The sequence below is a fragment of the Drosophila obscura genome, unplaced genomic scaffold (assembly GCF_018151105.1).
Source record: "Drosophila obscura isolate BZ-5 IFL unplaced genomic scaffold, ASM1815110v1 contig_186, whole genome shotgun sequence".
In the NCBI taxonomy this organism is placed as follows: Eukaryota; Metazoa; Arthropoda; class Insecta; order Diptera; family Drosophilidae; genus Drosophila; species Drosophila obscura.
In genome coordinates, this window is record NW_024542774.1 from 7326471 (window position 1) to 7577665 (window position 251195).

At 46.0% G+C, this 251195-nt stretch overlaps 39 protein-coding genes, 1 long non-coding RNA gene and 1 other non-coding gene across 68 annotated transcripts; 27 read left to right on the plus strand and 14 right to left on the minus strand.

Annotated features, from left to right (window-relative positions):
• Positions 1-10764: 10764 nt before the first annotated feature.
• On the minus strand, positions 10765-11456 carry LOC111073886. Its single transcript, XM_022366440.2, has 2 exons — positions 11091-11456; positions 10765-11021 (listed from the first exon to the last, which is right to left on the minus strand). Exons 1-2 carry the CDS (start codon positions 11389-11391, stop codon positions 10873-10875), a joined length of 450 nt encoding a protein of 149 aa, XP_022222132.1. The 5' UTR covers positions 11392-11456; the 3' UTR covers positions 10765-10872.
• A 7791-nt stretch (positions 11457-19247) lies between these two features.
• On the plus strand, positions 19248-20552 carry LOC111073873 (epimerase family protein SDR39U1). The gene is made up of 4 exons (XM_022366420.2): positions 19248-19355; positions 19428-19870; positions 19943-20173; positions 20240-20552. The coding sequence occupies exons 1-4, from the start codon at positions 19334-19336 to the stop codon at positions 20432-20434; spliced, it is 891 nt and encodes a 296-aa protein (XP_022222112.1). The 5' UTR covers positions 19248-19333; the 3' UTR covers positions 20435-20552.
• Positions 20553-21065: 513 nt separating this feature from the next.
• LOC111073874 (general odorant-binding protein 67) lies at positions 21066-22038 on the plus strand. Its single transcript, XM_022366421.2, has 3 exons — positions 21066-21176; positions 21262-21468; positions 21527-22038. The coding sequence occupies exons 1-3, from the start codon at positions 21129-21131 to the stop codon at positions 21920-21922; spliced, it is 651 nt and encodes a 216-aa protein (XP_022222113.2). The 5' UTR covers positions 21066-21128; the 3' UTR covers positions 21923-22038.
• Positions 22039-22235: 197 nt separating this feature from the next.
• Positions 22236-23367, plus strand: LOC111073871. The gene is made up of 2 exons (XM_022366418.2): positions 22236-22607; positions 22669-23367. The coding sequence occupies exons 1-2, from the start codon at positions 22241-22243 to the stop codon at positions 23310-23312; spliced, it is 1011 nt and encodes a 336-aa protein (XP_022222110.2). The 5' UTR covers positions 22236-22240; the 3' UTR covers positions 23313-23367.
• Positions 23368-23385: 18 nt separating this feature from the next.
• On the minus strand, positions 23386-35949 carry LOC111073827 (putative mediator of RNA polymerase II transcription subunit 26). Of its 2 annotated transcripts, none has more exons than XM_041593311.1 (3): positions 35848-35949; positions 24476-24659; positions 23386-24409 (listed from the first exon to the last, which is right to left on the minus strand). In XM_041593311.1, exons 2-3 carry the CDS (start codon positions 24499-24501, stop codon positions 23500-23502), a joined length of 936 nt encoding a protein of 311 aa, XP_041449245.1. In that variant the 5' UTR covers positions 24502-24659; positions 35848-35949; the 3' UTR covers positions 23386-23499. The 2 variants fall into 2 exon arrangements, with proteins under 2 accessions (XP_041449245.1, XP_022222039.2); XM_022366347.2 differs by lacking the exon at positions 35848-35949 and adding an exon at positions 25131-25314 and having other exon boundaries at positions 23387-24409.
• LOC111073824 (nucleoporin Nup188) lies at positions 26035-32304 on the plus strand. The gene is made up of 8 exons (XM_022366336.2): positions 26035-26152; positions 26213-27450; positions 27506-27615; positions 27674-28638; positions 28700-30755; positions 30830-30984; positions 31059-31272; positions 31332-32304. Exons 1-8 carry the CDS (start codon positions 26127-26129, stop codon positions 32229-32231), a joined length of 5664 nt encoding a protein of 1887 aa, XP_022222028.2. The 5' UTR covers positions 26035-26126; the 3' UTR covers positions 32232-32304.
• Positions 32671-41179, plus strand: LOC111073825 (glutaminase kidney isoform, mitochondrial). 9 transcript variants are annotated; one of them, XM_022366339.2, is made up of 7 exons: positions 32672-33086; positions 35630-35730; positions 38102-38131; positions 38819-39058; positions 39138-39511; positions 39583-40610; positions 40674-41179. In XM_022366339.2, exons 1-7 carry the CDS (start codon positions 32850-32852, stop codon positions 40821-40823), a joined length of 2160 nt encoding a protein of 719 aa, XP_022222031.2. In that variant the 5' UTR covers positions 32672-32849; the 3' UTR covers positions 40824-41179. The 9 variants fall into 9 exon arrangements, with proteins under 9 accessions (XP_022222029.2, XP_022222031.2, XP_022222033.2 ...); XM_022366341.2 differs by lacking the exon at positions 38102-38131 and having other exon boundaries at positions 32673-33086; XM_022366338.2 differs by lacking the exons at positions 32672-33086; positions 35630-35730 and adding an exon at positions 36535-36973.
• A 497-nt stretch (positions 41180-41676) lies between these two features.
• LOC111073863 (probable ascorbate-specific transmembrane electron transporter 1) lies at positions 41677-51766 on the plus strand. Of its 7 annotated transcripts, none has more exons than XM_022366405.2 (6): positions 41677-42076; positions 43811-43991; positions 50518-50741; positions 50819-51041; positions 51103-51267; positions 51332-51766. In XM_022366405.2, the coding sequence occupies exons 2-6, from the start codon at positions 43870-43872 to the stop codon at positions 51471-51473; spliced, it is 876 nt and encodes a 291-aa protein (XP_022222097.1). In that variant the 5' UTR covers positions 41677-42076; positions 43811-43869; the 3' UTR covers positions 51474-51766. The 7 variants fall into 7 exon arrangements, with proteins under 7 accessions (XP_022222097.1, XP_022222099.1, XP_022222100.1 ...); XM_022366407.2 differs by lacking the exons at positions 41677-42076; positions 43811-43991 and adding exons at positions 46015-46123; positions 46703-46944; XM_022366408.2 differs by lacking the exons at positions 41677-42076; positions 43811-43991 and adding exons at positions 46016-46123; positions 46688-46944.
• An 834-nt stretch (positions 51767-52600) lies between these two features.
• Positions 52601-60625, plus strand: LOC111073841 (ras-specific guanine nucleotide-releasing factor RalGPS1). 2 transcript variants are annotated; one of them, XM_022366374.2, is made up of 8 exons: positions 52601-52807; positions 57336-57434; positions 57495-57841; positions 57902-58229; positions 58292-58743; positions 58812-59015; positions 59301-59411; positions 59817-60625. In XM_022366374.2, the coding sequence occupies exons 2-8, from the start codon at positions 57375-57377 to the stop codon at positions 60424-60426; spliced, it is 2112 nt and encodes a 703-aa protein (XP_022222066.2). In that variant the 5' UTR covers positions 52601-52807; positions 57336-57374; the 3' UTR covers positions 60427-60625. The 2 variants fall into 2 exon arrangements, with proteins under 2 accessions (XP_022222066.2, XP_022222067.2); XM_022366375.2 differs by lacking the exon at positions 59301-59411.
• A 271-nt stretch (positions 60626-60896) lies between these two features.
• On the plus strand, positions 60897-62264 carry LOC111073845. Its single transcript, XM_022366379.2, has 2 exons — positions 60897-61873; positions 61956-62264. Exons 1-2 carry the CDS (start codon positions 61731-61733, stop codon positions 62161-62163), a joined length of 351 nt encoding a protein of 116 aa, XP_022222071.2. The 5' UTR covers positions 60897-61730; the 3' UTR covers positions 62164-62264.
• On the minus strand, positions 62218-91083 carry LOC111073842. Of its 2 annotated transcripts, none has more exons than XM_022366377.2 (6): positions 65213-65499; positions 63487-63789; positions 63261-63422; positions 63116-63193; positions 62912-63055; positions 62218-62848 (listed from the first exon to the last, which is right to left on the minus strand). In XM_022366377.2, exons 1-6 carry the CDS (start codon positions 65234-65236, stop codon positions 62435-62437), a joined length of 1125 nt encoding a protein of 374 aa, XP_022222069.2. In that variant the 5' UTR covers positions 65237-65499; the 3' UTR covers positions 62218-62434. The 2 variants fall into 2 exon arrangements, with proteins under 2 accessions (XP_022222069.2, XP_041449234.1); XM_041593300.1 differs by lacking the exon at positions 65213-65499 and adding an exon at positions 90774-91083 and having other exon boundaries at positions 62219-62848.
• LOC111079373 lies at positions 80543-81317 on the minus strand. The gene is made up of 3 exons (XM_022374539.2): positions 81091-81317; positions 80913-81027; positions 80543-80825 (listed from the first exon to the last, which is right to left on the minus strand). Exons 1-3 carry the CDS (start codon positions 81179-81181, stop codon positions 80678-80680), a joined length of 354 nt encoding a protein of 117 aa, XP_022230231.1. The 5' UTR covers positions 81182-81317; the 3' UTR covers positions 80543-80677.
• Positions 91084-92850: 1767 nt separating the features above from the next.
• LOC111079374 lies at positions 92851-93384 on the minus strand. The gene is made up of 2 exons (XM_022374540.2): positions 93158-93384; positions 92851-93083 (listed from the first exon to the last, which is right to left on the minus strand). The coding sequence occupies exons 1-2, from the start codon at positions 93364-93366 to the stop codon at positions 92975-92977; spliced, it is 318 nt and encodes a 105-aa protein (XP_022230232.2). The 5' UTR covers positions 93367-93384; the 3' UTR covers positions 92851-92974.
• Positions 93385-93654: 270 nt separating this feature from the next.
• Positions 93655-95782, plus strand: LOC111079372. Of its 2 annotated transcripts, none has more exons than XM_041593302.1 (4): positions 93655-93812; positions 93878-95266; positions 95335-95453; positions 95532-95782. In XM_041593302.1, exons 1-2 carry the CDS (start codon positions 93735-93737, stop codon positions 94703-94705), a joined length of 906 nt encoding a protein of 301 aa, XP_041449236.1. In that variant the 5' UTR covers positions 93655-93734; the 3' UTR covers positions 94706-95266; positions 95335-95453; positions 95532-95782. The 2 variants fall into 2 exon arrangements, with proteins under 2 accessions (XP_041449236.1, XP_041449235.1); XM_041593301.1 differs by having other exon boundaries at positions 93657-93812; positions 93875-95266.
• Positions 95783-95902: 120 nt separating this feature from the next.
• LOC111079371 lies at positions 95903-96618 on the plus strand. The gene is made up of 3 exons (XM_022374537.2): positions 95903-96096; positions 96151-96268; positions 96355-96618. Exons 1-3 carry the CDS (start codon positions 96009-96011, stop codon positions 96521-96523), a joined length of 375 nt encoding a protein of 124 aa, XP_022230229.1. The 5' UTR covers positions 95903-96008; the 3' UTR covers positions 96524-96618.
• LOC111079375 lies at positions 96613-97899 on the minus strand. Its single transcript, XR_005967765.1, has 3 exons — positions 97629-97899; positions 96865-97567; positions 96613-96803 (listed from the first exon to the last, which is right to left on the minus strand). It is a non-coding gene; the product is annotated as an uncharacterized LOC111079375 (long non-coding RNA).
• A 521-nt stretch (positions 97900-98420) lies between these two features.
• On the plus strand, positions 98421-99075 carry LOC121404157. Of its 2 annotated transcripts, none has more exons than XR_005967764.1 (3): positions 98421-98568; positions 98635-98753; positions 98824-99075. XR_005967764.1 is itself a non-coding variant. In XM_041593303.1 (3 exons), the coding sequence occupies exons 1-3, from the start codon at positions 98481-98483 to the stop codon at positions 98927-98929; spliced, it is 309 nt and encodes a 102-aa protein (XP_041449237.1). In that variant the 5' UTR covers positions 98423-98480; the 3' UTR covers positions 98930-99075. The 2 variants fall into 2 exon arrangements, 1 of the variants encoding a protein (XP_041449237.1); XM_041593303.1 differs by having other exon boundaries at positions 98423-98568; positions 98635-98749.
• Positions 99076-118921: 19846 nt separating this feature from the next.
• LOC111079383 (integrator complex subunit 8) lies at positions 118922-122429 on the plus strand. The gene is given in 7 exon segments (XM_022374555.2): positions 118922-119099; positions 119159-119563; positions 119630-120655; positions 120722-121586; positions 121646-122108; positions 122168-122263; positions 122265-122429. Coding segments are annotated over 7 exon segments (2994 nt in total). The 5' UTR covers positions 118922-118984; the 3' UTR covers positions 122289-122429.
• LOC111079386 (flap endonuclease 1) lies at positions 122357-123766 on the minus strand. Its single transcript, XM_022374560.2, has 2 exons — positions 123585-123766; positions 122357-123519 (listed from the first exon to the last, which is right to left on the minus strand). The coding sequence occupies exons 1-2, from the start codon at positions 123664-123666 to the stop codon at positions 122441-122443; spliced, it is 1161 nt and encodes a 386-aa protein (XP_022230252.1). The 5' UTR covers positions 123667-123766; the 3' UTR covers positions 122357-122440.
• Positions 123767-124025: 259 nt separating this feature from the next.
• Positions 124026-128392, plus strand: LOC111079385 (protein DEK). 2 transcript variants are annotated; one of them, XM_022374557.2, is made up of 11 exons: positions 124026-124121; positions 124583-124835; positions 125470-125969; positions 126033-126447; positions 126514-126614; positions 126675-126854; positions 126916-127107; positions 127178-127262; positions 127333-127457; positions 127531-127683; positions 127740-128392. In XM_022374557.2, the coding sequence occupies exons 1-11, from the start codon at positions 124119-124121 to the stop codon at positions 127752-127754; spliced, it is 2022 nt and encodes a 673-aa protein (XP_022230249.1). In that variant the 5' UTR covers positions 124026-124118; the 3' UTR covers positions 127755-128392. The 2 variants fall into 2 exon arrangements, with proteins under 2 accessions (XP_022230249.1, XP_022230251.1); XM_022374559.2 differs by lacking the exon at positions 124026-124121 and adding an exon at positions 124432-124501.
• A 4255-nt stretch (positions 128393-132647) lies between these two features.
• On the minus strand, positions 132648-136213 carry LOC111079384 (far upstream element-binding protein 3). Its single transcript, XM_041593098.1, has 7 exons — positions 135865-136213; positions 134624-135772; positions 134403-134552; positions 133811-134337; positions 133497-133749; positions 132952-133420; positions 132648-132701 (listed from the first exon to the last, which is right to left on the minus strand). The coding sequence occupies exons 1-6, from the start codon at positions 135943-135945 to the stop codon at positions 133070-133072; spliced, it is 2511 nt and encodes an 836-aa protein (XP_041449032.1). The 5' UTR covers positions 135946-136213; the 3' UTR covers positions 132648-132701; positions 132952-133069.
• Positions 136214-137621: 1408 nt separating this feature from the next.
• On the minus strand, positions 137622-138573 carry LOC111079382. The gene is made up of 4 exons (XM_022374554.2): positions 138309-138573; positions 138088-138243; positions 137850-138020; positions 137622-137783 (listed from the first exon to the last, which is right to left on the minus strand). The coding sequence occupies exons 1-4, from the start codon at positions 138366-138368 to the stop codon at positions 137622-137624; spliced, it is 549 nt and encodes a 182-aa protein (XP_022230246.1). The 5' UTR covers positions 138369-138573.
• Positions 138574-139110: 537 nt separating this feature from the next.
• LOC111079387 (probable elongation factor 1-beta) lies at positions 139111-140025 on the plus strand. The gene is made up of 2 exons (XM_022374561.2): positions 139111-139274; positions 139383-140025. Exons 1-2 carry the CDS (start codon positions 139195-139197, stop codon positions 139969-139971), a joined length of 669 nt encoding a protein of 222 aa, XP_022230253.2. The 5' UTR covers positions 139111-139194; the 3' UTR covers positions 139972-140025.
• A 184-nt stretch (positions 140026-140209) lies between these two features.
• LOC111079388 (lysozyme) lies at positions 140210-142564 on the plus strand. The gene is made up of 3 exons (XM_022374562.2): positions 140210-140388; positions 141964-142134; positions 142206-142564. Exons 1-3 carry the CDS (start codon positions 140307-140309, stop codon positions 142436-142438), a joined length of 486 nt encoding a protein of 161 aa, XP_022230254.1. The 5' UTR covers positions 140210-140306; the 3' UTR covers positions 142439-142564.
• A 999-nt stretch (positions 142565-143563) lies between these two features.
• On the plus strand, positions 143564-144318 carry LOC111079380 (lysozyme). Its single transcript, XM_022374552.2, has 2 exons — positions 143564-143785; positions 143851-144318. Exons 1-2 carry the CDS (start codon positions 143713-143715, stop codon positions 144264-144266), a joined length of 489 nt encoding a protein of 162 aa, XP_022230244.2. The 5' UTR covers positions 143564-143712; the 3' UTR covers positions 144267-144318.
• A 110-nt stretch (positions 144319-144428) lies between these two features.
• On the plus strand, positions 144429-145185 carry LOC111079381 (lysozyme). The gene is made up of 2 exons (XM_022374553.2): positions 144429-144730; positions 144786-145185. Exons 1-2 carry the CDS (start codon positions 144490-144492, stop codon positions 145019-145021), a joined length of 477 nt encoding a protein of 158 aa, XP_022230245.1. The 5' UTR covers positions 144429-144489; the 3' UTR covers positions 145022-145185.
• On the plus strand, positions 145060-146164 carry LOC111079379 (lysozyme). The gene is made up of 3 exons (XM_022374550.2): positions 145060-145332; positions 145586-145762; positions 145812-146164. The coding sequence occupies exons 1-3, from the start codon at positions 145149-145151 to the stop codon at positions 146087-146089; spliced, it is 639 nt and encodes a 212-aa protein (XP_022230242.2). The 5' UTR covers positions 145060-145148; the 3' UTR covers positions 146090-146164.
• An 805-nt stretch (positions 146165-146969) lies between these two features.
• Positions 146970-166924, minus strand: LOC111079377 (lateral signaling target protein 2 homolog). Of its 4 annotated transcripts, none has more exons than XM_022374546.2 (6): positions 166827-166924; positions 165075-165673; positions 148416-149473; positions 147909-148354; positions 147751-147842; positions 146970-147354 (listed from the first exon to the last, which is right to left on the minus strand). In XM_022374546.2, exons 2-6 carry the CDS (start codon positions 165222-165224, stop codon positions 147235-147237), a joined length of 1866 nt encoding a protein of 621 aa, XP_022230238.2. In that variant the 5' UTR covers positions 165225-165673; positions 166827-166924; the 3' UTR covers positions 146970-147234. The 4 variants fall into 4 exon arrangements, with proteins under 4 accessions (XP_022230238.2, XP_022230236.2, XP_022230237.2 ...); XM_022374544.2 differs by lacking the exon at positions 166827-166924 and adding an exon at positions 166450-166554; XM_022374545.2 differs by lacking the exon at positions 166827-166924 and adding an exon at positions 166403-166550.
• On the plus strand, positions 151524-155569 carry LOC111079378 (pancreatic triacylglycerol lipase). The gene is made up of 6 exons (XM_022374549.2): positions 151524-151896; positions 153943-154042; positions 154102-154256; positions 154330-154803; positions 154869-155025; positions 155090-155569. The coding sequence occupies exons 1-6, from the start codon at positions 151845-151847 to the stop codon at positions 155343-155345; spliced, it is 1194 nt and encodes a 397-aa protein (XP_022230241.2). The 5' UTR covers positions 151524-151844; the 3' UTR covers positions 155346-155569.
• Positions 166925-169821: 2897 nt separating the features above from the next.
• On the plus strand, positions 169822-173155 carry LOC111079376 (protein kinase C, eye isozyme). Its single transcript, XM_022374543.2, has 11 exons — positions 169822-170191; positions 170584-170615; positions 170690-170884; positions 170963-171091; positions 171162-171318; positions 171378-171606; positions 171672-172069; positions 172138-172339; positions 172409-172597; positions 172668-172808; positions 172880-173155. The coding sequence occupies exons 1-11, from the start codon at positions 169917-169919 to the stop codon at positions 173030-173032; spliced, it is 2100 nt and encodes a 699-aa protein (XP_022230235.2). The 5' UTR covers positions 169822-169916; the 3' UTR covers positions 173033-173155.
• A 24778-nt stretch (positions 173156-197933) lies between these two features.
• LOC111076688 (protein kinase C, brain isozyme) lies at positions 197934-219040 on the plus strand. 5 transcript variants are annotated; one of them, XM_041592853.1, is made up of 15 exons: positions 197934-198094; positions 199249-199655; positions 200474-200500; positions 203744-203775; positions 203852-203931; positions 209454-209565; positions 213223-213351; positions 214154-214310; positions 214370-214721; positions 214782-214955; positions 215020-215111; positions 215180-215381; positions 215447-215635; positions 215709-215849; positions 215925-219040. In XM_041592853.1, exons 2-15 carry the CDS (start codon positions 199444-199446, stop codon positions 216075-216077), a joined length of 2052 nt encoding a protein of 683 aa, XP_041448787.1. In that variant the 5' UTR covers positions 197934-198094; positions 199249-199443; the 3' UTR covers positions 216078-219040. The 5 variants fall into 5 exon arrangements, with proteins under 5 accessions (XP_041448787.1, XP_022226267.2, XP_041448786.1 ...); XM_041592852.1 differs by lacking the exon at positions 209454-209565 and adding an exon at positions 205282-205396 and having other exon boundaries at positions 197935-198094; positions 215925-219039; XM_022370575.2 differs by lacking the exon at positions 200474-200500.
• On the plus strand, positions 211490-211939 carry LOC121404115. The gene is made up of 2 exons (XM_041592854.1): positions 211490-211620; positions 211679-211939. The coding sequence occupies exons 1-2, from the start codon at positions 211530-211532 to the stop codon at positions 211888-211890; spliced, it is 303 nt and encodes a 100-aa protein (XP_041448788.1). The 5' UTR covers positions 211490-211529; the 3' UTR covers positions 211891-211939.
• A 469-nt stretch (positions 219041-219509) lies between the features above and the next one.
• Positions 219510-221151, plus strand: LOC111076660. Its single transcript, XM_022370536.2, has 3 exons — positions 219510-220158; positions 220221-220398; positions 220483-221151. The coding sequence occupies exons 1-3, from the start codon at positions 219557-219559 to the stop codon at positions 221128-221130; spliced, it is 1428 nt and encodes a 475-aa protein (XP_022226228.2). The 5' UTR covers positions 219510-219556; the 3' UTR covers positions 221131-221151.
• On the minus strand, positions 221100-221468 carry LOC111076665. The gene has a single exon (XM_022370541.2). The coding sequence runs from the start codon at positions 221466-221468 to the stop codon at positions 221163-221165; it is 306 nt and encodes a 101-aa protein (XP_022226233.2). The 3' UTR covers positions 221100-221162.
• A 159-nt stretch (positions 221469-221627) lies between these two features.
• LOC111076664 (V-type proton ATPase 16 kDa proteolipid subunit) lies at positions 221628-222272 on the minus strand. The gene has a single exon (XM_022370540.2). It carries the CDS (start codon positions 222173-222175, stop codon positions 221681-221683), a length of 495 nt encoding a protein of 164 aa, XP_022226232.1. The 5' UTR covers positions 222176-222272; the 3' UTR covers positions 221628-221680.
• On the minus strand, positions 222252-228877 carry LOC111076659. The gene is made up of 8 exons (XM_022370534.2): positions 228308-228877; positions 227923-228253; positions 226774-227863; positions 226240-226711; positions 224473-225520; positions 224274-224407; positions 223884-224212; positions 222252-223824 (listed from the first exon to the last, which is right to left on the minus strand). Exons 1-8 carry the CDS (start codon positions 228809-228811, stop codon positions 222432-222434), a joined length of 5301 nt encoding a protein of 1766 aa, XP_022226226.2. The 5' UTR covers positions 228812-228877; the 3' UTR covers positions 222252-222431.
• On the plus strand, positions 225606-226232 carry LOC111076666 (ubiquitin-fold modifier 1). The gene is made up of 2 exons (XM_022370542.2): positions 225606-225703; positions 225792-226232. The coding sequence occupies exon 2, from the start codon at positions 225914-225916 to the stop codon at positions 226166-226168; it is 255 nt and encodes an 84-aa protein (XP_022226234.1). The 5' UTR covers positions 225606-225703; positions 225792-225913; the 3' UTR covers positions 226169-226232.
• Positions 228878-228984: 107 nt separating the features above from the next.
• LOC111076661 (GPI mannosyltransferase 2) lies at positions 228985-230743 on the plus strand. The gene is given in 3 exon segments (XM_022370537.2): positions 228985-229189; positions 229244-230116; positions 230118-230743. Coding segments are annotated over 2 exon segments (1359 nt in total). The 5' UTR covers positions 228985-229189; positions 229244-229252; the 3' UTR covers positions 230613-230743.
• Positions 230744-230786: 43 nt separating this feature from the next.
• On the plus strand, positions 230787-232077 carry LOC111076663 (protein C1orf43 homolog). The gene is made up of 2 exons (XM_022370539.2): positions 230787-231496; positions 231554-232077. Exons 1-2 carry the CDS (start codon positions 230877-230879, stop codon positions 231969-231971), a joined length of 1038 nt encoding a protein of 345 aa, XP_022226231.2. The 5' UTR covers positions 230787-230876; the 3' UTR covers positions 231972-232077.
• On the minus strand, positions 232003-233323 carry LOC111076662 (glyceraldehyde-3-phosphate dehydrogenase). Its single transcript, XM_022370538.2, is given in 2 exon segments — positions 232003-232322; positions 232324-233323. Coding segments are annotated over 2 exon segments (1122 nt in total). The 5' UTR covers positions 233209-233323; the 3' UTR covers positions 232003-232085.
• An 8653-nt stretch (positions 233324-241976) lies between these two features.
• Positions 241977-242047, plus strand: Trnag-gcc. Its single transcript has one exon. It is a non-coding gene; the product is annotated as a tRNA-Gly (tRNA).
• Positions 242048-251195: the final 9148 nt, after the last annotated feature.

The following is a 251195-nucleotide window of genomic DNA, read 5'->3' on the forward strand; positions in this document are numbered from 1 at the left end:
CGCCCTTGTTATGGTTCATGTTCCGCATTTGGTTGTGCCGCTATTTTAGGTCGTTCCCCTGCTGCCTCATGCTGCCTCATGCCCACTGCCTTGCCACAGCGGAAACCTGCAACATACGATACGCTTCAGCGAGCGTGCAATTACCACCGCAAAACATTGCTCCCGATACCCGTGATGCCCCAACTCTGCGGCAGGGAATCAGCCAGCCACCAAAATATAAAAGTGGGAACACTCTTTCTGATTTATGGGCCATTGTAACCGACAGATACAAAATGATCCTCCTACCAAACAGAAGAGAACAGAAGAAGAAGGCCAAAACTGAAGTGCATAAGTTGCCGCTGCTGCTGCTGCTGCTGGCCCAAGGCACTGATTACATTGCACTCTGCTGCAGGGCAGAGCAGCGCAAGTGCCACAGATTCCCCCATAGATTAAACAACAAAGGGGCGCACGCCCCCACCGATCTCCATGTCACCCACATGGCCCACAAGGGCCACGGGCAGATTAGAGTACAATTCCAGCGATCAAGTGGCCAGAGAATGTGCCTCGCTGATTTCTTAATAGAATTATTTTTGATTTTAATTTGGGTCTTGGATAATGCTTGGATTCTTGATGCCTCTGATGAAATTTTCCGCTTGTGGCATGAAAAACGAGCCAAAGAAAATTGCGACGAGCAAATGTGCGAAATACAAATTTCATAACGTGAAATTAGCGCAAATAACTTGAATGCAAATGCAATTTGGCCACATCGTTGATGGGGGAGACAGGAGGGCAGGAGGCACGAGACACCAGGCACGAAGGGGGAGGAGGCAAACCACTGCTGCTGCTGCTGCTGTCGCTGCTGCTGCTGATGACGAGAGGTCCACTGATGATGCCGGATGGCCTGGCTGACTGACTGCAGTTCTGCAGTTTTGCTGGTCGCTTGGCTGCCCATAAACGAAGCAGCAGCTGCAGCACAAAACTTAACTCCGTCCCTCACTTTGCCCCAATCCCTGCCTCCCTGCCAGCCACCCATCCCCTCTACCGAGGGTAACGGGATTTATAATTAAACATCAACTCAGCAGACTCGCCGACTCTCAAGACTCGCAAGACTCGCAAGACTCACCAGCAGAGGCACGCACGCGGTCTCTCGTAGCTGAAGTCCATTTATGCCAATAAGCAAAAAGATGAAACATAAAAGCGTGCCTTCATTTGAGGGATAATCGACTGGGAGATACCCATTAAACACTCAAATTGACAATACTGTCCCACATAGAGAAGGAAACCGGAAAGTTCCCCTCGCTGGCTGTATCCTTTCTGTGTGACATCTTTGATTGCTTCATACCCCGTCACATACCGACCCGCATACACAGCATACCCTCTGCATCTCACTCTCCACAAATATTGGGCATAAAAATAATCTTTCGAGTGCGCTGTCTGCCCCCGCCCCTATCCTGCCTGCCTGCCTTCCTTGGGGCTTGCTGACAGCAAAGTCTCCACGCGCGAATGTGTCGCCAAGTTGGCTCACTCCCCAATAGAAACCCCCTACCACCCCACCACCACCCCTAAGCCTCAACGCGATCCGCGCTATCTACAGAGTATCGAGAAATGAGAGCGAAAAATAAACAAATCATAAATCTGTGGAAAATATGTTTTATGGCTGTTACGACCACCCAAAATATCGCAGTTCCACATACAAATACGAGCATAGATGCCCAGCAAAAATAGTTCTCTGCATATGTGTATCCCATAGATTCACAGATACTTCTCTTTCCTTCCCATTTTGGTTCCAATTGCAGCTCTTTCACGCCGTTGTCCTCCAATTAAAAACATAGCGAAAAAAAGCCTGCGCCCGGCTGCTCCCCTGCGTCTCCAGCCCGCCCTCCTGTTTGGTTGTTTCAGTCGAATGGTTAATCGAAAATGAAATGCAATCAAATTTACATTCGGATAAAGTTTCGCCCCATCGTTGGCGTCCCTGGCCAGAGTCCATAATAAATGCCAATAAAACTTCACATTTAACCCACAAAACTTGCATCGGGGGAGCACCTTTTATACTGGCGGCTCCCAAAACTCAATTTCAACTTTTATTCGAGCGGCAACCAAAAAAAAAACAAACTACGGAAATCCTCTCGCTGACAGGTGTGTGTGGCAGTGTGGCAGTGTAGCTGTGTGGCAGGTAGTAGCCATGTAAATATGTGCGTGTGTACAGTGTACATGTGTAATCGTATATCCATTACGATACTCAAACAGTTCTCGGTTTGTATAACTCATAAAGTACTTGAACCGAGTGCTAAAAACACTTTAAAATCGATTAAATCTATTGATTAATTCGATGGAAGAAGTGGAATCCATTTTGGAGGTCTACTCGTATGTAAACTAGAAGCCACGACAATGATAATGGATTTATTAAACATTAACAGGGTTGGTTATTTATAGATCAGAGTCTTGTCAGAGTCTGGAATACGCAGACTACGAATTAGGCATCCTGAAGTGTGCCTTAAATGAGTTTCCCCAGAAATAGTTCACTCACCTCTCCATTTAGCAACTATGTCTATGTATCTATGTGCCGCACTGTTTGCTCTGTTTGTTTACGTATTCACTTGACGGCGCAAAACCCAATCAATTGATGCAAAATTGCCACAGACTAAGCCTCGAAAAATCGCTCAGCTGAAAACTGAAAACTGTGCGTGGAAATGTAAATACTTTTATGCAAGGGAAAACATTTCCCAGTGCCCCAAAAGTGCCACCCCACAGGTCCCCTACCCCCACAGTTGTTCTCACAAATCTGTCGCTGGCTTTATCTTCGGTGGAGCAGTGGAGGAAATGCGACAGTCAGCAGAAAACTATGCCAAGGCAAGTGAACCCCAGAGAGCTCAAGAAATGTTCATATATATGTATGTATGGATGTATATTCGTGGAATCTAGCCGGAGATTAGCCGGAGATAAGAGCCGAGTGGAGGCAGAAGGGCTCTGAAGAGGCTTAGTGGCAGTGCCAGTGGCAGTCATAAAAATTCGATGTTGCTGCGGATGTTGCGGCTGTGTGGGGAAGACAGAGGAAGACAGCAGAGTAGTCGCATCAGTGGAAGCCTCAAGCCTCATTATTTGCTCGAATAATTAGAGTAAATTTTGGGCTTAAAAGCCAAACGGAGGCATAGCCGAATGTTGGCCCAAAAGTAATTGCATTAAGTAGCAAATTGAATAATGAAATGAAATAACCAATTAAGCGTCACCCAGGAAGTGGCAACAGCAGACCACAAAGCACACACACACAGCCAGGCAACATATGACACCATCGGTATTAGCTCTCCATCATTATGATCATCATCGTTATTATTGTCTGCTACGAGCATATCATTGAGCAAATACGGTGGCGGGCGTGTGGGCAGGGGGGTAAACTAGTTACCGGTTTCGGCAACTTGAAGGCGGCAATGTTCTTGTTGCCAAAACAAACAAAAATTAATAACAATACAACAGGAAAGAAAGCCAAAACGCTGCACTTGGACAGTGCGACACTTTGGATACCCTAAAAATTAATTGTTTCTTGGACTTTCTTCATGGCTCTACATAGATAGATTACAATTACAAATTGTATGCAATGTTGCGATTAAATTCCTCAATTTTCTAATAGCCTTGCTGCAAGGTAAGGGCGGCAGGAGCCGGTAGATGCCAAGTGTAGGATGTTGTTGATGCCACAATGCGATTGGGAGCATTATGAATTTTAAATGTCTGCCGGAATCAGAACCAGTTCGACAAGTTGTTTGCGTAGCCAAAGCTAACAAAAGCTTAGAGATAGATACACGTACAAACGCAAAACATATCTGAGAGGGTTAACACAACACAGACGCAGAGAGACAGAGAGACAAAGCGTCAAAGAGCCAGAGCGATTAGGGGGGAGGAGAAGAGCTATCAAAGTGTTGATTTCAATTGTTGACCGTAAAATTGTTGGGCCAAAGCAAAAAAAAATAAAAAAAAAAAAAGGTGTCAAAGCAACCTTGCTTGGGCTTTTGGGCTGAAATTTAAATTTAATCAAAAGAAATCAAATGAAATGAATTACCATAAATGCGAAACGTGCCCAAAACTGAAAACCTGGCCAAAAGTCTGGGGTTCTGTTGCTGTGGCTCTGTCGCTGGGCTCTGTCGCTGTGGCTCCGACTTTGAGCTGGAGACCACGAAAAAATTAGTGCGTGTCTCCAAAAGGCTTTCCATGCGATTGCGCCCCATGGAATTATGAATCAACAAAACAGCAACAAAATGAAGTGGAAGGAAGCCTCCTATAATGCTCTCTCTCTCTCACTCTTCACTCTCTCTGTCTCTCCTCTGCTGTAGGAATTTATGATATGAAGCAAAATGAGATATGGTTATGGTGGGGATGTGTTTATGTCGTCAACAGCGAAACTGCGACCCAAACAGACAGAGAGAGAGAGAGAGAAGTTTCGGTAGTTTAGATATATGACTGGGATAGCACCTACCCTGCGACCCCTGCTCTGCTCCTCCTCCTCCTCCTCCTACTCCATATGCGTATGCAAATGTTGGCTTATGTGGAACACTAACAGAGGGAAGAGGTGAAGCAGGAGCTGGCGCTGGCGCTGGTGCTTGGGTTGGAGCTGCTGGTGGCAGTCAGCTCTAGCTGTGGTCTTATTTATTTCCCAGCGACACGTAAACTCTTTTCTAAAGAGAAATTTGGCCAAAAGACACAGGCCCACAATGTGGGATACTCCTCGGTGCATAGATTGGAGTTGTATGTTTTTCCCAGTGCCTTCGATGGTTGGATGTTGTTTTCGCTTTTTCTGTCTTTCATTCATTATGCAAATCGAATAATCGTACATGTGTACGGACGCAGGCGCACCTTTCGTGCTTCCGGTTTTTGGAGTAGCCAACAGCAACAGCAACAGCAGCAGCAGCAGCACGTGCGTGAAAATTACGCCAATTGGTGGGACATACAAATGTACTATGCATAGGTAACCTAAACCCATTATGATTGTTGTGGCAACAGCCATAATTAAAATGCTAGAAATTATGGCCACAGCCACGTATTTGGGTGTTGTTTTTTCGCGTTTCTTTATGGCCATTGGCGCTGAGGTTGCATAATGCCACACAAGGCTACCAAAAAAGAGTTCTACCACTCACTCTCACTCTGACATTGTTTGTCCAATGATCCATTGTATGTAGACATGAGTATTTTCACTTCGCATTTCATTCTCCCCCCTATCCAGAGGAATTCATTAATAATTTCCAATGAAACGAACCGAATGCGCTCCTAATCTTATCAGAAATGCGTTTGCAGACAAAGGCACTGAGGCACCATTACTCATAGGGCCATTAAGGTTGCGAAATGGAATTGGAATTGAAATTGAAATTGGAAGCAGTAGCAGAAGCAGCTCCATAGACCATTTCCCCATTGTTTTTGTTATTAATTGAATCAATGACAAACCAAACCAGAAATTTAATACAATTTCCGCAGCCCCTTCTATCGCTTGGTTTTGGGGGGCGCCATGTGGCGTATGCGCAATATTACGTACAAAAGATTGTGCAAGGCACGTCTCTCCGTCCGTCCGTCCGTCCGTCCGTACGCAATCGAAATCAGCAGGCAGTCGCTATTGTTATCGCTATCTGGTGATAGGCATCGATGACACCGATAATTGACGGCAATCATGGAGCATTTGACAAGTTCATCATTTAAGGGGACAAAACGCAAACAGAAAGAACCTTTTACGAGGCGCCTACAGCTGCTCAAATTAACATATTATTGGTGGCTGGGTGGGGTATAGTTGGGGAGGTAGAACCATACAGGCAGAGACTGAGCGAGAGATAATTATATGTAAATGGGGTTTTTGTCGCCTGGCGCTGGCTGGAGCGCTGTTATCAGTGGAGCAGAAGCAGTGGCAGGGGTTAAAGGGTGAAAACTCATTAAGTCTGGCATTAAGTCATTGAACTTGTCCAATGGCTAAAGATAACAACAACTTACTTTTCTAGCAATTGGGATTGGGATCCCTTTTCTCTTTTCTCTCCAGCACAGCGGCAAATGTACGGGAAAATAATCACAATAGAAATCTCTCTCTCTGCACTTTTCTTTTCTTCTTTTCTTTTCTTTTCTATTTTTCTTTTATTTATCGGCAAACCGGCGAACGGCAGCAGGTGTTTGTATGTGTGTGTGCGTCGTGTATGTGTGTTTTAGCCGCTTTTGTTTATTTGCTGCTTGTGTCTGCCTGCCGCTTCTGGCCACGTTTCGAATGCTGCTGCATTTATTTTTTTGCAGCTGTCCACACGCACAAAAAAGCGCAAAATTGTCTGCCGCTGTGGCACATATGACAATACACCACACTCAGCGCACAAAACAAACCACAAGTTTTCGATTTTTAGTTGTATTTTATTTCAGTATAAATATTTGCCATTTCTTTTTCTATTTCGTTGCACTCACACTGGCAGTAATTGTTAAACAATGAGACGCTAAACGTGCATTTTAGCGAATTTTAGCGAATTTTTGGAGTTTTTTGTTTGAATTTGCTTTGGACGCGCGCGCAACAACCGTTCGTTTCGAATAACGGCGACGAATTGTGACGTATGAAATGGGCAATTCGCCCTGAACAAGAATATATGTGGTACAAATGCGTTCGTGAAGCGAAACGAGAGAGAGAGAGCGGCGTAGTTGGCTCGCTCTCTAACTCTGGTCTCGGGTCTCTGTTGTTGCTTGCAAACCGGTTGCAGGGTGCGTTTTTTCGTTGAGTATAGAAGTTTCTATACCCTATTTGCACTATTCCACTAGATAATTGTTAACATTGAAAAAGGGAGAGAGAGCACAAAAGGGAGAGAGACTCTATTTCGCCGTAAGCGAACAGCTGATTAGGTGACAGATTGAGAGCGAGAAATATTTAGAGAGTTTGTGTAGAAGAGTGACGCGGGTGTATAAGACGGCGCTTAAAAAAGCTGCTACTGCCGTTTTTTTTTGTATTTTTGCTATTCATCGTAGTAATAACGCGACGCCTCCACCCAGCCACCCCCCCGGCCAACGCTCATTAGACGGCAACAGTGGCGGCTGCCCATCCGTCGCCCTCACTCACCGCATCTTGCCGCCATGGCATAGTAATCAAATCATTTAGCCAAAAACTTATTCAAAATTCACAATGGGGACACGCTCAAATGCACACCCTGCCTGCAACAGGAGCCGGGAGTGAGGAGTGAGGCGGTGTGTGTCGGGGACGGGGACGGGAACGGCTGCCACAGGACCTTTGCATTGTTGTAAACAATCCATCATTATCGCATACACTTCCTTTTCCACTGCGGGATAGCAGTAGCAGTAGCAACAGTCCTGCCAGCAACATTGCATTACAATTTGTGGCGCAGAACGTGGGGCTGGGCGTCTGTTTTCGGTCTGGTCTTGGAAGTCCTTTTCTTCGTCCTGTCTGCACACACACACACACACACACTGATACTCACACAAATTGCACGTGTCTGGCGGCGTTTGTTGGGGATTACGAATGGCAGGACAGAGGGACCAACCAGGGGGCAGACATTGTGGCAGTGAAAGTGAGACGCGGCAGCGCCAGGATCCGGCAGGACCGAACCCAAACCCAAACCCTCCAAAATGTTGCATTCCCCCGGAGTTTTCCTTAAATACTCGTATCTGCTGCTGCTGTTACCATTTTTTGGGGTTGCTTTTGGGGTTCGGTTTTCCGGCGTGTTGGGGAAACTGCGGTCGACGGGGTTACTGCGGTCTATGCAAATTAGCAAAGTTAACATTTACCAAAATTGTTGACAAAAAATTTAATTTCATTTCGGTTTCTCCCGAACCCAATCTGCTGGAGGTGGAACGTGGAGCATATGCGGAAGTCGACAAGTCGAAAAGTCAAAAAAGACTCAAAAGAGAGAGAGAGAGAGCTGTGAAATCAAAGCATTTTCGGATTCTTTTGATCAGCAATGTGTTAAGATATAGACGTGACGCCGCCCCCTTCCGAGCGAAGGAGTGCCCGCACATCTCCCATCTTTATTAAGGCAGATCTTCGGTTGACACCCGGCCTAGGCAACCGGCACCCGGCACCCGGCGGCCATACAGTGACAGAGTGCACCTGCACGACAGCGTCGCCTCCTGCGCCTCCGTTGCAGCACCCTCGCTGATACTCTGACAGTGGTGGAGGCGAGGCGGAGGGTGCACTCGTAGTTCGTTTGGAACTATCTATCATAATTAGATTTTGTTCTGTGCTGAAATGTCGGAACGAGAACGAAATGCGTGGCCATAAATTAAGTGTGGAGCGTTCCCCAGTGCCGGTCCCACCATCCCCGACATTCACGACAAGGAAGCAAATAGAGCGCCTAATGGGGTTTTATTTAATTTCCGTCGCCCAAGGATTCGCCTAATGAGTTTTTTAACCTACCCCCCGAGCAAGAGGAGAGCTGGAGCTCGTCAAAACTGCGCCCAAGTGAGCCATTCGAATGGAATATTTGAACAGAAACGACCTCCAAGGGGAAGACGGTAGAGGGATACCATCAGGTGAGGTGAGAGAGAGAACAACCCGGTGCTGCCACATGACAAACAACTAAGAAACATTAACACCAAAGATGACTCCGACTTGTGTTTGATAAACAGTTCAAAAAAGGATCCTTTTATCCTTTGTCTTGCTATGGAGGATTGCTTGCCCGTACTCGTATTCCCTCTCTCTTCCTGTTGCTATTTCTGCTGCTGCTGCTGCTGTGTGTTTCTGTGTGTGGCAGAGTTGAGCGAACTTGGCGGCACAGACATTGCTGGGTCTTCCTTTGTGTCTGCCCCATCCAGTGGCTGAAGACAATGGCGCCCAGGCATTTGCTATGGGAACGCACTTTGGCTCCATCGTACGCTCTGTTTCTGTGTGAAATTTATGCTGCATTTTGGCTAATTTAATGCTCTTTTTCCACATTGAACATATAACAAGGGAGTGGGGCACGTGGGGGAGGCACCTGCTGCTGCTGCTGCTGCTGCAATTAACTGCAAGCGAAATTGATATGATTTGTGATGAGATTTGCATAAATTATCATACAATATGTGGCAGTCCCTGGCACTCGACTATAATTAGATGTAGTCGCTTTGGTGGCAGGTAATTAAATGCATTCCCAGGCAAAAACATCTTTCTCAACACGGCCATACATACTACATATACACTACAGTGCGGTACGAGACTGATAGGGTGCATTGGACATGTACAAATAAGTAAGAAATAGGAGTATGAGGGGTAATAAATCACAACTAGCTGCATAGCTTTTCTCATTCAAAACTTCATGGTGTATAAAGCCCATGAACATCCAAAGTTTCTGTAATTTGAAGACCCATTTATAGACCTTTTATATTTCCATCCCCAGTAATAAAAATCTACGCAGTAAATACAATCAGTGTAAGCTCTCTCTCTCTCTCTCTCTCTCTCTCTCTCTGTTTCTCTGTGGCAAATGGCGAATCCTTTCACGCTCTCGAGGACATCTTGTATTTGCATATTTATCATTCATTCCGAAGGAAATCTCCCCCTTGGACATACATACGAGTACATAACATAACTATGCCAGTGGATGGATGTGGAGAAGGATTATGAATTCATTTATAATAATTTAGTTTGAGTTATGCCTGAAAACACCGAAACACACTCAGCGCGGAATCCCATAATGAGCATATTCTATTAGGCGGTGCGGCGTTCCACCCTTAAGCTCTCTTCGCCCGTTTGTGGGGGGTGGAAATTAACAGACGCAAATCCTGGACACATGTTGCATTCAACTGTAGTCAAGGGTGGGGGGCTGTGGGTGTGGGTGTGGGTAATGCCGTGTTTTGACAAACCCCAAATCTCCAAAAACTGACGACGATGAGGAATCCCTTTGAAGCTGATGAACATTTGCACCCGCAACCACCAAGCGACAACGACAACGACCAACAACGACAGCAATGAGGTGGAGAGGGACACTGACTGCATCATCATAGTACTCCTGCGCCGACATAGCAAACATCCAGACATCCAGACAGACGGACAGACTGGGAGTCACAAGGGGTTAGGCAGGAAGTTGTTTGGACGGGCATCAAAAAGCTGAGAGACAGACAGACTTCCCCCAAATATTTCCGTGGGATTTCCCCGAGTTTTTGGATAACTGACACGCAAAAGCAACAGAGGGGAGGGGAACAGGAGAGATGTGGACGGAGTTGGTGTTTATTTAGCATAATGGATTTGGGGCAATTGGTGTTCGGTGTTTCTATAATTGAAAATCGAATCAAATCGCTTGAAATTTAATCAACTTAAGAACACTCTGGCTGGCTGGCTATGGGGGGATATCCGAGAGAGCTGTCCAAACTCCAGTCGGGTCCCAAGTGAGCGAGAAAATGGAAAAATTAGCACAAATCCATGTGATAAACTGGCGACTATTTGCGTTGAATAGAGTTACCCGGAAACCACCCAAAACTCCCACCCCCCCAAGCCAATCGGAAACCGAACTCCGAGCCCAAAACTACGAGTAGAAAGACAAAGCAGAGGGTCCGCTAAGCGCACAGGAAGCCCTGGGTCTCTGGGCGCCCTGCTCCCTGCTCCCTGGCGGATGCCACAGCATGGACACGGTCACATGCCTCCAGCCAGACTCTAATGCACGATTAATGCCCAATCCCAGAGGCAGACTGGGCCATGGGGCGGCCGTCATTCGATGTGCATTTGCGTGTTTGGCCAGCAAATAAACCTAGACGAGGTGGAGTCGTGGGAGTCGTGGGCGGATGTGGATGTCCATTTCGAGAAATTAAGCCCTCCCTGTAAGCGGATTTCATGCGACTTTGGCTTTGACTCTGTGTCTCCCTCATCGTGGAGCTATGCTATGGGTATGCTGACAACCATTTATTCGTTTCGATACCATCAAAGTACACACAGCTGTGTAAGTAGATGCTTTAGATGATTTGTCCCCTACTCGTTCACTTGCTGCGGCGTCGGTAGTTGGAGAAGATGCGCAGGTGCTTGCTGCGGGACAGCTCACGGGTCTCGCGCTGGCTCAATTCGTACAGCTCCGTGTCCAGGGCCTGGATGTGGGCGGCCATGGCGGCAAGGGGCATGCGACTCAGTTCTGGGGAATATATTTACCACATACAATAAGTGCTTTAATCACCTTTGCTGACCTCTCTCTGTGCCTCACCCTCCATGCGCTTGACATCCTCCTCAGTAAATTTCTCCTTGCCGTTGTTTCCCTCGTCGTCCTTTTCCTTCATTTCCGCAAAGATGGAGCTGACGCCACTGGCGGCCTCCTGCTGTCCCGACTCGCCCTCATCGCTGTCAACCTCAACCTCAGTCTCAGCGTCAGATTGCTGTTGGCTCGCATCCTCTTCTGCTTGGATTTTCTCCAAAGACAGCGACTCCTTTTTGGACCTTGAAGTTCGCTTCTTGGGTAATTCATTCTTCTTTGGTAACTTTTTGTGCGACGTGGAAGGTTTCTCCATTGCGACAAATAAAATAAGAAACTTTTAAGATGTCAAACAAATGACTTGCTTTTTCCGTATTATTTTTCGCATGCAGAGTTGCACTGGAGGTGAGATTCAGGGTTGCCATCCCCACACACACACACCTTGTGCCGTTCCGTTCCGTACGCAGCTCATTCCACTACCGAAAATTAGCTATCTGGCGGAACCATTAACTTTTATGCACTCCAACTATGTAAAACCATTGAGGACCAGAGACCCAAGACCCATTTAACCCCAATTTGTAGCGGCATAAAGCCAAAATGGGCCAAAATGGAAATTTTCAAATCCATATTTTCAGCGCCCTTCTCTTCCAGAGAAGTTTTCAAGCCTAATGAGCTGCACAAAATTAATTGTCACACCGAAATCACCGCAGGAGGGATATACGGATGCTCCACAGCATGTGATATTTGCATTCCATCCCTGAATCAGGGTGCTGGGGCTGCAGTCCACAAGGTCAACGGAGAAGCCCTGCAAGACGACCGAATGGCGATTAGAAACCGTTTTCAAAGGACTCGAGTTCCTGTAAACAATCCATCAACAACATTTTCTCCCCCCCCTCAGAGCTCGCCCTCCAACACCCGCAACACTCCGCTGCCCACTCCTCAGTACTACGCTCTCTCCCTTTTAGCCTGGGGCGCACGTGTCTATTTGCTTTGGTGGCGGCTTAAAAGCCAACGGATGGGACGAGACGGCACGGGACGGAGACGGACCACACCGAATGTGTGTCGTGCCGGGGACAAAGGACGCGTGCCCATTATTCCCCTGTCCATGTGTCTGTCTTCTCTGTCGCCTGTTGGCAGCTCTGTTTTCCTTGTTGCTGTTGCTGCTTTATGGGCAAAAGTTTTTAGGCAAAGTATCGTTTATACCTTTTGGCCGCGACTCATGCAAATTGAACAAGTTAAACTTTTAAGAGGGTAGAGTCCCAAGTCCCCATCTGCCCCCTCACTCGCTGCTGTATCTCTTTCTCGCTCTGTCTCTGCTTGGATGGATATTGCTCCCCGGGGTGGCGACGGCGACGGCAACGACTACACACTGTTTGCTCTGCTACAATGGGCCGCATTACGTTGCAGTTTATTTGCAAGTGCTCGAATCTGGGTGTTCCATGTTATCATCCGTCCCGGCACGTGCCACAAGGAGCCCAGCCAAGCCAGTCCCATTTGCCTGCTGCTGACTTTGATTTGTGCAAATCGCTGCTGCTTAATGGATGTTTACATGGCAGTGGAGGGCACAGCATAGTCTGCTCCACTGTTCGGTACGGAACAACACTGCCTGGCCCCGGGGCCTAAGCAACACGAACAAAGAAGAGAGCGGCCAAAACAAACGAAGCAGCCCAGACGGGCCGCCAGGACATTGTCCTAAATCCGGAACTCAAGTGGCTGCAACTCCGGCCGGAAAGCTTCAGCAGCTGCCACTGCAGCTGCAGCTCTCTCTCTTCTTGAGCAGCGGCGTTTCCAATTTAAATGAACAACATTTTCACATTCGTACAGTTGGCCCATGCAAATCGGCCGTTTAATTGGATTAACGCACATTTCCGTTGCGTACCGCACTGTACGACGAGACTTGGGCCCCCATTTATCAATGCTCATGTTCCTTTATGTTGCATTTTAATTAGGGGGCCGCCAGCAGAGGCAAAATGAATGCCATTGGAAGTGTGCCACGGCACCAACAGAAGATGCGGATGTGCGGCTCGTTGCATTCAAAGCTTATGAATTAAAGGTGCGGCTCCTGCCGGCCAGAGAGTGCACTCACGAGAGATAACCAGAAAGCGGAGGGAGCGTTCGATCAAGTTCGAGAGTGTGGGCATGTACCCACCTTGCATAATTATACCTTGCTGGCAGTTAAGTTGCTCAGTCCCTCTCTCGCCTCTCGCTCTCGCTCTGTGATTTGATTAACTGTTTCTGTGGTCCTCACGTCCAATGCAACTGTCGATTGCAATCGATACCCTTTCTTATGCTTCGCCTTTGATTGCTACTCCTTCTTCTCCTCGCTCTCCTTCTTTCCCATTCCTCGCTCGCCAGCAACTGACAGGCTGGTGCGAATGGATTGTCTTGTGTATCTGATTTGGGATGAATGTGCAGGTAATTTGAAGTCTTGTTTGCGGTTCGCTAATTTCTGTTTTCAGTGTGCTGCTTCAGAGTCGATTGCAACGATTGTTGTGTATCGATAGCCGAGACGGAGGCAAGTGAAAGTCGCTGCCAGCTTATTTATGAATGCTCATATACGCTACCCTGCCAGAAACGGCATTACAAAACGTATTAAACAGCTTGCTGTGGATTTAAATATGTATGTAGTTATTATCCAATTAACTACATAGTATTGCATATTATTGTATTTATCTATTCTCTGAATCTATGCTTTTTAGTTGGGTATTATTTGATCTCTTCCAAAAGAGTATTTATGGAATTTCTTGATCCCCTTGACAGCATTAGCATTCTAGTGCTCGGCTCGAAAGTTGTTATCGCACTGCAACAATTCAATGCAAGTTTTTTGTATTCTGCTGGCAATAGCTTCAGGAATTGTGTTAGTTGCTTTCAATTGGATGAATAACTTACAATTTCTGACGCTGTCAAGTTGGACGAGGATGAAGAATAGCATCAGCAGAGAGTCAGCAGTCACCGGAGGCGGAGGCCCCAACGAGACTGAAAGTTGAATGGATGTTGGCTGCTCCCCACCACAGAGAGAGAGAGAGAGATTCCATGTCGGACTTGTCTATGCGCTGCTGAAATTTGGACATTCTACTTTTAATATACAGAACTCTTTGTCCTAGAGATATTGGAAAATGCAACCCCCCCAATGGGACTCAGGGTTTGTATGGGCTAGTAAATATGTAGATATGAATCTTTCACCCTTTACTCAATGTCTAGAGCGACTCTGGGAGCTGGGGGGAATTTATATTTACGGTCACATTTCTGTCTTATTAATTGCCCGCATACACGAACCTGAATCCTGCCCAGGAGTCCCGCAGTCCGTGTCCGTGTCCTTGGCGGCCTGTCGCCACCAAATGCAAAACATAAAAAGCATAAATATTAAAAGCCTAATTAATTTTAGGTCGCTGCATACCATTCCACTGGACTCAGGTTTTATTACAATGCTCTCCCCTCGCCCCGTCAATAATTGCACGTAGGTCCGGGCCGATGCAGGTGTGAATAGTTGCTGGTGAGTTCACCTGCCGCCAGGACTGGATCGCAGGGAGCGAGAAGGTTTGTCACTTAAGCATGATATAAAAATGGTTAAATAATTAAAGTAATTTACAAGGATTTCTGTGGGCAGGCAGCTGGTCAGCTGCCAGCGACATGTTTAGCGACAATTTGCCAGGACACATGCAAGAGCCGGCTGCTGCTCCTTCCCTTTGGCAGCTTTTGATTGATGACGGCCGGCGGGTTCTGCTTGCTGCAATTGAAAGTGCATCTCAATCTGGAGGAGGGTGCACAACCCCTCGTTGCACTGCCCGCTTCTGTGAGCGGCTCAATGGGGCAGTAAAAGTAGCTCCACTTGTACGAGTATGGCATTCAATGTGCTGTACACATCGATATTGCCGCCAGCAAGACTTGCAGCATTGCAGGTGCAGCAGTGCAGCAGTCAGAGCCATTCACCGTTTGTGGCTATCTACGATATTGATGGATAACAAGTTTGGCTCTGGGAAAGTAGGTGAGGAGCATCTGAATGGCATGAATAGTAATTCACTTCTCCATGGCATTAATTGCATTATTCATATGCCACAGAGGGAAAACTCAGCCTCAGAATCTCATTCGCATCCAATTCGTTTAATTCCGATATTCAATCAGTTGGCTTGGCTGCCTTTGATCTGCTCTCCGGGTGATCCCAACTGTCAGATCTGCTGGCCACATCCACATCCAGATCCTTTTAATCAGCATGAGCATGGGAGTCCATTTGCCTGGCATCTCCACAGGGTCTCGTCTCCCTTTGATGTGCTGCTGCGAGTGAAAATAAAGCTGTTTGGACATCTAATTTTAGGCGGAACTTCTGCATTTGCGTGCGGATCGAATCATTAGGGCGGAGCACACACACCCACAGGATGCGTGTTGGGGTTGGGGTTGGGGGGAAAGGAAAAAGTCAGCGGGGAAAACAGATTCCCCAGAAACACACACATTAAGTGTAATTTTGTTTTGCAAAAGTTGTTAAAATTGATGGCTCAAACGATGGCGCACGACGACTTTTGACCCACATACTCTGACTTGCTCTTGGAATTGTCACTTTATTTGTTTTCCTTCCTTACCTTAGGGAGCAGCACAACCACATCCTCTGCCACGTCATCAATGGGAAGGGAATGGCAATGAATGGGCATGGGATGGAGACCGAGAGACCGAGACGGGAGACTGAGGCTGAGGATGGCAGACCACCAAGACGACGATGTCTGCGACGACAGCAATCTTTTGGCAGCGTCGCCGCTCCGTCTGACCCAGTTTTGGCTTGTGGCAGACAAATCGTCGTCTGCGCGATATGTTTGCCTGCCCCACAGATTGTTTATGATGCTTTTGAACTTTCCTCCACACCACCAAAAAAAAAAAAAAAGAAGTCGCAAAAACTCCGAACAAAAAAGAACTTCAAGCCGCGTCTCAAACCCCTTCGCGGGTTCACAAAATTTCTTTGGCCAGGTCAATGTGCAAAGAAATGCGAAATTCAATTATGTGCAATTTTCAGGGTGCAAAGTGATGGGGAGATAACCCCACACCACACCCACACCACACCACAAACTGCCCGACAGAATTGGTGCTCTGCCAATTAGCCGGCATGGCCTGGCCAAATTTCAATTAAAGTCAAGAGCAATCAACGCAACTTTCCACCCAGGGAAAACTTTGTGTGCAGCCGAACCGACATTGACACGAACTTTGTTCCCTTCTGGGGGCTTTTCAATTATTTAAAAACCCAAAAAAAAACCCAAAAAGCTGCATGCAAGTTGCATAAGCCCGAGGAGATAGAGGCATCTGCTGATGGCTCGGACTGGCCTGGCCGGGCCTTTCATTCGGGCCGACAAACATTCAAAACTTGTTAGCCACATCGTAATTATGACAGAATTAAGTTTTATGTTATGTGCAGCAGAAATATCCAGCAACTGAAGTGACCGAACTGTCAGGCCATGTAGCTCCGGCTAATCCTCGTCAGACAAACCGCACAAGGCACACACAAAAAAGAGCAGCAGAGACGACCCGCACATAAAACTGTGCAAGTCTGTGCGGAGTCAGTAGTGCCAATATGGAGATGCCGTGTGCAAAACGAGCCAACCGACAAGAAGCCAGACCAGACACCCACTTCGCCCACATGCCACACAAATCACTCCATCTGCAATGGGTGTGTGGGTGGGTGCATTGCCTTTATTAGATGCATATTTGGATATTTGTCCATGTTGTGCCATTGACTTTGCAACTTTGTTAGTGATACGAGTAGCAGTAGCGGCACCACCACCACCACCAAGAGGAGCACCAGGAGGAGTGTGCTGACAAGCTGTCTGTTTGTCAATAAAACAAACAAAGAAGTTTGTCCAGCTTCCCCATCCACTCCACCCACTCCACTCCAGTATTTGCAGAGATACACGCGTGTATCTCTATCTGCACATCATCTGCATCTGCATGTGCACTGACTGACATTGGTATTGGTAATGGTATTGGGCACACTTCAACACACCGCCACCGGAAGTGCAACTCAAACAGCAGCACAGAAGACAACTTTTTAGACGTCGCATCTCGTCTGCCGTTTGCCGATCCTTTTCATCAGCAATCATATTTTCTTTTGTCTGGAAAGTTTTTCCCCGCATTCGACAGCTCCACTGGTGACAAGTGTCAGCAGCTCCTAGAGCATCTCTGGCTAGAGCTGAAAATTAAAGTACTTTGGATGAAACTCATTAAACGGATATGTACCGGGAATCGTTCGATGCTGATGACTGACTGTCAGTCAGACCAGGCCAGCCCAGCTATGCACGCTCTTTGGACGTTATTCAGTTGGCTGTACGGTACGTGCTTGCTGGCTGATTGCAGGGCTAGATAAGAATGTACCCAGGACCCTGTAATTATGGTCCTTCGCATCGCTGTCCCTTTTTCATTCGCACTCAATGAAGCGCAATAATTGCTGCGCTTAATGCAAATTCTTTCTCCCAAAATGGTTCAAAGGCAACGCCAGCCGGCAGGCGCCACGCCCACATCTAGGGTGGGTGTGAGGCTGAGGAGAAAGTAGTGTCAACGTCAACCCCTTTATTGCAGTATCGCCTACCCGACGCGTCGGTTAATGCCGCCACTGTGTATGCAAATGAGTTTCCAATGACTTGGTCCGAAAACAAAACACCGCCGCACTCCCAAGCAAGGATGTTGTCTGCTGCACTTGAACTTGCCTCACAACGCCATGCCATGTCTCCTCCTCCCTTTCTCTCCCTACCCGTATCTATATCGCCGTCTCTGGCTGTGACTAGACGCCGTCGACCACCATTAACTTAGCCACATGCGTCTGGCTGGTCTTCTGTGTAGTGTTAGTGTATGTTTGCATATGGAGTGAAAGGCATTTTATGCGAAATTTGCACTTTTATTAAGACTGTGGTTGGTGGGGCTTCTCCTCATTCCTCACCTCCTCCAACTCCGTGCGCCTTAAACGCTCAACGCAGTGCCTCATGCGATAAGAACCTGGCCATTTAAGTTTAATGCATGCCCTTTATTTCGCTTATCGTTGCACTTTGAATGTCACTTGGCGACGCTGACGCTAAAAGCCTCAGGGGACGCGACGTCACAAACATTATCAAGACACACCTACGAGTATAGTTACTCCACATTGACGATCTAAAGCGACGAGCAGTTTGGATCACTTACTGGGGGGGCCAGCAAATGTTTTGCGCTGCATTTTTTCGCGCCACTGATTTTAAATTACTCCAGTGCGGGAAAATGCAGCAGTCTTGCAATACCTAGAGATGTGTATTTTTTGATATTTTCTTTCGATATGTGCATCGATTGTGCGAATATAGAATGCGGAGTATATAAAACTTTATTTTGTATTTACCTCATTTAATAAATTAAAGTGAGTTCTTAACATGAATCATTCTTTTAGAAAATTGATTCACTCATCGAATAGATGTGCTATTAATATTTAACCCAATTTCAAAATCGATGAATGTGGTTCCAGTCACACTCGACAAAACAAATCAAGTGAAGTATTTATTTTTCCATATATATACATTTGAAAATGACCGCGAAACTCATTAATCGCACAAAAAATACTGACATTTTTCGCTCTCAATTCGTGGTGGGTTTTCAAAATTGGCTCTCTTTGCAGAGGTGAAGAGAGCGTTTTTGTGATGACTTTATTTTTTTTTAGGGCTAAGAGGGCCAACTATCTAGTAATATTAAACAGAATATCAAAATTGACGAATTTCATATCACAAAATATCATGGTATGGCAGCCCGCAGCAACTACGAATTACACGAGTCTGGCAGCGCCACAAAACGACGTCATATTCGTTTTATGTTGTTTTTGTTTAAACCTTTTTATGTAAATAATGCAATAAAAAGGACTTCTGAAAACTTGACAATCTTGTAGAAAATTTATGTATCTATCGGATAAAATTATTTGTTTAGGGCTGAAAGTGCCAACTAGCTAGTAATATTAAACCGAATATCAAAATTATGAAATACGATTTGAATCAAAAAAAATACAACGTTATCCCACTGTTGACCAGGTATTTAATATATCCATGAAATTTATACAGCTTTAACATATGTATTTAACGCATTACAGGTGAAAGATGTCGGTGGACGTTTTTGTGTTGTAAGTAAAGAGGAGGATGGAGCTACAAGCAGCCTTTACAAACAGTATTATATTCCACGGTTTAACAAAGGGCTCAAAGGGTGCTCAACTTTTTAAATAGAGGGGTATTAAGTGGGTTAAATTTAGTCAATGTTTTGGTATATAACTAATTGCATAAATGTCCAAGCACACACTGATAGGTAGGTTTAAATGTGGAGCCCAGGACTGGAGCCAGGTCAATTAATCACTGTTCTCGCTTATCCTGCTGTCAGGTGGTGGCACGGGCTACATCGGCAAGAGCCTGTCCAAGCACCTGTCCCTCAAGGGATATGATGTCACGCTCATTTCCCGCATGCCTGGGCCCAAGCGGATCACCTGGCACGAGCTGGAGAAGAATGGCATACCGAACAGCGTGAACTCCGTGGTCAATGTCACTGGCCAGAATGTATTGGATCCGTCACGCCGATGGACGCCCGGTTTCCAGCAGAACGTGTGGAACTCCCGCATCAACTCGTCCAAGGCTTTGGCGAATGCCCTGACCGCCGCCCCGCAAGTTACTTCTTTTGTGAACCTCTGCGGCGTGAGCCATTACAAGCCATCCGCCTCCAAGGTCTACACAGAGGACGACAAGGTCGAGAGCTACGACTACATGTCCCGCCTGTGTGTGGCCTGGGAGGAGGCGGCCCACACTGGAGGCGAGCAGGACTGCAAGTGTGTAAGTGACCAGTGAGATCTTATTGAGGGGGATATCTTATTCTTACCTAGATTCTGTTCTGTTCTCTTCCAGGCAATAGTGCGGACGGGAGCAGTGGTTGGACTTGGCGGCGGCATGATTGAGTCCATATGGCTGCCCTTCAAGCTGGGCGTTGGTGGTCCGCTAGGCACTGGCCAGCAGATTATGCCCTGGATTCACATGCTGGACCTGTGCAGCCTCATACAGCACATCATAGAAAAGTGCGAGTCGGGCGTGTTCAATGGCGTTGCTCCGGAGATAGTCACTAGCACGGAGTTCTCCAAGGTAAGCTAAGCTATTCTGGGACCCCATTTGACGTAAAACTTCTGACTGTCTGATCTCTCTCCTCAGGCCTTTGCCAAAGCCCTGAACCGACCCTGCATCTTCAATGTGCCCGAGTTTGTGGTCCATGCGATCTTTGGCAAGGAGCGGGCGGCGCTGCTGTTGAGCGGTGCCAAAATCCAGCCCAAGAAGGCTCTGTCCTCTGGTTTCCAGTTCAAATATCCCACGGCCAAAGCTGCCTGTGCCCAGTTGGTGGAAAAGTGAAGAAGGATGAACAGAGGATTGCATGGAGTTCCATTGGCCTTAGATGTACCCAACCCCCCTGTTCCTGTATATTATATAGATTAGCAAGCGAAAATTAAAACGAATTTCTGCCAGCGCAGATCCATGAATCATACTGATATAATGGGCCCATTTAATTTGTTTACTCATTAGTTTTTGGCACCCATTTTTTGTTTGTTTTGTTGTCGCATCAAATGTCATTATTTATTTAATTTATCCCATAAAAAAAGACTTGGATAATTATTTAAATATGAATTATATAACCAACATGTTTCTGCGAACCGAACTGATGTCATGGATCAAAGCGATAATCTTGGCTTTCAGGCGGAACAATGCGAAACGGCACGTGCATGTTTCTAAGGAAATCCCCCCTCCAAAGAATTATATATGGGAGTGTGAATGTGAGAGATCAATCGGACAAACAGAGCCCTTTGCTGGTTTTTGGCTAATTGAAATAATTACGGAAAACAGAAAAAAATTGTCAGAATTGGCAAATAAAAAGCTAATTGACTTGGACACGCCGCTGGGGCAATCGCTACACGATTCGCTACGAATATACACACATAAGTATAGCCCATCAATCTCTAGTAAAGTATTTTTTGCATCTGTACGTTCTATAAATTCATGGCACCGATCAGGTCGTAGCTCAGTATAGTTTGAAGCTGCAAAACCAAAAATGCTAAACAGGTCGAAGCTTTTACTGGTCGTTGTCGGGTTCTGTCTGGTATGTCTGATGATGACCGTGAAGCTGAGTGCTAGCACGCGAATGAAATGAATGCCCCAGTTAACGTGCTCTGCTCCATTAACAGAACGCAGCCGCTTCAGGAGATGTGGACTGCAGCAAGCAGCCCAAGTATGTCAATCCGAAGACCTGCTGCCCCATGCCGGATCTAATCACCGCAGAACTGAAGGAGAAGTGCAAGTCGTTCGATGTGACACCCAGACCCCGGCCAACTGATGCCAGCGGTTCGTCGGTCGAAAGCAAGCGTCGTCACCACCATCATCATCCTCCAGCGGTAAGCCCTAAGGTAGACCCATGGAGAACTTGTTGACTGATTGAATTAAACCTTCAAGTGCGTGATGGAGTGCTTCTTCAATGAGACGGGCATCTATGAGAACCGGCGTCTGGACGAGACCAAGCTCGAGAGCTACATCAATGTGGTGTACGCCGATAGCACCGATCTCAAAAATGTTGCCACGCAGGCGTTCGTCACCTGTGCCGAAAAGTTGGCCGATAGGCAGGCCAAGATTAAGGCCAAAGTTTCAGGCCCCCACCCGTCTCCGCCACCGGGCACGAACATCTGCTCCTTCGCTGCCAGTCATCTGATGGGCTGTGTGTTCAACAACCTGATGAAAAACTGCCCCGACTCCATTAAAAACAACGACCAAGAGTGCACCGATATGCGCGAATTCTTTACCAACTGCAAGCCACAACCCGGTGGTCCACCAATTTCATCCGAGAAGCCCTAGGACTCTCAAGCAACCGATTTGCAAAGCTCCAAGGAGTGTGCATCATCAGGCAGGACACGTAATGTCCCCCCCCACATAAATTTAGGGCACGCGACCCAATAAATTTTAAAGCTCAACCTTCTGCATCAATATCCATCCATTCATGGGCATCCTTTGTGCCACTTATCGCAATGTTGCACGTCTGGGCGCGCAATGAATTAGAAAATTAGATTTCCTCAACGCAATTGCTTGGGGCGCGCGCATGTGCGAGGCGAAGAACCACATTATCCGCGGGGTCAAAGGATTCATTCAAGTTGCGTCCGGCTGCGGGTAAAGAACATGCAGAAGGAGCTGGAGCAGTTCTTTGGGGAGTGCCAGAAGCAGCAGTTTGGTGCCAAGGAAATGCACACCATATGCCAACCTCTGATCTGGCGGATACGCTGGGCCAAGGCGCAACGATGGCTGCTTCTTTTGCTGCCCCTGTTTCTGGTTTATCTGCTTTGGTTGTACTGCGACGCCTTTGCCTGGTGGCTGAGTGCCTTCGGAAGGCTGCTGCTGGTCCAGGTGCTGCCCTACTGGGACTGGACACCACACTACCATGGAAAGTGCCTGATCCCGCGGGGCGAGCAGCGTGTGGTGGAGCAGTTGCCAGCTCTGGGCAGGCATGAGACCCTGCGGGAGAATTGCGTGCTCTGCGAGTCGCTGGGTAAGCTGGGGTGGGGATTCGATAATACCACATACGACTCATCCGTCTCATGCCCATGTAGAGGGCATTGCCACCGCATCCAATGTCAGCTACTCAATGCTGGAGTCGCAGTTCCTGGAGCGTGGCCTACCCGTCATTGTACCCGATGTCGACCTGGAAACGGATCTGGATAGTCTGTTGGCACTCATAGACGACACGGCGCCAGAGATGATCTCCAGCGAGGCCTGCGACGTGTCCAGCAATCTCCTGCTGAGGAAGCTCTTCAGCGTAGATGCGGCACTGCAGAAGATTCGCTCTCTCCAGGCCCAGCCATCGACTCCGTGGCACCTGCAGCTGCGCAACTGCCAGTGGCGGGCGGTGAAGGCATCGCGACTCTATCTGAAGCGTCCCTACTTCTATCCCCTGCACCTGGAGCCCTACTACTCCAGCTGGCTGCTGATATCGCACCAGCAGGGCAGACCACAGACGGAGATTGATGTGCGCGGCCTGATCTTTGTTCAGCAGTTAAGCGGACACTTTGAGCTGGAGCTTCGACCCAAGGATCCGTGTGACGAGGGCCTGTGTCCCAGTCTAATGATGCGCCTCAACGCAGGCGAGGGCTTGGTCTTCTCCACAGACCTGTGGCTCCTCAGCTATGGTCTGCAGAAGCCCGATCCAATGCAGAGTTCCATTGCCAGCATTTTCGAGGTGGATTGGCAGTTGTAGATACAAAAACTTCTTTCCATGTACTAAGTTTAGTTTTAGCCGCTGAATATTCTTACCAGAAATACAACCTAGCAGATGCATCGTACTTGATAGTTTGCCGAAATTGTATTTCCACATGACCAGGATACGCTCAGAAGGAGGCTACACATCAATTACGGATAGAGCTAGGAAGAATAGGAAGAAGGATCTATGCACGCCGGCACTTGGCCTCCACGAGTTTCTGCAGGGTCCCAGTCAGACTGTTTATGGCGTCGATTTTCATGCGCTCGATTCGCTCCTGCTGCACCATGGACATCTTCTGGATCTGCACCTGCTCCCGCTGCATGCTGCGCTGCAGATCAATTTTCTCGCGCTCCACGTCGAGCTTGCGCTCAAAGTAGTCCTTCCACCAGATGTTGTCCGTCAGTGCCTGGCCATGCGACGGGGCCATGTCGAACATCTTTCCGTTGGTGGTCTCCAGCTGCTGCTGGCTGCTGTCGTTGGTGCGCTCCGCCTCGGCGGCCTGCTCCTGATCCGCATCGTACTCGAGCTTCGGTTCACGCACTTCCGACAGACTGTTGCTGCTGTCCTCGTCGAACTCGTCATTGGACTTGCTGTCCAGATTCATTTGCTCCTGCAACAGCACCTGATCCACCGGCGTAAGGTACGGCTGTCCCTGTCCCTGTCCCTGTCCCTCCTTCAATTGCAGCGTGATTTGTGGGGTTACGGGCGTTGCCTGGAATATGCCCAGTTCTGCTTGCGGCTTCTGCAGTTGCATTTGTAACTGTTGTTGTGGTTGCAGTGGCTGCTGCTGTTGCTGCAGCGGCTGCTGCTGCTGTTCCTGCTGGTTCGGTGGTTGGACCTGTGTCTGCTGTGGCTGTGGCTGTGGCGCCGGATTCGACTGCTGGGACATGTCCGCCTTCTTGCCTTGCAAGTACTTGAACATCTCCTCGAAGAACTCCCAGTGGACATAGCCGGACACATACTTCTTGGTCAGATTCTTATTGTACGTGATGAGGATGTTGTGCCACTTCTTCTGCACCTTGGCGGCACTGTAACGGAATCCCAGACGCTGCAGTTGGCGGGTGCAGTGCAGCCAGAGGGCGGTTCGCTTCTGCCTGTAATGCCAGGAATCTATTAGCGAAAAAAGAACATTACCAATCACTGGACTGAGTGTGGCATACCTGCCCTCCGTGAAGTTGCCCTCCATGGGGCCGCGTATGTGGATGAGGGCTCGAGTGGCATCTGTGGTCCAGGCCCGCTCGTATGGGCCACGTCCCAGGCTGTTGGCGCCGCCAGGCAGCTCAGCCTCCTCCAGCAGGCAATCGTCGTCCAAGTCATCCAAGTCGGTGTCGCTGATTTGGTAGGCTGCAAGCGGAAACGGAAATGCGGAGATGAACAAATGACACCCCCACACACTCCACAAATACTTGTTGCTTTTGCGACCAGATGGCAGCGCCAGCACTCTCTCAGCATCCTTCACCTTCCAGGCGCACACACACACACACACAGGCACACACGGGTCGGGCTCTCTCAATCTCTGTCTCTCTCTTGTTGCGACCTTACCACCCACCACCAGCCCACATCCTAGCATGGGAATATTCTAGCTCTGGCTGATGGTGCTGCGGTTTAAGTACATCATAGCCGCAGCCGCAGCCGCAGCCTCAGCCTTCGCACAGACTCTTTCCTTTCGCCTCGCCCACTTTCACATACACAATTTGAAAGAAAGTTTCGAAAGTTGCACATAGTGTATGTACCTTTGTACATATATGTATATACATATATGTACCTATTGTGTGCACAGGTTTGCTGCTGTTGCAGGTGGTATGAGGGACTTACGTTCATTGTCGTCCATGTTATTATTTCCATTGCTTTGCACATTGGCGGCATTCAATTGTACTTGAGCCATTTTATTTGCTGTTAGGCTGCCGTCCTATCACTATGACTCGGTTTCAATTTTTAGTTTTCAATTTTATTTTCTCGGACGCCAGCCTTTTGGGATTAGACCTTTCGCCTGTCAATAGTTTTCTGTTACTAACAGGACATTTGGCTGGCTGAACTGGCCGCAGCTTCCAGGCAAAAATTCAGAAATTCGCCTGCGCCTACTCTCTGTCTCTCTCTCCCTCGCGCTTCTGCATGTGTCCTCTCTCTCGCGAGCTCAGATCTGTGCGGTGTGGAAGCTGCAGCTAGAGCAACAGCATAGTGTGTGGCATACGAGTATCTAGACCAGCGCTGGGCTGTGGGTGGGTGTATGGGTCGTGGGAGGCTCAGCATCTGCGCACTCTGCACACCTTGGCAGGTCTTTAAGCAGCAGCCACCACCCTGTTGTTTACATAGAACAAGATGGAATGTCTAACCTAAATAGTTCTAGAACGGCTGCACTGGAAGCAAACAGGCTTAGCCTTGTTATATTACTACATTGATGTACCTATATAAATATAGTTAAGAATTAAAGTAACTACTAAATTGGTTGGTAACTGAACTTTATAAAACTTTGCATTTTCAGGTATTCTATAACATTGAAAAATGCTCCGTAATCATGCTAACTCTTATTCTATATTTAGTAATTTCCACAATCAATATATATTCCGCAATAAATCTCTGTTAGTTATTGTTTGCAAATGTCTACTGTATTTAAAATATTTCTCCTTTGAAACAGTAACGAACATTTCAAATTCGATAGCACTCATATCAATTTATCGATATGTAATTTGTCGAAGTGGTCTGGCAGCGCCAAGTGCCAAGTGGCAGCACGCAAAGCCGCGAAATCGCGCGTGGAAATTGTTTATTTTGTTATTAATCTTATAATTTAGTTATTTAAGCGAGAGCAAGACAATGCCCATCGTGGAAAAGTATGTCATGTAAGTACCAACAACCTTCTGGTATCGGATCCGAACAATTAATCCCGCTGTCGCTTGCAGCAAAGACTGGAAGCGCCTTTGGCAAATGGTGTCGGGCATCCACCATGAAACGCCAAGGGCCATGGTGCGGGAAGAGCTGATGAGTGTGTGCAGTGAACTGCAGGCCGGCGTGCTGCAGTTCAAGCCGAAGAGTGCATCCGACGTCCAGCTGGAAGCTCTTCTGAGAGACAAGAAGCAGGAGAAGCTGCTGTCGTTCACAGAGCGACTCCAGGACCTGCTCAACATCGAGTCGGCACAATGCTGGGAGATATTATGCTACTATCTGACCCAAGAGTACCGCGGCTCCGCCAGTCTGCTAACCCAGCTCATATCTACAGAGACGTCTATGGCCAAGCTGCTGGCGGATATTGGACACTACTACTCCCTGGAGCGCATGATTGTCCTGAAGATTGTGAAGAACCTGATCGTGTTCTACAGTGTGCCCAACCACCCGTACCACAAGGAGTATCGCGAAGTAGTGGATAAGTTAACGCTGACTCGGCTGCGGGACTCGTACCTCGATCAGCTGGAGAGTCTGATCAATGAGCAGCCACCGCGAAAGCTGACGGCGGGCGAATGCTTCCACTCCTCCGACAATCTGAAGGCCTGGTCCGAGCGCAATTCGCGCGAGGTCAGGGAAGTGCTGCACATCCTGCTACTGATGACCGAGCACTTGCCAATGGGGCTGGGACAGATCAAAAGGCTCTTTTCCGTTTTCAAGCAGCACTCTTTTGGTCGCACGCACAAAGGCCTGGACGAGGGCAATGCCTACCATCAGGAATTGAGGCGGAGTCTCACCTACTCGGAGATGGCGCTACTGCTGAGGTGCTTAGACTTCGAGGATCCCCGCGAAAACGGCGAGCTCATTGAGAAACTAGTCGATTGCCTTGATGTGGACATAACCAGCATGTACCACCGGCAAGAGCATGGGCCGATGCTCCTGTTCTGGATGCTCATGCGTTTGCGTGGCACCAACGACGCCGATGATGCATCCAGTTTGCTCCGATGCCGACATCTTGGCAAGCGCGCCGTGGATCTGAAATGCTTTGTCGAGCTCCACTCGATTGTCACACATCCGATGTTCTCGGACGACAGTCTCCTGTCGCGGATTGTGCGCAAGACCGTCTACAACCAGGTGGGCTACATGTGCGATCTCTTCGACGGTGACGGCAGTTGTGCCCGCCACGAGGGCATCTACGAGTTGCTAAACGAGCTCTTGTCCTGGCCGCAGCTGGCCAAGGATTTCTGCAGTCGTGAAGGTTCGTACTCGCATTGGATTTCGATTTATTAATTAAATCAACCTGTTGCTTGCAGATAAAGGCGCTCGCTCGCTGTACACAACTCTGTTGGAGAACTTTCCCCTGGACTTTACGAATCTGGCCAAGCTGGGACAGGCGCTGACCAAAGGGGGACAGCGAAACTATGTAAGCCACTGCATATTTCTGACTTGGTTTCCTAATTCTATATACGCGCAATTATTAGATCAAGAAACAGCTGGAGTCTTTGCCCATACTGGCGCTCATGTACGATGAGCGGGAGCACAAACTGAATGAAGTGGACACGGATGATTTTGAATTGACGGCCAGCGTTCGCCCGTATCCGCGGATAGACTTCACCATCCCCGTGGGCACCAGCTGCACGGCCGTACAACATCCCACGGGCTGCTACATGCACTTCCGCACACAAGTAAACTTCTTCGATGCACTGCACCACGAGATGAACTGCCTGCTGAAGGAGACGGGCCATCTGCACGGCGACTTTGAGACCAACGATCGCATACGTCGCGTGGAGGCGGGCCTGAAGTTTCTGGAGTGCGCAGTGCAGTGCACGCAATCGGTGGAGGGCATCAGTGCCGAGATGGTGCATCCCACCGAGATGTGCATTGATCTTTTGAACAAATTCAAGACGGTGCAGTGCCCCCCAGTGGGACTATTGTCCACATGCCTAAACGTTTGCACGGCGCTGCTGCCGCTGGTGGACGAAGAGATATTCGCGCGCGTGAGCAACTTGGGCATCCTGCCCAGCATTTCTGATGGCTCAGTGGCTGACTACAAGCTGTATGCCAGTGGCAGTGCCGCCTGCTTCCAGGCGCGCTTTCTTGGCTGCATCATAGACAATGTGGAGAAGAAACTCGAACGCTACGACTTCCTGCTCGCCTACCTGGCCTTCCTGCGCACATACACGAAACTCAAGCGCAATCGCTACATGCAGGTGGAGCTCCCTGGCCTGATCTTCGTGCTGCGCGACGTATTTCCCCACGTGCAAGCCTGGCACTTCCGGTCGCATCAAGACAAGAACAATATCTACTTTGAGATTCTCAGCTACATCTGCGACATACTCGACCTAATCAGCACCGGCAGTAATCCGCGCAGCGAGGACCGCGAGCTCCTCCTGAAGGTGTGCATCTACTCGCTGCTGAATCTGGAGAACGGCATAATTCTCCTCAGGTGAGTGTTTCCTTCTATTTGAGACCGGATAGAACTTTATTCACTCTCTGATTTCGGTTAGGTTCGTGGGCGTGGGCAATTCCTACTTGCAGAACTCCATGGAGCTGGAGACGAACTGGATGCAGCAGCAGCCGCAGGGCCTGATGATGCTGGTGCGTCTCTCGATGCGCATTCTAATGCAGTTGTTGCGGCTGAAGGGTACGGTGTATGGCCACAACGAATCGCTCTCGCCGCTGGAGGCCTTGATATACACCCAGCCGAAGCAGAGGGACACGCTGCGCATCATTCCGACTGTGTGTAGTTATATGAGTAACATCTTCGACAGATGGCTGCCCATCCTGTCGTGTCGTCTGCTGAAGCGCATTGCCTTGGAGTTCAACATGTCTCTGCTCGCATGCCTCGACATGGAGCCCGACCAGATCAGGCTGACCTTCATACAGAAGCTGCCAGACGAGCTAGAGAGCGACTCAATCAAGATAGCCATTCTGGAGCTTGTGGATGCCTGCATTGCCAAGCAGCCGGGCGTGACCGAAGCCTTTTTCAAAGTAAACTACGGCGAGGACAAGAGCTCGCGTTCGTTTTTCGGCAAGGAATGTCAGCCGACAATTGGCGAGAGCATTGTTACCTACATGAGGGAGTTCCTCGATGCCCTCGAGCAGGAGCCACTCACCATACAACAGCCCCTGCCCAAAAAGATCATGAACATCTTTCACTCGCTGTGGAAGCACAATCTCCAGATGCTGGTCAGCGATTTGCTGAAGGAGTCGAAATTCTGGCAACAGCTCTGCTCGCCGCTCCTCTGCCAATTCGAGCCGAATATCCGCGTCTACACCCAGATCCTGAACATTGTGTCCATCGAAGTCTACACGTGCAACGGCGAGAATGACGCTCTCAAGGAAGTACTGACAAAGTTCTTTGAGATCAAACACTTTGGGCAGTGGCTGAACTATGTTTTCGACATACCCAAGGCTCCCGCCGTTGCCTGCTCGAGCTCCGACGAGCTGCCGGTTTGGATTTGCTGCCTGCAGGCGTTCAAGGATATGATTGTCATAATGCTGAAGAAGCAGCCAAAGCTCATGAGTATCCCGGAGCCACAGTTCAAGCTGATGGCCAAAAAGTGCCTGACGGTGTTGGTCGATCGTTCGCACTATCTGGAGGACATGCGTCCGTTTATAATGCTCGCCGAGCTGTATGTGTTCATTCTGCTGAAGCTGAATCAGTCGTACACGAACAGTGACAAGGAGGACCAGGAGCTGATGGAGCAGTTGCTGCAGCTGATGAGCCGCATCTGCTCCTGCTACGAGGACCTGCACGTGCGTGCCAAAGAGGCCTGCCTGGCCATCATCACCAAGAGCGCCCATCTGTACACAAGTCTGCTCATCCGCGATGCGTCCATATCCCTGGGCTTCCTCAACTCTGTGGTCAGCATCATCTGCACCGAGCTGCAGAGCATGGAGAACTCGGTCAGTCTGGACAGGAGGCAGTCGGTGGAGAATGCCGACAGCACGGGGTCCACCAACTCTTTGATTCTGTGCCTCAATCTGCTCAAGACCGTCGCCACTATATTCCACAGCGAAGGACCCGGAAACTGGGACCTGCCCTTTGTGTCCGTCCGCCTGTTCCAACGTCTTCTACGCTGCATCGGCCACACTCTGCCGCTGCACAACAAGCAGGTGCTCACCGTCCACCTGCTGGACGTCCTGATCGTGTTCGCCAAGAGCCACTGCTCCGTGGAGTTTCTGCACTGCGATATCGGCGAGTACTTGTGGCTAAGCCTTCAGCCGCCGCGCGAGCTCGTCCAGGCCAAGTACGAGTTCAACAAGCCCACCGCGGATGCGGAAAGCTGGACCCCGGAGCACTGGTGGCCCGTCTATGCCCGGGGCATTGAGCTCGTAAACATCATCTACGACAAGCACAAGGGATGCTTCCTGAAAACTGCCCTGCAATTTGTGGGCATACACGAGGTCTATCTGGTGGATGCCATGCTGTTGAGCAAGCAGTCGCTGGAGCCGGCTGCCATGCAGCTGATCAAGGCCACCGTCTCGCTGGTGGCCAGCCTGACGGAGCACCACAAGGAATGGGCGCAGGAGCACAAAACGTCGCTCATGAATATAATGGTGAGGAGAGAGCCGTCTCATTGAAATACATTCAGTAAATGACTTGACCTTGACCCATTATCTTCTTCCCGTAGCGTGCGATGCAAACCCTGCTGTGCCACGTCTCCACCCTGTTCCACCAACAGCGCAATCTGAAGTGTCTCCTGGCGGGCAGACACTGCCAGCTGGAGATCCTGCGCAGCACCGCGCCCATTGTGATTGACGATGACCTCATCTCGGCCTGCAACGAGTGAGTTGTTGTGATTGTTTGTGGCTGTGGCCTCCAGTGTGACTAATTGGGATATATTTTTGGTACACCAACAGCCTCACCGACATCATCATCTACTGTACCAAGTCGCTGCTCAAATTCAGCCCCGATTTGATGGAACTAATCTGCTCCAGTGTCTACGAGCCGTACAAATGGTCACCGCTGCTCGACGTGAAGTTCGGAGCGCCCAAGCTGAGCGAGGAAAATGTAACGCTGACCTTTAGCATGATCCTGAACATGGTCAGCATTTATGTGAAGGCCCTCAATATGGTATGCTGCCTGCCCGTATATTTATAGCGGAAAGATCACTGATCTTTTTGAATCCACAGCAAAATCATGGGTTCAGCGAGCTGCCCATCAACACCCTGCCCAATGTCAGCCAGGAGGGTGGCGAGGCGGCGGACAACGAATGTGCATCCAACCAGGCTGTCCAGACCAACCGAACCTTCTCCAAGACAATATCGAGCACCTCCATTGTATCCGCCAGCTGTCCCGCCAGCGAGCTGCTCTCGAACATGGACAGCCATCTCTGCCTGCTGGCCCTGGAGCACCTGCTCATGTTTGTGGCGTCGCAGGGCATTTACATGATTCGGTCCACAGATCTGGAGCCGCGCTGGAAGCAGATTGTGCGGCGGGACATCAGCAACGAGCTCCTCTGCTTCCACGAGTTCGTGCGTCGCAAGGTGATCGCCGACAGTCGCGACTCGCGTTCCCCCTGGCTGCGACGCAAGCACGGGCTGTTCAAGCTGAATTTCCTGGATCCGACTCGGAGCTCCAGCTCCCCCAGCAGCAGCCGCAGCACCGATGTAGTACGCCGCACCAGCACCGCCCCCGCCAACGAGCTACGGGTGAATGTGGTCCGACGGCTGCATCTGCAGCAGCAGCATCGCACACCGGCTGCTGGCACGAACAACTTTGACATGACGCGCGACCTGAGTCCCATAGCGGCGGGACATGGTCCGGCTGCCGCCCAGCACTTGGCCACCTCGTCCACACCCCGACAGGGAATGGACGGAAGCACCAATGATAGCGCGATGGACTTGGGCAGCAGGAAGCGCCTGTATCCGGGTGAAAACTACCAGCCGGACGAACTGGCTCCCCTGGAAGTGCAGTACTTCCCGCCTCCGACGGAGCCCGGTTTCTGTGAGCAGTCCCAGGTCCAGCTGGTGGAGGAGGACTACCTCAAGCTGATGTCGTTGCTCTTCGTTGTGATACCGACCAGTGAATGAGCCATCCATCTTTCCTCCTGTTTCTCGAGCATTTGCAGATGGTTTTAATAAAGTTTCCACACATCCACACATCGAATTCACACAAGTATGCGAGTGACGTCATCGTCGCCATGACAAATGCCAAATGCCGTAGACGAGCCCCCGGCAACGTCATCGATGGGGGAGAACACGTGCTAACAATGTGGGAGGCACAGACTGAAAGAGAAACAGAGGGAGAGCGAGAGAGACAGAGTGACAGCTGGAAATGTAGCTCTCATTTTTGGTAGCTCTTGTTCCCGGTTAGCATTCTATCGTTTCCGCTGTTTTTGCTGCCGCTGCTTCTGCTTCTGCTGTTGCCGGTGGCAGCGGCAGCGGCAGCGGCGGACCGTAGGCTGATTATAAGTTTTTTGCTGCCAACGGTCGCTGGGTTGTGTGTTGGGCTTTTTAGTACCTTTCGAGTCGCCCAAAGAGAACGAACGCATGTGCAGAAGCGGACACGCACAGAGCAGACAGAGCACATTAGCCAGAAATTACGCGAACGAAAGAAAGTTTAGAGACTCCAGCCACCGTTTAGTTTGAGGCTGATTGAATTGGCATTGAGAAAGTGCAGACAAAACAGAGGAATAAGTGATTGTGATAATGTTCAAAGGTGTTCCCACTCTAGCCAGCCAGAATCTTCGCTTCCTGAGGAGCCACACGGAGCAGGCAGCCACCGTTGGCCTGGGCCTGGGCCTGGCTAAACGCTCAAAGGCGACGTCTGTGGAACTGGCTGCGGCGGATCCCACCGATGTCCACTCTTTTGGGGAGTCGAATCTCTTGAATCGCGTCAAGTTTGGCCATACGGGCCAGCAGGTGAAGCAGAAAATCGCAACTGAGGTGAGTCCAACGCGAACAGCTGACCACGAAATCTTTGGGGGAGGATGATGAAAGTGTCTCGCATATTTTGGCCATGAATCGCGTTTGTATTGATTTTTACATGCAGTAGCTAGAGTGAATCTGCACCACAATCCCCGAGTGCGCAGTTTTCCAGCAGTAAAGCAAACAATTTGCACACATCCGAGAATAGATTTTTTTGAAACTTCAACAAGAATATACGAGTATGCCAGACATCGCCCACATACTGGTACATATCAGATGTATTACGAGCATGCCGCCCATGGACTCTGTGCACTGGCCTGGAAGTTCTTTCATTACGAAAAAAAATAAAACTGACATCGCCGTATTCTAGGTAGCCCGGTAATAAAGATAGCGCCCTGTCGCCGGGATTTAGTTTAATTAGATAACCGTGAACCACGCCGCACCATGATTGGCGCAATCGCTCCGCTAGATAAAAAGTCCAGCCCATTCACCCGCACTCCCACAGGGATAGCTTCTCTTTGGTATCTTATCACGTGAACTCTAGACAGTCTGGACAAAAAAAAAATTGTGAAATTATCGTGACGATTTTTTATAAAGCGCTAATCACGGGCAAATCAAGTGTACACACAGAAACTAGTGGTCCTTCCTTCCTTCATTCATTCATTCATACAGGCAGCAACCAGTTCTCTATCAGATGTGGGGCACCTACAATTTTGGAGTTGTCAACAAACCCATTAAAATGTCAAGACGCCAGACGGCGGGCCCCAGACGCTGACCGAGACATTGAAAACTGATTTGGGAATAAATTAAATTAATCTTTCACGCCCGCTATCGGAAATCTTCGGTACACACATACTCGAACTTATTCCATTACCCACAGAATCACGCAAAAATGTCACCCAAAAATAAATTGAATAAACGTGAGCGTAGCATAGCAACCGAAGAACAAACAAATTGGAATCGCCATAGACGATATTTGGACTTTAGAATACCTGCTGGTCGGGGATTATCTGTTATACTCTCAGTGAAAAATGATATGATTGAGAAGCAGCAGGTGCAAGTTATTCAAAATCACTTGCAGAATGACAAGATAAGGCTAAGACGTGTGATCCCTGGCCATAATAGCCTATTTATTGCAGAATTTATGCCTGTAATAATAATGAGATTGGCATAATTTTCGGTAGATCGTTTGATATTTGAGAATACAACTAAGAAGATTACGGGGTATGCTATAAAACCTGAGAGATCACTCACAGTTCCCACCAGCCTCGCCTCTCCACGAGCAGACGCCGAACTCTGGTGGTTTTGTGAATGTTTCGACGCGTCGTTGCCATGGAAGAAACGAACACACGCACATAATATTTAGAATTTTGCGCATATGTATATAAGTATGTATATATTATAAATTCAGCTGACACAGCAACAAAGAACCAAGCCCCTTCACCACTCACATGGTTTTTTCGTATGAGAAAGAGAGCATTGGACGACGAGTATTTCTCCCCAAAATTTTCCCAAAATTTCGTTTCTCTTTTGGCGCTTGAGCACTTCCGTGCAAATTGTGCGTCAAGTATTTCGTCAACCTTCCGAATTTCATATGGAAAGGTGTCAGTCAGGTGCGTCCCACGCTTAGGTGCCGCCGAGCCTCCTCCACCTCAGTCTCTGTCTCTGGGCTTTGTTCTGGTTCTTTGAAGCACTTGACCAAAACTTGTTTGCCAAATTCTATATTATATTATTATTTGCTATATTTTTATACCACCGCAACTGGTGCTGTTGTCGTGTTCACATGACTTTCTTCTCGATCAATATGTATTTAATAATATTCACACAGCAAATGCGAAAACAGCTGAACATTAAGAAACGGAATTTGGCATGCGAATAATGCACGCTGGGGACTGAAAGAATCAACTCGCTTCGGAATAGAAATGGAATTGATTTATATTATCGACAAAGAAAATAATATTGTAATCTAAGCAGTCGAAGGAGCGGAAACGTCTGCTCCGCTGATGTCATGCACCTCTTGGCTTGGTTTGGTTTGGGTTGGGTTGGGTAATGGCAATGGCATTAGTAGGAAGTATTTAGTTACAAATAAAATACAGACTAACTGAACTAGAGTTAATGTAATTGGAATGGTAAATATTGTTAAAGAAATTGGCCAGTAGGCATAGAATTTAAACTAAACAAATCATGGAATAAATTAAATGTAAGGTTAAAAATCATGAAACCAATGAGAACAGCAAAGAAACTGGAGCGGATGATGTTCTCTAATGGCATACTTCGAAGCAGTTTTATTCCAATTACACAAGTTAAGGTACTTGACATAAGTAAATGCTTTTTAACGCATAAATCCGACTATATAAGGTTCTGGCTTATGGCTTGAGTCCATTATTCCGTGTTCGAACCAGTAGCGGAGTACATTGAAAATTGGCCTTAAATATGTTTGTACGTGTCGAATAATTTGAGTTAAGTCGGAGAATACGTGACCGAGGAGACATTCCTACCAGAAACACACACAACTAAATCGAAATTAAATACTTAGTAATATATTTTCTTAACCTTTTCAGAAGAAACTGCGCGCTCCGCCGCTTATGAATTTGGTATTTGCCAATCGCAAGTTATCCTTCTACGACACCAGCTCCGGACGCAACGAGGAGAATGCAAAACTGTAAGTAATCAGCCGATTCGAGTGCAGCACTTGCCACTTGCCACATTTCACACCTGCCACACCGGCCACACTCCACCCCAAAGCACCCAGCCGAATGCATTCACTCAAAATATTTACATCGCTCATTCGCACTTGCTCTGGCTATGGCTGCTGTTCCTTCTCCTACTCCTACTCCATGCCTCGTGGCTCAAATGAGTTGCGTCCACCGTCCATCAGAGCTACGGATGCTGGGATACTGGGGTACTGGGGTACTGGGGTATCTGGCCAGATCCCACAGCCCCCCCAGTGGATTCCATTTATAGCACATCTATTCATAGATGGCCAAATATTGTTCTCAAAAACTGCAGCCAGCAGTCAGCAGCCGAAACAGTTTACAGACTCAATTAGCAACAAGAACAAAAAGAAATGTGCCCTGTTTTGCAATAACATTTCATGATTGCATTGGGTAAATATTTTGTGTGGAATCCCTACAGATACATATATATATTTATATTCACTTCACTCTTTTGGACTGGATGCCCATTGTTTAATGGTTCGGGTATAGTTCTGAAGACCGAAGAGCTCTGAATTTAGGGGGTTCTGTATCGCGCAGACTGCGCTAATTGCCGGCAATCGCGTGCGCATAAAAATAAATTAACATACGTTTATTAAACGAAGATAAAAATCGAAATTCGCTCAACTCTTTGGCATCCATGAGTGTAGATTCATACATATGTACATACATACATATGTATGTAAAATGTTGGTGCCATTGGCTAAACTATAAAACCATTGCCCGATCGCCCGTTGCGCTCATTTCGTGATTGACGGGCCGCAAGTTTGTACAGGGAGCAGGAATCGTGGTATCCAAACGGACAACGACACACACACACACACAGATAAGCATGGGCGATCGCAGTTGGAGCCTGTTGCAGTATGCAACGGAGCAGGCGCCAATACCGATGGACGGCTACACCGCCGAGGAGGCGGCACAGTTCAAGGATGTCATTCGCCAGAAAATTGTGGATGATTTAAAGTCAATGACGGGCGAGGAGCTGATCGAACTGGTGAAGGAGAATGCCGCCAAAGTGGTGGAGGAAAAGGCAGTGCCTCCGGCAGCCACCGCGACTCCCGTTAATGGGGTGGAACGCATACAGGACGATGCGGATCTGATCGATGCGGGCATCATAGCCGAAATGGTGGCCGGACTGTGCACCAAGAGCCAGAAGGAGACCTTCATCAAGGTGATAACGAAGTATATCAGGTAAATGTGACTCATCTGGGACGTGCCCACCGGCAGCACCATCACCAGCGTCACCTTTGGGCCTTATCAGCATGTCGGTGGCGTCTCAAAGGTTCCTCCGCGTCATGTCCCCTTATCGTGCATGCCCAGAGAACCGACTCGACTCGACTCGACTCGACTCGCATGAATAGCAGTACCACGCGTGTGTACACAGATTGGGGCAGACAAACCCTAGAGCCATTATAATGCCATATAAATCCTATAAAACACACATCGAAATGTGTGTCTATGTCTATATAGATACATATATGTGTAGTAGAAAAAAGGAGTTAATTAATTTATTTTATTGGCAATAACATGATTTAGAAATTAGCACCTCGCGACTCTCGCTCGACTCTCTGTGGTGCGCCTGCCCTGCCCTGCCCTGCCGTGCCCCTGCCCTGCTCGGCCTCCTGCTCCCTGGCACCGCCTCTCCATCTAAGTGCTCCGCAGACCCAACCAAAAGTCACACATTTCGATAATGTATAAAATGCCGGCGCGCTTACAGATGTTCCCATTAAACTTGCAACAGTTCAGCGCTCAAGTCAGGACAAAGCGGGTTCTATCGTAATCCATAGACAAAAAGATAGCTACGCTACAGATACAGATACACATAATACCAGATAAACGACAGCATGGTGAAGAACAAGGAAGGGGCTGAAGTTATCCAGGAGCTGAAGCGGCAGAGCGAGGATGGGGAGGCCACCAAGGAGCGCGAGGAGACGTACAGGCGCGGCAAGGAGCAGGAAACGACAGAGACGGCGGCCATCATCGAGGAGATCATCGAGGGCATCTCCCTGCAGAGTCGTCGCGGCACAATTGTCCGTACAATTTCCGCCATAATAAGGTAAAAATAGAGTCAACAGCCGAGGGCACAGCCAGGGCCGCAGCAGGTGCAAGAGCAAGTGCAGGAACGCGAAAGGTTGCCGAGTGTATCATAAAAATAGATTGTGCAAACGAAAAGAGACACACACACAGACAGACCCCTCCAATCACAGCCCAGCCCACACCCACCACAAAAATTGCGTTGATTGACGCTCATTACAAAACATATGGAAATCTATTCTATATCTGTATCTCTCTGATCATCCTGTTTATCAACTCTTTTAGCAATCAGCGACGCCACTATTCGATGCGGCCGTGAGTAATTAAGTTTATTGTGCTCCTCCTTCTCCTCCTTCTCCTCCTGCTGCTCCTCTTCCTCTGTAGTGTTTGACTTAGATTTGACTCCTTTCCATTCAACGATCCTACCAGCCCAGCCAAAGCCCTGACCCCGACCCCGACGATCGCTCAATCAAGCTCAACTCGACCAAATTGAAGTTGATTGAAGTCTGCAGAAAATATTAATTAACCCAAATTGATAGTTCCAAAAATTAATCAATTACCCATGACAACAACATTGGCAAAAATCTATAAATACTCCCCCGACTGGATTCGTGCAGTTTCCGACCCAACCAGAACAGACCAGACCAGCACGTTGCTGCATTAGATGTGTCTGTGGGGAAATTAGCACCTGGTGTCCAGCGCCACAGCAGGTCGCCTGCCCCCCACAACAAATGGCGTTCAGTAGTTGTAGAGATTGAATTTGTTGTTGTGCCCAGTATACCCAGTACTATATTCCTTTGCTTTTCGACATACGCATGCTAAAAGTCGGCGATCCGGAGGAGGGGTTGGCCCGCCGCCCAATTAGCGTGTGCCCTAAAACCCGCAATGGCTTTGTGGTTTGCACAGCTTTTGCGGGCGAAACCATTCATTCCGCTAATTTTCTAACCGTTAGCCGACCAACCGACTCGTACTAAATATTATTCCCTCTATCCATCCGCACAGCCATCGGGAGCAGGAGCAGCGCAATGCGGAGGATGTGCTGTTCGATATGTTTGCCAGCGAGGAGACGGGACTTATATCGATGGGCAAGTTCCTCAACGGACTGAAGACCACCGGCATCAGGCGGAATGATCCGCGTGTGCGCGAGCTGATGGACAACCTCAAGAAGGTGCACAAGCTGAACAACTACGAGACGGGATCCTCGGCGGAGACGCAGCACCTCAACCGTGAGACTTTCAAGGCGTAAGTGGAAGTACACTTTGAGCTAATGCTAATCCTAATGCTAATGCTAATGCTAATCCTCTGACTTAACTCTGCTCAGCGTGGTGGCTCCCAATATCGTGCTGATTGCGAAGGCATTCCGACAGCAGTTCATCATACCCGACTTCTCGAGCTTCGTGAAGGACATCGAGGAGATCTACTGTCGCTGCAAGACCAATACACTGGGCAAAATCGCCGACTACATTCCCCAGCTGACGCGCTACTGTCCCGAATCGTGGGGCGTGAGCATCTGCACCGTCGACGGACAGCGCTTCTCCATCGGCGATGTGGAGGAACCGTTCACACTGCAGAGTTGCAGTAAGCCGCTTACCTATGCCATCGCCCTGGAGAAGCTCGGTCCGAAGGTGGTGCACTCATACGTGGGACAGGAGCCCAGCGGCAGGAACTTCAATGAGCTGGTCCTCGACCAGAACAGTAAGTGGATCTCTCCTCCTCCTCCTCCTCCATGTGATCCAATTAAAACTGATTTGTTTTCCCCTTCACAGAGAAGCCACACAATCCGATGATCAATGCGGGTGCCATTCTCACCTGCTCCCTGATGAATGCGCTGGTCAAGCCAGACATGACCTCGGCCGAGATCTTCGACTACACCATGTCCTGGTTCAAGCGCTTGTCCGGCGGCGAGTACATCGGCTTCAACAATGCCGTGTTCCTCTCGGAGCGAGAGGCAGCCGATCGCAACTACGCCCTCGGCTTCTACATGCGGGAGAACAAGTGCTTCCCCAAGCGGACCAACCTGAAGGAGGTGATGGACTACTACTTCCAGTGCTGCTCCATGGAGACCAACTGCGAGGCCATGTCCGTGATCGCGGCCAGCATGGCCAATGGTGGCATCTGCCCCACCACCGAGGAGAAGGTCTTTCGGCCGGAGGTCATCCGGGATGTGCTCTCGATCATGCACTCCTGCGGCACCTACGACTACTCGGGCCAGTTCGCCTTCAAGGTGGGCCTGCCGGCCAAGTCTGGCGTCAGCGGCGGCATGATGCTGGTCATCCCCAACGTAATGGGCATCTTTGCCTGGTCGCCGCCACTCGACGACTTGGGGAACACAGTGCGCGGCCTGCAGTTCTGCGAGGAGCTGGTCAACATGTTCAACTTCCATCGCTACGACAACCTGAAGCACCTGTCCAACAAGAAGGATCCGCGCAAGCACCGCTACGAGACCAAAGGTCTGTCCATTGTCAATCTGCTCTTCTCGGCGGCCAGCGGCGATGTAACGGCCCTGCGCCGGCACCGACTTTCTGGCATGGACATCACCCTGGCGGACTACGACGGACGCACCGCCCTGCACTTGGCCTCCTCGGAGGGGCACCTGGAGTGCGTCAAGTTCCTGCTGGAGCAGTGCCACGTGCCGCACAACCCCAAGGATCGGTGGGGCAACCTGCCCGTCGATGAGGCCGAGAACTTTGGCCACTCGGACGTCGTCGCATACCTTAAGTCCTGGGCCGAGAAGACAGTCGCGGCCCCAGAGTGCACACCGGAGGCGGTGACCACCAAAACCGAGGCGGATGAGGTCAGTTCAGTTCAAGGAGCGAAACCCACTCAAGACATAACCAATTGCAATCAAACATTTCAGGAGCTGTGCAGCACCAGCGATCTCGATCGCAGCCCCACCAGCAGCCCCATTCCCACGGAGTCCGGATCGGGCCTGTCCAGCCCGGCGCCCTCGGAGTCGGGCAGCACGGCGAGCATTGCCAGCGATGACAAGACCAAGCCGGGTCTCTAGGCAGCAGTCAGAGATGGTCCGGTGCCCACCGGATACCCGTAGAATCTCTCTCCTTCGCTCTCGATCGCCTGTGTCTAAATTATTCGCACAATCATTTAGTTTTTACAAAGACTTAGCTTAGAGCCCCAGAGTTCCCCTTGCATCCACCGGCCAGTCCGCGGGGAGAGCCGATCGGCGCCTACTTTAGTTGTTAATAAACCAAACATCCCAAGCAACGTCCCCCCCCACCATAGCTCCCTCGATCAGGATCGTGTGGGTGCTTTAGCGGCATTTGTACTTGTACTTACCCCAACCATCGTAGTGTACTTAGTTAGCCACATCTACATATTCCAGAATACACAAATATCCATTTGAAACAATGACAATAACTTAATGTAACAATAACGAATACATACGTACATGTGTTTATCTGTCTACTAACCGATATCGGAGGGTCTGCGACCCTACAATTATATTACCCGTACGCTATAGTCAATTGGTGTTTCAAACTGTGTGTGTTTGCTGTATGCATATTTATGTATTATTCTGTTCTGATGAATCAAGTTTACAAATACAAATTGAATATATGAACTTATGTTAGTTCACAAAACAGACAAATCAATCGAAGTTTTTCTCTTAATTTCTGTTATTCCCCCAGAATAACAATTCACACGATTTCTACATCACTCTTTACATCCTACATACATGTGTGTGGACATTCTACATTACATTCGTACGGTACTTTGCAGCGCTAGATACGAAGGTACACGAAGTTGGAGCATTCGGCTCCCGCGCTGCCCCCCTCCCTATGCTCGGCACTCTGCTCCATCGAGCTGCCGGGCAATTCCAATTTCGATTCCAATTCAGTTCGTTCACAGCATTCGTGGAGCTCGGACGTGGTAGAGAAGTGCGTCTGTCTGCTTGTTTCTGTTTGTTTTTGGAGTTTCCATCACGGATTCATCAGGAACATCGTCGCTGCCGTCGCCGCCGTCGTTGCCGGTCCGGGAATGTGTGGTGCATCTGCGTTCCGTTCGCTCGTTTCACTGCAGATGAATTAATTGCTGAAAATATTTAAAGGCATATTCATTGGAGCGACCACAAATCCAATTACACATAACCATATTCATATTAATACTTGTTATTCGTTGTTCGTTATTCGTGGAGTGTTTTGTGTGTAATTACTTAATTGAGCATCGCATCGCATCGCGTTAAGCAGATCCCAGCAAAAAAGAGAAAAGGGTTTGCACACTCCACACGCCACATTACATCTTGGGGTAGGTTGTGTCTTGGCCCGGCATAGAGTGACAACAACAACAACAAAAGCAGACAGCAGCAGCATCGGTTGGTGGCATCGTCGTCTATAGATGCTGCACTTCCGGTTCCGTCTATCTACTGTGTGTGTGTGTGTGTGTAAGGATTTTCGAATGGCAGTGAATAAGCCACTGAATTCAGCAGACCCAAATCGGATTATTCAGTTTGTTGCCACAAAAAAGGATGTCTATTGTGGCTGCCACTGGCTGCCCCCTTTCCACTTTCCACTTTATATGCTCCATCTCTGTCTGTGTCTCTTCTGAGGCTGCCCCAAAAATTGACAAACTCGGCACATTTTGGTGCATATCCGGGCCATTCTACATTCGGGGAATTGTTCTTTTGTGAGTGGATTTTTGGCCGCTCGTTTTGTTTGTTTGTTTGTTTTTTGTTTCCACATCGAGGCAGGCGGATAGATACGGGCAGCGCAGCGTCAGCAGCTGTGGAATTGCATAATGTCCAGTTTCCTCTTCAAAGCAGAACGCAGCTCAAGCGATAGCATCCAAATGGGAATTGGGGCTCAAGAAGTCTAAGTACGAGCATGTCTCTGGAAATTGAACTCATTTGCAAAGAGGGGGAGGAGACAGACAGAGTCTCACTCTAATCGGGCAACCAATCAAAACAAATGGAGCACAGCACTCATACATTACCCCACGCACTTGTACTTGTACTTCTACTTCTACGTCTATTTCTACTTCTACTGACAATAATTGTCAGACCATATCAGCTAATAATAGTGAGAGACACAAATCGGCAAGGAATGCAAATAACTTTGGAGAGTGGGTGGGCGGCTGAGGGGTGGGTCACTCACTCGATTCAATCAGTCCAGTCGTGGGAAATGGACACATGTCGGGGGGACATTGTAATGCAAACAAGTCACAGGAATTCAAGTGGAAGGGGCTGGGGCTGGGGCTGACGCTAGCTGGGAAAAGGAAGTTGGCTTCGACATCAACATTTGCTATGCATTCATGTGTCCATCAAGCGTCTCCCCATTGGGTTCAATGAACTGCCAAGAAGTAGAACGTCCAATAATCATTGATTGGGGGTGTAGCGGGCCGCCCAGAATTCGATGGAGACCAGCGGAAATTGGCGCTCTCCGTAGAACCCAATCGGACGTGTGATGAGCCAATTTCAGACACAGCAGCAGAACAGCAGAACGGCAGAATGCAAAACCAAGTCAAGTGCATTGCCCTGCTCGCTGTGGCCGGGGGGCTCAGCTCCTGTTGACGCTGCACTTTTGCCACCTTACGCGGCGGCGTGGCGTGGAGTGGAGTGGCCAAAAATAAAAACCAATTCCCGGCCTCAGCATGAATGTTCTGCATGGCTGAAGTGGGGGGAGGGGCCCTCGCCCTCTCCCTCCCCTCATCATGCAGCATTCCAATTTTGGCCAAAGCAATGGTCGGGTGTAGTGGGAATCACTGGAGGGGACTTCGCACCAACCTCAGCCCATTCATACGTAATAAAAACTGGCATCTGGCGGCGCCGCAATTCATCGCCAGATCGTGGCGGCAGAAGGGAGATGCGGAAGAGTTCTCTCTCCTTGCTGCCAGAGACAGATGGGTGGGAGGATGCGGATATGCGAGTATGTAGCTGGTGCTGCAGTTTGCTGTTGTTTTGTTGTTCCCTCTATAAATATGCCGCACATAAAACATATTTACTCATGTAAAAACCACACACCAATATCTTTCAACTCTTCGCAGTCAGAACAGGAACCGAAACAGAAACAGAAAAAGAAACCATCAAAATTGATTGCTTTAACATGGACTCGAACTCGGTGAGCCCCCTGCCACCGCTGGAAGCACCATTGGCCATGTTGGACAGCGAGAAGACACCGCCGGGTACACCAAATGGCATTGAGATGCCACCACCGCCAGACGAGAAGTAAGTGCCGTCCCCCCATGATACCTAATCAATCCCTTTGGCCCCTGAACATTTTCTCGAGCATCATCAAGCAATCAACACAATTCACAGCTTTCCTTCCCAAAAACATTTGTGCATAAATATTTAAGTAAATTGTGTCACTTATAGAACAGACAGGCAGTCAGACACGCAGCCACACAGACACAGCCCACAAATGGCCCCAGAGCCCTAGAGAGATCAGAGCAGAGCAATCTAGCCGGCAATTGTCTCTGTTGCTCGGCTGCTCAGCTGGCAGCCGGATTTATATTTGTTCACTGACTAAGCCTCAGAAAGACTCCGTACCAGTCTTATATGCGTATCAGGGCATCGTTAAAGCCTGGCCGTTAATCGATTCTAATGGCACCACGCGGCGTATGTGTAACATTTACATCGAATGGGTTCGAGGCACGTTAGCATTACGCTCTGGCCCCAAAAGGCTAAGGCTAATTAACAACAACAGCAGCAGCAGCAACAATAACAACAAAAACAAAAGCAGCAACAACAACTGTCGACGCCTACACACCCTTTGACTTGTGGGTGTAGTACTCCGCGTTTGTATTTTTACGCGCCAATTTCCTAATTCACGTATCTTTGAAAGTCGTAAATTTTATTTTAATGCGACCTCGCTCGCAAATCACACAAAACTCGGGCACATCCTTCCTCCCACACCCACTCCGTCCCACACCCACACTGATACACACACACACACACACAAGCAACAGTTGATCGCGTGTGCGCGTACAGTTGCCTTTGGCTGCCTCTGGTAGTAAACATTCCCAACCCACTGCTTGTCCCACAGTGTCCTTGTCCAATTTGTGGCACGCAGCACCCATCAGTGGAGCTCCTCCGCCAGTGAGCTCCAAGTAATTACGGACATATTTTCCAGACGAACGGACATCTGTCCAGTGTCCTCAGTTGGCCTCAACCTTTTCGCCGCCTTTTCTTCTGGCACATTTTCATTACGTTTTCATTTGGTTTTCATTTGATTTTAAGTAATTTTTTTGGGCGCGCTCCCACACCAAAACCACACAAAAAAAAAACCACTAGCTCTGCGCTCCAAGGAGTTATAGCCATTCCGCTTACCCGACCTCGAGTAATGACCAAGCCACCAAAGCCAGGGTGTGTTTGCTGTAGTCGGTCCTTGGGTGAGGGCTCCGCTCACCCCATCCGTAAGTGCTGACTGACCCACAAGCATTGTTCTTGTGCGGTTGGCTTCTTCGCCACGAATTGAGGGAAGCCTCGTTTCCATAAATATTTGATTGGCTCACAGGCTGCTGCCAGGTGTCTTGATTGATACGATTGTATTCATGCTCACTGAGCCACACATTTACCCATTTATTTATAGACCCCAAAGGCAGTCGTACGTATTATTAATATACAGGTGTCCCATTAATTAAGCGCCGAATGGAAATTCAAGCAATGGTTACTCCTACACCTACTCCTACTTCACCTATTTACTTCTGTTTGTCCACTTTTAGTCAAATTACTTTTTATCTGTTGGCTTTATTGTTAATTTAGAATATGTCTGCTCAGTGTCTTGCCTATCTTTTATCTTTACAATACTTATCTTAGCAATAGAAACTTGAAACTCAAAATTGTATAATCCAAGGCCGTGGCTTAAGTATGACAGCTAGATAGCATTCAAGTACATTTCTGACGACTATATCCGACTGGGAAGGCCTTCAAATATTTTCCTTGCGTTTTAGTTTGATGCAACAATGAACAGATTATGTCCTCCATTAGAGGACTTGATTCCAGTCCTCTCAACTTTTTTGTGGTGAATCGCCATAACGTCCAAAATAGGGGCGGACACGCCTACAAATGACTATCCCAGGGAAATTTTGTACACGCATTCTACATGCATGGTTCGTGTCTCCGCTTCACGCGAACGATCTTTGACAAAAATACCCTAACGCGTCGTTCGTCATCTCCAACGATCTGGCAGCACGCCAATCCAACAGCTTTCGGCAGGCAGAAAATTGAAAATTCGTTTTTGTCTTGACTCGATCGCCGCCGTTATCAGTTGTTTCCGTGGATACTGTCGCTTGTTGATACGTTTGAGGATAGCGGGCGGCATTTGAATATTGTTTGTTGGTGTTGTTGTTGTGGCGCTGGTGTGTGTCTCGCTCCTAACAAAAGGAGCAGCATAAACAAAAGAAGAACCGAAACCGGCGATTTTATAATTAAAACGTTTTGTTTATACTCATGCTGAGTGTGTAGTGTGTGTGTGCGTGTGTGTGTGTGCCACTTTTACCAACTTTAGATGCTTACAACTGTGCATTACACGGATCTGTGGCTTTCTTTGGCTATTTTGCTGTAAAATTGAGAGTTTTTTCGGTGCTTTTTTAAAACAAGACAAAAATCGAAATTTGCATCTATAGAAATCGTATTAATTAAATCCGCTGCGTGTGAACTTTTCGGCCCCGCATGAGCACATGAATAAATACCGAATCTGTCGCTGTATGGGATCGTTTATAGCCCCAGAGAACCCTCGAATCGAATTCTCTGTGATTGACAAATTAACGCCAAGCATTCATTTTGATTAGCATCTGTATCTGTATCTAGTAGTCGTATTTGTTCGATATCTGAGTTCTGTTTCAATGGTTCCAGCGATTAAGCGATTCCACAGTCAGATGACAGTGTGTCCCCTCCCCTTTCGGTGTCTCAATTGTCTATAGATTGGCATTTTACAGCATTCGCGTTCGCCGAACCTCAATTGCGGAAAGCTCTGCCACATGAACGATCTATAGATATATAGCTATATAGTAGAGCCGACAAGTGACGCATCACTATCAACCCATTGAGATCGTGTCTAGTGGGTGTCGGTGACAAAAAAAGAAGCGAAAACACAGCAGTTTTTCAACTAATTTCGAACACTTGGCTAAATGCGTGATCGTCACTTGGCCAAAATGCCGCGTGGAGGAACAACAACATCGTAAGTCCCCAATCCCCCAACTCAAATCGACTTTATCATATTTACTTAAATTAAACAATTGCGTATTAATGCGAAAAACACTGGCGGCTGGGGAGAGTAGATTTCATCTGAGGATCGCATTCGTACTCGCAGTTGAGTCGTCTCTGGTTATGGTGCCGCGAATTCGATTGTATCTTCAAGATACAATTTCAGTGCTCGCTCTAGTCTGTGTGTGTGTGCGTGTGTGTGCCATGCGAGTGTATATGCATATGCAATCATGTCGCTTAATATGATCGCACACCCGCACTCCGGCGAACCGCAATTGAGACTCCGAGACGACGCGTCGTCTCTAAACAATTGTCGGGCATTGTAAAATAACACCAGACCCCGTATATATGTTTGCAGTACAGTGTGTGTGCGCGTGGATCGTACTTCACTCTGCTCTATCGTCATAATTAACCCGCAGGATACATATACATGTACATCCATCGTGTGCTTGTCTGATTTTCAGTGGTGCGTGCGGCTCTGCGGCAACAAATGTTTTAATTTGCCTCCAGTTGCAGACTTTTAATTGTGCATTCCGCACCGGCTCGTTATTTGTTACATCCTATGGTTTCTGTAATTGAAATATGCCCAGGCTTCCTGGAGTGCTGGAGTACTCCGAATCCTCCCTACTCCACTCTTCATACTCTGCCTGCCTGCCCCTGCCTGCCTCTGCCTCTGCCCGCACACCATGTTGGACAGTTAACGCTGCTGCTCCAGTTACCGTTGGGGAGGCAACGCCTCCAGGCAACATCTTTAGCGCTGCGACAGCAGTTATGGCCATAATTAGCCTGCTTTTAAGTACAGATACGGACAGAGTACATACATACATACATACGTAGATCTGTTCTCTTCTGTTCCCCTTTTTTTTGTGTGGCTATGGCTGCTGTTTTTTTTATGGAGACATCTTGTGGCCATGGCAATGGCAGGCACAATCCCAGTCACAATCACATGATCTTATCTTTTTCGCGTGTGATAAGAAAGCATTAACATTTGTCCAAGCTTCGGGACGGATGCCACAGCACACTGTTTGCCCAAGCCTATGATGACGGATGCCTTGCCCCTGAACTGGGCAACTACTCGCATACCCCATTCCACTCGCTGCCATTTCGACCAATCAACGGAATGGAACGACTTTAATTAAATTTGCATCTATCAAGAGGTTGATTGGATGCCATCTTCGGCCAGCCTGCCTGCCTGCCTTCAGCCTTTGTAGGGTAATCGTAATCCCCTACTATGGCTTTCGTGTGGAGGATCTCCACATTTCTCTGAGAACTGTCCACTGGTGCGCTTTCTCTGCGGCACTGTGCCTGCGCCTGTGCCTATACCTGTGGGTGCGCTGTGAGTGTCAACAGCCTCCGCTTGGCTGGATGACCCATTATCCAAAGCCGTGACTGAGGTTCAGGTTCACGTTCAGGCCCGGCCCGGGCCCGGCATCGGCTGCGACTCCACTCCCCCGGACCCAAACAGGTGGCTGCAAAAACAAGTTTTTCCATAAAGCGAAAAGCTTTTAGCGAAAATTTCTCAGACTAGTCGTAGCTCCCAGTTGAAAAGTGAAAGAGTTACACGATACACTCGTGCAGCGAATGCACACATGCAGATGCATAGATACAGATACAGATACAGATACATGAATGCACACCCATTTGTGGGCCCGTCTGACGTCTGCTGTCTGCTATCTGCTTATTTTGTGCGGCAAGTGAAATGTGTGTTAAAGCAAACACACTGCTCTGGCACTGCCACTGCAACTACAACTGCTGCCCCTTTGTGCCCCTTCTCCAATGTGTTGAAAGCTAAATGCCTGCCCCAACCACAGAGACAGCCGCAGCAGCAGCCGCAGCCAGAGAGGCACAGACACTGAGCATGCTGCATGCAGGCCATCCCATCCCATCCATGTAGGAGTACGAACATCGTTCATTGACATCGCCATCGAATGTGTCTGGCTGGGGCTCTCTTTCCACTCAGAAGATCTTTCGCTCCCTCTGTATCTGTTGCTGTTGCTGTAGCTCTCTCGCTGTCAGTGGATTATTGTTGCATGTAAATTAGAGCATTCATTAGCACTATCACCAAATGATGCAAGTGGCACTCTAGACACGAGACTGGAAAAGTGAGAGTGTGACTGCGACTGCGAGTGCCAGTGATAATGGTAATAGTTTCCCCATTTGCTTCGCTTTTGCTTTCATTATCGCAGCATGTGCTGGGGCAGGAGCAGTGGTAGAGGCAGGGGCGCAACGCACTATTAATTTAAATAATCATTTTGTTTGCTTTCGTTTCGCATGGCATTGCAATGCATTTCACTTGAAGAGTTGTCCGTCGTCTGCTGTCCGTCTGCTGTCCGTCTGCCACTTCAATTGCTTTGGGACTGGGACTGGGCCTGGCCAAGAGCTGCACTTGGGAATGGAATGATTAAGCGCCTCGTTGGCAGCCAGCAATGCGCCTAATTACACCAGCCTCCATCGCTGCCAGCCCATAATCCAGTTTGTCTGTTGTCTGTTGGCTGTTTACTTTGAACAGATGGCCCGCGGATTGGCTGGCCCTGGGCCTGAGGGGGGTATGGTATTCATTGTGGCAGCTCCTTCACATATCTGGCAGTTGGCAGTTGGCTGTGCTGTGGGGGAAGTTCTCACAGAGCAATGTCCCAGTGCACCATCCATTCAGCCCATTGCTGATGATGGATATGTTTCGGTGATGATATCATTCTACCCAGCATCAGTGCGCCATCGGAATTGGATGTCATACGATCACACGACAAGTGATGAAATGAATACCCCAAGCCACAATTGAATTGAAGCCATCAACTTTTGACTCCACTCCATTGGGCAGGGGGAAAGGAAACACTTCCCCAGCTGTCAAACAGAATCTATCAGGAAATTATACTCTCACACTCCCCAATGGGGAAAAAATTATATAAGCTGTGGTCCATGTTCAAGAAAAGGTGAAAAAGCAAGTACCAACAATCTCCAGAGAGAGCTCACAACACAGAGCTGGCTCCACTGAACCGAGCTGGGAAAGACCACAAACAATCTGGGCTGGCTTCAAAGGAAACGGGAAATTTACTTAGCAAATTAGATAATTGGAAACTTTCTTAGCCTCACTGCTGTGCAATCCACTTGAGGGTCTGACTGGCTGTTGTGCATCAATTAGGCCGATTAGCAGCACATTCAACCCGCAATTAGTTCAACTAAATCTCAAGAGATTTGGAGTCAAGTAGAATTTCCATAATTCTTTCCATAAACATTACAAATTATGCTACAATGAGGGAGAGCCATCTTTTTACATGTCTTTGTGGCTGGAACAGCTCTGTGTTGGGCAACTCTCTCAATGGGGGATCTGAATATCTTGTAATATATATATATATAATAATGTAACACCCCCCACGAAAAGGAGCCCCAGCAAAATGAAAGCCATTGACAAGCCCTTTATCGATGATCTGAACCGAATGCTTTTCCGTCGACCCCGTCTTGGCATGCTACCCAAGAATGAGTAACTTAGCGTGAAATTAAGTTAAAACTAAAATTGATTTGATTTGATTTGTTCCAACTCTACTTGCAGGCGCTACGAGGAGGATCCGGACAATGCCTGGAATTGCTGCTCCTGGTGCGAGTACTTGCTGATCGTGATCCTCTCCACCATTCTGCTGGTGGGTGTCCTGGTGCTGACCCTCTTCTGGGTGATGTTCTATCGCGATGGCTTCGCCTGGTCGGAGAGCCCCAAGCAGCAGTTCAATCTGCATCCCATCCTGATGATTGCCGGTTTCGTAACTCTCTCTGGATTTTGTAAGTTATCTGCCATTGTTTCAGCTGATTCACGATCCCATCACGATAGTCTCTTCTCTGCACTCCTTTCCACACAGCCATCTTGATCTATCGTTTGTGCCGGTGCGTGAAGCACATCTATGTGAAGCTGATCCACATGTTCTTTCACGCCATTGCCATTCCGTGCATCGCCCTGGGTTTCCTCTCCGTCTTCGACTCCCACGAGGCGTTGCAAAAGGTGAACTTCTATAGCCTGCACTCGTGGCTGGGTTTCGTGACTATGGGCATGTTTGTGCTGCAGTTTGTGATCGGTTTCTTCAGGTATGTCCCCCAGTGTCCCAATCCCGCATACTAATCACCCCATTGCTGCTGCTTGCATTAGCTTTCTGGTGATGCTCTGCTGTGAGAACAAGACCTACAGCTGCCGCTCCGCCATGGTGCCCATACACGCCAGTCTGGGTCTGGCCAACTTCTGGCTGGCCATTGCCACATCTGTGACGGGTCTCATTGAGAAAGAGCGCGAGACGGTGGCCGAGACCAATGTGAGGTGAGTGTCGTCTTTCCGTTTTCCCTTTCACCACGGAATCTAATCGTATCTAATCTTATTGCAGCGCCGAGAATAAGCTCATCGAGCATTACATCACCAGTGCCATCGGCATCACACTGATCTTCATCGGCATCATCGTCACCTTTGCGGTGCGACGATCCAACGCCCCTGCCTCGGCCAAAGTCTACGTAACCGAACGCATTTAGGATGTTGGCTGTCGGCTCCCAGCTGGCGCCCAGCCAACCACAGCCAGTGCAGGAAGAGCGTCTCCAAGCATCCAAGGATCATGTGTGGTTTCGTTGTGGATTCAGAGCTTTGAACCATTGTCGTCCTGTCGAAAGGCCTAGCACAAAACAGATCACGCTTCTGCATCTGCATACTCTATCCTATCCATACCATACCATACCTGTTACAACGTTTTACATACATGTATATGCCAAATTGAATTCCCTTCATGTAGTCTTACTCTACTGCGTAAATCAAAAACCTTTCTCACCCATCCAATGGCAGTTTAAACTCCTAAGTAGATTTGTAGGTTTAGGAATCTCAAAGCATTACCGCATTACCTACCAGTTGGTAGAAAGTGAAAGTACCCGACCAGATCGAATCAGAACAGAACAGAACCGACCGACCAAACAGGCAAAAACTAATCAAAATTAAAGTGTTCAGCTGAACTTATTCGTATATTACATACATACACACATACATAAATGATTAGCCAGTTTTTTGGTACTATAGTAGAATTTTGATATAAGCCAATGTATGTATTCAGCAGATAATATCGTACTACTAATCTATGTACTATACCACATAAAGCGTACACTTTACACATTTATTGTAGATTCGATATTGTCGCATTTGATGTTTCTCAATATAAGCTGTAAACCAATTTTACAAAAATAAATGATACTTTCCCCAGTCCGGGGGTCTTATAATATTTGTATGTCATTGACCCAAGTGTTTTGGCCAAATAAATGGAAATTTTAAGTTGGTAGTGTTTGAAACACTTGAATTGTGCTTCTTTTTTAAACGGTGCAGAAGTGTCGCAATGCTTAAAATTCAAATTGCAGTTATTTTAAATGTGCAAGAAAGCCGCAAACAGCTGTTTGAAACGCAAAAATGAGCAAGCACGAAAATTTTGATAATCTTTTATATTATTAAAACTAATCAAGAGAAAAGAGAATGATCTCAAACAAAGGAAAATACGGTTTGATTAATCTTTTATTAAGATAAACAATTTGTTTATTAATAATATATATCCGGTATATTTTCAAACTGAGAAGGTATTTTTCGATAGATTTCTGAGCGTCATGCGGGTGTGTTTTATCGAAAAATCTGCGGTCACACTGGCCGGTGTCGCGCGGACCCAGCATTTATTTTGTTTTCCCCAATCGACTGGTAAAAAATACGAAGAAGCCAATAAGTGTAGCAAAGATCAATTAAATGTGCGTTGCGCGCGTGTCGTCACACATCCATTAATCGAATTAAAGTGTTGCCCGAGCCCCAAGTTGGATAATGCACAGCTTCAGCTGCTGTTTAGGTGAGTTTTTGTGTGTGCTGCTGCCGCTGTGGGGCTACCGTGAAGGGCTGGGGGCTGTGCCGTGGGCGGGGGGCGCTAGGCGTTGGGCAACTATAAATAATATGCAATGTTATTTTGGCTGCGCAACGGCGTCCGTGTCGCTCCGAAAAGCATTAAGAATCAAGTGCAATATTCGTTTTTTTTCGGGGTCCCGGCCCGCGTCCATTCTGATTACGAAACGGAGCAAGGCAAGCCGCGAGTGGCGGGAGATGGGGACGCGACGCCCAATTCGGGTCCCCAAACCCCCACTTGGCATACAACGGAGCTTAGCTTTCGTTAACGAAGGGAAATTGCGTGCGAAGGTGTGTGTACTCGCAATGGCATGGGGTGTCAGTGCCTCTTGTTCGCTTTCGTGTTCAATGCTATCGATTTGGTTGGGGGGTGTTTACCATTCCTCCCTACTCTTCCGGTAGGGGAGCAGGGTAAGTCTTCTATGTGAATCATCCATCCGCAGTTTGGTTTGTCGTCGGGCGCAATCAATAAAAATCGTTTAGCATTACTCGCATTGCTTGACTTGACACTTCCTTTAGCGTTAGATCATGTGATAAGCAAATGCTACTATCAGTCACAGATACACACACACACCCTAGCACACTTAGCAACGCCCCTTCTCAAAATTCGAATTTAAATGTTTTCCAGCTGTTGTTGCTGTCCGTGTTGTTGTTGCTGTTGCTGCTGCGTTGCTTGGGCACACACGGATACTTGTTCAACAGGATGTGCGCCCCGGCAGCAGCAGCAGCAGCAACGACAGATGTTTCTGCCTGCCCTCGCATCGATGCAAGATGTCAGATGCTGACATGCCATTTCAAGGCCCTCTCCCTCCCTCCATCCATCTCGCATCCAATTGCCTTTGTTCTGGCAGCGGCGGCTTAAGTACAGCCACTCGGAAATGGAAATGGGTAAATGGTTCACTTCTAGGCCGGGATGGGACCCGAAACGCTCGCTTGCTGGGTGCCTGCAAGTGACCCACTTTGCAAGCGCGGATCACATAAGCAGCAGCAAGAACAACAACAACAACAGCGACACGAGCAAGAAGAAACCTCAGCTCAATTGCTTGGCCTTCCTTGTGGCCCCAGAGCTTTGTTTTGCCTACTCTCACGCGGGGGTATCATGATTATTCCCAGAAGTTTGCAATACTGCAAACCGACACATAAACGGCCCTGTAATTAGTAAGGGTATACAAATCATCAATGTGCTGTCTGTTTGGAACTGCTGCCAGTCGTATAACACACGTATATCACACAGGAAGACCACGATAATCTTGCATCAGAAACACACACAATTCAGAAATTACCAGTCTCCGAGGGTATCTTTAGCTTCGGTCCGCCCAAGCGGGGGGCTTCCTTTCTGGTTGTTGTTCAGTTTTGCACTTTTCATTTGTAGTTTCTCTCTGGTTGTTGTTACCCACCAAGCGACCGAGCCGACCGTAATTACCTGTATTCCTCCATCGATGTGTGCGCTAGACGAGTGCATGTGAGCGAGCGTGTGTGAATAGTTTTCTAGGGGCTGGCTGCCACTTGCAGTTGGAGCCCCGAGTGTGCTTGGATTATAGTCAGATGATAACGCCCCTAGTTCTCAATGAAAGATTAGCTAAATGTTTTTCCCACTTGAATAGCATTCCATCCCCCACTCACCACCGCACACTGATATTCCAATGTCTTCTGTGGCAGTCGGTGTCGAAGGTTGATTGAGTCAAATGAAAATTAATGCAAAAATATTTCATTATTTTTAATCGCAAATCTCTTCGGGCGGTTGTTGAACTTGAACAGCAGAATGAAACGACGAGCCGGTCGAGCAAAGATCACAGTGGCGACAGCCACTCACCGCTGACCTTGCCCGCCATTATCCATCCATATATTGTATAAGTACGATTATGTATGTAAAAATGTTTTGTAAAAACTGTCCCGCAATTTTGAACTATAAAGAAAGCGGCTCCAGAGATCTTTGGCCCCGCAGAGAAGTCTGAGGGTCAGCCCAGAGCTGAACTGCAGATTCTTTTGATGGCCAGCAATCACATGTCTCAGCCGCAGCGAATTCCAGAGCAACCCACCCACCCACACGCGAGCGGGGGGAAAGAATTTATCAATGGAAAACGCCAGCACAGAAGAAACAAGAAAAATTAATGCTGAGTTTCTCCCCCACCCCCACACAAACGTATGAGCATACATATGTGTGTATATGTAGTGTGTATTTTATTTAAATACAATTGCAGGCCTTTTACTGATAAACAAAAAAAAAAAGAATCTGAAAAGCAGATTGGAAATGAAAATGGAGAAGGCAATGTGATTTCCTCGAACTCTGCAGCTGTTTTGTTTGTTTTCTTTCAAGAAATTTATGTAAAGACAATAAACTTATTGGCCAGCGAAATGCGACGGGGGGTGCTGGAGCAGTAGGATGGGGCCGATCAGTTTATCAGGGTATGCAGTGGGCGGCATTTTGGGCATTCTGGCAAAAAAAAAGACGCCTCCACATTCACATTTCTCCACATCCCTGACCACGAAAACAGCAAATTGTAGCTGTGTTTTTTATCTGTATCAGATGTAGCCCATATATCTAGATCCGCTGGATATCCAGAGTTTACAAAATTCACATTAAAGGAGATTTGTTTGTCAGGTAGAAAAGAGGAATGGGGAGATCACATGAGCAACGTTAATTGTTTGGCTTTGATTGCTACAATTTGATACCTCCAATAAATGTGTTCTGTTCCCTCTACCGAAAAGAACTCTGAACGAAATTTGCACAGATTGGCAGATACACATAACCATAATTTGTAGTATATACTCTCGTACTGGCACTCGTACTTGGCTACCCATCAGAATGAGATATTTGTATTTGTGCTGAGTGAATAGTTCAAATAGTCAATAAAGTCCATTTGCTAAAAAAAAACTCAAAACTTGAGGCAGTCGTCTGGCATTTTGGAATACTAGTATATATAATTTTTGTTCGCCTTTTGTCTTGCTTGGGCTTTTGTCGGTTGTTTTTGTTTCGTTCCCCCCCAAAATTTGTTTTCATTTTATCTACATATCTACATACATACGAGTAAATCCCTCCACAAACGACTAGCCGTAGATCTGATTGTATATTTTTTTTGGATATGCGTTGCAATTGAATGGGGTTCGGGGGTACGATCGTACTAGCATATGGAATTGGCATGGAGGATGAGAATTTCGCATGATTAGAATGGAATTCTGCTCTCACTTCGAATAGAAGGAAATGCGAAATAGAATTTAGTGCCAGGAATGCGACTGTCAGTCCCATTCCCAAATGACTTTTCCTCTTCCGTCTTTGGTTATCGTCTGTCTGTGGCATGCCCCGCACCCGTGCCTGCACACTCATCTTTAATCATATTTTCTCGGCCATATCTGAATCGGGTGATTCCATTTGCTCCACTGAGCAACGCAAAATAATCGAAGGAACCGCAGACACTGACACAGACACAGACACAGACCCCCAGTGACAGCCGCGACAGCCACTGGCGAAGGCGATGCCAATGGGGCCTATGTGTGGACGTCATTGCATTTGATCAACTTTTCTTTGAAATGATTATAACTTAATTGAAATTAATTAGACGGGGTCGTCTCAGTCAGACTTCTTGCTTGGAGAAATGTGCATAGAAATGGCATAGCATACACAGAGACACTGCAAGTGCAGGGCAGTACAGGGCAGATTGAATTTAAACTCAAACTATCTGTTGTAATTCTCAGCGGAAATCTACAGAATGCAGGGTATTCGGGGAGGGGCGATTCATGCATACTTCGTAGATCCACAGTTAATTTTTGGGTTTATTTCAAACGAGTTCATTGAACCAAGCTGAAACCCAATTTGGGCTTTGGCTTTGGTGACTCGTTTTTTTTTTGTTTCTGTTTTTCAAAACAAGACAAAACTTTCCGCTGACCGTTGCAGCCACAGCCTTTATCAGTGGTGCGAGTGTGTGTGTGTGTTTGCGTGTGCGTGTGCATCATATTGTTGCACCCCCAAAAAGCCAGTCGACCACACGACTCTGCTACCATAAAAGAGCAACGCAGTGCGGACCAGGCCAAGCCAGTCCAGGTCTTCCTATTGATTCCGCGCGCTCCGTGCTCGTGACTCACATAGCCCATTCCATTCCATTGGAAATTGGGCAGCGAAGCGTGCCAGAAGCTGCCGCCTTTCCGCTGTTCGTGCAACACAAAAGCCACAAGGCAGAACAACACCGTTCCACAGCAAAACAAACTTCGGTTTCAGTAAGCGAATAGAAGGAAAGGCTACCGGTCGCGTCGCACGAAGCTGTCCATACCCTTGCAGATCGTTAATTTCAATTGCAGCTGATACTTAGAGCGATTCCATTTGTATGTACAGCGATCGTGGAAGTGTCGTAGTTGTGGCGGCAAATTAATATAGTGGGGATCCGATTTAAAATCATAATACCCTCCTCTGCTAGGGGATATAACAAGTGAATCCAACGAACACAATCAGTTTATACTGACAAGTTACTTTGTTTTTATTGCAGTCTGTTTGTGCTGTCCAAGTCCCACGTCTGCTGGTTGCCATGATGCGATACTCGGAAATCTCCCGCGACCTGTCCATGGAGAATCTGCGCTACTCGGAGGTAAGCACAACTCGATTGCCCATTGAAAACGATATTGATGAATGTTTGCCACTTCCTCAGTTGAGCAGAAAACCAACAAACGACTATAATGGATACGCCGGACAGGCGTATGCCACGCAGGTGCCGTTCAAACAGAGTCCAACCGCACCTGCTACTCCTTCAGCCATGCAGCAACTGCAACAGCCTCGCCCGGCAGCCAAGCAGCGGAGTCCGAATGGGAATGCGCATACCATGGCCTGCTTGCGGCAGGAGAAGAGCCACAAGGAGCACCAGATGGAGCCCCAGATGATGCAACAGCAGGCTAGCAAAACGCTGAACATAAAGAGCACGCGACGCAAGAACTCCATCGGATGCCTCAACAGTTTCTCGTCCTCACCAGACTCGCCGGGATGCTACTACAGCATAGCGTAAGTTGGGTCGGCCCCAACCAAATTGACTCACTTTTCACAGACATTTCTCGATTCCAGAGCCTCGGCAGCACCGCCCTCCAAGTCGCAAAGCCTGCCGGCCCATGGCTCCATCAAACAGCTGGATGCGGTTATCATGAGCGCCTTGCGAGTGCCAGCCGATGTGCTGGCCAACCAGATCACGCTGCTGGACTTTCCCGTCTTCGCCCTGATTCAGCCGGATGAGCTGAGCAGCTGCGCCTGGACAAAGAAGGACAAGCATGTGGTCACGCCGAACATTGTGGCATTCACCAAGCGCTTCAACCACACGAGCTTCTGGACAGTGCAAGAGATATTGAACGCAGAACAGCCCAAGCAGCGAGCGGAGATAATGACGCATTTCATCAAGGTATGTGAGAGGGAGAGCACAGATCCTTCAACCAATAAAACACACACATTTGACTCCTCTAGGTGGCCAAGAAGCTGCACGAGCTGAACAATCTCCATTCGCTGTTCGCCATTATCTCGGCCATGCAGAGCGCGAGCATCTATCGGCTGAAGAAGACGTGGGCGTGTCTGTCCAAGAAGGATCGCCAGTCGTTCGAGCGGCTCAGCGACATATTCAGCGATCAGAATAATTGGGCAAATCTACGGGCCTACCTGGAGAGCCTTCGCCTGCCCTGCATACCCTACCTGGGACTCTTTCTCACCGATTTGATCTACATCGATCTGGCGCACCCGCACAAGGGCGGGCTGGAGCCCGAGCAGCGTCGCAACAAGATGAACAACATACTCCGTGTCATTTCAAACTATCAGCAGTCGGACTACAAGCAGCTGCTGCCGCATGAGGCAACGCAGAAGTATCTCACATCCATACGATATATCGAGGAGCTGCAGAACATATTCGAGGAGGATCAGTACAAGTAAAATCAATCTATTTAGATATTAAATGCGATGCCTTTTAAATAACATTCTTGTGTTCTACACTCAGACGTTCACTGAATCTGGAACCGGCATCGCCATCTGGGCCTAGCTCGTCGTCGTGCAGCTCCAAGGAGTCGTTTAATGTGGAAACCGTCACACCGGCCCTGGGCTGTTTGAATCTCTCGCCTGCCAAAACTATTGGCTCCATGCGCATGGCCAGCGGCACCAAGTTTGTGCCCGGTCATCGCAAGTGCCGCAGCCTGGGCACCAAGTAAGTATGACCGAAGTGTGATCCCCATGCGGTTCATTCCGTTCTCCCACCTAATCTCTCCACCAACTCAAATCACTGCGCCAATTGGACATTGTATACACCGGGTCTTTATTAATCGTTAATCTGTCTCTCGTTTACTCTGTCTCTCTCACTTGATTGTGTTTTGCTTTGGCTTCTGCTTTCGTTTTGTGATTTGTGTAATTATGAATGTACTCGCAAAATCTGTAACTGCAACTGCAACGGCAACCGCAACCGCAACCTCTCAAATGATGCACTGCGCCATAGATTTCGCAGCAGCAGCTTGCCGCGTAACTTTGCACAAAAGTGTCAATGCTGCATTGTGATGATTGCGCCGGGCATTGGCACCATCTCCAACAAGCGGTGCAGATGCCGCGGGTGAGTCCTGTAGCTAGGATATACACTTGTATAGGCGTATACTGTAGCCGAACCAGAACCCACCACGCAGACTTTTCTTTCGTTTCAATATTAGTATGCTTTTGAGTTGTTTTGTGTGTTCAGTTTTGTGCACGGACCCAAGTTGAAAATGCTTCATATGAAAGACACCATCCCCACCAACAACACACTCTGATCTACGCCCCACACAATGCCCTTTTGGTTTTTTTTCTGTTTTACCATAAAACCACACTCTGCCCACACACCCCACCCACACACGCACACATACGCAGTTCGTCCTTTGTTGCTTTACATTCATTTCTAATCTCATAGGCTGAGATGCATGAAGAACTCTCGAACACCAGCCAAGAACCAAGACCATAACTAAAACGATTCTTTTACCCATAGCATCTTTGGAAAGATTGCGACGCATAGCCACGGCGATGGCCATCCGCATCAACTGCACTTGGAGCTCGACCAGGGGGCACTGCCGCGACACCACCTGCTCGACGACTCGGTGCTGGAACACAGCGATGCCCTGTCCAATGCGGATCTCACATCGCTGGAGAGCGCCGAGGGAATATTGTGCGACTTCACGGGCAGCGAATGCGATCTGATGTCACCGGAGGCGGCAGCTGCCATGCAGGGCTGCGTGCGTCGGAAGACCGTTCAGAAGGAGGGGCGCAAACCGGCGGTGGCCTCCTGGCAGCGATACTGGCTGAAAATCTGGGCCAACTCTCTGGTCTACTTTCCGCCCAAGTCCTTCAAGGGCAGCGAGCGGAACGACTTCAAGCGCGAGCCCTGCAAGGTGTGCCCCCTGGAGGGATGGTATGCCCACGTCAGCGACAACATGAAGCACAAGAACACCTTCGAGCTGTACCACCGCAGTCTGGGCACCGTCTACAAGTTTCGCACCGACAGTCCGCAAATGACGCATCTCTGGACGAACGCCATCTGCAAGCTGGCCACGATGCGTGTGCCAAAGCCATTGCCAGCCAATCTGATGTCCTTCGAGTGAGCACTTGCTCCTGTCGGGAGAAATGTACAGCTACAGCTCGAATCTATTGTACTCATCATTGTTTAGACCCTAGTTAAGTTAGCTTAGCCATTGTATATGTGCACAGCCCACACAATCAAGCAATCGAGCAACCAGAGCCACCCACCAACTCAAACCCGCAATCACTCTCTCACTCACACGCACGAGACAACCAACCACAGAACATTCCCAGAACACAACGAACGAACAAATTGCAAACTGCAAACTGCATCGAGATGAATCGATTCAAATGGTATTTCAAAAGACTGACACTGACACCGGCAGAGAACGAAGTGGAGAATGGAATTGAAGCAGAGAATCAACACACAAACAGACAAACAATCAAACAATATGCGTTAAATACCCCATTTCAGTGCTGTCATTACTGTCGTACTGTTTGTATGTGTGTATCCTTAATATTAAGTAAAATACTTGGAAATTTACTGAACTCTATTTTGCGCTAATTGTGCCATATTATTTCTAAATTAGTGCAGACTGGAATTGCTTCTCCTAGCTTTGTAACAATGAATCAAAAATCAAACGAACTTTCAATATGAAACTTATAGGCTTTAAGATGAGTATCGCTATCGCTATCACTATATCACACCATCCACCTGTACGATCGCTGTAACCATCAGTTTATCTGTAACTCTGCCTTAAGTTGAATGCACTCTAAACATGTAGACACAAATCACACATATACCTACGATTAAACTATATAGTATATATATTGCATATTATAGACAATACTCTGCGTGAATTGTGCGTAACGAAACGAATCTAATATAATATAATGCTATTTGTTGTGAACTGTCAAAGAGATGGACTCATGAATTTGTTACTCCTTAGCTTTGTCACACACACAGAATTTCATTTGCAACGTTTTTACATTAGGCTTAAGAAAGAAAGGAAACAACAAAAGCAATTAAGAGTGCTGTAGCCTCGAACATTTCTGGTGGATCGTATCGGTATACGTAGATAATAAATGTCTCCTCTATCTTGTTAGTCTACCAGCCCCCGCAGAGGGGGGCTGCCAACAAACCGAGAAATTGCACATTATATAAGTGTATCTATCGCTTTGGGATTTACAATCATTTTCACCCGCAAATCAGATCGTGCCAAGTGCGGGAATTTGCAATTCATTCGTTTGCTGTGGTAGTGCTGGCTGCTATGGCCCGGGCGCACTGAATTTCAATTAGGGCACAGAGCATGACAGGCCAACGCTCAGAGCTAAGAGACATAAAATGAAGAGTGGAGATAATTGAGCCGCCATTCGATTGCGAAACATGAAAGGGGAGACTAGCAGAGACAGGATGCCAAGTCCAATCATCACAGAAGGAGCCTTCCCCCTTCGACGACTGACTGCGATGCTGCTGCTGCTCTTGTGCCTGGCCGTCAGCTGTTGCCTGGGCGGCAAGACCACCACCATGTGAGCCGATTGCGTAACCACTAGCCACTAGACCACTTTCACCAACCAACCTATCCTCTCCACACACACGACACGTTTACAGCGTGCGACACACAGACACTCTGGATCCGCAGGCGGACGGCTTCTGGGCGAACAAAACCACTTGGAATGCCCGCTGGGTGAAGTATTGGCGGGCCAAGAAAATCTACGAGCCTGTGTGGAAGAAGGTGTGGACCCCGACCGTCCACAACGAATGGGTGCCGCTGCCCAATGCACCCACCGAGTGGGAGCAGGAGAAGTGGGAGCACTGAAGGGCCCACTGAGAGACTGAACCTAGCTTTACTTTTATTTATTTATTATTTAATTCGTATTTTTATTCACTTTGTTGTTGTTAATTAAACATTTAAGTCTAGAGATAATTTAAAGTGTGGAGCCAAAGCAAATGGAAGTGGATGGATGGCCTTAAGAGCTAGCGACTGGTTTGTAACTATTTACAAGGAGCTTGGAACGGGCAGTTGCAGGTGCAGGTGCAGGCGGCGATGCAATGATGCAATGGCGAATGGGGCTGCACTGATGCTCTGCCTACGCACCGGGAAACTTGAATTGCGAGGTGGCAGCCACCGAGGCTGCAGGCCCAGCAGCAGCTGGCGACTTCGCTGCCTCCAGAGCTTTGGCCTGGAAATCTGCACTGGCCACTGGTTGCAGCACCGTTGGCTTTCCGAATGCGGAAGCATTGGTGTCATCGCGTTTCCACACTACCTTATCCTGGCCATTGGCAGTGGCGGCAGTGGCAGCGGGTGCGACAGCTGCAGGCGCGGCACCGTTATCCTTGCGGTCCCAGTCCCAGCCAGACTCGTGGTGATGATGATCATGGTGGTGATCGGGCGAAGGGAACCACTCGGATATGACCACGGGCTTCCAGATCTTCTTCCAGCCAGGCACCCAGATCTCCTTCCAGCCGGGTACCCAGATTTGTTTCCATGCCTCCTTCCATTCCTATGACAAAAAGGCGATTCATTTTTCATGTCGGGTGGACTATTGTGTATGATATTTGCATACCAATTTATCGGTCCAAATTTCCTTCTTTCCTGGCTTCCAGTACTGCTTCCATCCCTCCTTCCATTCGAGCTTCTTGTCGGGCACCCAGATTTGCTTCTTGGCTGGCTTCCAAATCTTTTTCCAGTGAGACTTCCACACAACTTTCTGTATGAGAAGAGTATCAACTGTTGCAAAATGATTACAAGGAGGCTGCCTGCTACTGACCTTCTTCCACAGATCGTGACTGGTGTACTCCCAACCCTCGTGGTCCTTGCCCAGATATTTCTCGCCGGGAATGCCAACCTGAAGAGGGAAAGAGGAATGGAACATTTAACAGATATTAGGTGTGGCATGCGCAATGGCTTTGTACCTTCACTAGCTCAGGTGTCCAGATCTGCTTGTAGTCGGGCACTTGAATGTCCTTCCAGGCTGGCACTAAAATCTCCTTCCAGTGGGGTACCCAAATTTGTTTCCATGCTGGTACCTGAATCTCCTTCCAGCCGGGCACTTTCACCCAGTGGGGCTTGTAGATCTACAGCAGAAGGACTCGATCAATATCGGTTTCACATGAAATTTGATTCCGTTTCGAGGCGTACCTTTTTCCATGAGGGATTCCAGATTTGTTTCTTGGCTGGATTCCAAATCTTTTTCCAGCCCTCCTTCCACGTGACCTTCTTCTTCCAATATCCGGGATCATGGTGATGTTCGTGGTGCTCATGGTGTTCGTGGTGCTCCTCTATGTGATGCTCGTCGATGACATGATCGCTAAGTCCCCCCAAGTCGAAGCGCTTCTGAGCAACGCTCTTGCTGGCCAACTGAGTGCCGGCTGCCTGTTGATCCACCACAGCCTTGGCTAGGCTGCTACCGATGGCCACAGAGAGCGCACCGAGAAGACCAAGCTGAAACACACACACAGGGAGATAGAGAGACATTGAAACAAACTTCGGAGAGTAAACTGTATTCGCAACAGCTATGTTAATTAATTCAATATTCTTCAAACAAAAAGAAATGTGACTGGACTGTCCCAAAACGAGTTTAAAGTGGGTCAGTGTCTGGTCAGTCACCGGCAGAGAAACGTTACATAATCTTCGCGGCGGCAGATTCAATGGGTTCATACTGACCTGGGTCAAGACCTGGCTTATGATAGATGCGACGCCTCATACGGGGCAGGGCAACGACTTTTTTTCTGTTTTGGTGTGGCCCCTCTTTTTTTGGTCAATTTTTTTTATTATGCAAATTTAATTGTATTTGTTAAATAAACATTTATTTGGTTGTTTTATGAGTCAGCTTCAGCGTTGGCGTTGTTGCGGCTGTGGCAGGGCAGATGTTGCAAGAGGTCTGTATTTGGAGAATCAAACAAGGTCAGCCACACCAATCGCAACCGGGATTTCGCAAACAACTTCTCATTTTGGATAATTTCATTTCAAAATATCCCGAAACTAATCCCATCAATTGGCGCACAAATGTCAACAAGATTCGATTATGAAATAAAAATTAGCGCCGGCAAAAATTATCTCATCGGCGTGCTCTGATAGTGATAATTGTAAGCGGATCACTGATGATCGTGTCAGCTTCCTCGCCCTGGTCTGGTGGCCAGAGAAAGTGACGATGGAGACGACAACGACGACTTGTTTGGCCTGCAGTTGGATCATCAATCGTGAGGGAAAAGAGTCGTCGACTCTCTCGCTGCCATCGCCATTCCGTCCCACCAGGTAGTGCACTTCATGGATATCCCATGGATGCTAATGAAACGATCGCGAAGCGATTTAAATTGTTGACAAAGCGCGACAAAGTGGCAATGAGACAGACATGGCTAAGAAAAACTCAATTTGTATGAATCGTGATATTGACAAGGACAGGAGGAAAGCGTATTTCTTTGATGGATAGTGAACAACAATTTTGATTATAATTTCTTCTACATATTAACGCATCTATATATTACAAAAACTGAATGGAAAATGAAAATGTACGCTTTATTCCCTATATTAATTTTTATGAAATGATAAACGACTAAGGTGTTTTCTATCTTCACTTTCTTGTATCTATTTTTGTATTTTCATTCACCAAAAGATTACCTAATCCTTCCCAAATCTCTTAATCCAAAGCAAGAAGAAACTTGAGCAATATTTGAAGTGAAATTCACTGAACCACGATCCTCCCATTTCCACTGGAAGAGCAATCTATGCAAATATAATTTGCAAATTACAGACTTAACCTGAGACTCCACTATTAGTTCCACAACATCAACCGCACCCCCATTTTGAATGTCTTCTCCCATTCCGTTGCGTACGACACTTTTCCACTGTTGTTTTTCGTAATTACCACAAAATGCCGCTGGATCCTCATGGCTCCCGAATACAACTGGAGATAAGGTCGAAATGTAGCACTATCTGTGGCACTTGCTTATACCGCGGAGTAAAAGAGGGTTATGATGATCACTATATACCACTTGGGTTAGGTGGCGGAGCAGCTCGCTGCCTTGGACACTTTCGGGAATCAACTGACGTGCTGAAGACTGCGGGCTTACGATTAAATACACACTGCGCAGGTGCAGCCGGCGTAATGAGAGCACCACACACACACGCACACGCATGCTCTCACTCTCCGACTCTTGCACTCTTCCACTTCCACTCTCTCTGCGTGAAAACGAGAGTAAAAGACCTTGAATTCTGATAACGGTTTCGTGTGTAAACAATAACGAGGCGAACTGAGCTTTTGCCCCAGCTTACCTGAGCTTACCTGAGCTTCCCAAAGCTGCGCTCTCTTGCGCGGTCTCTCTCTCTCTCCCTGGCTGTAACTCTCTTGATTTGATCTTGGACATGACTTCGTCTGCATATATGTAGGTAGAGAGGTTCGTGCGAGTGTTGTAATCGCCACAAAAAGCTTATGGCCATAAATGTTATAAATCTTAATGCCGAAAAAATTGAAAAATAAAGGCAGGCCACCGCGGCAGAGGTAGCCACATTTAACCAATGCAAATTAATAGCACGCAATGGGAAATCAAAGAAAACAAATAAAAAACACACTCTTTCCGCGCCCCTTTCCGGCCCTCTTCCTGGGCGCAGATTGCGATGGGCCGGTTTTGATTTGGATTTTTGGGAATTCTTATTGTTCAATAGCCCAAAGCCGAAGGTCGTCACGTTTTGGTGTGGATATATGGGACTGGGGGGGATGTTTTGATATGCCAGGTGGTGTCGCATTAATTAGATGGTTTTTAATGTAATTCGATGGCTTTTGCCGAAGCGCCCCAAACTCGGTTAAGGGCAATGCTCGGCGACGTGCCTATGCCTATGCCCATACCTATGGCCCCCCTATTGCATTTCTTCGTGTGCAACAATGTGGCAAGGCAAGCCCCTTGGCCAACACTTGGCCGAATCGCCGCTTCAATTAAAGACAATAGAAACACAAAACTTGACTCCGAACATTGCGAGCATTTCTCATATCTCATTTCATATGTCTGCTTTCCATTTCATTTCCTGCAACATAGCAATGGGAGCGGATCCCAGTCAAAGCAAAGCAGTCAAAGTCGAAACCGCAGACATGCGGAATACCTCTTTAAATGGTTCGATTCATTTGGCCAAAAAGCAAGTTAATTGCATGTTGATTTAATATTAATTTTATCTGTTGTTCATTCACTCTCTTCTCCCAAGCTCTCGTAGGTGGAACGGGAGCCCAGGTCCACCTGTCCGCCAGCTTATGGAGCTGTTCCAGGTGCGTGCGCGGTCTGGTTCCGTTTCACTTAGTGGGAAGTCCACGACAACCACTGGGGAGAGTTGCATAACCATGTTAGTATCGATTATATTGCGGAACGAAAGGGGATAGATATTAATACATATACCAGTCTGTAGGAGCGCTCTCTGGCTCTCCCTTAATGGCCTGCCATCTATTCCCATTTCCTCTGACAGGCAGTTCCAGCCTCCCCCGGGCCATAAGGAAGTGCCAAACGGGATTCACACCAAGCGCCCAACTCCAGTCATATTAATATTCATCAAATCCAGATAGATGAAGCTGCCCCCCAATCGACAGCCTGCTCCAGGAAGTGCAGTCCGAGCCGTTAACTGGAGTGCATCGAATGGACCAAATGAAATGCGTAACCACTTGCCCATGGCCCCTGTCTGCCTTTCGGTTCGACTGCCATGTCCTACGCTGCTCGTGTCCCATGCATTCCCCTTGCTGCCTCGCTCTAGTCTGAGCTGCCGCCGATGTTGGACCACTTTTACAATTCCCCACGTCGTTCGTGCCGCAGCCATTTGCTGTCGGAGGAGATGTGGGACTTGTGTGTGTGTTTATTTATTTATTTATTTATATCTCTCATGATTATTCATCTTATCGCTGGCGGTAATCGGTCAATGTGTGCGGAGCGTTTAGCTGCCATAGCCGGTGGCAGCTATAAGGGAGTGCTTATGGTGGTTGCTCCGCGTGTGCAATTGGTTCCGGCATGAAAATTAGAGCAGCATTTGGCATGCATTTCCTACCTCTCTCCCTACCTCCGTCTCTTTCGCCTGATGTTGCCTGATTTGAATGGCCAAAAGATTGGCAGTGCTATCGCCAGATTGTGTGGGTTGTGCTCACATAACTCCGTCAGCTCGTCAGTGATGGGCGTGGCATGGCCCACACACACTCTCACATGCTCACAAAATGCCAATGAACGACACCTTTTTGGACTGTTCAGCCTTTTACTTCCGATTGGCATTGCTTCCTGCTTGTCCACCAAAAAATAAACAAATGCAACCGATGAAGCTGGACGTTGACAAACTCACGCACGTTGCTCTTGTTGTTGTTGCCGCTGCACATCCATATATGGCTGTGGCGCGCCAGTTTGGGCACTTGCCCCAGCCTTGCTACAGTTTCCGAATTTCCCATTTCCCTGAAACTGCCGATACAGATCTCCGAAGTTGATCGAAATTTATGATTTCATTATACGCGCATCAAAAGCAATTTCCCACTGAAGGTCATACGCAACGGTTGGGTTGGCCCCAATCGGCGGTAACACAAAAGACTCTGGGCACGAACCTCTCATGCAATTTGTGTCCATAACAAAGCCCACAGCTGCATGAGTTATGTCTTTGCTATAAAGTCACAACCAAGTGACATTTGCATAGACATTTGTCTATCGTTGCCCCAAGCAAATGGTCATCCATAGCACCTCGTTAATATGGCCAGCGAATACCAACAAATCATTTAACGATCGTATAATGAGACGCATTGGCGCCTGGGGTCGCTTACAGTCAGCTTACTGTCGAGGAAATGCAGACGGGGCAAAACTGGTTCCCTTCCAAGTTCGCTGACCCAGAGAGCCCTCCGCTGCGACTAGGGAGATAACCAGGAAATCTGTCACTCCGGGGCGAGATCTTCGAACGACCTGCACTTCGATTAGCTGCTAACCGTCTGCAGCAAACTTTGAGCGAGTGAGCGAATGGGGGATGGGATGGGGATGGGGTCTGGCTTCAGTCAGTCGGTCAACTGCAGTCACGCCTGCCAATTGACTGGAACATGCAAACGAACTGCGACGCGGATTGCATAATTATACAACTTTCAGCGTCTGCGCCACTGCAGCAGCAGCAGAGGCCCACAACTCCACACTTGTGCCAATCACTTTCATTTCCGTTTTTTTCATTTTCTTAAAACTAGAAATATTAAATACAGCGCCGAACAGCTGCAGTCTAGAGATTCCTCTCAAAGTCGCTAGTGGCGCCTCTACCATATTTTTAAAATTTTTTTCTTCTTCTTCAATTAGATTCACTTCACACGTACTCTAAAAACTCAGCTGGCGCCACTTTCGTTGTATGAACTGGCACATCTACACACTGTATGGTTAGTGACTTCACATTATTGTGACGACTCTAGCGTCCAATTGTGGAACTATTCCTTATCTACATGTAGCTCATGCAAATCAACCAAGTGGCGGCTGCTGGTAATTATAAAATTCAGATATAGGTGGCGCCAAAAATAAATGTACTACAGCGGCCGCCACTTTGCCAAACGTTTTATATCAAATTTGAAATTTCTTCCTTCTGCCATCCATAAATACACAAAAAAAAACAGAACATATTGATTACATTTCAAAAAATTACTCTCTTATTATTAAATGTGAAAATATTATTCAAATATTAACACTATTAGTGCTGCCGGTCCCACTGTTGACTCACCCAGCAGCAATGGTAATGCAAACAGAATGCGAGCATGGAAATTGAATGGGACCGGACCGCGTGGACGCCCATCGGGGATTGGGTGTGTCCTGTCGCCGCAGCGAAGCGAAAAGTTCAACAGGCTGCTCCACTAAATCAACAAAAACAAAACCGCAGAACCCCGATAAGCGCCGCACCACCAAGGGGTGGTCTTCAGCTCAGCCCACCACCCCTCCACTCAGCGGATAATACAGGCAGGGGCCGGGGTGGTTGCAAGGTTCAGACAGGAAGCCAAGTGACCCGCATAGGACCGACGCTGGGACGACATACCAGCAAAACAAACAAATGGCTCACATTAAAATGAACGGCAACGGAAATATTAGCGAAAATGTTGAAAATTTGTGTACAGCAGAGAGCAGCAATACGGACACGGACCCAGATCCGTATACAGTGGTGGAGTGGAGTGGATAGGAGTGGAGTGGGCAGAGGGGAGGGGAGGGGCTGAAGTTGGAACCCTGGGGACACTTAACAGGCTTCGTCGCTGGCGTCGTTTGTTGCTATTTGGCCAGGCCAAACAAACGGAGATGGGAGGCGACTGGATGTGGAATGGGTGGGATTGGGTGTTTGGGTGAGTGTTGGAGCCGCCAGTCTTAGCAAGTGGTTGGGTTGGCTTGGGGTGGTTGCAGTCCTAAAAATGGATATGGGTTGACAACTGGCAGTTGTAGCTATCCTTGTTGGGCCTCCTGTAGTCTCCCGGCGAATGCACATTGAACATGCAAGGAAAGGCAGCCGTTGTGATTAGGGGCGGTTCCCCTCTCCAGCCGTCGCTAACTGAAAAACTGTGTTCGAAATTAGCTTTCTTGAGAACAGGGGAAGCAGTGGGAGACCCGAAACTATGTCAACGTTTTGGGCCCTGGACTAAATTGGGCGCGGGAAGGAACACGAGCAGCTAGCCCGCCTGCTCGGATCGTTTAAATAAAGCTGCGATTGGCGCTGCTGTTGTCATGCAACTCGAATGACGGCCGTAGTCATGTCATGGGCAAATCGACATTCATGGCTTTATCAATCGGAATAACAGATACAATCTGCCTATTAAGGCTACTTGCCCTGCCCTGCCCTGGCCTGGCCTGGCCTGGCATGCCATAAACTGTCTGCTGTGAAACTCTGGGGGAGTAGGGGGAGTAGACCAACCCATTGTAACCCTTTATATTACTTTGTACAATCTAGATGGGAATTATGTACATGTTTGTGGGAGCATATAAATCGTTATCAAGTTCATTACTTGCTGATTCCATAAATAATTCCCTTGACAACGGGTAGAAGTAGTCACCGCAACAGCATACAGAGAACTATCCCAACTTCAAGAGGCTACTGATGTGCAGATAATATGGATAATGTTAAGGGTAAAATAAACCACTAAACGTATTGAAATTATAGCATTTCAGCTGCTGTGCTTTCTGCTCAAGTGGTTGCCCCTCGCTATTTGTTCCCGGCCGATTCACTTGGCAGTTAAAGTTTATCTACACTCATTTGCCGTGCTTTTGTTTTGTCTACCCATAAACCTACTTTACGGTCCGAAAACCAATTCAACTTAAAACAAAATCAGTTCGCTGCCTTTTGTTTGCCACATTAATTCTGTTATTTCATTGTTCCGAAGATCTTTTAATAGTTTCCTTAACACACGAGTGGAATGCAAAGGCCATACAACAACAAAATTAGTAACAGAATTAAATAAATACCAAAAATATTTAAAGCATAAACATAAAATGGAAATGGAAATTGAAATAATAAATGCCCACCAGAAAATTCACATAAATCAGTTGACAAATGACAAATTGTTGTTGCTGTTTTTTGTTGTTTGTTGTTTGTGGTGACAAGTTTTTCTCAACGGGAAAATGGAATGCCAGATTGCGAAATATTCTCAGCAGAGTTCACTTAATTGAGAACTGAAGAACTATGTACCTCTGCATGCTATAGCAGCCGAAGGAGCTTCTCAACCTGAGGCTCCCACACACTCCATGAGGCATTTCTTGTCTGTTGGGCTGCATGGCACACCACACCACACCCTCGGGTCACAAAAAATGCACCAAGCTCTGACTTAACAGCTGTTCTCCATGTGATTGATGGATCCGCGCAGTCTCACCTCATTTGAGGGGTGGAATGGTATCGATCCCTATCCACACCATGCGGACATGGTATCCATCCACGATGGCCGCCTCCATGGTATGAATTTGTTGCTGCCACTGCCACTGCCACTGCTGCGGATGATGATGTTGCCTGTTTGTGTTTGTCTGATCTGCGATGGTTTCTATTTTTGAAACAACAAACAAATTATGAGAATGAGAGTGAAAATGGGCGGACACGAAGCGAACCGAAGGGGGCCGAGAGCACACGTTTCCCATAGACATAGACAGGGCCATATATCGTGGCATCTATAGAGATCGCCTAAGTATTTTGTGATTTTTCTTAATCATCATAAATTTGAGTTAGTTTCAGCCCCAAACAGGGACAGAAAGATCTGGCTAGATCCACAGGAGAGGCAAAGAAAGAGAAGGAGAGAGAGAAAAACTTTTGGCAGTTGGACAAGAACTTTCCCGTCGACGGAAACATCAATAAATTAGAAATGTTTAACTCAGCATTGTTGGGTGGGTGGTTGGTGACGATGACGATGATCAGCAGCAGCGGGGAAGAAGGTGGATTCGGTGGGGGTGGGGAGGGGCAGAGCATAGCGGGAGCCCACAACTTATTGTCTGCGCGTTGTGCTGTCGTTTGGGGCAGAGGAATTTCTGGATGTCTCAATGCGTTGCCGGTTGCCATAATTCGAAGCATTTAATGGCCGTCTTCGTCTTCTTCCTCGCTCAGCTGCCCTGAGGTGTGTGAGCCGTCCGGAGCGGGTGGGCGGGCAGAGCATTGAGAGGGTGGCATGACAGGGCAGAGGGATGATTTCGCGGATGATTCACGGATGCTGCGCAGCAGAAAGAACCCCCCGCCAAGGGGTTGCTAAATTGCCGAAAAACATTTCAAAATGGAGTCCCGTATATAGAAACCATTTTGTTAGGATTTCCATGTGCTGCTTTAGCCATCTTTCGGGGGGTAACTACAGGAATAGGGCTGCCCATCCTTATGGGGCTTAAGCATGTGGGCCAACTTGTATGCATCACTTCGCAACGTCATCGCATTCAGAGTGTGGGCCACACACCGCGCCCAGACGCCCCCCAACAACGCCCTGTCCCTGCCCGCTGCCCGCCGCTGCCAATTAACGTAATTAAATGATGCGTAGCATGGAGTCGGAGTAGAGCAACCAGCACTTGGAGTACTCTACTCCACTCTGCAGTGCCCAGACCACCACCAGCGCACCCATGTCCGTGTCTGCACGTCCTGTCGCACTGTACTGTGTGTACTGTGTATCTTATCCTTCTGGTTAATTAATTCGGGACGACATGGAATTAATGTTTCAATTGGGAGTTGACAGTCCTGCGGCCACAGCAGTGTCCACAGTGTCCGTGGACTGCCGCGCGGATAATTGGAACGCAGCAAAGTCAGCGGGCCCGGGGCAGGACAGGCGGAAGCCCCACAAATGAAAGTTCCAAAAGAATATGGAAACCCGATATGTCGGGCTGCACAGAGCACAGAGCTGTCATCGACTAAACAAAGGCAGCGATTTCAATCGAAGTTTGGGCGCGAAGGCAGGCGTCTTTTCCCATAATTTCCCCAAGGATCTACCACCATAAAGGGGCAAACACATTTTCACATTTGACCCCAATTTCACTTTCATTTGGCACGCCCGCACGAAAACCACCGAAAAATTATGCTAATCAGGGGCACTTGGCAACATCCCCCGCCCGTTCTGCGGTCTCACGGCAGTCATTGGAGCAGCCGTAAGTCCCCACTTAATGACCGTTATTTGTGAGTTTTGCTCTTTGTGCAGTCGGTAATATACTCTCTCGCTCTCTCTTTGTTCCTCTGCTGCGGCTGCCTGCCTTTAATTAAACTAATTACAACATTTAACAGCTGAACAGTGCTTGGGAATGTAAGCTAAACTCGGGATAGATGGCTGCCATATACATATATAAATACATATGTACATACATACATGCATACATATGTATGTGCATATATAAGTATGATGGAAAATGGGATCTTGAGGTGCAGACTGTACTTTGTGCGTGTGTGTGTGTGTGGCACCATTCCTACTATTAATTGGTTTATACAAAATATTAATCTATAATATTAAAACGAAAATGTATAATCAATTACGAATCTTTCCCCCCTCCCCCCTTCTAAACAGGTATTAGCATAAGTACATATCGGGCAGCGCCAATCTGGGCTCAAACATCTGCAATTTCCATGCTGGCACAGGGCACGGGCACGGGGCACTGGGCACAGGGTCAACAACTTTATCCAAGGCTATGCCACATGGATGACTCTTTGGTCCTTGCCAGGAGGAGGCTCCCCCCCGAAATATGCAAAACAAAACGCGCGACAAACGAAATAAATTCAAATGCGTTTTCGGTGGATCGTAAATGTATGCCAGCACCAAAATTAATTACAGGCAATAACGTAATTCCTGCCAAGGGCTGGCTGTGCTTTTTGTGGCCAAGAGAAGCCTCTGGCGAGGGGTAGGGGCGCTGAGGGGATGGAGGTGTGGTCTGGAGACACAATGTGTTTTGCCAAAATGGAGGAAACAATGAATGCGACGCGGCAAAAGCGAAAAATACTCGTAAATGCGACATACTTTTGGGCGCTACGGCGGGCAGGTAAAACAATTGCGTGTATCTGGGCGATTAACATGATATGCGGAAATTTTTCTGTATTGCAACAAGCACAACAACACAAACAAATGCAAATACTCGTAAATGTTGATGAACCCCCCTCCAGTTGTGGTCTGCGCAGGCGCCAGCACCGCCATACCCCACAGAGGCGGACGCCTGTCCGAGCACTCGTCATCGTTTTTACTTTTTGCGAATAAAAAAAAATTATATTGCTGGCCCAACTACCGCCTTGGGTCCTTGGCGCTGTGCGAGCGAGAGACTTCGTGCCCGGACATGCGGCAGTCTGACATTCAGTTGCCGCCGGTCGGTCCTGCTGGCTGCCAGTAACCAACCAGTAACCCAACCTTAAGTGAGCCGAAAACCAAATCCCGGTTGGAAATCCTTTTGATTCGAAGCAAATCTCTCCATAAATATCATGACAAATTCACAGCAAATTGCTGCCAAATTATGCCAGCAGCAAGGCGGATGAACGGGCCACCATTTCTCAAGAGAGATCATTCCAACAAACAATGTGACAACCCCCAAACTCACTTGCAAAATAAACTAAAATAAACCAGAAACAACGAAGAATTTTGTGCTCAAAAGAAACAAATACCAAAACCTAATCTCCGCTAATAAATTGTCAACAAAAATAATTTCAAACTTAAAATCCAACAAAAAAAAGTCATTCTTAAATAGAAACAACTTGCGGAGAACGACACACAACACATCCAATGCTAAGATGGAAAAGTCTCTTGAAGTATATCTACAATAAATGGCCATGCCGCTTCCTGCCACAGAATTCCAGCTACCAGTGGTGTGGGGCAGAGCAGGGGAAGGGGAAGGTGAGTAAGTTTTCTAATATAAATAAATTTCACATTTTCTTGTTTCACTTTTAATTTGCCTCAACTATTAAAGCCTCCGTGTGGGCGTTGTGCGTGGCGGTTCTCTTGTTGCATTTGGAAATACGCTGACATTGGGGGGTATAACGATTTTCCACAGAAGTTTGACGCGCCCAGAAAGAGTGTCCCTGTAGCCACTTTATACATAAATGCAAATAGATTTCTGTTTAGTGAGTTTCCCATCGATCTGTGAAGGGTATTCATATTTTCGGACACAGCCAGTCTCTCCCTCTCGCTCTCCTTCCCCTTGTTGTGTTTTCATTTCATAAATACCAAAAACATTTATTATCAAGTCCCAAATGTTTAATGTCTGCGTGTATTTTTAGCCCAGTTAAGACACACTAACGTGACAGGGGAAACGAACTGTTTGTGGTCGGTACAACATGCGATCAGGTGAGGCGGCAGGGGAGTGGATATCAAGCATTTGATGGCTTTCATCAAAATAAAATTGTGCAATTTTATGTATCGTATAAAATTAATTACTCTCCTGTAGATAAATTTATTATACGAGTTGACACTCACCCATCCCATCCCAACGCCATGCCCATTTCGACCCTCTATCGCCATCGAATCTATATTTATCGGCGACTGACTTGGTCCATGACTAAATCAAATGCATATCGAAGAGACATAATCTCATTAGCCTTATCTCAGTGGCATCTACATACATATAGGCAGGTTGCCCTTCCCCCCACCGTCTGCACCGCATCGAGCTCCAACAGCTGTTGAGAAAGAAAAACCCCCAACGAAATCGAACCGGTTCGGTTCGTTATCACATATCGAAGTCGAAGTCAGGTGCTTGTCTGTCTGCCAGCCCATCTGTCCATCTGTCTGTGGTCCGTGGTCCAAGAATGCATGAAACACACAAAATATTTTTACATAAAAGGCAAATCAAGAGCTATAATCAAATAAAATAAAACAGAAATCAAAAATACCAACAACCGCAGCAGCAGCAGCAGCAGCAGCAGCAAAATAAGAAAACCAAATCCCAGTCCAAATCGAAATCCAAATAGAAATAGAAAGAGAAACACTAATGTCAATAAATTAAGTCAACAAAAGTGACCAACGAAAGCGGTCCGCTATATAAAAGATTTAAAAGTATCCCCAAGAGAGAGGGAGGGAGGGAGGAAGGGATGGAGGTTGGGTAGGGATGGTAGGGGGACTTGGAAATCTAGCCGATCTCAAAATCAGAACGGGTTTTTGTCTTTCTCTCGTTCCATATTCTACTGCTAACACAGGCACAGAGACAATGAAAATTAAACCTCAATTTGGATTCAAACGGTTCGAATTCAGATTTTGTGCTCAATGTATCTGGCATCTGTAGCTGTATCTGTATCTGTATCTGTATCGGTGTTTGTTGCTTTTTGGCTTTTTCGGCTTTTTTTTCTGTCATTTACATTTGTGGTCTGCGGCACCTGGATTTCACCTGTACCAAAACGTTTTTTGTCTTTTCTTAATTTATTCTAATTGCTTCCCCGTTCGCCGAGTGGACCGAACAGATCTCGAAATGGCCGGCGAAGCAGCTGCAACACTCGCTCTGGCAGGGGTGCCGCAGCTCGATTGCTAATTTATCATATTCCCAATGCAAGTGGCTCGAACCACCTGAGAGATATTTTTGATTATTTTATATGTGTATTTGGTTGGTGGAAAACCTGCTCCAAATTGAACAGATTTCTGTTAGCTAAGCCCCGCCCCCAGATATGCAAATTCCACAGTTAAACGAGCATTGAAACTACAAATTAAATAGAACAATACCAGCAACCCAATTAGTACCCAGGCTCCTGTTGAAATGCTTTGCCGATTCGATTAGCAAGTTCTGTACCAGCTCTGTTTCCAAAGGAATTCATTTTAAATTATTTTCGACAACATCTATTTAGGTTCCAATTTAAATAGCGGACAGTGCACAGACGCACAGGTATGGAGAGTATTTTAATTGATGTTAAGTCAAATTTATTGTCACTTTTTTGTGCTGTTTGCTTGCTTCGAAATAATATTTATTTATGGGCTGTGGGGGTGGAGGAGCGCAGCACGTGCTGTAAGTGACCGTAGCACTCCCCCACTCTCTCTCGCTCGCTCTCTTTATAATTCTCTCTCTAGCCATTTTTTGTTTTGTTGTTGGTTTTTGTTAGATTTAAAAGTTATGTGTCTATGCTGAATAAATTATTATGACTTTCACGCCCCAAGGCCCCTGCGGAGTGGTGGGGTGGTGGGGGGCTGGCTGGAAGGCGTGAGCATTTACAACGTCACACACAAATGATTAATAACTTGCACGGTCATAATTCTTTTACCTCATGGCCGCACAAAAGACCCGCAGATACTCGGGACACCAGCGAGTGTACCGAGTATCGCCCCGAAAAGGCGGCCAGGCCAAGCTATTCAATATTTTCATTATTCTCATAAGTGCAAGCCCAAGCAGCCAGAAGCCAATGAACCGCAGAGCAGACCCAGTGGAGAGGAGAGGAGAGGAGAGAAGAGGCGTCGCGTCGACAACTGGTTGACAGCTGCAGTTATAGTTAGCAGCTACATCTATAGATACAGATACATCTATAGATACAGATACATGTGTATCTATAACTGTCATTTGTGTTGTTCTGTATCTTCAAGCAGCCATGGGTGCATGAAGTACCTCTGCCTCCGCCTGCCGCATATTGTGAAAGTGAAAACCCACAAGTGCCCCACCTCAGACTCCCCCCCTCCCCACAGCAACTCTGGGGTAGAAGCAAAGCTAATACGATTCGCGGGGGGACGGGGGGACGGACATAATTGAGTTAGCCAAATGCCGCAGCACAGTTTTCGAAAGTTGATGCCGAAGCGAGCCGCGAGGTCTATCAATATAATGACGATCCCATTAAAGCATTAACTATTCATTTCATATTCCAATTGGATCATATGACAATTTGTGACAATCGGCTTAATCAATTCAGACAATTAGCCCCACAAACCAAACACTGTGGGACCCCGGGCCAGGGCCATGCGGGAGGCGGGTAACTTTCTTCTTGGCGGACCACATTCGGAACGGCCTCTCATGGTTCCAATCTTTCGGACCGCAACCAATCCAATTGGAAATGGAGCTCAGGTTATGTTGCCCTCCCCCCCCAACTCCCAGCCGCAGTCCCAGCACCGAATGCAATTCAATTCAATTCAATTCGATTTCTGTGTCGTTTTATTGCTCAAGTTTCTTCCCTGTTATTGGATGGAGGTCTAACGCTGCTCCTTTGCATACGCAATTTTGCCTAAAATGCAATTGGGGCTCCATTTCTTTTATGGCACTGCAATTGCATTGCATTGAATTGAATCTTAATTATTATTGGCCACCAGAATAGAGCCCCACAGGCCAGAGAGCAGGCAAGCGGTAAAAATAACACTATAAAACCCAACCACACGCACAAACACACACACCCAAAACTTTGGACTCTGCTTGCTCCAGTGAGAGGTAGAGCAGTCCCATCCCCTGCCCCCAATTCCTAGCAACGACCTGGCCAACGACAGTGACTCGCTTAGAATTGATTACCGATTCCACTCATTTACCATAAATACAGTAGTGTGTGGCAGGGGTGTAGGGTGTCGTCTCCGTCTTGCCTATCTTTCGTATGTAAAACGCGTAGATTTGTATTCAGAAACTGACCAAGGGGCCTGCATACGCAATTTATAACGAGGCGAGGTGGGGCGCATGGAGTTGAATGGAAATGGGTCTGGTCTCCGTCTCCGTCTCCGTCGCCCCAACCCTCGATCAGCCGCCAGCTAGTGGCCCTTCCTCAGCATAGCTTCGATCAAATACAAATCTACAGAACCCAAATGGGAACAATGAGGCCAGGCCAGGCCAGACCGCTGGTCAGGGCTCTCTGTCTCATGCACCTTTCACTGCGCTGCGGGGTCCAAGCTCCATTTAAGCATTCAAACCGGTTGCTGCTGGAGTCCTTGGTGTCCCGTAAAATCCTTAACTTGCTACCAATTGCTACCACCACTTAAACATAAAACTTATATGCCTTTCGATCTCTAAGGTAGAGCACGCCCTGATTCAGTATTCAGAGTTTTGAAATGTATTTTAAAATCACTCGTCACCAAATAATTGATATGCCAACAAAGCGAGAGAGAAAGAAGGATAGACGAGAGAGAGAGAGAGAGGGTTTCAGATAGAGGGAATAGTTCAATGAAATGTTAAATGATTTCGCACTTGGATCAGTGCATTAAGGCCTGTCGTTGCATCGCATTAGGCACCAGTCAACAGTCACCAGTCACCAGGCAGCAGGCAGCAGGCAGCAACTGGGACTTGGAGTGCAAAGGTGCTCCTGCCTTCGAGGGAATCCGTTCGATTGGATGTCGCTTTTTTTTATATTTTTGTTTGTATGTATTTCCGTTCTCGGAACGGGAATGTTATGCGGCTAAGGAACCAAAAAACATTTTTGTTCATTTGCCAAGAGAGCAAGCGAAGGACGGATGGAAAGGAAGACAAGACCGACCGACCGACCCTCGGCGGCACCAACGTCGACGACAACGAGTCACATTTCAAAATTGACACTTCAAACGCTGCGTTGCCAAGTTTTCCCTTTGGTCTAGGGTATGTCAGCTATGCTATGCCAAACTGCATAGAAACTGAACTTTTTCCTCTAAATTTCTCCTACTCTTCGATTCTTTGGCTTCGTTGCCGCCTTCTGCCGCCTTTTGCCTCACCGAAAAAGACCCAAAACAATTAACGCGCAGATAACAACGCGACATAAGAGCCATTTGCTGGTGTCCGTCCCGTCCCATTCCCATCCCCCATCGAACTACTTAAATGCTTTAGTTTTCATTTCATCTGCTTCTCTGCGAGAAAAATCACAGCACACGAAGACGCAGACGCAGAAGCAGTGAAGGAAGATGGTGGCCGGGGCAGCCAGTTCAATGACCAACTCTTGGGTCGCTTTCAGCTTTCATCAATGGTTGCGCTACATTGGCCACAAGGCAGCAGCAGCAGCAACAGCAGCAACAGCAGAGACGGCAGCAACAGCAACAGCAACGGCGACAGTGGCGTTGAGGCGGTACGCTCTGATAGATACAGATACATGCTCATCAGCTTCAGCTTCAGATTCAGCTGCTTGACGTTTTTCTATGGCTTGCCATGGGAGGAAGATGAGGAGATGGAGCAGCAGGAGGAGCAGGAGGAGCAGCAGCAGCAGCAGCAGCAGCGGTCGCAGGAGAATAAATGTCACACGCAGTCGCCACATTTAGTTCAATTGCATTACAAAAGGCAGCCTCAACACAGATACAGCATACAGATACATACATTTATAAAAAGATACAAGACCAAATCAAACTAAAGCAAACTAAAGGAAATCAGTGAAAACAGCGCTGACTGCCAGCGGGCTGAGTATTCAACGGACACAGCAGCAACGGCAGCAACAGCAACACAAACAATTTCAACAGTTGACATTCTATTGAAAAGTATTTCGGAAATTGTAACGCTGAAATGTATCTGCTGCCTCGCATCTATCCCATCTCGCATCTCCCCATCTCGCATCTCCCATCTCGCATATTTGCAAACGTAGCCAAGGCGTCATCGTCATCCCATACAACAACAGAGCAAATACCTTTCGGCTTGAATCACTCACTTGCTCCGACTGGTATCTGTATCTGTATCTCGTCAATGCATGCCTATTCTAAAATACTCGTACTTGTCCCCTGTCTCTCTCGTTCTCTCTCTTTGTCTCTCTCTCTCTATACTTGGACCGACTTCTGGGCCATGTCGCACTGTCGCCTCACCGTGTAGTGAGTCATGGGCCACCGATCGAAGAATCATCCGATCTGCATCGCATCAATACTTATTCCGATAAGGATGATTGCTGCAGGACTGACAGCCTGATTTGGTGCCCAATAGATTGCCATATTTTATGATTATGCTGGATTATCGTTTAAACTGTAAAGGGTGTGCATATAATGGTTTTCTTATAAATATCAATCCTATGGCTAGTCGAGAAGCGATCCTTTCCCGGTTGGAACGATCAGATCATGAGGTTGAAGTGAAGAGTTTTACGTAACGGGACCATCGGGGCTTACTTGTTGTTCTTCTTTGGCGCAGTCTATTAATTCGACGCACGTCCAACAGCACTCGGGCCAGCGCCGAGCTGACGATATGCCAGTCCCCGCACAGTCTGCAAAATGACCAGGGATTTGGCAACTGCATATACAGAAGAGGGGTAGAGGGGAATCAGAATCAGAATCATAGATTGGAGATCGAGAGACTGGAATTTTGGGCGATACTTGCTAGTGGATCAGAGCGTCGCCTTTATTGTTTTGGCAATGCTTAACGCCGCAGGTATTCGAGTCGTCTTCCATTCCATGGACTACTATGTCGCCCTTTTCGCCCTTGCAGCCTCCCTCTGAAATAATTCAAAGACAATATTTGGAACGAAGAGAGCAAGAAAGTGTAGAAAGTGAGTTACTTGCGCCAGGTCCAAGATTTTTAAAGTGCACCAAACAGTTGCCCAGTGGCAGGAGCATGAGCCCCATTAGAATTAAGGTACAATGGTTCATTTTTGCACTTTAACTGTCGTTGCAACGAGTGGAAAGCCTTTAATGGCTCGTCCCCCAGATTGGTTGGGCCCTTTATAGTACTACGATTCCCCGCACCACCATTCGATTTGCTGGCATAAATATTCACAACTAAACATTTCACAGAAATTCTCCATAAATCGTACATGAGTTTTCCTTGAGTAATTTGACACTCGCTGCAAGTGCGAGTGCAAGTGCAAGTTGGTGGTGGCATTATTGTAATATAAAATATTTTTACCCTTTTTCAAATGGACCCCATTAGCCAGTAACTTGCCGTATGCTTTGTGGGAATTTCTTTCGGCTTTCATAGGAACGATCGGTTGCACAGCCAATTGTTTCTGAAGATAACGCAATCAAAATCGGATGACTGGCAAAGGAATGCCCGATCTATAGCTTCTGCATGCCAAAGTGAGCTTCGTTTCTGGTTTTGTGAGTAAAATCAAGTAAAACCCAAGCATATCAATAAGTTTCTGTTGTCTGGTGAACAAGAGTGGGGGAAGTGGGGGGAGAGGTGCATATGTTACATATGCAACATTTCATTTGAATTTGTCGCCCCGACTCGCAACGCAGCGCAGCGCAGCGGATGTTGTGGCAAAAGTTCAACCAGAATGCATATGGCAATATACTCGAACGGAAAACGAAAAGCAAAAGGAAACTTATGAAATGCCTGTGGCAGGCAGCCGTAGCAGCAGCATCATGAATTGGCACAATTCACAGCTAATCCAATCAGCTGTAGTGGCGGCACATCGAGAGAGACAGGAGAGAGAGCGAGCGAGAGAGAGAGATACAGAGATACAGAGCAATGTCCTGTCCAGTCTCTTCCGGTTCTCTAGGCCAGGCCAAACACCTGCATGGGACGGTTTGTTTGGGCCCAAGCCCAAACCAGAGCCAGTCAGCCAGTCCGGTTCGAGCCGCAGTCTCGCAGTCTCCGCTGCAGTTGCACTCTGATTGTGAGCCTGTCAGGCGTGTATTAATTTCTGGATATGCGCATGTGTTTGTGCAACAAGTTGCTGTTGCTGTTGCAGTTATTCTTTTTTTTTTTTTTGTTTTGCGTTTTTTTCTTTAATATGCAGATTGTGTCGCGCTGACTTTAATACTTTGCAACGTCGTCGATCATTTCGCTTTATGCCATTGCCAGTGCCAGTGCCAGTGTGTGTGTGTGTGTGTGTGCGAGATGGAGAGAAAGAAACAAGCATGTTGTACATGTCGCCCGTCTTGTAAAACCTGCAACACATGCAACATGCAGCAGCAGCAGCAGAAATGCTGTGCGGGCAGGGGGGTGTAGAGCCAGGCCAGCCGGAGCAACCGTGGAACGGCGCTTCCTTCCACACCGAAGAGCGCAAAAATTTCACTTGGCCACAATTTTAATTAAAATTTAAAAAAATCCCCAAAAGCAAGCGGCGGCCAACCGAAGCCGCCATACACTTTCCGAATGGTGGGGATTTTATTGCTCCTGTGCCGTCTGCTAGGCGCTGTGAGGGTATGCTGCCGATTCGCCTTGGCACTGCTTGACGTTTCCGTGGCGCGAATAAATTGCACAAAATAAAAATAAAACCATGTAACGGTGTTAATGTAAGATGACGGCAAACAAAAATAAACGAATAAGAGACGCAAAAATAAGAGCGATGCAAAAACGCTTTTGGCGGTGACTGTCTAGTGATGGCAGTTCGCGTGCCGATGCCTATCGAGAAATTATCTGCATGTGGGACAAGACAGTCAAAGGACATTTAAGGACAGCGATAGGCAACCGTTATCATTGGTCATTGGTATCGATATCGATTGGCCAAGCTTCCATCACTAATAGCAAGAGAGCGGCCTTCCAGCTTCCAGATTTCAGCTGCCTGCTCCAGTCCATCTATGTGTGTGTGTGTGTGTACTTTTTTTGTGTGGCAAGTTTGAGTTACGCTTTACAGGATTTTACAGATTGCAAACATTAATTTTCATACATTGCCAGGCACACAAGTATCGGGCCGGGGAGGGTCTTTCAAGACCCGCTACGCTACAAACCACACACCACTGGCCCCCTCCCACCCATTCCGTTAGTTCTTCGGTTTTGCTTCTGCCTTGCCTTGGTATGCTGGAATTATGTACGGGGCGTGGCAATCGAAACATGTGCAGTTATGTTATACAGCGTCGCTCCACCGCGTCACCGCACTCCCGCTCTCTATCCCTCTGCGAGCTGAGCTGAGCTCCCTTCCCGGCCGGCGGCTTCTCCTTATCGCTGATTGCGGTGGGGCTCAGGCTCAAAATGCTGACAATCCGACCCGAAATGTCCCAAACAAAAAATATATATCAGCGCTTTCTTACATAATTGTAGCAACAACAATGAAGAAAAAATACAACAAGAACCCCAAATGAGAAAATCGTTTAAAAATGCAAATGGCCCGCACATCGACAGAAAGCAGAAAGCGATACACACATGTACACATATGTACATATGTATGTATGTACGAGTATGTATTCAAATCAGTCCATGGGTCGGTCGGTCGGTCGCCTTGGTTTCTGTGGTTCTGTGTCGTTTCCTGGCGCTGCATTTGTCAAACGCCGCGGAATTAATGAACCGCAACAGCACCGCCGATTTGTATCTAATGGAGACCGAAACAACAACCAGACCGATCAGCCCTGGCAACAACACAATCCCACAAATTGTAGCCAGAACTCATGTTTAGAGCGGCGGACCTTAGCACGTGTGAAATATTTTCACATGGCACTTCATTTATTTCGTTGGACTGCGACTTCGGCTTCGGCTTCGACTCGGAGCTGGGGCTGGCTCCAGGTGTGTGTGTGTGGGGTGTGTGTGTGTGTTTGTTGGTCACCTTCTGCTCTGGTTGGGGACGCGTCCATAAATTTCCTTATTTTCTGCTTTGGTGCATTTGTTACGTTCGTTAGGCACGCAGTTTGCCATCTCCTTCGCACACCCTCTGTACCGTCCCACGGCTCACTCGTCTCTGTGTATCGTATTCAATTTGTTTGGCGATTTTTGACAGCCAGCGGGGGCCCCCAACATACATTCATAAATATATCTAATAACTTTCTGGTCTGTGGGGTGTTTATGTATCGATTCAATTCCAATACGCGGAGCTATGCCAAGAATGCCATGCGATTTTCCGCATATAATTTATATTCCACACTGATACAAGTGAACACAAAAAGAGGATAGGTTGCCCACACACAAGTATGGGTTTATGCGAGGGATTTACTCGACAGATCATGACAATTGACTGCGCATGAACTTCGTCCACAGCTTTGTCCCCACGTGGCGGCTGTCGATCATCGTACATGGAGAACATGTTTACATACATATATTGTCATAGAGAACCTACATACATATACATATATGTACATATATATGTGCCAACTATCTTGGTGTCTATCTCTGGCGAGCAGCACGACTTCAAGATAACCCAATGACTCTTTGCTAAGTCTTTCCAAAGGGAGTATTTATCACCCGAGCACAGTCGCACACACACAAACATGCACAATGGTCCAATGGGCTCTGCAATCAATTCGAGAACTGTCACTTTGACACTTGAATGTTCTGTTTCAGTTTCAGTTTCTCCTCCCTCTCTATTACCATTACTTGACCCTCTTATCCCCACCGTCTGTCTGCATGCTTTATCGCTGCTGTGCCGAATGTCGTAGACAACACGTCTGTAGCCCATTTATCGGATGGCTACAAAGTATTACGAGTATACCTATATATGTATACATATGTATATGTATATATTTATCATACAATAAATGCCATTTTATCGCTCTTCAGGGCTCCCCACCAGACTTTCTTGTCTTTCTCATCGCACTATGGGCAAATATTTGTTCATTTGTTTGTTTGTTTGTTTGTTGCCTGTGGCAGAAGTACCCAACTATTTGTGTACACTTTGTAGGTGGCTCTTATTTCTGCTGTCAACGTCGTCGTCATCATCGTCATCGGTGGCACCTCACGATGGATGGTAGTAGTTGGTGTCTGGCGGTAGAAAAACAAAAAGACAACTCTGGTAGCCGACATGCCCCGTTCTGTCCTGTCACATTATTCCCGAAAGCTGTCAACAAAAAAAAAGAGAGAAGAAACAACAGAAAATGTCACACCTCTGGGTGGTTCGGGTGACACCTTTTGACACTTGCCCAAAGTGCATCAATGGCAAACACAGAACACACAGGAAATGTGCTACTTCTGGCAATGGATTCTCCTTAAACATTTCGGAACAACCTAGAACCATGTATTTCCGTTCCCCCCATCCCATTCAATGCATCACAGTCAGAACGAAAGTTTGTATACGTCTGACTACAAAAATAGATTAGAAAGTATATCCCCCCGGTCGTTTCAATCTGTCAAATTTGGTGCTCTCTTGCTTAATAGCGAAGCAATGAGTGCTCTCACTTTCATTGCTATCTGCTTTATTATATTATGAAATTATCATTATCAAACCTTGTCTTTAGAAAATTTCATCAATTTATTTTGTAAAAGTTAAATTTGCAATTTTCTAATGTTTAATGCCTGTTGGAAAATCCAATAATTATTGTGATTATCTCTGCTGCAAGCTGATCTTGATTGAGATTGATTGCTCCAGATCCAAATAAAATGTTTAGCCCAATCCACAGCTGAAGTAAAGTGCACTTTCCCATCTGCTTCTTTGCTGAAATTCAAGTTCTGTTTGTAGATATCATATTATGGGGATTATGAGAAGAATTTGCTGGGTAGCAAAGTGGATGTTCCCCCCACCATTCATTCCTCCTTGTACATATGTACATACATATATCCGCTAGTATATCCAATAACCGTAGAGCGGCACCCAAATGCCTTTAATATTTATTATGACAGGGTGGATATGCATATTGTTATTGGTACTGAGACGGGGGTCTGTTCTGTTCTGTTCTGTGCTGTGCTGTGCTACGATGATGACTCAATTGACGGACAATGGACAACTTTCCAGTGAAGGAATTAAACTCGAAAAATAGCATATCAAGTTGTCCCCATTCATTCAGTCAGGGCCCAAGAAATCAGCTGATCTTGGCAGTTTCTGTGCTTACGTTATGGGGTATATTTATACATATGTATATATGCATATGTACATATGTATATTACGATATATGTATGGTGACAAATGTATCATATAGCACTAGCCCGGCACTCCACTCGACGATCATTGTGGTCACTGATATTCACACTCGCATATACACATACAGATATTCCCCCACATACATATGTATCTATGTGTATATGGAACTTATCTTATGTATTGTACATATAAATAGGTATTATATTTTGGTCTGAGAATGTTTGTGGGAAACACTTGCTGGCCGGCTGCGGAAGTATCGATTCCGTTACTGGAGAACCTTCTAAATATGAGTTTCCTGGAAGTTTTATTTAAATTTGTTGCAGTTACGGTTATATCATGGCAGGAATATCATCTGGAATTCTCAAAACGGACACAGTCCAAGTACATTTTGTTGCCATTCCACATAGTGGGAAGGGAGTGGGAGGGGCAGGGACTGACCAACGGGGCAAGTGGTAGAACAAATTCTCATTAACTAAATAAACTTATGATGGATGGAATATACAAATGACGGCCATTAATTGCACACTCACGCAAAACAAGTTTCCCAGATCTGTCTGTCTGTCTGACTGTCTGCCTGGGCGAATCATTTAGCAAATTAAATTTGCATTTCACAATGTTTTGCCACGAGTATGAAGAAGCGATAGAAGCGATGCAATGTACGGAAAGCCTCTGCATACATATTTACACGAGGGTGATTCAGGCGTGCACGGAAATATTTGAAATTTGTGAGAATTAAAGAGAGTAACGGATTTACCAGGAATTTGATTTGCCTACTCATGCGATCTTGCAGGGGTTTTGCCAAAACTTCCACACTAACCATTTCTTATTGGGAAAAAGCAAATAATTCCCTAGAGACACTCGCTTGAGACCCCTCCTAGTGGCCGACAGTGCAAGTGAATGTCGCTGCGGCGGCACGCATTTCTAAAGATGTGATGTGCGAGTGTCGGAGGCGAATCGAACCGCTCTGAAATGCTTTTATAATGAGTTAATAAGCAATCCCCGAGAGCACCTGTTGCCAGCGACGATAGCTACGCTAGCGACGACGACGAGAGCAAACTGCCAAGTAATTAAGAGATTTCCCTGGACCCCCAGCCTCAGAGCGATTCGATTGGATTGCATTGCATTCGTTTGGATTGGCCCAGATGCACTCGGTTCCAGTATCAGCTTTGTGGCTTTGCTTTCTCATACCCTTTCAGAGGGTATTGCTACTGCACCCAAACTGTATAACAGATGCGAGTGTCTAGCAACTGCCATGGGATCAATGGATGTGCAAGGGTATCAATAGCTTCGGATCCTCAAGCTAGTCGCTGATACTCGATTTGTTTTTGTGCCATTTTAATTGCTAATCCAATCGATTTATTATTCTGTGTTCGTCTAAGTAATTTATTAACTATTACATTTTGTTTCGATTCTTGCTACGCTCAGTGCATACAGCAGCACCACCTGCTGCCCCACTCTCTTGCTGCCTCTCTGCTGTCCGTTGGAAGGGTGTGCAAGTGGCGCCAATTGACGTCGACGGCGAGGCGGAAAATGTTTTCAAAACGAATTAGCGACAAAGGGAAGCTTTTGCGGTTTTCTCTGTTACATTTTTACCCCATTTGATTTTATAATTGATTGACTATGAGTGGGGCAAAACAGCATAGGTGGATATGTATGAATATATCCGCAGTAATAAGTAGAGTATATCTTGTGAAAAGCTCAACTACTTCAGGGAACGGGGGAGAGTGGCAAATCTTTGCTGCAAATTCTCCACTAATTTCAGTTCCAGCGCAGCTGACTCTTGGAGCTCCCTCCTGCCAGATGATGGCAGGCCTATATAAAAAATGATCCAACAAACGTGTCCCAGACAGCTGAAATTTGTTTGCTGTCGAAAATATTACAATTTTCATTTGTAAGTTTTTCGCCACGCACAAACAAAATCCCAAAAATATAAGAAACATGAAAATAAATTGGCTCGGCATCGCAGCCGAAACATGGATACATGGATGCACAGAGATACACAAATACAGATACAGACACACAGAACAGTGAGGGCCCAGAGTCATGCTGGCAGATACTTTTTAGCCACTTTGACTAAAGCAATAACATTAGCACTTGGCTGGCGCTGTTTTTGCCACAAAACTATTTCTGGCACCTTACAAGAACAAGCACAAGAACAAAAAACAAATACAATTACTACATACATATGTACAACCAAAAAGCTCAAAAAACTGAAGAAAAAAAAACAGTTGAGTATCTTTTTGGGGAAAGGCAGGAGGCAGAACACTAAAATTGCAAAGCATACAATTTTGAACTTGGCACAAGGGATGGATGGGCTGATGGCAATGCGAAAGACGAAAGCCGCCAAGGAACGGGACAAAGTCTAAATGGATTGTTCTCTGGTTGGAGAGGCATACATATGTATGTACATACACATGTACATCAATATGTAGATGGCTAGGATGGATGTATGTCAGAGGCAGGCTCTTTGTCGCAGAGTACGGGAGTGCAGAAACTGCGTCTGGTCTGCCAGTGCGTTCTGTTCTGCATCTGCAAATACTCGTACAACAGATACGAGCACGAGTGCATGTCTGTAGTAAGTGTGGTACGGTACGGTACGGTCAATGCACAGACGGAGACGACCAGACAAATATTTGTTTGCTTTTGTTTTGTTGCCTCTGCAAATGGTTGGAAGTGGGTGTGGATATGGGGGTGGAGGGTGGAGGTGGTGGTGGTGGTGGAGGCCTGACCACGTCACATCACCCAGCCGGTCGGTCGGTCCTCATCGTCGTCGTCATCCATATGGCAAAACTATTTTTAAAAATGTTTTAATTATTTGCTGGCATATTCCTTAAAGCGTTGACTAGTCGGCGGCGTCTCCGTCTGCTGGTCTGGGGGGGGGCATGGGGCATGGTGGGGCATTGCATTGCCAGAATGTGCAACAACTTTAGAGGTTTTCTCTGTTTTAGTACATTTTGGCGTGGGCTTTGGTTTTTTTTTACTTTTATTCTCTCTGTGCAAAGTACATTAAGTGTGAAGTTTTCTCCCAATAGAAATATTATTGTCGCGTCGCGCCTAATGTGTCGCAGCTTGCATGTAATTTTCTCTTTTGTCACCAACCCGCCAACACTCGCCCTCCCGTCCCTTACATTCCCGTGCATTCCCGTACACAAAATTGCTTGGAGATCAGATCTCCCAACCACGCCAGCAGCTGCATCGCAGTCAACTGTAAAGAGAGAGAGGAGTGTGAATATTGGAACTGGAACGCTCTCCCGTCGCAGCGCGGCGCTCTGGGAATTCCTCAACTGTTATACAGTAAGCTTGCAAAGCTGCCATGCGACATTTTGGACAGCAAATTCAATGCTTTATCCGTAACCAACGATCATCGTTCTGTAGAGCAAGTCAAACATCGATTCTATCGGCCAGCGACAATGGAAACGCCAAGTACAAGTGGTCGTGGTCGTGCCCCTGCTGCGGCTATGGTACAATGCATTTTCTATTTATTTAACCGTCAGCAGGCAGCCCAGACTTGAGACGGCCAACAAAACCGCAAGCATGCTCGCTTTACAGGCTTCTTTTTACCCGTAGACAAGACGCCCAATGAAGCGAGAAAAATTACTGTTTGTTAAGTGAGTTTGTCAACATGAGGCGTGTGCGCATCGCAGAGCCAAAGCCATAGCCATAGCCATAGCTGCAAAAGAGAGACAGAGTCAAAGACCGAGATAGAGACACAGGCAGACAGATGGAGAGATACAAACAAGTATCATTAACGCAATGCCCAAACCGTTAGAGAGAGAGACATTCGAGTTTGGGCTGAGAGTCGGAGCTGGAGTTGGAGCTGGAGCTGGTGGCATCTTTACCCGGAAGCCGACTTCAAAAACTCCATAACTCCGAGTATTTTTCTGCAGAAGTTTTCTTTGGCTTGGTTTGGCTTGGCTTGGCTGTGAATAGGCGGGGTACGGTGCCTTTGCAATGTATGTAATTGAATACCTGGCATGGACATTTTTACCCGGCATATACACTAGCATTAGCCAGAGCCTCTTCATTGCCCCTTGATGTATGTTTTGTTCGCTCATAGTCTGCCATGTGCTATTACTACTAAATTGTGGTACTATCAATATTTGATACGAATATGCTGCTGCCTAAAATGGTGCAGTTTCCCTTAGCATGGATCTGAAAGGGTATCTGAGCACTCGGCTCGCGAGACTGTCTCTCCTTTTGAATACTGTTCTCGTTTGGGTTCTTGTTCTGTCTAAAAATGGTACTGGGACCCCATCATAGACATCTCGCGTACAGAACCCAGCACAGCGGGCGCAACGCCAAGTCAAGGCTTCTGCTCCAATGGCCACTGACCACTGGTCACTGGACCCTGGACATACATATTGTCAGCAATTACTCATTTATGGCCAGCCAGCGGCATTTCTCGCTCTCGGCCCCATGCGTGTGTCCTTTTGCGGCCACTTATTAAAGCATTTCAGTGGGTATAACGCTTCTGATCACAGAAGCAAACATCTCCCAGAGCCATAAGGTTTACTTACGTATAATTTTCGCATGTTTTTGTAGAGAGCCTCCAATCCGTAAGGCACAGATCGGATCAGTATGGCATATGCTGGCATGGGAACAATCCAACTGCAAGGGTATTAAAAGCGTCGGCCTTCACACCATCCCTTCCAACTTATTGGTTCATGTAATAGTTAATAGTTGGTTCCCCCATCTCTGGGTTGCATTGAATTGATGCATAAGTTTTGTTCCCTTTGGTTAAAGGCTTCTGCTTTCTATATAGTAAAACAATTACAGGTAATTAAAAATCGTATCATTTGAGGGCAGTCGATCCACTTTAACCACGTATTAACAAGATCTTACTTTAACAATAAGCCCGCAATCAAGCAGGAAATATAGCCCTCAAGTTGAAATCAATTTCCGTCGAATTTTCCGTTTCCCGTGACATAGATCGACTAAATTATGTCTTTTTAGTCGTCTAAAACTAGCCCCATTTGTTTCGATTAAATGGGTCCCGTCCACACAAATCATACGAGTATGTACATTGTACATATGTACATACATATGTATTTACAATATGCACGGAACCGTAGTGTAGATTTGAACTTTACTCCCGATTAAAGCTAATCAGGCCCATGTCATAGTCTATTATTTTGACAGTCGATAGTGGGGGTTCGTAAGGGCTCACATATCTGAACTTTGACATACAATCTCTCGCAGCAACAGTTGCCTTATCGCTGGTGCTGCTCCTGCTGCTGTCTACGCTAAGCTAGAGCTTGGTCTTGGCCTGTGCCTATGCCTGTGCCTGCTGCTGTGGCTGATAAGCAGATTTCAATTTTCAAAACCAGTAATCACAAATCGATGTTCTATTTTAATAAGGGCATTAAAAATACATACAACAGACACACGAAGAATGTGACAGAGAGAGGCAGGCAGGCAGGCAGGCAGGCAGTCAGTCGATAATCAGTTCAGCGAGAACATTTTCTTTGGGGTGGCCACGTGGGGTTATCGGTCTCCCAAATGCGAGTACACCCAATGCAAGTGAATGTTATTTCATATTTCATTTTTCAAAACGTTTATGTGCCATTTGACACAGTTGCAGAGGCTCTGAAATACACTCACACAACGTAATCGACCGGAGAGACTCGAGAGTGTGATGGCGGCGATGTGACCACGCTATCAGTCGGTCAGCTCTATACAGTGGAACCTTCTAATCGGGTACAGTTCCCCCTCCCCAGCACAGCACAGCACAGCACAGCACAGCACTGACAGTACGAGTATGTATGATGGTCAGGTTCTGGGCGCATGAATCCCACAGGGCAATCGAGTGAAATCTATTCTTGAACCCCGCTGAACTTTGAGCTACAAAATGCAATGGCTATAGTAAATAATGGAATCTATTAAGAAGAGTCTAGAAGAGTGCAGAGGGGAGATCTGGGTTCAGGAAGTTCGCTGAATATAAAGATCTCGATCTCTCTTGAAGCTTTTGCTGTTACACAAGAATATTCAGTGGGTTTCATAAAGCAAATAAAGCCATATATCCATTACTCCAATTTACTGCCCTATCCTCCAAGTAGAAGCAACTTTCCCCGTCCCTTTGTTCATGTTATCCTCCCCCTTCTTTTCATTTAACTTTTAACATTTTGACATTTCGCTTTCGCGATGGCCGACTGAGAATTGGCTTTGTTCCCGCTCGTCTCTTAAATGGCGCCCCCAAGAACTATTCTCTATTTTGCTCACTGGTCCATCCGTCCGTCCGTCTTTGTATCTCTGTCCATGTCCACCTCTGTCTAGCCGTCAGTTCTAGCCGGCGCGCGGTTCGCTTTTAGTTTTAGCATTTACTTGTGGCATAGTTCGCATTTTTGTAGCCAGCAGCTCGCAGCTCTATGTACGTACGTATGTACATATATACTTATTGGTATGTTTTTAGCCGTATTCTATATGTTGTATTCTGTGTATTCTGTGCTCTTTTTGTTATGGCTGTACGAGGGCTGTAAATGCCGCGTGCTCATCACTTTGCAGACACTTTAGAATGCAGCAGCCTGCATCTGTGAGATACAACGCTCTCAGAGCACAAAAACAGATACACACACATAGACAGAAAGATAGATAGATTCGAATGCTTTTAGCAATGGGTTTTAACTACTTTTCACACCAATGTTAATTCATTTATGTTGCTATACAGCTTTGGCTGTTATACCCTTAATATACAGATAGATAGATAGATCTATATGCGAGTTTATTCGCATTTTTTATACTTGACACATCTCCAACAACAATCAGGATAATCTTCATCCGTTTTTACGCCAGTTTCGTCGCACTTCATGAACGTGGCTGGCAGCTGGCAACTAAGGAATTAAAGAGAATTTCCATATTGAATTGGTTATTCAACGGGTTCACAACGGGAGGTAGAGATACTTACTAATGAATCAGGGTGTCGCCATCCGCGGTCATGCAGTATATAATGCCACAAAAGTCTGCGTGCTGAATGTATTCGCCCTTTTTAATAGCACCATCAGGGTGTACGCAGGACTCTTCTTCAGCATCGCCAGGAAATTTTTGGTAGTGAACCAACGCATTCGCTCCGACTGCGAGCAACAACAGAATGAGGTTGCTGCGCAGGATAACCATGATGACAGACAGCTAACACCACTCGCCAAACACTGGCTTTTATAGACCATATTCAAGTAAGCTGCAGCAGGTGGAAGAGAACCTGTGATTCAAATGAAAACTGTGACTTCTCGGTACCACGCAATGGGTTTCCGTTCCGTTCACCCATAATCCTGCGACAGCTTTCTTCGTGCGAATGCCATTAAAGCAAATCATTTAACATTCCATCAGAAAACCACCAGCGGCTGTACTACTGAGACTTCCCCATGTAAACATAGTCCCAGCCGAAAGGGAATCCCCAACTAGGCGACTTTTAGTAACTACTCAACTGCTTATATAGAATATTAATTATTACATGGAATCGAATTCTGAGCATTCCTGATCAATTCATGCGAGCGCGAGACTTGCTTATTTTCGTTTATCTGCCGCTGCTGCTCTCAAGTACAGCCGGCTATCGATTGGCCAAGGTAAGGGTGTCCATTGCCCACCTTCTAAAGCTCCTCCAAAACCTCTAAACCTCCTCCATCAGCAGAGACATCGAGCACTACACAAGCGAATGGCCAGGCCACATCATTTGCTCGAGGACTTTGCCCCCATTAGCTTCGCGGCGGGAGGAGATGCGCGTCTCGCTGGTGAGGAAAGCTCCTCTGGCAGTGAACCTGCTGGCATTGCCAAGCAGTGCGATACGGGGGCGGGGTGCAATGTCAAAGAGATCTTCAAGCCCGGCGATCCCAAGGAAAAGTCCTCCGCCATAGCCATTCAGGCGGCGCAGGACGCAAAGGCGGCCAACGAGGCGCAGGGGGCAGCAGGATTGGCCGCGGCCCAGCACATCAAGCTGGAGTTGGCCGAGAAGGCGTTCCAATCGGCCAAGGCAGCGGAGGCGGCTCTAATGGGAAAGCAGATGATGGTCGATCAGCTGGAGCAGGAGGTGAACGAGGCCGGCGCCGTGATCGAGCAGGAGAACACCGCACTGCAGGGCTCGGAGATGAATATGAAGGCGGCCATGGATGCGTCCCGTTTGGCCACCCAGCAGTACCAGGCTTTCAGCGAGTTGCACAAAACCTTCGAGCAGAACCTGCAGAACATCCAGGCTGTGGCCATAGGAGTCCAGCAGGAGATGGCTTCCAAGACGCAGCTGCTGGAGGCAGCTCAAAACCGGATTACACTGCTCCGGAAGCAGCTGCAGGTCGCCCACGAAGACTACGAGAAGACCAAACAGGCTGCTTATAAGGCTGCCTGTGCCGCCGTTGAGGCCAGGCAGAAGGCATCCAATACCGGCGATTCGACTGTACGCAAAAGTCGTCAACACCACCCCTTGGGAAGCAATAATGGAGTCGAGGAGGAAGCGAACGCTTGGTAGCCACAGCCACCCAAACCCCAAACCCCAAACCCTAAACCTCAATCGTACACACATATATTTTATAGATGATCTTTCGCACTTTCCTGCGACAATATTAAATGAAAAACCCCCTTAAAAACTTAGCACTCGGAGCTCGGAGGGGAATGTGTTTTGGGGTGGCAGCTTTTCCTTCAAATTCTTTGGAAATCAATCACGAACACTAGCCTAACCATCACGAACAGCACATGGATAATTTCCCTTGAAGAAAACGCATATTCGAGTATGGAGAATTTCCGCGAAATGTTCAGGTTTAGCATGTGGCATGTGGCCAGGGGTACCAAATCGATTTGTGGTGTGGGGAATCTCAGTTATATCAGTTTTAGGAATTACTATAAAGGGCCCCATCAATCGGGGTGCCAGCCATCATATGCTTTTTACTCGTTGCATCAGCAGTTGCAGAATCGAAATTTAAATTAAAAATGAATTATACACGCACCCTAATTCGAATTCTAATTGGGCTCATGCTCACCATGTCCCCGGTCGATGCTCTGGTGCACTATGTCAAATTAGAACCTGGCGCAGGTAATTCACTAATTTGCATCCTCCATATTCTGCTCAATCAACGGGGTAATTTTTTGGAAATATTTCAGAAGAAGGCTGCAACAATGAGGGAACTGATATAAAAATAGACCAAACGATGAAGGACCCAAAGACGTGCGGCGTTTTTGTATGTCAAAACAATAAAGGCGACGCCCTCATCCAATAGCAAGTATTCCCCCCCCTCCCATATTCCATTAAAGAATCCATGATTATCCTCTAATATACACTCGTACATATATGTACATAGCTGTCAAATTCCAGCCACTTTCGCATCATGTGATGGAGGCGGCGTTAAGACTGATGCGGATTGGCCCGATTGTTGTTGGCTTTGCGTTACGGAGGTGAACTGTGCCAAAAATGAGCAAGCTACGACGGAGGCGCCACTTTAGCGCTAGCTATTGATTCAATTTGTATTTCGATTATTTATTTGCCCATTTAAAATCATTAATTTAATCATGGCCGAATAAATCAAACTGAGACTTGCAACGGGTCTCATCTTAGCCCGCCCCGCCCAAAAACAGAATGTACTATGCTCGAATATACTACGTACATTCCGTATGAGGGAGCTGCTGGGCGTACGTCCAGGTGTGTATCAAATGGCAGTCGCGAAATCGAGTTGAATGGTTGGGGGCCTATAAAAGGGCCCTCCCGCAAAGGGACAAGCAATCAAACGATTTCCACTGGTTGTGTCGGTTGTTCCACAGATCCATAGGTTGTTCCGACAATGAAATACATTCTTCTGCTTATCCTGATTGGCCTCATGGCCCTGGCTAGTGCTCTGGTGCACAAAGTTAATTTGGGAAAGAGTGCAGGTAACTCACGCCTCTACATCGCTATTGAGAAACGTAATATTCGAATTATTTCAGATGGCAAGGGCTGCAAGACACCAAAGGGTGACATCTTGCCGGGTAATTCGGTGCAAGACGACAAAGTTTGCGGCATCTTTTCTTGCAGTAACGATTCTGGGAACGGCATCATCCACTAGCAAGTATCCAGCCATGTGGCCAGTCTCCACTAATCGACGACCCTTTGTAATGTAATATTCCGATTCCGATTCCTTTCCAATGTAGCTGCCAAATCCCAGCAACATTCGCAGAGTGCGCTGGTATTGGCGTGTCGACAACGATCGACTATCCCGACTGCTGTTGGATATGCCACAAGGATGACTGCAGCAAGGTGGCGGGAACAGGAGATACAAAAGCACCAGCACGGGCGCCCACACAGAAGCCCCCACTTTAAGGCTCTTCAACGATAATTGGTCCAAGGCAGCCCACGGCAACGAACTCTCTTCACTTAGACTTCCACAAAAGTTCTGATAAAAATCTCTTGCAAATTATTACGATGGTTTATTTAAGCAACAAATTTGTATACGATTACAGATTATTATACATACATATGTATGTACGATTATAACTAACATTTAACGTACTGAACGCATTGCCAACAGCAATCGGGAAAAACGTGATTGGTGTTGACGCCAGTTTCGTTGCACTCCTGGAACGGGATGGAGGCTTGGCAACTGCATGGACAGGATCCGTTTTAATTATTCAAGAAATCGTAGATCCGATTGTGTCACTTACTAATTTAAGGCGGTTGTTCCGTCCTCATTCCAGCATATATAGTTGCCACACATAGCTGTGTGATGGACAACTTGCTGAAAATCAATTGCACGGCCGTCTGGTAAAGTGCATCCACCATCATTGTTTGGATACTTATTCCAGGCTACCAACGAAAGCGTGCAGGACACGGCCACCATCAGAATGAAAATGCACCTCAGTATAGCCATGACCAAAGACAAAGCCAGTCGTCAGTCAGTTAGATCCAGTGTCTAACTCAATGAACAGAACTGTAGCTGGCACTTCCTTTTATAGCCAATATTTCCCATATTTCTAATATTTGCAATTCCCGGGAAAAACCTGATGCAAACTTTATACAATAAAAATGTATGTATATACATATCTTGCAGATCGATGTCTCCAACTATTCTTAACTATTACATTTGGAATAGGAAACTTTAGAAGCAGGTGACTTTAGGTGATTTCCATTTGCACTTGCAACGGGTGTCAAATTGTTGTTTTGGTAATTTCTTGGATTAGATTGGTTCACTTGGTTCAACAAAAGTTCTGATACAAATCTTTTGCAAAGTAGTGTTTCTGAAGGTTTATTGTACGTTTAAATCAACAATCAACGTACTGGGAACATTGATAACAGCAATCGGGATAAGGCCCATACGTCCATACGCCCGTTTCGTTGCACTCCTGGAACGGGACAGGGATTTGGCAGCTGCATGGAGAGTATCCATTTTGATTAATCGAGAAATGTTAGATCAAAGTGTGTCACTTACTATGAAATCACGGCAGTTCCGTCCGGCTTCCAACAAAAATAGTTGGCACACATGTCGTCGTGACTGACATGGGTACCTACTTCAATTACTTTGCCGTCTGGCAAAGTGCAGTTGCCAGGTGGATCGGATGGATATTTTACCCAGACAAGCAACGAAAGCGTGCAGGGCACAACCACCATCAGAATGCTAATGCACTTCAGGATAGCCATGATTAAAAAGAGAAGCCAGACAGTTAGCTCCAGTCTCTAAACTCACTAAACTTGATTGTGGCTGGTACTTTCTTTTATAGGAAATATTTAGTTTATCACAAGAAGCCGGCCACCCACCTGCGATTCCCAGGAAAACGTTTTACGTTATACGGCTCTGCCATATAAAAGTCTCTCCAATTCAAAGTCTCCAAAGCCCCCACTAAACGAAAGAAAAAGTTATACAATAAATCCTCATATTTCTGATCGAAAATTTGCTAGATCTTCAAATACTAGTAAGAATTTATTTTTCTACATTAGAGCTCCTCGACGATACTTTTCCTGATCGCATCCCTGAGATATGAACTTTAATAAACTAAAAACGATAGGCATAGGAAACTTTAGAAGCAGGTGGCTTAGGTGATTTCCAGTTGCACTTGCACTTGCGACGTGTGTCAAATTGCTGTTCGGATCATATTCTCCCTTAAGAAAAATCCATGTAAAAGTATTAAAAATTTCTGCGAAATGTTATGGCAGAACAGGAAACAATCACAGCGAATCGGGGACTGGAGCATCGTAGTATAAAGTGCTATAAAGGGCACATGCCACCAGGCGACCAACAATCAATAGCTTTCCACTTGTTTGCAACGACAGTTCCAGTGAGAAAATGAAGGTTACCTTAATTGTAATGGGGCTCATGCTCATCCCATTGGCAAATTCTCTGGTGCACTGGAAAAAACTGGAGCCAGGCGCAAGTAACTCGCTCCCCTTATTCCATATTCTCTTTGTTCAAGGAGGTGTCCATCTTTCCACTATTCCAGGCGGTGGCTGCAAGGGCACAAAGGGCGACTTGAAAGTGGGCGAATTTGAGCAAGACCCTCTTGTGTGCGGCGCTCTGCATTGTACGGACAATGCAGGCAACGCATTCATTCACTAGCAAGTATCATCCGAATTCGTATGCGAACTCTGTTTTGAATACGCTACTCATTTCTGAAATGTACCCTACATAGTTGTCAAATACCAATTACGGTCGCACTGTGCTCTGGAAGAGGCGTTATAACGGATATCGAGTTTCCCGACTGTTGTTGGATATGCACTACTTATAAGAACTGCTGATGAACGGACGCATGTACAAGATGGGAAGGACCACATGAGCTGCGGGCGCTTTGCAAAGGTTTCCCCAGCCCAAAGATGTGTCCATTGGGAGGGAAAAAAATAAATGAAAAAGGAGAAACACACAATAAATGAATAGTTATAAACCAGATATGGGTGTCGTGTCGGGCAGGGGTAGGGGGGCACCTACGAATAAGAGGACTGCGGACTGAGCTTGAGTTCGCGCAAAAGAGATTCGGATGACGTATGCACATTGAACGGGAAAGGAAAGACAAGTAAAACAACAAAAAGCAAAAGCAGAAAGTCCAGAAAGCTGTTTGGGGTACACAATTTGTAAGCTGCGGCTGCTGATTATGATACCCTACCTGGAATGCGATACACATATGTATGTATGTACATATGTTTTGCACTCTCACATGATCCTGCTAATGAGCGAAGGGTTTTCAATTGAAAAAACAAAAGATTTCCAGGAGAATCAAGACATTTAAGGCACGCGCAGAGTAGAAAATAAACACGATTGCGAGTAGGGGTGATGAGGCATTTTAGAACCCTTAAGAAATATAATATTCAGATGGGCTATATATGTATGTATGTATTTACAAACAATATAAAAGCTACGCCATTAATACACCTTGCTCAGAACGAGGGCTTTCTTTGCTCTTATTAATTGGAACCATAAACATGGTTTCTGGTCCAGTCGTCAGACGGGTAGAAATTATTGCATTGCATTGCGAAGGAAACAATAAAGAGTAACCAGAAATGACAGAGATTCACTTTCGCCAGCCGAAATACCACGTAATTGTCCACATGACCTATTACGTTTTTCCAGGAGTGCGTAGCGACGGGGAAAACGAGCAACCTTAACGTACCGTCGTCGTCTCAACCATGCGGTGCAACATGTTCGCTCAGAGGGAGATAGATAGCTAGCAAACGAAACGGAACAACAGGCATGAAAGCAAACAGCGTGCCAAAGCGAGATGGCTAGAATGTGCACACCCGGCAACAGCAACAAAAACACATCAAACGGTAAGCTAATAGAAATGCGACAAAAAATATAGCCAGAAGCGGCGCCGGAGAGAGAGAGAAAGAGAGCGATAACGAATAGAACAGCTGTCTGAGAGCCAACATGTCTGACGTCGTTCGCGCTTTAATAATACTCATACCAAACGCAATCACATTTAAACCGCTAGAGAGGGGTGTACAAAAAATTACAACCGTTCAATGACAAGACAAATTTTGATCGCGCGCTCTGACGGACGTGTCTGTTCCTCCTCGTCCGCAGTCACCACTCACAAAAAAATAAACTTCGAGGAAATCCAAAGAAGGGCCAAACAGACAAGTGCGCGTCCGGATTCTCGGTCAGTTGCAATTTTCCGCGTGCTGCCCCAAGTGTCCAGTGTAATCCCGAAGAAGCTCTCCAGAAACCAAGAAGAAACGGAACGCTCACACCAACACCTAACGAATTCAAATTTCTCTGCATCCGTGTGCGTGTGCGAGTGAAGAATTTAACACCTCGGTCAGGCCCACGCGTGCTTCACACATTTCCAGCATCGGACGGCAACACGTGGACGTGGGGACAAGGCTCATGACTCAGAGATTTGCATTAACAGCACCAGCTATTAGTCAAATTTTCCAAAATTGAAACACACTAAAATGTCTGAAAAAAACCACAAGACATTCCCCCCAATGTGTTAATGAAAGCAATCGCCGACGGAAATAAAGCTTCGTGTCACGATTTTATAATCGCCGAAAAATCAGCAGGAGCAGGGCATAGGGAAGGGAAGGCGGCAGCGGGTTGGTTTCAAGAATGTTTCCAGCTGAAATATACGCCAAAGAGGTGTGAGTGAGAGGCATAATAATTGAGCATTTCTCTTCATTATTTCCAAGCCCGAGCCGAAGAAGCAGAGAAAACCGTTACGACGGCGACAAAAATAGTAGTAAACGTAACGGTAGGCGGCAGACTGCGCTGCCTCAAACATGTTGCATGCTACCAGTCTGCGCGATCGGATCGGAGGCATAATAACTCTGTTCTTCATTTTTTCCAAGCCCCAACCGAAGACACAGAGACAACCGTTACGTGGCGACAAAGACACGTAAACGTAACTGACAGCAGGCAGCGCTGCCTCAAACATGTTGCATGCAACCAGTTCGCGCGATCGGACCGAAGATCGTAGCCATGCCGAGCCATGCCGGCGCTCGGAGCTTTCAATTTTTCGATTCGTTCGGTTAATTCGTTTTTGGCGCCCGATCCCGCCGGTGGGGTTCTGGTGGAGCTTCAGTGCTCTTGCACATCGTGGACGGCCTGTACCTACACATGTACATATTTGTGTGTTTGCCGCGCGGGCGTTATTGTGCATATTTCCGGTGGCCGAAAAAAAGAGAATAACAGCTATTCAATAAACTGTGTCACAGCAAAGCTGTCATTTCCAACAAATCGCAAGCACAAACACCCCCATCTCCCCCTGTGCTGTGTGTTCGGGTGCGTGTATGTGTGTGTGTGTGTATAGGTGCTCCACTCGTAAAAGTAATAATAATTGCATTTATCGGGTGTCCGACTGGCGCCAGCTTCAATTTAATTATAAATAACATCAACTAAATAGCGCCATCGCTTCCACACTCTTTCGAGTTCAGTTCCAGTCTCCAATACCAGATGTACAAAACACATGCACGTATGAACATGTGTGTGTATACATAGTTCTGTACACTTTCCATCGTATTTGCTTGAAAGAGTCCAAGTAGGCGTCTCGCCCTCCTCATCGCGCTCAGCCTCCCCAGCCGCCTCGTCTCGTCTCTCAGGGAGCATCAGCATCACGCGCGCCGGTACAAAGTTAAAGTTTACACACACGCGAGAAAATGCACAACCTTCGTAGTACTTAACTGAGTGGGTTTGTCAACCCACTTTTGAGCCAAGGGAAAAATCAATACATTTCAAGGCCCTTGCTTTGGCGCAGACCCCAGCCCCAGACGGAGCCGAAGATAATCCCAACCGAAAAACTTAAACCGATTATAAGTAACGCTCGAAGAGAATAAAAAAACTTCTTATCGGGGAAACGAGCGGCGGTTCCAAGGTTTTCGAAAACTGGGAACTTTGAGCCGTCGCACTCGATAATAATTAACAAGAATTCCCGGCAATAAATATGTACATAAAAAAGCGAGAAAATAATGAAAAATAACAAAAACGGAAAACACGAAAACAGTGCTGTGACGAAAACACGTTTTGCTATTCGCAAGGACATCTGTTCACATCTTACCGGGCAGCATTAGATCCTTTAGATACCTCTAATACTGTCAGGTAAAGATGTCGTCCGTGTCCTTATCCATCATAAATCCCAAGAAGAGCAAACAAGGCGTACAAAACTAGTTTTTTTCAATTGTGCGTGTAGAAAACCGAAAAAGAGATCACAGCGGAAGGAAGGACGGAGAGCACGACAGACCAGAGCGAGAGCGAGCTGCTGGATGTCGATGTGGATAAATGAACAGGCGGCGGCAGAGAAATGGTCATAAATTCTTTTTTTTGCAGCATCAGCAACGACAAGATGCTACGCTACGCGACGCGTTTTGGGATGACATCAGTAAGAGACAGAAAGAGAGGAGAGAGAGAGATCTGTACTCGGCCCCTCTTTTGGTCGACGGTCGACCGGCGCCGCCCATGGGAAAGAGGGGGGAGGGCAGAGGATGGTGTGTGTTTGTGTGCAGGTAAACCTTATAGAAAGAAGACAGCGTGGACGGAGGAACGGGCGGCAGAAGAGGAACCAATAAAAAATATATTTTATGGTTCCGCTTCTTTTTTCGTCTTGCGTTTCGTTTCTTAATTTCTTCTTTTCAGCATTTTAGTGACAAAAATTCACTTTTTATGATGCTATCCTCCTCCTGCCTTACCCTTCCCCCCTCCACCATGATTTACGATTATAGCTAACTATCCGTAGCATCAGGTTGGGTTTCGTTTTTTTTCCTGTCCATGTTAAGTGTTCATAATCCGAAATTATAGAAATGTGAAACCAGATATGAACGGACATAATCTTCCAAAATGGAAAAAAATTAAATGCCTACAAATTGCAGAAACGTGATCGAATCGAAGAGCAAAGTTCGTTTTACATTTACCTTTCATTGGTTTATGGCCGTCATAATTGTGCGGAACTTTAAGTCGTACCTGTTCAGATCACCTTGCAGATTGGATTATATATCCTATGTATACCAAATATTTAACAGATAGTATGTATAAAGCAGCTGCTGCCTCGTTTGGCCAGTACTTGGTATATTCCCCTTTTGTACTCGTATTCTTTTGCTTGCAATTCGCTGCATTTAATTCACGCCTTTGCTGATAAGGTGGAAGAGCATTGGATGCTGATCTCGCCCCGAGAGACATGCACTCTTTTCTCTCTCTCTCTCTCTCTTCACACTCTCACACAACATCCATAGTACACATGGTACTGTGTGTGTGTATGACAAACACAACCGAAGCTATTGTCAAGAGTGACCAGAGCAACGTGTCTATGGTGGTCTCAGTGAGGGGGTGGGGGGCAGTGAGAAAGCCCATGCATAGAAGGCAAACATTTATAGGGGGAGATATATGACCCAAAAACACACTCGTAATGCACACCAAGGAATAGGGATCGTAAAAGCGTTTACAGGCTTTTAAATTTTACTGTTTCTTGGCACAGTGGTACTCATTTTTATGTAGTTGGTGTTGCTTGGGTGCTTTACTTGGCGACGACGGCGGGAGCCTCTCTGTAAAGAGGGGGTTAATCTAATCAGGGAAACAAAAAATGCGTTAGCTGCGGTCGTCTGGTGGAAACGATCCCCAATGGCGGAACCGAACGAAACGAAACGACCAACGTAACCAGAACGAATATAACACCTGTTAATGAACTTAGGAGCGACTCTAATGAAATACACGTATTGCTCCCGGTTGAAATATGTATTCTCCACCCCACCCCTTTTGGAGTCTTCCAATTAAAAATTGTATAAATCAATTAAATCAGTGGGAGGCTTCTTGCCGAACGCCGTAGATTAATTCTCATTCTGATAATGCATTCGATTCATTGCTGGGAGCTGCGATATGTTAGATCCCCTTATTTGCAGCATATTTGTATGTAGAATCTAGAAGAATTTACTCCGACCTTGTGCAAGGTGATTGGTGGTGGCTGGCTTTGATTTTTCGCACATATTTTCTTACATACAGACAACATCTACTCATAATAAATCTGACTGGCCAAGCCCTAAACTACTCTTGCTATTTCATAATTCTTTTGAGAATATTCTAAGCGATCTAATGGTCGAATCAGCGGCAGAAAAAAGGTGCCAAGTCAGCGGCAATTTCACAAGGCAACAATCATCGGCCAATCTAAAAAATTAAATCAGGCAATACTCGATAGGGCAGGGCAAAGCACAGCACACCACAGCACTTCAAGTCCTCAGGCCGAGTGCTAATCGAAATTGTGACCAGAACACTTGCGGTATCCACACACATGGCCGGCCACATGATAATGTCACCATTTACACACCATTCAAACCACATCCCAAAAAGCACTCTCCCGCTTGAAAACCAATAACGATCGATTCAAAGTCAAACAAAAGCCAAACAATTCCAGCCGGCAAACGCCCATTGACAGTCGATTGAATGGATGGCTCGAGGGGCAAGCGTAAGCGTTGAAATGAATTTCATATCGTTGCATATCTCACATCTGACATCTGATTTGGATTTGGGGTTTGGGGTTGGCTGGAGTTGCTACCGCAGCGAGAATGTGGCTCCAAACACACAGAAGAACACTTGAAAAGTCTGTCAGTCTGGGCTGTGAACCCCATGTCTATTGACCAATGGTAATCATCTTAGAGATCCAAAAATATAGTAATAGCTGATATCAGTTTTTCCGATCGGTTCGAGGCAATTTCTCTGTTTTGGAGAAGTGGAAGAAATGTCCAAAGCGTCGTCAGCGTTGAGAATTGTAGTGTTCGAGTACATATTCTACGAATATATGTGTGTACATATATGTATGTATGTATGCAGAGGAGCAGCAGTATCTAATCGGGGGCTGAGGCTAGAGTATCTAATCATGGACGCCGGACCACAAGTACGTGTGCTGGTGTGTGTGTTCTGTGTCTAAGACCACGCTAGTGGGGTAACCTACACTAACTATGTATATCTCGACGATTAGATCCAGCAATTCCCGCTAAAAATGAAAGATTTTGTGAAATAAGAGTAGATTCAATGGCTGGAATACGGAAATAAACTAACTAACTTCGATAACTGATACACTTATAACTGTCTCATGCCACAAAAGCTGCCGTCTGTCGCCCCCCAAACACAAAAAAAATCACCACTACCGTATCTCTCCGCCAAGCAACAGAGAAAGATACGAGTACACAGGGGCGCTGGCGCTGCCACTGAAATGAGCTCCAATCAAAATATTGAGCATGATTTATAAATGACGGACGGGGTGTAATATAATATGCCTTGACATGATAATAGAGCGAAACCAAAAGGAAAACGAACGAAAAGAAAAGAAATGAAAAACATGATGATGATGAACTGCAGCAGGGGAAGGGAAGGGGGCAATGAATGGGCGTAAATCAATTAAAGGCTAACAAAGCAATCAAGCTCTAGATTCATATATGAAACGGGAACGGGGAACGGAGCACGGAGAACTGGGGCTTGTACCGCGTCATGCTCTGTCACTCCTTGAATGGATTGTGTCACAGTAAACTTAAATTGCCCCAAAATGCATTCGATTGGCCCAGCCGGACTTTAACACTTCATCAACAACAACGCGTTGGTTGTGTGCCCCCCCCTAATGAACCAAACTTGTAAGTTGATTCCAAGAAGATCGGTGCGAACATTTGGGACTCCACTCGACTCCACTCCGACTCCACTCCAGTCCACTCTTTCGTTTGGCTCTTTTTCTCTCGTTGTGCATTAATTAGTTATACACTAATTTCCAATTCCAATTCCGATTTCAGGCATGCAAATGTTAATTGACCACTTAAGTTAAAACTTCATAATGATCGTTAATAATAGCGAGCGATCTCTGAAAAAAAAAAAACAAGAGGGATAGAAGGAGCAACGCAACGCAGCGCAGAGCAGGCAACTGTAAGCAAAAGAACAGGTTCAAAACCTTAACTAGCCAAGTCGAAAACTCGTAAAAGATATGCAGCAAACACAGACACAACCATACACACACACACACCGGCCCCGACATTCATACGACTATAAGTAGTCACCTTTCAGAGTCTGTGGTGCTGTGCTGATGATGCGAGTATGTGGGAAAAGCTGAGAGCATAGATGGAGGCCGGCCCATCTGAGCTTCGCTTCAGGCTCTTAACTGTCCGTTAATGATCTTTTCTGCTAGCTCATTTCACCCAGCATCTACTTACTTGCGAGTGTGTATAGTATATATATATACACTGTATACCCACAAGATGAGAATATTGTACGAAACTGAGACAAATTTTCACGAGTAATTATTCCGGATAGCGGTTAGAGCTGTGATTGGAACAATTTTATTTTGAAATTTCAAAGAACCGATGGTTAACATATGGTTTAGATTCCACTTTAATGCACCGAAGTACCACTTTAATCTGTAATTTATGATTGTAAAAGGAGCTTAAATCGCTTTTATAGGAAATTCAATTAACTGTAGTGCGGTTTAATTTAGAGCAGTAACTATAAAATAACTATTATCTTAAATTGATCAAACACTGGTGCAGGTACACAGGTACACAGGTACAGGTACAGGTAAAGTTAAGTGGTGCAGAGAGTGAAGGGGAAACTGTATGGGAAAGAAATGCATGCTCATGGCTCATAATCAAGGGCCATGAAAGCTGTTTCCTGCCCAAGATGATTGCATTGATTGCTTGCCCCCTAAAACAGGAATGAGAATTGGACCAAACGTGGAAGGAAGGAGACTCGATTGTGACTCGTGCCACTGGCAGAGCCAGTCAGAGCACCCCAAAAGAATGCACATGGAGTTTCCCGGCCTAGCGAAACTAACACTGCTCTCTCACTCTCTTGGCCACAGGTAATTGAACGTTCTTACCCCAGCCACCCCACACCGACCACCGCTCCATGGGCACATTGAGTGGAGCTACAGCTACTGTGTGCAACCGGTGGCTCCGTGACACGCCTGCTCTTTAGCGCTGGCCCTGGGAGGGGCCTAGGACTGGGCATGCGGTGGAATTACTGCATCGCGTCGCGTCGCATTGCATTGCATCGCTCCGCTGATTCAGCATCGTCGCTGGGGTGCATCAAATTAGCATTGTTCCCAGAGTCAGTGAGCTTTTTGGCCCCTGCCTGCCTGCCTGCCTGCCTGTGCACTCCGAGACTGTACCTGCAATGCAAGAATAACCTTTAATTGGATTGAAGAATTTGAAATAAATATAAAATGTTTGTCATTCCACAAAATACATGCTCGCATTCTGTTTTCTTTTATGCCCGCTACGCGCCAGCATAGATAATCCCGCGGGGGCGGGGGGGAAAAAACACCCGACTAAATTACCCAATTACTTTGTACATATTGACATACTGCCAGTCGCACTTGTACCCCAGTGTTGGACTATAGACTGTGAAATGTCATTATCATAAAAGCATATTTCGTCGAGCTACGCGTACGAGCTGGCAACCATTAATAACTTGGCCTGCAATTTGCATTCGTTATCCGAAACGCATGGACGGACGGACGCCAGCCCGCCCGTACATACCGACTCTATAGTTATGTATTGGGGCCAACTAAAGCGCCACCTGGCGGGGCCACGCGTGTGTGGCTAATCGGCCCCGTCCGTTCGGGTTTTGGTAATTAAAAAACGTTAACGTTTTCAGCCTGGTTATTCTATTTAAGCTCTCTTTTTTTTTTGTTTTGTTTTGCTTTTTCGTTAAGTTGAACTAATGGAATAATTAGCGTAAATGTTGCTGAACAAATTTCTGGTGTGGTGCGACGACTATTGGTCGCCACCACATGGACGGCGGAGTCTAAGGAATTTTTGGACATTTACTAGAGGAGATGGATGCTATGCTCCTGCTCCCATGTTTCCTTTCCCATCATCCTCAATGCTCCACACTGTTGGCGGATGCTCAGTGAACAATTAGCCAAGACAAGAATCAACATGCGGAGGCTGTTCAAGCCGTCATGAATATGCATGAACAGCTGATTTATAAGTGAACTGTACGCCCCATCCCAGCTGGATATACCCGTACATATGGCTGGCAGTACAGACGCCTAACAGCCATCAACTATAACTATATGTACATATAAACTTAACACGTAAAAAATAATATAAATTTGCATAGAAATTGCAATGAACCTTAGCTCGAAAGTGGAAGAACAGCAAAGCAACAGGTTAATGGCAGCACTGGCCAACAAACAAGCTAAGTTTGTCTAAAGGGGAAAACCAGAAAGGATGGCACTTCTACACACACATGCCAATCCGAACCAATATTGCTGGGAATGGAACTACATATGACATGGATAATATATCAGAGTCTCTAAGGATTTACATTACATATAGGGCATAGGGCATAAAGCATCCCATTTAAAATATTTTTATAATTATTTAAATAATTTTTGGTACAACTTTCCGTTCCATTACCGCTTCAATTTTGATGCTGAACAGTGTAATGGCTACACTTAGCGTTGCTGTACTCGTACACATATTATTAGCATGACTGTGGTGGCAGACTTTTGAACCCGCGCAGCTGACTCTGTTGCACACAAGTGCAAATTAAATGGTGTTTGGTGTGGTTTGGTGGGGTGGGGTAGGGTGGGGGGTAGGTAAAAATTTGTTCATTTACTTGGCCAGCAGCTACTGTTTGGTTTTGTTGGCCAGTGTACTCGAGTCGGCTTGCGTTTGGCCATCAGATGCGAATGTTTTTTTTCTTTTTTATTATTTTTTATTTTCCGCTTGTTATTTATAGCGCAGAATTGTGCGGCAAGAGGGAAGAGAGTGTCAGGCAGGCCACAGAGAGCAACAGAGTTATTAATGCTTGGAATTTTCATAATCGAAACGGGTTTCCGTTTCCAACCGTCCAACTGAAGAGTCGGCAGAGGCAGAGGCAGTCAGGCAGTCAGGCAAGGAAGCACGCGCGTCTTGCCCATGCAGAGACGGAGACCAGACCAAAACCTCTCTCTCTCTATCGCTCTCTGGGCAAAATCCAAGCCTGGGTTAAGCTAAAGAGAGAGAGAGAGAGCGAGGGGAAGCAGGCAGAGTTATGGCAATGGCAAGACAAGCACACGCCTTGCGCGAACAGGTGAAGCGTTTAACTGTACGTGGCTGGTGCAGAGGTTGGTGGAGGAGAGTTTCCAACCAATTGGCCTGAGTGTTCCATGGCGTGGCTGGACTTTGTATGCTGTGAGACCTGCACCTGGGGTACACTCGTATGGAGAAAACGAAAGAAAAAACACTTATGATCCGATCACTAATTTGTTGAACTTGCGACTTGCAGTTCTGCGATTGCTTTTCAGGATAGTTTAATCGCAGGGAGGCAGGAATGGGAAGCAACGAAAGCCGATAGGCAAATCGATTATTATCGTTATATATTGTTTAAAAGCGAAAGATCGTCGCACTCCACTCTGCTGGCTGGCGTTGGCTGCTTATGCAAATTATTAACAATCGTGTTCCTTCTTCCTTGGCGGCGCGTTGCGTCGCCTCGCGTCGCCTTTCACTCACGCAACATGCATGCAATGCTGCAACAGGTCGGACCAAAAAAGCTCATTGCCCATGGCAATGTGATTGCCTCGCTGAGCTGCAGGTAGCCAGCCAGGCAGCCCCATCGCCATTGCCATTGCCATTGCCAGTGCCAACCTGCTCGCCGCTGCACGATGGCCAAAGCTGTAATTTGCTTAAAAGCAGCGAACAAATAAAGGGTTTCAATGGCTCGGCTCGACCGTCGGACAGCCAGAGATAATGGCTTGAAGAGCGGCAGCAGGGGAGCAGTGGAGTAGTGGAGGATGAGGATCAGTGACAAGTGCACGTTGTCCGCTTATGACGTTGGATGACAGCTGCCGTATTTTTTGACTGGCCCACGGACAGTCCATGTCATCCTCTGCCCATCCGCAACATCATCTAGGCCTCCACATCCTGGCCATAGTTGTTTTTTAATTAAGTGCGTGTAGGTTTCAGCTTTGGCTTTTCGTCCATCGTCTGCCGGTCTGCCGGCCTGCCTGGCTGCACTTGACTCAGCAGCGATGCTGCGTTCCCAGGAATTCTGAAAACTGATTAGAAGTTGCCTCAGAAATCGAAAATCAATTGGTGGAAGAGGCGAGCAGGGGAGGCCTTCTGGGACGCCGCGGACCCACAGCAGTGCATCCAAAACTTTGGTCGGAAATCCATTTAAAATGCATGCACAGCAGAGAGAGCGAGAGAGAGCTTGAGAGGCAATCAATTGCAGTATCGGGAGAGACGCAAGAGAGAGAGAGAGGCTGCTGATAAATGCCCAAAGGCTGCCAAGCGCAACGTCGATAAAATAAATGAAGAAACCAAACGGCGCTAGCTAGCAGTGGGAGCGAGTGCGAGAGAGAGAGGGGGAGGGAGCGTAAGAGAGCATGGAGAAGCTTATCGAAAGAACGCGGGGGTATGAGAAAGGAAACGAAAAACGGCGCTAGCAGAAAGAGAGAAGCTTATCGGCGGGGAGAATGCGCAAAGAATTTATTCATAAGCATAAAAAAAAACGCCAATGCGGCATTGGCTCTTGGAACAGGTTCAACTTTGGATTCGGGTTCGGGACGACGACTCTGGCAGAGAAGAGGCTTAAGTATTTATTATTAAAAGAGTCCGAATGCAATTGCGGCTCGCCCAAGTGGTTTACGCCGCCACAGCCCCATTGCCAGACGATGGGCCACTACACTACTCTGCACGATAATCATGGGGTGTGAAAAATTTATGAACGCCGTCTTCTCGGTGCGCACGCGCACAACACCGCGCAGCACAGGAACCGCACTGGTGCACTGCCGCGCACCGTCCACCGTCCGCCGACCACCGACCCTGACAGCATAATGAATATACAAATAAATGTTTATAAGTATGCTTAATCCCCAAGCGGCAGGCAGGCCGGAAGGGAACTCCACCACGCCACGCCACGCAGCAACAAGTGGATCGGATATTTGTGAACTGAACTTTCGATTTGTGGCTCCATCCGCTGCATCGATGGATGGGATGGATGGATGGATGGATGGATCGGCTTGAGTCATCAAACTGCTTAAGTGCTGTCAGACGTCTGGTGGCTAGCCGCATGCTCAGAGCATCTCAGATTTATGGCCTGTTAAAACGTCTGCCGCAAAGTGCCAGGCAATTGGTTAAGAGCTACAAGCCCAAGATACAACACGTCCGATAACAAAAGGGAACACACACACGGACACATGGACACAATGGAGGTGGACGGTGGAGCGCGCCACATGCCCAAAAAAGGATGCACAAGGAGCAGTCGGAATCGCAGTCCCAAGCCCTTGGACTTGGCCTGGGACTGCGATTCGGACTTCATAAATAAAAGATGGCAAAAACCAGACACGAGAAAGGGTAAAACAATGGACCACAATCGCACCGCAGCACCACAGCAGCGCAGCAGCGTCCTTTGCATTGAAAACCCTTTAAGCCTGGGACTCTGCATCCGAGGCAGAGCTCAAGCTCAAGCTCAAATATGCAGACGTGACTTATTTAGGACAAATTGTGTGATTTACGTTTCGCAATAAAAACAATAATGGCAACAGGATAAGTGGGGAAGGAAGCGAAAGATGGAGTGGGAACGGAGTCTGAAGAGGAAGTTTAAAGAATTAATCGCATTGTGAGCACTCAATGAACTATTTGAAAGAGGAAAGAACTAAGGAATAATTCGAATAATAGGTAGAATAATAAAAGAAAGAAATGCTGATGGAATGACGTGCTCCATACTTCTATGGGAAGTCTTTTAAGTCTAAGTAAAGCTGACTTTTATTTATACAAAAATAGCAGCAAAGATCTCATCTTAATCACCATAACTTTATCTTTTTTTGTTGGCTTAATAGAAACCAGAAACATTTAGCTGTTTTTTTTTAGCATATTCCTAGTACTCTTCCTTTTGTGTCAACAGCTTCTCACGCTGAATCCTCAGTGAAGTCCTCACACATGGCGATTGTCGATAAGAAGGGAAGGAAAATGCTATAGGCAAAGAAATTGGACACCTTCGACACGTCGACTAGGACAACTGTCTACTCAGAAGATTATGCTTGAGAGGGGAGAGGACAGGCTTGACTTGCATGAATCTGGGAATGGTGAAGCGGAGAAGGGGAACTGAACGGAACGGAACGGACCCCGATAAGGTCAATGGTCCGCAACGGACCGAACCTGGCGATACCATGGAATCACCATCTTGGCTTGGGGTTTATGGTTTCTTATTTACGAGTCAGTGGGTCCCATGGCTATTTTGAATATCTAATTTTGGGACACTGACTCCTCGGTAGTACAACGGTACCCAAAAAATCGAAGCATAACATAAAAAAAACTCCCCGACTCCGCGACTCTGCGATATTTTGTTGCTGGAGGCATAATTAAAATTTATGGCCAATGCGCTTCGAGCCAATTCATTAGTTGCCTTCTAGACGCGGACTAATTAAAAATGTTCATAAATTTTCAACCCCAGCCACCTGTGGATCAGGGTCTATGGTGTATGTGTGTGTGTGTGTATGGGTATGTGACTAATTCCCCAAGCTATGAAGTGTCTTGAGAAGGGTCAAAGTTGACTAAAGTCAAGCAAACTATTGGGAATTTCAATTAAAGTTAAAAATAAAAATGGTCTCAGTAGGATTCTTCTCAGCTGTATTATAGATCCTGTTTATCTTCTTTTACAGCTCTTTTTCACTGTTTGCTATTGGATTTTAATGAGGAATATACTCGTGTGTACGAGTATGTACAAATTATGATGGGATTGCCAAGCGGACACAGACAAGCCTGACAACTGCCACAGTGCCGCAGACCCTGCCACAGACCGTCATTAGCATGCAGGCCAGCGACCACAGAGCAGGAAAGGAGGAAGGGAGGGGAGCGACCACTGCGATCGGTTGACAGTTGTCAAATCCACTTACGCTCTTCATGGTAAACACATTTTGACGAGCCTGCTGAAGGATTTATTCAAGTGCAGACAGACTAACAGACTAATAAGTGCGGCCCCTCGCCACAGACATATGTATGTACATATGTACATGCAAGTATGTATATACAAATGGAGCTGCTGCTGCTACCTGTTTCTACCTGGAATCCCCCCATTCAAATTTTGTATTTGAATTCTTAACGGACAAAGCGGCGAGTCAAGTGGCTTGTCCCCCTCCCCCCATTCTATATATATATATATACAACCTTCAGAGGGGATTGATAGAGGGAAGGGATCCGCCTGGCTGGGCTAGAGTGAATGATAAAAGAGAAACCAGGCATTGCCAGACTTTATTGAAGAGTAAAAGGCATTGCCAGAAGAACAAAGCGGTAACGAGATCAAGCCTCAAGTCTCTTCAGACGATCTCTCTCAATCAAACAGTTCCTGCTCCAGGGTCGAAGGTGTTTGGCACATACTCGACAAATAAAGAAATACACCTGAGTGTCGTCCATGAACGGGTTTAGTCGAAAGCCAAACGGAACGGAACGGAACAGAATCGAATCAAATCGTGTAGAGTCGAATCGAGTCGAGTGCCAACTGTTTCAATAACGAGCTGAACAAATGTGTGTTGGCTCCTTCGTTTGTTCTTTTCCAGCTGTTTTCTGGTGGAGCTGTGGAGCAGTGGGGTCTCTGGGGATAATAGAAGGTAACTCCACTCAGGGTCTAGCGTAATATTTGCTCAGCATACACGTGTATTGACAGAACAGAACAGAAAAGTCAAAATGGAATACTTGAAGGTACCATAACCATACCGTACCCCGAAAAAGAACTCGTGACTTAACAAGGCCAGAAGTAGTGCGAGTAGATGGTGGATGGGGATGGTGGCATCGTGGTGAGAGAGGAAAGAGAGGAGAGACAGAGACAGGCATGATGCTGATGATCATGATCAAGATGGATGGAAATGGCAGAGCATTGTGCGAGAATTTCCACACCACAAGTGGAAATCCATCAGCCCTGATGATCCTCCATCCTCTTTGACTTGATCTCCTTCTGTTTGGCAGTTGACAATTGATGGCCAGCACATTTATCTTTCACTTGTTGCCGTTTTTCCGCTTTTGTCTTGCACCTTATTCAGCCATCTCTCTCTGACTCTCTTTCTCTTCTCTCTCTCTCTCTCTCTTTATTGTTTGACTCTCTCTTTCGTGTCTCTGACTCCGCGGGGCCTTTTGAAGTGAGCCCCCGTTTTGACAAATGTGTGTCATTGCTGGGCCATCAAAAGACACGATCGTTTCAGTTTGTTTTACTTAGTTTTGTATTTTTGTTGTTGTTGAGTTTTTTTCGAATTTGATTTTGTTTGGCAAGGTGTATTTTTTCGGCTATTAATGCTGCTTGATGGCTACAGAGAGACACAAAAAACGTTAAGACCAAATCAGGTGACTGGCAATCTGAAGATGATCATTATTATCATCCTCATTGATCGTCAGCGTGATCCACAGCCAGCCATTCGAAGCGAAGCTGAAACAACTTTCAATGAATAGGATGGGAATTCAGAACTCACTGGCAGTTCATTCAATCGATCACTCTTTATGCGTGGTCTGCGATGGAACTGATTGAATAGCGACGTGATCTTTTCATTTTTAGCGGATCACTTGGGACTATTCTGGCTGATCCAATTCATCCGCTCTTAACTCATTCCATAGATCTTTTTGAGACTAATTTCTGAAGGGATCATCAAAATAGAACACTCTTAGTGATTGGTATTACACTGAAAATGATACCAATGAGACTGTTTAGGACCTGGCATGACATTTGTGGAACAACTCTCTAGTCCCTGGGGGTATCTGGGGGATGCCAGAAAATGAAAATGAAAATGAGAGCAGAATGCGACAGCCAACAAGCACTAAATGTACCGCCACACATATGCACGTATGCATATGTATGTGTGAATGTTTAACAACTTTCATTGTGGCGACAGCGAGGAATATCTAAAAAAAAATGCCATCACATTTTGAAATAGTTTTCCAAAAAACAACCCAACAAGCACACATACACACTGAACCCTGACGGCGACAAAGATATTTTCAGTTTACTCTGCTTTATGGCAGGGTGGCATGAAATCGGCCAAAAGAACAGAACTTGGAGAACTTACCCTACCCTACCCTATTGGCTACGCTATCCGAAGAATGTTAATTTAAAGTCAAAGCTAAGATCCTCAGTAGATATTAAAGTGGTTGTTACAGTGTATTCCATCTTCGGCGTTCCCCCGTTTAACTGGCAAAAGTAAGAAGAGAATTTCTCAACATTCGCTTTTGCATCATTTCAGAAGCCATCAACGGCGACACGGCGGCAGAAAAGCTCGCCACAATTTTCATTTCAGTTGGGGAGAGATGCTGCCTGGCCACGGCCACCCCTCCCATCTCTGCGGAGTAGCTGCGTAGGTGTACGGGGATGTCCGTCCTCTGTCCGCCTTTCCGACCGTCCGTCCGTCCGACCGTATGTGCGGGGCACTGTCAACTGTTGTTGAAAGATTTTCGTGTCGTTGTTTCCATGCCGCCTGCCATCAGACGACAGACATGAATTTTCCCCGCAATGAAATAGAAAAAAAAAAGACAGAATACATTTCGAAAACTTTTCTCATTCCTTCAACATTTTTTCAAGATATTTCCTCGTGGTTTTTTGTCGCTTGCTCTGGCGAGCAGTTCATACAAAACGTAAAAAGATTTAGCAATAGCAATGAATTTAGTTAATTTATGGCATTATTAATAACATCTATAGGAGAAAAGCGAACAAAAATTTCAAAAATGAGAACTCACTGAAATGTTCTGCACCATACAGGATGCTAGAACACTTTCGCAATAGCCGAGAAAACTAATAAAAGACCATTCCCATATCTGATCTAGATCTGGAGTGGGGCAAATACTGATCTCTAATATCAGTTACATTTTCAAAAGAAATTTCTACACGTTTAAGATTCTTGAAGAAGGTTATTCAATTGATTCCCTTCAATATAATAGATCCCGAAAGGCACCGAAAATGTAGCTTGTAGCTCTTTGGAACAATCGTGGATTTTCACTGGGTCAGCATAGATTATGCAGAGATTATTGAATGATGATAGCTGGGGCCAAAGCCATAAATACTTTCGGATTGAGTTCCGATGCTTGTGAATGGCACGAGCTGAACATCATCAACCTGCATAAAATGCAAATAAGCCTCACAATGGAGACGCCAGACAGCGCTCCGGCCCAAGAACAATTTACGACCCAATCAATGGAGCTTCAAAAGCTGTTTCTTTGGTTTTCATTTTGGCATTTTGGGCGTTTGTCTTTGAGTTTTGTTTTTGGGTTTTGTTTGGGTCCGACTAACAGCGCGGGCTGCGGTTAGTATTGCTCGAGTGGTTTCTGGTTTTCGAGACTTCCAATCGCCCCAGCGATATTTACATTAATTTGTGAACAAAGTATGGCATATTATGCAAATATTTGACAGATTCGAGTCCGTCAGTTTCCCCTAGCAACCAAACGAGAAATATTCAGAGTGCAGCCATCCAGTGCTCGACGGGGCCATACTCAGTAATAGATCCAAGCTAATCCGAAAGATAGGAGCAAATCAGCCAAAAAATAAATGCCTATCTTCAAGGATTTGTCGTGTATACCCGTTGTACCCTACCCACCGTCAAGCGGGGAATGGTAAGCTCAGATTGAGACACAAAACTGACCCGAAACTGTCCGAGTGAAGCGTGAGGTTTGTGGAGTGGCGTGGCGTGGCGTGGCGCTGGCCGATAACCTGGATGACTCTCCAGCTAGATCAGGCACTTAATTAATGTTATTTAGCATTGACTTGAAATTTAATAGTGCCCAGTTCTCAGTCAAAGTCGACATCGTCAAAACAGCTCCATCGCTTTGTGCTGGGCGCATTCCTTGGCGGCAACTTTGAACCCCACTGAGATTAAGCATTTTTCTGCTGATTCCAAACTATTGAAAGTGTAGATCAGATCGTCCCCATTGTATGTGTGCTTGAAGGTCCCCTACCAGCACTCAGGGAAACCATGAATGAGATTTCTTAAATTCAACAACAATACCAAAATATATACATATGTACATACATATGTATGTATGTATGTATGAAATTCACCGAACTATGTTTCTGGGGGGAGCTGTTCAAGGCGAAAGTTAATTTTAGCCAGGGCCAGCGAAAGGTTTTTCTTCTTCGAAGGCAATTTATTATTCAAATTTATGGCGATATTAACACGAAAATTGAAATAACACTTTTACGCATTTGACATTTTTATTGGCCACCCCCATACCCCATAACCCCGGCAACAGCGCCACCCCTCTCCGCAAGAGTGCCGCAAGAACAACGAAACAGATGATAAAAAAGATTTGTACCAATTCCGATGCGAAGAAGACATTTAAAATTAAGTCTCAAGTCACCTCGACGCGACGCTGCCCCGAGTGCGCCTAATTTATTGCATAATTATAGGAAAATGCCGAGACAACAAAGTAAAAAGATTATCGCACGTCTTGACCCCAAGAATTAAATAATATATGCTTATACTTATTTCGAAATTTAATTCGGTTGAATCTGTCTGTTTTCTAGAAACATTTTACCAACTCTAAAAAAATATTGAACGTAAGCAGATGAAAAATTCCATAGACACACACACACACAGACATACACACTCAATGGCAGTCCTATTGGAAATTGGAAACATGTAATTTGCATAAAATCACCTGATTGAACGTTAAATATTTTTAAGATTCAGATTATAATATAGAGAGATGAAATGCTCATAAAGTTCACGATCAGGCGGCACTAAAAAGAGACAACAATAAAAATGGGAGTAGTCGGAGAAGCAAACAAAACACTGAACGAAATCGGTGTGTACCATAAATGCCAGCTATCAAGAAGGGGTCCCCCATATCTTTCCAATTTCTTGCCGTGCAGATGGAGCGCAGGGGGAGAGAGAGGACGGACTGTTAGCCCAACTTATGGAGCACCTTGCCTTAAGTCCGGCAAACATATTTGCATAAATTAACCAAATGCCCAGCTATTTTACATTTTTAACGAACCACAGAAAATATATTATGCAAATTGAAATGATTGGGTACTCTACCTCTACTCCCCTTTGATCACTTAACGTTTGTTGTTTGTTGTTTCTTTTTCAATTTCTTTATCGATTTATGTGCAAAGGGATATAAATTAGAATTTTATGACATTTATAGGAGGCGGACGGACCGAAAATGTGTCAGTCATGTAAGCATAAATAAAAGAAATTATAATTAATTAATTTTTGTCGCTGCTGCTGAAAGCTGTGGGATATATTCCTCCTCTTTACCTAATAGCGTTTGGCCTTGAATCGCATTAGTTAGAAAGAGACCACAATACAAGTGCTTTTAACACTTCCGTTTCCGTTACAACAAAACAACCAACCGATAGATATCTACAAATTGAAGTGTTGCAAAACGACGGACGGCAGCGATAGTTGAAAATGATAAGGTATTTTTCGGTATATTTCTGAGTGTATACTTAGGTTGACCGCTTACGGCATATTATATACGTTTCGGAGTATTTTGACTGTTCTAAGTATATTTACGGTATATCTGTATATAAAAGTATATAAAATCAATTCATCAATCCATATTTGAAGGTATATTAAAGTGCTTTTTAAAACTACCGCCGAACTTCATTTAGCGCACCAAAAATACCGAAATTGTTCCTTGGAGCAACGCTCTCTCAACTCATTTCTGGTGAAATATATCGTGGGAATATTTTTTTGTACCTAAAGAGGAAGGATGGATCTACAAAAAGAATATACAAACAGTATTATATTCCTCGGCTTAATTGAAGGTTTTTTACTGTTTAAATAAAGGGGGTTTATGTGGGCTAAGCCCTTTTTATTCTTTGGTATGTTTACGGTATGAAAATTACAAGGTATATTTCGGTATATTTCTGGTCACACTGCTACAAAGCTTGCTTCATTTTTGTTTTGACTTTAAAATTTGGCAGAAAACAGAATGGATGATCCGCTCAAACCCAAGCCGGTGCCACTGGCGGCCGAGACGGTCTTATGGTTTGAATTCCTGCTCGATCCGCACAAGATAACGCAGCACCTGCAGCGCACACATCCCGGTAAGCAGCAAAGGTCCCACTTGTGGAGCTCTGGTGACACAGCTAACGTTTTTTAACAGAGCCGAGCGCCTTGGAGTTGATCATGCAGTTCATCAGCGTGACGCCGGACACGTCGGCAACGTCTGTGGTGACGCCTGGAAGCGACCTGCAAAACCTGCCGGGCGCCACTGTGGGAGGAGCAGTCAATTCCCCCACGCCCGCTGCGTCGGCGGCTCTCAATGTCTCACCGCTGGAACAGCAGCAGCAGCAGTGGCCAGGGGAGAATGGCCTGGAACTCACCAGGAAGCAGTTGGCCCTGAAAATTCTCGAATTGAAGGTTGCCACATGGCTGCGGTGGGACCTAGACATGCTGGAGAAGAACCTGCCCGTGCTAATGCAGCTGGCCTTGCTGCGTGATCTCTGCACCATTAGCTATGGCCGCAATCTGAGCATTCCCCTTGCCAGTGACTTTGATTTGAAAATATGTAAGTCCCATGGAAAAACTGAAGCGAAAAGAGTTTGGATAATCTTTACCTTTGTATGTCCCTTAGCCGGCTCTGGGAACGAGCGTGCTGCGCGGTTTGCCCTCACCATATATCATCGCCTACTGCTGCGGCTGCAGCTCGTTAAGGAGAGTGCTCCCTTCAGATTCCAGCCGATCGATCAGCTGCAACAGTTCCTGGAGTCGCCGACGCAACCTTCCATTGAGTATCTGCAGCAGCTGTGCACATCCAGCAAGCCCTTCTATGTGTTCCACTACGACAGCTTTGTGACCCTACATTGCGATGATCTCAGCACCGGCCAGAACTACGACATTATGCATCTGATCAGCCCCCAGGAGCTGCGTGCCCAACTCAACTACGAGCTGGCCCACTATTACCTGTACACCAAACAGTATGTGCTGGCGAGGGAGTCGGCTGCCGCCTGCAACAACAACCTGCAGGCGATATCTCCGCAAACCACCCTCTACTTCTGCCACATTCGGCCCGTGGAGCTGGAGGGGCTGCTGCTCGCGTGCGGAATCAGCGCTCAGAATCATACTCTGATGGAGCGTTTCCATCAATCGCTGCTGAACAACTATGCGGAGATTCTGACCATTCTGCGGCTGGATAACCTGGCACGCGAAATTCCACTGGTCAGTCGACGCAATCTGGAGCTGGACATTGAGGGCGCCATCTCTACGGGACAGCTCAAGGAGTCGGCACAACTTCAGCTGCAGGTGGCTGCCCTCAATATGGTGCGAAATATCTTCGAATGGGGCAGCATATTTGGCAGCGTGGAGTACTTTGAGAAGTATCGCGAGCTGGACTATCTGCCGCCCCTTGTGGAGGCCCTCACAGAGGTGCTGCCCCACTGCAACAAGGCGGAACAGTCGGCCCTCAAGCATTTCCTCATCGACTGCATGCTCCACCAGGCACAGCCACCGCAGTCCAAACAACTGCTACAGGTCGTGCGGGATTTGGATATCTTCACGGTCGAGGAGCTGGAAGATTTGGACGATCAGATGCTGCAGGCAGCACCTCCCGTGCCCAACAACTCTCTGGCCTCGCTCACCGACTGGATGTGCCACTCCAAAAGTATGTGGCAATCGATATCGCTAATGCTCCTCGCATTTATAATCCTTTTTGTGTGTTTCTGTGCAGGCACTCGTGTGGACGTGGCTGCCCTGGAGCGGCAACTGATCAGCTGTTCGAATGCCAACACCGTGAGGATTCTGCTGGTGAAGCTGTGTGGTACGGCGCCGGAAAAACCGCTGTGGTCCATAAATCCCAGCTGGGATGTGCCCCAGCCGCTAAAGGCAATGGTCATGGCGATGCCAGTGAGCTTCCTGCAGGATTTCAGCTATGTGCTGCTCGGTAAGGCGCGGGAACTGGCGCTGAGGGGCGACTACATTGAGGCCGTGTCAATGTTGAGTGTGTTAAAGTCTGAGACGCAGCGCCAGGAGATAGCCGGCAATACCCAGCTGATGTGCAAGCTGCTCACGTGGGAGATTCTGCATATCCAAATAACGCAGTCCCTGGAGGAGTGGCACCAGAAACCGCTCGACCTACAGTCGCTGGGATCCCGATGCAAGCAGTGTCTCAGTGTACTCCAGGCGGGCGATTCCATAGTGCCTCGGCCGGAAATACTCGAAAGTTGTGCCGTTATGCTGCTCAATCTGACAGATTTCCCGCCACTCCTCTACCTGGACAAGAGGACGGGTCCGCTCGAACTACCTCTAGCCTTTGCAGCCACCTTCATCGAAATGGAGAAGATGAAGACCACCAAGAAGGTGTCTCGCGATGCGTGGGAGCTTATGGTGAGCATGTTCCTCAATGTGCCCAAGCGATCAACGCCATCTAGTGGCGGTAGCAGCTCTCTCCAGACATTCTTGCAACGTGTTCGACACCAGAATATCTTTGGTCTGGCCATCTCCATGCTGGGCAAGCTGCACAACATACTCAAGGATGATCCCAACAACGATCTGAGCTGTGAATACATGCACCTCTGGCCCACCAGCGTTAACAAGTGAGTTCATGCATCATAAAGGTACAATCTCTAAGTGAAATTTGTCGCAATCCTCTCAGCCCCATTAGCTTTAGCCTGCGCAGTGTTTGCGAGACGCTTCAGTGGCTGCTGTCCGAGGCTCTGACATACTATCCGCAGACCATTTCGTGGCTAAAAATGAAGGGTGATCTGGACCTGGCCATCGGCAACAATGAATCAGCCATGCGGTGCTACGTAAATGCCTTGGTGACCGGAACGGACTACTGCACGATACCGTTGCAGCGCAATGTGGCGGATGACTATGTTATACGCAAGATGATTCGCTGTGCCGCCAATTTGGGCTGTCATATGCAGGCAACCGTCCTGTGTCAGTTTCTCGAGGAGATCGACTATGGGATTGTGTTTAAAAATCTTAGCGAAAAGTCTTCAAACTTCACCGATGCGATGGACTCGTACTACAGCTGCATATGGGACACTACGCTGCTGGAGTTTATTGTCAATCTGCATGCGAAGCGAGGCGAGCACAGTCGAAAACTGGAGGCGGTAAGTGCCAATCCCCCCGATCCTATAGAGGCACTCACACTTCTACTCTCTTTACACAGATCTCCATGATGGGCACTTTGGAGCTAAATGCCAATAACAACGAGGAAATCAAACGAGAAAGCGCCATGGTGCGGAAGTCACGCTTTATTCGCGCCCTTGGCCAAACAGTATTTGCTGTAGTCCCCCTCCACATCCACACCCACACCCACATCCCAACCTCATACAAAGACCAACTAGAAATAAACTCAGATTGATGTAGTTTTATATTAATTGTAGGCTTTAAATATGGTTAAGTTAATATTAAAGAAATTGTACGTTTTATACGAGAACAACTATTTGGGTCTCCTGCCACGTGCGGCACCGCCGCTGGTTTTAGCCTTCTTGTTGTTGGCACTCTTCTTGGCCTCCTCGGCCTTGCGCTTGGCTGCATTCACGGCATTCGGTGTGCTGGGCAATGTCTTAAAGAAGCTATCCAGTCGCACTTGGGTCTGGGCATGCTTGGACTTGAACAGCTTTTTGGCACCGTTGCGCACACGCTCCTCGCTGAATTGCCTGTCTCCGCAGAGGAACTTGACCAGTCCCTCCTCGTCGGGTTCCGTCCACTTGAGATCAATGGCAGAGGCATCGGCCACCTCTGGCTCAATGAAGAGCTCACGCGCCACTTTGTAGTTCCAGTTCTCGGGCACCGTGTACTTGCTGGTGTCCAGGTTATCCAGTATGGTCTCAATATCCCTATAGTTGTTGATCAGCTCTATGGCTCGCTTGGGGCCGATGCCCTTGATGCTCTCGCAGTAGTCGCAGCCCAGGAGGATGCAGAGATCGATGAACTCGCGATTGTTGACCTCCAGACCCTCGAGCAGCTTGTCGTAGCTAAACTCCTTGACGGGCATCTTGCGCGCCTCGCTATACGTGAGATACCTGAGCAGCTTTGTTGACCCAAATGTCAGCGCATCCATATCCTCCGTCGCCGTGGCATACACCTTTCCAGCCTTGACGAGAGCGGCACATTGTGCCTCGGCCTCACAGGGAGCGTCTACATACGGCACCCCCATCAGGGACAGCAGCTCCTTGGCTTCGCGGGCATGATCTTTGGTCACTCGAACCAGACGACGATTGAATTTCTCGATCTCCGCATCATCGCCGGCATCGGTGGCTGCCTTCAAGGCCTTCTCCGCCTCCTCGCGGCGCTCGGCACGCTTGGCCAATTCCCCAGACTTCAAATCTGGCGGCTTGCCATCAAACACATACACTGGCTTGATGCCGTTGTCCAGCAGTCTGATGGTGCGATAGAACATGCCCATTAAATGGGACGTGGGTTCTCCGTTGACAGTCGCCAGCTGAGCTCCCTCCGACCGTACTGCTATCAAGAACTGGTACAGGCACATACTGGCATCGATGGCCACCTTGCGACCTACAAAGTGCAGTATAGGATCAGGATTAAAACCGAGTTCTTTGTTCCACCACACTCAGACTCACCGAAGAAATGCTTCATTTCACTTTCACGTATGGCCTGGGGAGCCAGATCGGCTATGAGCTTTGATAAGCCCAAAATTCCCATGGCAAGTCTGTTCTTACTGAATCGCGTGTACGTTAATAGATGTGTATGGTTTATAAAAAGGTCACGCCGGTTTACAAATTAGTTTTGCCTGCAAAACACGCGCGCTTTTTTTTTTTGGCGACAAGCCACTATCGATACAGTATCGATGCGGCGATGACCATCGGTGTTTTCGATAGTGAAAAGCGAAATTTGTGGGAAAAGTTTTAGATCTATATAAGTTAAACAAAAAACGGCACTCTCCAAACAGAAATTATTAGCTATTAAGATCAGTAAGTACATATTTTAAAATATATAACATAATATTTCAATATATCATATCGCGATAAAACAGCATCCTCTTTCCCATTTGGTATTTTTTAGGCACTATTGCGTGCGATGCGATACCATCGTGACACCTCTAGTGAATGTGAATGTGTGTCGGCTGACGGAAAAATATAGAAACCATTAGAAATATGGTACGTAAAATTGCGAAAATAGTTTTAAAACAAAGTTTAAAGTGTGTGCCAAGGACGCGCATTAAAAACGGCTTGTTCGCAAATGTGTTTTAGTGTTAATAGAGCGCAACAAATATTGGCTCCAGAGAGGATGCGGATTGTCCGACTATCGTTCTCTCCCCGCTCATTTTATTTGTATAAACATGGCGTCGTTGTGGCCTGTGCCTAGGTTTCAGTGTGTGGGAGTGAGACAACGAGTGCGTGCGCGCCTCATAGATTTGCAATGTTGTTTTTCAATTTCTATCTCCTCTCCCTCTCACTCTCTCTCGCGCTAGTCGTGTGGAAGACACGCATACACAAGCTCTCGAACTCATTCCGAATAAAACGCACTAAATCGAATGGTAGATGGCACTCGCCGCCAAAAATTAACAAGTGAAATTAAAATGTGACTTCGTATCTTTTTCCACTCTTTCTATTGCCAGGATGCTAACAAAGCGGCAGACACGGCGGCCAAAGAGAATGCCGCCGATAAGGAAATCGAGTCGAAGGCAGTGGAGAATGCAGCGGCGGCCACCGAGGACCGCGATGAGGAGTCCAAAGGAGCCGAACAGGGGTCCGATGCAACGACACCCGCTCCCGACGACGACGGGGCCTCCGCCACCACCGCTGATGACGTCGCTGATAAAAAGCCCAAAGGAGACACAGCGGCAGCCCCCACCCCCGACTCGGATGCAGGTAAATAAAAGCCACGCGCACACAACGACAACCTGCCTATGTAGCAAATGTCGTATCAATAGTGTTCGTTGGTGTTGGTGAAGAAAGAGCGAGAAAAACAAAAATCATAAAATGAATTTTGCGCGCGTTTCGCAACGCGGCGAAATGGATTCATTTTCATCTGTCCCCAACAGAGAGTGTCTGGTAGGGGGGCCCATGTGCTCGCCGGCCCGCATAAATATGTGTGTGCGTGTTCCTATTGGCTCTCTGCTGCTTGTTTTCCGAGTTTACGTATGGCGCTGTCGTCTAAACTGCTCGGCGTACTTTCTTGTCGATATGATGATCCATGGTTCGAACCCCACAAAAAAAGAGGTGGCGCGCGGTGGAAAGAAATCTCCACACGGGAGAGTAAAAGATAATTTTCGTTTTCCTTGGCTATTGTTCATGCTAATCCTTTCCAATGGGGTTTTGCGTAGTAAAGGCCGAGGTATAGCAACGTGTTCAGTATTCATAGTTCCTTGCGCTCCTAAATGAAGTTAGCTCTGGACTTCCCAAGGCTGAAGACATTTTTCTTTTGCAGCAGTTAATTTCTTTTCTTTGATTTAAAGAAATTTCCAATCAATTTTCATCCTTTTTTTTCCATTTGCTTATGCAGACGCATCGGACAAAACGGAGGTATCGCCTGCTCCGGTGAAGAAAGTTAGCACAAACAGCAGCAAGGATGCAAAGAAGGAGGATGCGAAACAGGAGAATGAGGAGGGAAACGAAGACGATGTCGATGGCGATGGCCAAGAGAATGAGGGGGAGGACGACGAGGACAAGGGTAGCGATGAGGAGAGCGACAGGACCAGCAAACCTGCTGCAGATGAAAAGCACAAAAGTAGTGACGCCACGGATGGGGCAAAGGGAAAGACAGTTGCGGGAGCTGAAAAATCGGCCCCAACCAAGAAAACATTGTCCAAGCCTAAAAATGGTAAGGTGGAGAAAGAAGATGACGAGGACGAGGAAGCAGAAGATGCTGACGAGGACGATGGTCTGGATGAGAACAATGAGGTAGCTGAGGACGATGAGAATGTCGTGGCCTTGGCAGAGATCGATCGCATAAATGAGAACATCAACAAGACTCGTGTCGACGGACTACAGACCCTACATGCGGTGAGTGGAAGAAAATTCCCTTTCGAAAACAATTTATTAAACTTGAAATTGATTCTGTTTTAGCTCTGCTTTGGGGCGCAAGGCAAAAACAATGTTGTAAAGAAAAATCTGAGATCCTTTGCTGGGTTCGAGTTTGCCAAGGACTCGACAGAATATAACAAGAAACTCGAAGCCATCAAGAAGGTGGACAACAAAGGGCTGCGCAGCATTTGCGAGATACTTACATTGGATCGCAAAGGCAGCAAGAATGAAATCGTAATGCGAGTGCTCAAATTTCTCATGGAGCCCGACGAATCGCTGTGCTTAGAGCAGGGCGATGAAGATGAGGAGGAGCCAGATGAGGACGACCTGGACGAAGAAGAGGAAGAGGTCAGCGAGGATGACAAGAAACGTAAGAGCAGTAAGTCGGGTGCTTCCGGCGGCAGAGGCTCGGCCAGAAATTCTACCGGACGTCCACGGCGATCGACGGCAGGCAAAAGTAAGACAGAAAAAAACATTAGTTCGAGAGATCCTTAACCCTGACCTTTGTGGCGTTTTCTTTCAGAAATGTCTGCATACGTTGACTTTTCTAGCTCTGAGGAGAGCGAGCACAAAGTTACGGTAGTCAAGCGGAAACGCAACGATGACTCAGAGTCGGGCTCAGACGTAAGTAATGCAGCGTATGATGCCAAGATTTGTTTCTACAATTTCTACCCTCAATTGCAGTACAATCCTTCTGCAAACTCAGACTCGGATGCCGGTCGTGGCGGTGGTGCTGGTGCAGGAAAAGCTGGTCGCAACGCGTCTGTTCGTGGCAGCCGGGGTCGTCCCGCGCGCAAAAGTCGGCGAAGAAACTCGGACTCTGAGGAAGAAGAAGAGTCTGAACTCTCTGATGCTGACAGCGATGTAAGTCTATCCCTTGAACCCTTTCCAAATCAGGTGCTTGAACCACGGATCTTTCGAACAGGTGCCGAAGCGCAAGCGCGGAGCAGTAACTGGCAAGCGTGGACGACCGGCAGTAGCTGCCGTGGCTGGACGACGGGGACGTGGACGGGGAGCAGCTGCTCGTAAACGCAAAGATTCTGACAGCGAGGACGATGAAATTTCCGAAGATGAAGAGGAGGAGGAGCTGTCCGAGTTTGGCAGCGACCAAAGTGAGGTAAGCATCAAAACTGACATGGTGAACGGGTCCAAAGAGCGGGAAAGGTAATCACATCTCCATTTTGCAGGATTTACGCCCCAAGAAGAGTAGGAAGCCAACCACGCCTGCGAGAAATAGCAAAGCTAATAATAAGTCAAAACCAGCTGGAAAGGGTAAGTTCACACAAGCACCTTTTGAGCCACTAGTTCCTTTTTAACCTGCCTCTTTCTCCTTGGTATCCAGCCGATGGTCGACCAAAAAAATCAAAGAAAGAATCGTCCGAGGAAGAGGATGATGATTTAGATGACAAAGATGAGTCCGACGAGGACGAGCCGCTAACCAAAAAGGGCAAAATGGCATTCCCAACGGTGAGTAGTCGCTAGCTCTCGCCTTATTGCCAGTTTGATCTTGAATCGTGTGCATACCAACTTTTTATTGCAGGATGAGCAAATACGCGGCTATGTCAAAGAAATTTTGGATAAAGCAAATTTGGAGGAGATTACCATGAAAACAGTTTGCAAGCAAGTCTATGCGAAATATCCAGAATTTGATCTAACAGACAAGAAAGACTTCATTAAGGCCACAGTAAAAGCGGTAAGCCATCCATCAGTGATCAGTTATTCGGTATAATCACATTCCCTATTCGACAGTTAATTGCGACATAAAACGAAGACGGGGGCCATCTTCAAGCCGGAGGAAGGGCCAGGTCCTGTAAACAAACAAAGCAAAATAAAACAAACAGCGGCAGAAAAGTAACCTTTGCCACCCTTTGAGAGCTGTTTCAACACCATCCAACGTTCGGCGTAGTTCAAGAAAAGTAACTCTAGTTCTCCTATAAGTATATGATGATGATTTGTGCTCGTACAGCTATCTGAAGTTAATCTTAAACTCTACGACAGAGGCACTCGCATAATGTCGTCGTCGCCTGTCCACTCTTATATATATTCATGTGTATATATAACTTCTAATTTGTCCCAGAAAGAGACGCTCCCACGCATTAACTTTCATTTAATTTCTTTAATGGCTAAATGTTATCTTGACAGCTCTGCAAAATGTGTGTAAATTATGCAAAAGAAAAAGGAGAAATTTGTATAAAAAAATCAGTTTAAAAACGTACTAAATGTAGCTATTTTGATTGACATTCAAAACAAAAAATTATGTATTCTAAATTAAGGCAAGATAATAAACAAACAAAAAAGAAGAAAGTAAAGCGAAAGAAGAAGTCAAAATAAATAACCAAAATTCACACACTGGCAGCAGTACAAAAAAATAATAACGAATGAAGGAATTAAGCCACTTACAAGTAAATGGAAGAAGACTTAAAATTTTAATTATTGCAAAACATTTTGGAAATGTAAAAAATATAACTTTGGGCGAGTAAATTTAGTTTTAAGACGCAAAAGCACACAGACGGCAGAGGAGCGAGTGATTTGAATGATACATTATTGACGATCCCAGCGGAAGTTTCGGTCACTTGTTTGGACAGTACCCCCATACCCCGCACACTCAAAATCCTATTCAGATCAAGTGTTTCACCCTTAGTAGTTGAGCACTCAAAGGAAGGTAGGAAGAGATACATAGGTTTCTCGGCAACAAAACGCAAATGGGAACACGCTCACACACGGATGAGTACATCAAATAAATGAATGAGAGAGTTAAATATTATAAATATTTATAAATGTAAACAAGGCGGAGTAGATGTATGTTAATTTTAAAACAAAAAGGCAGTACACAACACAAATGGATATCAAGCAAACAAGTTTAATTATTGTCGAGAGAAAACGTAAAGAACAAATTCAAAATATATATATATATATCTATAACATCAGCATCTCAATGTATGTTTTCTTCTAGTAAACTCGCAAATAAATAGCAGAAAGAAAATCCAAAATAAACACACAAAAAAAAGGAATCGATGTATGTTGAATTGCCCAATCTATTATACTGATACGCACTGTACTATGTATGTATGTATGCATGTCGTGTAGTTTAAGAGTTTACAATACGCCTAGTCGCAAAAGGAGGATGTAACTGTATGGCTGACGAATCCAGTTGAAATGGATGGATGGATGGATGGATCGAGCAGGCACTAAGCTCATATATGCATATACATATTCTGTTGTTCTAACTTTAAATGTTTCGTTGCGAAATGCTTAATGGATGAGATGAACAAGAAATGATATATGTATGTACATATATATCAGTAATAAAATGCGAGAAGTTAAGTAAAAGAAAATGTGGTGTGATATAACTAATGTTGGGAGGCGATGGGGTATGCATTTACGGTAAGTTATGTTTCCCCTGGCAAACCTACATACATGAATTCCATTAAAAAATTTGATATCGTTTCGTGTTTTTTAGATGGTGAAATTTATTTGAGTAAATTGGAATAGTTTTCAATATTGATGACATTTAATTGGGTATATACGATTTACGGTCTATATTGCAAGTTGAAAATTAGGCTAATATCGATCAGACTCTGACCAGGTGAATACACGAAGATCACGCAGACAGGGCTGTAAATTGCAGATAGTATTTCATGATTCAGTTATATATGTGTTATCGAAAGATATGGATATATCAAAAAATGTTATTAAAAAAAAACATACAAAAAAAAAATTATATATATATAGATGTACCAATTTGTGGTAAAAAGAATACGATACGATTTAATATATCTATATGCATATGTTAATATGAGTAATAGAAAGGGAGAAATGGACTTTTTTATTCTCAATTGGCCCTGCAAATAGATCAAAGCACGTAATTTAAATCAAATATAAAGAAATATATATATACATATATCAATTTCAAAAATATCATTTGATTGCAAAATAAACGGCTTGACATTGGATCCAAAAAAATGCTCAACGTAAGTGGGTTTTAAAATGGACGTCTACGGATAGATGGACCATACTTACCTCTCTGCAGGAGATCGGACAGGAGGGGCATCAAAGCAAATGACACCGTTGCTGAAACTATAAGAGGACAAACGACTTCCCGATCTCACATAGAACAGGGCTAGGCCAATCTTAACTATCAGAATTTAATATATATCACAAATTTTGAGAGATGCCTTTTATCGATACTATTCGATCGCTTCCTAATCCTAGAGCTGTGCCAAACTGAGAGGAGTTGTTAGACAATATTATAGTATAAAAATGAATCAATATAGATATATATATATGTAGATATAGATGGGCTTTGGAGGCAATGTAATCCGAATATATAGCAAACAAATGATACCTTGAAACGATATACATAATATATATAGTCAGTACCGAATCATACTAGTATCTGTTTGTGTTCATGATCGACTGAGGTCTACTCTGGGTAGGGAGCACTGCACTGCACTGTTTGGTATATCGGATATCGTCGCAGTTGCTATGAAAATATATAGAAATATATATATATATGTAAAGTTTACACACAAAAATAGATGTCTATGTATATATATCATCATCATAATCAAATATCAATATTATAAAAAGTGCATTTCGATAAGGCAATTGTAGGTATGTATCCATAATTGTAAAAATCGTTTTCCAATATATGTATGTATATCAAGGCATACCCCGATCGTGGCAATCAATCAATCAATCGACTAGGAAAAGTTAAAGTCTGTCCTGAGCCTGTTCCCCCAGATATCCTCCAACGCCAAGAGACCACAAACAGCGCCTCTGAAAATACGCTCGAGAAACGATTTTCAATTATGGCAATAGGCAAATAGTAAAAAATAACAAACATTAAAGTCAATAGAAACGCAATGGGGCATAGAGCACTATACGAGTATAAGTGCTAAATGCTTAGAATAAATTTATATATGTGGGATATATGTATATATATATATTATATATGGTATTATATTAAAAGTTTATTCATTGTCTCGTCGGCTGCGGGCAGATCAGCATTCAGCTCTGAGACTGCCCTGCCGGCCAACGTTTACAAATTGTTGGTTCATCTGCTGTTGCAACATTCAGATGGTATATGTGTATTGGGGAGACGTAAAACTTAGTTTAGATTATTCAAAGTAATGTTTAAATATTATGGTAGACCAACGTTCGTTCATATGGATAAGTTTTATCATTGTTAGATTTGCATATATATGTATATGTAAGTTTTGTATATCAATATGTTTTATATAGACAGTAACAAGAACACACGATCTTACCAAGCTTGACACTTTTACAATTTAATATTTCGTATCTGTTCATGTTCTATAAGAGAGAGAGTGTGAAGGTTCGGGAGTTTTGCTTTTGGATTTCTGTTATGAACTGGCTTGAAGAATGGCCCCTTCTGAAAGTACATATATGTTGGCATATCTATATGTATATATAATATAGGGTGGCATATGATAATATATGTAAATATTGAAATATATGGTGTGATATTATTCCTTGTACCTTGGGAAATGAGTTGTTTTTGTTGTTGTTGTTTAAAGAAAATATTGAAAATAATTTCACCAGTTAAGATATCCTATATATAGTACAGAAAAATAGAGTACCAAATCAAGTCTAATTGTATTGAAATCTGGGTTGGGTTGATCGTAAGGCTATTAAGTATGTAGTATGTATATCTTCTCCACAAACTGAAAGGTGAAAGTTATATATTGTACGAGTATGTGTATTGTTATTATCAGATCAATTCGGTTTCAATAGATGCACAAGAATCACTCCACTTAACTCCACTCAACTCCACTGGACTTTCAGAATCCCTCAGCCACATTACAGAAATCTTATACAGTGTACATTTTAGAAATTGAAAGTCTTACCAGATCACCAGATATCGAACATCGTTTATATGATTGGATATATGTGTAGTATGTATAGGTATTGCTTAGAACGGGTTTTTGTAATATGTAACACTAAGGCTAAGTACGAGAGATATATGTTCATGTATCAAAAACGGTCATCATTTATGAGCTACATTCGATATATAGTACTAATCAATATATGTAAGTATCGTAAGTATGGATGCATATTAATATAATTCTATATATTTCAGTTATTATTGAAATTTGAGAATTCTCAAATATGTTGTCTTTCGATTGTATTAAAAACGCTCCCTCAACACTCTCCACTGTCGCTCGCACATTTCATTTCGCTTGACGAGGAAAGAAATTATGTTCCAGATATATATATGTATATGCAGAATAGATAGATGTCACCAATAACGTATTGGCTTGGTTTGGCTTGGTTCTACTGTGTGTGTTTGTTGTGTGGCTCAGTGCTATTGAACATGGACAGCAGAGGCAATATCTTTTCTTTCAGTTAGGTTTATATATAAATACAAATATAAAAGTAGGGTTCGGTTTTCAGGGTGGATTACTTATGTACTAATGGAGAAATCATAGGGAATATCAGATAATAGACAGTGTTAATATATTAATTTACAAATTATGCAAAGTGCGACGCCACAAGCTGAATGATTTTTGTTTGATTGATGATCTTATCCGGTCTCCCCTCGCTTCACTGCTCTGCTCTTCTCTGCTCATCTCGTCGCATCCCTTCACTCTCTGTTGTTGCGGTTAAAACTTTTACTCTTATGTTTTGTTTTTGTTTTGCTAGCTTGTGGGGGATAAAAGACATAGGACATAGTAGAACAATAGATCACTGCAAAGAGTTGTACGCATGGTAAACGAGATTTGGTTAGGATATCACATAGTGTAGGCATAAATTGTACTAGTCGTACGTATACATAAAAAGTTGAGGATAGGTCTGATCACTAAAATGAAGCAGGCAATTAAAGCAGAAAGGTAAAGCAAATATATGTACGTAAAGCAATCATTTAAGGGCAGCTTTTCAGCTGAACACGGAATAAATGTTTCGTCTATCAACTACTGGGATTACAGTTGTCACTCACCCAATTCAAGGCACCTGCCACACCCTTTAGTGCAGTAATTTCCACTCCAGCTACAGCTCCCACCTCTGACTTCCATTCCCAGTTCTTTCGCCTCGCCACATCACATCCCAAAACGTTATCAATGCTTGTCATTTTTATGCGGCTTCTGTTGCTGTTGCTGCTGTTGTCCCGGCGCACCCGGGTAGCCGCCATAGCCGCCACCCGGATATCCACCGGGATAACCAGCGGGCGGACCACCGCCAGGCTGCGGTGGTGCTTGTGGCTGACCCGCAGCCGCAGCAGCGTAATACTGTGAATATTGTGCATATTGGCTAGGAGTCATACCTTGGGCATAGCCCCCGGCTGCTGCAGCAGCGGCTGCTGCTGCCGCCGCTGGATTGGGCTGCTGCTGTTGGCCGGGATTGGGGCCGCCTTGGCTGGGATTGGGCGCATTGCTTTGGCCAACAGCAGGTCCACCGTTCTGTGATTGCTGCAAACCATCGAAAGTATCCCAAAACGAGAATTTAGAGATTGTTTCCACAACCGGATTGTTTCTTCCCACTCACCTTGTTCTTCAATGTCTTCTCGATTGCCTCTGCCTCCTCGTGCTTGCCCACACTGCGGTAGTATTCCGCCCACTGTGCGCTGTAGTCAGCGCTGTTGCCGCCGGATGCCTGCTGCTGTGCTTGCTGCGGCACTTGCTGTTGCTGCTGTTGTGGCTGCTGCGGCACCTGCTGCCCGGGCCCAGGTGCACCGCCTCCTTGCTTGGCCTTCATCTGTTGTTCGATCAACTCAGCCTCGCGATGGCAGCCCATTTGCCTGGGAATTGATTGATTATTTAGACCGATGTGTATGGATGAGACGGGCTGCAAATTCTTACTTATAGTACTCGATCCACTGGGCCGAGTAGTCCTGGCCAGCGTTTGCACCGGCTCCACCAGGACCACCGCCCTGATTGGCAGTCATTGCCATTTGTTGCTGTTGCTGGGCCGCTGGATCCCATCCCTGCTGTCCATAGGGACCCCAGGGTTGTTGCTGCTGCTGGTACGCTGCTGCAGCGGCGGCATTTGGATCACCGCCTTGCATTGGATTGGGTCCACCATAGCCGCCCTGCTGCTGACCATGATGGGAATTGCTGGGTCCACCTCCTGAGCCGTTTCCACCACCTCCGCCTCCTCCACCACCGCCGCCGCCACCACCACCGATGGGCTTGCGGGCAATGACAGTCAGCTCCATGTTGATCTTCTCTGAAATCATTTGACGTGCCGACTCCACCTGGTCGGTGGTGCCCTTGGACTTGAACAGCTTTTCGTTGGGCGGATTGCTGGCATTGCGATCCATTTCAGTATGGGCTCCGGATTGCTGATTGATCAGCTTGATCGTCTCACCCCCACGTCCAATCACAATCTGCAATAGAAACATTTAGGTTAGGAGGTGAAAGAGGCCCAGAATTAGGTTCGTTCTAAACCTACACCGCATTTGGATGCCGGCACCATGAAAGTGATCTCCTCACGACCGCCCTGGGCATGATTCACGCCGTAGCCATATCCGTAATTGGAGTTGCCTTCGCCCCCACTTTGGGAGCCACCTCCGTTGCCGTTGCGGTTGAGGCCATTTCGTTGCTGTCGAGTGAAATGGCAAAAGGTCAGTGAACCCAATGTTCGATTAGTGTCTGGTCTCTAGTGCTACTTACCATCACGTTTTCAATCAGTCCATCGATGGTCCGCTTGGCGTCCTCGACCTGTTGGCGGGTGCCCTGGATGACACAGCGTCTATCGCCCATCTCATCGTTTTTTCCCTGAATGAACTGCAGCTTGCAGCCGCATTCAGTTTGAATCTTTCGGATCATGTCACCTCCCTTGCCAATGACGACGCCGACGGCAATCTTGGGCACAAAGACCTCTACGCTCTCGCCGCCATTGCCATTATTGAAGTTGTTGTAGCCGAGGCCGGGCCCTCCACCACCACCGCTACCTCCTCCACCACCACCCCCGCGTCCACCCTGCTGCTGAGCTAGAGCGTCCTTCTGTGCGATGAGATCCAAGACCATCTGCTTGGCATGCTCGATCTTCTGCGGATCGCCGGAAATGCGCAGAGGTTTGATGACCTCCTGATTGGGTCCGTCTTGGATGATAATCATCTTGGCTCCCGTCTTCTCCTGCAGCTGTTTGATTGTGTCGCCACCCTTGCCAATGACCAGGCCCACCTTGGCACCGGGTATCATGATTTCTTGGTAGGGCGAATAGCCACTGGGGCCCGGAGGCGGCATGTTGATGGTGAGAAGTACCTCCACGGTTCCGCCACCACCGCGGCTGGCCATCTGCTGGATCATGTCGCGACCCTTCGACACAGTGTCCCGCTGGCCGCGCAACGTAATGACTCGCTCCTGTTCCGGCATCAGCTGTACCTTGGCCCCCGACTCGGCCTGGATATGGGTGATGGTGTCGTTGCTGCCACGTCCCATAAAGGCATTGGCTATGGATTCGGGTATGCGGATTTGCTCCTCGCACGTTGTTCCGGCCGATGCCGCCAGGCGAGCGGCCACTGCAGCTGCCTGGGCAATGGCTTGCGTAATATTTGCCCCGCCCTGACCGGATCCCCCTCCCCCACCACCTCCACCGCCACCACTGCTGCTGCTCATGTTCGAATTATTGTTGTGGCCGTAGTCCGGACTGCCAAAGGAGCGTTTGCACTCTGGTCCGCTGTCGCCGTCGTCGTTGTGCCTCTTGAAGTTGTTGCCCGCACCGGGTCCCGGCCCTCCCCCACCAGATGGTGGTGATGGTCCTGCTCCAGGTCCTCCTGGACCGCCTGCCTGCTGGCTGGGTTGGATCTTAGCCGCTATCTGGAAGCGAAAGGCAGCCACACACAAACGTGTGTACAGAAATACATATGTACATAAAATGCTCCCTCGTTTTCGCGTGTTCTTCTTCTTACCTGCTTGGCACGCTGTATCGCCTGAGCCAACGCCTGGGATTGACTGATACTCTGTCCTTGCTGCGGTTGAAATTCACTCATTTCAATTAAATTTACCAACTCAACTTCGTTCCCACTATCGTTAGCTTGTAGTTATGGGAATCTTGATTTTTTTGTCTTCGTCGGTCTTGAAAATTCAATAACCAATTAAGCGATTTTGCAAAACGCCGCTAGCAATGTATTAGCGATTATTAACCAGCCACTAAACCAGTTATCTTTGAGTTTAAGTTCAGTTTAAGTGTTTTTAATAGCTTTTTCACGTTTTAAGCAGTGTTTTTTTCAATTTTTTTAATAGGTTTTTTCACTTTGAAAATGCTAGTTTTTTCTTTTCTTATCGCCAGTGTGACCGTGGATTTTTCGATAAACTATACCGTCAGACCCTTAATAATATACCAAAATATACCTTGTCACCATCAAAATATACCATAAATATACTGTCGGATGCGTTAATATTCCTCGATTTTGATGTTCGGCTTAATATGACTAGCTAGTTAGCCCTCTAAGCCCTAAGCAAATAATTTTATTCCATTTCTGAAAAAATTTTGTTCAGGATTGGTTAGTTTTTAGAACTCTTTTTCATTGGATTGTTTACATAATGAGGTTCAAACAAAAACGGCCATACGTGTACGAAATTGTTGCTTGTCAACCAAGTTGCATACGCATAGTATGTACTTTCGTATACCGTATTTCTTTAAAATATATGCTTTTATATACCAAAACATTACTTTCCTTTATTGGAGATCATATATAAGAGATTTGAAAATTTGAATACTGTAATTTCATGGTACTTACGATAGTACTATTGACGATTAGGTTTTCTAAATTATAAATTCTCTTAGAATTTCAATAAACTTGTGCACAAGTTAAACTTTTTAAAAAAATCCAAATGTATTAATTTTAAGATCTTTCAATCTTTCTTTATACCGTTGTCAGGAGACCTTATCACCATACCTCCTCCTGTTTGCCCTTACATTTATGACGGTTTGGATGCATATTTAGCACCATTAATGCAGAAAAAATCAACAAGAACGGGAATAACAAACAAACGTGGTTCCAATGGACTGTTGGCTAAATAAAAGGACGGGGCCTGGGCTCAGTCATCAACAGTTGCTTCCTGCACAGCGCACTCAATCCTCGAAATTCTCCAAGAACCATCCTCAAATCAACAATCAAGATGCGTCTGATCCTTCTGGCAGTCATCGGCATCCTCTGTCTGGCCTTCATCCATGGCCAAGATGTTTTGAACGGCGAGGAACGAGTAAATCTCCTGGACGAGGCTGATCAAGGATCCGCCCATGCCGTCAACGGTGATCGTGAGGCCCGCAGTCATCATTACGATGCTCATCATTACGATCCTCATCGTGATCCTCATTACGATCCTCATCATGATCATCATTACGATCCCCATCATGATCCCCATCATGGTCATTATGTCCACTAAGATCGCTGGTCCCATCGCTGAAAATTGTGTATACATATATCAGTAAATAAAATAAAATTGCTTAAAGGAAATTACTACAGAGTGTATACATAGATATTTTACTGACAATCTAAAATTGACATAATTGTTGTTTGGATGGAATCGCTCAAGATCTCTATCCTATATCGTTTGAGTATACCTGACACTCATAGGGATATATTGAAACAAACAGAGGTGTTTATTACTACATAGAATAAGGTACATACATATGTACATAACAATCTATGATCTATGATATTCAAATCAAAGATACATAAAACTTGAAAATAACCATCTTGTTGTGGATGTTGTCTGGAGACCAGTGGCTTTCCAACAAATAGTCACCCTCCGGGAAGGGCAGAAGCGCTGTAATTCGATGATTGACAAAGTCTATAGACATCTTATCCAAAATAAGAACATTCTGAAAGGAAAGAAAATATACATATGTACATATATGCATGTGATAGGGGGATACGTGTTAACAAACATCATTAATGGGGCACGAATGGTTCAGATTCGAGTAGTCGGTAATGAAAGCATAAAAGTAAGCAGCTACGGGATTGGATTTCGGATTCTTGACAAATTTGCAGGCATCGAGCGTTATGTTGTAAAGGAATGGCTTGTATCCACTGGATCGTTTGTACAAAGCGAAATTAACCTGTAACGTCAGAGAAGATCGCTTATGAATTACTCTATTATTACTTTAATGTTATTTGTATGCATACCCAGAGCTTGGTAATTGGAGGTTTCCATACGTTAACTTTCACGGACATATATTTGTAGCTCCGGTTGATTGACTTCAGATAGCAGTCTTCAATTCTGCAGTATCTCTCATCCAGGCAATTGCATTTGATGTTTGTAAACTCCACCCTTGAGGTGATCTTGCACATTATTTCAATGCCATTAGAAACAAGAAGGTTTGGTTTTAAAATGTATAGACACTTACCCCTACGAATAAATATAGCATCACAATGAGTTTTGCCTGGGTGTTCATCATTCCGCGCATACTCGTATGTATTATGTATATTGAAGAACAACATGTACTAACATGGTTTGGCTAGACTTCTGATAAAGCTTTTATCGTAAATGACCAACTAATGATTGTTGGCTACTATTTGGCATTTCAAATTAAGTCATTATAATTATTGTGTGTTTAAAAGTAGATCTTGTTTATACAATCAATATTTAAACGCTCGACCGATCATGAGTGCCTTCAAAAGCTTTTCATTACAGATATAATTGTTCTTTTGTGTATTCTTTTGCTAAGTGAAAAGGAAATCCGGATTCTGGACCTTAAAGAGTTATTGTAAAGCCTCTGTTAAAGCTCAGGTTATATATTCTACACATGTCTCGCAGGAGTTGCTGAAAGTTGTTAAATTATAGTTTGTATTTTGCCAAATTTCAACAAAACACTTTGAATGATTCAACACAGAGAATCTGTTCAAAATGCATAGGAATATAGTTATTAACAACAATATATTAGCTATAAATCTTTCGGATTGGAAACCGTTCATGCATATGTACAGCTGCTGCACCCAAACAATGAGGCTCAGAAACTGCTAAAATATTCAATCAATATTTGGTTTATTGCTTTCTATTGATCTTAAAAAGATCATTCAAAAGTCTTGACTCGGTCAATCCACTGCCAATATTTTAGGGCTGCATCGCTATATATTATGAAAATGAGAAGGTATATTTGTGTATATACTTGAGGGTTAGATGGTATATTTTGAGGATAAAACCGCTGTCACACTCTTTTTCGAATTTCCGACGTACGTGCACGCACGGGCATTTTTACTGTTAAACGTGAATTCAGCTACAAATCAACTAAAATGGCTTTCGGTGATGTGAAGACCCCACAGGGATTGAAGGAGTTGAACAACTTCCTGGCCAACAGCAGCTATATTAGCGGGTAAGTACTCGGCACGCGGCGGTAGACAGTGAGGTTATGTAGAAACCGCACACGTCGGCTAAATAATTTTGCGTACCATGACGCTCATGCAATTGTTTTCCGCCACAGCTACACACCCAGCAAGGCCGATTTGTCTGTCTTCGATGCCCTGGGCAAGGCTCCAGCTGGAGACAACGCCCATGTTGCACGGTGGTACCGCCACATTGCTTCCTTTGAGGCCGGAGAGCGTTCTGCCTGGACTGGCGCTCCCCTGCCCCAATTGGCTGGTGGCAAACCCACAGTGGCTGCTCCGGCCAAGCCAGCTGCTGACGACGATGATGATGTCGATCTATTCGGCTCCGACGATGAGGAGGACGCTGAGGCCGAGCGCATCAAGCAGGAGCGTGTTGCTGCCTACGCCGCCAAGAAATCGAAGAAACCCGCCCTCATTGCCAAGTCGTCGGTGCTGCTTGATGTCAAGCCATGGGATGATGAGACCGACATGAAGGAGATGGAGGCCAATGTCCGCACCATCGTAATGGATGGTCTGCTGTGGGGCGCATCCAAATTGGTGCCCGTCGGCTATGGCATCAACAAGCTGCAGATCATGTGCGTCATTGAGGACGAGAAGGTGTCCATCGATCTGCTGCAGGAGAAGCTTGAGGAGTTCGAGGACTTTGTGCAGTCCGTCGATATTGCTGCCTTCAACAAGATCTAAACTGAGATTCTTACTATTTTTCAATAAATCCAAGCAAAAGCAAAGCAACTAAAAGTTTATAATGTCTGTATTATTTCTTTGATATGATAGTGTATATTCGTCAAAGAGCTAGTAATAGTATGTGTGTGTGTCTCTCTCTTGATGCAAAGCTCTCTCTTTGTTAAGTTCTCAGCGTGAGTCTTTTGTCCGGATGTAGGCGACTCGGACTACAAAACTGTGAAGCACAGCCCGCTGCAAGCTCACTTGTTTGTTGAGCGCGAAAGCGTTCGTTCCTCTTTATTGTGCTATTCATTTTACGCAAATCTTTTTCGGACAATTTCGAACAACTGCTAATAATGGCTGCCAACAAATTGTGCTGCACTTTGGCGTTTGGCGCTCTATTGTGCCTGGGACTGGTGGCTCTTATTCAAGCGCAGGGTGAGTCAAATATATATTTTAACCGGAATTGTATCACATTTAAAGATGAGCTTCTATTCTGGTCGTTGTTTTCGGTTCGATTTTGTTACCCATTTAGTGTAGTTTTGTAGATACCTGCTCGTCTCGGGTGCGGGATTCGTGCATTTCATTAACATTAATTAGCAAATGTATAAATATTTGATTCTTCTTTATCTTTTGTTCTGTGCCAAGACATGTTTCGTTCTTAGAGGGTTTTCTCAGCTCTACTATATGCATTGTCCCACAAGTCTGTTCGCATTTGCATAAGACAAGTATCTGGATGTTGACAAATGTTCATAAATACTGCGGAGCTTGGAGTCGTATGCGAGCTTAGCGCATCCATCATTAGCAAACGAGCCGGGCCGTTGACTGCGGTGGTTTCAATAACACACGGCATTGCCATTGAAATTACTTCCGATTTTGATATCACCATTACATTAGACGGAAATTTATTTACTTGAAAAATGTCTTAATAACTGCAACGTGTTTTGTACAATTATTCCAGGGTGAGCTCATAGGATATGTATTCGATTAAATAATTAATTGCATAAGTAGCTGATTAAATCGGAAAGAAAACCATTTGCACTGTGGACTTTCCATGAAAAAGGATGTACAATGTGTAAATGAAATGTTACCCAAATTACTGGGTGCCAACGGATTCGCATTAATGCAATTTAGCAAACAATTACTTAGATCGGAATAACCTGAAAAGTCCCACCTTCGTGATGTGACAATATTGTATGTTCCCGGTCAAATGACGTTTCTGCTTGAGTGTGTGTGTGTGTGTGTGTTATCTCTGGGGCTTGGAAATTCCCAATTTTTATATAATCCCGAGTGATTTTGATTATAATAATTTTATTCTCTGGAGGCTATTTTGAATCTTGACCCAATTTCTACAACTTTCAAGACTACATATACATATTTTGCATAGTTCAGTGAACCCAGAGATTACGTGGGTGAATGAAGATGATTGATGGGGTGTGTGTTCTCGCATAGAGAACTTGGCACATGCTTACAACCTCCTCCGCTTTTCGTGGAAAAATAAATAATGTAAATTGCAAAAACAACAGGTTCTGTACTGGTCTTGATAACACCGAAATATTGACTCATCTTCGCCTACGGGCTGGCTGGCAGACTACTGGATCCATAGAGATGCCTCAATGTTGCCATTGAAAGTTGCAAAACTAGTTCGGCAGTGTCTTAAACTGCCAAGATACGGGGGATACTCAGGTTCATGGGCGTACAACCATCGGAATTGTTTATTTTTATTTTTTCACGTTCTTCCAATAATCCAAAATGTATTATAAATGTGTTTATATATTTTTGAAATTTTATGAGGCTGAAATTCGAACGATCTTGGTTCAAAATCATTCTCAAGCATCGCACAATGCCCTGAATAAAGCGATGACATGGGTGGGGTAAAAATGTGATTTGCTTGTAGCACAATTCGAGTTTTATTTTTTGTTTTGTTTACTCTGTTTACGTGGCTCCCCTCCGGTGCTTAATCGCGTACCCGATCTCAAACTAATTCGTCTGCCTTCTGCCCCCCCAATACAGATAAGCCGGTGACGGATGTGTGCCTGGGCTGCATTTGCGAGGCCATCAGCGGATGCAATCAGACGCGATTCTGCGGCGGCGGCGTCTGCGGCCTGTTTCGCATCACCTGGGCCTACTGGTCGGATGGAGGCAAGCTGACCTTGGGTAACGAGAGCCCCCAGTCTGAAGATGGTAAGCCGCACGTTCGCCGCACTTTCACATCGTCGTTCTACCATTGACAACTTGTTTAAACTGCTTTGCAGCCTATGCCAACTGCGTGAACGATCCCTACTGTGCGGCCAACACCATCCAGAACTACATGACCAAGTTTGGGCAGGACTGCAACAAAGATGGGGCCATCGACTGCTACGACTATGGTGCCATCCACAAGTTGGGGGGCTATGGCTGCGGTGGGGAGCTGGCTTATCAGTACCAAACCAGTCTGCAGACCTGCCTGAACTCATTCCAGCAATTGGACGTTCGCTCCGGACCATGAGCTGGCCCTTACGCATCAAATAATTAACGATAACTAATATATAAAATAATAATTTATGGCAATGCATTTGAATTGGAGTTAGATTGTGAAATCGAGATTGATATTAAAACGATATTATGGTAAATGAAAACGTGTGGTTTAAGCGAGAGATATTTTATTGTAATCGAAGCAGATTTGAATAACCGTTGACACTGGCGCCAGTCAGCGGTAATAAACGGAAGCATGCCCACGAATTCGTCGGCAGGTGTCTCTGTCGCGACTTCTATTTGCTACATTCTACTGCACTTATTTGGGAATTCCCATTAGAGGTGGAAAAACATCTATGCTACTATCGATTCATCGATGTTTTTAAAATTTTGATAAGTATCGAGTGTTTTTTTGGCGAAACATCGATGTTTTGTTTTTATGTTTTTGTCGTCTATGAAAGAAAAACCTAAAGAGAGAAGAAGATCAAGCTCAAATGGTTACATTTTTAGATGAATACAGACGGCATGTAACTTAAAGCTAGAGCCCAAAAATAGTTGTGCGTCCAGGCAACATCCTACGGGGTAACGATATATCTCCGGGCGACATATATTCTGTAATTACTTTTTATAGCAGGATACATGTCGCTAAATTCTGGGCGGAGATATGACGCCAAACTCCGCGAGGAGATATGTATGTCGTTTCAAAATCTCCTTGCGGAGATATGTCGTTAGGGCCTGCCAGGAGATATGTCGCCCTGAGATATGTCGCTATGCCCATCCTACGAGTCAGAGAGGATGTTCAGCAAGGATGGGCAAATTATTTCCGATCGTCGTAGTCGCCTTAAGCCGGAAGTGGTGCACCAATTATTATTTCTCAACAAGAATCAAGACTTTTTTTAAGATATAATCTGGTAAATATACTTTTATATATATATATATATATATATATATATATTTTTGTGAATGGATTTAGGAACTCTTGATCTCAAACGAAATAAAACTGTTATTATGTATAATTTTAATCATGTTCTTGCAGTTTACTATGTATTTTTGATATTTTTTATCTTGCAAAACATCGATATTTCATCGATGTTTTTCACTAAAACATCGAAAACATCGATGTCTCCAAACATCGATGTTTTTCCACCTCTAATTCCCATTGCAACTGCCAACTGTTCGATTCGGCCCTAAAAACCGGTACCTTGAAAGCTCAAATGCAACCCCGTTGGATTTGCTGGCACCATTTGCGATTTAGGTGCGAAACTGTTTGAATTGAAGCGATTAGAAGAGCATTAAAACACACTCAGCATGAGTTTCTGTGTGGAATACTATATGCTATGCCTGCTATTGGCAGTGTCGCATTCATTGGTGCAGAGTCGGGGTAAGTCCACCCTTACCTTGTGTATGTATCTGTATGTACTATATGATCTACCGATTGTTATTTAGATCAAGTGCTGGAGAAGCCCGTTACAGAGCTGTGCCTCACCTGCATCTGCGAAGCCATCAGCGGCTGCAATGCCACGAAGATCTGCATCAACCCAGAGAAGGGCACCTGTGGCATTTTTCGCATCACTTGGGGCTACTGGGTGGACGCCGGCAAGCTGACAATTAATGGGGAGCAGCCCGACTCCGAGCACGCCTTTATCAACTGCGCCAATGATCCACACTGCGCCGCGAATATAGTGCAGAATTACATGAAGAAATTCAATCAGGACTGCAATGACGACGGCGAGATGGATTGCCATGACTATGCGCGGATCCACAAGCTGGGTGCCTACGGCTGTCAGGCGGAGTTGCCCTACAACTACCAGACCGTCTTCGAGGAGTGCATCGATAACTATGTAGATCAGGGTTTCGAGTGAGCTTCTCCTACGGGAAGTTTGTTATGTATCCAATAAATATCATTGGAAAATGCTATTCTATGTACCAGACGGGAATCGTTTCCTATTGCATCAATTAACCGCCCCGCCCCATTGACTAGTATTTATTGAAATCGTTCTCGGCTAGGCGGCCAATAAAATTGTATAGTCAGTGCTGCGCACGTTCAGTGGCTGAATAGTCGTGCAACGCATCGAATCGTACAATATGCTGACAATACTTTTGGCTCTGAACGTGGGCATTGGCATGGGTATGGGCCAGGTTCAGGCGGAGAGCCCGAAACCGATTACGGAGACATGTTTGCTTTGCATGTGTGAGGCATTGAGCGGCTGCAATGCGACGGCTGTGTGCGTAAATGGAGCCTGCGGCATCTTCAGGATCACCTGGGATCAGTGGGTCGATGCTGGACGACTGACAGTGACGGGTGATACACCCATTTCGGACAGCGGTAAGTGATCCATTGAGAGGCAGAGGATTTCATCTGTTATGTTTTACCGCCACAGCGTTTACCAACTGCGCCAATGATCCGCACTGTGGGGCGGACACTCTACAGCACTACATGGTGAAGTACGGACAGGATTGTAATGATGATCAGCAGGAGGATTGCTACGATTACGGTGCCATCCACTATATGGGTCCATTCAACTGCAAAGCGGATATGCCCTACAATTATGAGAACATCTTCAAGCGGTGCCTGAGACGGGCGCAGCGGGAACAGCAGCGACAGACAACCACCTAGTCCGCCACGGGGGAAAGGCAACCACTGATAACTAGTTTCAGCTGTCTAGCTGTTAACTTCTAGTATTTAATAACTAATTTATGAGGAAGAGTCGGCTTAAAATTTGTGTGAGAAAATTGCATTGCAAATGGCATCTCGTTTAATAAACAGCAGATCTGTGTTGATCAGCGTAGATCAGTTGTGCGGTAATCACGGCGACGTCAGGTCAGGTTCACGGCTAAAAATCCAATCGGAGCTACAAATGTTTACCAGCCTCAAATTACTCACCAGTTTGTGGCTGCTGCTGCTGCACTCAGTGTACGGCCATGCGGGTAAGCATCCATTCGTATCCAGACAGACAAGGAAACGATTTGTCGTATATACCCTGGAATACCGCGCGTAGAAACAATCATTTGTGGCGTACTATAATTATGGTAATCCATTGGGGGTTCGCTGTAAACTAAAACCGGATCAGTTCATTAGAATATATAGTATATATATACTACGTAGTACGTACTAACTATATTCAGACTTACATCCGCCAATTTCCATGCCTGTTTTTCGCTTTTGGTGTCTCGCTTTCAGTGGAAAACAAACCCGTCACGGAAGACTGCCTGGAATGCCTCTGCGAGACGTTGAGTGGCTGCAATGCCACAGAGATCTGTGTGAACGGGGCATGCGGCATCTTTCGTATAACCGAGGGCTATTGGATAGAGGCGGGAGAGCTGACGCTGCCCAATGAGACGCCCCTATCCGATAATGGTAAGTTCTGCAGCTTTCCTCTCAAGCTGAGCACTAAATTCTCTTGTAGCCTTCATCAATTGTGTCAATCAGCCGCACTGTGCGGCGAATACCATCCAGAACTATATGTACAGGCACGGACAGGACTGCAATGGGGACGATCACATCGATTGCCTCGATTTTGGTGCACTGCACAAGCTGGGAAATCTCGGGTGTCGCGGCGAGCTGCCCTACATTTACGCCAAGGTATTCAACCGCTGCTTGAAGGTCAAGCAGAGGCACGCCCAGAGCCAGAGCCAGAATCAGACTCAAAATCAAGTGAAAATCAAAAACCAGTCCTCAACATAATTGATTCTTTATTGTTTTGAATCGTTTTACTGTTTTTGAAACAATCTGTTAATACATATAGTACATACATCGAAACATTGCTTATCTTTGCCGCTTGAACAGTTCCCAATATTGGTATGGAGATATAGTAGAGTATAGTAGATATATGTAGGTATACAATACAATACATACGAGCAGAGGTAATATGAAAACTACTGCACGTAATATGCTTCTTCACATTTAGAATTTGTTAGTCAACAGGTTATATTATTATTACATGATCCGGATTCCTGGTTCTCACATTTGCTATAGCTTGGCTCTAACATACGTAAGTTTTTTGTTTTGTTTTGCCCAACATGGTCATTGTTTATAGTTCTATAGTTTGAATTTGTTGGGGGTATTGGGGGTTCTTCAGTAGTAGTAGTAAAAACTATTATTTGGAAACTGGAAAGTTTAAGGTTTTCTCTTCCTTCTATTCGTTTGGGTATCTTGCAACCCATCAGAATCTGTTCTAGTCGATATTTGTTCAACAACCTTTAAGTTGATGATGCGATAAATGGGCTGAGTGAGGCAATGTTTAACGAAAGGCAGCTATGACTTAGTTGTCCACATCTTACTCGCTTACCATAGCTCTAGACTGTGAAGAGCCATGAAAGTTCACAGTGAGGCCCCTTAAAAAATATTGGCAAAGAACTGAACATAAATCAAGGGCAAGGAACATATTCTTAAGGAAGGTTTTTGCAAAGATTCAGTAGCCATATTCTTATTCTTTCAATTATAGTTCTTGAAATATATACGGAGTATCTTCGACTTTAATTGATCGATAGGCGAATATCTCTTTTCTAGAGTTATTTTCAAAGATCTTGTGCATCATTGGAACTCATCAAAGGAGGTATATATTTCTTGGCTCTCTTTACTGAACAAATGCTGCCAAATTCTGCCAAATGCTGTTTTGAATTTGAAACGAGGATCCTCGGCTATTATTCTTAAAATACAATCAAGCTCGATATCTATGGATAGCGGAATGTGTGTGTGTGTGTGTGTATGTCCGATCTGATTTGATATACTCTTTATATATATAAATCATTCAATCGGTTATGGGCTCCTTAAATCTAGAATTGCAACTGGAAATATGCTTTTGCTTTTGCCAAAAATCGGAATGTGATTCACTTCTTGATGTCGTTGGCCAATAGCAGCTCCTTGGCCTCCTTCTTGCCGCGCTTCTTCTCCTCCTTGGCGTGCAGCTTGGCCAGACGCTCCTCCTCCTTGGCCAGTCGCTTCTCCTCCTGCAAATAGAATAATTCTAATGAGAAATTCTGTTGGGTTGGGTGTAACTTTGTTTGAATAAACACTGGAAAGCATAAAGTAAAAATCGGAATTATGAGTGGCAACCCCCCCTCTCCACACTACCTTGAAACTTATGCACAAAAGGCAATCCTCTCCCCTTCCAATCCCCCATTTTATGCACTTCCACCCACGCGATTAATGAAAAACTTTGCCGAAGCAAAAGCAAGAACAGAAAGAGGAACGAGGCCAATTACAAACAATGCAATGGAAAAACTGCCAAAGCGGGGTCAGGGGTCGAATGGGGATAACAATGAATCTCCGGAACAATGCAGAGGAGAGGAGAGTGCCAAAGGATGGTTATGGAATGCGTTGGGTTGGGTTGGGGACACACTCACCTTCCTGGCCTCCTTCTCTGCCTTCAGCTTGAGCTTCTCCTCCTTCTTCTTGCGCTCCACGGACTCGTTCTTTTTATTGTCAGCCCTTTCTTCTGCAACCAATTGGAAAGGGATTAATCTCCGACGGATCTCCGTGGATTGGCTCATTAAAAACTTACTCTGGTTGCTGCCGGCGGAAAAGAGCGGAAAGCTGCGACGGGAGGGGCTGGAAGAAGCTGGCTTGGGATTACTGGATGCGGATGTTCCCGAGCCAGAGCCGGAGCCGGAAACCGAGATATCCACTGAAGATGTCCCAGCCTTGGATGTGCTGCCTGCTCCCAGAGTCGCTGCCTTTGGTGGGCCAGCAGCAGCACCCTTTCCACCTGCTGGCGGGGTCTGAGCAATCTTCTTGTCCTTGGGCATCACATAGGCGCTCTTGGGCAGCGCGTTCTTTGCAGTCACGGGGCATATCTTGGCGCCACCCGCCTTGAGCGGTGGCGGGGCCAGAGTGGTACAACTCAGCTGAATGTTCATGGGGCTGGGCCGACGTGGAGGAGGCGGTGACGCCCCCTCCCGCAGCAGTGGGGCCAGCTCGTGAGTACTGGACTTTGTGTAGGAGGCATACCTGGAAGCAAGTGGTGTGTGGTGAGAGGCGAGGCGCCACCGAGCGGAGGATCAGGACTCACCGAAACCTGGGATTGCTGACGTGTACCGGCGAGGGGTGTGGCACCTTGGCCGGACTGCGGAACTCCTTGATGGGGGGCAGGCGGTTCTGGATGTCCAGCAGACGATTCTTTATATGCCTCCGACCCGGATAGGTGTGCATGGGTGTCATGGTTCCGCTGCCACCGCTACCCCCACTGCTGCCGCTGCCACTGCCACTCGAAGAAGATGCGGATGTGGATGTGGATGTGGTGCAGTTGCTCAGCGTATGGAGTGGCTTGCGGGGCACCGCTCCCGAGCAGCCGCTGGGGCAGCCACCATGATGCGAGTGACTGCCAGTGTCGCGCGGCGAGAGGGAACTGCCCGAGGAGCCAGACGGTGTGGGGGATGTGGACGCGTGATGGGCATCTCTGTGGTGGTGGTGATGATGATGATGATGTTGGTGGTGGGTGCCGGGCGATGGGGGGGCCAGGTGATTGGAACTGGAGGTCGCCGCCGAGGCTGGGGAGCAGGGGCCGCTGCTCGATATGGAAGACGTCTTGGAGTAGTGCGAGTATCCGGAGAGAGAGGATCCCGCCGATCCTGTCGAGCTCATCGAGTAGAGGCTGTCCGACTGGGACACCAGACGGCCGCGAGTGCCACGCACCGCCTGATGGTGTCGCCCCACCGTCGCCGCCTTGTGCAGCGTGGGCTGGTGGTGGAACGTGTGGTGTCCACTGTGTGCATCGTTCATCGAATATGAGCTGGCGGAGGCCACCACCCCGCCAGCTGCCACGCCAGCCGAGGCCCAGCTCTTGGCCCCCATCGAGTAGCTGCTGGCCGACTCCTGGATGCGCCAGGTGCCCGACGAGGAGGTCAGCCGGTTCACCCGTGCCCTACAGATCACGCAGCGCAGCGGCAACAGTCGCTGGGCCACCGCACTCTGGATGGTCTTCACGAAACAGCGGCGGCAGACGACACGATGGCCGCAGGGCGAGGTCTGCATGGTGGCCCTGGCGTTGATACAAATCACGCACTCATCCTCCTGCGAGGTGGGTGGATCCGGTTCGCTTTCCTCTTCCAACTTGCTCAGCAATTTGTCCTGCAAAAATGAGAGGAAAATTCATTTTATTTCATTTATTTTCCTAAAAGTATGCTAAGAATTTTCATTGGTTTGGATTTATTTTTGGGAGCTTGAAAGTATGCCAACACGCATTAAATCATAACTCACAAGTTATCACAAGATCAAGATAAACGGTGAGGCATTCCCAGAGAGGGCTCTCAAGAGACGTGCAAAATTATGACAGGAATTGTCACCTCAAACTCAGACAAATTTGCCACTAATATACTCCATTCAGCTCTCCCTTTAAGGGGTATAATTAATTGACCAAACAGCCGACATTTATTGGTCTCTTGGCTATCGGTGTGACGACAACTCATTTTACAGCTGCTTAGCTGTAAACGATGGAAGCGCCAACTTACTATTGAAGGCCGGTGGCCATCCGGAAGCCGTTTGACATGTCCATAAAGATCAGGTCCGCGCCGCTTAGAAATGTCCAACCACCGACCCATAAAAATGAAATTTTTCGTAATGCCCATCGATTGCAATCTTTGTTTGCATTGGCCAACCGGGGGTCTGAATCTTTATGCAAATCGATTTCGAACTTGATCTCGCTTTGCCTCCGCCGTAGACGTCCTCTGAGGTCAGTCTGGGTGTTCGACCTCAGGCCGTACATATGTATGTATATTATATTGATAATATTTAATCTCTCAAGAATTGCCCATTGTTGATGCCCGCAGCCCGCAGTCATTAATTTTGTGATTCAGCAGCTTTTTTAAGGCGGCTGATTGAATGGACTTTATGGACTACTTTATAACATCTTAAGTATCGAGATATTAATAGTATTTTGGCTATTTTTGGGGCTGCCTTTGTGCCTGGACTTACGGTAAAAAAAATGAAAATATAATTCAGAATTGTGTGCCGTAAACTTTCCAAGGCACGAGTCACGAGGAAGTTGTAAAGTCAGTATGCATAAAAGCATATCCAAAATGGTTCAACGAGTTCTCCTTCGCAGTTTCGATTCTCCGATTTCGAGTGTGACTAATGGGGCTCGCGCTTGAGGGTTAGAACATAGCTAGCTAGAACCACATCGCTTGTGGCGTGAGGCGTGTGGCATGTGGCGGTGGTTCCCCTTGGCTGGAGTGGGTAGCGAAGCCCTTGCACTTGATGATTCCCCAATGTCATAGCGCCGCTGCGCGTATCGTGCGAAGGTCTTTGCCAGCAACTAATTGGCTCGCTCTTTGTGGAATTGCACATGTAAGAGATTTAATTGCTGGTTAGCTCGCCGTTGATTATGAAAGGCAAATGGCAAATCAATCAAGTGTTCGATTGCCAATCAACCGCAAATGTCCCAAGAATCTTTTCGCAAGTTTTTAAGCTTTTCTTCCCATCTAAATCCACGGTTCAGGGCACACACACACACAACATCAATAAGTATCGGAAATCGAGAAGACAATGACGAAAGAGCCGCGAAATTGCACGCCCGCAATCAGCGGAGGAGACTCTATGAGAATAATGGATACCCTGCTACATCTTTCGTATGATTAATGCAGATCTCAGCGCCACGCTAATTGACCCGCACAAAAGAAACGATACACAAGACGCTCCGTGGCTCCGATCCACTGAGGATGGGCCAGAACCGCTTAAGGCTGATGTCGGATTCCGAAAGGCGATAAGTGTATTGAAACGGAAAGTCGACATCATCTGGTCAAGGTGAGCGGGCTGTTGTTGGACTGCCTGAACTTTGCCAGCTGATGCCTGCGATTGTCGAGCCCGACCGACCACCCCAGATGATCTTTTGGCGGGCTCATTGGCTATGCCCCTCAGGGATGTGGGTGTGAGCTGCTGGGCGCGCGACAATCAGGAAATTATACTTTATACTTTTAACGATCTCACACACTGCTGGCACGGCCTGCATGCCTGATTAACTCATTTAAATACGGAACATTTAGGCCCAGAGCTCAGTTTGTTGCCTCAGTCTTTTGCTTAGGGCCGCCGTGCGAATTATTTTTCTCCGAGGAGCCGCGACAGAGGTCTGAGCAGCGGCAGCGCAGCTTTTCTAGGGGGATCGATCAGGCGGCGAGTCTACCTGCCCGTATCGGGCCGTTCGTCGTGCTCAGTTCGTCTTCGTTGCTTGGCCAGAACAGAGCGTCGTCGTCGTCGTCGTCGTTGTTATTGCTTTCGTTATCGATTGCGATCTCGAGAGTGTTTTGGCGCGTCTTTATCGCGATCGTAACCCATTAAACCAAAACCAAAACTGCCAAAAACTGCCAAAAACTCAAATGCGGAAATCACACTTAATGTTTATTCTAACGCCCCAAAGAGTGAATTAAAAATTGAAATCAAAAGTGAAGGAAAAGGGTTCGTTGAACGGTAGACATATATTTGCAGTAGTTATTATATATTTTTGGCCATGGTTCTGCCAGCCACCTCGACATTGTGCAATGTGTTCACATTTCTGCTCGGTAAGTTAACGCCTTCCCCTGCCACCCCCTGCCCAGACCACTCAAATATGGAAATAGGAGCCCAGCCCGCTGCTTGTGGCTTCTACTATTAGCATTGATTCTGCTGCCTGTCCCAATGTCAAACTGGGAAATCGTGTGTTACATCTGCCACATATGGGGGGAGGGGGGCAAACAAAACATCTCTGTGCATAAGTTCAAGGTGGAACGGCTTGTAAATCAGGGGAGCGGAGGCGGGCCAGTGGACATGTTCAAACAAGTTGATGTCTTTGTTGATACGCGCACTCTCAAACGATTCAATTGTTGGCTCTGGCCAATGTTTGACTTGCATTGGGGCAGGTTAGGGCGGAGCCCCCATTCAGCCATGAAAGAAGGCCAAAGCAGGGCAGGGAGTACTTACTAACTGTAGTTAGATAGCCTTAAGTTCTGGAACTCTTTTTAGCAGAACGAGAGACAGAGAGCGAGAGAGAGAGTAACACTTGTGTGTGCGTGCGCTTTTTATACCTTGAGCCGAATTGGATTCCCTTTTTTTTTTTCCTGAACTAGCAGTGGCAGAACACTTCACAGCTTTTCAATGCCACAATTTGAGGAATTATATCTAGAACCATAAAGCCTGTTAAAAATCTCAATAAAGTTCTTAATACCAGAGTACTATTAACAGCCACAAAAATCACAATCACAATCGCATAACGCTGCTAATTAACTGCTGGCCAAACGTATATTTAAATTAAAGTCGGCAGCGTGATAATTAAAAAAGAAATACGAATTAAATGCACGGCATGACGTCGCAAACGACATGGAAACAATATAAAGGAACAAAACAAAACAGAAAAAAAAAAAAAAACAAACAAAAATGGGCAAAACAATAACGAGCATTCCGCATAAATAAAATGCGACAAAAAGCTCTTCCGCTCTGTAGCGAAACTGGGCAGACAGCTAATCTACACAAATAAGACATATTTAAACTACATACATAAAATTTGGATTATGTCTAAACAGCATACGATTTAAGAAGATTTTCATAAATGATTAGAGAGAAACGCAACGGCTTGCTCTCGCGCTCCTTGACTCGCATTCTCAGAGAGCAGGTAGGCGATGACAGTGGCAGTGGGAAGAACAGAGATAGAGATAGAAGAGAGAACGAGATCGAAAACGTCTTCGAAAGTAGCTGGAGAGGAGGGCAACTGGAAACTGTAATTTGCGCTACGTTTCGAATTTCGAATTGAAATGCAAGTTGTTTAGCCAACAACTGATATACTTCACAATACGGTTAGTTGTCGCTGTCGAGCAAAAACGGAAGGTGATAAGTGGCCAGAATTGCAAATGAATGTGGCATTGGCTAAGGTCATCCCATCCCCAGCAGCAAGCATTGTCGCTTGGCATCTAATCAAATGTGGAATCCGTTTCAATTCGATTCGAACCTCTCGCAGCCCCCCAAATATGAGTAGCAAAACAAACCGTGCGAAAACAAAGAAGCAGCAGCAGAAGCAGCGTCATTGACATGGCATAGACAACGCGTGTTGACCCAGTGGCAGTGGCACCACCCACCAACGAAACACCTTGCGGCTCGTTCGATATGGAAATTCAAACTGGTTTTTGCTTCTTTTTCTCTTTCTCTTTTGCTCTTGTTGATTTTGTCGACTGCGTAACACGCGGCTTATGCGTCACGTGCTGGCTGCGATTGTACTTTGTGCTTTTATGGATACAACTTTACCATGCCACTCCACGCCACTCTGCAGCACACCAATCGACTCGGCACCACCCCACTCCACGCTGTTTCATTCAAGTTCAGGGCCAAGTGGATTTTGCTTGGGCCAGTTTCGTTTTCTTCGTAGTTTTGTTATTTCTGCTCGTTGTTTTTACGGCTACCTGGCTGGCGTTGGCCAGTTTCGGGCCAGTAAATGAAGCTAATGAATCAATTAGCTGCGTATTTGAGGCTCTAAATTAATTTGCTCGCCTCTGCTGTTTTACAAACATTTCATTTCCGCTCAAATTTACCCAATCTACGACTACGATTACGACTACGATATTTAACATTTTGTCCTTCAGCGGGTTCGCCCATTTTCTACAGCGCTGCCCCACGGGGATCCTGCGCCAACTGCTGCGGGATCAGAGAGCGGGAGGACATCAAGTTTATGCTGTACACGAGGTAAGCCTCGGCCGTTCATGCATGTTGAGAGGAGAGTCTAGAGGCTGATGCCATTTCAGGCGGAACCGCAACACGGCACAGCTGCTCCACCTGAACGACGATGGCCGGCTGGCGCAGAGCAATTTCAATTTCAATTACCCGCTGGCTGTCTACCTGCACGGATTCTCGGAGTCGGCCACCGGAGAGCGACAGAGCAGCCAGGAGTTGAAGGATGGTAAGCGAAAAAAGGGGGGGTCGCGCGGTTGTTCTGCAGTTCATTTGCATTTCCATATGCTGCTCTCTTGCAGCCTTCCTGCGGCGGGGCAACCATAATGTAATTCTCATCGACTGGAGCGCGATGACAGCGGTGCCCTGGTACTCGAATTCCGTGGAGAATCTGCCTATCACGGCCCGCTACATTGCGCGCTTCCTGCGCTACCTCGTGGGGCGTGGCTATGCCGCGAAACACATCCACCTGATTGGCTTCAGCCTGGGCGCCGAGGTGGCCGGATTCGCTGGCAAGCAGCTGCAGGAGTGGGGCATCAAGCTGACCAGGATAACGGCCCTCGATCCGGCCCTGCCTCTGTTCGAGGGCAACAGCTCCAACCGCCGCCTCAGTCCGAGCGATGCCAGATTCGTGGATGTCATACATACGGATGGCGGTATCCTGGGCAATCCCACGGCCATGGGGCATGCGGATTTCTATCCGAACGGAGGAAGGCCACTGCAGCCTGGATGTGCCCGGCAGGAGATTGCCAATAATCGCTGGCTGGGCATAATAAGTAAGTGGAGGAGTGTTTTGGGATAGCCTGCCCCATATATGCAATCCATTTTGTGCTATTCACAGTTGGATGCAGTCACCAGCGTGCCTGGGAGTACTTTGTGGAGAGTGTGGCCCAGCCGCAGGGCTTTCCGGCCAAGCGATGTGAGCCCTCGCCGACATTCGGCGTCTGCCGGGACGGAGGAAATGGCGTCGCCTTCATGGGCATGGGCGCAGATCCCAGGCAAGAGAGCTACAGAATATCCAATTCCCACCGTTGGCCTAACCCAACATTATTCTTATTGCAGGCTTCGGGGCAAATTCTATCTGGAAACGAACGATGCCAAGCCGTTTGGGAGGAATAGTCGGACCCAGGCAATTGTCTCGCTGGCGCCTCAGCTGCCCATCGCCTACAAATTGCCCACAATTGCCACCAGGCCAACAGTCCATAGCCCGAGTCAGAGGCAGAGCCAGACATCTGTCAATCAGTATGGACCACCAGGACAAGACCCACTGCAGGAGGAGGATGAGAACAACAGCATTGACAGCTCCTCTCTGACGTGACGAAATGTTGGAGAGTGGCCGAACAGACGGCGAGCATTCGATAGGACGGACAGCTACCATTCTCTCGTTAGAGATTTGTGGGAGCTGCGTGATTGTGTTCAAAGTTTTTGCACTTGTGTGTTGTTGGCCCTGCAGCAGGCAACGTTTTCTTGTGATCTTTCTCTTAAGTATTGCTAGCACGTAGTCAGGACATTTGTTAACAGCTTAAATATATCCTTTATGTATAAAGAGTTGAGTGGGGAAACGCTTTGTGGGAATGGAAATTGGCCAGATGGAGCTTCGGTGGAGCAGCTGGGTTCACTCATAACATTTGTGTGAGGAAGGTTGTGCTTACAGATATTCAAAAGATTTTGAATTTATTTCTCAATTTTAACAGGATAATTGTGGGCACACTATGTGTTACTTTCGTTAACCAGAGGCAGCATATTCCGCAGGTGATAACTTTAATGAGAACCATTTAATGGCTTAAAGAGATACACAGGAAAAAAGTTTCCATGTACTGCAAAGTTATGAACAACTTTTAGCCTGCCCAAGAAGTTGTTGTCCCTCTTTTAGTCTCTTTTACTAGCTTAAGTTTTCCGCTACCGCCCCCTTAATAATGTTTTAGACAAAGTTCGAGAGGAAAAGAGACTCGAAGTCTCGTATGTATGTGGCCGCGTCTTCTTGGAAATTCAAAACTCTAAAATTCAGGTAGCAGTCTGACAATCAGCAAAACCCTCGTCATGCAAAAACGGGGGAAGGGTGGTAGAACGTGAGAGGCAGATAACATTTTTGCCCACTTTTAGCCATGAGTCATCGTGACAATCGCCCTAAAAGGCAAGTAATTTAATTTAGTTAGCCCCCCTGGCCTCCTGGGCTCGTAGCGGGGAAGAGACGACATGCTAAGTGAATACGCCTATGACGCAACGGGAAGCCTTAGAAAAACACGGCCCAAAAATGGCGAGAACACTTGTATGTACATATGTATGTATCTACAGTATGTAAAGAGCAACAATAAGTATATGTATTCAAGGGCGCAGTGGCCCCAAAAAATTTCCAACGAACCTGAGCTATTGCCCGTGCAATTAAAAAGTAATTAACGAATAATGCGCCTGTCAGAGCGGCCCCAGCCGCCGAAAGCAGTGAAAATTGTTTATTAACTTCGATGGTGGCTAAGAGGGTTGGAGCTCCTTAAAATGCAGCCACCTCCCCATAATTATGCAATGCAGGAAGGGATGGCTGGCTGGCTGGCTGGCGTACAGGAAATGGGCCATAATGTGCAATGAATGTCTGAGCTCATTTTCACAGGCCATCATCGTCATAGTCAGCGGCAGCGGCTACGACAGCGGAAGCGGAAGTTTTGGGAAGTTGGTGTGGCCAGCCGGAAGAGGAAGGTGGGACCAGTGTGGCCATTCATATGCACATATGCGGGCTGCATTATTAATGAGCCCCAAACTTTTGGGGCAGCTAAATGCAGATGCATTTTCCGTGTGACGTGCAACGTGCACGTGCACCGTGCGCCGTGCTCAGCATTTTCGAGTACCATTCGAACAGCTCAATGATTCGTGAATTTTGTTTGTGCCTGGCCTCAGACTCCTCTCAGGCAGAGCTCTCTGGGGCAGGCTTTTTTGGGTCAACTGCAGATGGGCTGTGATGGACTCATCGAATGCATATTTAATGGTGTGGCGAACAGATCTAAATGGTTACCCGAAATCGATAAAGAGAGTCCCAGCAGCGAGAGTTGAAAAGGTTTGACGAAAGCCAAATGATATACGAGTGTTTTGAGGGCGCTGGTTCGGGTAATTGTCTGTTAAATCAAATCTTTTTTTACGATTCCGGCACGTTTATAGGCATCGAATTGGCCATTACAAAAGCTATGAGAGGGAGAAAGGACACACAAGGTCTGTCCGGTTAAGGTTACGCTTCCAATTGATGGGAATACGTATAATAGTTAACCGATTTGTCCATTGAGCAATCAAATGAATTCACTCTGATTGTGCACTCATTTCCGGAATAATTTCCAGCCTAGTTGGGGCTGCGCCGCTAACGGGCTGTCAATTATGGACATTTTTTTTGCGCCAGGTAAAGTAGGCCACTAATAAAAAAGCTTCACGTCCTTCTGCCTGTCCACCCACTTCTGCTCCTTCTTTATGGTTTCCATCCACTACTGCTCCTTCTTTATCCTGCTCCTTCTCAATGGCTGTCAGGCATGCCATGACCAAGAGAGCGACAACTGTAGAGGACACGTGCGAATGTGTCTCAGTCGCGGTCGCTGTCGCGGTCGTGGTTGGGGTTCGCAGTCGCCGTTGCCGTTGCTGCTGACTCATGAAGGCTAATGAGGGAGTGCAGAGGCAATGAGAGCGCATAGGACAGGACGGAGCAGAGCAGAGAACTGTCAATGAGCTTGACTGACTGAACGATTGCTGATTGATTGGGGTCGGAATTGATTATTAATGTGTATCGTGTGTGTTGTCCCTATTCTTGTTTGCTTTAACTTGAGCACATTTGTATAATGTTCACAGGTGCGAAAAATAATGTGGGGGGTTTGTAGGAAATTCACATATCTTGGGCAATCATCTTAAACAGAAAGAGGAACCCAGCACGGCTATATTTTTCTTTAAAGGAGCATTCAGTATGCAAGTCCGAGTGATTGTTCAAACTTTCATATCAAATATTGGTTTTCCAGTAACGTTTCCAGCAAGGTGACTTCAGGCACTTTGAAGTTTGGAAAGTAAAGTAGGTTGTTGGCAATCCAGTGCATCAGTTTGCAGTCAGTCAGCCAGTCAGTCAGTCAGTCAATCAGTCAGTTTTCGGAACCTCCTGCTGCAAGTTTAAAGGGAAGGAAAAATTAATTAAATCGATAGGGGGTTTTGTTCTCCGTTCCGTTGTTCGTTCACTCGTCCGTTGTATGGGAGGAACCCTCTCTCCCTTTGTGCCACGCTCTCTGTCCCTCTCTCTCTCTCGCTTACTTTAGCATGTGTCCCTCCTTTTTCGTGCTTTTGTTATTCTTGTTTATTGTGCCGCTGCTGCTCCAGCTCCTGCTGCTGCTCCTACTGCACATTTTACTTTATGCGCCGATAATTGAACGTGGGGAGCAAAGTGAGGAAGGGACAGGGGTAGGAGGAGTGCAACAGAGCGGTAACAGCAACAATTTCATTTCGCCAGTGCTCCGCCTCCCCTTTGTTGCTTGTTTATTTGAAGCATGCTGCTTGCATTGCAACGTGGCAACATTGTCAAGAGAAATTGCATTTATACTCGTAGCAGGCAGCGGCCACGTTTACGTGTCAGCGAGTACAAACACTGTGTCAGTGATGAGGGGGGGTGCATAGACAGAGACGGGGAGAGAGGGAAATGGTGTGGCTCACTGTGTGTGCGCCTGCTGGTGCCCCATGTTGCCGCTAAGTGAATTTATGGCATTTAATATGCTTTTCATGTCACTCCTCAATGCTCTGCTCCAGCGTACATAAATCAACCAGTTTTTATGGCACACTGGAGGACTTCATTGCCGTCGCCACTGGAACTGGAATAAGATGTCAAAGCAGATGTCAAACAGAGACTGTCCTGAAGCTTTAAGATTGTCCAGATGCATGCCCGGGGTATGCCTAGCTCTCGATCTGACTGCCTGACTGCCTGTCTGCCTGCTGCTACTCGGTAACTGTTGTCCACATTAAAAACCAATTAAAAACCATAAAAGTCAAATCAAACAATGTGCGGGGAACGGGACGTGCATGTCCGTGCTTGTCGCTGCCTGTCTGTGGGGAGACAACAGCAAGGGTGTTGTTGTGTTTCCCTCTCCATCACTTGTTCATCCTCTGCCGCTGCCTCTGCCTCTGCCCTTGCCATCAATTGTCAGACTCGGGGGCTAATTGCAAAACTCTCACCCACACACATCCACACATCCACACACCCACGAGTGCAGCAGCTGTGGCTGTGCCTCGACAGCAACAGGAAGAACAAAAATAGCAACGACCAGGCGGGGAGAGAGAAAGGAGAGCAGAGCAGAGCAGAGGATAGGCTTCACTAGACTAAACTACACTACACAAAATATGTTCGGACTGTTTGCACTGCAGCCGCCCACCGCGGTGGATCGAAATTTTTGTAGCGTAATTTAATCGTCTCTTCTTGATCAGACGAGTGCCAGCCTCGATCTTTTCTTCGTTTGTCTTCGTTTGAAAGAGAGCGCTAGGTAAAGAGAGAGGCTGGTACATGGCCCAAGGTGTGCGCACAAAAGGTGCTGTAATTTCTTTCCATGTTCTTATTTCTCTCTCTGTATCACAGCTGTGTTTGCGGGCTATACAAAATTATGACAAAAGTGTCAAATTTGCCAACTAGACATTGGGCCACAGGAGTGTGTGTGTGTGTGTGGACGATGTGCAGGAGGTGTTGCAGAGAGCGTAATTACTGCTTTTAACAGAAAAGTGCAAAGTGAAACCGAAGCGTTGCCATTATGGATTGAAACTCATTGAAATCAAGCTGCCTGCCTGCGCGGTTGGGTGACGTGGAGGAGAGTGTGGATGTGTGAATGCACCTCGGCAGGTAGAATAGTGCATAAAGAGAGTGGGTGACTGAGTGAGCGAGTGGTGGAAGAGAGAAAGAGCGAAGGGCTTTGAAAGTTCTGTTGCTGCACACACACACACTCGAATATATATACTCGTATTTCTATTTCAAGTCTGCTTTCAGGGCAGCAGCTCATGTGTGTGGAACAAGTATGTTTTTTTTTATAAAAATATATATGTACATATGTATATATTTTTTATACATGTTCAGTGGCCATGCCGTGAAGAGCGGAGGGGAAAACTTACTAATAGAGAGCGGTGTTATAGTAGATGAAGTGTTGAGCTGCGAGCGAGTGTAGTGGCGGGATTGCCTTTTGTTCCCATGAGTGCCTGGCTATTTAGTTACAGTTTAGCGGTGGGGGGTGGGGCTGTAAGAGTGTAAAAACTATTGCCAGCTATTGAGCGCATTCCCCTTGAGTGGATGCTGCTCCATTTCCTACGATTTCATTTCATTTCAGTATTTTATTCAATTTATTTTCCTTCTGTTTGGCACAGACAATAAATTTTAATTGAAATCTGGCCTTGTGCAGAACCAAAACGCATTGCCACAGGCTGGAGTCCATGAGAGAAAGGGAGCATGCATGCGGAGGCGTCGGGCGCAGTTCCAATTTCGCATCCGCTATCGCTGATGCTGCTTTTGTTTCCCCTCGCCAACCCTCTTCCTATATTGCTTCCCGCGCTCCACTCCCTGCGGGTGTCCATGGCATTTTTTCTGTATTGTCATGGTTGCATTTTTATTTATTCCTTTGGTTGTGAATTCTGTCGGAAGGGGATGCTTGCTCGTACAACTTTTTGTGACTATATCTCTTTCAGCGCGTAATGAAATGTGAAAACGATGTGGTTGCAGGAGCAGGAGCAGGGGCAGGGGCAGGGGCATGGTAGTATAGGATGGAGGATTTCTAAAGCTTTACAGAATGTTCAGTGAATTTGGGTTGGGCCATAACCCGTTTTCCTTGAAAACTGCAAAGGGAAATGTTCATTAGTTGAACCTTCAGAGGTAGTCGTAATTGCCTCCATCGACGGTCATTCTATGCTTAAAGCTAACTGCTCCAATCATTGCAATTACGGTAAACGTAACTGCTGAATACATTGAAAATCCCTTCCAAGTATGTACATACATACATATATACCTTTGTACACCTTCTTTCTCTTATATATTTAACATTTTCCAAGGGCTATATATATATATATGTCTCTTATTGTGTGTGTGTGTGTGGGTGGATAATGCCGCAGACATCGCGTGACTCGCCGCTAATGCATGGCCGCGCCCTGAAGAGTAGGGGGGGGAGGGGGGATGATTGGAGCAACCCTTTCTGCAGCACGTGAGGACTCTCATAGCTACTAACTACTCCTCCCCTTTGCTGCTCCTCATGCGTAAACACTAAAGTTTAATGCACTCTAATTGCAAGGCGAGTGTGGGGAAGGGAAGGAGGGAAAGCGCAGCGGAAGTTAGCAGACGACAAAGGCAACACACGGCGCCATTTTCAAAATAATGCTGAATATTTAAGAGAGCATACAAAATACAAAAAGAAAGCAAGAAAGTGAGAAGGAGAAGTCGCCTTGCCATTATCCCTGCCGCACGTTGCGTGTCTGGCGCGACACAAAAGTTCAATTACTTCTCGGAAAGACGAGGCAATGGGAGGGGAGGGGAGTGGTGACGGTGTGGCCACCCACCGGATATCCGGCTCCTGCATTGCGTGCCAAATCCTAGAGCTGCTCTTTAATGACCATTCCCTCGGTAAATGGCAATAGCCTCCACGGTCGACGCTCTCCATCAAATTGATTAATGTTTGATTTTAATGATTTATTTAACTTGTCCAGCAGCCATGGGGACGGTAGGAATCCGGAGCAGGACTTGCTGCAAGGTAAACCGAGCCAAACGACACCCAGGGCGCTATGTAGAACACATTCCAAGCGAACACTCAAAATGGAATTATTTTCAAATGCTTTTTGTGTCTGATTTATGGACACAATGGCGAAGGGCAGATGGAGGATTGGTAGAGAGAAAGAGTGAGAGAGAGGAAGTAATAGGCGATAGGTGCAATGGCAAATATTTGTGCACTTGACCGCAAGGAAATATAAGCGAAAGTGGAGATAAACTGCTGTAGCGAGACTGTTCTACTTGGGAATACCCTTTAATAACAGCTAACAATTGTGTAGCAAAAACTATGCACTCTATTTGTTTCTTAAGCGAACTTCTAGACACAAAGTTCAGTTTCGACTTTTAAGAATGTGCGGAAATTCGCCTGCTACTTCGCTTTTTGGTATAACCCTTTGACGTGACGGAGCCACAGCCAAGGCGAATCAAAAAAAAAAAAAATAAACTCAAGCCAATCCCAGCCCCAGTAGCAGGCTCTGGTCAGTGTTTTGGCATTTGGATGACTAAGCTGGAGCTTTTTGCCCCTTTCATGTTTTTTTTGTGCACGTTTCAAGTGCCAAGTCAAATTGTGCGGTCATTTATTGCTAAAGACCAGCAAAGGAGGGCCAGACAGCGAGAGGTCAAGAGTTGGGTTGGCTTGGGAAGGGAAGGGAAGGGAATGGCAGGGGCGTGACTGCAGCAGCAAATAATCATGTTGCAGTTTCGGAGAGAAAAAACAGCCAAGAAATTGTCAACGAAATGGCAGCGTTTGACCTTTGTCCCCTGGCGCAGGGTTCATTAATTTGCACCTATTTCCAATGCCGCGCGATGTCCGACTACTTCCGCTGTCCGCGGTGTCCAATGTCCGTTGTCCAAAGTAAATTATAAATTTTATTTTCATTGCCTGACCGAACGTGTGCAGTGTCCAGGGTTTCTCCACTTCATTCTTGTCGCTTGGCTTATGTGCAATAGTCACGCGACTCCTTCGAGGGGGAGGGCATATTCATTTTTGACAGGATTTTCCTTTTAAGCCGCTGAAAGAGATTGTCTTCCCACAGCCATGGCCCCTCCCTGTTCGTTCTTTAGCTAATTAAGTTGATATATATTATGCGTATTTGCATTAATAACATATCGTGAGCAGTCTCTAGTCGCACCATCCCGCCGCATAACGTTCTACCCATCAAGAGCCTCTCTGCACAGCACGGAGTAAATGACAATTTTGTCGCTGAATACTTTTGGGGATTATACGAAACGAAACGACGGCAAATGTGAGTCCCATGGCATGGCTGTAAGACTGTGTGTGTGTGTGTGTTTGGTGGGGGAGGGGCAACCATTCTCTTTGGAATTACATGTGCTTAGCTGGGGCTGAGCCTGGTCTCATGTGCGGGATGTCTCACATGTACGCTTCTAGGAAATGCGTCCAGCATGGATCTGCGTCATAACCCATAGAAATCCGTTCGGTTTTGCTTTAACTATACAGCAGAAACAGTCTGCAGATTGCTAATATGGGAAAAGGCTAGAGGTAATGTATGACTTTAATCTGTTCAGTGGGAACTGTGACTCATTGAGTCAGCCTTCGTTCCCCTTCCCAGTAATCTGAGTTATAAACTATATCCGTAAATGGCGCGAAAGTAAAACAAAAAGCCAATGAAAACCAATGGAAAGTGGCAAATGGAAACCTTCAACAGCTGATTCCCTTTGATGGCCATTTAATTGTGAAAGCATTTGAGGACGGGACGCAGTATGGTCGGGCTTTTGTGAATTTTAATGTTGCATAAAAGCATTTTCCAACTGTCCCCCCCTTTTGTAGTAGGCTAATGTATCAGTGTATTGGTGTGCGTGTGCCTGCGACTGTGTGTTTGTGTTTGTGTGTGTATGTGTTTGGTTGCTTTTGAAGGTCGCAGTACAGAAATTACAGTCACGCGTCAGATTTTATGCAAAACAGTTGAGCCGAGGCTCAGGCCCAGGCTCTGGCTCTGGCTCTTACTCTTGCCTCTTGCTGTGCCAACTTGTTTTTTCTAGTTTGTGCACTTTGCGATTGTTTTTGTTGCTGCTCTCCTCCTTATGCAAGTGGCAAAGTGCGGACAAGTGAGTGTACATCCACGTACATCCACGTACATGCAAATGTGTGTGTGTGTGTGTGTTTTGGCAAGTGGGCGTGGCTGTCTTTGGCTTTGGAAGTCATAAATTTCAAACAAGTCTCGTAAAATCTCAAGTAAGCCCAGCACTTTGCGCTCGCCCGCGTTGCACATTTCGGTCTTGTGGCAGATGCAAATGAGCAGCGGCAAATGTTTGCTCAGTGTACGTAAAATGGCTGCTCATATGGTTTCTGCCTGCCCCCAGTGCCGTCCAGTAGGCCCCAGGCCAATGAATTTAAAGATGTTATCAGTGCTTTCAGGACTTAATTAACTGCTGTGGATGCTAAGTGCCTTTAGGTGCTGATCTCGGTGAAGAAGCGATCTAAATCAAATCACAGGCAGAAGGGAATTTTAATAAGTACTTTTCGGTGTAGAAATAGAAGACAACATAAGCAAAGAAACGGAAACCGTACCCAGGCTCAAAAAGTTTGTTTTTCCTGCTTTTTGCTATGCCGTATATTTCTTTTATTGACCCTTAAAATGCAAATAAGTTTAGACACACACACACACCCACAAAACACATGTGTGCATGTGAAATGTCGTACAGGTTATAGTATTTTTTATTGCCTACTTTTGCGGGTCCTGACAGACCGCACAAAACTCTGAAGCTTAGATCCCCCACCCACCTTTGCTGATTTGTTGGCTTCATTTTTGGTGTGTGGTTTTTATTTTTACAACTATTTGCCAGCTGTAAGTGCGAGAGGGGCAGAACAAACAGCAGCAACATTAAGGCAGGAAACGGGAATCATCTTTGAAAATAAAGAAAATGCAGGCTGTGCGAAACGAATCCGTTGATGCCCTATATGTCAGCTATAGGATATCGTCATTCGATTTTGATTCAATTTTACTATGCTTAAACAGATAATGCAAATGCTGGATGTTGATGCATACATACATATATCGTCCACAATGCAGTGCCTTTTTTAACATCAGCTCTGTCGCATAATACCATTAGGCAAAGCGTATTGATAGGAGTAAAGTAACGAGGCAGAGCGGCTACTTAGCGGCTCTCTTTGGAATGCTTGGGCTCCTGTCGCCGCAGCTTAATGCGGCTAATGATGCCCGACTGGCTCTGATAAGCGCTCTCTTCTGTTTGCTCTCCTTCTCCGCTTTTATTGCGGACGCACCGGCATAATAAAAGTAAAGAAAAAAAAAAAAAAAAAGGGACTTTGCTTCCCTATGCTTTCGAGGTACTTACGATTTTATGATGCAGCGCCGAGAGTTCGCGCTCGGTGACCCGTCGGCTGGCCGCCTCGCGGCGACGCTGCCGGAACTGGCTGTACTTGTAGGCGAGCATCACACCGGGGAGGGCCAGAGCCTCCAGCGGGGACTTGCGACCGAAGGGCATTCCTGCACACACACACTCTCTCCCCTCTCTCTCTCTCTCTCTCTCTCACTTGGTTTTCTTTCGGTTTTCTTTTGGGTTTTGTGGCTAGTTGAAATATTGCTTGCTGGTTTTTTTTTTTTAACACTTGGCACTTTTTCTTACTTCTAATCTCTTCTTCTCTTCCTCTCGTTTGGACTTTGACTTTTAGCGGCGTCTCATTATGCAATCACGAATTGGACACTGGCACAACACTGACAACATTTGGCTGGGGGGGTGAGGGCCCGCTGCTGCTGGCCTGCCCATGCCTAGAGTCCACTTTGGTTCTCTCTCTCTTTCGCTTTCTCTTTCATTTCACTTTTCTTTCTCCTTCGCATGCTGTTACTAATGTTGTTGCTGTTGCCACCTCTGCTGGCTATTCTGCTGCTGCTGCTCTGCTGCTGCTGCTGATGAGCAGCAATCAATTTTGCATTCTGCAATTGGCAAGACCTTTGCATGTGAGTGTGGGTGTGGGGCAGAGTTTTGTTTGTTAAGGGTTAAAAGTTCCCTTAGGAGATACGGCAATGAGGTTGAACGACGCAAATAAGGGACAAAACAGATCCACCTAAACAAAGCTCCTCAAAATTGATGGTTGATATCAACAAGTCAACAAAAAAGCGAACAGGGCTTAACAAAATTATTTTATTTTCGTGTCTGGCAGGAAATAATATCACCAGCTCTTTAAAAATATAAACATAATACGAGTATAGCATAACCATCTTTTAAACTATGCAAGTAAATGCAAAACTGTCATTTATTTACCCTATGGATGTGCTAGAAGTAGTTTGAATAAAACTTTCAAGATTGAAAATGTCTAAAAAATGATTTATTACTATTTGTTCAGCATTATTCCACAAGGAAAATGCTCAACATTCTCCTCACACAATAATTTCTTTGATGCATGTTGCTTGGCTTTGACTGATTTCTACATTTGGTGGCCCCACTGGGGGACCTTTTCTAATAAAAGAAAGTGTCGGTATGGCTATTAAAGTTATCCGGAATTACAGAGCAGACAGTCGCGTAGATCATTTCAATTATAATGCAAAGGGAGACACCAAAAGTTGGGGTCTACAGAAATTACAGAGCTCGTCGCGCACTTAGGTGGGTGGGTTGGGTAGTTGGGAGGGCAAGTAATTTTGGTTTCTTTGACTTTATATGTTTACGGGCTATTTTTGTGTCACACTTTTGTCCGACCCCCCTCCCGTCCCACCGTATGTTATGGAGGATGAACCGTAGCCGTAACCGAATTTTAGGAGTTTCAAGCCGAAACCCACGTGCACACTGGCCGAACGCTGAACGGTGAATGTCGCAGAGGAGCTTCGCCGCGTCTCGCCTCGGCAGTTTCCCACGCAACCGTCCCGTCGTGGAAGCTGCGTGAGCTTGACGCAATTTCCAGGGCGGGCAGCGGGGTCGTTCTACGACTGATATACTACTGTTCCACCGTTGGCCCTTCCAGTGCTCGGACACGTTTTGTTTACTCGAACTATTTTCGCATGTTTTATTCCCAACTAAATCGAACCGTTCAGTGGGGGTGGCAGGGGGGCAGAAATGCCTGACAAATGGCAGGTTTAATTGATCAAAATCAACCTCGAATTATTTTCGCGATGGAAATGGAATAGTTCGCCACGTTACGTATACGCCGCGTGTGCCGTCAACCTGCACTGTAGCGCCATCGAAAGCGACTGGCCTGCCACCGAGTTCAAGTCGGAGTCGGGCACGTCTCAGGCCCGTCAGCAGGCCGTATTTTGCAAGGATTTTCCAGAGGCATTTGTTTGTTTTGCGGCGCACGCGCCTGACACCATTTGCCGGCTATATTTCGGTATAACAGTTTCTGTTCTGCTGCGACTGCTGCCCCTGCATCTCCTTTGGTGTGTTGCCGTTGCCAATTTATTGTTTACTCTGTTCACACTTCTCTCTCTCTCTCTCCCTTTCTCCCTGTCTGTAATGGCAAAACGTCATCAGTGTGAGTCGTATAAACAAATCACGAACTTGGAGCCAACATTTCCATGTGCTTGCTTCCGGCTCGTCGTGTGCGGACACCGCTACCACTGATGTCCAGTTTTTGCCGTTCTGTTGTGGCTTTGTCAGGTCACACAATTGTGTCCGTTCAATTTTATGAGCCACTGTTAATTGTGGTCAGCCATTTGCCTCTTGTTCGGCTAATTGCTGCGGTTTTTACCACGTACGGTGTCCAATTTTCTGTTGCTGGCAATAAATATATGAACAGCAGCTGTAAATTTGAAGTGTAATTTGCAGCTTTTTTGGCAAGCATTTCTACAGGGAGGGAAATCATTTTAGAGGCAGGAGTAGCCAGGGGTCTATTGTCTATGGATATATTCAAAATTTATTGCTTCAGGAAAAAACATTTTCCATGTTTACGGCAGTTTCTTCACCTAAATATCAAAGACATTTTTAATCTTTAGATGATTTGGGAAAAGAAATCTTTCTATTCTTTTTATTTAATTTATTTTCATGTTGCCTTGACCATTTTACTGATCGAATGATTTTCTTTTCTTTTCCATTGCAAGTGGTAGAGCTTTTGTCTCTCTCTCTAGTTTCCACTCATTACAGGTGCGATGCAGATCAATAGCTGTCAAGAGCGCAGGTCTGCTGCAGAAACAACAAACAGCTAAAAGAATTGCCAAAAGTGCGAAGCCAAAAGTCAAACCAAAACAAAGCCAAAGTAAAAGCAACCAAAGAAAAGTCAAAAGCTGTGGGATCAAAATATTGTCTGTCCGCTCGGAAAAAGGGAGTCGCTTCCAGGGACTCGTTTCTGGCATCCAGTTAGCTCATTGGCCTCCAAAATGTCACTCCCTCGATCGCTTTTTCGGGGATTGCCAAACAAATGAGATAATACGATGCTGGTATGGAAATAGTGGATCATGGGAAATGGCGATCGAAGAAAAGGACTAGTTGCGGTACCTTGAGAGCAAATTGTGGCAGCCGTTACTGGAAGTAAACGCCAATTCAAAACTGTCATACAAAGCCAAAGAGAGAAAAGCCAGATAATTCTCTCTCTCTCTCTGGCTGTTTGGCTTGGCCTGCTTTCGTGAGAGGGCAAAACGTAGGGGGGGCCCGAAAACTGTTTGGCCACGCCATGGAAATGATGACGTAAATTGAAACCAAAAGCTGCTACGGCAACGAAATCTATTTGGCAAGAAGGGGCTCGGGCAGTAAAGCAGCGCCTTTGCCCCTCCCCCCCCACCACAGAGCCACCTGACAGGTGTGCAGCCATCTGCGAGTGCATATTTGTCGAGTCGCTGGGTGCACTTCTGAGAGACAGTGGCAGGCCGCAGATAAAGGTTCAGATACAGTTGGAAATATTGAGGCAGATGAGGCAGATAGATGCATTGACTTGGACGCTGCTCTAATGACATTTGCAGTTTGTTTGCTTTGTTTTCGGTCCTGCTGTTCTGTTGACAAACGTTTTCCATTTCCATTTCCGCTTAAATGCATTTTACCCCCCTTCCTCCACCCTCTGTGTGTGTGTGTGTGTGGGCTCTTACTCATATTCCGTTTTGTAACGTCACAAAATGTTTTGGTTTGAATTTCAGAAGCTTTTAGTTTGTTTGCCTGTGTACACACACACACGTACATATGTGTGTGTGTGTGTATGTGTGTCCTTCTATGTCCTGTCTGCACTTTGTGCTCAATTTTGCGTTTTCTATTTCTATTTTTAGACCTGCACTAAGCCAAGCACAAAAGACACGGGGGGCCAAAGAGGAGGCCGACTCCTGCACATTCGTCAGAGAACGTTGCATAAATTAATCAACAATGAAAAGATAAATATACACATAGGTACAAACGCTTGTAGGTAGAAATAAATCGAAGCTAACTGCCACCCACACACACACACACACACACAAAGCAGCCCGAGACGAAGACCTGACCCACTCAGGACACCAGCTGCTGGTCCATCCATTGACGTCACACGACCGACCCGACCCGACCCGACCCAGTGCTCCACTGCAATCGTCCTGAAGATGATGATGATGATGCAGATGCAAACGTTGACTATAGCTATAGGTAAGCACCCTCTTGACCTTACCCAAACTGTTTACACTTATCACTGGCAAGGGACCCAACAAGAGAGACACACAAGACACAAGACGGCACTTAGGGCTCAGTCCTTAGTTCGATTGACGGTGCTGGCGGGCATTGTTGATTGTCAGGGGTGGTGCTGGCGGGCATGAAGGGGTGTGGCTATATTGGAGCCAGTAAGAAGGAGATAATTGATGTAATAATGAGTGAATGGATTTCGGGAGGAGTTGACTAGCACTAAACAAGCTCTAATGAAACATTAACCTAATTTCCTTAGTTAATTAGCTATGGATTGATAAACAGCTGGACGATATTGGAGACTATCTGAGAGTCCGAATTTAAGTAAAATTGTTTAAGTTTTTCAAAGCAAAGCTCATTGTCAACTCTGGAGGATTGATAGTTATCCCATCTGTTATTCTGCATTTTATTGGGTTCATTTGTTGGGTCACCTTTGGGGCTTCCACTGTCTTGCCGTCAACTTTGGTGGGGGCGCACTTTGTTGGCTGCCCCGACGATTGGTCTGCGTCTCTGCTTGACCACGCGGGTCAGTTGCTGGACGGTCACCACGTTGCGCGGTTCTCAACCTTCTTTCGTTGTTTGTCTGCTTGTTTTTTTCACGCTGCTGCATCCTTGTCAATGGCTGCCGCTGCTGTTGCAACGCCGGGGGCCACTGTGCTGCCGCCAGGACCTGCTGCCGCTCCGCCAGTTGGTGCGGCGACGGCACCTGCCGGCAAGGGTCCCTCCAATCTGCTGGAAATTGTTGGCGAGGCCAATGTTGTAAACTACATGAAGAACCGCCTGCGGAAAGGCGCCATGAAGCGCAAGGGTCAGGAGATTGTGAATGGACATCGGTTTGGGGTGCGCTTCTTCAAGCAGCCCACCTACTGTGGGCACTGCAAGGACTTCATCTGGTGAGCGCCCACAAGGATTGTGCACTGCATCGGGATATTGTATTACTCGTGCAAATTGAAGACCCTCGCAGGGAGTGCTTTAGTTTCGAGCAGAAGTTTTCGCTTTACATTCAAGATCAAGGTCTCTGTACATTGTCCTAAGATGGTGGGATATTTCTTGGGCAGTACCCATGAGAATCCCATCCAATCCAATCACAGAAAAGCTTCCTCTGCAAGGGTATTCAAAGCCTCGACGCACCGCAGCGGAATAGTTTTTGCTGTACATTTTTGCACAGCTCTTTAATTTAATTAGCGCTCTGCTGGTTGACACAATTTTCGTTGTTTTCGTTGTTTTCGCTGCTCGTTTTGCGCTTCGCATTGCTGCATTCGTGGACTCTTTTGGACGGGATTAGGGGCTTTGGCAAGCCTGGTTTTCAGTGCGAGGGTGGGTTGAGTTGTTTCCCCTCTAATGTTTGCCAGAGAACGTTGTTAATTGTGTTGCACTTGCATCCCAAGCAGAGTGCCGCTTCAACATCCACCAGAAGTGCTGCAAGTTTGTGGTGTTCAAGTGCCCCGGCAAGGACACGGACTTCGATGCAGACTGCGCGAAGGTGAAGCATGGATGGATCTCTACCACCTACACAACGCCCACCTTTTGCGATGAGTGCGGCCTGCTGCTGCACGGCGTGGCCCATCAGGGAGCCAAGTGCGAGAGTGAGTGGGCGTCGGCGTCGGTGGCCGTTTGCCAGGTGTTGATCCATCTGTAATGGCTCTCATGTGTCACTCCTTTAGACTGCAACCTGAATGTGCATCATGAGTGCCAGGCGAAGGTGCCACCGATGTGTGGAGCGGACATCAGCGAGGTTCGTGGCCGGCTGCTGCTCTACGTGGAGCTCAAGGGGAATAACCTCAAAGTCGACAGTAAGTCTCGTGGGGGGGTGGAAGGGTGGATTATCCAGACCTTAGCTTGAAAGTTTACTCTAACCCACAGTCAAGGAGGCGGCTAATCTCATTCCCATGGACACCAATGGGTTCAGCGATCCGTACATCGCTGTCCAAATGCATCCCGATCGTTCGGGACGCACCAAAAAGAAGACCAAAACCATCCAGAAGAACCTCAATCCGGTCTTCAACGAAACCTTCACATTGTACGTTGTTTCTCTGCACTTTGTTTGACATTAAACTGAGCATCTCCTGTGCCCGGTAGTGAGCTGCAGCCGCAGGATCGGGACAAGCGTCTGCTCATCGAGGTGTGGGACTGGGATCGCACTTCGCGCAACGACTTTATGGGCTCCTTCTCGTTTAGCATGGAGGAACTGCAGAAGGAGGCGGTCGATGGCTGGTACAAGTTCCTCTGTCAGGTGGAGGGCGAGCACTACAACATACCCTGTGTGGATGCCATCAATGATATGGCCCGTCTGAGCGATGAAGTCAAGGTAACAAATCAAAATACCCATATACCTCATCCTTTGTACGGGTTGTACCCTTCGCCTTACCACAGCACGATCGGCGACCCAATGAGAAGCGTCGCATGGACAACAAGGATATGCCGCATAATATGAGCAAGCGCGACATGATCCGTGCTGCCGACTTCAACTTTGTCAAGGTCATTGGCAAGGGCTCCTTCGGCAAAGTTCTTCTCGCGGAGCGACGCGGCACCGATGAGCTGTATGCGGTGAAGGTGCTCCGCAAGGATGTCATCATCCAGACGGATGACATGGAGCTGCCAATGAACGAGAAGAGAATACTGGCCCTGTCCAGTCGCCCACCCTTCCTGGTGTCCATGCACTCCTGCTTCCAGACCATGGATCGTCTGTTCTTCGTCATGGAGTACTGCAAGGGCGGGGATCTCATGTACCACATGCAGCAGTACGGCAGGTTCAAGGAGTCTGTGGCCATGTGAGTGAATCTGGGATCCGATCCTGAAATAAATGGTTGGAGATTGAGGCTGATTGCGTTCGTTACAGTTTCTATGCTGTGGAGATAGCCATTGCCTTCTTCTTTCTGCACGAACGTGACATCATCTATCGCGACCTGAAGCTGGACAACATTCTGCTGGATGGCGAGGGGCATGTGAAGCTGGTGGACTTTGGCCTGAGCAAGGCGGGAGTGACGGAGCGCGAGACGACGCGCACCTTCTGCGGCACTGCCAACTACATGGCACCGGAGGTACGTAATCTGACCAATCTCTCATCCCTCGATTTCGCAAGGCAACATATATCCATTATCCATATTCAGATTGTTAGCTTTGATCCGTATTCCATTACCGCCGACTGGTGGTCGTATGGGGTGCTGCTCTTTGAGTTCATGGCCGGACAGTCGCCGTTCGAGGGAGACGATGAGGCCACCGTCTTTCGGAACATCAAAGAGAAGAAGGCCGTGTTCCCCAAGCACTTCACCCAAGATGCCATGGACATCATAACCAGCGTTAGTATTACAAATGTCTCTTCTAGAGACTTCTTTGCTTGATCACTGTTCTTGATCCCTTTTTGCACAGTTCCTGGCCAAGAAGCCGAACAATCGCTTGGGCGCTGGTCGTTATGCCCGGCAGGAGATTACCACGCATCCCTTCTTCGGCAGCATCGATTGGGAGAAGGCGGAGGCGTGTGAAATGGAGCCACCCATTGTGCCCAGAATTGTAGGCTTTTCCCTGATTTTTCTTAACTTCAGATAGTCATCGATCTCTTTTGGTATTTGGTATTGTTGCAGAAACACCGCAAGGACATTAGCAACTTTGATGAGGTCTTTACCAAGGAGAAAACAGATTTAACACCAACCGATAAGCTCTTCATGATGAATCTGGACCAAAACGACTTCATTGGATTCTCCTACATGAATCCCGAGTTTATAACCATTCTCTAAAAGTTGTTTATGCCCCAGGAAAGCTTTTACATTTAAGGATGCAAAAAGCTGAAAGCTATCCAAAATATTATGGATAAAAGCTGACAGAATTCTGGATACAAATAAAAGCATACGGAGAGCTTACAACAGCTTGTTGTGTTGTGTTGAACTTGGAGCTTCTAGCTTGCCACAAAACTGAGCTCTCTCTGAGCCCTCTGAAGAGTTTCTCTGAATAGAGAACTTTCTCTGCCGCCACGCTGTTGCTGCTAGCCAAATGTTAAACGCGACACTGCAGAAGAGGCCCAGATAGTAAACGAAAACAAACTCGGTTCCGGAAAGAGCGAAAGCTGCGATTCGCTCATTTTCTTGGAGGGGAATCACTTAATACCTTGAGGGAATTTCACCTCTCTTGGCACACTTGGGGCATCTGCATTCGTTACGCATACGCCTCGTGTGCCCCTCAAAAAGGAACTCCATGCCTTGATTGGAGCACAGCAGTTACTAGAGGGTATCCAAAAATTAAAGCATAAAACTGAAACTGAATGCAGCATTCTAATTTTGGCCATGCCCAAATTTGTTTCTCAGATTCCAGAACTTGTTGCTGCTTTTCCTTGGGCTTCCTTGCATATGGTTTTAGTGGCTCTAATGAAATTTGTGTCGAACCAAATCCGTTTTGCCACTGCCAGGCCAACCGCAGTGGCTGCCAGTTTGCGTTGCGAGCGTAAAATTGTTTCAAAAATTATTTTTGGCTCTTAAACTATGGCAGGTGCCCCACACAGTGAGCGGCTGTGGGCGGCAACCGGTTGCCAAATAGTTGCTCGTTAGCAGGAAAATATGTTGGCATCCTGACCTTCTCATCAAACAGGAGATTCTCCCTTCGCCGAAAGATGCTCCTGCAATAGTGACAGCGACGCAGTTGGTAGAAGACAAGCAGGGCAGGATATTTGCAATATTGATTAAGAGGTCTCATCTAATCAGGACATGCCTGAATCCGAAGTGAATGCAATTTCCGTCTAGGGAAGTTGTGCTCGGTGCTCTTTGTAAGTGAATTTCCATCAATCGCAGCTTCCGCATTCAAAGGCTCTTCCGCCTCTACTGGCGGGGCAAAAACAGCATCCGCCTTCAACTGTTTGCACTCTATTAGCGGCAATTTGCAGGTTTACGTGCACTTTTCACGGCTTTTAGCCACGTTCCAATGTCTCCGGCCATGTCCTCGGTCTGCGGGTCGGCTGCAGCAAACTGTCCTTGTGCTTCCTTTCATCTCATACTCATCCTCATTCGCTTCCGCCTCCTCGCTTTGCTGGCCTCTGGCATCGACATCCTTCCATGCCATCGCCACCGCAACATGTGCCTTTGGTGTGCGCTCTTTGGTTCGTGGTTAAGGGTTGTGGTGGTGTTTGTGTTGGCCTTGTCGCAGGTTTGGCAAAGGACAGCGGAACAACACAGCACATAAGGATGCACCAAAGTGCTTAACACAATATAAATAATGGTCAAACGGGGTCCGCCTCTAGGGGGCTCAGCGTGTAATAATATGGACGAGGCAGCAGCTTAAAGCAGCACCGCCATTTCGCATAGTTTTTCTTGGCTTTAATGGCATCCGCTGTCTAGGAATTCTCCTCTCAAATGGCTAAATTGTCAGCTTATAAATCAATTTGGACTAGATCTGGATATGAGTGAGGGGAAAGCCTAGAAGAACTTAAATTAACGCTGGGGAAGTTAGGTATAGAATAGAATTCTATACATTTAAATAATTGTAAGCTGAGATTTCATTAGGATTATGCTCGAATTTTGAATCGATTTCCGTACCCATGGCACAAAAAAGACATTGTCCTGGTCCTGAATTTCACCAGACGTACATTGCAATTTTATGTACGTCTATACGTGCGTCAATGTGCTGTTATGTGATGAGACCGATACAATTGCTACGCATTACCGAGTGGAGTGTGTTTCATGTACATGTCTACTTCGTTCTGTGCTTTTGCTGCTCCTAATACCTGCGGTGACTTACCAGTGCCAGTGACAGTGACAGTGCTGGCACTCTCTTTTCATTGCTTCGCTATCTGTCTTTTTCATACACTGTCACTTCCGCTTCCGCCTGAGTACCCGGACTCCGCATTCAGTGCCTCGCGTGCCCCATTTGCCGCATACCCTTAGCCGCTTTTTTTCGTGCTGCCACTAACTGCTTGGGCACTTGAACGCCGCCACTCCTCGGGTTCTGTGGCACCATGAGCTGCTAGCGGCTGTCATGCATATGGTCTGGTCCCCATAAAAACCACAAAAGCCGCAAAATATTGTCGCAAATTAGCTGCTGCGTGAGGCTGTCCGGCCTGTCCTGGACTGCGTGATGGTGTGTGCTGATGTCCGGTATGGGGATCCGATTTGCCTTCACCTAACTTCATTGTCATGGCTGGGAAGGGATGGGATGGTGTGCCAGGGATCTATCAGCTAAGTGAGTCTCATGGCCTGCCTAAATATTTAAACCGACTCCCAGGTGGGCTTATTCTGCACTCCTGTTGCATGCAACAGTGCCTTCCCTCCTCCTCTCTGGTGTGGGGGGCAGCCTCTGCTCATCTTAAATGCAAACAATGTCCGTGGAATTGTTCGAGCTGCACGTGGCGCCAGTTTTCAGCACTTAAACAAACAAACTGTTGCCCCAGCGTTAGGGTCTGTCTGTGTGTGTGTGTGTGTGTGTGTGTATGTCATTGTTTGCCTTTGTTCTTGTCCCTCTTTTTGTATAGCTTTTTCACAGCTGTTTGCCATTTGGCAGTTGCCCAGATGCAAAATGCAGGCAACAATTTGAACCATTCTCGCAGCTCCCGAGGGCGGAGGAGGGTGGTGTGGCATCAAATGAAGAACCATTCGCCGCGTGTCACTCAGTTCTTGAATTGCAAAGACAAACTACGAGCGGATTCCACAGCTGGCATTCTGTTTCCATTCGCGTTTCCATTTCCACCCATAATCAAATAAATTACGACACCAGTGAAGCGCAAAATGGCGAACGTAGAAATGGGGGAAGGAGAAGAGAACCGGCATGCAATTTGAGCAGTGAAATATATGAGTATTTGCATAATCCAGGGACTCGCAGCCGACCCCAAAATAAAAATCTACAGAAATAAAAACAAATTTCAAATGGCTTGACATAAAAGAACATAGAGCGTAGTGTAGTGTAGTGTAGTGTGCTCTAGCGAGGCGTGAAGCTTTTACTGCCCTCACTGCCACTAGAGAGAGGAGTGATCAGCTTTTATGGCCAAAGCACTTACGCACGAAGAGAATGTTTAGTTTATCCCAAGCAAGGAGAGATCGAAATATCAGAGATTAAAGATTAAAGCTCATGTCCTGCAGGGAGTGCCGTTAGGAATCGATAGAGGGAGAGCCAAAGCGCCCATCCAGCAGCAACATGCAAATCAATCGCTCAATCATCCCAGCTAAACTGATAAAGTAATTGAATTAGGTCAAAACCTAATTTGTAACACCAGCCATTACCATATCAATGAAGAGTTGCTAACGAATTTTAAACAGTCCTGAACGGGACTCTACGTGGTCCTGTTCAACATGCAAATTCCATTAAAGACTTTTGTCCAGCATTGCGAAGGTTGATTCTCGTTTAAAGCGTATCCGCACGGCTTCTGACACACGCCATCAATCCAGACACACAGGCGACTAATAAACACAAACAAGACTTTCACACACACACACAGATACACAAATATGCATGGCTATATATGTATGTATTTACCCCTCACTGTATATTCAAACAGAAGGAGAGATAGAGGAGACGTTTGCATATGGGAAAACACACATGGAAAAGCTGGTTTTATAGACCAAACGTGCTGCTTAAGTGCGGCCAGGAGGCCGGCGGCCAGGGGGCCAGGGGCGTATGCCAAAAGGAAAGTGCTTTTGTCCAAGTTCTGTGGCAGAAGCTTCGGGATAAAACTTCTTTTGAAAAGGGAATTTCAAATGAAAACTGGGATTGTTCAACTTTAACTTTTCAACTATTTTTCAAACTTTTTTTTTTTTGCTACGTTATCCCCTTTTAGAATACTCTGTGGCCACGCCAGAAACACATTCACGTGCCTGTGTGAAACACAGTGAAAGGCAAACATTTGGCATGCTTATTGGACTGGTTGTGTTATGTGGAGTTTGGGCTGGCTATTCCCCATGCAAACAGCAGCATGAAATAATTATACACGACTCCTTGCCACTAAATGGACGATACGATGCCACAGGTCTAGGTCCGGCACAGGTGGGTGGAGATACATTCGAGTCGAGTCCCAGGGCGTTCGAATGGTGAGCTGAATCCGCACTCGCACTCGTACTCGCACTATGCTATGTGGCTACAGGATAACCATATATGTATGTACATATGCACATATTTAATGTCTATAGTTTCCACACACACACACACACACACTCACGCTCCAAGGATTTTTTTTTCTCTCATCTTTCACTGCTTTCACCTCTCATTGCCACGCGCTGGTTATTCAGTGAGCGATATGGCCAAAGTTTAGTCGCGTTGCGAGCTCTCGTGCTCTAATTAATAAGTGATGCCCGCGAAGAGTGTGAGTGTAAGAGAGAGAGAAAGAACGAGTGAGGGAATGGGAACGAGGCTATCGTGGGGTTGGAGCGACACACACGCAGCCAAGGAATTTATGGCACAGTTCGTTGCATCGAGCTATAAGCTACAATAAAAATAAAAATGGCAATATAAATGTAGTTCAAAGACCGAAACATTTGATACTCTATTGGTCTTTCCATTTTAACTAAATTTGTTTGAGCTAAGTCACATGACATGGCGTACGATTGAGCGATTAGATGGCAGCTACTCAGAGTATACATATGTACATACGTACCACGAGTAAGGTGCCAAATCAACTGCTCACAGGTCTCTTGCTCTTTGGGGTAGTGTACAAAATAGATAAAAACGTTGCGCCTCACAAAGGCTTTTGTCCAATAAAATAGACAAAGTAAGTCGCTTAAGTCGGTCGCTTGTCGTCCCGCTCTCACGCTCTCGACCCCCCCTCGGCACTCGCTTTCAGTGCACAGTTCTCGCTTCCTCCTGCTTTCAGCTTTTTCGCTCTCTTCCAGTGCACACCTCTCGCTTCCTTTTTTCCACTCTCGGTCGTTGCGTTCGTTACGCTTCAGTGCAGTTTAAAAGCGCAGGCAGCAGCACCTGGACTGTGTGTGGGAGCGGGAGAGCGTGCTCCTCTGATTGTCTTCCAACTAACGGTGAAAGTGTGCGACGCTGTCGCAGCCGCTGTCCCTTTCGCTGCTCTGTCTCTTCTGTTATAGCTGCTCTTCTCTGCTCTTCCCATCGCAGCTTTTCTTTTATTCCATTTTGATTGCTCACGTGGCGGCATGCACAGGGGGGTGGAGTGGCTTAGCGTTACGAATGCTGCATTCCATTCCTAGATTTAGAGTATTAAAGTGGTCGTTCGGTCTACCAATCCATCAGACGATACGAGTACGAGTTTCTTTGCTTTTAATTTTTCAGCATCGACACGAGCATAACCGACGCGTAATCAAGCGCATAAACCTGGGATCTTATTTGGGTTGGCAGCAAACCTTCACATCCAAAAATAATAAAACACGAAATGAAAACAGAAAATGCTGAAATTAAATGAAAATGCCTTGAAAATGCTGATACCGTTACGTGAGCATTTACACTCTAAGATGTTTTAATGAAAATGCACATAAATTCTCAAACACAGCTGGGGCGGAGCCATGCAGAAGGAAACGGGAATCTTGAGCATGGACAAAGGCACGGACACAAAATACGGGGATACCTTTGCTGGCTCCAGTTTCTGCTCATTCCCATTGCCATTGCCATCGCTTAAGTGGCCAATTGTTTGGCGTTTATTGCCTGTGGCAGACAGCGTTGATGATGCCACACACATTATCCATTATTCGCAATAAATTTCAAGGTCTCTTCCATCTTGTTCTCCATGCGAAAAACAGTTTATTCGCATTATTTTCAAATTGACAGGGACAAGCACAGCTAATTACTCCCCGCCGTGCGCTTGTTCGCTTCCTCAAAGATGTTATCCCCATCGGGTCCTCGAGTCATCGAGCCAGGCGGCAGGTGCCAATTTGCGTTGGCAAAACTGCCAGAAAGATAGACAATTCTTTTCAATTTTGCGAGTGGGAAACTGGGTTTCCCAGCAGAGTACGGCAAACCAGAGGCAAGAGGTAAGGTATCTCCAGAGAGCGTTACGCATACTGAATACAAATGAGCAGAGAGAAAACAGATTGTTCTGGTTAACTGCAACATTTATACAGGAGATTTCAAACGGAATTAATATAAATCAGCTATAAGAGGAAAATAGTTTATGGTGTTTGTATTGACTCAATTTATTGTTCTCAGCTCCCCACGATATTTTCCTTATTTAACTTTGAGTTTTATATTTATAAATAAAAATGAAAGTTTAATCATTATTTTTTCCTTTTATTTTATTTGCTCAAACTGAATTATTATAATAATAATAATTAATAAAAATTTTTTTTATCAATATTGATTATCCCAAAAACTTAAAAAAATTATTATTGTGTGATTGGTAAATTATAGCTTATAATGATTACGGTCTCTGGTGCACACAGCTACTTGTAGGATTAATTCAGAAATTCCCTTAAACAATTTATTCTTCCTCTGCAGACATTCGAACACGAACATTCAACACTCATTGCGACATTCGAAAAGTTCATTTTCTGGAGAATTGCGTGAGCGGGAACATCTCCTGCAGATATTCACACACAATCCAATAGACCATATGAAAAAAGCGCACAGGAGCAAGAGTAATATCACTGGGGGGGCTTGAGAAGGAGAGCCAGCCATAAGTGAGTGGGGATAAGCGACGACTCTTCCCAATAAGCCCCACGACTCACACAGACCGACACGTGCCCCATACAAATATGTGCGCATGAGGTTTTCTCTGTTATTCCGTTTGATTAAAAATTCAGGTCATATAATGACAGTTGTGACGAAACTGATGAAATTCCCGAGAATTATGTACACAAATGGGTGCCATTCCGAATTGGCCATAGCGAGTGGCAGTGTCTGCCACTTGAAGCTCGGGCATGCAACAAATTCAAATCATTAGGCTAGCCAGCCAGCCAGCCAGCCAGCCAGCCAGGCTAATGTTGCGTGCAAATAATCAAGAGCCAAACAGAAGGACCTGTCTGAGAAGCAACCAAATTGAGAAGTGGCAAAAAGGTCAAGTGCAAAGACAAACACAAATAAATGGGGAAAATGGCTGGAGCAGGGGGAAAAATCACCGGGAAAAATCACTCTATTTGTTTGGCATAATTGTGAAAGGCAAAGTCGAGAAGCAGATGAAAAGGGGTGGAAAAGTAAATAATAAAAAAAAAGAGAGAGAGAGAGAGAGAAGGCAATGTAAATTTTGGGAAATGGAGAGGAAACCCCAATGCTCGTTGCAGGAGGTCTAAAGAAGTCTGACAACCTTTTGGCTTGATGCTAAAATCTAAAAGAACTTTCTTCGACATTGTCTAGAGCAATTTCTTTCCTTTTGAAGGTTTTTCCTGCTTCCTTGCTCTCCATCAGCTATTCAATCGTAGATAATCTTTAATTTTCTCCGGTATAAATCGTTTAAAGAGCAATTCCCAAGATTATCCAATAAACTGGAAAAACTGTAAAGTGAAAATGAAATTGGATTGAATATGAGTCCCGATCATCGTCATTGTAGGCTGTCAGCAGCAGTAGGGAGGCAGAGATGGACTGCTGCATCAGCTGCAGGCACCAAGATTAGAGACAAACTCTGGGGTTTTTTTGTTGTTTTTTTGTTTTTGTTCCGCTTGCCATTTATAGGCAGAAATTGCTCAATTGAAAAGAAAATGGAGGCAGCCGACGGGACAGAGGCGGTGGCAGGGCCACAGCGCTCGCTCGACCTTTCACTGGGAAAGTTTTTCGTTTCGGAAATAGAAAAGTTTTTTATGAAGAGAGACAGAAAGTGAGTGTGTGTGTGTCCTTGACAGGCAGGAAGCAACAATTGGTGCAGAAAAACGTGCTGCGAACGAAAATGAAAATCCTAAAAGCAACAACAACAAAAAGTGAATAAACTTTTCTACCCCTTGCCAAAGACTCCTCGTCATCGCTCCGAGGGGAAAATCAATATAGAATCTTGAAAATCATGAAATCAGTGAGCGTACGACATAAATATTAAATCTGTGGGGTACCGAGCAGCGGCAGAAGAAGGCCATGAGGGATGAGCAGGTGGCGGAGCAGTTTGACAAAATAATTATACAATATTGCTAAATTACTATCGTGGCGACCGCAGCAGCCCCCCACAGCCGAAATAAACGACTTTTGAGTTTTGAGTTAATTGAGTAGAAAACAGAACGGACCGTAATGTAAAGAAAGGGAAGGGAAGGGAACAGAAAGAACGGAAGAGACAGGTGGCAGCTCTCAGGCGAGCACAGCACAGAGGGCAACAATAACAGTTGGCAACAGCTCGGCAAAGCGGAAACGGAAATGAGTAACAAGTAACTGGGAAAAGTGGGAAACGGCCAGGCCCCAGCAGCAAAAGAAAGCGCCAAAAGAAAGCAGGAAACAGCAGGAGAAACAGCAACAGGAGGGACTCAGAACAGAACGAGAGCCCAAGCAAAGCAACAGTTCAACTGTAAAACATTAAATGAAAATGAGGCAGGGAACGAGCAGGGAAGGAAAAGCGGGGAAGAAGCACAAGGAGCACAAGGAGGACAAGGAACACAAGGATTCCATGACATGCGGAGGGGAAAGACCTTTAACGCTACACATAGTTGTGGGTACAGCGATACAACATTACCCTCCCCGGGGGAGAAAGCCACGCTAAAGATGATGGGACAAGCAGAGGATGTGCCATGGAATGGGGTTGGCTTGGGATGTGCCATTGGCGGTGGCAGAAGGATGTAGATCTGGATCTGGATGGGTATGTGGAGCAGGAACCGTTATTTGTGTGTGGCTGTGGGCAAACAACGGCTCGTACAAGTCGTGTTAGCAAGCGAAACATGTTAGCTTGTGTCAAGTCAGAGCCACAGCCACAGCCACAAGCAGGACGGACCTGGAAAGGCTGCAAAAAATCGAATGAAAGAACAAAAAAGGAAAAAAATGCTCCAAGGCTGCGGCGAGTAAGTAAAGTGCGGAAAACCCGAATCGGATAAACCCAGTCGGAGCTTAGAGAAACTCTGAATGAATATCCATATTCCCATATACCAACTAAAGGTTATTTTACAGGCCATAAAGAATTGGAGTACAACTTTTACTTGAACAAGGCGATGTGTATACCGCTTCTCTTTGCGCTTCCGACAAATGAAAATGAAAGGTATCCTTACCTGCCTGAACCCCAAGAACCTAATCCAAGTACTCGAACGTATTGTAAATCACAATACTTGAGGCAAAGTCAGCACTAATTGGATGTTGTACGAGTACTCTATGCTTCGATTCCCAGAAACCCACGCAGCTGCAGATGGGATCAGCATCTGCAGTACAGCAAAAGGGAGTGGCAGCAGGAGGGGCATCTGCATCCCCTAAGCCAAGTGCGTGGCCATGGCCATTCTACCCAGCACCCAGCACGATGCTCACTTGCGGTGCACCGCATGTGGCATTCCCCCCTGCATGACCATTTCTTGGAAAGAATCAGCCCAATCAATGGCCGCTGGCACTGTGAGAATCAGTTTCGTTTCCTTGTCATGATTTTTGGCACATAAGAGAATGCCAAAAACGAGCAAATCTGCAGAGTAACAGCGCCGACAGCCGGGGGATGAAGACGCCAATGTGTCGTTGGGTTTGGCCAACAGAAACACGGCAGGAATTTAAGTGCTTCCGCTCACAGTATGGGCCGGGGGGTTTTAGGGGGAAAAATATGAAATCAATAAACGAAATCATAATCTGGAATGCCACAAGAGGCAGAGAGAGGAGAGAGGACAGAGGGAGAGCAGGCCATGGCATGTGTGTGACAGGTCAAGGAAACTAAACGGAGCCTGTTGGCAGCCCGTCAATTTCCCCGGATATCCCCCAGATGCTTTTTTGGCTACCTACCACCTAGGGCCCGGAACAAAAATTTTACACATAATTCCAGCATTCATCAAAAGCGGAAAAACAGTAGCAGAGGCCGAGTGGGGGAAAACAGGTCAAATGAAATGTTTTTCGGGTAGAAAAATCAATAAGAACATATGTGAGGAGGCTATGCACAGAAGCCTCAACCCAAGAATGTTGAGTGGATCAGAATTAATCCCCATGACCAACTGGAAAGGATACAAAGAGTTGCCATGTTGTGGCTTAGATGAAGATTTCCTGAAACGAGCTAAAAATTAAATGTTTGGCCTTCATTTTCACACCCACGCCCATCCCACTCGCTCACTTGTGCATACACACAAGCTCACACAGATAGAGCTTTGCCGCTTGCCACAGCAGTTGACTCAGCTTGCCACATTTGTTAATTACTTTTTGGCCACGGACACGCTGGTGTGGGTACTTTTTCTGCTGACCCCAGTGAAAAGTTCCCTCGAATAGTGGAGGGGCGTTTTCGATAAACGAGAGCACACAAATTAACAATTAAATAATGCCAAGGCACAGAAGCCAGTATCCAGTATCCAAAAGCCAGAAGCCAGAGGAAGCACAAATGCCAAACAGGTGGGCAGAGGCAGAGTCAGCATCCGGAAAGAGTCGAGAATAATTAGAACTGTGCCTGAAAAGTGCTGTGACTGAAATAAGCAATCAAGAGGGGCATTGAGTAGGCATAGCCCACTCCACAATCTGTCCAAATGAATCAGCCTCGTCTCAGGCCATAAGATATACGCTGTGGTGCTGGGACATTACTCCTGCGCTCCAGCCACGCACAGCATGCGTAATTATGTCTATGTAATCAATCCCAGGCAGTGCTCGAGGAAGAGTGGGGAACCGATGTGCCTGGCAACTGTTGCGCCTAGAGCAGCAGCGTAGCGGAGACCCAAAAAGAAAGCAATAAGCGGCAATCGTAAATTCAAATCAAGTGCCTGAAATTGCCAGATAAAAGCAAAGTCTGGGTCCTCACACACGCTCACATGAAGGCGTCGGGCAGGGCAGGGTTGGGCAGGGCTGGGCAGGGCTGGGCAGGGCAGAAATTTCTAGTTAGGGTATCTAGGGGTGTGCCATACATTTGGCCACATTGTCCTCTAAACATACGTTTTATCATTGATAGAAGGTTCGCGAGAACAACAATGGACAATGGAAAATTGCAGGCTATTTCCTTACTTCCAAAATCACAGACTGCTTACTTTGGAGCACGGCTTACGGGAGCTTTCAGCTTATGTTGGGGTCACCCTTCTGGGTTGTGGTCATCAGGAACTTGGTAAGCGATTTGTCTGCCCCACCCCATCAATCTATGCCGTGGCCTTCCCATCAGTTTTGCTGGGCTACCCGTAAGCAGTTCATGCCCTGCTTGGCCCCGCTCTTGAATGCAGGGTCCGTAAGCAGTGCCTGCTCTGCTTGCCCTTTGTAGTCCACTCACGCAAGCAGTTTAATTAAACTTTAAAAACAGACCAGCCGCCACAGAACTCTTTTCAACCTCTCTTTGTGAATTCTTTTCAATCTTTCTGTGGAAGGATTACAGGGCATCGAGTGGGTGACCCACAGTCTGCTCTGAACATGATTATCTCCAACTACGAGTGCGAGCACATCGCACTATAATTTATAATGTTAATGCTGAGCGCTGCTCTCCTCTGCTGTGCAGAGCTGTGCTTTGCTTTGCCAGCGACAGAGCTTTTCTGTTCTCCACCAATAAAATGGTTGCCTGCCAATCTGCCTGTCCTGTCCGGGGAACACAACACTTTTAGCACATAATAATAGTCCAGGCCATGCAATTACTAAGGGTCAGAAGGGGTGGTTGACGCAGGAAAACAGATAAAGCCAAGGGACAATGACAACGTTTAGTATGAGACGTGGGAACGGTATGGTATGGGCACTTCAAGTCAGCAAAGTGTAAAAAGGACTCCACAAAGGCGGGTTCTGGCGCTGGCGCTGTCGAATCGATAGATGTTTGACCTCAAAGAGCAAAAGCTTTCCTCAACTTGGATATTCAACTCGTCAATGTCAGAATCTCTTGTTGATGAGTTGAACTGTTGGCTGGAGGAATAGTTTGGGCCGTGAATTAGCTAACAAGTTGGCTACGCACTCTGGATATACATATCTGGAGAGGAGCAACTTTTGGTTATCCTTTTGGTTTCACATTCATTGCCTCTCGTTTGTCCCAGATGAGTGGCTTGTTCGTGGAGCTTCCGCACTAGTGCCAAACAATTTGATTACATCCAAGTAGATGGAGAGCTGGAACTGGAGGAGGAGAGTGGCTGCCTCTCAGCTGGCTGCAATCGCAATCAGGCGGAGCAAACAAATCCCAAGTGTTTGACATTGCAAACGCTGCAGACGACAGCGAGAATATTCTGAGAATAAAATACTGAAAAGAAACTTGAAATTGAATGCTCTGTCCGTGATTCATTTAATGGCTGGCAAATTCAATTTCCATTTCAATTCCGCCATAATGAGCCATGCAGGGAAATAAGATGCCACCAGAGTGTTCTCTTGCATCACTCATACGCCCCACTGGCCCATTGGTACGCCATGTGCACCATCTGCTGAGTTCCTGATTAAAGCCATGGCCAATTACCAGCCCATTTTTTAAGTCACAACATTTGTTGCATTGGTTGTCTTCGTGTTTGGCAAACACTTGAAAAGTTTCTGCAACTTTTAAAGCTGCCATTGCGCCGGAATGGAAGCCTGGCATTCCCTTATAAATGGCATTCAACTGCCAGACGGACAGGTAAACTGATGGCTAGACAGCGACGGTTGTTGGCCAGGGGGAGATAAAGGTTGTGTGTGTGTGTGTAGGACAGGTGTGACATGCTGGCCTCCCTGCTCTTCATCATTCTCATACTGCTCTTTGTGGCACTTGTGCAACACTTTCATTTATCTTATTGAGCGAGCGCACTCACATCTATGTACAAATGCACTCAGTCATGGCACTAAAAGCGTTTCACGACGCTGCTGATACCCTAACATTGTTGCAGCAGCTTTTACTTTGTGTACTTTTTTCTATCTTTTCTCTTTTTCACTTTTTTTCTGCTTAAGTCTATTCCCTGGGCCTCAACTGTGTAACTGTGTAAATGGAATTGGCAGCACTTAATTTTCATCTTCAAACTATGAATTACTTTCCTTTTGCAGAGTATTCCCAGTAGCAAAAGGAAAAGGCGTTCATTTGCCATTCTGGTTTGTAATTAGCAAATGGCCAGAGCCATCTCCAGTTCCACTGATCACCCAGAGTCTCCTTAAGAGATTGGAACGAAGCAGCCTTGGCCGCCAGACTGACGACTTCTCTGATGGGCGGGCAGCGGGCACTGGGGGAAGGCGGAATCTCAGCAAGCGTTTACATTTCAATTCAATATGTTTAAACAAGATTTGTTCGTTTTGTTTGCTCCTCCTCCCCCCCCCGTACTATTCTTGTTGGCAAAACTTTTCCGCTCTTGCAATATTTATCCAGTCCATAACTTTCTTTTCTTTGGACCCCGAGCAAGTTCAAGATGCTGCAGCTGTTTGACGGAAAATAGTTTTGATTTATGCCAGCAACAAAAAGCCTCTCCCGACCAGAGCAGCATCCCCCAGTCTAATCCATTGTCGCCTCCAAGTTGGCATTGACTTTTGTTGTCTCTTATCGAGTTGCCTTTGCTGTTGCATTTGTGTATCGAGGCAGCAGTAAAAGTTGCTTGTAAGTTTCAATCGTTTCAAGAGCAGTCACAGATCTGCCATCGGGAATCTCCCATTCTCCGCTTAAATTCAATGGAAATGTATTTGAATTATTCGGAATCAATATGCATGCATATTTTAGTGCTTGCTTGAAGGGGAAGGGGAGCATTATATTCAATGCTTTCCCCCATTTCTGTATGCGTGTGTATGTAATATTTTCTCTCTCTCTCTCCCTCCCTTTTTTTTTTTGTTATTCTTTGCGAATGCCAAATTGGCCCAAAGGAGGACCGGGCAGAGCCATTATTTTCGAATTTTCCAGGCACCGAAAAATTGTTTGTTTGTGTTTCAATGCTGTCGATGCTTGTTGGCTGCTGTGATGCCGGGCATCAGATGGGTTGTTGGTTTTCCTGGTTTTCCCCAGTTTCGCTGGTTGTGCCAAATTGGCATAATAAACAATGACAATGGTGGCAAATTCGAGTGAATGTCACTCTCTCTCTCTCACTCTTTCACTCTCTCTTTCACTCCCTCTCTGTGTATCTATGTGGCAGTAGCGCTCCGTACCAATCTGGGCTCTGGTGTTGCTTTGTAAAGTGAGTTAGCAGAGTGACTGATGCATGATTCTGTGTGGAATATATCAGAGCGTTGCTGCGTGCGCCTCATGGGGCACAACAATGTGGCAGCGTAGCACATATACACTTACATACATATGTACATACATTTAAGTGTGCGGCTCGTAAAATTCGCATTGTTGCCTGGAGATGAAGGACGAACACACACCTGATATCCAACAGCCTTAGGCCTCACTCACTTCACTTCACTTCACTCCATTTTAATTAGCAGCATAATGCATCCTAGTGCATTATCTTGTGCCAATTATCAGAGCTGACAAGCTCTGGCATCATCCACTGGGAAGAGGAATAATACTTTGGCATCTTAGGCCATTAGTGAGGCGTGCAGCTGCCACATCAACAGGTTCCTGTTTCCTTCTTCAGCGTTGTGTGGGAATTACACTCAGCCCTAATGAGGATACGTCGCGGTCTATGATTGATTGATACACATTTGGAGGACACAAATTAATAGCTTTAATTATGCGCATATTGAGGCAAGGAGTAGAGGAGTGCTGGCCGAGTCATTCATCACAAGTCGCTGACGAAGGATTACTGGACTGTGAGGACTGTGAATATCCTTGCATTTAACAGACTAATAAAACGTAAAGAATTATATATATCCAGCCACATGCTTCTGCTACAAATGGGTTTTCTAGCATTTTGATGTATTTGTAATGCCATCTTTTCAGGGAAATATATGATTAATGGATTGCGGTTCTACATACACATACTATATGGTGTGTGTGTGTGTGTGTGTGTTTTGATGTATCTATCTGTATGGGTATTTATAAGTCATTGGGCTCGGTTCGTTATTTGTCCTTTAACGATTCAATGAGCTCTAAAACGGTTTTATTGATTTTGTGTTAATGTTGCAGGGCAATCAGAATGGGAGCAAGGCAAATGGTAGAGGGATAGGAGGGGCAGAGTGTCCCATCCTATAAATATTTATATGCACAATTTAGACCGCGGCGAAATGCGATACGGGCCAGACCCCATCTCGGCGGTTTAATGAACTGTTCCCGAAATATATAGCGAAATGAGGAGATGTCTGGTAGTTCTGACAACGTGGACAATATGTTGCATAACCGCAAAATGAACTGTTTCAAGCATTGGATGAGAACAGGACAGAGGACGGTATCTGGTTCTCGCCTGTTGATATTGATTTGTCATGCGTGCGGTGGGGCAGAAGGCACAGGCACTGTGGCAGACACAGCCACCATGCCCACATCCCTGGCACACAGCTAACGCGCAGGTAACGATGTGCTAAGCGCGCGCTGTGCAACAAATATGCGACAGGCACGCCACTGCGCACATTCTGACCCCACCGCACCCCCCAAAAAGTGGAGGTGGACTCCATGCGGAAATTCCATGCCTATCTGGCTGCCAATTCAAACTGAAGCGGAACCGAAAGTGGCTCAGGCAGGAGGGGCAGCATCACCATCATCATAATCATAATTAGTCTGCTGCTGAGAATGGCAGCCGCAACGAGTTTGTTTTTGGGCTCTGCAAAAGTGCAAAACGTTGTCAAAAAAATATATGTACATATACACAGTTACATGCGGGGGTGTATGTGTGTATGTATATGTATATGTTTTGTATAAACAGGGTAGCACTTAATTACTTTGCCATTTCCTTGTTTTTGTCTTTTGCTTGATTTGAGCGGAATTTTTATATTTATCTTAAATGTTGGCGCTTTCGGGCCTTTTCCGTCGGTCTTTTCCTCTCTCCTGCTTAATTTACGGCGCTTAACCTTCGCACAAAAAATAAAGAAAAAACGGAAAATATAGAGCGCAACCTGGAAGCGGGAAATTCATGAAAGGAGATGAAAAGCGAAGAGCAAACAGAATGAGCGACTGTCAGACAGATAGACAGACAGACAGACAGACAGAGAGAGGCATAGGCATGCAAACAAGGATAAGCACACGAATACACACCCACACACAAAGAGTCACAGTAACACCCACACAAATGTTGTTTGGTTTTTTGGAGCATTAGGCATTTGTTTTAGATTCCTCCTGCCTTCTGCCTTCTCCGCTGCCCCTTCCCATTGTCGCCTCGGCAAAAGCGTCGAATGCCGTTTAACTGCCGCTTGACACAGCAAAGGAAAGACCCAAAAACACAGAGGGATAGCCAGAGAGGAAAAGCAAACAACAATGAGAAGAACCCACACAGACACACACACACACACACCATCCGGGACGAAAGGCCAAATGGAAGAGAGACGGCAGACGCTTTGGATGCGGTCTACGGTTACCATTTAGTAGCTCTCAAAGGTGAAATTTCCCATGAAAACAAAGAGGAGGCGGCGCCGCAAGTGGCAGCAACCGGACCGGACACTAACGGAACAGTTACGCTTCTGCTTACCATACCGTTTTGTGGCGCCTCAGTGGGTTTCTGCTCAGCCTTTTGTTTGCGGCCAGAAGTGCGGCAGCTGTCTAAGCAAAAGCCAAATTTGATTATTCATACATTCGCCCCGTTGTAGCTCTCTGTGTAGGAGAGTTTTTAGCAACGAGAGTAGAGTGAGGCAAATAAATGGTTTCCGGGAATACCACAGCATATCTCTTGCTAGCAATGCCACCACCTAAGGCTATGAGTCTTGAATTGCCTCTGGAATTTGTGTTTGTATTTATGTACGTGAATCACTCCGATGGAGGAAGTTACCCTGGTAGTTACTAACTACTGCTGAAAGACTTCTATCAGTCTATGGCACTGCATTAACATTTCTACAGGGGATTGATTGATTTGATGTATTTGAATTTAACAATCACACCTCATTCGGTTGGAAATTTAACGCACCTGAATGGACTGTCTAATTGGAAACGTGTTACAGAAGGCGTTCATCTGAAAATCATTGATTTTCTGCCCCCACACACACGAGGGCTCTAAGGATATGTGACCACAATAGTCACATTAATTAGTTTGTATTTGACAGTCAGATTAATGTCATTTTCATTAGTTGGCAGCGTAAAGTGCAGAAGGGAGAGTGAAATACAGAGAAATTGTGGCTCAATTGTGGTAGAGAGGGAAGCTAACAGCATTTTCCTACACAGCTGCTTGCTGTTTCTTGTTTTCCTTTATCATTATTTTCACTGTGTTTCCTTCTCTTGTTATAACCATTCAAAGTCCATTTGGGAATTTCAGACATTTAATTATTTCACTCAGTCTGACTTTTGAAGCATTTCTCACTGCAATTGTTGTCTGTTTTACCAGCTTTCCAGAGTTATTAAAAACTATTGAAACTTTCGACAGCTTATGGGAGATGATGGCAGGCGTGCTACGAGATATGAGTATTCCCCCATTTGGGTGAGAACTTTTAATGGAATCAACTAAGCTTTACTGGAAATTTGCGGGGGGTGTGCGGAGCATGAATAAGCTGCCAGGAGCGGTGTTACTACTATACTTGTTATATACACATGTACCCTACAAATACCTTCTACAAATCGCCCCTTTAAGAGTACCAAAGTGCGGGATGAGCCCATAATAAATGTGTGCTTACGCTGCGTATACGTGATGTGCTCCGTGGGCATTTGGGCAGGGCCCCTGGTACTCGTATTTGTGCCCAGTTAGTGCCTGACATTCCTCATTTGTCTCCCGTCTCTGAACCATTTACTACGCCTTGGCACGCGCTACAATTCCATTTTAATTACACGACCGCAGTCGTCCATTCGCCGCCATTGCTATCGCCCCACCGACTCTCTCGGCGCCTATGTCGAGAGCACTGAGTGTAAATTAGTAGCCTGCAAACGATAAATGAGGATTTCGTCCACTCTCTCCTCCTGCCACGTGCTCTGTCCTTTCTTTGAGCGACTGCGGTTGGCCATTTGAGTGAAGGGCAAATGGCAATGCCTGTGCCAGAGCTGCTGCCACATGTTGAATCCTTTTACGACTGTCAAGGGGGCGCATGTGGCGTAAGCAAGAGGTAGTGTGCAACAGACCCGCTACTTGTGGCAGCCCATGTCTAAAGATACATCAGCAACTGATATTAAACTTGTTAGCCTGTGAACTAAAGGGTTCATTGTAATGCATGCTACATAGTCTTCACGGTCTTTCAATTTTCAGCTTTGAAATATATATATGTATATATATTTCAGTGAATAAATCGGAGTAACAGTTATTGAATATTTGAGTATTTATTTATTAAACTCTGATATGCAAAGTGATATTGGAAAAGGGAATATTCCTGTTGCAAACCGATTTGCAGGGGGTCTGCAATTTTTAAAGTTAACCTGTCAGGTTAAACACAGAGTAAACATCTACATATATTTTGGGCTTATGCCCAGCAATGAGTGCATAATTAATGTGAGTCAATGAGAGGAAGGACCATAAGGACGGAGGCGCTACAAATGCAAATTGCAAATGCGGCATTGTTGCTGGTACAATTGGCCAATGGAATGCAAGAGGAATGTAAGTGCGGATTGAAATGTGTGTGTGTGTGAGTGTGTGCGCATACTTATTGTAATCAGTGCATTCAATGTGTGCGAACAGTTATGGTAATTTGGGTGTGTTTGTGCCCGACAATACCCACTGTAATCGGTGTGGATATGTGCGCTGGCTTGTTGCCAGTCAGTGAGTGGTGGGTGCGGTGGCTTACGCTAATGACATTTGATGATAAAATCGTTCATACTCAACGAGGACTCATTGAGACATAGTCGGCCGGCCACAAAAGGACACCAGATGAGGCGGCTTACGGCAGACAGCAGTCAATGAAGTGGACGCAAAAGATGCCAAAGATGACTGACCAGGTGATATTAACGATGGCATATGAACATGCACTAATTAAAGGCCAAGTATTTTGCAAGGTAAAGACTCCTGTTCAATGCATACACTCTCCTAGCTGTTATCGCTGCTTAAATCTCAGCCCCTTTGCCGTATTCAGATAATTTCCTATTGTCTTCGGCTGGGGAACAACTTTAATTCCATTCCGTGCCCCTCTGTATATCCCCATTATCGTCAATGGCAGTCCAGTGGCAGCTTCAGAGGCAGGAGCTGCCACACACACACACACACGCGATACCAAAGTGTCATCCCCAAGGCAGCAAAAGTTGAATCTGTGGTTGCCCGTAGTTCAATTGTTGCAGCCACCCAGCACCATCCTCATCCTCATCCTCATCCTGCTATTCATGCTGCCAATGATGGAGCTCATTGTTCTAGGCCGTTTCTGGCCGGGACAAGTGGCCTCAACTCTTGCTCTCTTGATGCTGCGATGCCCCAGCGAAAAGTGCTGGGAGCGTGCGTAGGTCCTACCACGCCCCTTCTGCAAAGAATTTTCCCTACCAAGACACATTGGAAATGAAAATGAAAGTAAGCCAAGCCCCATAGAGCTCTTTAAGGTTCGAAGTAAACTCATGAATCATCCCCTACCTCCCTCCCTCCCTATAAACGTCAAACTCTTACCCTTACTTTAACTTAATTGAATCAGAGAACGAGGCGCGTACCCAGTACCCTGCCAGTGATCCCCAAAGTTGTTGTGAAAACTTTTTCCGCCAGCAGAACGTTTTGAGGAGCCACTGTCAAGGTTGAACATAGAAGTGTGGGTGGGCCGCACACATATAAAGGTTTCGCTTAATAGAAGGTCAAAGCGAATGAAAAGTTTAAATTGTTATTTTTTTCCATATATTGTAGAATTTTTAATTAATATTTCTACTGGCAGAATGGGCTGTCAGAACCAAGTGAATTTTGTTGACCAGTGTTGCCATTGCGTTGTCCATCTACTGGGGAGTGCCTTTATTTCCCAAGCCCAAAAGTATGTTTTACCAGAAATGAAATGCGAGAAGAATTTTGAAGTCAAACGAAATCAAATTCCCTTCATGCTTTCCCAAGTGTGCTGGCCCCATTCCCACTCGATAAATTCCCACACTGCCGCTCCTCTTTGAGTGGTCGGTCCCGCCTTCACTGTACATACACACACATACTTCCCAAAGCAAATTTGTATCGCTGAACGACTTTCGTTGAATTATTTACGAGGTACGAGCATAGCAGAGGTTTTTGATTATTTACAGGGCGCCGTTTCTTTTTATTCGGCTGATAACTCTGCATCCCAATTCGACCTCGTACGAGTCCGGCAATCCGCACTCCATAAAAATCGCTATTACCCAACAACAGTTAAAGTACTCTGCCCCAACCCAATACCAATGTGCGACAAGCGACGACAGATAGCAGATACACCGAGTGCCACAAGTCATTTGGGTTTCGTTTTTTACATACCCTGGCGGGGAAGAGTACAACAGTTGAGTGCAGCTTTTTGCGAGCATTTCTGATGCCATTTAACAATAAATTGATTAAATTGATCAATGCACCGTATGGCATAAAATCCAATTAAATTGCCACAGCAACGATAGTGTATTTAAAACTTTGCCATTCCCCATTGGGGAATTTGGTTTCGGAATTTCTTTAATTTTTTTAGGGAAAAAACCTTGACAATCACCATGTGATGACGTGTGAGTACAGAATTGGGATAGGTTTCGTTTTTTGTGTGGAGTGGAATTCGATTTTTTAGCAATTTAAAAATTGTGAAAAGCACCAAAAAAAAAAAATGCATTGGCATGGTGCCAGAAAGAGCTGGCCCAAAGAGGGAGGGGACGGGCAACTACAGATAGAGATGCAAATGGATGGTGCGTGGGGATATTGCACATCTGCTGGAGGCCGAAAAGCGATAAAACCATAAAATACTCACATATGTTTGTATTTAGATATAACATGCAGTCTCTATACCGTTATACATGTACATACATAAGTACATGTAGTGAGAGAGAAGAAATGCAGCAGCATAGTGAAGCGAAAGAGAGAGACTGAGAGAGAGAGAGAGAGAGATCACAGTAAAATTAGCTTTGTCGCTGATTTATGTAACGGGACAAGATCGCGACGCCACTGTAGATGGAGCGGGACAGAAATAGCCCGAACTGCATGCAATAAGAAAATGCAATAAAAATGCTTGCGAAGGCAGCGCCAAAACGGGAGAGTCCGTCATAGAAGACAACGCAGAAGTGTGTATGCCCTTACCAAGGGCTTTCGCTAAAGGCTAAAATGACCCAAAATGATCTCGCACACCGATCGTCTCACCCTTCCCCGCACTGCACAAGCAATGGCAGCATCTGCTTAATCGATCTCTGCCGGCTGCACAGTGGGCCGCATGCCGGCAGATTGACCGCAGAACCGGTGCTGCCTCAAAACCACTGCGACGCGACGCATTGCCACTGCTGGCAGATTGCATGAAAGCCAAAACAAGCAGCGGCAGAGACAGCGCCAGAGACAGCGCCAGCGACCTGCGATCGTTTTGTGGGGCCAGACAGACACACCACACGAGTAAATTGTATCTGAACGATACGAGCGGCGGGAGCAGTACGTACTTGTATTGTATGGTACGTGTGCCACTGTCAAGAGCAGGGCGAAACGGAACGCAACGCGTCGTGTGGCGTAGCGGAGCGTCGCAGAAAGTGTTTTTCAATAACGCCAGCCGGTAAATGGCGATCGGTTCGCATCGGTTCCTGTTTCGATTATGCGTCGTTTCCAAAAAGAAGAGAAAACAAAATCAAAGGAAAAATCAAAAGCAGAAAGTAAACGCTCGAATGCACTGAACGAAATTCGAGTCTTAAAAGTTCGTTTCGAAGCCCTAAGTGCAGTGCTATGATGATTAAATTATGTAAAAATAAAACATACATACATATATACATATGTAAGCACATTCTCGTACATATGTATGTATTGTAAAATATGAGAATTTTACGAGTGGGAAATATATCAAAAAATCTTTCGAAAGATGTTCAGTGGATATTATCAATTCAATCAAAATCAATTGCATACATATGTATGTACATATGGTATATACGTATATATTGCTTTTATTTCCCACCCAAACCTGTACATGATTTGTAGCTGTTTTTTTTTTTGTTTTGCTCTGTGTGCCAAATGGTTGGGATGCCTTCAACAGCTGGAAGATTTGTGTCTGGAATGAAGAATCCCATTAAATAATTGGAACGCTTTGCGTGTCGATCTCTTCCATTCTCTTCCTCTAACTTTTAATTTTTGTTACCGGTACATAAAAATAAAGAACTAAAAGTGTAAAAATCACAGTTTTTTTTAAACTAAATTATCAGGCTTCGAAAAGTGAAGAATTGTTTCTTAAATAAATAAACTAAAATTAATTGGCATAAATTAAAATGTTGATTCAATAATTTATAACAATAGCATAAAACTCAAACAGAGTGCAGAGAAGAGAGGGCAAGGCATTGAGTGTGCTTCAGAAATGTTTTGTTATTGCATTGCTCCAATTTGTGTCAATTATGCGTGAATGACACGCCCTTTGACCCGTCGCCCACGATTTTAATTGAAATTTGCTTTCGTTGTTGTTGTGCCTCTGAAAAATGCTCATAAATTAGTTTTTACAAACTAGAGCTGCCACAAATCTCTCTCCGTTCCACAAAGGGAACGCAAAGTAAGGCAAAGCAACAATAAAAACAATATGAGAGGCCAAAAACAGAGGCAGATCAGAAGGCAGAGACTGGGGCATTGCCGTAGATCAATGGTATCAGAGGTATGCAGATCAAAGTGAGAAGCAGCGCCAGAGGCACATCTCAAGTCTGAAGCAGAGGCATAAAGACCACAGAGGCAGCGCATCTCGTATTGTGACCTGCGGGTGTCCAAGAGAAAGTACGAAATTCAGATTGGAAATGATCATTCCATTTCGGATTCGATTTAACGATGATTCTGCAAATTTGGTGAAATGCTCCGGCAGCATCCAGCGCAGCATCCAATCATAGAATGGTGGAGTGTTTTTCTAGTGTAGAGAACTCATAGTTTGAATGCCGCGTGCCCTGGAAAGCTCTAAATGAATTAGCAAAGTGTCGTTATAAATTAAAGAGCCAACAAATGATAGACCACGACGAGAGGGATACCCAGTAGTCAGGGGAAGTGTTCAATAAGCGTATTATCTAGAACACACTGAATGCTCAATATGTAGGCCAATAGGCCCCTGCACTTTGTGCTTAGAGGGCAGCAAAATTAAAATATATGTATATTTTCAGCTCGAAGTACATTCATTTTTCATTCCAAAGTGTCGAGACAAGTTACGAGCCAAGAAGCTGAGCGAATTAAAACTTATTATACCCTGTACACTGCAGTCAGAGCTCATACTATAAAAGCTCGCCATAGACCTTATATACCCGCTTCTCTGTTCTTATTAGCAGGGTATTCAATATAATTTTCATCAGAGTAAACATTTCAATGGGCTGTAATTGCCTCGCTTGCCCGCCCGTTCGCTCATTGAAATTTATGGTTCTGTTCGGGCGATATCTAAAACAGATTATTCATAAATTATTATCTGCCAAAACACTGAATTTTTACGTACAGTAAGTACTGGCCAAAATCTTATCGGCCCTATCAGTATTTACATACATACAGAAAGTGTTCAGGGGCTTGCAACAAAAATTCTATTGGATTTCAACACACCCGCCCCATTTACATGTCGACCGGCAAATGGCTTTTTGAGGAATTGGAAATAGGAATTTACCGAAACATTTTATTTGCCTTTCGGGTATGTGTGGCATTGGTATTTATCTGTTTTTGCACAAATATTTGGTGCTTCGATGACCAGCTGACCAAAAACCCAAACAGAACTCGAACATGTTGTTGCAGTAGTTTATGGTCTGTCCGTGTATCTAGCAGATAAATAATCATTGCATTAGCCGGTCGACATCGTTGGCGCTGCGGCTGCGGCTCCTACCGCGAAACGTGACACTTGGCTATCAGATGTGGCACCGTTGCTCTAATGGCTGTGTGTGTGTGTGTTTGCTTGTTTGTATGTGTGTGTGGGGGGCTTGCAGCAGGTGGACGAACGTGTGGAGGCGAAGGTTGCCTAGCGGTTGTGACCGGATCAACCCTCTCCCCCGTGTGAAGCTGTTCTCATCTTTTCTCAATTCTCCGATTACTTCTGCGGTAGGCTACCGACTTGTCGCCCCAACCGCCCCTGCTTGTTTGACTTTCCATTGAATCCAAAATTGAGGGGGGTATATGCTCGTACAAGCCCAAAACCGGCTGCCCCTTAGCCATTTAACAAGTTTCGTTCATTCGAATCAATTAGCGGCCAAAAACGATCGGCCACAAGCGTCATCGAAGCCAAAGTCTGACGTTCGTGCTGCGCTGCGTCGCGATTACTTATGTTATGCTTATGTTAATTGGCCCCCAAGCCCAAACCCACCGCCGTCCATGCAAATGAGTGAGTGAGCGGCAGCCACTGTAAGCCCACTGTTAACTGTTAACAGAGCGCTCGAAAGCTCGCTACGGTTCGCGTCCCGTCAGCCACGACATGTCAGAACGTGTCTGTAACCCGAGCGAAGCGCACGTGTCGAATAGCTACAGTTCGTGTAACGCGGAAGAACTCAAGCTGAGAGGCGAAGCGAGAGAACAACAGCAACAAAGCAGCCACAGGAGCAGGAGGAGCGCAGCAGCTGGGCAGGAGGAGAGCCCCAGCAACGAGTGTGTATGTGTATGTGCGAGGGGAGTGCGTGCGAGAAGACATCTTGTGTAACCTGTGGAGGGGAAAGCTAAGAAAGCCCCAGAACTCACCACAGTCCATGCGAATCGGATTTCTGCTCGTGCGAGAACATTTTCACGCGCCGCTCACAACGTAACGGTACGCCCGCAGAGGCAGTTGTGCCCCGTCCAACATTCAAGCGGAGTCCGTGTGCATGTGTGTGTGTGACTCCAACGGTGTCGTCTAGTTCCCGTTACACTAATGGGAAAGTGAGAGTGGACTCTCTCTCTCTATCGAAGCAAATAGTAAACAAAGCTTAATCAGTTCTGGGAACATAATAATATCACGAAGTGTGAAGAGTGCCAAGCCAAAAAAATCAGCCAAAAATCATAGATAATTCTGTTGAAATGTTCGCGAACAGAACTATAAAACCAATTGAGCGAATTAAACTCTCAAAGGAGAGAAATGAAGACAAGTGTTTGAGGGTCCGGGAATAACTGTTGCTTGTCGCGCACAATCACTCAGTAACAGTAACAGTTACAGTTACAGTTACAGTTAAGAGTTTCCGTTTGTGGTTGTGTGCTTGTGTTGGGCATGAGGCCCACGTGTGTATGTGTGTTGCCTAAGCGCCTCCAATCAATGCAAAATCCGTGCATGTTGTACACCTCTACAGGGTAGCAAGGAGTTGCTTAGTTGCATATGAGAGTAGATGGAATGCTTAGGCTTTGTTTAGCATAATTCAATTCATAATTCATAACCTCATTCTCATGAGGTTGCTTGCCGTAGACCCGTTACAGGGTATCAGCCAGGTCGCAGCCAGGTGACACTGAGAGAATACTGACCAGCAAGAACGTGTCTGTTGGCAAGGCACAAACATTGGAATAGCAAAAAATTGCACAAAAACAAAATAATTCTTAAATAAAATTTCGTTTTTTATTTGCACGAGCGTCCGTCTCTCCCTCTCCCTCTCTCACTCTCTCATCTCCCTTTCTCTTTCTGATTTAACAAGCAACTCAAGCAATTCACAGAAATGCAAAAGTTTTGGTTATTTATTTATTTATTTTTTTTTTTTGCTGTGGAGTGCTTTGCCCCTACCACCACTGGCATGTCGTAGAAATACCTTTTCTTTTGTACAATTAAAATGAATGCTAATTATGAGCTTGTTTGTCCGTCAGTCGCCGTGACATTTTCACAACTTTTCATTTAATTGTTGCGCTTGTTAGGAGAAAAATCAATTTGAATCGAGGCGAAACGCGTGTGCAAAAGAACTGTGAGTGAGTGAACGAATACGAACGAACTCCAATATACATAAGCTGAATACCTGACGAATGCAAAATTATGCTAATTTTGAGTTGGTATACGCAATGTCAATGAAGACTAAGTCAAGTTTTAAAAGTATTTCATAAATCCAGTTTGATTTTATTTGTTTTTATATTATGGTTTTTGTTACGATGGTCAGATGCCGTTTGAGGCCTAATAAAAATCAATAAACAATACAAAAGCAAAGCCGTAAACAAATAAAAAGGAGATTAACAACAACCAAATGCAACAAAAAGTGAACAAATTAAAGAGATTTACCAATTAGTAAGCGTAACATCATTCAAACAGCAGAGGAAATCACAAATCAAAGAAGATATAAGACGAGAATTCTACAATGTCCGAGCACGGCGACAACAATGGTGGCGATCCATCACAGCAGGCGGGGTCCGGAGCGGAGGGCGAGGCCATGGGCGAGAATAAAATGAAATCGCGCCTGCGCAAGGGAGCCCTGAAGAAGAAGAATGTCTTCAATGTGAAGGATCATTGCTTCATCGCGAGGTTCTTCAAGCAGCCCACCTTCTGCTCGCACTGCAAGGACTTTATCTGGTAAGTGAAGGAGGATCTATCCACCCGGAGACACATATGTACATATTTGAGTGTCCCCTCTGTCCAGACAATCATTCTTCCATGCCCATGCTCATGCTCATGCCCATCCCCAAACCCACATCAATGGCGGGCACTTGTGGGTCTACACGTGCATTGCAGATAAGCTTTGGCATAACAGCAGACAAACGCAAGCAGGGAATCGATAAAATTCTATTGACAGGGCAAACCGAACAAAGCAAAACCACGAAGAAGTGGCAGAAGAAGAATAAGTGGGTAGGTAGGAGAAGTGGAAATGGAGAAAGCAAACGCCAAAAGAGAGGGAAATAAAAACATATACTAAAATTCAAGTCATGGCATTTCAATGGGATACTTACGTTGTTTGTTTCCTACCTTTTCCGCTGATGAAAACTTGGAAGGTAAGCGTGGGCGAGGGGAGGGGAGGGCGAAAAGTCAACCTGTGCCATGTTTAATTTAGGCAAAACCCTGGGAAATCTGTCTTAATCCATTGTTGGCCCTCCCCTCTAACAAAACGAAACAACGAAGGGGAAAACACCACGAAACAAACAAAAAATGGATGTTGAAATTATATGAGGAAAGACGTCTGGGTCGGGGTCATGGTCAGGGTCGTGATTCCGGTGGCCTGTTTACTTTTTGGTAGTCCTGGCAGTAACTTCCTGGTGCCAGAGCTTTCTTTTGAGGGGATTATAAATCAATTTCATGCGCATTAAGTTCCCATTCGAGTCCACATCACCACCCACTCCTTCTGAATAGTCTTTCGAAATAGTCGAATTTTGAACTGAATTTCTGAAATTTTACAGCGGTTATCAATCGGGATATGCCTGGATGTAGGTATATTTTGGAATATTATCTGCGCATATATGTATATATTCAGTATATATTGAGTACTGCTAGAATATCATGGTCATGGTCCACTGGAACTGCATTTGAATCATTCACAGTATTCGCTTGAAGTTTCCTTACTTTCCCCACTGAGAGAAAACTTCATTGCAAATTCTTGTTGCAATTTTGAGCAGCTTAAAGAGCTTCAATTTTCTAAGCCCTCAGTTCAGTTTGAGCCTCCCATAAAAGTCGAATATATTAAACGAAACGTACACCTCACATCCCACAGACTAATTAATTCCACACTTAATATTCATTGTCAGAAGTGCGCCCCTCCCTCAAAGGGCACACTTTGACGAGCAATTTCAATGATATTAATTCATATTTAATAAGCTAAAACTCTCTGCCACACGCTCTCTGACCTCCAGAAGAGCAGAGAGAGTGTCTTAACGCCTGAGAGCTGCGTTGACAATTTAAAGTCCCCGCCTAACTAATGAATGGCATGACTTTCATTGACTAATGGCGCAACGGGAAACATCTGCGAGTCTCTTCTTCTGATGCTGCCACAACATGACGGTAATAATTATATTAATTGCTGCTTAAAATGCGCCAAACAGCAGCCAGAATCGATCTATGCCTTTCAACGGTGAAAATATCGTGGGGCGCCAAAGGCAGAAATTGAAAATAAAAAAAACACGAAACCAAAAGAAGCCTGACCAGGGGGCTGTGGTGGAGATGTGTGCAGGGGGAAGGCAAGTAAAGTGGCGGATAGGCAAACAGTACCACAGCCACTGCCAGTGCTTCATTATTACACGTAATTAACGCGCTTTGACAGCAATATCATCAACAGCAACAGCAGCAGCAGCAGCAGAAACATGGCAACAAGCTTCGCCTTGCCACACTTTGCCCCTGCCACGCCCTCGCTGTATTCGCCTTTTTTGGGTTGCAGCTAATTAACTTCGGTTTTTGTTACCGTTTTCAGCTCCACTTTGCCGACATTTAATTAATAGTGTGGGGACTTTGGGGGCACAGACACACAGAACTACATACACTTAACGTACGAAAACGCATTGCAAAAAGGCGTTGCAGGCACGTAATGTGTGTGGGGCGTAGGGAAGGAGATGGAGGAGGAGAAGGTAAAGACCACAGGGGCAACCGCCTTCGTTAGCGGGGCAGCAGGTGCAACATTTTCCATGTTTATGGCACGTCATTTGCATTATAGCACAAAACCACCAACAAAAAATGCTGAAGCGGCATAACTATGACAAACATGAAAAATATGATAAGGTATTGGAGTATTTTCAAATAAATGCATTGAATTAAATTGTCTTGCGCTGAGTTTTGGCCAAACTATTGGCATGGGTTGAGTTCCAAGAAACGGAAAACTTTAGCCCACATGGAACTCTGAAAACTTTGTACAACAAGATACAGAAATAAGGGGGGCACTCTATTAAGATCAGATCTAAGGCTTCCTAGAATACGCTTCCGTGTGGAAATTATTGCATTTCTCCACTCATTCAATAATACGTATGTTGCACTCCGTTGGATTCGTAATGAAATCTTGCTTTGTGATAGAGGTAAATATTACTCAACTTGAACTGCAATGCTTTGCAAATTCACGGATTTTGCCATGCGAAATTATCTTTAATGGCACATCAACGTTCAGCTTTTACGCTCGTTCAATCTGATATTTGTTGCACTTCGTTGGTTCCCTAATTAAATCTATTTGCAGGAGAGAGGGAGCGATAGATATACATTTCAGTGGAAATCCAATTCAATGCATTTTCAGGATGTTTTTAAATTTGTATTTTATTTAATTAACTTGAATTCCAAACATTCGCATCCCTTTCACGTATTTTTCCCCTGAACCGTGAATCGAGGTTTTTCCCGCATTCTGTGGGGAAATATTCGCTTAATTAAAATACATGAAAAATGCATAAAAAAACAGATGGGGGAATAGGGCTGCAGTACACAAAAAATGATTTCATGTTTGGGGATATAAAAAGATTCATAGCATAACTGCGGGCGCGGGAAAATTGCTTTTCCACTTCATTTGATTCACAAACAGAGGCAAAAAAAAAACGACACAAAGGCAGTGAGAAAATAGAGCGAAAACAGCGAAAAGCCAGCAGCAGACAAAGAAAAACAGAACTAAATGGAAAATGCGGGAATAACTAAAGCAAATGTGAAAAAAAAAAAAAATGGGAAAATAAACCATGGGACAGTTTTGTACTCGTTTCTGTGGCAATGAAAAGTCAGTCAATTTGTGGGGCGATTGTCGAATTGGTTTCGACGTAATCGGATCCACTTTTCCCCGGCTCTCAACGCAGTGACCGAAAGTATATCCTCCCCCGCCATGCCGCCATAAAAAGTTGTAAACTTTGTCAATTGCAGCCGCAGTTAAAAGTTAAGCGAACAAATTTGAAATGCCCCAAAGTTTGACCGACCACCTACATAAAATACTTATATACTAATCGTATAAATCAGTATGTAAGTCCCTCTCGTACGAGCGTACTGTGCATGGTAATAATTTGCCTTGTCCCAATTGCAGCGAATATGAGTTGTGAGTGGGACAGGCAGCCAGCTGGCGGGACAAGGAGCAGTGTTGGCCGGGTTTTGTGGTCAAGTCATTTACGGTTTGCGGCAGACCCCCGCATAGAGAGTGAGAGCGTGGAAAGCCTTTCGCCTGCGGGCAGGTCACGTAAGCCCCGGGACTCATAACCGTTTCGGGCAGGTTTTGGCCATTACCCATTAGTGGGACCCATTGAGAACCCAAAGAGCTTCAAGTTATGTGATAAAGAAAATGTTATAGTACTCCTGTAATTTTTTGTCACGTAAATTCAGTTTATGCACCGTTCCGTCATAAATCACGTGTCACACAAACGGGGAACGATAACTGTAATCTATCGCTCATTTTCTGCGATGCATAGCGTGTGAATATCAAATTGTTGCCTGCCACTCGTCTCTTTTGCAACGAGAGAGCGTGTTAGCTGACTTTTAGCGAGTCAGCTTCATAGATCATGATTGAGCTTATCCCAAAAGTTGTTTTCCTCCGCCCTGTTCCAGCCCACACGAACAATATTGATTAATTTTCAATGCATTGCCAGCCGCAATTACATGTACTATAGTATTGATTAATTGCAATTTAAATATTGATGCTAATTGAGACATATGGTCAGACATGAATGCAAATTAACAATTCTCTTTTTCTTCCCTTCTGTGTGTGTTTGTGGTGTTTTTTTTTGCAGGGGATTCGGGAAGCAAGGATTTCAGTGCCAAGGTAAGGATCGCCCTCCACACCAACACCAATCTCCCAAGTGACAACTAACTCTTCATCCTCTTCTGCCTGACTGCAGTTTGCTCCTACGTGGTGCACAAGCGATGCCATGAATATGTCACCTTCGTATGCCCCGGCAAGGATAAGGGCATCGATTCGGTAAGTGTGTGTGCCACAATCAACCATTCACAATCCATCCATATATATAATACATAGATTGACATGCATACATAAAATATATATAAATACATATGGGCATTTCCTAGATACATATGTATGTACATATGTATATGTAAGTAATATATGTATGGAATATATTAATATTATTATTTAATAAGCAAGCTTTTAGCCGCAGCCTTATGCACTGGCTGTCTGTCTGTGTGCGTTGCATTTCCATGTGCGAGCCAGTTCCAAAGGAGCCAAAGGATAGCACATTTACATTGCATACATTTTTGGCGCTACTTTCGCCGCTCTGCCATCCCGTTTCCGGTGTGCTCGCCTTTGTGTGGGATGCTCTGTCAAATTAAACTGTCATTTGGATTTTCGGTTATGCTCAGCACTGTCCTGTCCCGAATGTGCCTGGATGCCTGGGTGTCTGTCTGTCTGTTGTCCCAACCCATCATGTCCATCCGCCTGCCCGACGGCCTGTCAACTTTGCTTTGGAACCTGAGCACAGACTCTCTGGCTGCAAATGCGAATGCTCCTCCTCCTCCGTCTGATTGTGTGCTCGTCCTCCGTTTCCTCCTTTTGTCGTTGGGTTGTGGAAAATGACAGTTGGGGATGCTCCGCATGCCGCAGTTTTTATATATTCATGCAGCTCTCTCTCCCTCTCTAATGCGGTCATATCTCTGCTTAGGCTTGTCCGAGAATAAATGTGGGTCGGGATGTATGTGGGGCAACAAAATATGACAGAGAGAGATGAGTAGGATTGATGGGAATGGGAGAAGCCTCGTTGGATACTTGTTGGTTTTTTTTAGCCCCCAACATACGGCCGCCTCAAGATGGTTCCATTCTGAAAACTGTTTTTAAAGATGTTGCCCTTGGTTCTGGTAGATATATGTAGGCTCTGCAATTCTCATCGTATGATCTGTAAACGCTCTGTCTGATTGAAAAACTCGCACGTGGTAATGCTCTCGCTGTTTAAGAAACTGGCACCTGGCAATGCCGGGTGCTTCGAATTAAGTATAAAATAAATAAAAAATAACACTAGCATTACGTTGAACTTATCATTTGTTTGTCATTGTGCTCTGTTTGATTTACCATAAACCAAATTTGTACTTTGTATTCTTTTCCATGTGCGCATCTACCACTCAAACAAACAAAAAAACAAAAAAAAAACAAAAAAACAAAACAAAACAAACCAAAACCTCAATTTGCTGTCCAATTCACGCTGTCACGACAAAACACGCACCCAAAAACCCCAACGACAAACGAAATCAATAATCGAAAATCGTCATAATTGAAATTTAAATTGTTGCAAATATCACAACAACAAACCAAAAAAAAAAGGACTCACCAAAAACTCAACACAATTTCGAACCATTCACATATGCAGGACCCACGTTCTGTGACCATTGTGGTTCGCTGTTGTACGGCATCTACCACCAGGGTCTCAAATGCTCAGGTAACCTCCGAAACCCCCAACAAAAAAATCCCCAAAACTATCTAGTCTCCCTCCATCCCCTCTATAAGCTTCCGTCTGCCATCTATCTTTCCCCCAATTCTCTCTTCTACCCCTTTGAGTACTCTCCACTCTCTATTTATGCTGCTGCTCTTTCGATTCCCTCTGTCGCTGTTCTTTTAATCCTTTTCCATAAAACCCTGTTTGACAGTGTAAATAATGATGATACTACCACCCACCCCACTGGGGGATCCTATGGATGTCTGTGTGTGTTTGAGTATAAAATTAAATTTTAAACGCAATTTGACCTGGTCAACAGTTACCACCAAAGCCAACTACAAGGAGCAACTTTTCTGGGGAGGCCTAAAAAGTTAATTATTTAAATTGTTTTTACCTTCATATACACACACATACATACATATATTTGTATGTATGTACTCTTTCGTACTCCTCTGCTCCACTCCCCACTCTCCCCTATCACAATCCTTATCCCTGAGGTTCACCTTTTGTTTGCTTCCAACCGAAACAGGACTGAAAGTTTTCCCTGGCTTCTGTTGTGGCACGTGTAGCATGAGCCACGCCTGCTCTGCCCCTGCCCTCTGGCCTGTCCCGCTGGTATCCAATTCATTTGCATAATTATGCACATGCTACCCGTAGGGGCATCCAAAAAGTGGGGGCAGCGGCATCCAGCGGGGCTCCGGCTCCCGCCCGAACAATGCTTATCATTTGTTCGGAAATGTTTTTGTGCGCTTTGCCCCGGATATAAATATGATTTTAATGTATTTTTGGGGCCAGAAAAAAAGAAATGGATAACTACTGCGGATAAAAACTTTCTTTTAGTGCTGCCTTAGGACATGCTACCACAAAAGCCTTTCTCTCGCACGTGTCGCTGGCTGTGATGTGATTCCCCTGGTAGCCTGGTAACCTGGTAGCCCCGATGGCGAAATGGAACTGTAACTACTTTTCCTTTTTGCGCGACATGCTTCAGTGGGAAACCAATTCGTACTTAAATACCCAGCACCCGTCGTAACGGAGGCAACGATAAGCATCGCAAAAAAGACAGTATTTCCCTCCAATTGGAGTGGCTATGGACCATCTGTGCCAGAAACTGTGAGCATATCTCATGGCAACAGCCCCTTCCCAGCCCACTCAAAACTTGACAAATCTAGTGCTTATCAATTGCACACACGCTCGAGTGGCTTTCCCTCTGTGCCACAGTCTGTCTGCCTGTGTAATACAATCTGGCTCCAATGTGCTTTAATGTGGCCTTTGACGTTATTGTGTGTGTGTGTGTGTGTGTGCGATTGTGTGACATCTTTTTGGCACTTTATTTGTTTCCTTGTTGCCCAAAATCGGATCAAATTCTCTTTGACGCATTGACACAAACTGGCAACAACAGAGGCGTCTTTTGGTGGGGCAGACAGACAGACAAATCAATTTCTGGCTAGAGCTCAGCTTCACACCTGTTGCCACCCCTCTCCCCATCCCGAAATGCACTGCCCTTCTTCTCGATTACAAAATCAAATGAAAATGAAAATTCTATCCACTTGATGGCCTTTTCCCGAGTGAGGGTAAATACACTGTGCATCCAATTTGTGCTCAAGCGGAAATTGAAAAGCAAATGAGTTTGTCTGCCACTCGCCAAATGATGCCAGATGGTGTGGCGCACAGATTCCATCTGATCCGATTCGATACGATTCCCCCGGAGACCACAATCGCTGCCCCTCACTCCCGGACAAATTTCATGACTCCTCTCGCGCCATCTAAGCCACAAACGGCTCTTATCTGCGTTGTCGGTATAAATGACATGGCAATTTATATTTGCCAATGTCTGCCACCGATCCCCTCCCCTCTCGCATTCGTTATCTGGGGCATCGGTTGTTAATATGCTGGCAGTTATATTATACGACTACGGGTCGACGTCGTATTTGGTAGCGTTTTATATATCAAAAATTACTTTCAATGGAGTCGATGGAAGCTGAAGCTGCCATCCAGCTACCAGATGGCCTTGGTGGAGGGGGTAGGCGGTGCTATAAGAAGTGGCGAGGGGTGCAGCTATGTCCTGGGGAGGAACGAGGAACCAAATTTGTTAGACGACAGCAGAAAGAAGACAAAAATTCGGTGATAAATTCTTGCTGCAACAATTTTTTTCCAAATACGGCACGTGGCAAATGAGGAGGCGTCCAATGTGGGCGTGTCAGCCAAATGGTTGTACGCGTGTTTGTGTGCGTGTGTGTGTGGGGGTAGGGCGAAAGATTTATTGGAAAAGAGGCAAGAGAAGGGGGAGGTGTTGAATGTGACGCAATGATAAGCAATGTCACGGCTTTGGTGGAATGAGAGTTGCACGACCAGAGAAATAAACCCAATTGGAGAGGACTCCATCGAATGTCAGACAACACCTGTGGCTAGGCAAGGTCACGAGCTGACCTTCTGTTTGGGATTCATGGAAAATCATTGCAACCAGGGACCTGCAGGGCTACCGACATACTCGTACATATGTGTACCACCCCCGTTGCTCAGGCACCCAGTATGGTGTGTAGCACCCATGCTGCCCCATCAAAGTAGGCAACACTTTTGCTGCCACAACCAGGCCAGGCAAGGTCACCCAGGCGACAGCCTTGTGGTATGAGGGTGTAGGAGAGGGAGGCGTGCCGTAGCGTGGCTTGGCGGCCCCCTCTGTTTGTCTTTTGGTGGAAAAGGGATATTAATGGCTGAGCAGCTGTTGAACCTTGGCAGCAGCCAGCCAGCGAGAGACAAACAACAAATTGCCTTCCGAAAAAGGCTGGGGGAACGAAAGGGGAAGGAGAGGGAACTACTCAGTGGATGCTCATGCATGCGCATAATGCTATCAAATGTCCTTGCTTACCAGGCCACCAATCCTCGACCACCCACAAACTAAAGACTCAACTGTGTCTGTACGTGTGTGTGTGTGTTTTTGTCTGTGAGAAAGAGTGTGTGCTGCCACCCGCACACATAAAAAGGGAGCGTCTAAAAGTTGCCCGTCAATGTCACGCGTGTGTGTGTGTGAGTGAGTGTGCGGGGGGAGCTGGGGCCGGGAAGCTGGTGGATTAGGCAGCAATTGTCTTTTGACAGGGCATCGGCAGCCTTAAAAGGATATTTGTGTTATCCTCCCAGCAAGGACCTAGGCACTCTGCACTAGGTCCCTCCCACTTCTCGTCCCCCTGCAGCACCCAGGAACCGCATTAGCATAGCACACCCCAGCGTGTACCCAGCGCTCATCTAATTCCACCTACTGCGACATGTGACGTTCAACTTGCAACTCAATTAGCGTGGCGATTATTTCATTAGCCGCAGCAGAACCCGAACCCGAACCAGAACCAGAAGCAGCGGAAAACTTTTTGCACTTTGCATTTGCCGGATGATGTTCTTGTCGAAAGGCGAAAGTGGATTTAATAAGAGTTAGTTAGTTAGTTGGTTAGTTGTTGCTGTTGAATTGGAGCGGAAGTGAAAGAACCTCTCACTAGATGGCTGCCTGAAGGAGCATAACACATACTTATGTAGGGTGTAGGTGCCGGAAAGAGAGCGAGCGATCTTCTCTGTGCGTTGCTACAAGAACACCTGCTGAAGAGTGCCTGCTGAAGAGAACCACTGCTGAAGAGCGCCTGCTGAAGAGAGCCACTGCTGAAGAGGCTGCTAAAGAGAACTTACAAGCATTGCATGCGACAAAACGCTAAACGATTCATACAACAACAAAACAGAATAAGGAAAAACCAAAACCAAAAAGAATCGAAACAACGACTGTTACTCACTTTAGATTTCTGTTTTGCTCATTCTCTCTCAGTGTGTCCTTTTTGTCTCATTTTGGCTTGTGCTCGTATTTTGTTATGCAATTGCACCTCAATTATTCTCAATTATCGTTATTCATCCTTTGACCACACACAAGCACACATTTAGTATGTATAATCACACAGACAGGCTTACTTTTCTGCGAGCCCAGCGTTAATGTTCCATTAGTTTTCTCTTTCATTATTCTTCTTCTACAACTTGTTCCACCTGTGGTTCCGCTCCCAACGCTCCAAATCCTCGATGCCACCACTAGGCACACCAAATGCCCCACAAATGGCAGAATGTCACCTTTCTGTCGCCGATGTTCTGCGATCATTGCGGCTCTCTGCTGCACGGCATCACGCACAAGGGTCTCAAGTGTCGAGGTAATGTCGAACGGAGATAGAGAACGGCGTATACTACCCATCCCCTATACTATCCTCTCAATTGCACGCACAAACTCGCTGTCTCTGTCTCTGTATCTGTATCTGTCTTTTGTTAGTGTGTCTTTCAATCTCTTTGTATACACTTGCAGAGGTGCATATATATTATATTTATATATATATATTCTACATATATCAACAATGTCTGTCTGTTTCTGTAAACTGAAAGTCGCTCAGTTTGAAAATTTCCATCAAGAATAAGTCACCTGCAAGGGTATCAACAATTTCGGACACCGAAATGAAACTTTTCCCTTTTTGGTTTGCGGCGCGGCACAGGCTTTTGTTTCTCATTTGCATTTGCATTTTTGATGCGGTCGCTTGTCGCAGAGTTTTTAGAATATTAGAATGTTGCAATTTACAATTAGCGGCGCTTTGTTCCCGCTCAAGTGTGCACTTGCCCTCCCTCCTGTGTGTGTCTGTGTGTGGCTCTGTGTGTGTGCCGGAGTGGGGGGCGTATCTTTATGAATGTTGCACACTTGAGCGAGTTCCTGTTGTTGTTGCTGTTCTTGTTGTCACTGCAACTGTTGACATGCTCATGCTGCGTCTATGCCTGCCCAGTGGCTGCATTTGTGTTTTCTTTTTCTGTTTGCACTCTTAAAAACTTGTTAATTTTCATGTTATTTTCACGTTGCCTTTGTTTGTGGGACTCAATTTGCACGTGCATGCCACAAATTGCGAGTCTGTCAACCACTGCATAAATATTTGCGAACTTTAATTGTGCCATACCGCCCCGCATACGTGCCTGAATGTGTTTGCCCATACGTTTATGGATTGGCTTTCCGCTGCTTATCAGAGAATTTTCCAAGCCATTTACCAAATATGGGTGGGGAGGGGTATCCTTTTGCGCACACAAATAATTACGCAACGTTGCCCCAAAGACCGAGAACTCAACTCGACCGAATGCAAATGTGTACGAGAGGGAGATAATCATTTGTGCTTGTATTTTTTTATTTGTATTATGCACGCTCAATAGCGTTTTATGATTGTGTTTGGCCTATCGTACCTGAAGAATAACGGTAAGGATAATCACGCCTAGAAGAGCTTTCGACACATATCAAGCTCTCCATTCGATTACTTTTAGAATTCGTCCAACTGTTCCCCCCATTCGTCATCGTCCAATGTTCCTATTTAGAATATTCAGATTAAAAATCACACAAATCGAATTATTTGGTTCCAAATACGAGTATATATCCGTATCGTTATAAAACTTCTGCTGAATAGCCAATTGTTTCACTTACATTAATATACCACAATGGATGCACGTCTGTTCTGTGTACTTGTTGCTCTCCTACCGATGATCCATGGCTCTGTTACCAGTTAGTATACCGCTTAAAATTCACTTGATATACATACATATATGTCATAATGTTCACCCGTAAACGCATCAATCTTTAAGGATGTGGCGGTGGTGGAATTTGCGTCGAGAAACTATCTAGATGCCTCACAGTGCTTGAGTCCAGTGCGTGCTATTATAGTGAAAAATGCTGTGGGACAGACTCCATTCTAAATGCCCCAAAGGATATTGTACTGCGAAGTTATTTTCGACCTGGAAAAGACATATTTGAATATGCATGAGAGACAGCGATCTACAAATTGTTAAATATCCACACACAAACCATTAAATAATTGCAATTTAAAATGGTTTGTAGGCTGTGTAACGTTCGAGTTTTAATTCCGAGGAAATTCCAGTTGGGTCACCCTAACTTATGAGAAAAACTTATGTGGAGAAAACCCAGCACTCAATCGCGTATTAGCTATGCTATGCCAAGCATTCAATTTCCATTCTCGATACTCTAAATAAAAATCAAGCGAAACGAAACCATTTGGTATGCTGCACAGCCATATATGTACAGATAGACAGTGCCTTGGAAATGCCAATTTAACGAGAGCCATCAGAGTGAACGCTGATGATGGCCAACACCAGCACCTACGTGAAGAACTGGCTACTTGCCGCCTTTCTCCTGCCGCTGCTTGGCTACTGTCAGGGATTGCACAGCTGTTAGCATGCATCCGCCTCGTGGCATTCAATAGTTTGATTTTTCGATACATTTTGCAGACTGTGGGCCACAGGGAGTTTGCCTGCAACGAAATGCTCCCTGCACCCTCGTCGTGGCCAATCCGAACTGTGAGGAGCGCGAGAAATGCTGCGTTTTTAAAAGAACTTCTGATAATGTAGCGCATGGAATACCAGATGAGCTTTTCTACTATAACCAGCTGGCGATTAATATTACTGGTCTGCCCAGGGGCGTTGACGGAGGAGGCGTTTGAAGTATTGTAATAAATATGATCCTCCATACGAATGGATTGCCAAAGCTTATACCGTAAAGTTCCATTCCTCTGTTTGGGGTAACTGAAAACCAAATCAAAGGAAAAACTTTCCATGCAGCAGCTATAAACAAAATGTGGGAAATGTCTGTTGATATGTAAAAAAAAAATAAAAGATATCAAAAGCACGCAAACGAGTGAGGGAAAAATAAAAACAAAACATATTTATTCAGATGCAGAAATACTGGCACAGCCACATTATGAAGCATAATACACACAACACCCACACACATTCAAGCCGAAAAAACACAGTCAGTGAGGCATACCGAGTATCTGTGTTTGTTTTCGTTGCTACGCCAATGGGAAAAAACCCTTTATCACCGTTGTTTGTGTGTGTGTGTGTGTGTGTGTGAATACTCCCATATTTTTGTACATTCTGTGGAACAGGAGTCTGTTTTTGTGCCCGTTTGCACTGCAAGCGAAACTTAAATATTATGTATGCGCAGCGATGGAAGGAGGCTGAACATTACGTATACGCCGCGTGCGCTTGAATGACACTAAGACCCAGGCTGGGCAGAACTGAAAGTAATTTTACACATGACCAAAGCGGAATGTAATGAACGGAAACAGAGAGAGAGAGGGAGAGGGGAGAGGGGAGAGCAGCAGCCAAGGAAAGAACAGAGATGGGACACGGATATGTGAAAGGAACTGAAGCAATCAACACAAACAGGATGATGCACGATGATGCCCGCAGATGCTGATGATGATGATGGGAACGGCGAATGCGAATCCGAATCCGAATGCGAATGATGGCCAAAGTGCTTTAATTGAAAAAAAAAAACTGTGCTCCGTGGAAAATGAATTACAATTCGATTTTCGCAAATAATTTCCAATTGAACGCTCCCACGAGTGTACGAGTACGAGTCCGAGTGCTGCTGTCAAAACCAGTCGCCATGGCAGTCCCAGTGCCAGTGGCAGCTTCGAAACTATGCAACAGTTTGTCAATTTCCGCTGGCAACAAAACGAAACGCCAGCAGCAAAGGGGCTGTAGGGTGGGGTATGCTTTATATGTTGTACATTCTGATTGGATTCCCCTTAATCGGTTGGATAACATCAAGGTAAAAATGAATATCCAGCGATAGCGAGGTAAGTACTCCCCTTGAGTGCACATCTGTGTGCGTGTGTGTGTGTGTGTGTCTACCACATCTTTCACTTTTCCCCCCGACTACGGTGGCTATCCAACCCGAACTATTCATCAGCCTTTCCTTCCTTCCTGGCCTTAAACTCCATCCTATACTATCGCCTCTAACTTGAAATATTCCACAATCCCTTTAGCATGTGACATGAACGTGCATGCACGCTGCAAGGAGAACGTGCCAAGCCTCTGCGGATGCGATCACACGGAGCGACGGGGACGCATTAATCTCGTGATCAATGTCAAGGAGAACCTCCTCACTGTCCAGAGTAAGTGCCAAGTGCCACATAGACCCTGCCACCGACCACAGACTACAGACTGTAAGTCGCAGTTGCAGCCACAGCCACAGCCACGCTGCTGGTAAAATACAAATTTAAGCCGCTTAAGCATTGTAACCAATTATGGCGTTGTAGTCAAAGTTTTTCCCTTTTCTGGCTATTCCCAGTTTGATTCTTTTTCCCAAACAGTCTGCCCTGGGGGGAGTGGGCGAAAAGTTTACAGAATATATGTATAAAGAAAGCATGGGTGGAGGGGACCTAAAGAAAGTACGCCCAAGAAGCCGCAAAGTTTTCCAAGCCACGCGCTTAAAATGTTACATCTTCTCGAGTCTTTTCGTCTTTGAATCGTTTGTATCTTCTTTTGAGTTGTGCGGCGGAAGCTGCCGAGACGAAAGTTTGCTGGTTATGCGGCCTTCGGGGGCCTGTCTCCTTGTGCCCCAGCAGGTTCTGGGCAGGCTCTACCCTCGCTCGGCAAATTGCTTGCGATTTGCATTAATTCATTGTGTGCGCTTAAGGAAATTCTTTGTATTCCTGCTGCCACGTTGCTCCTTCGCAACAGGCACAAATGCCACATAATGAATACCAAAACGGAATGCAGCTGCAGAACAAAGGACGCTCCCCACGGGCCTTTACCTACAACCTGCGGGACTGTGATGGCTCTGTTCTGAGACTCGAGAGAATATTTCATATAGTTTCTGTAGTTGTATACATTTATTGAGAGCCCACCACTCGAGTGATTGCGAGACTGATTTATTCACTGTCTAATCCCCATTTTGTTGCACACTGACTGCAGTCATAGAGGGCCGGAATCTCATACCCATGGATCCCAACGGACTCAGCGACCCCTATGTCAAGGTCAAGCTCATACCGGACGACAAGGATCAGAACAAGAAGAAGACACGCACCATCAAGGCTTGCCTGAATCCCGTCTGGAACGAGACCATCACTTAGTGGGTATATCCATGTCGGATCCATTCATCATAATGAAAAATCTTCATCGCTTTCGCAGTGACCTGAAGCCCGAGGACAAGGATCGACGCATCCTCATCGAGGTATGGGACTGGGATCGCACCTCGCGGAATGACTTTATGGGCGCCCTGTCCTTTGGCATCTCGGAGATCATCAAGAACCCCACCAACGGATGGTTCAAGCTGCTCACCCAGGACGAGGGCGAGTACTACAATGTGCCCTGTGCCGATGACGAGCAGGATCTGCTCAAGCTCAAGCAGAAGCCATCGCAGAAGAAGCCCCTGGTGATGCGCAGCGATACGAACACGCATTCGTCCATTTCCAAGAAGGACATGATCCGTGCCACGGACTTTAACTTCATCAAGGTTCTGGGCAAAGGATCCTTTGGCAAGGTCAGTGGTCAGTGGCCAAGTCCGATGCAGATCTCCTCATCGAAGATCATTCTACCGTAGGTTCTGCTGGCTGAGCGCAAGGGCAGCGAGGAGCTGTATGCCATCAAGATACTCAAGAAGGATGTGATCATACAAGACGACGATGTCGAGTGCACCATGATCGAGAAGCGCGTCCTGGCCCTGGGTGAGAAGCCACCCTTTCTGGTCCAATTGCATTCCTGCTTTCAGACACTGGTGAGTGTATCCTCTCAGCACACAAACAACAGCGATGCAATGGTTATTATTTACTCCTCTGCAGGACCGTCTGTTCTTTGTCATGGAGTATGTGAATGGCGGCGATCTAATGTTCCAGATCCAACAATTTGGCAAATTCAAGGAGCCAGTCGCAGTGTACGATGATAAATCTTACCCCATATTTTTGCATGATTTATCTGATGTGCTGTCTTTTCTATTTGCAGATTCTATGCAGCGGAAATAGCCGCTGGACTTTTTTTCCTTCACACCAAGGGCATCCTGTATCGCGATCTGAAACTGGACAATGTCCTACTCGATGCGGATGGACATGTGAAGATTGCCGACTTTGGAATGTGCAAGGAGAACATTATGGCCGAAAAGACGACTAAGACTTTTTGCGGTACCCCGGACTACATAGCACCCGAGGTGCGTCTCACAGTGGAAGATAGAATTGTGGATGAAATTTAATTTGTGGTATATTTGCTTTGCAGATAATCCTGTATCAGCCGTATGGCAAATCTGTGGACTGGTGGGCCTATGGAGTGCTGCTCTACGAGATGCTGGTGGGTCAGCCGCCCTTCGATGGCGAGGATGAAGAGGAGCTCTTTGCGGCCATCACCGATCACAATGTGTCCTATCCGAAGAGTCTCAGCAAGGAGGCAAAAGAGGCCTGCAAGGGTGTAAGTACATATATATATATGGAGATTGAATACGGATTAGAATGGTACAGATGAATGTCTCTTGTTGCATTAGTTTCTTACCAAACTACCGAACAAACGCTTGGGCTGTGGTCCCACTGGCGAGGAAGATGTCCGTCTGCATGCCTTTTTCCGGCGCATCGATTGGGAGAAGATTGAGAACCGTGAGGTGCAGCCACCGTTTAAGCCAAAGATTGTGAGTAGATGGAATACACTTCACTGATGTGATCCTGCCTGAACATACCATTTACTACTCCTCCCCCTCCTATAGAAACACCGCAAGGATGTGTCCAACTTTGACAAGCAGTTCACATCAGAGAAAACAGACTTGACGCCCACGGATAAGGTATTCATGATGAATCTGGATCAGTCGGAATTTGTTGGCTTCTCCTACGTGAATCCCGAATACGTAATTCTCCCATAAATAACTCTGATCTGATCAGTAATAATCCCAAATCCCCGATCTGCGCGTTGTGCCGCCCTTAAATCTCTTTTTGATATTCGATATTAACAGCATTGGCAAATGCAAAAAGACACTTTGTTATATTTATATGTACATCATTTATACGAGTTCATAGAGAGCGATTATCCTTTGTTAAGTTTTCCATTTCTTTTTGTTATTCTGTTATTTATATGTATGTATATTTAATCAATTGTTAAGTTTCAACTGTCTGACAGACCTTCAGTTGTGCAATAATCGAATACTGTTCAACATCTCAAGCCTCCCTCATCTGGAAGCCAAACGAAAGCAATATAAACCATAGCCATAGCGAATGTACCCGCCTCTCCCCCATTTCACTTTCTGTGTAGCATTGTAATGATCCGATCTATCGATTCTGTTCCCATTTTCAAACCACTTTTCGAAGCTTTAAATGTTTAAATATTCCAGATATTCCAATTGAAAGTTCATTTTTTTCGAAGCAAACATCTAAGTGTTGTTTTAGGCAAACATCTGAGTGTTTTGTAGCAAATTAATCGATTCTTAATATATAAATACAATTGGAAATCATATGCATACATACATATGAATGAAAGATCAGAGAAACTAGCAGATTGGAGCTTGAAGTTTGGAGCTTGGGTCAGGTTCAAACGTCATTCGATTGTTGTGTTTGCCCCAGCATTACGATCAAATCGAAGTCGCGTTTAACTGGGTTCGCCAACAAAAAAACAAAAACAGAAAAAAACAAAAGAAGGATAAATTACATTAGAGAAAATATTTAAAGAAAAAACAAAGCAAGCAACACAGCAATTTCCAATTCGGTTAATCAATGTATTCAATGTTTAAGCAGAGAAATATCATAGAAAGTGTAATTTTTGAAATTCCATTAAAATATATATAAATGTGCGTGTAAATTCAATTAAATTTAAATTTGATTTAACAAAGAACAAACAAAACAAAAAAAAAGAAAACATTATTAAGGTATATATAGCGCGCCTATATATACAGCTGGCATAGAGTCTCAATGTACCATAATTAACAAATTGCATAGCAATAAGTTAAGCTTAGAAGATACTTAAAACTGTAATACTATAAAACTGTAAAACTATAAAAAAAAAACTGTAAAACTATAGAACTGTAAATCTGTACTACTGTAAAACTCTTAATTCCCCCCCCTCCCCACCCCAAACAACGGAGGACGACTACGTTAGGACTCCACCCCGTTGGAGATTGTTTTCAAGTTTAGTTAGTACCAACTAAACGTGAAACTAGCTGCTAACTATGGATTAAAGACAATCTACTTTAAGCATCTGACATACATAGTACTCGTATGTGACATACACTCCACCCCCCCGCCCCCTCCCCATATTGTAGTATCGCTATCATTAAGGTACTCGTACATATATGTATTTCCATGACTAGCGACAGCTGAGCTAAGCTTTTGTGCCTCTCGTAGCTAGCTCCGTATCTTTCTCTCATAGCAGAATTCTGGCCACAAGAGGCTACAACTATTTATAGACAAATTATTTAACGCAAACCGTGTAAGAGATGAAAAATGTTTGCCAACTAAGGGAGAATTTGTAGCCAAGCTAACAAGCGTAGGGCACAATAAATTTTGGCAACAAAAAAATCCAACAGAATGGAAAGTAAAAAAAATTAACAGAATTATTGTACACGATAATTCACGTTGGTTGGAGCTTAAAAGTATTTTGAATCACACACACACACACAATACATTTCGATAAATACAAACATAAAGATATAAATTGTATAATTGTATAACTCCGAACTTGAAGCATTTAAACGTTTTCTTTAACTCTCCCAAATTTGAAATCAAAATGTAAGCTAAGTAAGTGAACCAAAATGATCAAAATTACATACATACTGTACTCGTACTCGATCCCCGCCACTGAGGGAGACTATGATTTATCCACAGAATGAGTACTGCTTAAAGTTAAAACCAGAATTTATCGTACTCCGAATGTGAAGATGAAATTTGCTCGTATTTTTAACAAATATATTTAATATATAAACATAACTAACATACACATAATCGATGTACAATTTAGATGTATACATATGATGTGTGTCTGATTTAATTTAATGAATTTTATGACATATTAAAAATGAAAATGAAACAACATTTCCAAGTCTGTTCAAATAATGAGAATTACTCAACTTGAATAGAAAAAAAAAAAAGGAAAACTTCTCGTAATTTTAATTATCGATCTACATAAATATATGTATGTGCATATGTATACATATTATGAGTGCATATTGGTACAACTTACATAACTGCATTCAGTTTTATTTATAGCCAAAATTTTTACATAGCATATTTATATGCGCACTTCTGATGATTTTCAAGGACATTTTTTAAACCAAAGTCTCATACATATATGTATTTTTATTGCATATTAAATTAGTACAAAAAAAAAAAAAACAAAAACAAACAAAAAGATATCTAAATGCATTATATATACGAAATATCGATGTGAAATTATCCAACAACAACAAAATAAGATACGATAGCCACCATTTGATATTTTAGAGAGTAGACGAAAAACTTCCAAATGAAAAACTCTCGAAGAACTATATCTAGAACCAAAGCAAAACTATTTTTACATCTACAGAATGCCCACTACCCCCCCTCTCACTGAATACTCTGAGCAGTCAGTCAGTCACTAACTAAGTATGTATGTATGTACATATGTATATGCTGCGCTATATACATTTACTTAAGCATATATGTATGTATGTGTCATGTAGCATGCCTAAAGGACACTCTCGAATGTAATCTGTAATTTATTGAGCCAAGCCAAACCGACAAAATAAACACAAATAATTCAAACAATCGGATTTGGGCATACCACACACTCACACACAAATGTGCATACTCGTAATACCCGAAAGTAAATAAAAATCTTACTAAATACTAAAACCAAACAGAGTCCCCACAACGGACCGTGTTTATCTATGGAATGCAGGCAAACAGGTATATGCTGTACATATGTATGTATGTTCGGGGTATGATGATTGAGATCAAATCTGGTTTGATGGAAACAAGTATGTTGGGCTGAAATGTATCCTTGGGGATTTACAGATAGAGGGTAAATGCATTATGAAATCAGCTACTTTCTCCAGGTGAAGATATTCCAAATTCGATTCCATGCGAAGGTAGCTGATCACAGCTCTCAGAAAATATACATACCTACATAGATACAATACGAGATATATACAACAGATAGATAAAATGAGAGAGCGAGTCATCCTCATCAGTCGAGGCTTGTTATCATTGATTGCGTTGACAAATTAACATTGATGCGTCCGTTAGTGTTAGATAATCTTATCGAGAATTTTCAGACAATTAGATAGACATGTCCAGGCAAGGCATCGGCTGCCAGTCGCCGCCAGTCATTCATCGACATCAACATCGACCCATCCATCGAGTCAGCCCATCTGTCATGTTCGCATTGAATTTAAGCCGGAGTGAGAGTGCCGGCCCCTGGGAGCTGGACCCGCAGCAGGATATGCCATCACACAGCGATGCGTGCATCTTCCAGAGGAGAATACCACCGGTGGTGATCTTTGTGCTGTACGGCCTGGCCGTGCCCACGCTTTCCACCTTCGGCCTGTGCACGAATTTCATCAATGCGGTGGTGTTCATGCGGCCCAAGATGACGCCCTCGGCCTTCACCTATCTGGCGGCGCTCTCTTGGATGGACTGCGTCTCCTGTCTGCTGATCACGCTGACGGCTCTGTCGCGCAGCTACTTCTACTACAGCCCCGCCTGGATCGCCTACGACTACCAGTGGCAGACGCCGCTCTTCGGCATCAGCACGGGAGCGGCCAATCTGATTCTCGCCTGCCTCAGCCTGGATCGCTTCACCTATTTGGCCAGCTTTAGGCGAAACAGTGGACCGCCGAGGTTCTGTCGTCGCAAGGTGGCTCGCTATATGATCGCTGTTGTGATCGCCGTCTCCATTGCCGTCAACATGCCATATTTTTTCGTCTTCTATGTGGATCAGGACGGTACCTGTCATGTGCAAGAGTTCTACTACTCCACGTGAGTTTTGTCAGAGAGAGGCTGGGCGTCCGCTTTCTTTACGAATGGAATTCTTTCTGCAGATTCTATAAGGTGCACAACTGGTTCAGCTTCACCCTGCTGGCCCTGCTGCCAGCCGTATTCCTGCTTATCGGCAACACGGCCATCATCATTGCCTTTCGACGATGGACCAAGCAGAGTCGACTTTGCCAGGCCACTGCCAACAATGGCGACACACGCACCACCATCAAACGATATCAGGTACAGTTGCCGACAAAACAATGCGGGCGAGATGTTGAATTCTAATCTTAAGATATCTATTTGTTCCCTATTCCCTATTCGCAGCACCAAATGAAGCTGACAGTGAGCATTGTGATTGTGATAACGCTGTATATGATCGGGGAACTGCCGGCGCATATGACATCGCGAAAGAGTTCGCTCAATCTGCTGTTCGGCGGCGACACCAACAAAGTGGATGAGTCAGTGATGGAGCAGGTGGAGGTGATCTGCATCACGCTCAATGCCCTGCAGCTGTCCCTGAACATAGTCGTGTATGCGGTGATCAATCCCTCCTTCATGCCAGAGTTCTTTCTCTGCCTCAAGGGCACCTCCGACGTGTGCATGGGCATTTGCTGCTTCCGTGCCATTGGTCGGAGCTGGCGTCGATGTCGGACCCGTCGCCAGCAGCAACCCGCGGCCGAGGAGTGCGTGGTCAGCTGTGTGGCGCCTCAGCATTTGCCGGCGGACGAGGCGATGCATTGCGGCTGTGCGAGTTGGGCCAGCGACTCTGATTGCCAAAACGATGCCCACTGCAGAACAGCTGTGGGCACCTTTACGCTAGTGAAGGATTCCCAAGTGCAAGAACACTCCCACTCCCATTCCCATCCAGAGCCGGAGGTGTTTACCACCAGATCCAGCTCCTGCCTGCACGCGAAAGACTCTGCATCAAACGATGATTCCATCTTCAGCTCCAGTTTTATTATAATCACCTAACAAAATTACTAGTTAAATAAACTTCACTTAAATTATATCAGCATGGTATTGTAACGATCCAGGAGACGTTGCCAAATCTTGTTGGTGAAGCGTCGCGCTTTGGTTTGGTCGCCATCGAACACTCTGTAGTAGGGATCCCCCGGCAGTATCTTGTGTATGACAATATGCATCATATCCTTCTTTCGATCCTCGTTCTTGTGTAGTGGACGCACCATCACAATTTTTGTGGAGTTTCCCGCGACAGTTGTGTTTCCTGCCAGAGTTGTGTTCTCTTGAGATTTTACGTGCAACAGGCAAACGCTGAGCACCAAGTAGAAGCCAACGAAATGGAGAAACATTTTGGGACCACAAGCGAAGTGACTCCGACGCTGTCGCCCAACAAACTGAATAACCAATGCTGCAGCACATCTTACAGTTGAGCAAATAGTGGGGAAATGTTAGACCCTCGTGAAACAGATGTAAGAACCGGTTCCCCAGCAAACAAAACTGTTGGCTCGTTGGCTTATGAAGAACTTGTGGGACGTGAAGATGTCCCATTTTTATTGATATTTCATTTGGTAAATAAATAGATGGCCACTATCAGGCCATAGAGGCCCAAGACCTCGGCAAATATCAGTATCAATATGAGACCCACAAACAGCTTCGGCTGCTGTGCAGCTGCACGGACACCAGCATCACCCACAACGCCAATGGCAAAGCCAGCGGCCATTCCAGAGAGACCCACAGACAGACCGGCACCCAGATTGAGGAATCCCTTGTAGGTGGGGTACATCTTCACCAGCGAACCGGTCAACAGCACCGAGACAACCAGTCCATAGATGGCTATGATGCCAGCCATTACCACGGGTATGATGGACTTCATTATCAGCTCCGGATGCTTGACCGCCATCGATGAGATGCCGATGGCCGACTTGGCAGTCCCATACGCTGCTCCCAGCGTGGAGAAGACAATGGCTGAAACGGCTCCCATCACACAGAAGAAGAACGCATACTTCGGCTGATCAATCGTCGCCTCGGGGTCCAATTGATGAGCAGCTCTCAGCATTGTATCGAGAATAAATCAAGTCAAGCAAATGTGTTCGTTTCGGAAAGGTTATGAGGTTTGGAGCAACGAGTGAGTATCGATTTATATTAAAAAACATTTTATTTACGAATGTTAACAGTCTTAACGATAGTGGGGAAACTCATCTTAGGGAGAGCCCGCATAGGTGTGGGCTCCTTTCTAGTCCTAATCATAGTTGAGACAACTAATTATTCAGTTTGGAGTATATAATACAAGACACAGAGCCGCGTTCGTTACCCTACTTACCCTGCAGTTTAGACAGAAAGTCCATGAGGAACTGATGTCGGGTGCGCAGCTCGATGAAATTTCGATGCTTGAGCTTGGCGCGCATCCGCCTAATGAGCTGCTCCCGATCACGTGCCCCCATTTTCATTTCGGTTAGAATTACCTTATCCTCTTCGCGCGTCCACGGCGATGACTTGGTACAACTGTAAGGTGGTGATGCCGGTTTCGATGTGCTGGCAGCCACTGTGGCCTGAGACCCAGCAGCGGAGGCCTCTTCGGCGGTTGTGAAATTCGCCAGACTGGCCACCACATCCAGTTTGCAGTCCTCGTCGCTGTCGAACTGCGTCGTGATCACGTGCTGGGGAGTATTGCCAGCACTCACCCGCAGCGGCTCTAGCTCCTCCTCCGACTGTCCCAAGTCCATTTTGACGGGGGTAAAGGACTGCGGGGAGCGGGGCAGGCTGCCGCCATTGTCCGACAGGAACTCACGATCATCCTGAGTGTCGGGCTCCACTTTGGGCACAGAGAGTGTGGCTGTTGGCTTCTGCTTCGCCTGGGCAATGACGCGGATACCCGCTTTGTTATCGGTGGAGTCTCGAGCACTTTCCTGGTCAATCAAGGTTCGCAAGCGTTTGGCACATTCAATGGCTGGCGAGGGTGGGGGCCGAGTCTCATGGATAACCACCATGGGCGTAACATTTAAGCGAGGTTTAGGCTGCGTCTGGTTCTGTGGAGAGCGTACCTTCTTTGTGGGCGATTTCCGCTTGTCCAGATGCGGTGACAAGCCCGACAACGGACTCAGCCCTGAGCTATTCGCCTGCTTGCGTGGCGACAATTCGCCAAAGTTGATGGCCGTTTTCCTGGCATTCGGATGATGGCCCTGGGAATGGCTGGCATTGGGCGTACTGGTGGCTCCAAAGTTTTGATTGCCATAGAGGCTGGCATTCAGCCGCACGGCATGAGCTTTCAGTGTCAGATCGTCGCACATCTCGATGGAGGAGCTACTGTTCAGCTCATCGCCAGTTGTGTCAATGATCAGGCCACGACTCGCATCATCTTCTTCACTCCGGTCAGCCGCATCGTCGCTGTCCACCGACGTGGCCAGGCTCAGCAGCTTTTCGCCGTGTGTCCGAATGCCGTGGACACAGGTCAGGGCATCGACAGAACCTGCTGGCAAATCGTGCAATTGCTCGTTGTAGATGCTGGCAGCCATGAACGAGAGTTTGGCGGGTAGCAGAATTTTGGAGCCATAGAACATGCGTCCATTGATGTACTTCAATCTGCATGCTGCTGGTGGCTTCGGCTGCGTAACAGGGTCCGCGTAATCGTGAACCGTCTCTGTATACTCGCCGGTTGTGTTGTGCTGCATCTCATGCAGATTAAACGTCTCCACAGGGGGCATCATTCTGTAAATATTAAATTATTAATTGAGGATTTCAAGAATGACGCAATCATCTCCTCTCACCGTTTTGGGGGCTTGCCCTGAGGGAATTGCCGCACAAACCAATCGCACAGAAACTGGTTGCCCTTGAGCAAGGGCATAATCTTATTTTCCACCTTCTTCATGCTAACACTGGGCAGCTCCGCCAGCTCACTGAGGCAGGCGTAGATCTTTCTTATCTGGGCGGGTTGCTTGCAAAAATATATATTCAGTTTGTTGATAAAATTGCTGGCATTGCTGATCATAAAGTGCTGGAAGAACTTCCCCAGCTCAGCGGCCTCCGCAGGTAGCAGAAAGTTGAGGAATACCTCTGCCAATTCGGGATAATCGGGCAAGAGCAGATTTTCCACTTTCTGCAAGGTAAACCACAAGTTGTAATGTTTGCTCAAAAGGCGGACAATATTGTATGCTTACTAGATATAAATCGGACACTTTGTCATGCTGGGGATCAAAGGTCTGCAGCAATTTATTAAATTTCTTGCAATCCTCCACCCGGTCCGCATTCAGCAAGGCCTCCTCCACTTTGTCATAGAAATTATAGGCAAAAACTGTACAAAGATACAAGAATCAGTACGATGTACTATATGTACACTTGAAATCCATTTGAACTCACTGGCATCGTTGCGGTTTTGCTCTTCTGATCCATCTGGCTGCAGCATGTGCCGGAGAAGTTCCTCCTGACGGTTGGCCTTGCGAATCCGAGCCGTTTCATGATCGTCTCGTGATCGTTTTTGCTGCGTCGAGGTCGATGTCGAGGGTTGCACCTTATTGTTGCACAGCATTTTCAAGTCACCGAGCATCAGTGTGTACAGTTCGAGGGCCAGAAAGTGTCTGTGGACGAGCTGTACAGGCTCGCAGGCCTCGTACTTTTCGGTTTCCTTTTGCAGGTAGGATGCGTAGTTGGTGATTAGGTGATGGCAGCGCTTCTGCAGTTTATGGCGCAAACGTTTGTGCAAACTGTGGTAGCGACTCTGTGGCGGGGATAAGCTGGAACGCGACTTATTGCGGGATTGAATCCTTGGCTTAAATATTTGATAGCGAGCCTTTTTGCAGTTTCTGCCTGATCCTGTTCTTGTGCCTGTCAGGGAGATGCTTTCGTGGCCTGTCGAGGAAGTAAGCAACAGACCCTGCTGCGTAGTTTCTACCTCGCTGGAGTTTTCAGAATCGTTTCTCTTCAGAGAATTCGTCAACGCATCCACCGTGTAGTTGATGGCAGGTGGTGCATCTTCGCCCAAGGGAGGCGGTGGTGAAGGCAGAGCCAGAACGTGACTGCATTCCGCGCTGGTGTGTAGCGTACGATTAATGTTCACCACATTCTCGGCCAAGTTTCCCTGCTGGAAGGGAACGGAGACACCAGCTCCTTGTATGTCCGTATCAGTGCCGCCTCCAAACACATAGTTCACATTGATGGTCAGCAAGGACGATTGGCGATCCTTCTTTTTCGCTGCGTAGTTTGGCTTCCTTTGAGACTTCTTTGGTGTCTCTACGAGTGCTGAAACAGTGGCACCCCCGTCTGGGATGGCAGCCTCGCCTAGACTCTCGGGCAATTGCAAATCTTCGCCGATTGCCTCGCGCACAAAATCAATATACGATGCACTGGCTTCAGCTGAGGCCTTGACTGGCTTTATGGTGCGCCTGGCACGCTTCTTTTCCCACGTTTTCTGCAAAATATTCGACAATTCAGGCGACTATAGAAAATTTTCCCGAATTTATAAACATTCAGGGATGAGAGAAACAAAGGTAGGCAACTATCGATAGCCGCGCAGTCAACAGGCGCACTATCACTTGCGGTCGGTAGTTTCCGATAGTATTGCCATTGTCTATCGCACTCTTGGCAACAAAAAGTGAGTCCCAAAAACATATTTTTTGTTATTAATTAAAATATTAATATTATGTGGAGGCAACTTTCTAATTAAAATATTTCAATTTCAGCCGTATTGCACAGCCAAGTCGAGTACGGATTCCATTAGCGACAATCGACACTGGCAGCTGTTTACTGTACACAAAAACACAAAAACTGACCACGTCACTGAGAAATCTATCTGCATTCCAACATGAGCAAAGTAACCTTTAAAATCACGCTAACCTCGGACCCAAAGTTGCCCTTCAAGGTGCTCAGCGTACCGGAGGGAACCCCATTCACGGCCGTGCTCAAATTCGCATCAGAGGAGTTCAAAGTGCCCCCCGAGACGAGCGCGATCATCACCGACGATGGCATTGGCATCAGCCCCCAGCAGACGGCCGGAAATGTATTCCTGAAGCATGGCTCCGAACTGCGTCTCATACCCAGAGATCGTGTGGGCCATTAACTAGCTAGCTTAACGTATTTCCCGCTTGAGATTTTCCCCCCTAATTAAATGTAATATGAAGAAATCCTCACCTGCATGTAGTATTGCCAGGCACTGGGCAGCTCCTGGTAGCGTTCGCGCGGGATCAGCACTTGGCCTCTGTCGAAGCCCAGTAGTATGTGGTTGATGGGCGGCGCCCGCTCGTGATCGAAGTAATACTTGACGGGATTATACTGATATGTTTCGCGCAGCTCAATGACCTTGAAGAAAATTCTTCTGCCCGATTTGCCATGCAGTAAATCCTTGGCCATACGCTTGCAGGATATGCGCACAGGATCGGCGCTCTTACGCAGCGGTCTCTTGGCATTCTTAATGTCAGTCATATGCTTCTCCAGGCCCATGGCTATCAGTTGGTACTCGTATGGAGCCCACGCGGTTATGTGCGGAATGCGCGGTTTGAAGGCCATGCGTGGAAGATATTTCGGATACATGAATACTCGACTGTCCAGCATGAGATCCATTATCCTCGACGCAAGCCGAGGCACCTGCCGCGTTCGGCCACCGCTATACGAGAAAGAGAAGAGCCATTATATTGGGCAGGAAAGAGAAAATCCTTTGGCACTCACGTCAAGTCAGTCTCTTTGTTGATGAAGTCCATCATCTTTTTATTCTCCTCCTGGAAGTCGTCGCTATTGAGATCGTGCTCCCACTGTCGGACCAGCTCGATGGCTTCCTTCAGGTTCGTGCAATTGAAGCTGGCGTCTGTGGCTGCCCTCTGATGAAGATTCTCTAGCAATTCCTTGGGCTTCTTAGCCATCGAATAGAGTGTGGGATGCGAGTAGGTTTGAAGGTAGCTCTGGGTGAGCAGTTGAGTGTGAATACGCAGCTGCTGTTGCAGCGTATCGTGCTGATACTGTGTAAATCCCATGCCACGTGCAATGGGAGGGGCTGGTTGGATACTTCGCAGATTTTCGAACTGTTCATCGTACTCCGCGTAGACGTGCTTGCGCACCGATATGTATTCCCAGGTGAAGTTCGTATCGTATGGCTTCATGTAACGATCCTTGCTGCATTTAGATGATGTGGGCGGTTCCGACGTCTCTGTGTCAGCGTAGTCTAGGAAGGGATCTTGCTCTGAAGGATTGTAGAGGGGCAGTGGACCATTTGCAATGACCTTCGCCAGCTGGAAGCAATTGGGTTGACCAGCCAGCGGCACGGCAATCAGTTCTGGTGGCTCATTTAAGGCATCTGCTGGCACATTCACAATCTTGCAGGGACTGTTCAGACTCCCAGCCCCTACAGACTGATTCGGATCCCCATCCTGCGGCACAGCAACGGGAACGGGCATTAGCATGGCCATATTATTATCCGTACAGGGTACACTCGGTCGAAAGGCATCCAGTTCGGGCTGGTGGGAGGCAGTCATGGCTGGCTGCTCATCAAAATTGATATGCCGCGATACCTGGTCAATGGGATCAACCGAAATATTTGCGCTATCCAGGAATTTCTGTGGGGTCTCCAGTTCAACGGATTCGAATGATACTCCCTCCTGCAGGAGCCCGGCAAACAGTTCGGACACCAGGTCAGTGAGCTCCTTCTTGGATATATTGACATCACGCAACTCCTCGGCGTTTTCATACTCCGAATCAATGTGGTCAACGGCCACATACTCTGGATCTTCAATGAGATCATCGTCATCACCTAGAAAATTATTATCTGCGAAAATACAAAGGATTACTACGTGGAAAAGGCGATGAAGTAAACTTTCTACACACTCAAAGGCTTTGTGAAATCGTTAAGGAACTGCATCCAGTCGGCATCAGTGGCCGTCATGTCGGGCTCGACTATATCACTGGGCTCCAGATCAGGCGGCACAAATCCCGACTGCAGGTCCTCGATTGTCGTCTCCTGCAGACATAGTTTGGAACGCGTACGCGTGGCAATGCGCAGATCTTCATTTCCAGCAATATTTTTGTCAAGCGGCACCTTGAAGCAGCCGTCGTCTGAGAACTTGACAGGCGACTCTTCAGTTCCAGTGAGCGGGGTGTTTGGTGTGCATGGATTGGAGTCCATGTCAGAGGCTGTGGTGTTTGGATCCTCGTCAGACTACAAAACAAGACACATTAATGATGGATATGCTATGGCAAAAGCGTTGCCCACCTCGTGAAAGTCGTCTTCCTTGAAGGTATACTCCTCATCCTCCTCGTCCGAGTGCAAATCGTCGCGTATCAGCGCCTCTATTCCATTCGCGTCGACCGGCGAATCGTTCAGGGAAGGCAGACTAATGCTCGGAGTGCAATTCAGCTCCCTCGCCTTGGCACGGGTCAGCTTGGCCACCGAGGGGGTGTCTGTGATGATGATGGCGCCCCGTTTCTGCTGCTCGGTCGACTCCAGCCGCTCCCTGGCTAGCTCATCCTCCGCCTTCAGGGTGACCAATGCCAGCACGTGGTCATTGCGAACGACACTGCGAACCACCCTATGCATATCCTCGCTGCTAATGGAATTGTCACGAGCCACCTTCCGCAGCCGGCGATCTATTTCCTTGGCATCATCGTCCACCTGAGAGTCGAGACTCTGTCGGTCAACACGCCGCCGCTTTCGCGCTCGCTTGGGCGTTGAGCTGGCGCTGCTGGCGCCGTCTGACTTTTTGGCACTGTTTGGCATTGTTTCGAGACATCTATACACTTAGTTTTAGCACAAAAGATTTACTTAAAAACAAAAATGCCAACAGTGTGCCCACAAAATGCCGCCACTATATTCTGCGGATGGGGATCTTTCGATAGTCAACTATCGCTTAGAATATGCTCTATGCAGGTGTGTACTCACTGTTGCAGCCCTATCGATTGCCGTTTTATCGCGAGCCTGTTGTGGAATTGTCCAGTTGCCGGGCAGGCAAAGCAAACTATTTTATGCACAAAATATTCACTACCGCTGCATACGCCAGGACATTCCCACCCCGAGAGTGCCCTTTGAATAGCTTGCTAACGCTGCCAAAGGCGTGGAGGGTGCAAGTTGAATGCAATCTGATTGTGTCATACACAGGTAAGCTTTGAATTTGGGTGTGAATCACATGCCTCATGACTCCACCCTTCGCAGGCTTAGCAAATGACTAGAAAAGTTACCAAGCTGGCACTGGTCAGTCGGGTCATGGTGCTGGTGGTCCAACTGGTGGCCAACTTTGCCACGCCCAACCACAAGCCCGACGTGTTCCGCATGCCGCAATCCGAGGACGCTAGCAAGAATGGACCGTTTCCTTGGCTGGACAAACTGGTGCTGCAGAGCCTGTCTGGCCTACGGCACTGGGATGGCGAGTACTTCCTGCACATAGCCAGCAATTTGTACACTTATGAGAACACCCTGGCGTTCTATCCGCTGTATCCAGTCGTTGTGCGTCACGTGGCACAGGCCTGCCTTCACTTGGGTGTACCATTGTCCCGAGACGCGCTCATTTTGCTTGTGGCGGTGGCTCTCAATGTCTGGATATTCTGCAAGGCGGCCAACGTCCTACACAAGCTGACCCAACGGATGTTCAACGACCACAACAAGAGCTGGAATGCGGCTTTGATCTTCTGCTTTAATCCGGCGTCGATATTCTTTAGTGCCGCCTACTCAGAGACCTTCTTTGCCTTCGCCAGCTTCTCGCTCATGCTGGAGTGCATGCGATCTGAGAAGGAATTTCGGACTCTAAGGCTGGGAGCTGCCTTGACTGGATGCTTGGTCTGTCGCTCCAATGGACTCATAACCCTGGGATTTCCCTTGTATTTCGTTGCTCGCCACATTCTGCTCTCTACGAGCTCGGCGCAGCGCTGCTGGCAGCTCATCAAAATGGGCCTGGCAATGCTTGTTGCTCTCGGAATCCTTCACACGTATTACTTCTACATCTACAGGCTGTACTGCCTGCCCGATGTTAAGGTGCAGCATGACCAGCACATCTTGGACTACGCCAAGGAGAGGAGCTACTTGGTCTCTGGGCCAGGCATCGGCTGGATCGCCCTGGTGCGGATACACCCTGCCGTTTCCCTACACGTATGTCCAATCGCACTACTGGGATGTGGGCTTTCTGCGCTACTACAAGTGGAAGCAGCTTCCAAACTTTCTGTTGGCCCTCCCCATGCTGCTCTTCATGCATTGGCACTGCTACGACTACATCAGGAAGCTCGTTGCTAACACATGGTCGAAGATCAACCATGCCGAGTACAAATGCCTCCTTAAGGAGCACATTTCGTTCCCATTCGTACTTCACGCCGCTGTGCTGACCCTCGTCTGCACGTTGTACGTACACATTCAAGTTTCCACTCGACTCTTGGCATCGGCTACGCCCGTGTTCTATTGGTTTGCCGCCGATCACATGCCCAACACATTCCAGCTCTCGTTCCGCTCCAAAACTGGGGCACTGTTCATATGGTGCCTCACATACAGCCTGCTGGGAACGGTTCTCTTCAGCAACAACTATCCATGGACGTAAAGTGGATAAGAGGATAAGGAGCACGAGCGCTGGCTGCCAAAAGAGACTGTACATCCGAAAGGATTAAACTTTTAGCATGTAAATATTTTTCAAAAGGACCGCAGAATTGAATTAAAATTTTTGAACTACGACTAATCGATATCATTCGTGCACATCTCTATGTAACGCCTATCGACTACCATATCAGCTGTTTGGGCGCACACAGCAAAACAAAGCGAAAATTGTTTATATCCGTGATACGGGGGATAATAAAAAAAAAAACTTATGGATGGACTACACCTGCATAAGATAAGCGACTTGCGCTCTCCAGAAAGTTCGAGCAAGGAAGCCACAGGCAACAGCATGGAGCAGCTTTCGGGTGTTATGATAATCATAATCATCAGTGGAGGTGTCCTCACATCCCTGATGCTCTTTATCTTTGCCAAGCGACAGATAATGCGGTTCCAGCTGCGTGGACGTCGCGGTCCTCATGTTCCAGTGGGCACCGATGCCAAGAAAGTGCTGCGTCGAGAGATCGAACGACGATTGGACTGCATCCAGAAGATAGCCCAGGAGCCAAGGCTGCTGTGGAACGAAGGCGACAAGTACATAGTGCAGCCGGAGCAGGAGGAGCCTCTGCCGCCGTATTACTACAGAATGAAGGCTGTAGATGACGTAAAACTGCTGGAATCTGAGATCGCCCGGGCGGATGGCAGCACAAGGCACGCCCACGAGAGTCTTCGTGCGTTTCTCCTTACCACGCTGTCGGTCACCCTCAACGGTGCAGGCCAGCGCATGATTCACCAGTATTGTGATATGTACGAGCACGCTCGCCACGATCCCAACGAGTTTGGCAAGGACGAATATGAGGCGTATCACCGTTTGTTGCTAAAGCTCCTGGAAGCGTAAGTACACCCGGCTCCGATCTCGTCTGGCTACATGACTTAAGACTTACCCTTTAGATCCAAGCAGCTGAAGAATTACAACTCCAGGAAGGCCTCACCGGCCCGCACTCCACGCAAGCAAACCAAAATGCACTCTCTACTGGATCCGGCTCGCCTGCGTCCTCCCACCTCATTGGACAATGTGCAACCGAGCAGCGAACTGACTTCTGGCCAGCATTCGAAGGTCAACATGACACTCGGCCTCCAAGGCGTCCCCATAGACGGGGCCGCCGAGCTGGCCACCAATCCGCTGCACTTGCAGGCCCCGGCCGAAAGGGATCTCATTATACGCAGCAGAATCAAGACTCCAACGCTAGACGACATCATTGTTGAGGCGGACCACCATCAGAGCGGTGATGGTGCCGTGGAGGGGGCGGAGAACGAAATAAGAAGCATATCCGCTATGCAATTCCAGAGGAATTCCAGTAATGTCTAAGCCATCGCCCAAAGAACACAAGCGATCACTGCTTGGGTGAACCCAATAAAATATTAAATTCGTATAAAGGGAATTTCTATAACACAATAAAATAATTAAAATATAATTTTTTTCCTATTTCTTCTTGCAGGGATCCTTGTCTTTCTCGGCACACTTCTTCTTCAGCTCCTCCTCGGCGCACTTCTTCTTCAGCTCTTTCTCAGCACACATCTTCTTCAGCGCTTCCTCGGCACACTTGTCCGCCAGTTGGGTGTACACAATCAGATCGAAGAGGCGACACGAGTAGCCCGTCTCATTGTCATACCAGGCAATCAGCTTGACAAAGTTATCGCTGAGGGCAATGCAGGCCTTTGGCATCGAAAACGGACGCAAAGCGCGAACCGTTGAAGTCCGAGGAGACGACCTCCTCCTCCACATAGCCAAGGATACCCTTCATATCACCCTCGGCCGCTGCCTTTACGGCCTTTTTGATATCATCCAATTTGGCAGCCTTTTCCAGGCGGCATGTCAGATCCACCACAGAGACATTTGGGACGGGCACACGGAACGCCATGCCCGTGAGCTTCCCGTTCAGAGAGGGAATCACCTTGCCCACTGCCTTGGCAGCGCCCGTGGATGCTGGTATGATATTGCACATTCCACTGCGACCATCGCGCCATGCCTTGTTGCTCGGCCCATCGATGATCTTCTGGGTGGCGGTGGCGGCATGCACCGTGGTCATCAGACCCTCCACAATTTGGAACTTGTCGTGCACCACCTTGGCCAGCGGGGCCAGGCAGTTGGTGGTGCATGAGGCGTTCGATATGATCTTCATGTCCGGTTTATACTTGTCCAAATTAACGCCGCACACAAACATCGGGGCATCGGACGAGGGGGCAGAGATGACCACCTTCTTGGCGCCCCCATCCAAATGGACCTGGCACGCCTTTAAAGTGGTAAAGCGGCCCGAGCAATCGACGACAGTTGTCACGCCCAGATCTTTCCACTTGAGCTTCTTGGGATCGGACTCCTTCAGCAGCTTGATCTTCTTCCCATTGACCACCAATGTGTTTCCCTCCAGGGAGATCTTCTCGTTGAATATGCCGTGCGTGGAGTCGTGACGCAGCATATAGGCCAAGTACTTGGGGTCCATTGAGGGGTCATTGATGGCCAGCACTTGCGCCTCCTTGCGCATCAGACAGTTGCGTAGAAACACGCGACCGATGCGTCCAAAGCCATTGATTCCGAGTCCAGACATCTGATGATGCTCGCAATATTAACACAGTTAGATTTTCAAAAAATTGAGTTTGTTTCCACTAAAATGTTGGCTCCGATTTGAGAGTATTCCTATCGAATGAAACAATGCCAAAGGGCACAAACACAGGACACAAACGGATGACATTTGAGTCACGGTTCACTGAAGCACCGAAGCAGATCGTACAAGGAATTTATGTTTCCCAAATGGGATGTTTTACCTTTGATTGCTTATTTAAACCCACACCCAAGCATGGATGCCATTCATACGGTGAATAGTTGTAAGATTTTGGTATTCCGCCTACAAGATACCCGCTACTCACAAATAAATGGGCAACACTATCAAAGCAAAACTCTCGCAATGAGAGACTAAAGAGCACAATGGCATACTCTGTGAGGTACTGGGTATATGACGCACCAGAGTATAAATCAATCGAAATTCGTCCAGCTGCCAGAGCTTCTCACAACAATTCAAATTCGACCTTTGTCTTGGGGGGGAGGAGGTGGAGCTGCTTCTCTGCCCAATTGTTGCCCACAGGCACTGGGAGTCCGCTTCAAGGGTCATTACTCACCTTTGTGTGTGGGGAACGCCACTTCTTATACCCATCCCAGGAGGCGGCACTCGGCCCTCGCCCTTCCACACACAACTTTTTTCCTGCATTTCAGATGACGGGGACCAAAGTACCGAAATATCAATTCCAGAAACCAATTCCTCCCCTCACTCGACTGTCCCCTCGCCCGTCTGTTGGCCATGACTTTGCTGGAAATGTTCCGAATTGTACTTTTATTCCGTTTCGCTTTTCGTGGAGTCACCATTATCCGTGCCACCTGGATCCACACCACCCCTTGCCACATACATATGTCGGGGAAAATGGTCTTCCATTTAGCCCTATGACAACTTAACTTTGTTGAATATTTATGATGCCTCGGCAGCAGGTGGGCCCGCTTGGGCCCGACAACATGCTTGCAACATGTGGCAGTGGCAACATGCGACCGCCCACGTACCGACCGGGAGAGCGAAAGTGCGCTCTCTCTTTTGGTGGCCCCGGAAACCAACCAGAGTTCGGGCTCTCTCCGGGGGCTGTGGTGGGTTTTTGGCGTGTTGGGTTGTGTTGCAAGTGCAAAAATTGGGTCCGTTGCTGATTACGAAATTGTTGCAGTAATCGTAGCACCCCCGCAGCCCAAGTCCAGCAACAAATGAAGATGAAGGTGTCCCACCGCCCAGCGGTGTGGGGGACTCTCAACAAATGTCCCATACGACTATGTATCTACATGTTCCCATGTTTATTCTTTGAATCCAATCAAATCCAACTTAATCCAACTGCCGCAGGGCTCTGGATCTATCGTGGTCATAGAAAAAGCACTTAAAGGGTCTTAGTGCAAGGGCCACAGCTCTTCCTGGGTCGAGAGGTTGCAGGGCAGCACAACTTTGTTGCTTTTCCTGCTTAGTGTCTCTTTTTTCATTTCAGTTTCAGCTTAGTAGTTGTTGTTGCTTTTGCCTGCTTGAAATTTATGCGAAAAACTTTCAAATTTGAAACTTGGCTGCCGAGTGTCGCCGCTGAGAAATGGAACCGGGACAGGGGACCCAGCCACAGCAGCACCCAGCACCAGCAACCTGAGTGGTACAAAATGTTTCCATTAAAATATCGTTTAAAGAAGGAGCTTAAACTGGAGCTTAAACTAGAGCTGAAAATTAAAATGAAATTTAAATTAAATATTTGCCAAACGGTAATAGTATAAAGCATAATATTTGCGTGTTAATTAAGCTTATCATTTTCCATATTTATGTTTTGTGAATATTTTAATTTAATTTGAAAATCATTTCAATAAAGCTCGTGTGTTATTTGAACTACAATAATATTTAAAAAAGTTAATCAGAAAAGCACACAGCTGCTGGCTGCCAAAGAAATCAAGCAAAAACTCATCTGCAGTGACAAGCGACTGACTGACTGCATTCAATTTGTAGCTGTAGCGACCAGCCAAGCAGGCAGAGCTTTAAGCTAATACCATACCAGTTCACTTCCACTCTACTCTCGCTCTCTCTTATAAAGCTTTTGCTTGAGTGGGGATCGCTAAGCTCGATTTACGCAGTCGGCAGAAATTGTGCAATTACCGTTGGCCAAAACAAGTTCATGCATGTCCATGCGTGTTCGTTCGTTCGTTCTTTCGTGTCGTCTCCCACCCGCAAGCATCCTTAATCTTAATCACAGTTTTTTCAACTGCCAACAAACATTAAGCGTAACTGTGCCGTTTTCTACATGCAACTAATACTCGGCCAACGTTAAATGTCCCTCTAGGGTCCCCTTAACTTTTGGGCCCCCACCCACTCAACCCGACAAAGCCCCATACTAAAGTCAGCGCTCTATGGCAGTATTTAAGAGACGGGCTGAACATTAAAGTGTGCCACAGGCCACACCGAACGGCACAACAAATCGTTTGCGAAATGTTGCGGAAGTGCCAATTGTTTTTGTGTCTTGTCCCAGGCGCAAACAAGCAGCGAAGGACAAACTGCCGCCATAATTTCCACAGCTGTCAGTGCGATGCGGAGCAGCTTAGCACCGCACCCACCCACTTCCCACATCCCACTTCAGGAGCCCGACTTTTCCCACCCACCGATAATCGCATTGAGCTTATAAATTTTCCATAAGCTCCTGCTGAGCAACGTTTCTGGGGCGGAATGGGTGTGCAATGGGCACGGGTGCAGCAATGTTGTTTGACTGCTTAGCGATTATCCTGGGGATCAATATTCAGCTTTCAGCTACCAGCTCCCAGCTGCAGGACCCTGCAGCGTAGTGTAGTGCCCGAACAGCACAGGGCGCACTAGAAGAATGGAGCAGCATGCAGCAGCATATCATTCAAGCAGCTCGTTAGCCAAGAAACTGGGAAGGGATCTCGACTACAAATTGAATTGTCAAACACAAGTGCGGCACTTTGTCGTTGGAGCTGCTGAAAATATTTGGGGGAACAAAGCAGGCCCCGGAACAAAGGAACAGCCTGCTCTCCATTCAAGCCTGACAGCTAATTGTGCGCTCAAGTGGCTAAAAGGGGCGTGCCAGGCAAGGGTTCTGTGTCCTGTTCGTACTTGTTTCTGCCAGAACTTGGAATTAAATCAAAAAGCCAATGCGGCAGATGCAAATCAGATTTGTTTTGGTACTATCCTTTCCTTTCCATTATTATTTTTTTTTTTTTTATATTTGGCAGCTCATGAAAATAAGTATATAACTGCAGCCAAAAATCAATGGGAGCCACAAGCACACCCCAACCCACCCACAGATGGATGTGACACTGTTTGACTATGTCTGAGTTCTGGAAATGCCATTCTATTCATTGGCTTTGCTTTGGGGATATAATTCAATTTGCATGATGGCGGATGTGGAATGGCAATTTCCTTCTATGCATATCTCTCTCCCTCTCTCTCTGTCTGTCTCATTCTGTGTGTTTTGGGTTTCTGTGGCATTGAAACTTGTGTAAAACTTTCCTGGCAGCTTTGAAAATTAGTTGGCGATAAATAAACTGCAACTACAAGAGTATTTGAATGCACAGTAATGGTATGACCAAAGCTATGCCTCAGATTTGCCTCAGATAAATGGTAACTTTTCAGTGTCAAGCGCTCTAAGCGCAATAAAAGCCCTTTCGAGTGGAATTTTCAATGAAAGGGATCTGTGCTTTTGCTGGGTGTAAATATGTATATAATTTGTACATAAAAGGAACTCTCTGGCAACAAATCTTTCACTGAGAAACAAACTTGAAACAAGGCCATTAGAGAGAATCCCACACAATTGCAGGGTCCTGCAATTGCCTCAGCACTCGCACCTACCAGCTACTCGCCTGTTCACTCCCATTTGTGCTTGGGGGGAGCTTCATATAAATTCCCCATCTATCAGTTCTCGGTGGTCGTTGGTCACTGGTCGCTTTTGACTAATTGAGCGACTGACCAGTGAGAAATTGCCTGAAATTGAAATTCAATGGAATAACAATTAATTGAGTGTTGGTTCAGACAGGTGCAGTAATTACGTTGATATATGACTGTCTACTACACAGCCTGTCGGACTCGATAAATAAAACAGCATTACGTATACGCTAAGGATGGCCAGCTACATGTAATGTACTGTCGTCTGTACTCCTACGTCCTACGTAGTATTCTGCTAGGGCAGCGAGTCAAATGCCATGAAATTTCATTACCTTCAAGAGCAGCAAATAGCATAAAAGTTAAGCTGCAACCTAAACCAATTACATTTGCTCCGCGCGACTGACACGGAGACGAGGGGACGAGCCACGGGAGACAGAGCCCCAAGAGCCACTACCACTTGAGAATGCTAGTGGACGAAAACGAGCAATGAGAATGTCAACAGTACCAACAAACCAACAACGAAAAACAAGAAATCCCACCCTCTTTCATAGGTGGCCGAAGGTTTGGATGCCCTTGCAGATACATATGTAGATATTTTCTATGGTAGATATACATACATATGTACAATGAAAACTAAAGCTTTGATTTGCCCTACGTTGGGTTTTCAGAAACAACAAAAATTTAAACAATACAACTCTTTTTTTCAACTATTGTTTCTTTATTACAAAATAAATTACAAAATCTGAGCGATTTCCATTTATATACTGCCATCAGGAACAAAAAATGTGAAAATGAAGTGTCAGACAGATATCTTTAAAACAAAAGGAATTATCAGATGGATGCTGCTGGTGCTAATCAAAACCATACTTAAAATGTATACTCTATAGGGTCGAAAAAACTTTTCTTCTCAGACAACCACAGACCGCTATCCAAAATCGTAATACCCTCTGTCTGCAGGGATATAAAAATATGTCCAGGACCAGCAGGAAAGAGCCAAGAGGAACAATAGTGAAACCGAGCAGCAGGCAAGGGGGCAGGGCAGCCAGCAACTGGTGCTCTGTTAGGTGGAAGGAGAGCAGCGAGAGAAACGGAAGGACCAAGCTTCAGCGGGGACATTAAAGAGATTTATTTATATCTGGCAACATTGTGTGTGCCGTGCCGAGTGTTGCCGAAGCATATAAAGTCACGGAACTGAGATGAGCTGAGAGCAAGGAAGGCAATGGAGTACAGCAGAACAATTCCCTCACTTGTCAGCTAACAAACTGCTCACCCTTACAGCCGCACCGCTCCCCACCCTTTCTCACTCCGACTGTCAAAAACTCATTTTTTATTTAAATAATATGCAAAAAAAAGAAAAAATCCCAAAAAAAAAGGCAGATGGAGGCAAAGTAAAGTACCGCTTGTTGTTGTTCATTTTTTTGGGTATAAAAAAAACTTTTGCGTCAAAGTTCGAGCGTCATTTTTTTATTATGATGATGAGGCCCGACAAGTTGAATTTCTTTTCTGTCTGTCTGCCACTGCCACAGTCCCTGCCCATAGCCGGTGGCCCCAGGGATGTTAGGTGTCAGTCCACAGACATTCGTTGTCATTCCGCTCCCATCGGGGGCAAAGGCAAATGTACAAGTTCCAATTGAAAGGGAGGCAAATCCCATTTGAAGCGGAGGCACATTTGGCCAAATAAGTTTAGAAAACTCGAACAACACAATGAGTATCAAGTGGTTGACTGCTGGAGAGAGGAGTCATGGCATGGAAAATGCCATTAGAATAGTTCCTTCGTTTCCTCTACTGGATGAAATCTTTTTAGCATTACCTACAGGTTTCGTGTCGCTTATTTTGTTTATTTTTCATGGATTATTTGCATTTTTTTCGATCAATATCATATGTTAACATGCGGAAGTTTATTTCTGCCCTCTTATCCTCTTCATTTCTTATATAAAGAGGGTATATGACAGAAATTAAATAACAACATTTTTATTTCCTGACATTTTCCACTTGCTCGTGCAGAGCCTTATCATTGTCACGACCCATCATGTTGTTCACCTTTTTGCATAAATAATTGTTTATAAGCACGTGCACACGACTGTGTTGTCCTCGTCCTGCCACACACACACACACACAAACAGACACCTCCCTGCCCCACTGCACTCCGCTTCGTCATGCATCATTCCTTCCAAAAACATGCAAAGCAAAGATAGACAAAGAGAGAGAGAGAAAGATAGCGACAGAGGAGAAGGAAATAGGTGGGTGGGGCATGGGTTTGCGTGACCAAAGTCTAAGAGGTGATAAATAACTTCAAAATGCAGACATCAGTCGCCTGAGTAAGGGAGGTAGGGGAGGGACTGACTGCTGCCTTAAACAAAGTTACACACCAACAGCGACGAAAGCTTATGAAGTTGGCCTGGGACCCACTTCTAATGGACTGACAATTGGCCAAGTTAGCACGGTTAACGAGTCTTTTGCCTGGCCTTTAGTTCCAGATGAATGGAATGTAATTTTCTGATTGTGCCCCCCAGCATCAGCACGACCTTGCCATGTGCCACATGTGAGTGTGAGTGTATCCTTGGACAGTCGCAGAGAGAGTCGCATACATATATCTATGCATGCATGTTGGATAGGGAATGTAATAAAAGAACGTCATATGCAGTACAATCAGATATTTTTATTTGTTTTTAGCTTACGCCCCACTATTGTCCTTGTCCTTGGATAAAAATAAACATACATACATATGTAGATGTAAATGTAAATATGCTGCTGGTAAGCCAAGACAACAAAAATCTGCTAGAACAATTCCAGAAAAAAACAAAAGCTACAAAGTGCTTGTAAAACAATTTGAAAATAGCTGCAGGGAAAAAGACAGACAAGAGCTCCAGCACAAGAGAGAGAGAGAGTAGGTGAGTGGGTGAAGGACACCCAGCAGACCCTCAGACGAGACTGAGAAAGCAAATGCATAAGCAAATTAACTGTAAATACGCAGTTTATGAATATTCCGTAAAGCGCTCTCCAGTGTCTTACACTTTCCTCTGTCTGGGCGAAAGCTTTCCGACGTGGTTCGCCAGATCAAGTGTTAACCACGTAATCCCCAATTAATGTACAGCCAGCCCTTCAACCCAAAAGTTGACAACTTAATTAGCCCGCAATGACTGTACTTGAGAGCGTAAAGGCGGGCAGCATATGAATTCCTAATGTCCAGACATACCATGTAATTACCCAAGCTAATGGCAATCGGAGAGGGAGGTAGCCGGGAGAATTTAATGAGTATGGAATTGTACCAAAAGTGGGGATTTCTTAAGAGATTCTTAGGTCAAAATTGAAAAGTAAAAATATATAAAAAAAAAACAAAGTAACGGAAATTTCTGTAGTCAATCGAAAATTAAATTGAAATAAGAATAAACGTTGAACCCAATTAAAATGGAATTAAATTGCATACTGAAAATTATTCCGATAAAGTTTAGTTGCAATAATTGTAAAAGTTGAACCGCAGCTCAACTGAAATGTAAATCAATAATCCGGATAATGTTGCAATAAAATGATAATAAAATGGGAATGTTGTAATGCTAAAGTGACGTAAAGCCAAATTGAAATGGAAGCTTGAATGCAGTGGCAGTGGAAAACAGAACAAAACGTTTGATAATCCACAGCAAGGCATCAGAAACAATTAGATTTGAGGGAGATACGAGTCTAACGCCAATTAAAATCTTCCACTCCATTAGACAATTAAAAATTCAACGAACTGACAGCCCGCATTAGGTTTAATGGAAACCATTTCCAATTCCGGGGATGTACATGTACATGCCAGCCTGAAATACGTTTGTATCTGCCCTTGTGTGCAGTATATGTACACGGATGTGGCTTGGGCGTGCTGTCAACTGCACTAACCGCGTAGCTCTGGCACATTTCTAACGGTATTTTTTTTTAATTTAAATTTTCATAAATTATTTTTGCCAAAATTGCCAGGGAACTGTTTTTTTATTTCAAGAGATTATATTTTAAATGAGCTTTGATTCACAACTAAAATGATTCTTCAAGTACTTTGAAAATTTAATTAAAAATCATCTTGAGGCAAATAGTCTGGCGAAATGTGTGGAGTACGTACATATATTTTCAACGAAAACATCCCAAACTTCCACTTTCCTCAAAGATTTGGACCGGCTTTGAATATACAGTTGGTTCATGTAAATGGAAACTAAAAGCAGTAAAAATTTTCCATAATCCTCGAACTGAAATCCCGGGCAGACTCTGTTGCGGAAGAGCAAACAATGGACAGTGAGAGCTGCCGCCTGTCCGTGCATATTTTATGAGTCCCACAAGTGGCCGCATTGTCAGCAGTGGGGCAGGCAGCCCTAAGCTTTTAATTGGCTATTGAAAACGGAGGCAAAGTTTTCCCATTTCTGTTTACTTGGGGCGGACCCTGGGAAACAATATAGAAATTCATCTGCCAGCGACGCGTCGGCGTGAAGTCGTTTTCCCCCATAAAGTGCTCAATAAACTAGTAAATGAGATATGCCCAGAGCCATCCATCTTCACAGCCTATCTATTCCATCCACTCCCACTCCCATATTATCCACTCAAATGGAGGTTTCCTCTTGATTTTGTTGCTTTTGGCATGCCTATTAAGTTCATAAATATAAAAAAATTTGTAGCCAATTCTCAGACTCTTCGAAGCAGACATTATTTTTGTAATTTTCAACACACTTAAGATATATAAACAATATTTTGTAAGCAATTTATTGCAAAATTAAAGAATAAAGTCTTTGCTGTAAACATATTTCGATGGGGCAACATTTTGATACCCTCTAATTGAGATTTACATTTACCTCAAGGAAGAACCTGCTTTTGGCTGGTTTTTTTTTTAGATTAGATTAACTTTTTCGTATCACCATTTAGAGTTTAGATTCGGTCAAGGGGTAGGGATATGTCACCAAGCATCGGTGGTTCAGTGGTAGAATGCTCGCCTGCCACGCGGGCGGCCCGGGTTCGATTCCCGGCCGATGCAGACAATACTTTTTTTTGCTTGTCTTTTAAAGTATATTTTTCGCATATTTTAAGTCGCTTAAAATGTTAATGTTTTCTTGCTAACAGCTACTTGTTTTTTTGTTCAATAGAGCTAATATTTTATTCATTTTCCATATCCTATGGATAAAATCTTTGAAAAAATGATTCTCCTTATTTTTTGTATGGTTCATAACCTTTTTCATACATTTTACTTGCCCTTTGTTCATTCTCTTTATCGACCAACGTTTATACAAACCCCCACAAAAACCGTCTGGTCTGGTCGGCCCGTACTACCATTAAACCAAATGAATATTATTAAACATCAATTGTTTTTGTTAGCGTTGAGAAAATAATGAACAAAAAAATACGTCAGATTTTATGTTATGTTCTACACGAAAGCTAGATTACTCATACGCCCCATACGTCTGCCGCTGGCATGGAATAAAAGAAAAAAGAGAAGGAGAAACGAGTATCTGGAGGAGTGGCCTTCATTAAGTGGCAGTGGCCGAGAGGCGAGTGGCAGTGGTGAGTGCGATAGCGGGGTAAGTTTGCTTTATCATTGCGTTAATCATACGCCATGTGGCGCATTCAACAGTTTTTCAACGTCCGTCGCGCGACGCTGGCGGCTCGCTTATTATTTTAATTTATGCTTTAAGCGCTGCGACAATGATAAACGAAATTAATTATGCACTGCAGAAGAGGAATGCAAAGGGTGGGGTACAGAAAGAAAAACAAAATAATGTAGAGGGTACTTTCAGCACAAACTCAGCAAGAAGCAATCGATTGCCGCGAACTTGCAAATTATCGAAAACTTTTTCAAAAAGAGGGGAGGATAAAAATGGAATAATTTGGCAAGAATCTTCAAGATGCATTGGCAAAGTTCCCGGCACTGGTGTGGCCCTTGAACACTAACTAACTTACTGTCTGTAAATATTTGAGGAAGCATGTTGCGGCTGCCACATCATCATCATCATCACCAAGCTGGTGATGGAGCTCAAGCCGCAGCAGTAGCAGTAGGAGGAGGAGGAACAGCATCAGAAGCATCTCCTCCATCGGCATTCCTCCAACGTTCGCCATTTCTTTGGCATAAATATTTAGAGCTCTGCATCCTGCCACACGTGATGATGGGGCAACAGTGGGTGTGGTGGCAGGCAAATGTGTGGCACAGGGAGTCGGTTGCCAAGGTGGCGGCTAAATTACACTTTATGCGGATATTACGCATACGACGCGATGTCAGCGCTTTAAGTTGCAAATTGCGCTGGATAAATACGTGCGAGAAACCACTTTTGCTCTGCCCTTCAACTGGAATATTCATTTAGCTTTCTTTCCAATTTATTTTCATTGACTTAATCCTTCAACTTTTGCCGTTTTTCCGCATCGTTTGGTGTTTTTTCGCTGCCACTTTTATTTGGCTTTGATGGGGTATTAAGTGCCAGCAATTTACCAAATGTGTAGCATGCAACATGACACCCAATTTTCAGGGGGAAATTTACCAATAAAATGCAGTCAGTCAAGGCTAAAGACTGGGGCGTGGCTGGAAATGGGAATGGGAACCATTTCCATTGGTTACTGGCTACTCTGGACACTCTGAAACACGAATCCGTCTAATCCAGCGAGTGATCTCAAAGTCTTAGCCATGTCAGGGAACGCCCTCACTCGTGGTCAGTCTCTGCACTGAAACTTTGTGGTCCATTGTTAACTTATTTAGCACTGCGACTAAGCCAGGGGACATTAAGTAAGGACTTCCATTGTCCACTCAGACACGGATGATGCGGCAGGGTTTAGTGCGGAAATTATAGGGCTACTCCGTAACCGTAGAAGTATGTGAAATATGGCTGCAGCCTACAGCAGCCACAATGGATGGCAGTGATGAGTCGCCCACACATACTCGTTGGTTCGTATCTTTCTGGGCCATGTCGATGCTGCTGCAATTACAGATGTAAAATCAATCTCTGACAGCGGTGGGGGAAAGAACCAAAAGTCAGAGATATGGAGAGTCACTGATGTTCTGGCAAGCACATTCTTGACTATGCCAATAGCCTGCGGCAGCAAGGATAAAGGAAATGGTTTCCATTTGCATTGCAAAAAAAATAAAAGAACCAAAAAATGCCACAGAAAAGATGAAACAAGCGCAAAAGTTGCGGGGGAGAGTTGGGCAGCTTGCAAATCCAACAAACTAAAGGCAGCGGAAAGGAATGGGATCCATGTCGAATGTCTATCACGTTGATGGTAATTTGAGAGCAGCTTATGCTTCCATTTGTAATTGTTCCCAGTGTCAGGGGATTCGGAGTAGTCCCAGAGGAAGGAAGCAGCCAGATTAAGACAGAGAAATATGTAAATTGAAACCATTTTGGATAGTTCTGTGGCAGAAATCCGTAGCTGTCTCTGGCCACATCCAAGAGGTGCTGTCAAACGAAGCAGATTTCCTGCCAGTCGTTGATTCCAGAGGGGGGCTTGGAGTTTAAATAGAACCTTCCAGTAAAGAGTACCATTACCCCCTTACCCTTATTTATTTCAGTAAATTCCTAAAAAATGTCACACAAATAAAATTCCGCAAATGAAATGCTGTCTCTTTGTGGCTTGTCGAACAAATTAAGTTACAAATGAGGGCATACATATTTGCATTTGCCACTTGCAACATTTACGATGCACTAAAGCGGACTCGCCCTCCCCCGTCACTGAATCATCACTCAAACACAAAAATTGCGACTGCACGCGCTACCAGCAGCAAACACTCGTGCCCAAGGGGAAAGCGGGAAGGGTGAATGGTGAATGGAAGGGAAAAATGATGATATTAGCGTGTCGTAGATTTAGATACTCTTTCAGATCGTGCGAAAGTAGTTTAATTTATATCAAACTTTGCTTAGTTTCCAAGAGACCGAAACACTGCATTGGTTAGCTGCTCCACAGGAGCAGGCAGGAGGGAAAGCATGGGAATAGAAGTGAAGGGAAGGAGGTAAACTGAAAGGTGGTGCATTCGTATTTCTCTTCTGGGCGCACCGCAATACTAAAAATTTTGTTACGCCTCGGGGAACATTTCACTCTTTTTGATTGGATTGAAGAAGCAAGGATAGTTTGGGGGGCTACATACATACATATACATATTTATATGCCAATGACGTCACAGGAACTTTTCCAATGCAGAAATAAAAGGAAGCAGCTCTATTATTGATTAACAGTAATGCTCCTCAATAAACAATAAGCGCGCTATTGAGAAGGTAACGAGGTAGCATAGAAGAACAGAGCAGAGCATAAACAAAACACTAAATTTTACTGTCGCTCTCATTGATCGGAGACAGATGACAGAGCATGTGAAGTAGACAAAGACAAAGAGGCAGATAGAGAGCGGGTGGAAGGGGGCCATCGATTGCGTGCACCGTCCTGTGTGAGCCCGCAGCCAATTGCAAATGTCAACAGACAGGCACACAGGTACACAGGCATTGAGCACACATACAAATGTAAATTCTCACCTACCGTGAGAGCGTCAGGGAGGGAGAGCGGCAAGGAAAATCAATTGCGATTTGTGTACTTAATCCTCTCGTACCTCTACCGCTCTTTGAATGATTGCGTCTCTCGAACGCATCCAAATTGCCAGAAATGTGTGACAAATTTTCAAATAAATTTTACAGGGTACTTGGTAAGCCACCACCTCCCTTGCCTTTCGGCCATGCACCACCCTTTCATTGTGATGGCTGTCAATCGCATTAATTTATAATTATCACAGACAAATACGAGTGTAGGCAGTAGGCAGACAGGCACATCGACACAATGGCCAACTAATTAAGGCAAAAGCAATTATCTTAAGCAAGGCTCAAGTCTGGGACACAGTCCAACTCCAATTACCCGAAGGCGAGGAGACGCCCCCTCCTTTGAGATCAGCCTTCCGCCTAATCTCGCACACACACACACACATACAATGCAGGGGGGCCGCTGAGTCAGAGGTAATTTGAGTAAATCTCACGATTCGCCTATTACTTATCTATCCACTTAACTGCCACCCACTACAGCCCAGCATCTACAACCCCTTGTAGAGCGGAAGCTCAGTCCCCCAGTCCCTAGTGATGTGTGCACTTTGAATTAATTAAGCTGAATTTGATATTAGTGATTTTTCGTTCTTCTCTGATTGCAAGCTGTTTAATGCAATGTAAACACAAATAAATAAAGCTTTCGGGGCTGCTGGCTGCTGCCAAATAAGCTGCTCTCTGACACCGCCTCTCTCAAGCTCCCACTCGCCCACTCCACCGCACTTACTCCCCCACAAAACAGACAATAAGTTATCTTGGCGCTGATAAGGCGGGCACCAGAATACCAAAAGCAACAGAAGAAACAGGAGAAGGAGGAGTAAAGACACGGACAGGGTAAGTCGAAGTTTGATACCCTGCCGGAAGAATTGAGTAAAGTAAACCAAAACCATATCGTATGTAGTTGTTGTGGTGGAATCTCTTACTCTGATCAGATTTTATTTAGAGCTGCAAAAATATTTGTTCCCAAGGAAATTTTGAATGCACGTAAGGCTATTGGTAATTCTACCTTCTGAGAGTAAATCAAACTGATATGCCATACCCAAGCGTATGGTATATGGGCAATAGCCATTAATGGCCCATTCCCAAACACAAAACATCCTCCATTAATGATAAACAGTATGCGAAATACTCAAAGTCCACTTGGCAGAAACCAGTCCAATGGATATTTTCACATTACAAAGTTACAGCGGCAACAGAAATCGCTTTTGAGAACAACATCCGGCTAAAATTTGTACACAACTTGCTTTATTTACTTTTTTTTTGGCTCCTTTGCAAATATTTACATCTCGTGGTGTGTGTGTGTGTCTGCCTGTGTGTGTGTCTATAGGACACGATAAATTTTTGGAAAATTTATTTGAGTCGGTCTGTGGCTGCATTTGAAGTGTGGTAACCATTGCCATTCTCAGACCCACCCCACCCCACCATCACCGCCCATTACCATTACCCTGCTGACTTACGTATATTTGCATGGCAAATTTGTGAAAATTCTTTTATTTTGCTTGCACATTTTATTCAGTTAATGTTTTATTCATGAGATGGGACGCCACAAAAATCCCATTAACAAATTTACACATTCAAACGATATTGAAAATGTGCTTTATTTAAACACAATGCTACCTACATATATGGACATCTACATACATACATTTGTATATTATATTAAATGTATATTTCGTGGAAAGTTCATGGCAATGGAAAATTCAGAGCAACAACTTTTTGCACTACGAATATACGAAATATACGAAGTATGTACTTTCAATTAAAACAAATCTAAACAAAGCTACTTGGAAAACGACTTAAATCGGGCACATGCTTTGGGCATTTCTCTAAAAATCTATTTTCGTGCATTTTTTATGCCACTCACTAGTAGTTGTTGTTGTCTTTGCAGCACATTTATTAGGTATTTAATTACTTTAATTGAAAAAATATAAACAAATGATTTCCTCTCGGTTTTTTGTTTTTGCCATACGAAGGGCCTAAGAATTCGACTTCCACTCATTCTCCCTCCCTTCTCTCTGCTTTGCTGTTAGATCTGCTTGGTTGAGTGATAAGCGGAGCATTAGGAATGGTAATTTATGGCGAGCTTTTAAATCCCCTTCAAAGTTGGGCTCTGCTCTGCTTTGTTGAGTTGCTAATGCGCGGATTGCAAGTGAGATTTTCATTCATGAAAAAGTTGTCTTCGGTCTGGGAAGATATCCCTCCTGAGTGAATGCCAAATAGAGCACCAGCAACTCTGTATTATATCAAATGTGGCAAAGGCTATCAATGAAATACTTATCTTGCCAAGTCTTGCTAGCAATCCACAATGAGAAGGGATATCGCAATGACCTTCATAGCTTACATGTTGCCACAACGTACATACATACGTAAAAGCAACAAAACCCTAAAATTTACCTTTAGCTTTGCCCTCGAATCTTGCTCAGCCCATCTAAAATTCTATGAACTTCACTCAGCCTAAAGAAGCAATTGCATAATGGAAACCTGGGACGTTGTCCCTTTTGATATGACCCAAAGATTAACGCACACACACACACACACACACACACACACGTAGAAAAGATTAATAAACAGTTACTTGCCAGTGGGACCCTTTTCGGGTCTGGCGCCCACCACCACTCATAACAATTAACTTTAAAGGCTTAGACATAAATCCTAGCACAATTGTGGAACAGAACATCAGAACACAGAACATATGAACATGTGTATAATAGAGCAGCTCACCCGAAGAAGGTAAAAAGTGAAAAAAAGTAGAAAGTATAAAATGAATAATGAATGAGCAAGCGGCACGCTAGCGCAGCAACATGGTCGTACAGGAAGTGGAGGCAAAAACAGTGGCCGTAGCGGAAGGAGAGGTGGTGAAAGATGGAATCAACTAAGAGAGAGGGAGAGAGCTTGCTTGGCATGAGTAACACTTGACATTGCTTAGACGACTGGCAACGGCTACGGCTACAGCTACGCTCTCACAGAGTGTCAAGAGAAATCCCCCCTGAAGGACAGCCGTAAGCATGTCGTTTTCATACTAGTAAATTATAATATGGCATGCAGATAAAACATTGAAAGTCAAAAGGCCCTGAGGGAACTACAATTAAAAGAGCACGCACACACACACACACCCACGCCCACACACTAACAAGCACACAAAGGCAGTGTGTGACACGCACACAAAAAAGCGTCTTAGTCAAAACAAAAGTTTGAAAGTTCGTCAGGGAGAGGATTCGTGAGGGGAGGGGAGATTGGCCGGAAATCATTTCCAGAATATCCCCCATACATTCATACATACAATATATTTATTTATGATTTCTCATACATTTTCCAGCGTAGATAAAGCTAAACGAAACGACCAAAACTTCCCACATTTTTCCAGCCAACCAATTTTCTAAGAATTTTTCCGACCATATCAAAAAAAACGATGAGGAAAACAAAGGCCAACAAGAATGTCGACCAAAGGCCAAAGGCGGACAGCGTATGGTTTGTTTACGGAATGCCTGGAAGCTGCACGGATAACCAAAAGGAACAGTGGGCCCCGAACCGCAGAGACATGGAAAAGCTAAAGAATAACCACAGACACGCACAAAAAGCAAAGGAAACGGGGCCAAAAACAATGAGCAATTCAACAGTTTGTTGCCAGCAACATGCTGCACGACAATCACCTCCTCTCCGGCCAGCAACATGGGGCGCCTACGCTCCATTTTGGCCCCGGGTAAAATACGTTGGCTCTCTCTCTCTCTCACTTTTGGCGTTCGCTGGCGCTTTGCCGTGTGTTGAGTTTCTTGGTTTTGATAAAAGCCAAGACCAGGCCGCATTCGTAGCAGTCTGCAAAGGATTCTAGTCGCTAACGGTACTCCAAAAGTTCCCCCCGTCAAATCGTCGCGTGCGTTCTATCAGTAGTTGATTTCAAAAGATTTCAGTCGGAAAAGTGCAAAAAAGTGAAGACTCATTACTGGACAAAAAAGCAAAAAACAGGAAAGCAAAGCAGCTTCAAAAAAGTAAATATTTTATTCAAAAATTTAACAATTTATTGAGAAAGTTCTCTTAAATAGTATATAAATATTAAAAGAACAATAAAACAAGTTATACGTACATTAAGGAAGGAATATTAAAAGAATTTGTTTTTTCTGAGAGAAAAGATACTCAGAAATTTTCCCCAAATTTATAAATGAATAATATGAAATTTTTGAAATGCTAAAGGCAGGTCATACTTTGAAAAACGCTTACAGATCTCTGGCAAGTTTCAGAATTCAAACAAGAGTATAAGCAGATGGCAAAATATATATACTCGTATTTCGAAATTAACGCTCGATGCTGTTTCGCTCAACTCTGAAATATTTTCTTAAATAATCATTCAAATGTTGGTGCTCCCTTGCCCAAAATCTCTGCCTCCAAATCCGAGCTAAATTAGTTAGAGCTGTCCAATGCCAGAGCAGACATTTCAGATTTTCAAAACCCTTTGGCAAAAGTCTACAAGCGAGTTTGCAGGCCCTCAAAAAAAAAGAGCAACACAACAGCAACAGCATGAATATTCATGCCCGCTGACAGGTTCAAGCTTCAGCTCAAATGGCTTCATTTTGTTTTCACCGTTTCCGACCTTTTTAGCGACAATTTTTCAGGGAACGGAACCAACCCCACAATCAATTAAAGGGCTCAAAAAGGGACAGGACAGCCATACCTCATTTGTATGCCTAATGGCCGCCGCAAGAGTTGTCACTGAAATGCCGTCGTTGATGTCCTTGACTTTGTTTATGCATTCGCAAAATTACACACGATTCGAGGGTAAAGACATACAGCACAGCAAAATAATGGCTCCTCAGCGGGTGTGAATGTGGCTGGTGTGGAATGTGGCCTGAAGCTGCGTGCCAACGTTTACGATGAGTCCCCTTAATTTATGCTCATTCATAAATTTCCCTGCGGCTCCCTTGCACTCGGTGCCCCAAGCGCCCGAGCGTATGCAACACAATAATAATGAAAATTGAAAATGATGACGACAATTTCACTGTTGGGATTGTTAAATTAATTGAGAAATATGTATGTAAAATGTACAGCTCTAAAAATATAACGACCCTTTGTGTGCGTCTCTGCTTGGCGAATTCCCTTGAAGATGTGTCCGAAACCAGAGCCATTCGAGGGTTGCGAACTGTCAGATTTTCTAATTGGACGACATGCCAATTGTAACTGGCTCGAGCAGCGCGTCCTCATTATTCAATCAATCTGCAAATGGCAAATATTTTATGAATTTAATTATAATCCATTCTCTCAGAGAACCAAAGCCGAAGAATTTCTTTTGAAATCATTTTGAATAATTCATTTTCCACTGATTTTTAACCATTAACCATTTCTGACTCTATAGAATTAAGTTCCAAAGTTGGCATTGCAAAAAGTTGACCTAAAAATATTGTTTCAAGAAAAATCAGACTCCAATCTATCATCTCAGGCAGGGTATCCAAAATTTCGTTTCCTGTTGCCACCTTTTCATTTCGATAGCATTTGTTTTTTGTTTTCATTCCTCTTGATTCGCACAAAGCGCATTGTGCACACGCTCGCTCGTGCAGCATAAATAAATAGGAATTGGATTATGAAAACCGAAAAATTATCAAAATAAATATGATTGGCGGACAGTCGTCGTCGTCA

What these genes read in the sequence shown, in the direction of transcription:
- LOC111073873 (XM_022366420.2), top strand. Translation starts at nt 19,334, where the DNA reads ATGTCCAAGCACACACTGATAG. An exon ending in GTCCAAGCACACACTGATAG is followed by an intron (nt 19,356 to 19,427) that starts GTAGGTTTAAAT and finishes TCCTGCTGTCAG; the next exon opens with GTGGTGGCACGGGCTACATC. An exon ending in GCGAGCAGGACTGCAAGTGT is followed by an intron (nt 19,871 to 19,942) that starts GTAAGTGACCAG and finishes GTTCTCTTCCAG; the next exon opens with GCAATAGTGCGGACGGGAGC.
- LOC121404115 (XM_041592854.1), top strand. Translation starts at nt 211,530, where the DNA reads ATGATGGCCAACACCAGCACCTACGTGAAGAACTGGCTACTTGCCGCC. An exon ending in CTGTCAGGGATTGCACAGCT is followed by an intron (nt 211,621 to 211,678) that starts GTTAGCATGCAT and finishes TACATTTTGCAG; the next exon opens with ACTGTGGGCCACAGGGAGTT.
- LOC111073824 (XM_022366336.2), top strand. Translation starts at nt 26,127, where the DNA reads ATGCCCATCGTGGAAAAGTATGTCAT. An exon ending in AAGGGGGACAGCGAAACTAT is followed by an intron (nt 27,616 to 27,673) that starts GTAAGCCACTGC and finishes CGCAATTATTAG; the next exon opens with ATCAAGAAACAGCTGGAGTC. An exon ending in CTCATCTCGGCCTGCAACGA is followed by an intron (nt 30,985 to 31,058) that starts GTGAGTTGTTGT and finishes GTACACCAACAG; the next exon opens with CCTCACCGACATCATCATCT.
- LOC111076688 (XM_041592852.1), top strand. Translation starts at nt 199,444, where the DNA reads ATGTCCGAGCACGGCGACAACAATGGTGGCGATCCATCACAGCAGGCG. An exon ending in GAACCTCCTCACTGTCCAGA is followed by an intron (nt 213,352 to 214,153) that starts GTAAGTGCCAAG and finishes CACTGACTGCAG; the next exon opens with TCATAGAGGGCCGGAATCTC. An exon ending in TTCAAGGAGCCAGTCGCAGT is followed by an intron (nt 215,112 to 215,179) that starts GTACGATGATAA and finishes TTCTATTTGCAG; the next exon opens with ATTCTATGCAGCGGAAATAG.
- LOC111073825 (XM_022366337.2), top strand. Translation starts at nt 32,850, where the DNA reads ATGTTCAAAGGTGTTCCCACTCTAGCCAGCCAGAATCTTCGCTTCCTG. An exon ending in AACGAGGAGAATGCAAAACT is followed by an intron (nt 35,731 to 38,818) that starts GTAAGTAATCAG and finishes CCATCCGCACAG; the next exon opens with CCATCGGGAGCAGGAGCAGC. An exon ending in AACCGTGAGACTTTCAAGGC is followed by an intron (nt 39,059 to 39,137) that starts GTAAGTGGAAGT and finishes AACTCTGCTCAG; the next exon opens with CGTGGTGGCTCCCAATATCG.
- LOC111079388 (XM_022374562.2), top strand. Translation starts at nt 140,307, where the DNA reads ATGGCTGCCAACAAATTGTGCTGCACTTTGGCGTTTGGCGCTCTATTG. An exon ending in GGCTCTTATTCAAGCGCAGG is followed by an intron (nt 140,389 to 141,963) that starts GTGAGTCAAATA and finishes CCCCCAATACAG; the next exon opens with ATAAGCCGGTGACGGATGTG. An exon ending in GAGCCCCCAGTCTGAAGATG is followed by an intron (nt 142,135 to 142,205) that starts GTAAGCCGCACG and finishes ACTGCTTTGCAG; the next exon opens with CCTATGCCAACTGCGTGAAC.
- LOC111076660 (XM_022370536.2), top strand. Translation starts at nt 219,557, where the DNA reads ATGTTCGCATTGAATTTAAGCCGGAGTGAGAGTGCCGGCCCCTGGGAG. An exon ending in CAAGAGTTCTACTACTCCAC is followed by an intron (nt 220,159 to 220,220) that starts GTGAGTTTTGTC and finishes TTCTTTCTGCAG; the next exon opens with ATTCTATAAGGTGCACAACT. An exon ending in CCACCATCAAACGATATCAG is followed by an intron (nt 220,399 to 220,482) that starts GTACAGTTGCCG and finishes CCCTATTCGCAG; the next exon opens with CACCAAATGAAGCTGACAGT.
- LOC111073886 (XM_022366440.2), bottom strand. Translation starts at nt 11,391, where the DNA reads ATGGAGAAACCTTCCACGTCGCACAAAAAGTTACCAAAGAAGAATGAA. An exon ending in GGATGTCAAGCGCATGGAGG is followed by an intron (nt 11,022 to 11,090) that starts GTGAGGCACAGA and finishes TATATTCCCCAG; the next exon opens with AACTGAGTCGCATGCCCCTT.
- LOC111076665 (XM_022370541.2), bottom strand. Translation starts at nt 221,468, where the DNA reads ATGTTTCTCCATTTCGTTGGCTTCTACTTGGTGCTCAGCGTTTGCCTG.
- LOC111079380 (XM_022374552.2), top strand. Translation starts at nt 143,713, where the DNA reads ATGAGTTTCTGTGTGGAATACTATATGCTATGCCTGCTATTGGCAGTG. An exon ending in TTCATTGGTGCAGAGTCGGG is followed by an intron (nt 143,786 to 143,850) that starts GTAAGTCCACCC and finishes ATTGTTATTTAG; the next exon opens with ATCAAGTGCTGGAGAAGCCC.
- LOC111079372 (XM_041593301.1), top strand. Translation starts at nt 93,735, where the DNA reads ATGCGAGCGCGAGACTTGCTTATTTTCGTTTATCTGCCGCTGCTGCTC. An exon ending in CCGGCTATCGATTGGCCAAG is followed by an intron (nt 93,813 to 93,874) that starts GTAAGGGTGTCC and finishes CTCCTCCATCAG; the next exon opens with CAGAGACATCGAGCACTACA.
- LOC111076664 (XM_022370540.2), bottom strand. Translation starts at nt 222,175, where the DNA reads ATGCTGAGAGCTGCTCATCAATTGGACCCCGAGGCGACGATTGATCAG.
- LOC111076663 (XM_022370539.2), top strand. Translation starts at nt 230,877, where the DNA reads ATGGATGGACTACACCTGCATAAGATAAGCGACTTGCGCTCTCCAGAA. An exon ending in TTGCTAAAGCTCCTGGAAGC is followed by an intron (nt 231,497 to 231,553) that starts GTAAGTACACCC and finishes CTTACCCTTTAG; the next exon opens with ATCCAAGCAGCTGAAGAATT.
- LOC111076659 (XM_022370534.2), bottom strand. Translation starts at nt 228,811, where the DNA reads ATGCCAAACAGTGCCAAAAAGTCAGACGGCGCCAGCAGCGCCAGCTCA. An exon ending in CCTGGCAATACTACATGCAG is followed by an intron (nt 225,521 to 226,239) that starts GTGAGGATTTCT and finishes AATATTTTGCAG; the next exon opens with AAAACGTGGGAAAAGAAGCG. An exon ending in CAGGGCAAGCCCCCAAAACG is followed by an intron (nt 223,825 to 223,883) that starts GTGAGAGGAGAT and finishes TAATATTTACAG; the next exon opens with AATGATGCCCCCTGTGGAGA.
- LOC111073871 (XM_022366418.2), top strand. Translation starts at nt 22,241, where the DNA reads ATGCAGAAGGAGCTGGAGCAGTTCTTTGGGGAGTGCCAGAAGCAGCAG. An exon ending in CGTGCTCTGCGAGTCGCTGG is followed by an intron (nt 22,608 to 22,668) that starts GTAAGCTGGGGT and finishes ATGCCCATGTAG; the next exon opens with AGGGCATTGCCACCGCATCC.
- LOC111079387 (XM_022374561.2), top strand. Translation starts at nt 139,195, where the DNA reads ATGGCTTTCGGTGATGTGAAGACCCCACAGGGATTGAAGGAGTTGAAC. An exon ending in AACAGCAGCTATATTAGCGG is followed by an intron (nt 139,275 to 139,382) that starts GTAAGTACTCGG and finishes TTTCCGCCACAG; the next exon opens with CTACACACCCAGCAAGGCCG.
- LOC111079379 (XM_022374550.2), top strand. Translation starts at nt 145,149, where the DNA reads ATGGCATCTCGTTTAATAAACAGCAGATCTGTGTTGATCAGCGTAGAT. An exon ending in CTCAGTGTACGGCCATGCGG is followed by an intron (nt 145,333 to 145,585) that starts GTAAGCATCCAT and finishes TCTCGCTTTCAG; the next exon opens with TGGAAAACAAACCCGTCACG. An exon ending in GACGCCCCTATCCGATAATG is followed by an intron (nt 145,763 to 145,811) that starts GTAAGTTCTGCA and finishes ATTCTCTTGTAG; the next exon opens with CCTTCATCAATTGTGTCAAT.
- LOC111079371 (XM_022374537.2), top strand. Translation starts at nt 96,009, where the DNA reads ATGAAATACATTCTTCTGCTTATCCTGATTGGCCTCATGGCCCTGGCT. An exon ending in TAATTTGGGAAAGAGTGCAG is followed by an intron (nt 96,097 to 96,150) that starts GTAACTCACGCC and finishes GAATTATTTCAG; the next exon opens with ATGGCAAGGGCTGCAAGACA. An exon ending in GGGAACGGCATCATCCACTA is followed by an intron (nt 96,269 to 96,354) that starts GCAAGTATCCAG and finishes TTTCCAATGTAG; the next exon opens with CTGCCAAATCCCAGCAACAT.
- LOC111073863 (XM_022366404.2), top strand. Translation starts at nt 49,857, where the DNA reads ATGGGGAAAAAATTATATAAGCTGTGGTCCATGTTCAAGAAAAG. An exon ending in CGTAACTCTCTCTGGATTTT is followed by an intron (nt 50,742 to 50,818) that starts GTAAGTTATCTG and finishes CTTTCCACACAG; the next exon opens with CCATCTTGATCTATCGTTTG. An exon ending in GTGGCCGAGACCAATGTGAG is followed by an intron (nt 51,268 to 51,331) that starts GTGAGTGTCGTC and finishes ATCTTATTGCAG; the next exon opens with CGCCGAGAATAAGCTCATCG.
- LOC111079385 (XM_022374557.2), top strand. An exon ending in GCGATCGACGGCAGGCAAAA is followed by an intron (nt 126,448 to 126,513) that starts GTAAGACAGAAA and finishes GTTTTCTTTCAG; the next exon opens with AAATGTCTGCATACGTTGAC. An exon ending in GCAAAATGGCATTCCCAACG is followed by an intron (nt 127,458 to 127,530) that starts GTGAGTAGTCGC and finishes TTTTTATTGCAG; the next exon opens with GATGAGCAAATACGCGGCTA.
- LOC111079373 (XM_022374539.2), bottom strand. Translation starts at nt 81,181, where the DNA reads ATGAACCATTGTACCTTAATTCTAATGGGGCTCATGCTCCTGCCACTG. An exon ending in AAATCTTGGACCTGGCGCAA is followed by an intron (nt 81,028 to 81,090) that starts GTAACTCACTTT and finishes GAATTATTTCAG; the next exon opens with AGGGAGGCTGCAAGGGCGAA. An exon ending in GGCGACGCTCTGATCCACTA is followed by an intron (nt 80,826 to 80,912) that starts GCAAGTATCGCC and finishes CTGTATATGCAG; the next exon opens with TTGCCAAATCCCTGGTCATT.
- LOC111079381 (XM_022374553.2), top strand. Translation starts at nt 144,490, where the DNA reads ATGCTGACAATACTTTTGGCTCTGAACGTGGGCATTGGCATGGGTATG. An exon ending in TACACCCATTTCGGACAGCG is followed by an intron (nt 144,731 to 144,785) that starts GTAAGTGATCCA and finishes TTACCGCCACAG; the next exon opens with CGTTTACCAACTGCGCCAAT.
- LOC111079384 (XM_041593098.1), bottom strand. Translation starts at nt 135,945, where the DNA reads ATGAGTGAATTTCAACCGCAGCAAGGACAGAGTATCAGTCAATCCCAG. An exon ending in CGATACAGCGTGCCAAGCAG is followed by an intron (nt 135,773 to 135,864) that starts GTAAGAAGAAGA and finishes TTTCGCTTCCAG; the next exon opens with ATAGCGGCTAAGATCCAACC. An exon ending in GACTGATTGAAAACGTGATG is followed by an intron (nt 134,553 to 134,623) that starts GTAAGTAGCACT and finishes TTCACTCGACAG; the next exon opens with CAACGAAATGGCCTCAACCG.
- LOC111079386 (XM_022374560.2), bottom strand. Translation starts at nt 123,666, where the DNA reads ATGGGAATTTTGGGCTTATCAAAGCTCATAGCCGATCTGGCTCCCCAG. An exon ending in TGAAATGAAGCATTTCTTCG is followed by an intron (nt 123,520 to 123,584) that starts GTGAGTCTGAGT and finishes TGCACTTTGTAG; the next exon opens with GTCGCAAGGTGGCCATCGAT.
- LOC111073827 (XM_022366347.2), bottom strand. Translation starts at nt 25,200, where the DNA reads ATGGCTCAAGTACAATTGAATGCCGCCAATGTGCAAAGCAATGGAAAT. An exon ending in TAACATGGACGACAATGAAC is followed by an intron (nt 24,660 to 25,130) that starts GTAAGTCCCTCA and finishes TTCCGCTTGCAG; the next exon opens with CCTACCAAATCAGCGACACC. An exon ending in GGCAACTTCACGGAGGGCAG is followed by an intron (nt 24,410 to 24,475) that starts GTATGCCACACT and finishes CTGGCATTACAG; the next exon opens with GCAGAAGCGAACCGCCCTCT.
- LOC121404157 (XM_041593303.1), top strand. Translation starts at nt 98,481, where the DNA reads ATGAAGGTTACCTTAATTGTAATGGGGCTCATGCTCATCCCATTGGCA. An exon ending in AAAACTGGAGCCAGGCGCAA is followed by an intron (nt 98,569 to 98,634) that starts GTAACTCGCTCC and finishes CCACTATTCCAG; the next exon opens with GCGGTGGCTGCAAGGGCACA. An exon ending in GGCAACGCATTCATTCACTA is followed by an intron (nt 98,750 to 98,823) that starts GCAAGTATCATC and finishes TACCCTACATAG; the next exon opens with TTGTCAAATACCAATTACGG.
- LOC111079378 (XM_022374549.2), top strand. Translation starts at nt 151,845, where the DNA reads ATGGTTCTGCCAGCCACCTCGACATTGTGCAATGTGTTCACATTTCTG. An exon ending in TCGCTGGCTGGGCATAATAA is followed by an intron (nt 154,804 to 154,868) that starts GTAAGTGGAGGA and finishes TGCTATTCACAG; the next exon opens with TTGGATGCAGTCACCAGCGT. An exon ending in GGCATGGGCGCAGATCCCAG is followed by an intron (nt 155,026 to 155,089) that starts GCAAGAGAGCTA and finishes TTCTTATTGCAG; the next exon opens with GCTTCGGGGCAAATTCTATC.
- LOC111073874 (XM_022366421.2), top strand. Translation starts at nt 21,129, where the DNA reads ATGCTAAACAGGTCGAAGCTTTTACTGGTCGTTGTCGGGTTCTGTCTG. An exon ending in TCGTTGTCGGGTTCTGTCTG is followed by an intron (nt 21,177 to 21,261) that starts GTATGTCTGATG and finishes CTCCATTAACAG; the next exon opens with AACGCAGCCGCTTCAGGAGA. An exon ending in ACCATCATCATCCTCCAGCG is followed by an intron (nt 21,469 to 21,526) that starts GTAAGCCCTAAG and finishes TAAACCTTCAAG; the next exon opens with TGCGTGATGGAGTGCTTCTT.
- LOC111079382 (XM_022374554.2), bottom strand. Translation starts at nt 138,368, where the DNA reads ATGCGCGGAATGATGAACACCCAGGCAAAACTCATTGTGATGCTATAT. An exon ending in TGCTATATTTATTCGTAGGG is followed by an intron (nt 138,244 to 138,308) that starts GTAAGTGTCTAT and finishes ATAATGTGCAAG; the next exon opens with ATCACCTCAAGGGTGGAGTT. An exon ending in CTCCAATTACCAAGCTCTGG is followed by an intron (nt 138,021 to 138,087) that starts GTATGCATACAA and finishes CTGACGTTACAG; the next exon opens with GTTAATTTCGCTTTGTACAA.
- LOC111079374 (XM_022374540.2), bottom strand. Translation starts at nt 93,366, where the DNA reads ATGGTTATCCTGCGCAGCAACCTCATTCTGTTGTTGCTCGCAGTCGGA. An exon ending in GGCGACACCCTGATTCATTA is followed by an intron (nt 93,084 to 93,157) that starts GTAAGTATCTCT and finishes TTAATTCCTTAG; the next exon opens with TTGCCAGCTGCCAGCCACGT.
- LOC111079376 (XM_022374543.2), top strand. Translation starts at nt 169,917, where the DNA reads ATGGCTGCCGCTGCTGTTGCAACGCCGGGGGCCACTGTGCTGCCGCCA. An exon ending in CCAACTACATGGCACCGGAG is followed by an intron (nt 172,340 to 172,408) that starts GTACGTAATCTG and finishes ATCCATATTCAG; the next exon opens with ATTGTTAGCTTTGATCCGTA. An exon ending in CCATGGACATCATAACCAGC is followed by an intron (nt 172,598 to 172,667) that starts GTTAGTATTACA and finishes CTTTTTGCACAG; the next exon opens with TTCCTGGCCAAGAAGCCGAA.
- LOC111073845 (XM_022366379.2), top strand. Translation starts at nt 61,731, where the DNA reads ATGAAAGGGGAGACTAGCAGAGACAGGATGCCAAGTCCAATCATCACA. An exon ending in GGCGGCAAGACCACCACCAT is followed by an intron (nt 61,874 to 61,955) that starts GTGAGCCGATTG and finishes ACACGTTTACAG; the next exon opens with CGTGCGACACACAGACACTC.
- LOC111079377 (XM_022374546.2), bottom strand. Translation starts at nt 165,224, where the DNA reads ATGCCCTTCGGTCGCAAGTCCCCGCTGGAGGCTCTGGCCCTCCCCGGT. An exon ending in GTCAGCAATCCCAGGTTTCG is followed by an intron (nt 148,355 to 148,415) that starts GTGAGTCCTGAT and finishes ACTTGCTTCCAG; the next exon opens with GTATGCCTCCTACACAAAGT. An exon ending in TTCCGCCGGCAGCAACCAGA is followed by an intron (nt 147,843 to 147,908) that starts GTAAGTTTTTAA and finishes AATTGGTTGCAG; the next exon opens with AAGAAAGGGCTGACAATAAA.
- LOC111073842 (XM_041593300.1), bottom strand. Translation starts at nt 90,851, where the DNA reads ATGCCAGCATATGCCATACTGATCCGATCTGTGCCTTACGGATTGGAG. An exon ending in GGACACCTGAGCTAGTGAAG is followed by an intron (nt 63,194 to 63,260) that starts GTACAAAGCCAT and finishes TTCCCTCTTCAG; the next exon opens with GTTGGCATTCCCGGCGAGAA. An exon ending in AAATTTGGACCGATAAATTG is followed by an intron (nt 62,849 to 62,911) that starts GTATGCAAATAT and finishes TTTTTGTCATAG; the next exon opens with GAATGGAAGGAGGCATGGAA.
- LOC111073841 (XM_022366374.2), top strand. Translation starts at nt 57,375, where the DNA reads ATGATGCGATACTCGGAAATCTCCCGCGACCTGTCCATGGAGAATCTG. An exon ending in TAATGACGCATTTCATCAAG is followed by an intron (nt 58,230 to 58,291) that starts GTATGTGAGAGG and finishes TGACTCCTCTAG; the next exon opens with GTGGCCAAGAAGCTGCACGA. An exon ending in TTCGAGGAGGATCAGTACAA is followed by an intron (nt 58,744 to 58,811) that starts GTAAAATCAATC and finishes TTCTACACTCAG; the next exon opens with ACGTTCACTGAATCTGGAAC.
- LOC111076666 (XM_022370542.2), top strand. Translation starts at nt 225,914, where the DNA reads ATGAGCAAAGTAACCTTTAAAATCACGCTAACCTCGGACCCAAAGTTG.